At 45.2% G+C, this 243,793-nt stretch overlaps 1 protein-coding gene across 2 annotated transcripts; it reads left to right on the forward strand.

Moving 5' to 3' along the window:
* The first annotated feature begins 7,536 nt into the window (after positions 1 to 7,536).
* LOC147685309 (ectonucleotide pyrophosphatase/phosphodiesterase family member 7-like) lies at positions 7,537 to 240,454 on the forward strand. 2 transcript variants are annotated; one of them, XM_086941229.1, is made up of 6 exons: positions 7,537 to 7,856; positions 58,921 to 59,066; positions 134,752 to 135,378; positions 148,444 to 148,684; positions 191,361 to 191,478; positions 239,499 to 240,454. In XM_086941229.1, exons 1-6 carry the CDS (start codon positions 7,565 to 7,567, stop codon positions 239,542 to 239,544), a joined length of 1,470 nt encoding a protein of 489 aa, XP_086797355.1. In that variant the 5' UTR covers positions 7,537 to 7,564; the 3' UTR covers positions 239,545 to 240,454. The 2 variants fall into 2 exon arrangements, 1 of the variants encoding a protein (XP_086797355.1); XR_015300687.1 differs by lacking the exon at positions 239,499 to 240,454 and adding an exon at positions 200,752 to 203,515 and having other exon boundaries at positions 7,565 to 7,856; positions 191,361 to 191,679.
* Positions 240,455 to 243,793: the final 3,339 nt, after the last annotated feature.

Raw genomic sequence — 243,793 nt, forward strand, 5'->3', positions numbered from 1 at the left:
ATATGCCTAGTTCATGAACATGATTTATCACTCTGTAATAAATAGTATACAAATAGTATCAAAAGACTGTGATAAAAACCCAATAAATACACCTAAATTCTCATTCAATAATATATATACATATATACAATATAATATATACATGCATATATATACAAAGAGTAAAACCTATGATCAATATGATAATTCATGTATTCAATTTTAGCCTCAGTCAAAGTACAAAAGTAGAAAATCTTTTAGAAAAATAGAGATGTATATAGATAAACATATAAAAATATAAATGTCTATATACAAATATCTATATCAAGGACTAGTACACAAGCAGAATAACCTCATATGAGCTAAAATAAGTAAGTTAAACACACATAGGTCAAAGCGTTCACATTTCAATCAACACATATTCCATGGTTATCTCAAACCCCTTGAGTGAGATTCATAAGTGTGGGACAGATATAGGACCCGGCCTCAACCTCAAAATAGGGAACCTAACTAAGAGGGAGAAAAAAGTAATTTACCGGGTCCAAAGATGTTAACACATAAGGGATTACTGTATCAGAAAAACGCATCACAGAGAGTGATGCATTTCATCAATATTATTCAATCCATTCGGCCAACGGGTATCTAGTTCTAAAATATATATATATAAATACCCTAAAGGCAATATATATATATATTCACTGAAAAACCAAAGGTTACAGGGACTGCTTATGACCTCACATATTACATCATTCATGGCACCATCAGCGACATCACTGAGAACAGAGATAGGTGGATTTGCTATTATAGATCTGCACATCAAGTCATGCCCCCTTCTTGTAGCAATAGTTATTCCAAATATCTAGTTCAAAGAATCCAATATTGAGTGCAGCTATGGTGTTGGATACTTATCCCCTCAAGCATCAAAAAAAGACTTTCCGCCCACGAACAACGTGTCAGATTGTCAGATCAATATAAACAAAACACCAGCGCACATCCCATATAGTCACTGTTTCTCCTTTGTGCAGTCAGCACTCTTTTTCCTTTCAATTTGCAAAACTTTTGGGAACACTTTTTTCAGTCCAGAAAAGTCACGTAGTGTAGAAAATACAGATTTTATTTATTTTTAAAACACAATGCTCCACAGCCGACGCGCATTTCGCCCTTTGCGGGCTTCCTCAAGGCTGTAAATCATAAACAAAAAGAAACATTATATATAGCGCAACAAAACTTTATAAAAGAAGTACAAATATTGCCGAGTAGGACCAGGGAGGATTAGTGGTGTGCAGAGTTGGGAGAGTGGCGTGGCACAAAGCCACAAACCCACAAGCGCTATGGAATAGCTTGTTTGAATTTCGCCGGTTTAGTATGAATTGTTTTTAAAGATCTCTTGATTGTGTGAGTCGAACTATAATAAGCAGCAGTGCTCTGGTTAGTAACTTGCAGGTGGCCTAATCATAATATAAAACAACATGGGAAAAGAGCTGTTTATGTACAGCAAAGGTGGGCATAAAGTAATTTGTGGATTTAAATATAATTTCAACATGAAATAAATGATGTACTTGCATGACGAAGGAACATAAGGAACATAAGTAATTAGATACGGAATAGGGGCTCTTTTTGCCTGCAATGAGGAAAACGCCTGTTAAGAATAATAATTCTAACAGAACAAGTAGAGACAAGATTTTTAATTATATTTAATGGAGCCCATCAAAGTTCCAATAGATTGTTTTTATTGAAACCAACTCTGAGACGTATGAGAAACAAGGGCATAAACTAGTCCCTAATTCTAAGGAAATACCTCATTCTATGTTACATACCAAGGGGGTTAGTACTATTGGGTCATATTTGTTTAGAAATCCCCAAGCTCGAAAAAACATAATATCTCATTGGTATAAGATACGGGGGTGAATAATTATGGGCCTTTTTGAAATTATTTGCATAACAGATGGAACTTATCATGGCTCCACGAGCGTAGAAAGCACAGAGGACTTGACTACTATTTATTGATTTGTGCGGAACCATTTGACTACATATGGAGAATCTTATTTAAAGGTGAGATTCCTAAATGTGCCTTGCCAATATCATTCATTTCTAGGTTGGGAAAAGAGATGTTATAGACAAATTGGAATGTTCTAAGTACATATTTTATGATTTTTTTCTCATAGAAATTCGTACACTGGCAAGCCTATACCTAGATGAATATAGTGTTCTAAACATTGCAAATAAGGTGAGCAGGATAATAATGTTCCTTCAACGCATTCTTAGATGGTATCTTTCTGCACGCTTGCAGATGTGGTTTCAAACTAAGGGAGTAGTCCCTCTGTCGTGACACATGGGGTTTATGAGTTAACTTTTTACACATGGTGACTGTCACATCTTTTTCTGTGTGCTTTGTAACTGTAACTGGCAAGAAGATTGCTGTTAGGCAAGTATTTTGACGTGCATGATTTTTTTCCACAAGTATATGGTGGTCAGCATGATCACATACGCTACACTGGTGAATGTGGTAACTGATAGACACATATGGTAAATGTCGGATATGTTGGATGGGTAATGTCTAGGACATAAAGATTTTAGAATGTTTCTTTTTGTGTATAATTTACAGCCTTGAGGAAGCCCGCAAAGGGCGAAACGCTCATCGGCTGTGGAGCATTGTGTTTTAAAAGGAAATAAAATCTGAATTTTCTACACTACGTGACTTTTCTAGACTGAAAAAAAGTGTTCCCAGAAGTTTTGCAAATTGAAAGGAAAAAGAGTGCTGATTGTACAGAGGAGAAAAAGTGACTATATGGGATGTGCGCTGGTGTTTTGTTTATATCACTGCTAACAGCACTGATTACATCACTGATTGCATCATTTGGTGAGTGTCAGTGTTTTCTAAACGTTATGAGTGTTAAATATATATAGTAAGCTACTACATAACTTAAATTATACTTTGTGTACGAGTATTGAGTGATGCTATTTCTAACATATATTATGTGAGCCACTCTGTGACTGTGTGTATCTGTATGTGAGTGGGTATCTGAGTGACTGTATGGGTGTGTGAAAAGGTGTGTGACTAGCTGTACGGTTGAGTGAGTGGATATGAGTAGATGTATGGGTGGTTGAGTTGGTGAGTGAGTGGCTGTATCAGTGTCTGAGTGGCTGTATGAGTGGCTGTATGAGTGAGTGAGAGGCATGTACAAGTAAGGGATGGGTGTGTGAGTGGCTGTTTGGGTGAGTGAGTGGGTGCATATGTGGTGTATGGGTAAGTGAGTCGCTGTGTAAGTGACTGTGTGGGTGAGAGAGTGAATGTGAGAGTGACTGTATGGGTGAGTGTGTGCTTGTGTCAGTGACGGTGAGTGAGTGGCTGTATGAGTGACTGTGGATAACTGAGCAGGTGTGAAGGTATCTGTATGACTTACTGACGTTGTGTGTGTGTCTGTAAGGGTGTATGAGTGGGTGTGTAAGTGTATGTATGTCTAAATGACTGTATGTGAGAGTGGCTGTGTTGGTGAGTGAGTGGGTGCATGAGTGGCTATTAGGGTGAGTTAGTAGTTGAGTGGGTGGATCTGTGAGTGGCTCTATGAATCAGTAAGTGGGTATGTTAGTACTGGTATGGGTCTGTGAATGAGTATGTGAGTAGCTGTGTGGGAGCAGAAGTGTGTGTATGAGAGCTTGTATGAGGGTGTGAGTGGGTGTGTGAGTGTTTTATTGGATGATGTCATCAGTGATGTCATTTGAGATGTCACCAGTGATGTCGCTGACCATGTCATGAGTGACGTAATATGTGAGGTCATAAGCATTGTATTACGGGGACATACGTTATCGTTAGATCAGGTAACTATATCTGCTAAATTTCATTTATTTTCTTTGAGGGAAATCTGAGTCTAACTTTAATGTCTTTGTAGCCTTTAATTTTTTCAGTGAATTTCTAATGGTTTTAAATCCTTTTTCCTAACTATAACGTCCCAGCAACCTTTGTTTTTTTCTGTGAATTTTAAAGTTTTTTTTATTCTGTTTCCTAACTTTAACATTCCTGTAAGTGTTGTTTTTCAGTGAATTTCTAAGTTTTTTTTAGTGTATTTCTTCACTATAACGTCAGTGTACCATTTGGTTTTTCAGTGAGTTTCTACTTTTTTTACATGTTATTTGCTAACTGTAACTTTTGAAAATGAGTGTGTGAGTAAGTGCATAAGTGTCTCAGTAGGTGTGTGTGTGAGTGTCTCAATTAGTGTGTGAGTGTCTGACTGGGTGTGTGAGTGAATGCCTGCATATGTTTCTCACTAGGTGTGTGAGTGGGTGCATGAGTGTGTGAGTGAGTGAGTGATTGATTGAGTGAGTGAGCGTGAATGAGTCTGTGAGTGGGTGTGAGAGTGTCTATGTGGGCTTGAGAGTGCCTCCATGAGTGTGTGAGTCAGTCTGTGAGTGAGTGCATGTCAGTCTGAGTGGGTCTGTGAGTGGGTGTGTTAGTCTCTGAGTGTATCTGTGAGGGGGTGTGTGAGTCTCTGAGTGGGTCTGTGAATGGTTGTGTGAGTGGCTTTGTGGGTCTGTGAGTAGGTACATGGGTGTCTGAGTGGGTCTATATGTCAGTATGGGTTTGAGATTGGTGCATGAGTGTTTGAGTGAATGTCTAAGTGCATCTGTGAGTGGGTGTTTGAGTGTCTGTGTGGGTGTGGCAATAGCTGTGTGAGTGATTCGGCCACAAAGGGAGCATACTTGCTCTTTTATCCAACAAGACGCGCATTTTTTAACAAAATATATACCCAAGTGAAGTTATTTCTTCCTCCTTTGGTAAATGTTCAGTATGTATTCTATAGTACAGCTATGTAATGGAGCACAAGGAAATGTCTCCCGTGACCTTACGGGCATTTTGGCAAAATTTCAGTTTCTGGGGTGTCTTTATCCAGAAATGTGTGATAACATGAATCCTCCTATAGAGAAGACAATGAAACTACAAAGACGTAAATATCCACTGAACAAGGCTCCTTCCTCTTAACCAATGAAGTAAGTGCTTCTTTGTTTGGCGGAGATGTCCTTATATTTCCCGGGATCAATAAGTCCTCACCGAAATCAGCCAGTTATGCACTGAGGAGACCCCCTGCTAAGCTCTCCATCATCCAGGCAAAAGGCAGGAAGACCTTTGGATACTACTAATGTGGGCAAGGCCAAACAGGGAAGCATCCAGTGGAGGCCCCCTCCATTGGGGCAGGGGGGCGTCGCCCCACTGCTTTCTCACAGTGCGAGAAGCAAAAACATAAAATGGTAAAACTACCATTTTATGTTTTTGCTTCTCGCACTGCGAGAAAGCAGAAGTGCCTGGTTGTAGGCGGGAGGGTGGGCGGGTCTGCTTGAAATCAGGGGAGGTGTGGCTAGCCCACTGTTGTAGGCCCAAACTGTTAGGTTGGCCCGGGGGCCGACCAAAGCAGTCATGTCCCTTTTTCTCTCCCTTTTCTCTATGTAGGCTGCTACATAGAGAAAATGGCCTTCCTTCAGGCGCCTGCCTGGGCGCCGGCCGCACCAATCACAATGCTGCCATTGCAGCATTGTGATTGGTGGAGGGAAGCGAGGCTACCTGTGGGTGGCTACTTTTTCTGCTTACAGAGGAGAGCTGCGTCAGAAGGAAAACGCGGGACCTGGGATCGTAAGTTTTATTTTATCATAATTGAACTCCTTCCGCCTCTCCCCACACGACCCACCCCCCACCCGCCTGTAATGTCGCCACGACTAATTAGCTATTAGAGAAGGGTGCAACGTCCTCCTTGGCCCAAAGTCCCCTTCTTACCACCGTGAACTGAAGCTCTAGCTGACATTCCCCTGAGCTGCCTGAAATAGCAGAGGCCAGCACGAGTAGAGGGCTAGTGTGGCCAGCGGAGTTAAAGGAGCCAGAGGTCCGGGAACTGTGGAAGGGACACAACAAAGGTAAGGAGGTGGCACCCCCCATAAAGAGCAGCAGAGAGCGGGTTGGGAGAAAAGAGAAACAAACTGTGTACTTATGTATTATTTTTCCTTAAAATGGTTAAATCGTGGATATAATTTCCGGCATTAGGGCACACCTCAAACATAATAATACATTTCTATATACTTATACTCAAAAAGAGTTTAATGTTTACCATGTTTAAGAAACAGTGAATTATCTTTGATAATTACACAATAAGCACGGGAAACACAACATTATTGCCATTAGAATGTTCTTGCAGCACTATCTAGCTAGGGAGCCTTTGTGCTGGGTCTTGAAGATTCCACACCTGAATAAATTCTGTTTTCTGTTTCAGGACTATCTTCAGTAGTGATGATGGAGGAAATATTTAGAGGGTGTTTTTTGTGTAGTGTTCTTGTGTGCTCGTAAATACCATACTATTGCCTTCATTCTGAGTTTAGTGGTAATGGTGGTAAATCTAGTTCCAGTTATCCAGATGGTAGAATCATGCATGTTTCACTGAATTGTGAGTTTTTTCTTTTAGTGTCGTGCTTTGTTTACAAAAGTAACAAGTGAGAAAAAACACTCTTCCAGAGTTCACATAAACGTATCTCTTGTGCATGTGATGTTTTCTTCGGAAACACTGATCCCAAAACGAGTGCGCTGGAACCAGAAATGCACAAGATAAGAAAAAATATGCATTTTCAGTGCACACAACATATGCTATTTCCTGCATAAACAGTTACACATGTTAGCACATGTGTAAAGTGTCCTGAGCAGAGATCTTTCCGGAACACTCTTTCCACACTGGATGCAGGGTACAGCATGGCCTCAAAATATCAGAACGTGGACAGAGGTAAGCCTTCTTTCCTGGAATGCAGTCTATCTGCCAGGCAAAGAGAATGGACGTGAGAAACAATTGAGCTGGTCTCCCTTTCTACAATGTCTCCATATCTTTGACCAATCTAGTTCCAGTCCATAACAGAGTGGATCAGGATCCCTTGGCTGGACCTGTTTGCTTCCCCCAGAACAGATTCCTTCCAGCTTTCTGCTCCCTACTCCACTCCTCAGGAGCTAGAGGAGGTGAAGCATTGCCTCTTCCCTGGCCAAGCAGTCTCCTTCTTTTCTTTCGTGTCATTTCAGCGGCGGGTTAGGGTCTCCAAAAGATCACTGCAAAAAAGAAGAGCTCCTCCTGGTGACTCCTTGTTGGCCCCTGAAACTCTGATTTCTCCTCCTCCACCAGCTTTCAATTCAGTCTCTTTTGATATTCCCCACAGTCACATCTCTTCTGTGAGTCTCTTCTGTTAGAAACCTCCCTTCAACAATTTGGGGAGTTGGTGGTATGTAGCATAAGAAAAGAGGCCTTCAAACCCAGAGGTAGGTCAATCCTGTCCACATGACGATAAAAACACATTAACGCAAGGACTATGATGAGGGAAACTAGGCCACAGAGTAATGAAGACTACCAGAAAGTATATTTTGTCAATAATTTCTATGTGTAAAAAAAATAGGAAATAAAGAAAAACTGTCTAAAAATGGAAATGTTTGCAAAAAATATCCCTAGATAGACACGGTCTACCACAGTGAGATTCATGCACTAGACCGTGGAGGCGTTCCTCTTTTGAGCTTTGCACTGAATGGATGGAGAGATTAGATAGTGGCAAGGGGTGGAAGAAAAGGGATGGGATGGAATCCAGACTCTCCTCACAGCCCGAGGCATTCACCATGAGGATCCACAGCGCCATGCTCCTCCTGCTTCCCTTCCTGGCGACAGCCGCGTGCGCCCCCATCAGCCCCAGTACGAAGGCGGGCTTCGGCAAGCTGCTGGTTGTCTCTTTCGATGGGTTCCGCTGGGACTACGACCAGGACGTGGACACCCCCAACTTGGACCGCCTGACAAAGGAAGGGGTGAAGGCCAAGTACATCACCCCACCCTTTGTGACAATGACATCGCCCTCCCACTTCACAACCATTACTGGTAAGTGAGCATTAGAGGCATATAGGAGGTGTTTATCTACTTTTTATTACTAAATCAAGTTGTCCGTTGGCATGTTATTTCATAGTTTTTTTTAGTTTTTTTTTTATTTAAGAAGTTTTATATAGCGCTAGCCTGACCGGAGGGTATCGGAGCGCTTCACATCGGTTACATAGCAGAGGAAAAGATAGCAGCACAAAGTACAGTAAGGCAAGACAGTTCAGCAATAAAAGTCACGGTGCCAAAGCGGTGGAGGGTCCATATCAAGATTTTGACTAACATCAAAGCCGGGGAGGGAAGTGTGAATCTCACAGTGAGGGCAGTTGGAAGCTTTTCCTTTTATAGTAAATATTTTTTTAAGTTCCAAAGAGTGCCACAGGTGTTCGAACCGTGGTGAAGGGAGAAGCTGAAAGCCCGAGAGCCGTAGGCTGTAGAAGCCACAACGTGGAGCTCCAGGCAGGAGGGTGCCTCGAGGCTTAATGTTGCATAGAAAAACTCTTCTAGAGAACAGTATTGAGATCAGGGGCAAAACGCATACTCTGTGGTGCTGGGGCCCTCCCCCGCCAGGGTATCCCTCATTCAGCCAACTATAGGTGTTTCGGGGGCCCCGCTCCACATATGCACCTTCTAAGTTCCCGAGAAGGAGAGGTTGAGTGATTTTGGAAGGGGACCCATGGAATGCACTGCAAGCTGCAGGTTTTTGAAAGTGAGACAAAGTTTACGGAGGGTGATCCTACTAAAGGTAGGGGAAACATTTTTCTTGTTTGGAGGGAGAAGATCAATTTATAGAGGCACACTCCACATGAGGATGAGGTGTAAGGTGTGAAATACGGAAAATCAGGGTCGCCGAATCCATCATAGAATGGGAACGTCAATGTATAGAACAAAAAAAAACACACAAGGGCTAGCTAGTCTGAAGTGACTTGGTCCAAGCTTTTAGCTGACACTCGGTACTATTCTCAGCTACTAGCTTTGTTTATCTTCATTTCCAACTTGTCATGTATTTGAAGCAGTGACACCTGAGGGATTGCTGCGTAAAAACGTGTATTCTCTATTACCTTATGAGCATCTCTAGTATCTGAGGCCTAAACCTGCGAGCTTTAAGTAGAGTGAGAGATAGCTCTGGTGTAGAGTCTCAAAGCCAATATGTTCCCCAATCCAAAGCCCGTATATGAGGTGCTACCTGAGGCATAGCAATACTCTGCAATGCCTCGAGCTGTATAATTAGTGAAACCTGAGAGATAGCTCTGCTTTCGGAAAGCTAACATATGCAGATTCTGTGTAATCTACAGGAGTCTTCTGCTCTTTGAGCCCTGAGGCTGTAAATTATTAGTCACCTGAGTAATATCTCTGTTATGCAACCCCCGAGTCTGTAAGGTCGGTGTCCCTTGCGAGTAAGCTCCGATGTCTCAAGCGGGACTCTCTTGTTCTTTGTAACTTGAGAGATAGCTCTGCGGTCTATTGCTGATACTTTACATTACTTGTTACTTCTTGGACAGCTGTGCTTTGTGGGGCCTGAGCCCGTGTATCTCCACGTGGGAATGATATTCTGCCTCAAACGCAGCCCTTAGCAAATGTCGAGTGTGAATGTTATATTTTATAACGAGTGTCCCAGTTGCTCTTGTGTGTATTCTAAGCTTTTATCATGTGTGTGTCTTATGCTCTTGTTATAGTTGTACCGCCCACTTTTGTCATGAGCGTATAGCCTGTGGTTGTTTGTGTGCATCCTTTCCTTTTGTAGTGTCTTTCTGTTTTGTCATTCTCGAATGCTTACCACGATGTATGGTAAAAGCTTTTATCGTGTAAGATGATTCCACCTTTTTTTTGTTTAATGTGGATGGGCCATGTTATTTCCTCGTGTCCTACCTATGCTTTTGGCATGTGCACGTATTGTGTGTATTCTACATTTCTTTGTGTGGATTCTGTGTTTTTGTCGTCTTATATTGTAGTTGTACTTATGCTACGTGTAACAGCCCTGGGGAGGGTATCTGCCATGTGACCATGATGTATCCTCTGAGAAGGCCAGCCAGGAGTGGCACAGAGACACCCACAGGAATAGATTTTGTTCAGCCAGCCACGTCGAGTGTGTGTTTTTATTTCCATGGTGTGTGCATGACATGGTTTTGCCATGACTGCTTGCAATGTGTTCATTATTTGAGGCTGCATATGTTTGCAGCCTATGTTTTTCCCCTAGTGTTGGTCCTATGCGTTTGCTGTGCCATTGTCTTATGGTTTAGTTCCGTGTACATCCTGCAATGTTATGGGATGTGCAATGTAAGCTTTTCTTTAGCGTAAATCCAATGTTTTATCGTGCGTATTTTAAGAAGTGTGTGTCCTTGCTTTTGTCATATGCATTTCACGGTTTTATTGTGCAGTGTACATACTTTTGCTCTGTGTGCATCTCAGGTTTTGGTTTTGAATGGAAAAGCAGAGACTGATGAAGGCATTTAGTGAATATATATGACCTCCAAGAAAATGCTTATTAATAAAACCAAAACTTTTACTATGATCTGTGGCCAAATACAGACACCCTGCAGAACCTTTTTTATTGACAGTATCCCAATAGTTTCAGTGAATTTTTTTTTGCTATCTGGGGATTCTGTTTGCCGGCAATGGCTCATCGGCACAGCATGTTCTAAATACTAGAGCGAAAATGAGCAGGGTTTCCCAGGGAATTGTTAAATTCGCCTCTAAATCGGGTAGCCGACTGATTAAGGAAATGGAGGCTATCTACAAAGCTAAGCGTGTGACTACCGCTACATATGGGGCTTGACTCTGGGGCCATGTTAACACCTATACCCTGTGCAGCAAATACTATAGTTCATAATGAGGTTGACTTGCACTTTCTATAAGACCTCTTTTTGGTGAGACCACTGTTACTATGGATATTGCTTTGGGCCAAGGAGGAAACCAGCTTTACTAGAACCATTATCCTTGACCGTCTTGCCCTGGATAAAGCCCTAAATATACCTTGGCTATCCTATATTAACTCTATTCTTGGTAGACTATTCAATTTGTCTATCTAGTCCAACATTACCCAGTTTACATCACTTACCAAGAATAGGATTACAAATATATTTTTCCAAACAAGGCTGGATAAACGTGAGCTAGATGATGGAAAAAATCATCTGTAATATTCTACAAGTCCTTGGATAAGGAGAAGGGGCATAATCATTACCTGGTATGCGTAACTATTAGGCAGCACCGTTTTGTGCTGACAAGGCTGAAATGTGGTATTGGGCATCATCTGTTTGAGTTTCCTCACCCAAGGTCCTGCCCCTCTGATGCGACCCCCGCCCCTGTGATGGTCATAGCAAACAAAGCACTCTGCACTTTTTATTGTTCTGTAAACTGTACCAGAATTTGAGGCTCCGCTACTTGAAACCCACGTTTGTTGCCCAGAATATTAGAACCCATAAAGCTGTAATGAATTATTTGGTGACATTAGGTGACCCCTATGTCTGTAACAATGTTGCACTTTTTCTATTGAATGCCATGAAAATAAGGAGAGTGTATCACAATATATATTGGCTTGAGTACCATCCATTTTTATTGTTCATTGAGCTACCTGACCCTTTTAAATGTATTTAAATTATTGACCATTGCATAGAATATCTAGATTATTTGTATACATAATTTTTAAGGGGTGTTTTTGATTGCACCTTTTTTACACAATACCGTCGTAATAGATTTGGAGCTGTATATTTTACTGTGTTCTATGTACTAAATAATCTGGAGATTGGATGATGGATTGTTTTTTTATCGTTTGTTTTTTTACATTTGTATGTGTTTTTTATATCTACTTTTATGGTTGTATCTTTTCCTCAACCAAATAAAGTTTATGAACAAACGAACGAATGAAACTCATGATTTTGTCTTCTGTTTCTTTACCTGTGGCTTTGTTATGTATAAAACTTAAGGTTTAACATTGCCTTTAAGCTTTCGTTTTGGACTAGTGTGTATCATGGGTTTTGCCTCGTGCTATTTCTTATTCTTTGTTCTAGTGTCTTTCTTATGTTATTTGTGCATCCTATTATACATGTTTGTAGCCCGAGTATACTGTTGCTTCGTTGTGCTACTCCTAGACTGTTGGTACATCTGTCTTATTGGCGTGTTTCTATCTGATGGCTATGTCCTCAACATTGCACATTTTCATCGTATGTGTTTTATGTGTGTCTTTCCAATGTTTTTGTTTGATTCTCATTGTACTATACTATTTTGCTTTGCATATCATATGATACACATGACATACAATGAATCCTTTTTCTCTTCTACCTATATACTTTGCCTTTGTCAGTTCAGTGTTTTATGTGTATTAGACGTTTCTGTTGTTTGTTAGTATAGTTTTCCAGCAATTAACTTGTTTTTATATACTTCTATCTTGTCCGCTTATAGCACTATAAATAAGAATTGATACTTTACCCAATTCAATTTGATTCAATTTATTAACCTTTAAAGGACGAAGAACTGAGTTAGTCCCTTCTACAAGTGAAGATTTGTATCAGCAAGACACACGCAAATGTCAACAGTGTGCATGTGCCTGTTTGTGTATATATCCATGTTTTTGTCATGTGTGCCACTGAGACCATTTCTGGTGGGCCTTTTCTTAATTGGATATTAGCCAGCTCCGCTTGCGCACTAAATATCTTCATGACAGGTCAGTGTTTCAGTAAAAATGAATGAATATATGGGATAAACGTCTCTACTGCCATACATTATAACTTGGATATTGCAAGTTACCAGTGATTCTTTTGACCGTTTAGAGGAGCAAGGCTGAAGGCTGAGTTCCTTTATAAGATCATGGTTCTCCGCGTGACAGGCAATAGCCATATCATGTATGCCAGAGGAAAATGTATTCCTTATAGAACATGGGCACGCCATAACCCTTCCTACAAACCACTTAAATCGTTGATGTAGGGCTCTTTCATATGAAAGAGACAGGATATTTGTAAACATAGAGACCATCATTAGAATCTCTACTACAAAATTAAACACACCAAAAAACACTTAAATAATTGTTTGAAAATATATTGGAATCTGTTAAATACAAGTCAAAGTTATTTGTAACTATAAGCCTAGGGTTAACCAAATGAGGCATTAATGTTGCAGAAATTGTGTTCCAAGCAGCCCCTATTGATCATGGGTATGCGAAGTAAGAAAAAGTCTTCAAATCAAAAATCAATCTATAGAAAGCAGTATATAAACGATATCTGTGAAACTTCATAAGCATTATAAATGCTTTTTCGTGAAGTTTTACCACAATGCAAAGACTTCTGGCACAACTGGTCCAAGTAGGGTGGGGAATGTAGTGCACCCAGTCTTGATGTTGAGCGCACCCAGATGCAGTTATTCGGGGTGTAGGACCCGTGGATAAAGCCCGCCACATAGTTCATGTGGGTGAAAGTCCTTTAAAAATATCTCTCCATGGTTTCAAGCAGGGACTCACAAGGACCCCTCATAATATACTCGGTCCGTTTCGTTAACTTTTTTTCTGAATAGATTATGTGTTTGTCGTTGTTCATATTAATCGGTCTCAATGTGCGTTCTTTGAGGAGAAAATCCCACTCGAGGCTTGTTGTTCAGTGCACTTCCTCAGTGCGTGACACCGAGACGTTCCCTTGAGGAGTGTGCAATGGATTGCATTGGCACCCGCACTAGGAAAGGACCTTCACAGATAACAAGAAACACCTTTGGCACAACCCCTGACGGAAGATAAAAATACTCTTTTCCTACGCTTTTCCTTTTCCTAACCGGCTTATTTTGTATTCACCCCTAGAGCAGGTTCATTGCTCTCCATAGCTTGACAGCAATGTATATCTCAGCTGCTATGCGACTCCTCGCTTCATTGTCTGACTAGTTTGAGAAAGTCCACTGGGGCGCATTTTCCAGACGCACGCTAGAAGGTTCCAGAATGTTTGCAAAAAACACAGTCAGTTCGATAAGTTCACGGAAACCTGTAGTCCGAGCTAGTAAATGATTCACAGTGTTGCCTTATGCCTGCCTTCTGCTGAGCATGCAGTTGGCATTGGTGACTATTTTTTTAGGTCTGGTGTAAAGGTAGCTTTAGATGCCTGCTGGAGCTCACCTAATGAAGATTACCGCTTACTGTCCCTCCAGGGACCTTTGGTGTGCAGAGCAGACGGGGAAACTCAGTGTTTATTTTGTTAAAATGTAAGTGGCAGGCCCTAAGGTCTGCAGCTGGCACCACTCACAGCTCGGGCCACTGCTGCCACATGCCAGTGGCAGCACTACTTACTAATATTCACACTTAAGTGTGTAATTTTGGTTCATTCCAAGTCACTCAAAGCTATGGAGAAGGCCTGAACGTGCTAGTTCTACATATATGTAGGTTGTTGAGTTGTTAAACACTCTACTGACACTCATTACTCAAAAACAGAGACAGAGAGCGCCAACATGTGGTGCAATCTTAAAAATAAGCCAGTGCTTAGAAACAAGTGCCCGGACCAAGCACTGGCCAACGCTTCACAAATTAAGCACTGCGCGGCTCTGGCACAGGTAGGTAGCCGCAGTTCATCAGTGCCATGTTTACTCGCCTCTAAGACCAGGCGTGCAATGCCCATTGGACTAAAAGGGCTTCAGCCCCTGTACCCTGTTTCCCCTTCCTCCTCAGTCATGTGCCCCAGCCCGGGCTGCTCCAGGGCACATACAGTCTTCAGCTGACGTGTGATGAACCATGCCGGAAGGGGTGTCCCAATGACAGCCTCTTACAAAGATTTTTGGCAGTCCATCCACAGGCCGAAGTGGATCAATAAACGTGTGGGAGCGGTGATCGTGAATGCTATGGGGGCAAGTCCAGGCAGTTTGAGGGCTGGCCAGCGATATGGCTAAAAGCAACAACACTTTGAACAACTATGTTTTTGGCCTTATGCCTTCAGATAAATATTTATATAGAAACTATAACACACACGCCATAGTTGAAAAATAAAAGCAAGTTAATGTAATCGGTCGGAAATGCATTCGTATATGTTCTGAGAGTGCAGTTGGTTAATGCACTCACTGCTTGTGTCTCAATGTGTAATCAAAAAACAAAAAAAACAACAACAACAACAACAAAAAAACGTGTAATCAGTCATATAAAGGTCCCACGAGATGTCATGCTACCTGGTCATGTGGACTTATGGGCACCCACCTCATACCGAAACCCCCTCCTCGCATCACTCACACGGAATAGTACATAACAGAGGTCAGAGCAGGACATAAAACCTCCTTAAAGAGAAATCTAGATGGATTTTTTTTTTAAAGGAACTCCCTATCTTAAGAGGCCACAGCAGATCATTTAAACTGAACCCCCAGTAACCCTTTAGAGGCTCTTCACCCTACGATCACTCTGCTTAGCTTGATACCAGATGATGGGGGTGCCCCCTATATCAATGCCACCACTCATTATTCAGGCGGTGCCATGGTGCCAACTACACTAGAACACTTTGAGAGTGGACTTAAAAACTTTACTAGTGTTTAAAACGTGAAAACAAGCCCCAGCCATCACACAGAAGCTGCAAGATTGTCTATATAAACAATTTAAATATTTTGTCTAAGTTACCCATTTAGTCGATTCGGGTGGTATCTGCGGCGCATCACTGCTCCTTAAAAAGAAAACATTGTTTACAATCTACGTCTTGTAAACAAGCTTGTATCTCCTCCTTAGGAAGAGAACCACCTGAAAAAAGTCCAGATAAAGACACCTGGGCTTGAAGGGAGAAGTGGGGGTGCTTGGGGGTGATAACCCTAACAGACACTTTCTCCCAATATCATCTCCACAAAGAACTGTCAAACTCTGTGGTTCTTACGCATTTTCAGAGAGGTAAATGTGCACATCTGCAACCCAGACGTGGGTCCCATGCTCTCCATGCCACTGGAATCAAACTAGCCTGTCTGATGAGGGGTGATACTGCATAACCGGTCCCAGGATGCCTGTTTCTGGTCCAGGGAGGACCTGGCCTGGAAGTTTGGGCTGGACTGTTCCTATGGCGAGCAGGGTCAAGACTGATTTGCAAATGGCTGAATTTAAACTGGAATGGCATGGTGAGCAAAAAAATGATGGATTTAGACCCAGATCTCAGTACTGGGGTGAATGTTTAACATTGTTCAGCATTTTGTCCCTCAATTGTTCTTTTTGCATCTGCAACCGAAAGCAACGATGGGCAAAATCTTACGATAATGAGTCTCTGGACGATGTACATAGCGCCTGGCGGATTGGCATGTTTTTAAAAAAAGTCCTTAGCTCCTTAGCCACATCAAATGTATCACTTTGTAATTTTGGAGACTATTAAGATTGTTTGAATGTTGATTTTATTAATGTAATCATGTTTAGTTTTTTGTAACTCACAATTTTAACGCATGACTGTTTAAATGTACTTTTATGATTGTCTCAAAAAGCAATCGAATAAAGCCTTTTTTGATTTGATTTGATTTGAGTCTCAGTAAAAAATGAGGTCTCTTCGTATAGCGGAAAGCTCACAGTGATACAAAGTTGCCTACCTAAAGGCTTTCCTTGTCTTTAGTAAACTGCAGCAGCTGAAACCCTGGCAGAGTCCACTGATTGCAGAACAGATGCTCTGCAGTCCTAGAAGCCAAGGTCACGCATTATCAGTTAAGGAGTGATATTAGGGCATTATCTTCATTTGTGACTAGCTAGCTGATTATTATTGTTGGTTAAATGATTTCTCAGCAGAAATACCCGCATGCTTGAAAGAGTTTAAAGGGGCAAGTGAAAATAAGCTAACACAACTTATTATAGTAGAGCTTTGATGCTAAAATGCCTGCTGCCAGCACCCAGGATGAAAGGGCACGTAGCATAATTACAGCCGCAGTTTAAACAGAGGCGGCTGGTATGTAAGGAGGGTGGTGGGGAGGGGGCTAAAAAAAAGTACAAAAATATGTAAACAAAAAATAATTCCACTTACCTCCCTGGCACTGTTCTCATGCAGCATGAAAGAAGTGGCAGGATTGGAGGAATCGGCCTCCTTCTGCGCTCCAGCGCCCTATGCCCTATGCTGTCTTTAACCCAGCTGTCTAAAACAGCTGTATTTTAGCGGTTTAAAATTAGCATGTCTGGCAGGCTGCTGCAAGACGGACGGCCACAGAGACATGGGTACTTTAAACTTAAAGTGCCCTGCCCATCGCCATCACTGCATTTTGCTGCTGCCTAACTGTCACTAACTGACAGCAGCAGAAATCAGGAAGCCCTGACACCTGTCCTGAAGCTCGGGATGGGGTTTTGAAAAAGAAAATGGTAGTAGATGAACTTTATTGGCATTTGTTTTTTTCTCTGGGGCAATTTTTTAGTGGGGCGACGCTCCTCCGCCTTAATGGAGGAGCCGTCCCTGAATTTAAGCAAGGAAAATGGGAACTGACTTTTCCTTCACCTAGATAACTTTTCTGAAAAGAAAAAGTGTGCACAGAAAGGAGCTATTTATTGCAACATGTTAATTTTTTTCCATTATTTCGAAAACCATTTTTCGCAAAAAGTCACCAACTGCTGTTTGATGTGTTTAATTTCAAACGACGTATTCTGCCTTTTGTCTGAAACAAACACGAAAAAGCAAGACACCAAGGATTTAAATGATTTATGCGAAGAAAGATGGTATGACTGTATTATAAGGAATGTGATATGCCCTGCCATACATTATATGGATTTTGCAAGTCACCTTGTATTTCTATAACCTTATAAAGGAACTCCGCCCTCCACCTTATTTCTCTACATAGTCATAGAGCTCCTCAGTGACTTAGAATCTTATAATGTATTTTATCCCATATATTAATAATAATGATATTATCACGCTTTTTACAGAGAGTTTCACTCCACACTTCAGACATATCTAAGGACCATCTATACCAAATGTTCCTATTACTGATATAATTATACTCAGTTTACTGACTTCAGAAGAATGAAAGTCTGAGCAGCGCATGCTTGGATTCAGACTCATGAGCTATAGATCAGCACATGATTGAGCGGCAAACATTTTGCTCATTGAACCGCTCTACTGACTTTGGGAGTGTTGAGTTGGGAAATAAGCTATTTTCTGCATGAGAGTGTGCGCCTTTGTCCTCTTGGACCAGAGCAAGCTTCTGTTTGCTTATGATTTACACTCTATGCACATACATGTGCGCTCAGTCCCTTGTGAAACGCCATGTGACCCAGAGTGATGCTCTATGGTCTAGAGGTGCACAACAAGCGTGCTCTCCTTTTCTGAGCGTGACTACTGTCAATTCACTGGACTTCTAAGGACTCCCAGTTTGGACGTAAACAGATTATAGGGCATCAACAGATTGTAGGACAGAACAGGCCTTTTTAGTAGATACCTGTAGGGGATAGTTGTCTACTGGCCTCTGTCATATCATAGAATTGGTCTGTCAGCCCCCTCAAAATGGATGCTTCACCCCATGGAGGAGGAGACTCCCAACTTCACTCCACCAACTTGCTGACACTGTCAGATAAAGCCTGTGACTGGACGACTTAGGAGGAGTTTGCAAATGTTAGGAACTTCCTGAAGCTGGTCCCTGAGTAGACCCGTGGAATACATAAACTTTGGGGCATATTTATAAGGCTCCTGTGCCACTGGAGCATCATTTATTTTTTACACTTCGGTGGTACACAGTGCTGAGACATATTTAAAAGGCTACTCAAAGCCACCCTGCATGGCTTTACATGGCCTTGTAAATATGGCCTCCTTTCACACATTACTCTGCGTGAAAAGGGTGTTGCATGAGTGTTACTGTGAGTGTTCCCACACAACACTCATGGATTCTGATGCATTACCACATTTACAAAGTTTTGTAAACCTGCAAATGTGTCAGATTGTAAAGCCTCCCCAGGGTAGGCTTTAAAGTGGTGCAACGAGGAGATATACATTTATTTCTCCTTGTTTTTGCTCTTCCTATGTGCTGCATTCTGCATCACACGTAGAAGGAGGAAAATACAATCAATGATTGTTTTAGTGGAGAAAGGTGTCTCTTCCTACACTAAAACAATCATCCATACAACACAGGGACACTTGCACCATGGCGCAAGGGTGCCTGAATTGGTGTTAGGCAGCCAATTGTGCACCAGCGCAGAGGAAAATGCAGGGAAGCATAGTATTGCTGTAAATACAATGCATCTCTGCACCTTCCCAATGACACAGCTTGGTGCAGCAATATGGATTGCAGTGCCACGCTACGTCATTTTCCAGCAAATATGTTCGTTTGTCTGCAAAAATAGTTTAAAGGAGGAGCAGTAGCTACCAGTCAGTGTGCCAAGATTTCTTTAATAAAATCACTGGGTTCCACACCAATGGTGACCAGAAACTCTTTTGTGCTTTAAGGTTGCTGGCAGTTACTGTGAGCTCCCGTTTACCAGGTTCAGGAACAGACAACGGGATGTTCTGCATAACTGCCAGAAGGAGCTTGAGGAAAGGAGTTGGCTGACTGCTTAGGTTGAGTCCTGGAGATGCCTTTCATGAAGAAGAAGCAGGCTTAAAAAGTAGGTCTGTGAAGAGCTGAGGCAAAAGGAGTGAAACACAGTCTGCTGCAACCTAGGGAAGGATCTTCACTGGCAAGCCATGTGTTTAGGCATTTAGGTCCTGTGGCTTCAGAGCCATGCCTAGAAGCTAAAGCACAGGTGTAGGCTTGGCGCTACAAAGAGATCACCACCACATCTCATGGTTTTCCTGCAAGGAAACAGGTGCCTGTGAAGGCTAGGGTGCCTGAAGCATTAAGACAATAAACAACTACAATTGCCAGTACTGCTACTTATTAGACAAATTCGAAAAAAGTAGAGACAGAATGAAACCGGTCCTTCTTAACCGCTTTTTCAGTTTGAATTTATCAGTTTATTTTTCAAAAATGCAATTAAATCCATTTGAATTCAAAATCCTTACAAAATTCAATAATCACAATACTAACTTCACAAAAATCCCCACAGAAAAAAATCACAAATAAATGGAACCTCATTCTTGTCCCTACCTCAACAAACTCTCAACTACATTCTCTCCTTCAGACTCACAAGTGGTGTAACATTCACACTTGTATTCCAACTCATTCACACATTCATGCATACATCATATTTACATTCACTAGAAACCCACCCTGGGGTACCAGCAACTAATATTTTCAGTACTCAAATCACTCTATTATTCAATGGTGAGAACCATATATGCTATATTTACAAATTTCTGCAAGAGGCCATCTATGAATACAAAACTCTAATAATTCTTGAAATGATGACGTGGCTTGATTGGCCTAACAAAACCGTGGTCGATGCGTTTCGAATTCCTATGAGAAAGGAATTCTCCTCAGGACCCAATATCTCTGAAAAAGATAAGGATGGTGTCTTACTCCACTGATTGTTAATTGAAAGCTCCAAGTTCTATCTGGTCTAGCAGCTTGAGATATCTTACCTCATCAATCATTCAGCATGTTCACTTAAGGTTATTCTCATGTGTTCCCTACAAACAGAAATTCAAAATAATGTATGTAACCCGTCTCTAACTTTAAACTGTGAAAGTAAACATTCTTTGTTAAAACTGTCAATATTGCTTACTTGTGATCTTACAGGCGCATAGCGCCTCAATTGAGATGGTTTTTCTGTTTGTGCGCAGTGTCAGAATGGTGATATTCTGCAACATAAGCATTGAATGGTTGAGTCACCACAGACTGTCTGCCAGTAATCGAAAGGTAAAACAGATACAGTTGCCCCTTCATACCTGTTGAGATCTAGTGTGAATCGAATTTCCTAATTTGTTGAAACGGCCCGATTTCTGAAAATCAAAATTGAAGCTTGTATAACATCGTATTGCCTTTAAACTCAGAAATCATTAGTCCATAAATTCTTAATTCATTCGAGTTCGACTTAGTAAAACACCAATATATTCTACTCTTTATTAGCTCAAGCGAGGCCAGGCCAGATTCCTATTAAATGAGAACAATGATTTCCAACTATGCAGTAATGGAGGGAAATCGTATGTTAATTCCATCATTCTATTTTAACTGTCAGGTGGTCTACAGTGTTTAGCTGGCACACATGCATTGCGTTATCGGAAGCGCTATTTTAAAAGATATCTCGATTGGCTGTGAGTACTGAAAAGTGCACGCTTTGGTAATATTAAAAGGGAGCTATAATCCTATCCGCGAAGCAGCAATGTTTTGAGAACATAACTTGTGTTTGTTTGCAGGTAAACAAGCCGCATATCAGCTTAAAGAGGCAGAGTCGTAACGTGTACCACATAAAGCAGGCTGAATTCTGGGCACTTTGCATGTTATAAACATTTATAATGTTCAATCCTTTCTAATGTTATCGCTCGCCAGTAGATTTGTGTATGCTTCTAAGAAACGGCGTTTACCTCATTCCAAACGGTCGCAGTTTACTCGTGCATCCCGTAGTGATCTGTTAAATTCCGGAAATGGCAGAACGCGTGGTCCGTGATACTTAGGAGCGGACTGGCTCTGTTGAATTCTGGGAGTTGAGGTGAAGTGAAGCTGCTTGCCTAACTTTAGGTGAATGAATGTGTTGCAGTAATGTTAGTATGATCCCCGAATGAATGTGTTAAAATCTTTTTCTTTGTTTTTCTTTTCTCTTTTTTTATGTGTTTGCGAGTTTTCATTTTGATGAGATTAGGTGACGATCATTTCCTTCTCTGACTATGATCGAACAAGATACTTTCGTGTATAGCGAAGACCACATTCAAAAATTAATAAGGAATCCTCCACTATTTAGTTCTGCAGCATTGAGCTCTACAGCAAAAATCAACAACGAATCTGAGAAACATATCTGTCTGAAAAAGAAACAAATCAGAACTGACCTCCATGGTCACTTCCTAATACAACATTTGAGATCAGGAATGATTCCAAGTGGATTAATAATACGGAACATACCAGTAATTTTCACTGAGGATCCACTATACAAGAAAGGCTATAGCTTTATTGAGACAAAATGCAGTAGGGACCTTACGGTCCTTACAGTAGAAACTGCTCAAAGACTATAGAAGCAACAATTACAAGAAATTAAAACATTGGAATCAGGGATCAAATCCAACCAACTCATCACCGATTCAGTTGAAAAAGATATTCTTGAATTCAAAGACTTCACAATAAACCAGAAGGAGACAAAATTTGAAAAAGATCAAAAAAACTATTCCCTTGAAAAAGCTTACCCATATCTTCAACAAGATTTTTATACAAGGGTCAATTCTAAACGTTATTTGTCAGACAACCAAGGAAAATCCAGAAATAATTTCATTACTTTTTCAGACATGTCCTCTTCTTCCAGTGGAAGTGAAACAGATAATACCAACAATAGTCCAGGATTTAACAGGAGAGGTAATTTCCATCAACATTTCCAACAAAATCCGCAACAACATCAGCAGCCTTTTTTAGGGAGAGGTCAGTAAAAAACACGCAGCAAATCTCGGTTCAACAACCAGCCCAGGGAGATGTCCGCAAGGCAACGAACATACAGAAATTGAGTGAGTCATCAATCTAAAATTTATCAGATAGTCTTGACAAGTACGGAAATTAGTGCCCTAGAAAAAGATCTCACTTTTGTTCCAACAAGAAACACGAATTTTGTCCAAATGAAGGCTGAATTCATTGAATTTTGTAGAAAGTTTCGCTTGACAACTTTCTTTTCAGAACAAGTCTTTCAAAGAAGTATGGAAACAACAGGATTGAAAAGAACATCCATGGGCGTGGCCAAGATGGCGACGGAGTGAGACGCTCTTTCGAGTCCCTCCGGCGCCGAGACCATCTTAGCGTTGTATTGCATGTTTAGCGGCGTGCTGACCGACTTCCAGAGGCCAGCGGTGGACCCCGGAGCGGCGGGGTAGGGTCCGGTGCTGCCAGCGGGGCCGGAGATCGCCTGGAGCGGTCTGTGGAGCGGCGGCGGATTGTGGCCTTGTGCGCCTCGGCCTGGCATGAAGGAGGGGCCGGACCTCCTGCTCCGCAGCGACGTGGGAGAGACGCCAGCGGAGGGCCGCGACGGACTCGGGACTCGCGGCTCCCGTCCCGCCGCTTGCTTGAGCCAGCGCACACCTCCAGGGGAGAGTGGCTACCTTGGGCACCCCACGACAGCCGGAGGACAGGCGCTGGTAGGACGTGCCGGCTGGAACCAGCGAGCACGGCGGCCGCGGTGCTGCTCCCGCGCCGCCTCTGTCGGCCATCCTGAGCGGGCCGCCCAGCCGAACTGCCTCACCCGACGGGGTCCTGTTGTGGCCTCTGAGCAGCGCGGGTGGGGTGAGAGACATCCGCTGGCCAGTGGGGGCATAGGAGTGAGCTGCGGGTTTCGGCGATCCGAGGCCTAGGGATCCCCCGCCTGTGGTGACTGCAGGGCCCGGTCCCCCTGCTTTGAGGTGGCGGCAAGGACGCATTGGAGAGGAGTCGCAGCGGCCAAGGCTTTTGGCACTCTGCAGTCTCGGGCTACCTTCTGCGGGAGAAGCTCTACGGGGAGAGGGGGAGCGCCCTCTTGCCAGGAGGCCACCACTGCGGCGCCGCCCCGACTGGACAATTGGTAGCTGCCACATCAAACGGCCGGAACCAATGAGCACAGTACTTGCCCATTTCGCTTCCCCCCCCAGTCTCTGGCTTAACCGGGTGCTTGGAGCAACCTTGCATCACTCCTGGACCTTCCTGCTTGAACTGAACTCGGGGGCCCACATCAATCGACCCCCCCTTTGGGAGCGGCAGGTGGATTGGCGGAGACATAGCACAGGTATCTCCTGGGGCGAGGGTCCTAGCGGTCATCCCTGGAGGGGAGAAAAGAGATTTGACCCCCGACTGAGCTGGCTGGTGGGGGTGCTATACGGGCCGCTGTCTTGATGGCGACGACGGGGTGCAGGCGACCGCATTGACACATTTTCGCCTCTGGAACGTGCAGGGCCGCCCTGCCTTCCCGCCGAAGCGGGAGTCCCACGATGTCCAACACGCTGCGCAAAGGGAGGCCTGGGAAAGATGGCGCATCCAAATCCTCTCAGCAGCCGGCTTCTCCCGGAGCCAGCGGACCGTCCAAGCAGTCAGATGATGAGGCCCCTGCTACCAAGGCCTTTATGACTGAGCTCTTCGCCTCTATTAAGGAGGACATCTCTGAGCTTCGCGCTCAATTGGCGTCGGACCTCCGAGAAGTGCGGAGAGATGTGGATGGCATTGGAGAGCGAGTGGCGACGCTGGAGGATCATGACTTGAGTGTGGCGAACGATGTCCACCAGTTACAGCAAGACGTCATCCGGCTCACGGAACAGAATTTGGACCTCCAGGCCCACTCGGAAGACCTGGAGAACCGTTCCCGGCGGAACAACATCCGCATCCGCGCGGTGCCATGGGATGGAGAGGCGGGGGACTTGCATGGATATGTCCAGGCGCTTTTCCTGCAGATTCTGGACGAGGAGGATGTACAGGACATCAGAATTGATAGAGTCCATAGAGTCGGGCTGCCCAGGCGAGGAGGGGGGCCCCCTCCGGATAGTCTCGTTTGTGTACACGACTTCCAGTTAAAGGAATGCATCCTGCGGAAGGCTAGAGCCATCCCGTCTTTGCAGTTCAGGGAGCACCGTCCGCAACTCTACCAGGATCTGGCGGCATCGACGCTCCAGAAGCGACGGGAGTTCCGTCCAGTGACCTCCTTCCTGCGGGAACGCAACATCTCCTATTCGTGGGGTCATCCCTTCCGCATCATCTTTCGGTGGCAAAATAGACTGGCACAGATTCGCTCTCTTCAGGTGGCGAAAGATCTTTTGGGCCTGGATGACGCTGCGCCATCACAGGAGGCGAACATCTCACCATCGAGGAGGCGTCGTCGGTCCTCTTCCTGGCACAGAGTGGGTCCGTCCCCGGACCGGAGGCGGCCGGACCGTACTGCTAGCCTGCAGGAGAGGGGAGAAGCGGTGGCATCGGTGGCCTCAGCAACATTGGCAGATTCCCAACAAAGCTCTGGAGCGGCTTGATCCTTGAGCTGCTGGTGGTTTGGTGCCGGAGGGGCGCAGGATCTTAGGTCCCGTGGGTTTGGTTGTACTTTTGGAGAAGACACCCCGGACCGAGGCCCTGGAGGACACTACATTGGTGCCCCAACCCCAGTCCAGGGGGGCCCTTACGGACTATGGTCTACTGGAACTGCTAAGTACAATGTTCAGGTTCAGTGCACTGTGTTATTCTTTCTTGTTCTTCTGTTTGCAGGGGGGGGCGCCTTGGGGGTGGAATGCGCGTGGGCGATGGGGTTCGGGGTGGGGGGGGCAAAGGGGTGGTGGCGACCAATGGATGTTTGGGGTGTGTGTTGTTCCCTCTGGAGGGTTGCTGAGTGGGCCTTTGATGACGGTGTTTCTGTTCAGGTGATATCAATGACCTTTGCTCTGCGAGGGATTCTATGCTTCCTACCGAGTGTCTGGCCTCTGGGGGGCCTTGGAGCCTGGGGCCTGTGGTGGGAGAGAAGGGTTGGGAGTTGGGCGGAGGTACTCAAGGATAGGACTGGACCTTGGAGGGAGGCATGGACGTTGGGGAGGGTCAGGGGGCGGGCCCAGGTCACCCTATTGAGCATACAGCGCTGGGACTTCTTGACTCATTATGCCTGTTAGTGTTGGCACTTGGAATGTGAAAGGTCTCAACTCCCCGCAGAAATGCCAGAAGCTCTGGAAGTATCTGTCGGACCATCATCTTGATGTGGTGGGCCTCCAGGAGACTCATCTAGCTAGGAAAGATGAACTTAGACTCCGGCACAGACACTTCCCTCTCATCTACAGGGCGTCTGCGTCCACCAAGCATAGGTGGGTGGCTTTCCTGTTTCGGGCGTCCCTTCACTTTCAACCTATGGGGGTGAGTGGCGATAAGGAGGGCCGTTGGTTGATGGTGAAGGGGTCGTTGTATGGTCGACTGTGTACCTTTGTGGTGGTGTATGCTCCCAATGCTAGACAGAATAGCTTTCTACAGGAATTGTTGAACAGGGTGGGGGATTTTGCAGAGGGGCATTTGTTCCTTTTGGGGGACTTTAACATGGTGTGGGACAAAGACTTGGATAGCTCAGGTGCACAGAGGGCGGAGTCTGGGTTCTTCTCTGATGAAACGCAGCGACAGGTGGGTGACCTGGGGTTGATTGATGGCTGGCGTTTCTTGCACCCCCAGACCAGGGATTACACTTTCTTCTCACACGTCCATCGCTCTTACTCTCGCATAGACCATATCTTCGTGAGCCAGGCCCTTAGAGGAGATATCTGTGTCTCCAGCGTCTTTCCACTCTCCGTGTCGGATCATAGCTTAGTGGTTCTCGGTCGGTGGGGGGGGACGGTTGGCGGAAGTGGTACTTTCCGGCAGCACTGGTACGGGATGATGTCTCTTGCAGGGAGCTGCGGAAGGCCATTGGAGAATTCCTGGCTCTTAACCCGCCATCAGACACCTCGGTGTACAACACTTGGGACGCCTGCAAGGCCTCGCTACGGGGCACTTGCCTGGGCCTCAATGCGAACCTCAACAAATTAAGGAGGAAGGAGCGTGAGGACCCGGAGGCGGAACTCGTCGTATTGGAACAGGCGCACAAATCGAATCCGTCTAGAGTGACCCTCCGGCCTCTAACTGCGGTGAGGGGTAAGCTGAGGGCCCATTACAACAATCGGGCCGAATTCACTCTCTTGCGCCTCCGGCGTGTCTCCTACTCGCAGGGGAACAAAGTGGGGCGGCACTTAGCCCGGCAACTCCGGGATAAGAGGGAGAGGGACTACATTGGGGGAATTCAGGATCAGACGGGGTCCCTGCAGCACCGAGATGCGAATATCTTTGGCTGCTTTTATGCCGATCTTTATAGGGGCGACGCCCTAGATCGGGATGCCCAGTCTGCTTTCTTGGACGGCCTCCCTATACCACAGGTCTCCAAGGAATGGAATGAGTTGCTGTCTGCCCCTATCACCAAGGTGCTGGACGCTATCAAGGCTCTGAAGCTCCACAAAGCTCCGGGCCCAGACGGCTACACTGCCCTATTTTATAAAACGTTTGCGTCGGAGTTGTGCGATTGTCTGGTTTCCCTCTTTATTGAGATGGCAACCGACGGACTGACCTCTGGGACCATGGCCGAGGCCATGATTACCGTTCTCCCCAAACCGGGGAAAGATCTCACCAAGTGCTCGTCGTATCGCCCAATAGCTCTCCTCAATCTGGATGCTAAATTGTACTCCTCTATCATCGCGAGTAGGCTCCAGGACTTGCTGCCGGCCCTCATTCATCCGGACCAGTCTGGATTCATAAAAGGGCGTCAAACTCACGACAACCTGAGATGGGTGATCCATCTGATAGAAAAGGCCAACAGGTTTCGTATACCGGCGGTGTTGGTAGGGCTCGACGCGGAAAAAAACTTTGACCGCGGCGACTGGGGATTCTTACATCGTACCCTGGAAGCCTTAGGTTTCTCTCCCCATTTCATAAAAATGATAAGTGCCAATTACAGCAATCCCACATCTAGGGTGATGGTTAACGGGCACAGATCCGCCTGCTTCCCTCACTCGCGCGGAACGCGACAGGGGTGTCCTCTCTCCCCACTCCTCTTTGCTTTAAGTATCGAGCCTTTGGCCCTCGCAATCCGGGAGAAGGAGCAAATCAAAGGTCTTCCTTTTACGGGTGAGAAACACAAGATTTCTCTATTCGCGGATGATGTGCTGCTGTCGGTGGGGGACCTGGCCCAATCGCTGCCTCACATTCACACTGGCTCTCTGACTTTGAGGCGGTGGCAGGATTCAAGGTCAACTTTGACAAATCGTACATACTGAACCTGACTCTTCCCCCCGAGGAGGTGCACCGGGTGCGCGGGCTTACGCCCCTATCATGGTCGTCTACCTCTCTGCTGTAGCTGGGAGTCCGGCTGACCTCTACCCTGGGCTCGTTATTCTCGGCTAACTTCCCTCCGATGCTAACGGCAGTGCGCGCTGAGCTGGAGAAATGGAAGCCGAAATACATTTCGTGGCTGGGTAGGGTTCACGCTATCAAGATGGTCCTCCTTCCTAAGTTCTTGTATCTTTTCCAGGCGCTGACTATACCGGTGGAGTTAGATTTTTTTCGCCGCCTTAAGACCTTGATGCGGAAGTTTGTGTGGCAGGGAGGCCGGGCGCGACTCTCGTTTGCAACGATGAGGCGACCGCGGAGGGAGGGAGGATTGGGGTTCCCGGACATGCACCTGTATTATAAGGCTGCACAGGTGAGGGTACTGGTGGAATGGTCCCAGCAGCTCTCAGAGAAACACTGGCTACATATGGATCGGAGTGTGGCCGGAAGATCCATTTGGGACTTGGCCTGGAAGCCTAAGGCTGACCGACCCAGGAATGCGTATATCAGCACTCCCACCAGCACGGTCCTAAAAGTCTGGGACACGGTCAGTGGCGATGACCGCTGGACCACTTTCCCGTCTCCTTTTACGCCTATTCACTTTAACCCGGCTTTTCCTCTGGCTCTGAGTGAGGGACCTTTCGGACTATGGAGAGAGGGAGGATGTAGAGCCCTCACCCACTTGTTCCACGGTGCGACGCCTCTCACTTTTCAAAATTGTATGCGAGATTATGGCGTTCCGCCCACTGAACGCTTCCGCCACATTGAGCTCCTGCATTGGGCAACATCGGCAGGAGTGGTGGACGCTGCCACAAGACCATTGTCGACATTTGAGGCCTTTATCCTTCACACGTCCACTAAGAAGGGGACGATCTCCTTCCTATATGGGTTGCTGTTAGACACCGTGGTATCCCCCCGCCCTCGCTACATGGAACATTGGGAGGCCCTCCTAGGTAGGGACATCTCTGATTGCGAATGGAAAAGCCTCTGGAGGGACATGACGGCGCATAATCACTCGATAGACCTTAGAGAAGCTCACTTGAAGCTTATGTTCGACTGGTACCTCTATCCATCCAAGTTGCATCGGATATTCCCAACCACCTCGGACAGGTGCTGGAGGGGTTGCGGTATGCTGGGAGACTTCCGCCATATCTGGTGGGATTGCCCTACCATCCGGCCGTTCTGGTCTGAGATTTTATCCCACATCAAGGATGTAGTGGGCTATCCGATTCCAGAGTCGATGGATTATGTCCTGTTGGGACTTCGGGATCCGATGTTGGAACACCAGACTAAGGCCGACAAACGTATTATATGGCTGTGCTTGGGAGCGGCCAAGTTAACCCTAGCGGCAGCCTGGAAGAAACCGACTGCCCCGGCTATTTCACTATGGCACGCGAGGCTATGGCGACTGCTGAGCATGGAGAGAATGTCAGATATATTTTTGGGTGATTTTAAAAATTTCTTGTTCCGCTGGGGTCCTCTGGTCCGATTTTTGTCTCGAGGTCTCCCGTCTGCGGTTTGTCCCTCCGCACTTCGTGCTCTTCACCTCATCCAAATTTAACCACCTGATCTGTATGAAAGTCTGATATGAATGAGTGAATGGTCGCCACCACCGGGGAAGGGGGTGGGGGGAGGGGGGGGAGGCGGGGACTGGGGGGGTTGTGGATGGGGTTGTTGGTTCTTTTTTGTTGCGACACTACTTAGCTTATGGAGACGGACTATGTTGACTTCTTATGCAGCTGTGTCCCCTGGTTGAGGTTGTCACCTTTCATGGCAAGCTTATGGACCATTCGTGAAGGGGTTTGAGCCCAATTCTTCTGCTGCATCTGGCGAACAGTGACTCTTAAACCTGCATTTAACGTTCATATATGCTGTTTCCCCTTGCCTCTGTTGTGAAAGTGTTCTCCAGCTACCCCTGTGTGGGGTTATTTGGTGGCTTGTCGCCTGTACTTTTTCATTTTCTCCTTCTTCTTCTTGTTTTTTCTCCTTCCTACATTCCTGCTAAAGAAAAATAAACAAAAATGTTATAAAAAAAAAGAACATCCATCTTCTGCCCACCATCAAATAAGAACCCTAAAGATGTAATCACTTTTGAAAGAACGATATTATCAGCAAATGCAGATAAGGAGAAAAAAAGACAAGGCTTTATCAAATACAATATGACACAGTTACAAAAAGAGGAACTTGCTAAGTTCAAAAATGACCATTCCATCACTATAAAGCAGGCCGATAAAGGCGGGTCTATTGTCATTTGGGGAATTTCCCAATATACCACCAAAGTTAATAGATAGCTTACAGATGACCAATGTTATAAAAAGATTCCTAAGGATCCAACTTGGGATCTCCAAGGACAACTCTTCATGATTTTGAGAATCAGTTTTGAAAATGGATTTCTAGGTATGAAGGAATATGAGTATCTTCAAAACAAACATCCCAGAATTCCAATATTCTATATGTTACCAAAGGTACACAAGGATGAACATCTACCACCCGGGAGACCAATAATCTCAGGGTGCGAGTCACTCTTCGAACCAATTTCGAAATTTGTTGATTTCTAACTCAAGCCTTTCATGAGTCAAGTCAAATCATTCTTAAGAGACACCTTGGACTTTATCAATAAACTAGAAATTATGGAATTTGACGAGAATAAAGATCTTCTAGTAAGTATGGATGTTGTATCTTTATACACCCAGATCCCGCAAGATGAAGGGCTGGCAGTGCTACAAACATGTTTGGATGAAAGACCACGACCAATAAAAATTCCTACAGAATTCATCTTGGAATCAGCCGGAATGGCACTTAAGAAGAACTATTTTACATTCCATTCAAAGAAGACTTCTACTACCAAATAAAGGGTGTGGCGATGGGGTGTCTTTTCGCCCCAGAGCTAGCCGTGCTGTTTATGTCTAAATATGAGGAGAAATTTGTCTATGAAAACAACCCATTCCAACAGTATATCGGATGAAGGCTCCGGTATATAGATTATGTTTTTATGATTTGGTCCGGGACAGAAGAAGAACTACACACATTTCACGAATGGCTCAACAACAGAACTGCGGACATAAAATTTAGTCTGAACCTTTCAAGATATAAAATGCCATTTCTTGACGTTGAATTCTACGCGTCTGAGGGCAGATTGGCCACAACACTATATAAAAAGAAGTCAGACAGAAATAAATCACTTCATTACACAAGTAACTATCCACTCAGTCTAAAAGAAAATCTACAGGTGGGCCAATTTTTGAGAATAAGGCGCAATTGCTCCTTTAAAGATGAATTATTTTTCCATGCCAACGAATTGAAAGATAATCTAATGGCTAGGGGCTATCCAAAAAAACTCCTTAAAAGAGCGATGAAACGGGCCTGGTGGACCCCTCGAGAAGTTCTACTAGAACCCAAGGAGAAAAAACCTATGGATCGCATTGTTTGCGTCTCAACTTTTTGCTCTACATCGAATTGGTTCAAAAGCCAAATTAAAAAGAATTGGCACCCAGTCCAGAATTTAGACACAAAATTGAATGAAGCACCACTGTTTGTCTTTAAAAAAGACAGAAGTATCGCCAATCAGATTGTGAGAGCAGCACTGCCGAAAGAAAGAATACCCACATTACGAGATTTTGTTAATTTACCACCAATTAAAGGCCACCATAAATGTGGTAAGTGCATTTGCTGCGAATCTACAATAGACGGTGATCTGTGCACCCATATTGGCATTTTTTGGAAACATGAAAGTTTCACAAACTGTAAATCGAGATTTGTCATCTACGGGATTGTCTTGGAAAACCAACCAAGACGTCTGCCATCGCTTATACCAGCACAAATCAAGGATAAGAAAAAATGTTCAAACAGCGCCTCTAGTCAACCATTGGCACACTCACACCCATACAGAGAAGGATATGCTTTGGACTATAATCTCAAAAGTAGAACAAGACACAAGAGGAGGTGACCTGGAGGCCAAACTGACGAAAAGAGAAGCAATGTTAATTATCAAATTCAGCCCGGGCAGTGGATGGATTAAATTAACTTTCCGAAATTTACCATCTCTAATTAATACAAGCATCTTTAAACACATCATGGACTATCACAACAGAAGAGTACCATAAAGGCCATGGCTTGCTGGATGATCCCTATATCAAACACTGATCCATTCCGGCCAATTTAAAAAAAAGTACATTTTTTACTCCAGTGTCACACCTTGAATAACTCTTTAAAAATCTGTACACCTTGAGCAACGTCCTCTACATTATACGGCTGCCCGGATTAATGTTGGTTAAAACATTGTGCAAAGCCAGCCTTCCAATGTTAGAGAATGATATGAGAAATGAACTTATTTATGCAGTTGAGAGAAAAACAGCTGAAATATTCCACAGATCTGTTCATCACACTACTAAAGGATTGTCTGCATGTTTTTCAGGTTGGAAAATACAAAAGAGATGGGGGGCTTGGGGGAGGGCAGCCGACCCCCGGGAGGTCTCCTCCCCCGGGCGGTTTGGGAGATCTGGGTGGGGGTTTTCTTCTAGCAGGTTCCATTTGGGCGTTTTTGGGCTGGTTTTTAGTTGTATTGTGCGTTCCCCTATAAATGGGCGGGGCTCCTCGCTCCGGGCACCATTTTAGGCTTGGTGACCTGGTGGCCGGTTGAGCTTAGAATTTTTTGTCAGTATTTGGGTAGTTTGTTCTTTTTCCTTGTAGCTATTCTGCTTCGGTATCATGTCTGGTGAAGATTACCGAGTGTTGGAGGCTATTCGCCTGCTTAGCGAGGCGGGGCGTTTGGACCTGGTCATTGGCGACCGGGGTCAGACCGAGACCCCGCGCCCCCAACGGGAGGCCTCTGCGAGGGTGTCGGCTGTGGTGGCAGCATGTTACTCTCCGAAACGCCGGAGGCAGGACGGGGTAAGTGAACGGGGTCGTTCCAGGACTCGGCGGGCGGGTTCTAGGGCCCGGCGTGGGAGTGATTCGGGTTCTTTGGATCCGGCTGTTTCTTTGGATTCCTCTTTGGTGGAAGTGGCTGGGAAAGGTGGTTTTCCTCCTGTGGAGGGGGAGGTTTCTGATGTGGGTTTTCGGGAAAGAGCAGCCTCTGCTCCCGTTTTGCGGGGCCGTCGTGCTTCCAGGCAACGTGGTTGCACGCGGCGTTCGGCTTCTGCCTCCGCGGGGGTGGGGGCTGACGTCACTCAGATGGTGCGGGCGGAGGCCATTTTGGATGTGGTTTCTGTGGCGCAGCAGCCGTTACGGGGTGTTTCGGGTCAGGACATACAGGAGGTGGTCGCTCCTTTGAGCGTTATACGCCACCATGTGGTTCAGGTCCCAGTAACGGTTGACGGTGGTGCGGTAGGTGTGTCCATCGCGCGTCCTTTGGTATCGACTCATGGAGTGGTCAGGCCTGAGGGCCCTGGTGTGCTTGTTCGGTCGGTGGGGAGGGATCTGCATAGTCCGTTATTGTTTTCTCCCTCGGGATCGGTGGGGGGGGATGCTGTGTCCGGGGGTTGCAGTTCATTGGGGGAGGGGGAATGGGCCCAGATGGGTTTGGGGGAGGGTGCTGGTCGGTCTGACGTTCTTTTACCTGTAAGGGATTTGGGTGATGCGGGCGGTTCAGTGGGGAGTTGCCACCAGTCGGAGGTGGTAGGAGACCTTCCCCTCGGGGGGGTCGGGAGTGGAGAGGATTTTGTTCGGCAACATGAAGTTGGAGAAGGTTCTTTTTATAGGTTGGCAGGGGATTTTCAGTGTCCTGGTATGAGGGTGGTGTCGGGGCCTGCATCTCGGGGTTCTTTTGATGGCAGAGGGGTTCAGGATTTGTCTGCTCAGGGACCTGCTTCGCGGATTATTCAGGCTATGTTGGATGTTAGCTCGGATGAGGAAGTTTGTCCTCCGTCTCCTCGGCTTTGCGATGCTTTAAAAAGAAAAAGTGCTGTTAGTTCTGGGAGTTTCGTGGTGTCGGGCAGGGGTGGCGGATTTAATGTTGGCGGTTTGTCTTCTGCACATAGTGTTGGTTTTAGTAAGGGACCCGGCACACCAGTCCGGCCTTTTTCTTTACAGGAGGAAGCTCGACCTACGGCAGCAGACTTGGCAGGGCGGCAGGCAGCCCAGGTACGCCGAGGAGAGGTGCGGGTGGAGCCTGGCGCGGCACGTCCCACACCATCGAGGGATCCCGCCGCGGCCATCACACGCAGGTTTACTACGACCTCGATGGCCCCAACGAGGGATTTCAGCTTGGGCGGTGCCTCCGGGTCCAGCACGACCTTCCCGTCCTCAGCGGTGGAATCCAGCGTTGTACATGGGAGCGGGTTACGTACGACCTCTCTCGTGCCACGTGGTGGTTATAATGCTGGTTTATCTTTTTCTGGAAGTCAACAGGTTGTCAGTGGTTTTGGTGGGGGGATGCATAGACGAGTTCAGTCGTCCTCCCCGCCTAGGTCAAGAGTGAGGGCTGGTAAGGCCCATGGTCGTTCGAACACGGTGGAGTCAAGGCAGACTTCAGTGGTTGTCACTGCCCCTCCTCAGTTAGAGGAATCGCTCATTTTAGATTATGATGAGGATAGCCCTGAAGAGGGAGAAGTTCGTGAGATGGTGTCTGGGGGGGGGCATGTTAATGTTTCTCATAGTGTGTTACAGGACCAGGTGGTTCGGAGTCGTGCGGAATCGTCAAGGCCACGAGTGCTCGGCCCCTTGGTGAGGGCTCCTCGGTGGGCGGACGACGGTGCACAGACAGAGTGGAGGACGGAAGCCGGTCAACCGCCTCTTTTACGCCCAGGTGAGAATGTGGTTCAGGCCGTGCGGCCAAATATGGTGTCTATTGGTGTTGGTGTAGATTCAATATCTACTGAAAAGGATGGCAAATTATACAAAGGATGTGTTGTAAGGGATCAAGGTGTAGGTACAAACGGGGATGATCTCAATGCAAGTGAGAAGGTGGATAGCGGCACGTCCACTGTTGGTTTGGGCACTACAAAAAATGTACTTCACAGTAAGGAACTAAAAATCAAAAAGTTGCCGTATATGGGTGTTACGAAGCCTTTGGGGGCTCATTTGATGCTCAGTACGAAGGAAAGGATATGGAATGGTGAGTATGTGGAATTGTTGAAATTGCTCCACAGGGAGGTCCGTGCTAAAGAGGGTTCCAAGGAGGAGGAGTTTGAATTGGCAAAACGCCCTAAAGTACCTTTGACTATAGAAAATTGGACGGCGGCCTTTTTAATTTATGCCAGCGTCTACTGCGAAAAGTTCCCTGAGCGCTGCGTGTCCTTATTTAAGTACATGGATGTTATCCGTAAGGCTCAGCTGACTAGGAATGATTATGCTTGGGCTCAATATGATGAGGAGTTTAGGGTGCGTATGGCTTGGGATCCTGAGGCGAAATGGGGTGAGTTGGACTCTGACCTTTGGCAGCACACGATGGGGTCGTCTGCCTCTGGTAAAACAATTTTTACAGCCAGTGGTCTTCCTATAGTATATCGTCCCTTTCAGTCCCGTCCCACCCGGGGAGGGGTGGGGGCCAACTCTGCTACCCAGTCGCCTACCGGCACGTGTTGGGATTTTAATAGCGGGACCTGTACTAGACAGTTTTGTAAATTCCGTCACGAATGTTCACAATGTGGGAGGAAGAGCCATCCGTTATCCCGTTGCTGGGGTCCTAGGACACCAGGGCCCCAGGGTTCTCAACAGAGTTCAGGAACTTTCGTGCCACCACAGCAACCCTCAGCTCCCAGGGGAGGGAAGTCTTCATCCGGTGCTGGGCCCAAAGGCTCGTACACCGGTTAATGTTACTCGATTGGCTGCTGCTTTACGGGACTACGAGCCTGCCGAGCTGCGGTCAGTCTTGTTGTCGGGTTTCCAGGTTGGGTTTTGTTTGGGGTATGAAGGACCACGTTTAAGACGTTGGTCCAAGAATTTGAGGTCGGCAAGTGAACACCCTGACATTGTACAGTCAAAGTTGGATAAAGAAGTAAGTGAGGGAAGAATGGCGGGCCCGTTTGATGATTGGCCTCTGGTGAACCTAATTGTATCCCCTATTGGTGTGGTCCCCAAGAAGGAGCCTGGTCAGTTCCGGCTCATTCAACATCTATCATGGCCTGAAGGTGGGTCGGTAAATGATTTCATTGACACTGAAGCTGCATCGGTATCTTATTCCTCGGTGGATGTAGCCATGCAACTGGTTGTCACAGCGGGCCCTGATGCTCTGATGGCAAAATGCGACATCAAATCCGCATTTCGGCTCCTTCCAGTCCATCCTGAAGACTGGTGTCTTCTGGGCATCCATTTTCTTGGAAAATGGTACGTGGACAAGGCGTTGCCAATGGGCTGTTCCATGTCTTGTGCGTTGTTCGAAACTTTCAGTACATTTCTCCAATGGTGGTTTACTACACAGAGTGGCCATGAACTTGTCACTCATTACCTGGACGATTTCTTCTTTGTGGGTGCTGCCAATTCGTTAGTTTGCCAAGCGGCTCTCACATCGTTTCAATCATTGATGAGTTATTTAGGTGTGCCATTGGCCCCTGAGAAGACCATGGGTCCTTGCGCGACCATGTCTTTTTTGGGGATCGAGCTTGACTCTCATTTGATGCAGGCTCGTCTTCCATTGGACAAGAAACAGAAAATGCTTGAGCTGGTTGGAACCATGTTGGGGAAAGAGAAAGTGTTTGTGAAAGAGATACAAGTTTTGCTGGGACACCTTAATTTTGCCTGCAGAGTGGTTCGGGCGGGTAGGACTTTCTGTAGGAGGTTGGGCAGGGCTTTGTCTGGTCATTCACTTCCACATCATAGGGTGAGACTGTCTGCGGGGGTGAAGGAGGACTTACGCATGTGGGTCTTCTTCTTACATTCCTTCAATGGTGTGCCTTTGTGTTGGGAGGTGGATTGGTGTTGGGATGTACAGATATTCTCTGATGCCGCTGGCAGTGAGGGTTTTGGTCTATACTGGCAAGGAAGGTGGTGTGCTCAACAGTGGCCCGTGCAATGGAAGAATGGTGGTAGAAGTATTGCCTTTCTGGAACTTTTTCCTGTGGTTGTTGCGGTCACACTGTGGGGTGCGGATTTGGCCCACAAAAAGGTTCTTTTCCGGATCGATAATATGGCTGTGGTCCAGGTAATTAACAAACAGTCGGCCAGAGATCCCCAGATTTTGAAGCTCCTGAGAGTGTTTGTGTTGGGTTGTCTGAAACATGATATCTGTTTTCGGGCCCTGCACGTTCCTGGCGTGGACAATGACATTGCGGATGCTTTGTCTCGTTCACAGTGGGAGAGATTCCGTGGGCTTGCTTTGGAGGCAGACGAGGAGCCGACTCCCATGCCAGACCACCTGTGGACGGTAGGCAACACCGGGTCCTTCACCTGGTTTTAGGTTCCCTGGCCCCTTCCACGAGGACAGCGTATGAGTTAGCCTGGAAGGAATTTTTGGAGTCGGGGGCGTGTTGGCGGGAGCTGGATTGGCAACGGTCTGAGGATGTGGTACAGTTCATTTTGTGTCTGATGGATAAGAAGTTGTCTAGAATTACTATTTCTGGTAAACTGGCTGGTGTTTCTTTCATGGGTAAGCTTTTGTGGGGTTACTCTCCGTCGGCTGGGGAGTTGGGTAGGAGAATGTTGGAGGGGTGGTCTAGAGAGAGTGGTGCTGTTCGCACTTTGCGATCCCCTTTGTCGTGGCAGAGGCTGTTTCAGGTTATTTCTGTTCTCCCGGTTGTGTGTTTTGACCGAGTGGAAGCGTGTTTGTTCGCCACGTTGATGGTGTGGATGTTTTTTGGAGCCTTTCGTGTGTCTGAATTGCTTGGCAACAAGTCCTCCCCTGGCCTTCTGTGGGGGGATGTTCAAGTTTCGGGACGGGGGGTCCACATTTGGCTCTCACACTCCAAAACGGATCAAAGGAGTATGGGTAAGGGTGTCTGGTTGGAGTCGGTGTCACCTCCGGAAACGTGCCCTTTAAAATGGGCTCTTTGTTGGAAGAAAATGTCGGGTGGGTCCTTGGATCTTCAAGTTTTTCGTCATTTAAATGGTTCTTGTGTGACAAATTATCAACTGCGCATGGTGCTGCGTAAAGCGCTGCGACATATTGGTTTAGATGGGTCATTATACGGTACTCACTCCTTCCGGATAGGGGCGGCCACGGAGGCCTTCCACATGGGCTGGTCGAGGGAGGACATCATGGGTCTGGGGCGCTGGACTTCTGATTGTTTTCGGCGCTATGTTCGTAATGAAGCTGCTGGAGCGCTGGCGTCTTCATCTGTTTTGCCTGTCTGATTCTGTTTTCTTTTACAGGTTCTGTGGCTGGTCCTCGGGCTGCTTTCATTACAGTTTGGATCATGGGCCATTCCTTCGTTAAGAGAGCTCAAGTTCAAGCTCGTCAAAGTTATTTTGGTTCATCATTGGGTTTCAATGATCGTTTGTTTAATGTTGTTTGGAAGGGTAGGGGGGGTATGTTATGGAAGGAACTGATCCCTGCCTTGAATTCTTGGTTGGTAGGGGGGGTTTGCCCGGATGTTCTGGTGCTTCATTTGGGTGAAAATGACCTGGGTTCTGTCAAAGGGGTTGTCCTTCTTCGGGCGATTAAAAAGGATTTGGCCTTATTACATAGCCAGTGGTCGGGTTGTCATGTCATTTGGACTGAAATGGTGCCGCGGAGGGTTTGGAGGTATGCGGTGAAACCGAAGGCGGTGGACAAATCTCGGAGGAAAGTGAATCTGGAGGTTTCTCGTTTTTGCAGGGATTTGGGTTTCGGTCGCATCGTCCATAGTGACATTAAATATGATGCGGTGGCATTTTTTAGGGGGGACGGTGTCCATTTATCCCGGATGGGTATGGACTTATATCTACTGGAGCTGCGGGAGGTTTTATCTCGCTGTTTGACTGTGCAACAGTTTGTTGGTGAATAAGTGGTCGTCGGTGTTGTAGGCTTTGGTCTCTTTTTCTTTTCTGGTCTCCCTCTACCCCCCACCCCCCCTCCTCCCCCCCCCCCTGTTTTAGGTCTGTGTGGGGGGCAGAAAGGTGGGGCTCTCTCCGTATCAGTCTTTCACCCCACGGCTTTCTGGATGGCGGTTTTGCTATGTGATTGTCAGTTTTGGGCCAAGTTTGGACCCGTTAGTTGTAATCGGATCTTGTTAGGGGATTTTTTAGACTGATTGAGGTGGGGTTCGGAGAATATGGGTCGGGGGATATGATCAGTTGGTTTATAGTCGGAGATGTGATATTTTATATTTGTTAGGTGATGTTATAATGTTATTGGGGTTTGTATGGTTTTTGTGTTGGGTATGTACGGGTGGGGGTGGGTGTGATGGAGGGTGTGGGGTGGGGGCGGGGTTTGGGGTTTGAAATAAAAACGTACAAAAACTTGGGTTGTGGTTTAGATTGTGAGGCGGTTGCCGAGTTTGTGTATTTGTAAATGTGCACCTGTTCCAATAAAGCGGCCTTTTTCACACTTCAATGGTTTTTTGGGTCTGCTCACTCTCCCCCACCCCTCTCTCCCAAGGGGGGCTTGGGGGAGGGCAGCCGACCCCCGGGAGGTCTCCTCCCCCGGGCGGTTTGGGAGATCTGGGTGGGGGTTTTCTTCTAGCAGGTTCCATTTGGGCGTTTTTGGGCTGGTTTTTAGTTGTATTGTGCGTTCCCCTATAAATGGGCGGGGCTCCTCGCTCCGGGCACCATTTTAGGCTTGGTGACCTGGTGGCCGGTTGAGCTTAGAATTTTTTGTCCCTCCCTCCCTCCCCATTTTTGGGGAATTTTTATATTATTTATTTAATTTTTTCGGCTGCTGTTTGGGACATGTGTTCATGGGATTTTACGTTGTTCTTTTGTCGCTTGGGACAGGTGCGTGGCAGTTTTGCTATGTGATTGTCAGTTTTGGGCCAAGTTTGGACCCGTTAGTTGTAATCGGATCTTGTTAGGGGATTTTTTAGACTGATTGAGGTGGGGTTCGGAGAATATGGGTCGGGGGATATGATCAGTTGGTTTATAGTCGGAGATGTGATATTTTATATTTGTTAGGTGATGTTATAATGTTATAATGTTATTGGGGTTTGTATGGTTTTTGTGTTGGGTATGTACGGGTGGGGGTGGGTGTGATGGAGGGTGTGGGGTGGGGGCGGGGTTTGGGGTTTGAAATAAAAACGTACAAAAACTTGGGTTGTGGTTTAGATTGTGAGGCGGTTGCCGAGTTTGTGTATTTGTAAATGTGCACCTGTTCCAATAAAGCGGCCTTTTTCACACTTCAATGGTTTTTTGGGTCTGCTCACTCTCCCCCACCCCTCTCTCCCAATCATTATTATTCCCTTCGACTCCCAGAGTTCAACAGAGCCAGCCCCCTCCTAAGTATCGCAAGACCACGCGTTCCGCCATTTCCGGAAATTAACAGATCACTACGGGATGCACGATTAAACTGCGCCCTTGGGGAATGAGGTAAACGCCGTTTCTTAGAAGCATACGCAAATCTACTGGCGAGCGATAACATTAGAAAGGATTGAACATTATAAATGTTTATAACATGCAAAGAGCCCAGAATTCAGCCTGATTTATCAGAAACACGTTATGACCCTGCCTCTTTAAGCTGATATGCGGCTTGTTTACCTGCAAATAAAAGCAAGTTATGTTCTCAAAACCTTGCTGCTTCGCGGATAAGATTATGGCTCCCTTTTAATTTTATCAAAGTGTGTACTTTTCAGTACTCACAGCCAATCGAGATATCTTTTGAAATAGCGCTTCCGATTACGCAATGCATGTGTGCCAGCTAAACACTGTAGACCACCTGACAGATAAAATAGAATGATAGAATTAACATACGATTTCCCTCCATTACTGCATAGTTGGAAATCATTGTTCTCATTTAATAGGAATCTGGCCTGGCCTCGCTTGAGCTAATAAAGAGTAGAATATATTGCCGTTTTACTAAGTCGAACTCGGATTAATTAAGAATTTATGGACTGATGATTTCTGAGTTTAAAGGCAATACGATGTTATACAAGCTTCAATTTTATTTTCAGAAATCGGGCCGTTTCAACAAATTAGGAAATTCAATTCACACTGGATCTCAACAGGTATGAAGGGGCAACTGTATCTGTTTTACATTTTGATTACTGGCAGACAGTCTATGGGGACTGAACCATTCAATGCTTATGTTGCAGAATATCACCATTCTGACACTGCGCACAAAAAGAAAAAAACATCTCAATTGAGGCGCTCTGCGCCGGAAGATCACAAGTAAGCAATATTGATAGTTTTAACAAAGAATGTTTATTTTCACAGTTTAAAGTTAGAGAAGGGTTACATACATTATTTTGAATTTCTGTTTGTAGGGAACACATGAGAATTACCTTAAGAGAACATGCTGAATGATTGATGAGGTGAGATGTCTTAAGCTGCTAGACCAGATAGAACTTGGAGCTTTCAATTAACAATCAGTGGAGTAAGACACCATCCTTATCTTTTTCAGAGATATTGGGTACTTAGGAGAATTCCTTTCTCATAGGAATTCGAAATGCGTCGGCCACGGTTTTGTTAGGTCAATCAAGCCAAGTCATCATTTCAAGAATTATTAGAGTTTTGTATTTATAGATGGCTGTGGTCGTGGGGGTGTCGCGGGCCGGAAAATCAGGCAAGGAGGCCGAATGTAGTGGGCTATAGCTGGGTTTTATTGTTACAAGAGTCTACAGAAAGGACGAAAAAGTAATCCAGCTGGGTCGGGTAGTTCCTCCGGGTCGGCTATCCCTCGCTTGAAGGGTCCACGGCTGGGCTCCGTCTCCGTTGCTGGGGAGGTACCTCGGAGGGCAACAAGAGAAAGAAGGGACCGTTAGTCCGAACAGGGACTCAAGGCGTACGCTGCCATCGACACCGGGACGTGAGTGGGATGGAAAGGAATGAATAGTGAGGGAGGGAGATACGGGAAAGAGGAATGTACTGAAGGTGAAAGAACTAGACAATAGAAAGGGTGTCAGGGTGAGGGTGACGGGAAGAGGGGCGTCTTAAGGTGAGAGTGCTTTACGATATTCACAGTGTTTATAATGTGCGATAAGTGCCTAAAGGTAAGAGATCTATACAATATATACACTGAGCACCTAGCGTGCTCACGGGGTGGTTTACGTTACTCACGCGGTCCGCCGTAGCTCTCCAGTGAGCTACGGCCGCTCTTCAGCCACCTCCTCAAGGGCTCCACCAGTCCTCTGAGCACTCGTCTTCTTCGGCTTGTTCTTCTTCTCGCTCTCCAACACCAGTCTGAGTATCCTGCCACAATGCTCCGACGGCGTCCTCAATGGTGCTTCCGCTTTTCACTCGTTCTGTCGCTGCCTCCGGGGTGGGACTTCCGGGGTCACGGTGAAGTGCTTCCGGTGGCTGAGGGTCAGTGATTGGCTCCTGGAATAGAGAGAGGGGCGGGGCACTGTGGGTCATGGTTTTCGCTCTGGCAATGTTACGGACCCGAGGAGCTTGTCTGAAAGTGCTTGGGCGTGGGGCTCCCGACAGCGGTAAGGTTTCAGGGGGGCACAGTCCGGGCGGGGGCGACAAAGGGACCGGATCACATTCCCTTCCCCTAGCTGTCTTTCTTGTACGGGTTGGGGAGCTGGGGTAACGGGATAAGAAGTCCGCATTGCCTTGTTCGGATCCTTTACGGTGAAGAGTATGGAACCGAAAAGGCTGGAGAGACAGGAACCACCGGAGGACCCGGTCGTTATGTCCTTTGTTCCGGGCCATCCATTCCAAGGGGGCATGGTCGGTATAAATGGTGAAGTCTCTACCCTCCAAGTAGTATCTCATGCTTTCGATAGCCCACTTGATGGCGAGGGCTTCTTTCTCGACAACAGCATAGTTTAGTTCTCGGGGAAAGAGATTTCGACTGAGATACAATATTGGGTTTTCGTTTCCTTGTGGGTCTACTGGCGACAGGACGGCTCCCAAACCCTGATCAGAGGCATCCGTTTGGAGTATGAAAGGCCGGGAATAATCAGGGCTTACAAGGACAGGACTGGAGGTTAGGGCGCCCTTCAGGTCGGTGAATGCCTGCCATACAAGGGGACTGGGGTGTTTTAGGGCGACCTCTGTGTGTGTAGCTTTCTTTAACAGGTCCGTAAGAGGGACAGCTCTTTGAGAAAAGTTGGGAACAAATCTTCTATAATAACCCAGGAGCCCTAGAAAAGCTCGGGGATCTTTCTTTGTCCGGGGGAAGGGAAGGGTCTCAATGGCTTTGGTTTTGGATTCCTGGGGTCTGATCAGACCTTCGCCCAAAAGGAAACCGAGGTATTGGACGGTTTGGGCGGCCAGGGTGGTTTTGGCGGGATTTATAGAAAACCCAAAGGAGCCCAGGGAAGAGACAACAGCATGCAAATGGACCAGGTGTTGTTCCCAGCTATCGCTGTAGATGACTATATCGTCCAGATAGGCACCTGCATATGCTGTGTGGGGACGTAGTACATGATTCATGGCACGCTGGAAGGTAGCAGGGGCACCGTGTAGCCCAAAAGGCATGACAATGAACTGAAATAAACCCTCAGGGGTAGAGAAGGCGGTCTTCTTATTGCCTTGTTCTCGGAGGGGGATCTGCCAATATCCCTTGCAGAGATCAAGGGTTGAAATATATTTGGCTTTCCCAATCCTTTCGACCATTTCGTCTACTCGAGGTAGGGGATATGTATCGAATCGGGATACCTTGTTTACCTCTCGGAAGTCTATACAAAACCTGACAGACCCGTCAGGTTTTGGCACCAGGACTATAGGGGAGTTCCAATCACTGACCGAGGGTTCTATGATCCCCATCTTTAACATGTCCTCGGTCTCCCTCCTTATAACTGCTCTGCGAGCCTCAGGGATTCGATAAGGACGCAGTCTAACCACTTTCCCTGGTTCTGTTTCAATCGCGTGTTCGGTGACGGTAGTCCGTCCCGGACAGGATGAAAAGACCTTCATCACGGGGGTCAGGGCTGCTTGGAGCGCCCGGATTTGTACCTGAGTCAAAGCAGGGTCTAGGGAGGGGTCGAAGGGAAAGGAAGAAGGGGGTCTGTTCCCCATCAGGACAGGGCGGGGTCCCTCCCATTTCTTTAAGTGATTTATATGATAGATCTGGGACGTGCCTCTTGTAGGGTCGAGTTCTATCTCATAAGTAACTGGGGTTACCTGTCGTTGGATGGCATAGGGCCCTTGCCACTGGCCCAAGAGTTTTTGGTCGGATGAGGGCATCATCAAGAGGACTAGGTCGCCTACGGCGAAAACCCTGGCTTTGGTACCCTTGTCATATTGCCGTTTCTGTGTGTCTTGGGCCTTCTCCATATTTTGTTTCACTATCTCCCTTATCTCAGCTAGATGGGTTTTTAGGTTGTTGACGTACTCTGGCAAAGGGCGTGTGCGGTCAGGCTCGGCTTCCCAGGCTTCCTGGGCCATATCTAGTAAGGTACGCGGAGGTCTCCCATACAGTAACTCATAGGGGGAGTAGCCCGTACTGCTCTGGGGCTTACATCGTATGGCAAATAGAGCCAGTGGTAGGATTTCCTCCCACCGTTTGGCCTCCAGACCTAACAGTTTTTTCAGTGTCTGTTTTAATGTGGCGTTATAACGCTCGACCAGCCCATCCGTTTGCGGATGGTATGCCGAAGTACGGATTTGTTTTATTCCTAACGTAGAGCAGACCTGTTTGAGCAGGGAGGAGACAAATGGGGTGCCCTGATCCGTGAGGATTTCCCGGGGAAACCCTACTCGGGAGAAAAGTGAGATTAGAGCCTTGGCTATGTTCTGAGCTGTGGGCTGGCGTAACGGAAAGGCTTCAGGGAAGCGGGTGGCATAGTCCACAATGACAAGGGCGTAACGGCAACCTGTTCGGGAGGGTAATAGGGGCCCTATTATGTCCATCCCCACCCGACTGAATGGGATATCGATGAGAGGAAGAGGTTGTAGAGGCACCCTAGGGGGTCGGTATCGGCTATGTTTTTGGCAGACAGCGCATTCGCGACAGTAGGTTTTGATGCGCTGATGGACTCCTGGCCAGTAGAATTTGTCAAGGACGGTCTGACTAGTCTTTTCGTCCCATAAATGACCCCCTAACAGGTGACTGTGGGCTAGAAAGAGGACCTTGTCTTGGAAGGGACCTGGAATCAGCAGATGTGCGGTTTGTAAGGGGCCTCCCTTTCGGTATAACAACCCCCGTTTCTTGAAGAAATAAGGACCTACTTGTGGGGGGTCCTCTTGTTCTAAGGCCCTTCCCCATGCTTCTTGTAGGAGTGGGTTCTCCTGTTGAGCTGCTCGGAACTCTTGGTCGGTTTGTCAAGGAGGTTCATCCACATTCACGGGATAGGCAAAGGTAGGGCGATTCTTCTCCTGTCTTTTCTGGCTCTTGGGTTTGTGAGGTTTAGGTTCTTTAGGAGTGGAGGACGGACCCTGAGGGTAAGGGGCTTCTTTCCACCATTGGGCCAGGAAGTCTGTAGTGTCCTGGAGAAGAGTAGGGAGTCCGGGATAATCGCTTCCCAGAATGGCTTGTTCAGGCAATGCCGGCACAAGACCGACCGTGAGGTTGGTTCCCGGATCACCGGGGTGTTGTACCCAGACTTGAGTGGTGGGGTAGCGTTTAGTATCGCCATGTACACACTGGATGGCCACTACTCTGGTTGGCGAACCCTGGGGGAGAGCCAAGTCTTGAGGACGGAGGACGCTTTGTCGACACCCAGTGTCAGCGAGGGCTAGTACTTCCGGTCCGTCAATGGACCTGGCTGAAGACAGCTGTAATGCCAGAAACCGGTCCTAGGAAGCTTGTTTCCGGTCCAGGGAAGGCATGGCTTGGCAGTTCGGGCTGGACTGTCCCCATGAGGCACAGGGTCAGACTGATTTGCATATGGCCATGTCTGAACTGGGGTGGCAGAGTGGGCTAAAGAACGGTGATGGATTAAACCCAGATCTTTTGACAGGGTGTGAGTGTTTGATTGGTTCAGATGCTCCGTCCATCACCACCCCCTTTTGTACCGCTTTGTTTGCCATAAGTTGGCAGGGTATGCTCAGACGTGAGTCCCTTGCTCACTTTGCCACTCGATTCAAGCAAGCCTGGCTGAATACAGCTGTAATGTCAGAAACCGGTCCTAGGAAGCTTGTTTCCGGTCCAGGGAAGGCATGGCTTAGCAGTTCGGGTTGGACTGTTCCTGTGAGGCACAGGGTCAGACTGATTTGAATATGGCCATGTCTGAACTGGGGTGGCAGAGTGGGCTAAAGAACGGTGATGGATTAAACCCAGATCTTTTGACTGGGTGTGAGTGTTTGATTGGTTCAGATGCTCCGTCCATCACCACCCCCTTTTGTACCAATTTTAAATGACAGCCTACATAGCCACAAGGGTTTTTGATTATAATATGCGTTCCGTTTTGTAAAAACACTTCTTTGTAGTTGAGGCATACTGTTAGATTTGGGGGTCTCTAGTTGGCATTTTATTTTTATTTTTTTTACTTTCAAAAGTTTTATATAGCGCTGGCTAGACCCGGAGGTATCAGAGCGCTTTACATGAGCATCAGATCATAGTTACAGGTTACATCGTTACAAAGGTTACATAGTTCTTAGAGCATGGCCACATAGTTACATGTAAGGTTGAGATAAACAATAAGGACAAATACGTAAGGGGAAAAGCAGGCAAGGTGAGAGATTCAGGGGAGGGGGGTTGGAGCAGGGGAAGTAGACAGATAATGAAGGCGGGAAAGAGGAGGGTAGGGTGAGAGACACAGCATGGGAAGAGGAGGGGAAGGGTGACGGGGACATAAACCGGTAGACGAGTCAAGGCAAACATCCAAAGTTCAGTAAGCTGTGATCCCAGGGGAAGTGGTATCACTTCCCTATCTCTGTTGCGAGAGGCTCCCTTTGCGCAGTGGACTCTCTCAGAGGGGTCTCTGAGACTCCAAGGCCTACATACTGGATCCTTCCCCAGAAAGGGGAGAGGGAGTGCTTTGGCAAGGGGTGCCATACCATACCTCAAGTGTGAGTGGCTCCCTTGGCGCAGTGGACTCACTCAGCGGGTTCGCTGAGACTCCAGAGTACAAATATTGGATCTTTCCCCAACAAGGGGAGAAGGAGTGCTTAGTCAAAGGGCACAAAGGACAGGGGGGTAGGCAGAGTAGCAGGCAAGGTTAGAGATTCGGGGGAGAGGGGATAGGAGCTAGGGACGAGACAATAAGTTGAGACGAAAAGAAGTCTGCCTAAAGACCGACTGGGTAGGTGACAACCAAGGAGGGTATTCCACTGCCCATCTCCCCATAGCTAAACCAAGTAGCTCCATCGGGCATCAGACAAAATAGTTCAGTCTCAAAACATTGAGAGAGGGGGGAAGGAGAGACATAAATAGAGGGCGGATGCGGTAGGAGACGGCAGGAGAGACGAAAGGAAGTACATCAATGTGGTTCAACAATATATCAGGAAAAGATCAAACAATTAAACATTATATTTAACAATCAGTAATACATTAGGGGAGGAGAGAAAGGAGCGAGAAAGTAGTGGGGGTAGGGGAGGAGGGAAAGTGAGGATAAGGGAAGAGACAACCGTAGAGACGAAAGGAAGTCTGTCAAAAGACCGACTGGGTAGGTGACGACCAAGGAGGGAATCCACGCCCATCTCCCCTATAGCTAAACCAAGTAGCTCCATCGGGCATCAGACAAAAAAGTTCAGTCTCGGGTGGCGAGGAAAGAGGTTCAAAGAAAAACAGGGTGGGGACAAAGGGCAAAGTTATGTGAGGGCAGAGGACAAAAGCTGGAAAAAGTAGGAGCAGAGGGGGGGAGTGTTGGGGGAAGGGAGAGGGGGAAGGTAAGGTCAGGAGAGACGCAGGAGCGTTAGCCCGAAGTCCGGCTGGGTAGGTAAATAGTCAAAGGAGGGAGCCCAAAGTCAATCTCCCCCATAGCTAGCGAGGTAGATCCACTGGGCATCATACAAATGTAGCTAGGTCTCAGCTTTTCTCCCCAGGGCTGTCATAGTCGCCATCATGGGATGTATTCAGCCTAGATGAGTTTGCAGCATTGGATCTCCCAACAGGGGTGGTGTAAACGCAGGGACACATCAAAGCTGAAATGCGCAGGAGGGTCTCAGGAAATCATCAGTATGCTAATCTGCCCTCATAGTACTGTGTTTCTTCGTCAAACCTTGGCTAGTCGGCGGCGCCTGCCAACAGCTCACAACTCTCCACTTGTGCCGCCCTCTTGCTCATGTGGTGTTCGCCAGGGATTACCTGGTATTACGTTGCGTTCTTAACTTTCGTGGGGGAGGGGTTGCGTGACTTCTTTGCCTGCGGAGGTAGTCCGCTGCTCACTATTCAGCCCCCGATGTATTGTGTTGTCTCACAGAGCCTTGGCTACTCAGCGATGGCTGCAAACATCTTGTGACGCTCACTCGCACTCGTGGTGTTGACCCCGGGGGGTCGCGCTTGTGCTTGTGGCCTCCATTTCATACATCGCTCACTTCCGTCTCAGCTCGCTTCTTTGTTGCGAAAACTTCCCAGACAAAGATGGCGGCTGCACATTGTTAGGTTTTGGTTTCGTTTTTTTTTGTTTGTTTTTTTCCTTTTTCGAGGGGTGTCTAGGTTCTGGATTTCCCCGCTTCTACCCCCTTACTGAACCCACCAGGGGTTTCATCAGGGCAGAAGGAGGTGGTGGTGGGGCATAGGAGTCGCCTCACTGACCTTGAAACTGCCGCACTCACAGCGCTCTCGGCTTCGCAGTCGGGTGTGACAAATAGGGACCCTTGCGTCTAGTCAGGGTAAGGGGGTACACTCCTAAAATAACCCCTGCTTCAACCCCTTGGTAGCTTGGCACGAGCAGACAGGCTTATCTCAGAGGCAGTGTGTAAAGCATTTGTGAACACATACAGTAACCCAGTGACAACACTACAGTTGGACACCACACAAGTTGTATATTAAAAATAAGTATTCTTTATTATAGATTTAACACACGATCACAAATGACAAAAAGCCCCAATATTGTACTTAAAATGGTAGAATTAGCTTAGTTCTCTTTAGATCCTAAAATGCGACACTTTGAGTCAATATACCTTAAGATGCGTAACGCATCTACAACGAAAGTGTTGCAGGGATGGTGATGTGGTAGTTCCTTACACGCAAAGATGGTGATGGGTTGAAGATCCGGTCCAAAGAAACAAAGATGGCGTCTTCTTCTTGATGCAACCGCTCCTCCAATGTTGCGATATGTCTCGACTCGATGTGACAGCTGCAGCAGCGACACCCTTGTTCAGTGATGTGACAACAGCGGCTTTGGCGGCGACACTCTTCTCCGACGATACGAGGCGCTTCTGCGGTGCAATGCGAAAGCTACAGCAGCGACACCCTTGCTCAGAGATGCGAAGGCAGCGGCTGTGACGGCGACACGCTTCTTCGATGGTGCGAGACGTTTCCTGTGATGCGGTGCAATGCGACAGCTACAGCGGTAACATCCTTGTTCAGTAATGCGACGGCAGCGGATGCGACACGCTTCTTCGTCGTGAGTCGCGCTTCCAGCTCCTTGCGACACGCAGTCCCTCAGTAGGCCCAAAACAGCTGCAGGCAATTCCAAAGAACTCTTAGGGAGCTGGTGGTTGAAGTATGTTGTCCTGCAGACTTCAGCAGAAGGCAAGCTCTTTTCTCAAGCCCTTGGAGATCCTTTACAAGTTGAATGAAGCACACAAAGTTCCTTTCTCCTTTCTTTGGCAGTCAGGCAACCACTGCAGGCAAATCCCCCAAGCAGCACTTCAGCTTAGGGTTAGTCTCTCCTCTGTCTCACTAGTTCCACTCCTCAGCAAAGGTTTCTTCTTGTTGTCCAAAAGTTATCTAAATTTCTGGGCTCTGGGTCTCCTCTTTTATACACAGTTTATCTTTGTTCTCTAAAGGCAGAGAGACCTTTGCCTAGTCCAAACCAGTTTTGGTCAGTCCTGGAGCACTCTGTTTACATGACTCCTTCTTTCCTTTGACAGTGTGGGCCAGGGACATCGGACACACCACAGGGGGTGGAGCCGGCATTGTGGAAGGCAGGCACAGCCCTATTCAGATCCCAGATGCAACTCCTCCCACCCATCTACATGCAGATCTCTCTATTCAGCCCTGTGCTGACTCACCCTGTCTCCTGGAATCCCCCAGCCCCTGTCACTCAAACTCCAGTCAAGGAATACACAACCTAGCAGAGGTAGGCTTGGATAGTTAGACAAGAAAATACCTACTTTCTGAAAGTGGTATTTTCAAACACAGAATGTTCAAACAAACTTCACTAAAAGATGTATTTTATCATTCTGAGTTCAGGCATACTAAACTTGAATTTCTACCAAGTTTCCTGAGTCAGTTAGGATTATAAAATGTAATAATCTAACAACCCATTCTGGCCTAGGGGGAATAGGTAACATTGCAATAGTGAAAAACGAAAATGGCTTTAATCCACTATTAGGACATGCCACACACATAAGGGCTTGTCCTACTTTATACTTACAATGCACCCTGCCCTTAGGCCTACCATCGGGGTGTCTGAAATGAAGAAAAGAGAAGGTTTAGGGACTGGCAAGCGGGTGCACTTGCCCAGTCAGCATGGCAGTACCAGACTGCACACAGGCTCTGCAATGGCAAGCCTTAGACACACTTTTACAGGCTGCTTCATGATCTCCTTTTCTATTCATCTAGGTCATGTTGAGAAAGCTCCCCTGCCTAAAAACATCTTGGCCCGAAGCTGGAATAAGACTGATCTCAATAACCTTTCATCTTTATTGTCTTCATCCGCTCCTACCCTGACCCACCTATCTTTGGAAAGTCAGGCGAACGCCATTAACACCTGGCTTTCTTCTGCTTGCGACCAGGTCGCTCCCCTCAAAAAAATTAAATCGGCTCGCCCCCATGACGCTCACAAGTGGTTTTCGAGTGATCTTAAATCCCTGAAATTAGAGCTCAGGCGCTCGGAGCGTCATTGGCGTCGCAACTACTGCCCTACCCTCCGTCTCAAATATAAAGCCCTCCTCAATACCTATAAAAAAGCCATTTTAGCGGCCAAATCCAAATATTTTACTGAGCGTGTGGCCCTGTCAGCCAACAAGTCCCGTGAGATTTTCTCACTAGTTCACAGTCTTGCTACCTCCCATCGTGCCTGTCTCTCCCCTGCTCCTTCTCAATCCCTCTGTCATTCTTTGAACGATTATTTTATCAATAAAATTATCACCATTAAAGCCAATATTCCCACTGTGTCCCCTCCTGCTCTGCCTGATCATTCTCACCTATCTTCTTCTGTTTTGGATCATTTTGAACCCATCTCTCCTGAGCTCTTCCTTGACCTGCTTGTTAAGGTCAAGTCGGGTTCTCCTGCAGATTGTGCCCCTGCACGGATCCTTAGAACTCTTTACACTAGCTGTCCGGCTCCCCCCCTCACTTTTCTTAACACTTCTTTGGTCTCGGGCTGTGTTCCCCCCTCCTTTAAATCTGCTATTGTTTTTCCTATTTTGAAAAAGGCTGGCCTTGATCCCTCCCTTCCATCTAACTTCAGGCCGATTTCCCTTCTCCCCTACCTAGGGAAGATTCTTGAAAGCTACGTGACATCCTGCCTTTCCGCCTACATTGAGGAGAATCATCTTCTGGCCTCCCACCAGGCGGGTTTTCGTCCTGGCCACTCCACTGAGGGAGTGGTCCTCGCGGTCCTTGATGAACTTAAGGGCAAGGCCGATAGTAACCTCCCCCAGGCCTTGGTCCTTTTGGACTTGTCCGCTGCGTTTGATACGGTCGATCATGCCTTCCTTCTCGACCGGGTCAGCGCAGCGGGCATCCAAGGCACTGCCTTCTCCTGGATCGTGTCCTTCCTCCAAGGCAGGTCACAGGCAGTCCACCTTTCTGATTTTTCTGCTCCCCCACTCCCGGTCACCTGTGGGGTTCCTCAAGGTTCTTCCCTTTCCCCTCTCCTCTTCAATCTTTACATCCGTCCCCTCATCTCTCTTCTCGAGCTGGGGGTCTCTGTGTATAATTACACTGACGACCTCCAGCTCGTCTTCGATCTTTCTTCCCCAGCTGACTCTCTTCCTAAGTTCTGTTCTACTCTTCTTTTCATTTCTCAGTGGATGAGCTTCAATCATTTGAAGCTCAATCCCGATAAAACAGAGCTTGTCCTTACTGGCGGTTCATCTAATCCCTGGTCCTCTGCTCACTGGCCCCTTTCTTTTGGTCCCCCCCCCTCTCCTGTCTCCTCAGTCCGGACTTTGGGCATCAAGATCAGTAATGATCTGTCCCTCCACGCCCAAATTAGTTCCGTTGTGTCTTCTTGTTTTTCTTCCCTCCGCCTCATTCGCAAGATCTCCCGTTTTTTTTCTGTTGATGCCCTTAAAACCATTGTCACGGCCCTTATTACATCCCGCCTGGATTATGGCAACGGCCTGTACGTAGGCATCCCTGCCTACGAAACTTGCCGTCTCCAGGCCATCCAAAACCAGGCGGCCCGTCTTATCCTTTCTCTTCCCAAATCCTCCCACATCACCCCAGCCCTCAAATCCCTCCATTGGCTCCCGGTTCTTTTCGGGTCCCGGTTTAAATTAGCTTGTCTGGCTTTCCGAGTGCACGCTCGTTCTGCCCCGCTTTTCATTAACTCTCTTATCTCCTCCCACGCTCCCAGTGGCTCTCTCCGCTCTTCTTCTCTTTCTCTTCTTCATGTTCCCCGCTTCCGCAAATCCCGAACCGGGGGCACCCGATTCTCTGTCCTGGCCCCCCAGATTTGGAACAATCTCCCTCTCTCCATCCGCTCCATCCCCATTTTTTCCCACTTTCGTAAAGCCCTTAAAACTTTTCTTTTTCTTCAGGCATTCCCCGACTAACCTCTCATGGGACCCTCTGTAGAAACTGTTGTGCTCCTCAGCGCCAGGAAGCCGCTTGGCCGCAGTGCGCTTTAGAAATTTCTTTTTCATTTCATTTCATTTCATTTGCTTCTGTGGAAGGCACAACCAGTGCTGCAAGCCCACCAGCAGCATTTGGATTACCAGCCCTGGGCACTCCTGGTACACTGTACTAGGGACTGACAGGTAAACCAAACCAGCCAATCATGGAATCACTAATCCATAAATCCATACTAATATAATAAAGAGAGAGCCCAAACCTTTGAGGCGGGTAATCTCAGGAACCACAGCACCAATCACAACACCCAATACAGCGTTGGAAAGGGCAGTTGCAGCAGAAGGGCATAGGCTATACAGACGCCCACCATATACATTTAAAAGGTAAAAGACCTGTGCCAGCAAAGTAGTCCCTTGTGGGCGTGTGCGTTGTGCTGTGGGCGTGTGCTGGGAACGTGACAAACGCTGGGGGCGTGTGGTACATTCCGCCCTTCATGCCAAGTCTCATATTGTGTGCTAATCCCACCCTGCTCCCTTTAAATACCCCTGCAACCCCATAATCATAACCCACCCTTACTCCTTAAAATACCCTAACACCCTTAAACACAAACCCATCTTAACCCTATAAATATACCCTGTACCCCAAAACCCAAACCTATCCCTAAACCCTAAAAATACCCCTGTACCCCAAAACCCAAACCTAGCCCTGAACCCTAAAAATACCACTGTACCCCAAAACCCAAACCTACCCCTGAACCCTAAAATACCCCTGTACCCCAAAACCCAAACCTAGCTCTGAACCCTAAAAATAACCCTGTACCCCAAAACCCAAACCTAGCCCTGAACCCTAGAAATACCCCTGTACCCAAAACCCATACCTATCCCTAAACCCTAAAAATACCCCTGTACCCCATAACCCAAAACTATATCTGAACCCTTAAAATACCCAAACACCCCAAAACATATACCTCAGTACCCCAAAACATACATCCCTATACCCATACTTACCTTATCCAAACATTAAAAAATACATGCTTTTACCATTCATGCATTTACAACGAATTTTGTTGTAAATGTATGCGTGGTAAAAGAATATAAAATGTAATGCCATGCGTTATAATGGCATTGCGGAGTCCTGGTACTTTCGTAATGAAAGTATGCGGAGTGATGGTATGCGGAAAGAAAGTTGCGGAATAATGGGTGCTTATCCTTCCCCGGTAAGTACATTGGTGGCACGGCGGCCCACATCTCCAGCAACATACTCATATTTTTTCACCACCCATTTGAAAAATGCACAGGTCTCTCTCATTGATGGCCAGCACCGACATACACTTTTAGACACACCTCCCGCCACAAGTTCTAGAATTGCGAACTTTAGAGCTGGGGAGCTAGGTTTGAATCTCAGCATCAGCTCAACATCCTGTGATTACTATGTGTCTTGTTTGTTTCACCCAAAAACTCTGGTTAAAATTCTGAGAGAAAATGAGGAGTTGATGTGGGAACTCTGACTGAAATTACAAATTTCCCAAGCAATCCTCCATTTTTTAGTGTTCCACCTTGTACTTGACACTAATTGTGCACTGAAGTTACTGGTAGTAACTCCGGGGGCTGACTTGCCGATAGGTTGTCATTCATAATGAGGCCAAGCGGATCTAGTTTTTATTTTATGTGATTTATAAAGAAATTGTACATATGCACTACGGCTTAGCTTCTACGTATACGCAGATAATCTCCAAACGGTATATTCATGATCTATTTTGCTGAATATGGATTTCTTTGTGCACAGAAAAGAGTTTGTCGCAAATGCCTTCCTATATCAAATATTATCGTCGGTAAACTGAACATTTAAATCAACAGACTCATTTTTGGAAAAAGCAAAATTATGATTCTGGATATGCATAGTATACCAAATAATTACATTTGTTCAGAAAATCCAATTGTAGATTTCAGATGTGAGTACTTACTCAGTACTCCATTTTCTGGTACATGTAGTCACTAACCCCAGGTCGTGCCATGTGTCCCCAGAATGAAAATCTCTGCTGAGGGTGAGCAGTTGTTAGTATGAACTCCTGCACCCAATCAGCATCATGTTGTGTAAATGATCGAAGTCTAATCTACTTCTAGCATAGAGGGATCAGGGAAAAAGGTTCTACAAAGTTTGCTTTTTGAAATAACCTATCCCACAAAGTATAGGGCTGTCTAGTGGATTCAGCATAGATTTATGTGTTTTTGTTATGAGAGGAAATGTATAATTCAAGAAGCTTAATTCCTCTCCATCCACAATACCACAACCTAACAACTTTCCTAATGTAGCTTTGTAGCCAGCTGCTGTGGGCTATACCAGTTGTAGAATGCCCTGTCCCAAAGTTACAGGCTCATGCCTATGATGGGATTAAGGGTATTTAACAACACATATCACCAAAGGCAGGTGCCCATAATATTATTAGAACATTCCAGATACAAATGGTAGAATTTTCTAACTTAAACTGCATAAACGGAATCTTGAAATAAATGGCATACTTCTGCTGTCGAGGGTTCTATATGATATGATATGATATAAAGGCTTTTGTAGCGCGCTCTATTACTAAAATAGTATCCTGGCGAGAAATCACTTTCTTGTCTTCAATGGTGCTCTCAACTTTTCCATATGCTGCTAACATTTCCATGCTATGTTTCAGTAACAAACATCGATCCATTGACTGCTGTTAGTAGCACTTGCCAGGCATTATACTTCCTGCACGTGGCCTACTTTGTTTAGCCGACCAATGGGGCTGGTAGCTGCAAATACCTGACCTGTTCTGTGGTGCTATGGTGATATTTTTGTAGGTCAATATTATAGCCCTCAATATGGTTTCATACAACGCCTCCACTCTCCAGGCAGCAGATAGGCTCTGCCCATCCATTAATAGTCCAAGAGGGTATGATTCATGCCGGATTTTTAGGATACCCACATATAATCATTTTGCATACTACAACTTTAAATGGAAATCTTGTGGCTATCCAAAAAATCTGGCATAGATCCTCCCCGGAAGACTGCCCCTATGTTGGAGAATCTTCTGAGCTAGTAACCTCCTACACTGGCATTTGGAAGACATGAAGTCCTGAAACCGCTTAACTACGGTTCTGTGTGAGAGGCAGAAGTTTGATGGTAACATATTTTCTACATCACAAACATAATGTAAAGGACCTGATTCTGGAAGGCACGCGAGCGCATGGGCCCTGCAGAAAGCAAACAAGCTAAAGGAAGTTGAGTGAATAAAGATGGTAAAAGAATGTGAACAGAAGTAAAAAAAAGCAAAAGAGAAAATATATCTGAACCTGCATGAGGGAGGTAGCCAGTGTAAGTGTGCTAGACAAAGGGGACAGATGTGAGGAAGATAACAAAAAGGTAATGGGCGTAGTGCTTGAATTAATCTAAGCTACTGGTAAATAAATAATCGGAGTCGCATTCACATCTTTTTTTTGCACCATTATGCAACTCCAGACAAAGATCAGACATGTGCACAGCAGGCCTGGTCCTGCTTCAGTAGAAACAGTCAGGCGTGAACCACCCAGCCAAGTCCCCTACAGATGGGAACCTTAGTAACGCCAGGTGATATGTTGGCAGTCGATATCATGGAAAGGACATCTTTGCATGCTGATACAAAGAACAGGATATAGTAGTATAACACTGTAGTATAAAGCTTTATTCGATTTTAGAACTAGATAAAATCATAAAAGCAATCAACTATCACTATTTATTTCTGCCTCTGGTACAGAAAATTTACTATTAACCGACGGTACCCAATCCCTTATAATCTCTTTATTTTTTCATCTGTAGATATAATAGTCTTTATCCGGCAATTGTGACGAAATTGTTTAATATTAGTTTTAGCCTGTTTTATGTTAAGTACGATTAAACTGTATAATATGTTGATTGCTTTTATGATTTTATCTAGGTCCAAAATCGAATAAAGATTTATACTACTGGTATAACACTGAATAAGATAAGTCTACAAAAAGAGTAATTGGCATGAGAAGGAATGAGTGCTTGAAGCAGTAGTTCAAGATATGAAGTGCAGGAAACGGTTCACCTGAATAGCAAACTGAGGGGCAGATTCACAATTTTTTACCCGAACACAGCTCAAGCAAATCGGTTTGCTCCATTGCAATGTGCAAATGTGGAAAAGAGTGACATTTGTGTTAAAACGGGCCTGCTGCTGTTGTCTTTCTCTGCACTGTTGCTCTTAAGGGCTGTCTCGCATGACACATCTGTATAGCATAGTAAGTATACTGAAAGCAAATTGTTGCAGTACCATTTCTGAAACATCCCAGTGCATTGTGCTGTGAACTTCAGCACATATGAAATGCCTTGGATTTGTTTGACACATTTCCCCTTGCTATTGCCATTGACGTCATTTAGGGGTTGTCAGGGGTCGCAGCTGAAACCCCTGGCTTGCCCCTTGCGATTCTTGGTACTTCCTTTTCGACCTCTGAGGTGGCAAAAGCAGTGCCAAAAACACAGGAGAAGCTATGCACTCCTTGTTTTCTGTTAATTTTTCATTATTCAATTATTCACTATTAGAGTAATAAGAAAATTGAGAACAATTAGCTGGAACGTGACCTTTGGGGCCAGCTGATGTAAATAAAAAACGTATTTTATCTGAATCGTGTGTGTGTGTGTGCTTGCAGGTGAGAATGTATTTATGTGAAAGAGAGTGTGTGTATATGTGAGTATGTGTGTCTAAGTGTGTGTATGTGTCCGTGTAAAAGTGTGTGAGTGAGGGAACCAGGGTCTATCCAGTAAAATAGAGACATACAGGGAACCAGGGTCTGTCCAGTGGAGACACACAATGGCTTAAAGCAGGGGTGCTTACTTGCATCCTTTCTTTCTCCCTTTACATCCATGACTTACCTAACAAAGTTGGCAGTGTAAAGGGGACCCACCTAAAGTATGAATAATGAATGTTGGTTGTCTTCTCTACACTGATGATATTGTTCTGTTATGTTTTAATCTTTTATTGATTGAAGGGATGAAGTGCCATATTCTCAAAGTATATGAAAGCTTTGGATATGTTTGAAGATGGTCAGAGTGAGGTGGCACCCTTCCCAAGGCATATTCTGAAAAATATGATAAAAAAAACTATTTATGAAGTTAGTCGGAACAGGAAATTTGTACTGTGTACTCAGCATGCCCAGAATGAAATAGTAGCGGAGAGTAGCATTTGTAAAAAACCGCAATATTCTATGGAACCTTCCTCATGGTAAGAGTAGGACTATTTTGTTATTAAGGCTGAATTTGCTTCCGCTACAAATTTTCACTGGTGCCTTGGAAAGTTAACCTAAGGATTAGAGTTTTTGTGATCTTTGGGAGAATTGTGTCCAATATCTTAATGTGTTATTTGTTTGTCCTCCCCTACATCCATTGTGATGCCAACTGTTAAGACCATTGCTTTAAAAATATATTATTACTTCAGTAGTGGAGGCCCGGAAATGTCTTTTTGTACTACCATCGGAAATAGTCTGCTCAAAAACTTTCAGATATTTTTAACAAATTGTCAACATTTTTTAGATTGTTTCTATGTTGTATCTCTATATGAACTGTATTTGGCCCCACATTTGAGGAATAGTGCATTTGAGGTCATAAGCACAGTATAAATATATTTACTGTATTGGTATTGTTCAGTAAAGTTGATCATACTGTATAAATAGAAGTACTGCATTAGTGTTGCACAGTAAAATATTTTGTCACTATTTCTTTGCTGAATTTAATTATGCTTGGATAGTTTCCTGCATTATCTAAGAATTGTTTTGGAATGCTTGACTGATTCAATTGCGCATTTGCACTTTATTTGTTCATTTGGTCTTTTATCAAAGTAGAGTATGTTCACATGCTGATTGACATGTTGTTATGTTATGTTATGTTAAGTGTTTTCTAAAGCGCAACAGCTGCCCCAGCAAAGAGGCGTCCCGGCGCTGCTAAATCTAAATGGTACAGAATCAACTGAAAACTAGCCTACCATGGTCGCAAACACTATGTTAACGGAAAGAGGAAGGTTTTATTGGATTTCCGGGAGGCAAGCAGATGTTTGTGTAATACTGTATGTTTTATAATATGTGAATTGTTTTTTATAAAAACGTTGTTTATATTTGCAGCTCGACTGACTGATTTTGCTTGCTTGCTCGTTAAAATCCTGAGAAATTAATTTAAATCATTGATGAACGATTTGGGATTTGTAAAAGAGTTTTATGAGAAGAACTTTACTGGAGATGAAGTAATTACTTCGTCAGACAACATTTATAAAACATCATGGCTCTGCCCATTAGATGAATAAATTTTTTCTTTGTGAGTATCCACTCTGTCGACCGTGACATTTCCTGGTTGACAAATGCTACATCTTCTAGAAAGTAAAACGGCTGCATCTAAGGGTGGCTGGCAATTCATATGGTCTAGAACATTTTTTTCTGTACTTATTGACTGTTTATAGTTGTAAATAGATATTTGCTAAGGAATCCAGTTTGTGTTATTTGTGTTCGTCCTTTCTTTCTCCACAATCTGTAGGTCGTTGGGTGGAAGAGCACGGAGTCATTCATAATTTGATGTTTGATCCAGAAACTCAGAAAAAGTATTCCCACAAAGCAACCCAAAACAAGACCGAGTGGTGGGACAACGGTGTACTGCCTCTGTGGATTACAGCTCAGAATCAGGTAATTGATGATTATCATTCACACTTGGATACATCTATATCTGAACATTGTGGAAAAATCATTCAAATCCTCCGAGGAACCCCTTCACCCACCTTGCTCCCACAGACAAATGTTCTCAGATTATCAAATGATGGACTGTTAATATTAATGTAATGTTTGATTATATTGATTTTTAACAAGCATTAGCAAAGCCAATAGAACTGGTGTTAATTGCCAATCGTTTGGGGATTTTCCACTGCTTGTTGGGTTTTGTTATGTGTAAGAAATTGGGCTACTGGTTGATGGGGATGAAACCCTACTAAAGCAAAAACCACAATTCTTGTCAGGGTGAAATTCAAGAAAACACCAAACTAACCTGTGCTTAACCCTAACTTGGCACAAAAGCAGTCAGGCTTAACTTAATGGCAAGGTGTAAAGTATTTATGCACCACACCAACAGTAATAAAGAGAAATCCCAACACAAGAAAAATCCCACACCAATTTATAAAAATAGACTAAAATGTAATATATTTTAACCAAAACAACAAAAATTCAATCAGTAGAACCAGAGATATGCAATTTCAAAGATTTATGTAGAAAGAGTGTTTAAAAGAACAAAGCACCAACTGTGGTGGTCTGGTCAGGCCAGACTGGGACAATCATTGAACAAAGTACAGTAAATCCTAGTTGCAGAGCGGTGGAAGATGCCACATTGAGAATGCATCACCCAACAGCGATTCTGCGGAGCTACAGGGGTGCGGTGCAAGGTCCTGTGTCGAGGATGCATCGTGCAGCAGCAGTTCCAAGGAGTTACTGTACTGCAATGCTAGTTTTTGGGATGAGGAGGTGTCGTGCAGCAGTAGTTTCATAGAGCTGCTGGGTCCTGCATCGGAGATGCATTGGTCAGCAGCAGTTCCGATGTAGAGCTGCAAGGATATGCATCACGCTGCATCACTTTTGCCCAAGACACCAGAACTGGGCTGGCAGAGCACCTTCGGCCCACTCCCAAGAGTCGAGGACTGGGGTGGCACCAATTGAGGGGACATGACTCACAACATACAGATTCATGGTGCAGGAATCAAGGTGTTTTGAGCCTTTTCTGTCACTGAGGCTCTGATGAGGATGCCAGCCAACTAGCCCTTGGAGCACTTCGGTGGTCCTGGGGTCAAGATGCAGGTCTAGTCCTTCTAACTCAGACAACAGGGTCGCAGTTCTTCTTGCCGGAGAGTAGCACAGCGGTCCTTCATCCGAGTCTTCCACAGGTCCAGATGTGTATTGAAGTGTCAGATAACTGGGTCCCACTTTAAGGTGGGAGAAACTTCCTTAGCCCCCCCCCCAGAGATGTCTGAAATGTCCTGCCTGTCTGCCAAGTCCCAGCGTACCTGGGGGCACAAACAACTAGTGTGAAACCCTTTGTGAGTGCTCAGGCAGAGCCTTTTTGATGTACAGTATGGTATGTGACAGTAACTCCCCCTCATCCTAACAGAGGTGTCCCATCCTGCCAACACCTATTTCCTCTATTTCCCCTTTGTCTCGCTGTATTTTGTCTAGGGGGAAATACATAAATGCTAACTGCCAGCTACACATAGTCAGGTAACCCAGGACACAGGCTGCAGGCCCCAAATAGGTGGGACAAGAAAATGCCAACTTTCTATAGGTGGCATTTTCAGAGTTGTGAGAATCCATTCAAGAGGGCTTTAAATTACAATTCCTTAGACACACAACTTGATATTCCCACCTGCTCCCAATTGAAAATTGAATAAGGCTCCCAATGCTGTCCTTTGGGAGAGGTTTGCTTTGCAGTACTGAAAACAATGTAAGAGTTGTTCACTGACAGAACATTTAAAGTTAAAAAAAACATGGCCTACTTTTTAAATACACTGCACTCTGTCCTATGGGGTGCGTAGGGCCTACCCTGGGGGGTTTCTATGTATTAAAAAGTAAGGTTTAGGTCTAGCAAATGGTTTATTTTGCCATGTCAAAATGGCAGTTTAAAACTGCACACTCAGGCTGCAATGGCAGGCATGAAACATGTTTAAAAGGCTACTTAAGTGGGTGGCACAATGAGTGATGCAGGCCCAGTATAAGCATTTAATTTACTGGCCCTGATTACATTTAGTACCACTTTACTAGGGACTTACAAGTAAATTATGTGCCCATGGTTGTAAGTCAATTTCACCATATTTAAGGGAGAGAGCCCAAGCACTTTAGCACTTTGGTTAGCAGGGACAAAGTGTGCAGAGACCTAAGGCTGACCTAAGGCTAGCAAAAATGAAGTCAACAAAAGCAGGAGGATTGAAGGAAAAACGTTGGAGGAAAACTACTCCAAGGATGTCAAGTCTAAAATCAAGACTTTTGGAAAACTTTATTTTTGGGTCAGATGACTGCCTTCGCCAATACAGAAAATTTGGTTAAGACCAAAAATATTTTCAATCAATAAAAAGCTCACATTTCCACTGTAATCCGTGCATAACTGCCCTACCACAAGTGAACAGTTAGACCTTTCAAATAAAAAGTCAAAGACAATTCTATTTTTCATGACACTTAATAACACATCAGAGTAAAGAAGACACATAAACGTATATTGATTCAGTAACACTGTTAACATAAATCCAGTTAAATCCCCTTTGAATCAGGGCCGGTTCTAGGATTTCTGGGGCCGGTCAGAAAGAGAATGTGCAAGGCTCCTCTAATTTACATAAATGAGACATGCAGGGCTCCAGAAGCTGCTTTGTGCAGACTCCTCCAGGGCCGCAGCTCCTCCTCTCGTGACCTACAAACACCTTCTTTACAGCTCCTATCTAGCTGAAGGTGTGAAAATTGTTTGAGGGCTGAACGTTAAATCCACGGGGGTGCTAAAGTGCAGGACAAAGGGCATCCCACAGTGTCTCTGAATGGGCAGCCTGGCAGGAGGCCTAATTGTAGGACAAGCCTGCATAATGTTTATCCCTGCAACTGTGACAAGAGGAAGTGTCTCCCTCCCCTAGGCTTACCCCAACCATCCCTGAGAGGCACAGGGGGGGCCTCCTATGGGCCCGATTGCAAGGAGACACCTTACCTTCAGTAGGATAGGCAGGGGTACAAGAGGAACCATTGTGTGTTAGGCTGGTGCGGGCCCCATGCTGGTGGGCTAAGTGTGAGGCCCTGGGAAGCTGCCCACACTGCCCATGCCTAGCGCTGAGTGCCGGCCCTGCTTTGAATAACATGTCAGAGGGAGCTACAGTTTCGGTTTCTGTCCTATAAAGACATTTTTCATCAGGTATCACTTTCATGCTTAAAGGTGTCACACAACAACCCTAGAATCCCATAGTCGCAAATAACTTTTATGACCATCTTCCATTTGTCCAATAAAAGGTAACTGCTTCTTTATATGGTAACTGCTTCTTTATATCTAATCCACTTCCCCAGACAGCAGTGGCTATTTCATAGCACAGTGATGAGAGGAATTGTGGGGGGAAGGGGATGGCAAGGGCAAGATGCCTCATATGGCTTGCAAGAGGTGCTGTAGCAGCAGATTCACCTCTCTGTTGATGGGTGGTAGACTGCTTCCAACACACACTAAAGCCCCTTCCATTTGTAACTCCATTAGCCACTTCTGCATTCTTGCAGACTAAGGCACCATAAGTGTATGTATCTGTGAGAAATTGGGTTGTTGGTTGACTGGGGTGTGGGCCCTGGTCAAGCAACAGCCACAACCCCTTTCATGGTGAACCACAAAAAGTCACAAAATTAACCTGTGCATAACCCTGGGTAGCTTTGTACAAGAAGCAGTCATGCTTACCTTAAAGGTAATGTGTACATTATTTATGCAGCACACAAATAGTAACAAAGCGAAAACACAACCAATTTTGGAAAATAGAGTGAATTTTTTTTTGTAAAATTTTTTATTTTGCAGACAAAGAAAAAATAACAATAAACAAAAGGTACCACATTTGGTGCATAGATGGTCCCACACAGTGGGAAAGCGTGAAAGTAAGATGAGGCAGAGCAGCAAAACAGAAAGCCAGCGGGTAAAGTCTTCATTTGCTGAGAATGTCGGCAGTCCCGTACCTATCCCCCAGCATGGGGTAGCTCAGTTAGTGCAGCCGGTAAATAGTCCAGGATCGCCCCGTTCTCTAAGTGAGCCTCATCTCGGCGATGCAACTGTCCCAATGTAGCACCCAGCCCCTTCCCCCAAGAACTCCCCCCCCCGTGACGGCGCCGCTCGCATTCCCCATTCATCCAACAAGCATACTCTAGAACTGAAATAAGTGTAAATTCCTCAATGAGGCCGGGCAAACAGCCGAGGGCAAGCCAGCAGAAAGAAAGGACACCAAGGGGCCTGAAGTTTTTGTAGTTGCCTATGAATATATCCGCCATTCTCTCGAGACTCAAAAGTCTCCACAATCTAGAGTGCCAAAGGGAAACCGCCGGGGCCTCCTTCCGTTTCCAGGCCGAAGCCAACGTGAGTTTAGCTGCGCCGAGACACAGCCAAGGGATCTTTTTGTCGGCTCGCGTTTGGTGTTCAAGGCCGGGGTCTCTCAAACCCAGCAGCACAAACTCAGGGGAGTCGTCGACAGGGTACTGCAGAATGTCCTTAATATGGGACAAGATCTCGACCCAGAAGGGCTTAATGATCGGGCAATCCCACCAAATGTGGCGGAAGTCCCCCAGGAGGCCGCAACCCCTCCAACACCTGTCCGTGACCGCCGGGAAAATGCGATGAAGTCGAGCCGGGACCATGTACCATTGCGTAAGAGTTTTGAAATGCGCCTCCCTCAGGAGTATGGAATGATTAAATTGTGTCATGTCCTTCCAAAGCGCCGACCATTCTCCGTCAGTGATATCCCTCCCCACCATCTCCTCCCATTGCTCCATGTAGCGTGGTCTGGGGGAAAGGGCCGAGCGGAGCAGCAGCTTGTATAGAAAAGAGATGGCCCCCTTCATGGCAGAGGTCTTCAGGAGAAAGGCTTCAAAGTCGGACAGAGGTCTCGTCGCCGCCTCCCGCACCCCCGGCGACGTGGCCCAATGAAGCAATTGTAGATGCCTGTACCGCTCCCCTGGCTGCACTTGGTAGTCCCGCATGCAGTTCTCAAACGTCAGGGGATCGGGGCCGTGGAACAAGTGAAGTAACGCCCGGCATCCCCCCTCCCTCCAGCCGTCAAAGGGGCCCTCGGCGAGCGCCGGTGGGAACTCCGGATTAAAATGCAATGGAGTGAATGGGGATGGAAAGGTCGTCCACCTCTCATCGCCCGCCAGCGTGTCCCAAACCTTCAGCGTAGTCCCCGTGGGGGTACTAATATACGCATTTACCGGGCGGTCCCGCTTCGGCTTCCATGCCAGGTCCCAGATGGACCGGCCTGCCACACTCCGGTCCATGTGCAGCCAGTGTTTGTCAGAAAACTGCTGCGACCACTCCACCATGACTCTAAGTTGGGCCGCCTTGTAATAGAGGTGGAAGTCCGGAAGGCCTACCCCCCCTTCATTCAGCAGGCGTCGCAGGAGTGTAAACGAAAGCCGCGCTCGACCACCCTGCCAGACAAATTTCAACATCGTCGATTTAAGGTGGCTAAAAAAAGTGGAGGGCAGTGGGATCGGTAGGGCCTGGAACAGGTATAGATACTTGGGGAGAAGGACCATCTTGATAGCATGTACCCGCCCTAACCAGGATAGGAATTTGGGTTTCCATTTCTCCAGTTCCACCCGCGACTTGGCCAAGAGGGGCGGGAAGTTGGCCGCAAAGAGGCCGCCCACCGTAGGGGTGAGGTGAACCCCTAGGTATAGAATGGAGCCCGAGGCCCAGGCCAGAGACGTCGTCGCCTTCACCTGAGCTGCCTCGGCCTGAGACAGGGTCAGGTTCAGGACATGCGACTTGCCATAGTTAACCTTGAAGCCGGGCACCGCTTCAAATTCCAGCAATATATCCCGTACACATGGGAGAGAGGTAGCGGGGTCGGCCACCGACAGTAGGACATCATCTGCAAAAAGGGTGATCTTGTGCTGTTCCCCCGTGAAAGGGATGCCCTTCACCCCCTCATGCTCCCGGACGGCCAGCGCCAGAGGTTCAATGCTGAGCGCAAACAGCAAGGGCGAGAGGGGACACCCCTGCCTAGTGCCTCGTGAGTGCCGGAAGAAGGTCGACAAGTGGCCGTTCACCGCCACCCTCGATCGCGGGCTGCAGAAGTTGGCTCTCACCATCGCGATAAATCGATCGGAGAAACCAAACGCCTGTAACGTGTGGAATAGGAAGCCCCAGTCCACTCGGTCGAAGGCCTTCTCCGCATCTAGCCCCACCAAGACCGCCGGGATGCGGAACCTGTCCGCCTTCTCAATAAGGTGGATTACCCTCCTAGTGTTATCATGCGTCTGGCGGCCTTTGATGAAGCCAGATTGGTCCGCGTGGATAATCGACGGCAGCAGGTCCTGTAGGCGACTCGCTAGAATAGCCGAGTAGAGCTTTGCGTCGATGTTGAGCAAGGCTATGGGGCGGTACGAGGCACACTGCTCCGGGTCCTTCCCCGGCTTCGGCAGGACCGTGATCACTGCCTCCGCAAGGGTCCCAGAATTCACCCCAGGTCCAACCATGTCGTTAAAGAGGGCGACCAGGAAGTCACACACCTCAGTCGCATAGGTCTGATAAAAGACTGCGGTGAACCCATCGGGTCCGGGGGCTTTGTGCAATTTCAAGTTTTTGATGGCAGAGAGGACCTCCTCCCTCGTGATCGGAGCATCAAGTAAATCGTTCCAGGCCCCTGATACCTGCGGGAGCGATAAGCGCTGCAGGAATTCACGCTGTTTAGCAGTTTCCAGCTCATCCCCCTTGTACAACGCGGCGTAGAAGCGGCCAAAGATATCCGCCTTCGCCCCGTCACTATGATGGAGCACTCCCGCAGCATCTCTAATCCCACCTATGTATTCACGCTCCCTCTTATCTTTCAATTGCCGGGCCGGGTGTTTGCCAATCTTGTTACCCCCGGAGTAGGAGTGCCGACCCAGCCTCAATAGGGTGAGTTCAGCCCTATTCGTATAGTGCGCCTTCAGCTTGCCCCTCACCGCCGTCAGGGGACGTAGGGTCACCCTCGAGGGAGTAGCTTTGTGCTCCCTCTCAAGCGTGAGCACCTCTGCCTCCAGCGCCTCCCTCTCCTTCCTACGTAAAGCGTTCAATTGCGAGTTGAGGCCCAGGCACGTCCCCCTGATCGTCGCCTTGAAGGCGTCCCACGTGGTCATCAGGGACGTGTCCGAGGGGGGATTGCATTCAAAAAAGTCCCGTATGGCCAGACGTAAGGCCTGATGGGACACCTCGTCCCTGACCACCGAAGCCGGGAAGTACCACTTCCGGTTCGCGGTGTCAGGAGGCGACCACCGAAGCGTGAGCACCATGAGACTGTGGTCCGACACAGAGATCGGGAGAATGGCGGCATCTAAGATGTTCCCTTTAAGCGATTGACTAAGGAAGACGTAATCCAGACGGGAGTAGGAGTGGTGCACATGGGAAAAGAACGTATAGTCCTTTACATCAGGGTGAAAAAACCTCCAGCCATCAACCAAACCCATCTCCTCCACCCCCCGCTGCGTAGCCCCCGAGAAGACCCCTGTGTCCGCCCGCCGCCCCCCCGAGCTATCCACCTCTCCGTCCCACACCAAGTTGTAATCACCCATCATGAACACAAGACCTACCGCAAAGTCCCCCACCTTCTCCAGTAGCTCCTGCAAGTACCTATTCTGTCCCGTATTAGGTAAGTAGAGCACCACAAATGTACATAGCCTGCCCTGAACGTGCCCTTTGACCATCAGCCACCGCCCCTCTCTATCGTTGCGGACCCCCATAGGTTGAAAATGCAACGCTGCCTTAAACATCAAAGCTACTCCCCGGTGCTTCGTGACAGCTGAGGACCTGTACACAATGGGGTACGCCCTGTGGCGGAGCCGCAGTTCATCCTTTCGTGCTAAATGGGTTTCCTGCAGCCCACAACATCTAAATGATGGTCTACAACATATTTCAGGACCTTCTGTCTCTTCTGAGGGGAGTTCAAGCCCTTGACGTTCCAAGTGCCTATACTAATCGGCATGGCAAACACCAAACAGAGAACTCGCTATCAGTACTACAATTGGCGCCCATCCTGCATTCCTCCCCTCCCCCCAGCCACGTGCTCCCAAACGTTTCCAGAATAGTAGTTGGATCAGCTCCTCTACAGCATGGCACGCATTCCACCACTCATACTCTGCATTCATCCCCAAAGGCCTCCCGTCACGGGCCCCCCCCCCCCAACCCCACAGTCCCCCAACCGAACCCCCCCCGAACCAACACAGAACATTGTACAAAAATAGAAAAAAAAGTGCAATAACTATACTCATCGAGATCAGTAGGCCGAAGTCCGTAGGAAGCCCCCAATCAAGTGACAGGCCAGGGGAATGAACCCACTATTCCCCTTGGCCGTAATCGAGGTCGTCTCCCACCAGAGTACTTGCAAAACCCTCGATCAGAAGGCCCGAGCCTCCCCGGCGCAGATCCGCCATTCTTCGGGGGTTACGCTGCCCCAGAGCTAAGCTGTGAGTCGGCCAACGTGGCCGAGGCCACCGAAGCGACTGCTGCTCCTCGTTCCTGCAGGCTGGTAGAAAGGTCCGGACGCTGTCTAGCAAGGGAACCGGCGGGGGAGCGCCCCACCCTGTGCCATGAGTTCGAGCGGCGGCGCCGTCGAGACGGAGAGGCCGCCGTGGCCTGCGAGGACGGCACATCCTCCAACCCCAAGAGCTCTTTTGCCGCCTGAAGCGTGCGGATTTGGGCCAGACGGTTCTGCCATCTGAAGATAATCCTGAAAGGGTGCCCCCAGGAATAGGCGATCCCCCTCTCTCTCAGAAACGATGTGACGGGTCGGAAGTCCCTCCGCTTTTGCAGGGTGGATGCAGCCAAGTCCTGGTATAATTGTGGCCGATGGCCCCGGAATTGCAGTGATTCGATGGCCCGGGCTTTCCGAAGTATCCGCTCCTTCAGTTGAAAATCGTGGACGCACACCAATATGTCAGGGGGAGGGCCCCCCCGCGCCGTGGCAATTCCACCCGGTGCACTCTGTCCATCTGTATCTCCGTCGTGTCCGCCTCATCAAGGACCTGGAGAAACAGCTCCTGAACGTACCCCCGGAGATCCCCCGCCTCACCGTCCCATGGCACCGCCCGTATACGGATGTTGTTTCTACGGGAGCGGTTTTCAAGGTCTTCCGTATGCAGTTGAAGGTCCAGATTCTGCTCGGTGAGGCGGATTATGTCTTGCTGGAGCATATGAACATCGGTGGCCACACTCAGGTCCCTGTCTTCCAGGGTCGCCACCCTCTCTCCTATGCCGTCCACGTCCCTCTGCACTTCCCGTAGGTCGGAGGCGAGTTGCGCCCTGAGTTCTGATATATCCTCCTTGATGGAGGTGAACAACTCTGACATGAAGGCCTTCGTCGCTGGGGCGTCTTCATCAGAGTGCTTCGACGACCCACTCGCCCCAGGGGAGGCCGGTTGTTGGGAGGCTTTGTCCTTCCCCTGGTTCCGTTTGCGCTGCACAGTAGACATGGCGGCTCACCGCGCCTTGCGCCGGCTCCACGTGGCTAAGGAAAGTAGCGGGGCCTGCAGGCGGACCAAGTGCTCAGCGCCCGCCGTTGCCTCCAAGCGTTTCCAGGCCCCCCGCACTCAGGCACTCGACCCGTGGACGTCTCCTGTATCCCAGGCGGGAACCCCAGAGAGCCGGTGTCCTTCTGCCTTGGCCATCCGTGCCTCCGCTCTGCTCGTGTCGCACCTCCAATTAGCGGTAGAGTCACTCCTTAGCCCCGCCGCCGTCCGGCTTCGCGCAGCACCCAGGCCCGGGGCCTCGAAAGTTCAGACAGGCCGCTGGCGCCAGCCGCGAGGGGAGGGCTGGACGATGGAGATAGTAAAGTGCTACTAGTCGTCCGAGTGCCACTGCACGGCCAGGGGCCGGTGCTCCACCTCCCCCAGGTGTGGTGGGGTACGAGCTGGGTCTCGTCGTCAGGACCTCCCTCATCCAAGCTCAGGTCCGAACAGCCGTCCGTCTACTCCAGAGTCTGCAGGCGGATCTGGGGCCCCGCCCTTCGACCGCGCCGGGCCGCGATGTCTGGAAAGCCCGGGGTCTCACAGGCCGCGGGTTGCGTTCACTCTCGCAGGCGCTTCCAAGGTCACACCGCCTCGGCGACCCCACCAACGTCTGCCGCTCCGCTAGGCGATCGTCTCCGCCACTGTAGGGGCTCGTGGGCACCCCCAAAAACGTGCTGTTAGATGCTTTGTTGGATCAGCGCCGGAGCGGCACGAAAAGGCGTCCTACTCCGCCGCCATCTTGGCCACGCCCCGTCAATAGAGTGAATTTTAATAAATTATTTGACACCCAAACAACAAATATCTAATCAGTAGAATTGGAGTTATGAATCTTTACAGTTTTTAGTAAACGTTAGCGCATAACAGATCAAAGCACCAACCACGAACAGCGAGTTGTGCAAAACCAGGTCGAGGTCGAAAGTTAAGGCAGATCGCGATGGAGTGTGGTTCGGATACAAGAAGTGGGTCGGGCCCGGTCAACGCTTACCTTCGGACCTAATAAATTGTTGAAGGCAAATGTCTAAGAATTTAAAGTTCAGTGGGGGAAGGTTGCATGAGGTGTCCAAGTTAGAAATGTCATCGTCAGATGGCCTTGGGTCAAAGCCACGGTGAAACCTTTTTCGTTCGGATTTAGTTGCTAAAATCAAAGCCAAAAAACTACAGCACTACAAAGCAGAGGGCTGTAGCCAAAGAAAGTTCTACAAGGCCGGATACCCTTTGGCAAAGGAATACTGAAACTGATTTGTAGCTGCAGAGAAGAAGGTAGTGGGAGATGCCACAAAGTCAATCCAACCGGAGATGCACCGTGGGCAGGTAGGCAAGCAGGTTGGTCACAATCTCCTCTTCGTTCTTAGAGCACTTTTTGGCCGAATTCTAAGTACTCAGTTTTGATAATTGTCTATCTTGGCAGCTTTAGCACCGCAACCAAGGGTTCAGGATTAGTGTGACACCTCTTGGGGGTCAGGACTCACTCCGGCTGGGTCCAGGAGCATGTTCAAAAAGATGGGAGCCTTTTATATTCCTGTGGCTCTGAAGAGAAGGTCAACAAACTAGCCCTTGGATTCACTTCTGGCAATACTGGTTGCAGGTGAAGATGCGAGCTTAACGGGTTGAAGGCGGGCTCCATGCAGCGAAGCAGTCCTTCCAGGTACAGCAGCAATCTGGAAGAGTGAACAACAGTTCACAGGAGCAGGCAGTCCCCTGAGTGTCCTTCCAAAGGTCCTGAAGCGAACTTAAAAAGGGGACTGAAAGTTCTATTTTTATATCCTGGTGCCCTTCTTCTGGAAGGTGGGAGAAGCTTCTGGAAAGGTTCTTTGAAGTGGACGGATTTTCCTGAATCCCCAGCCCTAGCTCCAAGATGGCCGCAGAATCAATGTAGGGTTGTTAAGGCCCTTTGTGTGAAGGCCCAGCACAGGCTTTTCAGGTACAAGTGGGGCTGTGTTCAGCTCCGCCACCCTCCTGACAGCAGATGGCCCATTGAGGCACAACTAATCACTCTATTGTGTAACTGTCTGAGGAGAATTCACAAAGTCTAACTGTCAGCTATACCCAGTCATATGACCCAAGACATGCAGCAGGCACAAAGGTATGTGGGAAGGGAAATCCCAACTTGCTATAAGTGTCAATTTCTGAATTCCAATGGAAAATCCAACTTTACCATTACAGAGCGTTTATCATTGCAACTTTATAGGTACCAAACATGATATATCTACCTGCTCACAATTTGGAATTCTAGCTGATTAAATTTAATAAGGAATACCCAATGTTATCATATGGGAGAGGTAGTCTTCACAGTAGTGAAAAAATGAATTCAAAGGGGTTTCACTACTGGACATGTAAAACTTAAAAATACATGTCCAACTTTTTGAGTACACAGCACTTCACCCGATGGGCTATCCAGGGCCTACCTTAGGGGTGACTTATATGTAAGAACAGGGGAGTTTAAGGCTTAGCAACATGGCAGTTAAAAACTGCATTCAGGCTGCAATGACAAGGTTTGGACATGTTTTAGGTTCTACTTGAGTGGGTAGCACAATAAATACTGTAGGCCCACTGGTCACATTTAATTTACATACCCTGGATACACCACTCTACAAGGGACTTATAAGTAAATTAAATATGCCAATTAGGTATATGGCAACTAACCCATGTTTGAAGGAGTGAGCACACGCAGTTTATCAATGGTTAACAGTAGTACAGTGGACAGAGTACCAAGGCCAACAAAATCTAATTTCAGCAAAAATTGGAGGTAAATAGGCAAAATGTGTGGGGGAAGACCACCCCAAGACTGATAGGTCTAACAGGATCTCAGTGATCAATGTCTTGCAAAGGAAACCCCATAAGTAAGTCCTGCCAATTTTAGGCAGGATTCCTGATGTAAGGACTCATTGACATCGCAGCCTGGCCCAGGGGAGCTCCAAAAGAACACAATTGTTCATGCAACTGTGAAGCACAACACTGCACAGCTCATCATTGCCCAGAAAACAGCACTGCAAAGGAAGGGGCACCATGAGCAATGGGTTCTCTTTACATGCTGCACTTTGGATTTATAGGATTGCTATTTAAGACCATTCATGAGGTGGATAGAAATCTATTCAAAGAAGAAAGAGAAAGATTGAAACTTGCAAAATTAGGGAATTTGGCCTGATGTGATAAAATATAAGATACATACGGTGACATGCATAAACAAAACGTTTTGCGATTCCTTATTAGCGATTTTTAAGGAATCGCAAATAAGGAATCGCAAAACGGGATGCATCAATTTAATCACATCATTTTTGCGATTCGGTAAAAATCGCAATTTTTACCGAATCGCAAATATTATGCGATTTCTAATTTGCGATTTCGCAATTCTCATTGATTCCTATGGGCCAAAAGGCCCATAGGAATCAATGGGAAGGCATTGACATTTTGCGAATTGCAATTAGCGATTCGCAAAATGTTAATGCATTCCATGGGTGCAGGGGGGGGTCCAAAGGACCCCCTCCTGCACCCCTGAAATGTATTTTAATGTGCATGTTTCACACACACATGTCCTAAGGACATGTGTGTCTGTAACATGACAGTGTTTAAAATGCTAATTTGAGCATTTTAATAATTTTTCGCAAATTACCACAAGGTTCACCCTTGTGGTAATTTGCAACCCCTAATTGCGAATTCGCTATTTTAAAAGGTTTCTTGCATTGCATTTAAGGAATCGCAAAATGTGATTCCTTAAATGCAATCGCAATTTGAGAATTCGCAAATATTTGCGAATTCTTATATTGCGAGGGCCTTGAATCTTCATGCATTCCAAAAGAGGATTTTGCGATCACAAACGGCCGATTTTTGCGATTCGCACCATTTGCGATCGCAAAATCCTTTGATGCATGTACCTGTTAGGGAGTTAAAGAAGGTATTTGCAGCCTTTTTTTATCTGTTCACAGGTGACAGCTGCTGTGTTGGAGATCTGAAGAGGAGCTGGTGTACTCCATCACCACATAAATAGAAGGGTGATAGTTCAGGCTTCTAACTCAAATCCACTAGAGGAAAATGCATAGATTATATATGAAAACAATATTTTTTTATTTATTTTTTTTTATTTTATTTTTTTTCCTTCATTACAACATATTATTATGAGCATTACATATATCACAATTTTATACATTACTGTATTATTAATTTATAATATAGTGATTTAAACACCAGCATTAAATACTAACGTGCCACTTATACAATACAGCTACCTAAAGAAAGCATACACATACTAAGATTCAGCTATAATAAGCGAGCAAACTCCAAAATAAACACAAGAAGTAAAGAAGATGAAAGCCACAGACAGTAGTGGTAACGATACCTTCAACATGCTCCTTCCCCCCTCCCCTAGTTACTCCTTCTTTGCCTCTCTTTCCAGTTACATATTGGCTCCCAAATTCTATTCCCCAATCGTCTTCCATTTCTCCCCTTTCGAGCATACATTTTTTCCTCTATATTATATGCATACAGAGTGTTTGCCAGCCAGCATTGCAAGCTCGGAGGGCTTTTATCTAGCCAGGCCCTGGCTATTGTGAGTCTATAGACCGCCATTATTAGAAACATAAATTCAGCATATTGAACCTGCTCCTCATTATTCACACCTAGCATAATCCACGTCGGCGTAAGGGATAACTCAATACCCAATGAAGTTGCCAAAAACCCCTCGATCTCGCTAATCAATGATCGTAGCTTGGGGCATGTTGCAAAAATATGTACGCTATCTGCTTCCAGCTCATTACATCTGGGGCAGTTGATACCTTGATTCCCCCCCCCATTTTGCAATCTTTGCAGGCGTAAAGTACAAAAAATACAATGTTTTATAATGCTGAGATTGCAACGGGGCAGCGCACATTATCGTACAGCCCAAATTTAGAGAATTATAAAACAAACTACCATCAATTCCCAATTTATCCTCCCATTTCTTACTAAATTTAACTAAGTCATCTTGCTTATTTTCCACCAATGCTGCATAAAAAGATTTAATAGAGCAATCCCCCATCAATTTTATTTTCTCCATAATCCCTATTTTATTAAAACCTGCTGGACCTCCAGCTTTGTTGTTAAGAAAGCTTCTGACCTGTAGATATTTAAAAAAATCCCCTATTATCTAAGCCATATGCGTCTCTCAGCTCTGAGAATTGCTTAAAACCATCCTGTGAAAGTAAATCACCAATTTGCGTGACCCCCCTTGTAGCCCAGTCTGCCATAACATGATCGGCAAAGATTTCCTTAGGGAGTGATCTGTTACTAAATAATTGGACATACCTGTTATACCTTCCAATCTTTACTTTCTTTAAGAATGCATTCCAGACCGTCACTGCCGCTCTTACGGTTTTAAACTTAGTCCTCTTAAAATAACTATAGTCAATACATTTTAAAAAGCAATTCTCAGCATTTACCCCAAGCGCGACAGCATAAACCTCTGTGGACATCTGCTGTAGTCTTACATCATCAGAGTTTCCACCAATAAGGCCTTGAATATATTGGAGCACCGTAGCCATGTAATATAAACGAAAATCTGGTGCCCCCCACCCTCCTTTTTCTCTAGGAAGCGTCATGTACCTATAGGCCCTCCTAGTCTTACCTTGGGCCCATATAAATCTATTACATATTGCCTCTATACTGTTGAACCAGCTGGCTTCAATCAACAGAGGTACAGCCCTGAATACATACAAAAATTTAGGTAAAATCATCATTTTGATTATATTTGTACATCCAACCAGCGACAAGTGTAAGTTATTCATTCTTTCCAGATCTTTTTTCGTTTGATCAATCAAAGGATCCATATTTTTTTCCACAATTCTACTTACTTCCGCTGTCATTTGTACCCCTAAGTAGGTTGCTATATTCGTTACTCTATCATCGTTACAAATTGCCCATTGATTTTTAACTATCTGTGTTTTTGTAGTATTCAAGCTATAGCCTGAGAACTGACCAAACCTCTCGGCTTCTGCTTCAATTACCCTAATGGCAGCTGAGGGTTCTGGAGTTAAGATAGCGACGTCATCCGCATAGGCTAGCGATTTAATCCTACGACCATTTAGTACTAATGGTGATATCTCTTGATTAATTTCCAATTTTCTTATATAGGGGTCAAGATATAAAGCAAAGAGCAGAGGAGAAGAGGGGCAACCCTGCCTTGTACCTCTTTGAATGTTAACTGCAGCCGAAAAACCTCTGTTGATTCTTATCTTGGCTGTCGGATCAATGTACAGTGTCTGTAAAGCCTTTATAAATCCTGGACCTATACCGTGCCACCTCAAAACATCCCATAAATATCTCCATGAGACCCTATCAAAGGCTTTTTCAGCGTCGAGAAATACCGCTGCCATTGGGTCTTCTAGAGTATCTGCAACATCAAATGCCGTAATTGCTAACCTAGTGTGGTGGGTTGTTCCCTTACCTGGGATAAACCCATGCTGAGAGGGAATAACCAACGATTCAATTTTTCTGGATAATCTTTTTGCTAGCATTTTGGAAAACACCTTGACGTCGGCGTTCATTAACGTAATAGGTCTGTAGGAGCCCGGAGCATCCGCTGGTTTGCCTTTCTTCGGAATAACAATGATGTCTGCGCCTCCCCAAGAGTGCGGGACAGACTCACCCACTTGTGCTAACAGCATCATATTATACATATCTGGTAGCAGAGAGGATTGAAAAATGTTATAAAATTCAACTGGGATCTGGTCCGGGCCAGCGGCCTTCCCAGATGGCAGCTCTCTCAGGGCCTCAATCAGTTCCTCCAATTTAAATTTCTCTTCCAGCTCTTTCCTATCTGCCTCCTCTAATTTTGACGGCTCTATCTCACTCAGGTAAGCCCTTATATCCTCTTCTCCTCCATCTCCTTCTGATTGATATAGTGCCATATAAAACTGCCTAAAAACCTCTCTAATCTGTTCTGCTCCCTTAACTTTGACTCCTTGATTATTTCTAATCTCTTTAATGTCTGCCATCCCATCTCTTTGTCTAGCTCTTACCGCTAATATATGACCAACTCTCTCACTGAGTTCATACGCCTTCTCTTTATTAGCCATGTACTTCTCCACTGTTTTTTTTGCCATCCCGTCCATAACTTCCGCTCTAAGAGCAACTAGTTTCAATAAGATCTGTTCAAGTGGTAAATGCATATTTATAGCCATCATAAGTTCCTCTTCTACCTCTCTAATTAGTTCGTTGTCTCTCTCTACTTTTTCCCTCTCCCTTTTCTGTGCAGAAATACCATAGCTCAGGGTCATTCCTCTTATTCCGGCTTTGCAAGCATCCCACACCATCCCTGGTGTTGAGGTGCCTCTGTTAATTTCCCAATATTCCTTAATCCATTCAGACATTTTCTCCCTATATGTTTGATCCTGAAGCAGCATTCTATCAAATGTCCATTGTGTCAGCCCCTTATTTCTCTTTTGTCCCAGGTTTACATTTAGCACTAGTGGGCTGTGGTCAGAGATGATCCTAGGTTCTCTTTCTATCTTTACCCCCTCTATTACGCCTCGTGTAATCAGAAAATAATCCAGCCTAACTAAAATCTGATGGGGAGCTGAAAAAAAAGTACTCCCGTCCAGATTCGGATGACAATTTATCCATGGATCCTCTAAGGAATTATTTCTTGCCATGTCAGCCAGAGCCCTGTAAGTTCTCTTTTTCCTCCCCGTGTATTTCCTATTGGAATCTAGAAAACTACTATCTGCATCATGCAAATTCAAATCTCCACACAAAATAATAGGCTCTGGCCACTGTGCAAGTTCTACATCCAAAAATTGAAAGATATCAGGATCATCACCAGTGGATCCATACACTGAGACAAGCGTAAAAGTTTCTCCCCTAAACGTTAATTCTGCTAACACCCATCTTCCCCATTGATCCTCCAACTTCCTCTTGACTAGTGTATCCTGCCTTTTGCCCAGGATTACCACCCCTCTTGTCTTAGTATTCTGATTGGTTTTTGCTAAAACATTAAAACCCAGTTGATCTAATAAGTAGGCCTTAGTGCCCTCGATGTGTGTTTCCTGAAGGCACACTAGGTCTGGTTTTAATGACTTTAACAAAGCAGCAGATTTTAACCTCTTATTCAACTCGTTAAGTCCACATATATTTATTGAAACTATTCTACAGGTCATTATGTTTCACAGATTTTCCTAATCCAGATTTCCATTTGCACCAACAAGCTTTAAAGAATATCTTTAACATTTCCCCCACATTTTTCCCCTTGGGTTTGCTTATATATTTTAGCCCATGAATCTTTTGGTGTATTTTGCGTACCTTCCTACTTCTTACTCCCTCACCGTGTTTGTGCTCAAAACCAACCTGTTTATCTCCCCCCCTCGCCACCCACCCCTCTCCCCCCCTTGCCCCCCACCCCTTAGGAACCCCCCCCCCTTGCTACAGGCAAATAGGCCAATCCTGGCCTATGTGTAGCCTCCTGTAGTCTGTAGAATCGCTACTCTCTCCCATCCTGATTCCTCACTGTTAAGCCTTACCTAATGTTTCTTACGGGGTCTTTGGTGGAGTTCTCGTGGGAGACCTTGGTGGGGTTCTGGATCTAGTTCTACTCTCCTTACCCCTACCAGCTTCCGATATTTCTGCTAGGTATTCTGCTGCTTTTACTTCTGAAGTAAACATTCTGGTGTAGCCTTTCCTAATCACTTTCAGCCTGGACGGGAACAATAGATACGCTTCTGCCCCTTGCTTTTGGAAAGGCCCTATCAGCTGCCTTAGCTTCCACCTCCTTTCCACAGTAACGTGGCAGAAGTCCGGCCTGGAGAAAAAGGTGTTCCCGTCGGCTATCTTCCTTGAATCAGGCCTAGCTTTGTCTATTATTTCCTGCCTCGCTAGAAAATTGCCTAAAAAAACCAACATTGCTCTTGGGAGCCCCTTCTCATCCCCTCCCCGATTCTTCTTGAACAGTGGATACCTATGTGCTCTCTGCACTTCCACATCCCAATGCCATTTCGACTCGGGAAAGGCCTCTTCCAGAATCTTAACCACATACCCTCTGGGGTCCTGCCCCTCCTTTCCCTCCTCTATGCCCAGAAGTCTCACATTGTTTCTCCTTTGGCGATTCTCAAAGCTTTCTAGCTTCCATTGGAGATCTTCAACCACCTTCACTTGATCTGTTTTGAAAGATTGCCAGTCTGTCACTTCGTCTTCAACCCTGCTTGTCCTTTCCTCGACTTGTGAGACTCTCCCTTCAACCTCCTCCTGTTTTCTGCTTACTTTCCTTAATGACGCTTGAAGCTTTTTTGTGTCTCTTTTTGCCCTTCTGCTCTCAGTCCTTGCCTCTTTCTGCATCTGTTTTAAAGTCCCAAACAGCATTTCAAGGGTTACATTCTGCGTATTCTGCCTCCCCTCCTTTTTCGCTCCTTCCTGCTCGCCTTCCTTGTAAGTCTCTGAAGTAGCGGCATAATCCCACGACAATTTCTTAGACATACTGCTCCTTGATCCTCTACCACTTCTTCTTTTGCCACTGCCAAATCCTTTCTTCTTTTTCGTTGCAAGATCATTAGAACCCTTACTAGTATCTGAATCAGAGGTGTGTTCAGTACTTTCCTCATCCTCAGATTCCAATGACTCCTGCTCACTAGCGTTTGCATTTGATGAGTCTGTCTCCTCATAAACCGAAAAAAACTCAGGCGAGCCTCCTCTCATACTTCTGTCTAAATTTTTCGTATTCCTGCCAATGTCATGACTCAGATACAGCCCTTTCTGCTCCGTTAAGCTCTGGGTGCTGCCCCAGCTTGCTCCTGCACCCTGTATACGATTACTGTGTGATTCTAACTGTACAGCCAGCAGAGCATCCAGCATCAGCTTATTATTTTGATTTTGATTCTCTATCGGGTTTGAAACAATATCCTCGAGGCTGTTGTTCTTACCAGCCTCCTTGTTCGCCTTTCTGCATACTGCCGCTTCTGTGGCTTCTGCGTTCTCCTCCGCTCGCAATGAGCCGACTTCTGCAGCACTCGTTGGTTGCCCAGCAACCAAGCCGTCTCTGACGCTTGCGTCCTCGCGGTCCTCGCGGTCCACCGATCCTGCTCCTGCTACAGCTTCCGCATTCTCCTCCAATGCGTCTCCATGGACGTCGTCAGTCGATACCGGCAGCACTACCCCCTCGACCAGCGGTTTCTCCTGACAAGGATCGATCCCCTGAATCTCAATCCGTGGTACCGCTAAAGAAATTCTTGGCGTAAAAGACTCAGGTAGGGTTGCTTGCCGCTTCTGATCTTTCGTAAATGCTGATTGTGCTGTTTGCGCGCGCTGCGCTTTCCCTTCCAGTGTAATCTCCCTCGCCGTTTTAGTTATTCCCGAGCGGGTCTCAGGGCCAGCCTCGGATTTCTTTTCTTGTTTTTCATTCTTCTTTGCTGCTGTATTCTTTGAGGGTCGGCTAGGGATTTCCGCTGCTTTCTTCAGCGAGGTAACCTTCGGGACCGCTCCCTCTCTCACTGCTGCGGCTGAGGCTTTAATCGGTCCTGCATTTGGCTTCTCTCTGTCTGCCTTAACTCTTTGAGACATGTTGGCGGGCACCTTCACAAAGCTTAGCGCACCTCTCCACCAAGTCAGCCACTTTAATACCTTCTTTGACACTTTCTTTGGTGCGAAACTCCACCACCTCCCTGGGTTGAATGTATCTGGCGGAGCACGTTGAAACTGGTTAACCAGACCCCACATCCCTGGCTCAGCAGTGCTTCAGCATCTTTCGGATGGGAGAGAGTGAGAGTGCGACTAGTCTCTACAGAGCTGCAGCGGCCATCTTGCCCCCTTCCGCGAAAACAATATTTTTGTAGTAATAAAACTATATTTGGTTATGAATCACCATCAAAGTGTACACAATCAAATACAATAACAGAAACACTAACACCTAATGCATGAAAGATAATACATATAAACTTGTTATGTAAAAGATCTATATAAACAAGATAACAATATTGTCACAGCTTCCAGTATAAAATCACAATTCATCAATACCTCTTGAAAAGACTATCTTTATCACCTCATGTACTTAAACAATATGTCTCCAGGTGGTAAAATTATATAATAGATTTATAAAGTGGCTATGCAAAGTGCAACAAATAATAATGTGCAAAATAGATATGTATTTCATTAAAAACACCCAAATTAAAAACAATTACCTATGGGCTTATGGTACTCTTTACCTGAGCAGCATTAGGAAACGTATTATCAGCATACTGCCTATACAGTTTCACAGGTTCATATCCTCTTATAGAAGTTAGAAGCAGTGCAATAGAATCATAAAGTGACCGTGCATAGTGTGTATAGACAAATGTGCAAACAGCAATTCCATAAGAGGGACATATTTGGTTAGCAATAACATCAGTCAATAGCATTTAAAATTTGTGTTCTCTTAAACCACACTGCTTGAAAAAATTTACTAACATCAAATACTATTTCTAACGATGTGTCACTTTTTAAAATCCTAAAAGCTTCCAAGTGATTATGAGTGCCCATGTTGCGGCAAAGTGTAGCTAACCATTTACGACGTAAAATACAATACTCTCTAGAAAAAAATATATGTTTCCCATTGTCATTGCTCAAGCCACATGCAGGCCAGATTATAAAATCTTGATTTGTACACTATTTACTTGTAAAAGACCTTAAAGGAAGAGTTCCATAATGAAATGGTATGTACAAATTCCTATTAGAGGCAGGAATATTAGACATAAGAACTTTTCAAACATTGGAAAATGCTTATAATTAAAAAACTTAGTAATTGCAGTCCCTCTTTGGCTGTTCATTACGTATCGGTCATTTTTGTAGGCCCAATATTAATCTTTTATCAATTGTTGGTTGTTTTTACTAATAGTAATAGTGTCATCCCACAAATTCTGCATACCAAGTTTAAAAAACTGACCTGAAACCGATTTAACCCATGGGATATTCCTGGCTCCTGGGAGTTTTAATAGCTCTATCAGTGAATCTTTAAAGACTCCAAGTTCAGGTGTGATCGAGAGTCTGATCCAATATGCTAAGGTTTTTAAAACAGCCAGGTCGGCAACTCTTTTCATCCCAACATCAAAATACATAGGGGTAAGAGGTGAGCTGGATGGTAAACCAAGCAATTTCCTAATGAAATTATTCCCAGCAATTGTCAATGAATGTGGGTAGGCACAGCCCCAAATCTCTGCCCCATAGAGAGCTGCTCCATGTGCTATAGCACAATAGGTTTCCAGGGCAGGAAAAATTATATGCAACGTGGTTTGGCTGTAGAACCTTAAAATGGCATTAGATCTGTGTTCTATTATTAGTGTATATTTATTCAATTGACGTGTCCACCTTAGGTTGTCCATGAGTCTAACACCTATGTAGTCAAAATGATGTACTCTATCAAGAGCCTCGCTTCCTACATAGACAGTACAACTTTTCCTTTTAGTCTGCTCAAACACCATATACTTGGTTTTACTTATATTTAATTCTAGGTCTCTGGATTTCAAAAGCTTTAAAATGTGTCAATTAAAATTTGGAGACCCATAGGTGTTTTAGATATAAGAAGAGAGTGGTCTGCAAAAAGCAGAATTGGTATCTTGTTCAGAGCCGGGGATTCATTTCTACAGTGCTCTAGAGCTTCCACAACATCGTTAATGTACAGGGAGAATAAAGTAGGTGCTAGGACATAGCCCAGGAAAACTCCTCTCTCAATAGGGATAGGATCCGTTAGTTCGCCATTGGGGCCCCAGCGAACTTGAGCAAAATTGTTTAAATGAAATTTCTTAACTAATATACTAAATCACCTGGGACCCCAATGTTTATCAGGGCTTGCCATGGGTAGAACGTGGTATAAGATCAAACACTGCTCTAAGGTCAATAAAGCCACATAAAGTTTTTCATTCTGTAATAAAACATATTTCCAGTATGAAACAACAAATCTAAAAATCTGATCTATTATGCTAATCTTAGCTCTAAAACCAGCCTGAAGGGGAGACAACATTTCATTCGTTTTTGTCCAATCAAGAACTCCTCTTAAAATTTGCCTAGCAAACATTTTTGGGCCGTTATCAATTAGGCTAATTGGCCTATCATTTGATGGTTCACCTGTGTCATCTTTTTTAAATATTGCTATAATTTCAGTCCCAAGCCAGAAATCTGGTACCATACCACGAGCTGCTATGGCATTTGACAATACATTTAAATATATGGACCAGATCAAGGGTATAGATTTGTACATGTCTCCCGGGGGCTGTAGCAGATTTTAGCGAGTCAATCACTCTAGTTGTATCTTCGAAACTAAAAACAACAGGAGTAGTGGGATTCAAAGCTATAGGTACATTGAAAGCACCACTACATTTTAAAACCTGGGAATGCTCTGGAGCATAAAGAGCAGAAAAGTATGCCGTCCATTTGTCTGCAGGAATATTGTAATGATGTGAATTTGACTTATTCCGCTTTGCTTGAGCCACAAGACGCCAAAACAGTCTAGCATCATTAATTTTACTGGCATCCAAGATGTCTTGTCATAAATTAGTGTCCCAATTCATATTTGCCTTGGTCAAAGTTGTCTTGTATGAAATTCTTGCTCCCTAAATACTAGCGCAATCACCCTTGATTATAGCCTTCCTCAGAGATAGCTTTGCTACTTTACATGCATGATCAAACCATTTTTCCACCTTAGCGGGATAAGAAATCTCATTAGAAATATCTTTATAAAAATCTTTTCCTAGCGCTTCAAATAAGCCAATATGTATTTTTATCATAAGAATTACGTCCTCTCTTAACCCTATATATGTCTCCAGATACATTACAAAAGGTTTGTAAATATGTATTCATAATTGTTGATTGGACATTACATTCCTCTAAGAAACATACAGCGATTATTTGTTATAAGAGGGCCTGGCACAGTAGTTGTATAAAGATTGTTACCTTCCCTCAGGGAATTACCAATCAAGATTACATCTGATGAATTATGGTCACTATCCAGTTGCTTTACCACTTTCATGTCATCCAGAAGTGGCCATAGTCTCACATCAATAAGGGCTTAATCAACAACACTAGTACAATCCCCTCTTTTGAATGTTACTGCTCTACTAGGGTCGGAAGGGGTACACCCATTGCAAACTCTAAGGCCCCTACTAATAGTAAAGGTTGCCACTTCTAGTGTGAGATTGGAAAAAACATTCTTTGGGTGTCCTAATAATGGAGAAATACCCCATATTTCATCCTCCTTTCTTTTAAATAGACAGAGGGTTCAAAAGAGGTATTAAAATCACCTGCTACTACAACCTTTGTGTTTGGTCCCGAAAGGATAACGTAAGTGATTTATCAGATCCCCTTATATTTCTGACATAAATATTAAAAATGGTTAAACATAATCCAGATGTGAAAGTCGCACTAACCCCCATTAGATGCAGACTATCAATGTCCATCAATGTGGATCTACTAGTGCATCCATTCCTAATTAAAATCATAAGACCACCAACTGCTCTCCCGAAGTGTTCTGCCGGTTTTCCATACTTTCTCTGTTTCCCAAATTTCTTGTAGTAGACAGATGTCATATTTTGCTATATATGTCAACCAGTCAGATTCAACCAATATATACCCCAACATAGTTATGTTCCAAGATAGTAATCTAATAGATAGTAATCTAGTAGTGGGGAGGGGGTTACTCTGCCCACTTGACCCATTTCCTGATGGGACTACTAGTGTCTCATCTTGGTCTAGATTCACAACGGAATTTTTTTCCAATTGGGGCAACATAATCAAATCTGTTGACTATCTGACTAATACCTAGTTTACACAAGGGTAAAAGTACTGGCACTGTTTCAATGTGCTCACTGCTCCCTATCAGGGTAAGTGTGTCTGCTAAGCCCTCCCTAGCCCTGTCCCAGGGCTCTATAACTTCATTCCCAACACAATGAACAAAGGAATTACTTAGGTTAACAACTGACAAAGCAGAATCTTCAATGCACCCTAATATACGAGCGGCTACCTGCACTTTAGGAGTTATAGATATTTTGCTGTCTATGCATTTCGTTAGTGTATTATAATTTGTTTTGGGAGTGCACAATAGTCAGTTAATTTCTTCCAGATTCGATGAACCAGCAACAATATCTCTTGGGGTCTCGATGGATGGTGGAGATGCCTTCATTCTTATGCTCAGCGGTTTGATCCCATTTAAATGACAAGTGGGCAATTTCAAATTAACAAGATTTTCAACCAAATAATGTGACTTAAAAGCAACTTGTATGTAATCATGAGTCATTGTAGAGGATGAATATCTTTTAGCATGCACAATGTCAGATCTGACCACTGAGAGACATTTCCGCACAACCCTCAACCAGTGAGTTGCTTTGTTGATCAGGGCATCTGAGTCCTCGTAAGAGCCTGGTTTCAGCTTCGGGACCTGGGTCATATAAATTGAATTAGAAGGGAAAGTAGTTATATGATCTTACGACACCAAAGGGCGATCTTTGTCACAGAATCTCCTTGATAGATTAAAAGTGGGCAGCCCAAAATTGACAGTAGACATTGAACACCTGCCACGATAACGATCTCTCACCTTCCTTGAATAAATGACAGGTGTCAATTTATTGTTAAGCCTGTCCGAGTGATTTTAGTAATCTCACTAGCTCGGAGCTGGATTTATCTACAACAAATTGCAAAGTATTCAGCATCTTTGATGGAACAGCCATTTTCCCTGGTTGTGTTCTGTTGTAATTCATGGGAATCGCCTGTTGTGGTGCCTTACTTAATATTTTGGAGTAACAACATTTGCAATTAGTACTTAACTGATCTATTGTCAAAGAATCAATAGCCTCCCTCAGACAAATGTTGTTGTGGTCACAAGAGCAAGTTCTATTTGATAATTTAGTAACTTGATCCGACAGTAGCAAAATAAAATATTTTAGATGGTCCAATCTAATGTCCAACATTTCAAAACAGCTGTTCATGTTATAATTAGTAACAGAAACAGTACTGTCAGGCAATACAACTTGATTTATTTCAGTAGGGGCAACCTGTGGACCCCTGATTTTATCAACCAGCTGTAAGGGTTCAAAATGATTGTGGCAAGGCACATTTGCAACTATGTTTATTTCAGGATACAAGGGACATTCAGTTTTCTCCACCATTACTGGGTTCGGAGGTTCCAGAGATTCCAAAGATTCACAAGGATCTTTATTTGTTTACAAACATCCCAAATGCAAAAATACTGGTCGCAAAGGGGCAGATTCTGAGAATCTGCCCGTTCACGACTGTTTTTTAGCTTGATGCATGTGGCTGCAAATGTGTTAAAATCACCAGAGCTAGGAGGAAGCAGGAGAGCAGTGAAGGACACTGTTAATCAGTTCCCGCACAGGAATGGTCCACATATTGACCTGCTCTGAGACTCTACCCTTGGCAGGTAGATGATGAAGTCATTCAGTTGAAGCATTAAAATTTGATAATACCACTTACTGGGTTCAAAGTGTTCTTTTCAAATTCGTTTTCAGGTGAAAACAGCTAAGTCATCAGTTTGGTACAATCACATATATTGGTAAATTGAAATAGAAGACACAAACAGCTTACACCATTGGAGGGCAAACTCCCTCTGGCCAACTGACAATCTCATAGCCCCAACACATCCCTGTTGACATTGAGCGCCCTGGGTCCAGTGCAAAGAATTACAGCACTGAACCAGTTATTATGATTTATGTTATGATCACAAGCTCAAAACACTAAGGGGTGATATGTTCGTGCTTTACAAATACTGATTATTATTATTATTACTAGCAGCCCGTCCCGACGTTTTCCGGGTATGAATTGCTGTCGGCCAGTAGTATATTGTTTTGTAGGATTTCTTTTAGATAGCATTTCTTATCTGTGACAGGCCTGTGAAACTCTCCGATTCACAGTGCACTGCTGATGCACTTAAGAGTGCGCGTTCAGTAGTTTGTGAACTCGAGTTTCCCTAATTTATTTTTCCTTGCAATATTATGTAGCGCAAACTCGACAACATGGCATGAGCACAATTTACATTACAGAAGAACACATTCATTTGTGGTAGGCACAGGGAGACAAAGCGATTTACTGGAATCACAGGATGTTGAGCTGATGCCGAGATTCGAACGTAGCTCCCCAGCTCTAAAGTTCGCAATTCTAGAACTTGTGTATCTAAAAGTGTATGTCGGTGCTGGCCATCAATGAGAGAGACCTGTGCATTTTTCAAATGGGTGGTGAAAAAATATGAGTATGTTGATGGAGATGTGGGCTGCCGTGCCACCAATTTACTTACCGGGGAGGGTAAACACCCATTATTCCGCAATTTTCTTTCCGCATACCATCACTCCGCATACTTTCATTACGAAAGTACCATGCCTCCGCAATGCCATTATAACGCATGGCATTACATTTTATATGCTTTTACCACACATACATTTACAACAATATTCTTTGTAAATGCATGAATGGTAAAAGCATGTTTTTTTTTAATGTTTGGATAATGTAAGTATGGGTATAGGGATATATGTTTTGGTGTACTGAGGTACGTTTTGGGTTTTTTGGGTATTTTAAGGGTTCAGATATAGTTTTGGGTTACGGGGTACAGGGGTATTTTTAGGGTTCAGGGCTAGGTTTGGGTTTTGGGGTATATGGGTATTTTTAGGGTTCAGGGGTAGGTTTGGGTTTTGGGGTACAGGGGTATTTTAAGGGTTCAGGGCTAGGTTTGGGGGTACATGGTTATTTTTAGGTTTCATGGCTAGCTTTGGGTTTTGGGGTACAGGGGTATTTTAGGGTTCGGGGCTAGGTTTGGGTTTTGGGGTACAGGGTTATTTTTAGGGTTCAGGGCTAGGTTTGGGTTTTGAGGTACAGGGCTATTTTTAGGGTTCAGGAGTAGGTTTGATGGTGGTGTACAGTGGTATTTTAAGGGTTATGGGCTAGGTTTGGGTTTTGGGGTACTGGGGTATTTTTAGGGTTCAGGGGTAGGTTTGGGTTTTGAGGTACAGGGGTATTTATAGGGTTCAGGGCTAGGTTTGGGTTTTGGTTTTGGGGTACAGGGGTATTTTTAGGGTTTAGGGATAGGTTTGGGTTTTGGGGTACAGGGTATATTTATAGGGTTAAGATGGGTTAGTGTTTAAGGGTGTTGGGGTATTTTAAGGAGTAAGGGTGGGTTATGATTATGGGGTGCAGGGGTATTTAAAGGGAGCAGGGTGGGATTAGCACACAATATGAGACATGGCATGAAGATGGGAACGTACTACACGCCCCCAGCGTTTGTCACGCCCCAGCACACGCCCACAGCACGACGCAGACATGCTCACAAGGTCTACTTTGCTGGCACAGTTCTTTTACCTTTTAAATGTATATGGTGGGCGTCTGCATAGCCTGTGTCCTTCTGCTGCAACTGCCCTTTCCAACGCTGTATTGGGTGTTGTGATTGTGCTGTGGTTCCTGAGATTACCCGCCTCAAAGGTTTGGGCTCTCTCTTTATTATATTAGTATGGATTTATTGGTATAGTACTGTAGTGCTCCATGGCTGCCTGAGCTAAGGTTGTAGAGAGCATGAGAGCATTGTCTCAGTGAAGCAGCAGGGACTGTTTGCAATCTATATCAGAGTACAGATTCCGTATGTGGAAGGGAGTCAGGAAAACACACTTGGAAAAGATGGGCTGGCATGTACAGGGCTGCATTGAATTGTGAGGGAAGAGTTTTGAAATTTCTCAAATCCCATGTGGTTAAATATTTGTGAGGAATTAAATATTAAACTGCTAAGCAAATTTGGAACCCTAATGTCATTGCTGTGTTTATCAGTGTAGGAAATGTTTTACATTATACTGGTGGAAGGTGTCACTCATGGCGAAGTTAGGATTATGGTTAAGAAGGCTTAATTTTCAAATAGTGGAGTCTCCAAATAGGTCTTCAAGTGGATGCAAAAGAAGACCACAGAAATGTGTTGAATTTTGTTGAATCTACCCTGGTTGTTGTAGAGGAATATAAAAATGTTTGGCTTCTGTTTTTCTACTGAACCAATCAATCAAAACAAATCTTTATTCAGCAAAAAGCCACAAAAGTCATAAAAGACATTTAAATAAATACATTTTCCAGCTAAAATCAGAAATACACATTTAATTGGGCGAAAAAAGCAACATACTAAAAGGCTCGATAGAGCCGTACAAGAAGGACCTCATACCTTTTTCTAATAGATAGAGCCCTTCTAATAAAATTGAGCACTGCATAACAAGTCTCTATCATACAAAGAGTCTGTAATACATCTCAGGCCTTCCTGGTGTACTCTCAATTTTGATCTATGTAAAGCTGGGAACAAAAGTGAGCGCCTAGGTTCTGCATATAGAGGACAAAATAATATGAAGTGACAAGTGCTTTGCTTAACCACATTATTACAGCAGCATGTGGGTAGATCATGTGACCATACACATTGTAGAGGGAAGGCAACCTTAAAGTGTATCATACATTGGATTTAAAAAACAAAATAGGGACGATATCTAACAACTGACACCAAATACCGATCTATCTGTAGCCTCAGATCTGAACAGTGCTTAGAGAAACGTTGTTTAACTTCCACTTTTGGTCTTAAAGTTATCAAATGAGGATCATCAAACAGTTCTTTCGGGCCTATTATCGAGAAGGATTTCTTCAAGTATGCAATGCAAGGAATGCGGACAACCGCATCCATAGATAAACGCAGGATCGAACCAAGGCTGCCTCTGGATTTCCCCAGATCTTGAGCTATAGCAAAAGTGGGGCAGGACCCATCTGATACTCCAAATAAGGGAGGCCTAATACCTCATAATAAATCAAAGTCAGGGCCACTGCCGCAAGCTGTGAGCCACGAGGAACCGCAGGGGAACTATGGCAAAGCTGCAGGGAGTGCTAGAGATCCTCATCCAGCGCATACCGCAGCAGTGGCGGCAGCAGCGGCAATCAGCAGCTAGGCTAAAAAAACACCTGCCGGTCAGTGCTAAAGGCAATGGGACCCCGCAGCGGATGGAGGTTTTGGCGAGGGCGACTTGCTCACATAGTAGAGCCAGACCATTTGCTACCCATTTGTCACCTACTAGTCTCTCCTTCGCCCGTCTCCAAATCTACTATTTAAACGGTTCCTCAGCTCTCACAGGTTATAGGAGTAATGTTGGGCACTTCTTAAGGCCTCAGTGCTTTTCACTTGGTGGAGTTCAGGACTTCTGAGGCCGGGAGTCTCTGTATTTTTTTGGTGTTTGTTATTGGGTGGAGCTGTAGTTCTTCAGTGCTGCAGAGAGGACTGAGACTACACTAAGACAAAATCTTTTATATTTACTACTCTTTTTAACATCTAAGAAATATTTTTTTAAAGCACACCCAAGCAGCACCAAGCAGCAACTGTTTTACAGTACTGTTTTATTTTTACATTGATCCCTCTTTATTCTCCTAATACAGGGAGCTTGGCTTACTGCGACTAAGTCAATTTCAGCAAGTTGGGGGTAATTGGCAGGATGATTAATCGGGAAGGGTGGTGGTGTCAAGCCTATGTTGCTTTAGATAGGCCCTGAGAATTCAGACAAGGAAGGACCATCTATTTTTTGGCATTTTATACCTCTCTTGTGGCTCTGACAGGCCACTTGGATTGTAAACATAAGTGGATATGTCATTGTTTTCCCAAGGATTATGAAGCAGGTCCATTTTATATCAAACTTCTAGTATGGAGCAGCCAGCATCTATTCTGTCTCTCAAGAGGAACCAAGAATTATCTCCACACCTAACGAGAACTAATACAGATTTTTTTCTCATCCCTTGAGAGTAGAAATTTAAAGGAATCTAGATTAGATTTCACCCAGTTGATTCCGGAAGGGATCTCAGAAAGAGAGAATACTACAATGCATCATTTGAAATCTTCAAAGGGCAGTTATGAGGGGCAATGGCCTATTGGCAGTTCACAGATAAAAACTGCATCCTTAAATTCGAATAAACCAATAAGGATGAGGGCTTCCTTGTTACCTATTTTTAAAGTTATAAATGTTTATGAGTCATGTGAGGAACAATTAAGAAATTACGTATTTCATAACTCTGATCTTAGTATGGAGGATTCACTTCCTTCTGATCAATTTGCCTCAATTTTAGAGCAGACAAAATATTTTTCTCAATCAGATGATAAAGTGCCTCATCCCCACATTGTGGAACCGTTGCTATCTAGTATGATGACTCGATGCATTTGGTTCTTTCTTCATTGTAGAAAAACTAAATAACAAACAGTTAATAGTTCAAGAGCATTAATTATCAATGTTTTCAGCAATTTTAAAAGCACTTACGAAAAAGTGTTTATCCAATATTAGAACATTGGAATGTTGGGAGCTCCATTGAAAACAATGGAGTGCTCCGGGCTTATAATGGCTGGTATATGCCCGGAGCTTCAACATTCCAATGTCTCTTTGTTCACAGCTCTGGCTGTGAACAAAGGCTTCAAGGACCCAGAGGGGATTCCAATCCCCTCACGCTCCCATAAGGCTTTGTTCTTTTTTGTTAGAACATTCTGCCTTCTAGTGGCAGAATGTTCTTATAGCCCTTCGTAACTGGGCTATACTGGCTATTAAAGTCCCTCTCCCTTGTTAAAGGCCTTCGCCTTCGGCCCGAGGCCTTTAACTCTAGAGAGCGCCTTTAATAGCCGGTATAGACCTCTACGGCGGGCTATAAGGCTATAGTAATGGTCAGGGTAATCTTGCCACAGTAGATTTGTCACCTTCTGGGAATAGTTTTTCTTGCAACATTAGATCTGCAGAGAGGTGTAAATCATTGTTATCCTCCATACAAATCTCTGTGATGTATACAGATCATTTGAGAACAGTGGTCCCGGATTCTAGTCATCAGGATTGCAAAGAACACCTGTCCCCTTTTCACTCTTTTAGGTTTAAGGCATTGGGTGAAATAAATCAAGTGGTTAGCTTCTCTTTTGCGGGGGAGATGGAAAAACACCCTCAAAATTTAACATTGAAATTGAGAATGTCATTCAAGCTGGTCTTGGTATGTCTGACAATAAGTCTGCTTCTTCTGGGCATACATCAATTTCTGAAGTTTTTAAATGTCAGAGGAAGAAGAAACAATTTAAAGTTTGTAGAATAAAAAAGAAACCGGTGGAGGAAATTAGATTTGCTAAATTATCTGATTAGCTGAGCCAGAGGTAAGGTCCACTACATTAGAGGCCCCTCCCTCCCCCATAATCTTACAAGATAGTTTATGCATGTCTGAAGACACTATAAATAATGAGTTGTTGCCTCTTCATTGTGTAAATTTAGTAAGTGAAAGTAGGAGGAATTCCAGTGGTGAGTGTAGTTCTGGTGTATATTTTGTTAGATCAGGGAATACTTTCCAGCTTAACCCTAAAGCTGTGAGGTTTTCTGCTAAAACTGTGATAGATTTCAGGAATGGTGAATAGATCACCTTGCAAGAAAAATAATTTTCTGACATACACATGTCTTAAAATGTATTGCATTTTTTCCTACACCTAACACTCATTTTTTTTTAATCAAGTAACTGTTTTTAAATATATTTTTCATATATGACCTCGGGCTCATCTCTTCTCAGGATATTGCTTTAGTTGAGCTGACATCATATGTCAATGAGGCACAAGACATTTGTGAAACTATTGTACATTTTTATTCTGAGTCAATTTCTGCTCTGATATTAAAACACAGAGATTTTTGTTTTTCAAAATAGGCATTGATGTTTTTGGGCGCAACATGTATAATATTATACGTACTTCTTGTATTAATATTTCGCTTGGGCATCAACATAGTCCTACTACTCAAACTAAGTTACCTATTATGTTGAAGTTCCTTGCCGCCAATTTGACAGTTGGTAATGCAATAGTCTTAGGTTAGTAAAGGAAAAAGTGCCTTATGTGGCTAATGATGACAACTTGAAGGACAATAGTTGTTCTTGACTCCACACTGTGCTTACTACCGTCTGTTCTTCCTAGCTCTTTTTGGAAATTATACTGTTGGAATGTGATAGGGATTCAGGATTTTTTGTCTGTATCTAATTTTGGTTCAAAGATGCATTTAGTATCTGTCTTCATGAAACATGGTTAACAAGTGTTTTTGACTAAGATGAATATTTTGTATTTTGCTCCCTTGCCATTCATAATTAAAGATCATCCAAGTGGCATATTTTGCAATGTTTATTCAGAGCCCTCTATTAATTTTATTTCATAATTAACCACTCTTCAAAAGGCTCTGTTAAGTTCATTGGCTTTGTACCCAAAATTAATTTTAATCGTGTCCGGTGAATTTAATGCAAGAATAGCAGCCTCTGAGATTAGGAAAATAGACTTTTTTGAATTAGATGCCTTCTGGGGTCTTTTGTCTCCTTGTTTTCAACACAAGAAGTGTTGTTTTTGCTCCTCTACTCCATTATCTTGAGCACTGGGGTTTAACCTGGCTGTGATTAACGGCCGGTTTGACAATTCACCTGCAGAGATGTCAGCAACGTTCATTGATTGATTATATGTTCATGCAATTTTGGGGCATTATTATGATTTAACAATTTATAAATATGCCCTCAATCATGCAGTGATCATTCGCATCTTAATTTTACACTTCATTTTCATCCAGCTACAAGGTGGTGGAGGGGGCTAAGGTTTCCAGTCATGATTTAAGATCTCTCTAATATCATTTTTATATTTGGAAGCATGAACCAAAAAATACCCTAACAAACTGGTTGAAGGATGTATTAGAGGCTCTTCCTATGACACTGGCGGTTACTGCTTTTGAAATAATCTTACGCAAATTACGGGACATCTTTGCAACAAGTCCAAAAGTCCATAGGGTGGTTTTGATGCAGTTAGATAATTTCCACTTACATAATCTTCTAAATATTCTCCGTTGGACAGAAAATTATTAAAGATACTCACAAGGCAAAGCTTTGGTTTGGTTATAAGTCTGCGGTTACCTCTCCAAATATATGTAAACTTTGGTTTGTTCTAGCCAAAAGTTTCGTTAAGTACCTTTTAAAAAAAAAATTCTGAAAAATGTTAATACGTTTCATAAAATAAGGCACAAAAATAATATGGGATACGGATTTAAAGGATACAGAAGTAAGAGATAAAACAAGGACATCATAATGGGGAAATAGTACACTAGCTGTCTGGAACACAGATTCATGGGAAAACTTGGTACAGTTATTGCATTGACGTACATGGAATAAGCTATGAAATTTGTTGTATGATGTTATTACATTTAACAGCCCTACGAGGTGAGTTAGAGATCAAGAGTTTAGGTGCAGATTGGAAGATTTTGGCACATGGTGGGATTAAGGTCGAGCAAAGAGTGAGGGGGTAAATTGGAGAAAGCGGGTGGGAGGGTGTGAATTTATGGTGGTTTGTTAGTAGTGAAATAGTCACCCAGAGAGTCCCAAATGTGTCAGAATTGTTAATTCCCGGGGGAGTGTTGTAGTGCAATATTGTCCGCCCTATTGATGAATATTATGCAATTAATTCAGGCATGAAAGGAAGCCTTGTGTGCATTCTTCCAATTATGTAGATCTATTTTGATCGCGGATGTATGTAGGAGGTTTAGTAGAGCACGATCTAAGGGTTGCTTAATGCAGGGGTTGAGAAAATCTTTAATGAGGAAGGAAAATTCTTTTGTGGGGTTCTGAAGTGATCAATGATTTTCAGTGAAGTATTACATGAGCAAGGTCTCCTTTATCTTCTTTGCAGTTCCAACAAATCTGGTCATCATATATGTGCAGTGAGGTGAGGCAGTATACAGTTCAATAGGCTTTGTGTAGAAGTCAACATTTTGTTTGGGAGAGTACTGGGGAAATTATGTGGGCAGTGACTGATTCCCATATGTTGTTCCAATCAGTTTTGGATATGGGATTGGAGAAGGGAGAGTTCCAGAAGTTTGCTATATTATAGTTGAGTTTCATCTCCTTGGGGCGTAGTAATTGATAAAAGTTGGATTCTTAGTGACCCAATTTGTTGAATTTATATATTAGTGAAGGTAGGGATGGGTCCCTGTAGTTGCTGTTATATTTTGAAATGGCCACTTTGAGGGGGTCATTAGGATCGCGGACGGACTTGAGTCCGTCCGCGACCCCAGAGCATGAGGGAACGTCCGCATGGGCTGTGGCGTTCCCTCCATGCAGATTAGGATGTGACCGCCAGGGTGGCGGTCACATCCTCTATTTTTAACATTGCTGCGGGTGGAGCTTCAAGCTGCACCCGCAGCAATGTTAAAAATGCATGCACAGCATTTGCGTGCACAAAGCGGCAGGCACCGCGCGGTGCCTGCTGCATTGTGCACGCAAATGCAGGGGGGTACCATAGGTACCCCCCATGTGCACCCCCCACCCCCCACTACACCTAGGGGGCCCGCAACGGGCCCCTGCAGTGCAGTTACACATGCTTTTCCACGGCGGAAAAGCCGCCGCGGAAAAGCATGTTCCCAAGCACATCCTAATCTGGCTGACGGTGTCTAAGAGACACCTTCACCATTTTAGTGCTTTTCCGCCGCGGTTGTAAGCCAGCAGCGGCGGAAAAGCTGCGGACCTAAACCATGACCCACCAGCCATCCTAATGTGGCGGTGGGTCCTGGTGGGTCCGCAGAAAATCCTCCATCCTAATGACCCCCTAAGTTTGAGTAAGTTATAAAATTCTGTACGCTTTAGATGGAATTGTGTTAGTAAATGTGTGAAGGATAGTGGTGCAGATTTAGATACAAGTTGTTGCTGGAAGAAGATCCCTTTGTTAATCCATGATAGCCAATATAGCATTTTCCCTCGGTATTTAATGATCAGGTTATTTTGAAAGAGAGGCTAAAGCAGACAATTTTAGTTGTGAAGGTAACTTTTTATCTATGGTTAGCAAGGTATTTTTGGTATTATTGAATATATATTTAGATTAGTGTGGTGGTTGTAGAGGATGTGAGATGCGGTAGTGGTTCCAGATTGTTTAACACCTTGACTGCTAGCGGTTTTCCCCTCCTGTGCTGGAAAGTAAGATCTATACTTGTTCATGACAAGGTCAGCTCGTCATAAGCACAGCTCCACTGTGCCTCATGACGAGCTGAGCTCGTCATGAGCAGAGCAGGGAAGGGGTTAATATCGCTCTCTCTACTATCAACCAAACTGATGTGTAGCTATCTAAAGTTCAGAACCAGTTTGAGCAAGGTTTGGCTAAGAAGGCAGTTTGGTAATCTCTAATGTTGGCTAGGTCGACTCCTCTAGTGTGTTTTTCAGTGCTATTCTTGCTTTGTTGTCTTGCCATATACATCTCGATATCTGCTTATCTAATTTTTGATGGAAATCATCAGATAGAAGCAGAGGCAGCATACTGATTAAGTAATTAATGATGGGAGCGATCATCATTTTTATTATCTCTATTCTACCTCACCAAGTGATAAATTTGGGTGACCAGGTGTCTAGGTCGGCTCTTGTTTTTTGGAGGGTTATTTTTTCGTTATGTTTAATAGTGTCTATAAGGTCTGATCCAAATTCTATCCAAGATATTTGATGTAATGGTTCTCCCAGGTGAGGCCAGAGTTCCATAAAATATCATTAGTAGCATATAGATTAAGGGGTTTAACTTCAGACTTATCTCTGTTAAGTTTGTAGCCCGACACTTCCGAGTATTTTTCTATGGTCTCCCTGAGAACCCAGATAGAGGCAATTGGGTTTTCCACGACTATTAAAATATCATTGGCGTAGGCAGAGTTTAACCTGTTTACTTTTGAAGTCAGTTCCAGCAATGTCTGGGGTATTCTTTAAGTCTAGTAGCGGGGGTTCTAATACTAGAAGGAAGAGGGAAGGGCGAGGAGGGCAACCTTGTATCGTACCTTGTTGAAGCTTGAGTGGGCCTTTTAGATCTGAGACAATTACTTTCTTATAGATGCTTTAGTTTTCTCGAATTTACTGTGGATGAAATTACTTCTGTCATTATAGAATTAAATAGTAGTTAAACTGAGGGACAGGATGGTATACCTGCCTGTCTCATTAAAACTGATCCTCATTTATGGGTAGGTATCCTGAAGTCGCTGTTTGATCATTGTTTGAAGGCAGACATAGTCCCCAAGTCTTTGCAAGCTAGTAATATATACCCCTTTATAAAAAAGTATTGCAATCTTCCAAAACATTATCATTCAACTGCACTCTTAGACATTACTGAGAAGATGTTTGCCAAATGGTTATAAAATTATTTAGTTTCTGGGGTGGAAACTGCTCAGCTATTTATTGCCTATCAAACAGGCAGGCATCCTGAAGGCTCGTTCCACAATTGACAATATTGTGTGGCTTCATATCATCAGTGAAAAGTATGCGAGGTCACGTAGAATGAAGATATATGCAGCATTTGTTGATTTCAGTAGTGCTTTTGAATCTGTTATTCTTCCCAAACGTTGGCATAAACTTGTGAGACTGTGCATTCTGCATGATTTGTTACTCCCATGTTTCATTCTGGTAATTGGTTGAAAGTACCCCTGGGCACTGGAAATTAATGCTCAGACAAAATTCCAGTAGATAATGGTTTTAAACAAGATTGTATTTTGGCTTCTTTGGTATTTTCTCATTGATTTTCCTGTTGTCAAAATGTGACTTATACTCCCGAATTTGGTTCAAGGGCTGTTTCCACGGATCACTGACATAATATCGAGGGACATAATATCGACTACCAAAAATATCGGCGACAAAATATCGACAGACAGAATATCGACTTTGTATCTACAAACAGGTAAGTACAAAAATATCGAGTAAAAAATATCGTTTACAAAAATATAGTTTGTAAAAATATCGACTTTATTAAAACAATGTTACATTAAATGAATATTAAAAATTATTTACTAAAATATACTTAAAAATACTTAAATTACCTTATAATAATTAAATAATTAATTAAAGTTATAAAAAAAAAATTAAATCATATTTGTTAAAACATATATATATAGTAACATAATATAATTTAAATATAACCTATATTATTACCGTAGGATAGCGGAAGTGTAAAATTACTATTCCCACTCCAGAGAGTGCAACAGTAGATAAGGTGTTGGATAGCGTAGAGGTAAAAATTACTATTCCCACTCCAGAGAGTGCAACAGTAGGGAAAGCGTTGGATAGCGTAGGGATAAAAATTACTATTCCCACTCCAGAGAGTGCAACAGTAGGGAAAGCGTTGGATAGCGTAGGGGTAAAAAATACTATTCCCACTCCAGAGAGTGCAACAGTAGGGAAAGCGTTGGATAGCGTAGGGGTAAAAATTACTATTCCCACCCCAGAGAGTGCAACAGTAGGGAAAGCGTTGAAAAGCGTATGGGTAAAACTTACTATTCCCACTCCAGAGAGTGCAACAGTAGGAAAAGCGTTGGATAGCGTAGGGGTAAAAATGACTATTCCCGCCCCAGAGAGTGCAACAGTAGGGAAAGCGTTGGATAGTGTAGGGGTAAAAATTACTATACCCACTCCAAAGAGTGCAACAGTAGGGAAAGAGTTGGATAGCGTAGGGGTTAAAATTACTATTCCCACTCCAGAAAGTGCAACAGTAGGGAAAGCGTTGGATAGCGTAGGGGTAAAAATTACTATTCCCACTCCAGTGAGTGCAACAGTAGGGAAAGTAGATACTTCATATAATATTTAATAATATATATATATTTATATCTATAAAAGAATTAATTAAACGTAATTACCACTTTAATATAATATAATAATTAATTACAAATTAACAATTAATTAAATGGTAATTAAACAGTTACTTAACAATTAAAATCTAATAAATACACACAAAAAATTAACATATGTAATTAGTTATAATTAAATTACTTCCCACCCTATTCCCCTATGAACCCACAACCCGCTACAGAAATTAAATTACTTAAATTAACCTAATTATCAATTAATCAATCAAATAAAATTAATTGGCAATTAAAATGTTATTAATTACCAAATAAAAATAATTTAACAATTAATTATAAACAAATACCAATAAATAAAATTACATATTTAATTAATTAAAATTAAATTACACTACATAAATTAACATATTTAATTAATTATAATTCAATTACTTCCCACCCTACTCCCCTATAAACCCACAACCCGCTACAGAAATTAAATGAGTTAAATTAACATCATTATCAATTAATCAATTAAATACAATTAATTGGCAATTAAAATGTAATTTATTACAAAATGAAAATTAATTAACAATTAATTATAAACAAATACCAATAAATAAATTTACATATTTAATTAATTATAATTAAATTACTTCCCACTCTATTCCCCTATAAACCCACAACCCGCTACAGAATTAAATTACGCAAAATGTAAATAACATTACATTAATTAATTAAATTACATTATAACATAAATAAACACTTTTAACACATAAAATACACTATAAAAAAATCGATATTATTAAAAGTTCGATATTTTTCTTAACCTATATTATGTACTTCGATATTTGAACTATCTATATTTTAAAATTCGATATTACATTACTTAACTTCAAAACGATATTTTTGTTGTCTATATTCTGTCCATTCGATATTCTGTCCAGCCTATATTTTGTACTCGATATTATGTTCATTCGATATTTTGTAGTCGATATTTTGTCTGTTTACCGTTTCCACCTAGTAGGTTTTCTCATGATTGAGTATTAATCTGACTCACCCCTATTGGTTTACTTCTTGCCTCGTTTGCACTTGCACATAATCTTTCTGTAGATGAGAGGAATACTAGAATTATGTTACTGGGGGTCAGAAGTGTTGTCTCCCAGGTCCTGGTAGTTTAATGGGGGGACATTAGAGGTGGTGAAATAGTATATATACTTGGGAGTGAGTGTTTCCACTTGTTGCTCTTGTGCCTGCTGGACCCTCGCTGGACCGGGACCTCCGTTTGAGCTGCCTTTGGGGCTGTGTGTGTGCCGCGGGCGGCGTGCTGGATTTGCCGGTGTGCCGCTGACCGCCCCCCTACCACTGCGGGACTGCGAGGCGATTCTAACAGCTGCAGCCTCTTCTCGCAGCGGCCACGCCCCCTGATTACCGCGCCCATTAACTTTTCGCAGCACCCGCTGCGTGGGTGCTACTCACTTGTTGCTCTTGTGCCTGCTGGACCCTCGCTGGACCGGGACCTCCGTTTGATCTGCTGTTGGGGCTGTGTGTGTGCCGCGGGCAACGTGCTGGATCTGCCGGTGTGCCGCTAACCGCCCCCCTCCCGCTGCGGGACTGTGAGGCGATTCTAACAGCTGCAGCCTCTTCCCGCAGCGGCCACGCCCCCTTGATTGCTAAGGACTACAAGAGTAGGTTGGGCTCTCCACGAAGCGGGACGCGCGCGGGACAAAGCTCGGGGCTAAGCCCAGGTAAAGGGCGGGCCCTCTGTGGCCCTCAGAGGCCCGAGGAGACTGGACTGGGCATAACCCCCTGGTCAATTTCATTCCCAAGGCTTATTTTATGAAAGTTCACCCTTCTTTACTATCCTTAGCTGGTTGTTTGAATGTCATCGTTACCGCCAAGCACAGAGCTGGTTATGTCGGACAAGTCTGTATGCATAACGGAACTTTGGATAATTATTTTACAAAGTCTGCTGCTGATGTCCCTAAGGAAATTGCCTTAGCAGAGCGACGAGCGGAACGCCGCCACTCTGTAGAAAGTATGAAGAGTAGGCTGGTGATACAGTCACCTTTACCTGTTGCCTCCATTGATGAAGGGAGTCAAAACGGCAACGAAAGTGTACTTTTATTAGATAGCCTGCCCTTGGTATTTAGAGATTGTCTGTTGATACCCAGTACTTGCCCTGAGGCAACTATGGTTGGTCCTTCACCTATTAAACACACTAGCATTCCTATCACAACTGCAAATCATGCCGCAGCCTAAAATCTATGGCCCACCTCCCAACAAAAAAAGGCGGAAAAGGGGGGAACTCCACCAACGAAAGTTGAGTCATTCGGATTTTGGCAAAGGGGCAAAGATTGTTACTGGGAGTGATAAGGTCCCATTGATTGTACCTGAGGTAGTAAATATAGTGCCTTCACCCTCATCCACTATGCATACAGATAGGGATGTTAGTATAGATATCTCCCTAGTTGATGCTGTGTCTCAAGTAACCCCAAACCATGTTACATTGGACAGCATTGAAAACCTAATTAGGAGATACTCCCTAGCAATTATAGAGAGACTGAACAAAGTGGAAGAAAGACTAGAGAAAATTGAGCAGGAACTGGGAAGAAAGGAAGCCTCTTCTAAGACAGCTGTCAATAATGCTACACAAAGCACTACACTGCTCACTCAACCCACTACATCTGCCATAACTCCTGTCCCAAATATGAACCCAACCACTTCGAAACCCCCCGATAATAAAAATAACAAACAACACAATCCACCTCCTAATTTACCAACAAGTAAACCCGACCAGGCCCTGGCCATTTTAGCCAGCAGACCATCTAAGGGGCCGGGCAAAACATCACAGGGGAAACCAACAAGGGAAGCGGAAAGGTTTTAGGCACACTTGGGGGAGACCAAATCGGGCCCCACTTCCGGAACTTCCTCCGGAAGCAGTACCTTTTGTTGTAGTTCTTACAGGGGTGCCTGTGTTGGAAGAGAACAAGCGGGAGGGTTTTGCTCAACTGAAGAATAAGATCATGCATTGGCTGAGCTTATACAGGCCAATTGTAAGCAACATCAGCGGCGAAATTGTACACATTCGCCGCCTTCAGTGGCTGGGATTGCAAAAACAACAAGTGATGGACCGAATGTGGATCAATGTCACACATTCCCCCAGTCAAAAGATCTGGGCCCAAATCCATCGTTTTTTGCACTCCACACCACCCTGGGTTAGACAATGGCGATATGCAAATCAGCTCTGACCCTGTTGCCTCATGGGAACAGTCCAGTCCGAACTACAAAAGCCATGTCCTTCCCAGAACGGAATCAAGCATCCGAGGACCGGACCGGTTTCGAGGTAACACCTCTCATCAGCCTGGCTAGCTTGACTCCAAGTGGTGTGGAGTGCCTGGGACCCACGTCTGGGCATCCCCAGCGCACTTAGGGCGGCAATTGCAAAAACAACAAGTGATGGACCGAATGTGGATCAATGTCACACATTCCCCCAGTCAAAAGATCTGGGCCCAAATCCATCGTTTTTTTGCACTCCACACCACCCTGGGTTAGACAATGGCGATATGCAAATCAGCTCTGACCCTGTTGCCCCATGGGAACAGTCCAGTCCGAACTACAAAAGCCTTGTCCTTCCCAGAACGGAATCAAGCATCCGAGGACCGGACCGGTTTCGAGGTAACACCTCTCATCAGCCCGGCTAGCTTGACTCCAAGTGGTGTGGAGTGCCTGGGACCCACGTCTGGGCATCCCCAGCGCACTTAGGGCGGCAATTGCAAAAACAACAAGTGATGGACCGAATGTGGATCAATGTCACACATTCCCCCAGTCAAAAGATCTGGGCCCAAATCCATCGTTTTTTTGCACTCCACACCACCCTGGGTTAGACAATGGCGATATGCAAATCAGCTCTGACCCTGTTGCCCCATGGGAACAGTCCAGTCCGAACTACAAAAGCCATGTCCTTCCCAGAACCGAATCAAGCATCCGAGGACCGGACCGGTTTCGAGGTAACACCTCTCATCAGCCCGGCTAGCTTGACTCCAAGTGGTGTGGAGTGCCTGGGACCCACGTCTGGGCATCCCCAGCGCACTTAGGGCGGCAATTGCAAAAACAACAAGGGATGGACCGAATGTGGATCAATGTCACACATTCCCCCAGTCAAAAGATCTGGGCCCAAATCCATCGTTTTTTTGCACTCCACACCACCCTGGGTTAGACAATGGCGATATGCAAATCAGCTCTGACCCTGTTGCCCCATGGGAACAGTCCAGTCCGAACTACAAAAGCCATGTCCTTCTCAGAACGGAATCAAGCATCCGAGGACCGGACCGGTTTCGAGGTAACACCTCTCATCAGCCCGGCTAGCTTGACTCCAAGTGGTGTGGAGTGCCTGGGACCCACGTCTGGGCATCCCCAGCGCACTAAGGGCGGCAATTGCAAAAACAACAAGTGATGGACCGAATGTGGATCAATGTCACACATTCCCCCAGTCAAAAGATCTGGGCCCAAATCCATCGTTTTTTTGCACTCCACACCACCCTGGGTTAGACAATGGCGATATGCAAATCAGCTCTGACCCTGTTGCCCCATGGGAACAGTCCAGTCCGAACTACAAAAGCCATGTCCTTCCCAGAACCGAATCAAGCATCCGAGGACCGGACCGGTTTCGAGGTAACACCTCTCATCAGCCCGGCTAGCTTGACTCCAAGTGGTGTGGAGTGCCTGGGACCCACGTCTGGGCATCCCCAGCGCACTTAGGGCGGCAATTGCAAAAACAACAAGTGATGGACCGAATGTGGATCAATGTCACACATTCTCCCAGTCAAAAGATCTGGGCCCAAATCCATCGTTTTTTTGCACTTCACACCACCCTGGGTTAGACAATGGCGATATGCAAATCAGCTCTGACCCTGTTGCCCCATGGGAACAGTCCAGTCCGAACTACAAAAGCCATGTCCTTCCCAGAACGGAATCAAGCATCCGAGGACCGGACCGGTTTCGAGGTAACACCTCTCATCAGCCCGGCTAGCTTGACTCCAAGTGGTGTGGAGTGCCTGGGACCCACGTCTGGGCATCCCCAGCGCACTTAGGGCGGCAATTGCAAAAACAACAAGTGATGGACCGAATGTGGATCAATGTCACACATTCCCCCAGTCAAAAGATCTGGGCCCAAATCCATCGTTTTTTTGCACTCCACACCACCCAGGGTTAGACAATGGCGATATGCAAATCAGCTCTGACCCTGTTGCCCCATGGGAACAGTCCAGTCCGAACTACAAAAGCCATGTCCTTCCCAGAACGGAATCAAGCATCCGAGGACCGGACCGGTTTCGATGTAACACCTCTCATCAGCCCGGCTAGCTTGACTCCAAGTGGTGTGGAGTGCCTGGGACCCACGTCTGGGCATCCCCAGCGCACTTAGGGCGGCAATTGCAAAAACAACAAGTGATGGACCGAATGTGGATCAATGTCACACATTCCCCCAGTCAAAAGATCAGGGCCCAAATCCATCGTTTTTTTGCACTCCACACCACCCTGGTTAGACAATGGCGATATGCAAATCAGCTCTGACCCTGTTGCCCCATGGGAACAGTCCAGTCCGAACTACAAAAGCCATGTCCTTCCCAGAACGGAATCAAGCATCCGAGGACCGGACCGGTTTCGAGGTAACACCTCTCATCAGCCCGGCTAGCTTGACTCCAAGTGGTGTGGAGTGCCTGGGACCCACGTCTGGGCATCCCCAACGCACTTAGGGCGGCAATTGCAAAAACAACAAGTGATGGACCGAATGTGGATCAATGTCACACATTCCCCCAGTCAAAAGATCTGGGCCCAAATCCATCGTTTTTTTGCACTCCACACCATCCTGGGTTAGACAATGGCGATATGCAAATCAGCTCTGACCCTGTTGCCCCATGGGAACAGTCCAGTCCGAACTACAAAAGCCATGTCCTTCCCAGAACGGAATCAAGCATCCGAGGACCGGACCGGTTTCGAGGTAACACCTCTCATCAGCCCGGCTAGCTTGACTCCAAGTGGTGTGGAGTGCCTGGGACCCACGTCTGGGCATCCCCAGCGCACTTAGGGCGGCAATTGCAAAAACAACAAGTGATGGACCGAATGTGGATCAATGTCACACATTCCCCCAGTCAAAAGATCTGGGCCCAAATTCATCGTTTTTTTGCACTCCACACCACCCTGGGTTAGACAATGGCGTTATGCAAATCAGCTCTGACCCTGTTGTCCCATGGGAACAGTCCAGTCCGAACTACAAAAGCCATGTCCTTCCCAGAACGGAATCAAGCATCCGAGGACCGGACCGGTTTCGAGGTAACACCTCTCATCAGCCCGACTAGCTTGACTCCAAGTGGTGTGGAGTGCCTGGGACCCACGTCTGGGCATCCCCAGCGCACTTAGGGCGGCAATTGCAAAAACAACAAGTGATGGACCGAATGTGGATCAATGTCACACATTCCCCCAGTCAAAAGATCTGGGCCCAAATCCATTGTTTTTTTGCACTCCACACCACCCTGGGTTAGACAATGGCGATATGCAAATCAGCTCTGACCCTGTTGCCCCATGGGAACAGTCCAGTCCGAACTACAAAAGCCATGTCCTTCCCAGAACGGAATCAAGCATCCGAGAACCGGACCGGTTTCGAGGTAACACCTCTCATCAGCCCGGCTAGCTTGACTCCAAGTGGTGTGGAGTGCCTGGGACCCACGTCTGGGCATCCCCAGCGCACTTAGGGCGGCAATTGCAAAAACAACAAGTGATGGACCGAATGTGGATCAATGTCCCAGTGGCTGGGAGGCAGACCTAAGGACATCGAGGGTGACGTGGTGGTAGTGAATTTTAGGGATCCAAATGCTGTTCATTTCATACTAAGCTGGCCCTCAGGTAATGTCAATAATTGCATTATTCCCCGACCACTGACGTATTTCCATCCAAGATCAGTGGTGTTTCCAGTTCAGCACCAACCACCTCAACATATGCAAATTCACGCTCACCCTAATATCTATCTTTCGACCATGCAAAATGTCAGGAACCCTCAAACTGCGCCCTACTCCATGTTGGTCCCTGAACCACATGGATGGAACTTTGCAGCAACTAGGTCCAATACTACCATTAATAGGAGAATGGACCACTTAAAACCATTCACCCCATTGGAGACCACAAATAGATTTGACATATTCAGTGGCCTAGATGACTGTGATTGATGTTTGGTGAGCCCAGGGGGGTATACACCTGTTACAACGCAACTTTTACAACTACCTACCATTACAACGCAACTTTTACAACGCATACCATTACAACGCATTGCGCTGGGAGCGCTCTAGGATAGGGAATACGTTTAATTTACTATCCAACACCTTCCCTAGTGTCCACGGGGACTGGAGTTGGAATAGTAAATTATACTTACCACTATCCAGCACCTCTAAGCGCTATGCGTTGTAATGGTATGTGTTGTAATGGTCGCGTTGTAATGGTAGGTAGTTGTAATGGTATGCGTTGTAACGTCATACATCCGCCCAGGGGATGAGGGAAGTGGAATTGCTAACCTCAGTATGGAGGGTATTGAAAATGGAGTTGAAGTTATGGGAACTCCTGGGGTCAACTTCCCAATCACTGCAACAAACCTAAGTAGACCGATTGGAACCACGGAAGTGGTAGCCCCGAGGCCGATCGTTAATATTCAGAGGCCTATCGGGTGCGGAGATCACTCAGGTTCCCTAACACTCTGCGTGGAAGGCTGTCTAGATTATAATTTGGCTCAAGTTGTTACCCTGATAGAGCCTGGAGACCAAGGGAGCATGGGTCATTGTTATGATCAAGTAACAGGACCTATTGCAGGGTTCCCAATTGCAGCTAAATCATCAATGGCCAATAATGCAGTGAGGGATGGAATTGCTCAGGGGAGGAGCATGAATGACCCTAATTCACTAGAAGTAGTAACAGAAATGCCAATAGGAATGTCAACAATTGAGGAAACATCACTGATGGCCCGATCTGAGACCCTAGCCGAAATAACGGAACCATTAAAACTAGTGTCTTGGAATATAGCCGGAGTCTCAAAAAACTTAAGGGACCCCGAATGGGCAGGATTCATTGATACCAATGATTTTTGCATGTTACAGGAAACCTGGGTGGTGGTAACACCACATAGACTAGGGTTTAAGTCTTTTGGGATAGGTGCCACCCCATCTAAAAGCGGAAGGCCTTCGGGTGGTTTATTAATCTGGGTGAAAGTAAATTTGAGGATACAGATTGAAGTGGTAGACGCAAATTGTCCATATATATTAGCGCTAAAAATTACCACAAGTGAAGGGAAAAAATTCCTCCTAATAAATGTCTATAATAGACCAATATCCTTATCCAAAGAATCACCCACACTAGTTAAACTAGACCTTCTCTTAAGTAGACTAGATGGCAAAGAGGATTATGTTATTTTGGCGGGTGACCTAAATTGCAACTATGAACCAGTCCTGGGGCTTAGCGATATTTTCGAAGATGAGGACCAAGCCAACAATATCCCAGCATTGGAGGATGCCAAACCGGTTAAATGTTCGGTTTTGGCAGTTCAAATAACAAAATTATGTGCGGAGCACTGTCTCAGGGCCTGTAATGGACGGCTTCCGTCTGATAGTTTGAAAAGACCAACGTTTGGTAGAAATAACTACAAAAGCAATTTAGATTTTGTGATTGTTTCTGTCTCTATTTGGTCGAGCATTCTAGACCTCGAGGTAAAGGACAGGCTGGAAAGTGATCACTTTCCCTTGAGCCTTTTAATGGAAGATTCCTTGTTCCAGGGAGCAGCCCGTCCGATATCAGCAGACACAAATAATGGAGATAACGTTGAGGTACACATCAGCAACAATAGACGGGCACTCAAATGGTCACTTATACTGGACCACGGAGAGATTCTCGCTGAGATATATACACTTTTTGCAGGGACCTTTGGTCCACACATAGGTACAATGTTAGAGGAGGAAAATTCTACTCATTTTTTTAAAGATTTAAAAATGTTAGTTACCAAAATGCCCAAGAAATGCCCAAGAAAACCTTGGTATGACAGAAAGTTACTCATGCTCTTAGGTGAGTGCAATCCCATCTCTGATTCTTACTGTTGTGATGCGGCTAGCCTCCTCTGTGCTAAACTCTGGTCCCTGCTATTTATATTCTCCAGTTTCGCTAGCATCGACGGTACTTCGGACCATGCCAATAGACTGAATTGGGGTCGTCTCAATACCACCTCGTGGTAAGTTCCCCTTCGTCTTAACTTAGACTGCTTATTTTTAACTAATAATTCAATATCCAACCAATCCTAAATGTCCCCCGTTATTTAACATTACCAGTTTCGCCAGTATTGACGGCACTTCTGGACCGAGCCGATAGACTGAACCAGGGTCCGTTGAATACCACCTCGTGGTAAGTCTATACTATTTGTTAATACTGAGACAGCACTCGGTCCACCACCATTATCATTAGTTGACCCGTTGCCTGCACTCTGAGCCTTACAGTTGCTCTACCGTATCCCATTGTTAGTGGGTATTGAGATGTTCAGTTGCCGCCACCGACCCCGGGTTGGCCGCCCTCCTATCCTTCCGTAATACCATGCGAATATAATCTGTTCATTTAGCGCTATTCCAATTGTTATTCATTACAAATGCTCTCATGATTAATTTAGCCAATTACCTAACGCACACTAAATTTGTGGCGTAGTAATAACTATATCCCCTACCATTCCATGATGGTACTGATGTGCCTTTTCGTTTTGGTATAAATAGGGATAATTTTTCCCGTTGTTAATCTATAAATTTATATTAAATAGGTGTGTCCCTACCCCCGTCCTGATGAAGACCCCACAGCAAGGATAGCAACTGTACCTGCATACTAGAGGGTCGAAACGTCGACAACCATTTGTATTATCAACTCCACGCCCTATTGCTTTCATTTTCTGAACCATGTGGAGTATGCTGTTTTGTGGAAATAATAATTTGAACCTTGTGGTCCCCATCTCTGCACATACTGTGTAGTTTGGACAAATGTTGCATATCTATTGATTAAATTGTCACTTGAGAATTCTTCCTCCTTTCCTTCACCTTATCCTCACAGGATCACTCCCTCCTCCTTTTTTCTCCACTAAATTTGGGGCACTGCGAAACCACTAATGTACTTACGTTCTGAGATAAAGTATATATTTGGTATATATATTCACATTGTGATTAAAACAATGTGGACAGATTTGTTTCTTGGCTGATTTATTTTCATTTGTTCTGCAATTTGTTCGTTGATTACTGGGACCCCTTCCTCCTATCACTTAGATTTTACACTAGGCGAAACTGAGTTAGCAATTAACCTAGTAAAGTCTGGTAAAGCACCAGGCTTAGATAAGATTCCTGGGGACTTATACAAACATGATTTAAAAGTATGGGCACCATATATAAACTACCTGTGTAATAGGTTATCCCTTAGCTTAGATTTCCCCGAAAGTTGGAGGGGAGCTGAAATTGTTTTAGTCTTCAAAAAAGGGGATCGGATGGACCCTTCAAAATTACCGGCCAATCAGCCTGATGTACATTCTCCAGAAAATCTACTCACGACATATCTTGACTCGTGTCAGTGACTGGATGGAGGAGAATGCAATTTTAACCAAATTCCAGGCTGGGTTCCGATGTAGAGTAAGCACAATAGATCAGATATTTAGATTCTGTTGCCTTTATTGGAAATATGTACATATCAAAAAGGGACATTTATACGTTGCTTTCGTTGATTTGAGAGCAGCATTTGATCTAGTGCCACGCAATCTATTATGGAAAACATTGAGTGTAGTAGGACTGCCAAGTAGTCTACTGGTTCAGATAAAAGAGCTGCATGAAGGGAACTTTGCAAAAATCCGATGGGGCCCAAGTGGGGAATTACCCCGAAAAATTCCCATTGAGCGTGGCGTTCGCCAAGGCTGCGTTTTGGCCCTTACACTTTTTTCCCTTTTCGTGAACGACATCCCTGCACATCTAGAGGGATGTATAAATGATTCACCTAAACTGAATGGAGAAAGGGTAACATCATTATTGTTTGCAGATGACACTATTTTGATTTCACAAACTAAGAAAGGCCTCCAGGCTTTACTCAATTCTTTTAGCAAATATTGTAGAATATTGTAGCAAGAAAGGATTGGAAATAAATGGATAAAAGACTAAATGTATGGCCCTAAATCCACCTAAAATCCACCTAAAACAAATAAAGGCTGTCTTACACTGAATGGTGTTAAATTAGAATCGGTCCCACATTTCTCATATTTAGGGGTTACTCTAGACTCCAATTTTTCCTAGAAAGCCCAAATGGAAAAAAGTAAGCTGGCATTCACTCAGAATGTTAAGCCAATTCTCAGGAAACAAAGTTTGAGTACTAGTAAAGCTGTGTCCCCGGTAGTTGAGCTCTTTACATTTAAGGTTCAACCAGCAGCTTTATATGGTGCAGAAACTTGGGGACCAGGGTCAAAGGACACCTTTTGCGTTTTAGATAATAATTTTATGAGAAGCCTGGTAAGGGTCCCAAGAGGCACTCCTTTAGTGCCCCTTCAATTTGATTTAAATGTTAAAAGATCCGACCATCACACTATAATTCGCCCATTGATGTTATGGGTTAGACCGTGGCGGGTGCCCCAATTACATGACTATAGAGATGGCCTAAAAGAAATCATGGGGTTGAACAATTCAAAAACCATCCCATGGCTAAAACATGTTAAAAACTGGCTTATCAAAATAGGCTTAAAGCATTTTTGGGAGAACCCAGAACATCTACCGTCTAACCCAAAATTAATTCTAAAAAGGGCCTTCTGGTATTTTATGGTCAATATGGTAGCAAATGCTTCAGATGCTGGAACTTTAGTAACAAACTTTCTCAGTTTCAAGGACGAGCCACTATTTGAGACCTTTCTTGATGAGATAGAGCCCCCACTTGCCAAAACTCTATTCTTAAAATTAAGATATGGAAATCTTCTGATCAAAACAACTTTGGCACGTTGGTCAAGGAGGCCTAATGTTCCACCCTTAGTGGCAGATGAAATTTGCTCTATGTGTGATTGTAGCCAGATTGAAAACGAGCTTCACATCTTCTTTTTCTGCCCTGCCTTTGCATTGGCAAGAAGAAGGTGGATCAAACCATTATGCTTATTGTTAGGATTGAGGTCATGTAATCAGGCCCTGAGATTACTTAAAACAAACACATCGCAAACAATAATATTTAGTGTTAGTCGATTCTTACACTCAATTTTTTTCCTCAGGAAAAAAAAGGGGCAACAGCTATAAATGATGCATATACTCAAGAAAAGAATTAGAATATGCCCTAGTAACTATAGGAAGATCTTCGGTACTTTACAATCGGTTGTGCTTCGACGTATTGTATTTTGAAATGTATTTTTACTGATGTATCTAAATTTTTTGTCAAGATGTTTATTTTATTGTAATGAATTGTGTTGTGACTCTTTTATGGCATTTATGCCGAAATAAAGGAAATTTTGAATTTTGAATTTTGAGTGTTTCCAAAAACTTGTCATGGGTGCCTCAAGGTTCCCTGCAGTTTTCTAAATCAATGTTTACAGGAATCGGTCTTTTGCAATTTTTTAACACACAGGGAAGAAAAGATGTTCAATCACTTTTAAAGGTGTATATCGTTAGTGTATTTCCTGTTGCATTGTACGCTATACAGGCAATGTTGCTTTCCTCGTTCAAAACTATATCCAACATTGAATCTGTTCTGTGGGAATGATTCCTTGGCGTAAGCTACTGCAGTTCGATTGAACTGATTTGTCTCAAGTTGGGTTTTACCAGTATAATCTGTCGAACTTTTTGCCAGAATATTCGTTATTTTTTCAGTTGTTCAGTAGTCTTGAAAATACATTGTAAAAAGCTTTTTGACAGGAACTTTCGAGGGATAACAAAGGAATTTGTACATTTGGGACTGTTTCCAATCATAATTTACATCAGATGGCCCTAAATAGTAATGAGGGGCTATCCTTTCTAGGTGCTAACCTGTCTGACCATCAGTGCTTTAAAGTGCCTCGTAAATACGAAAGCTGAAATTAGAAGCTTTCATAATGACTTGCAACACTGTTTATAGATAAAAAGGCTTGCGTTGAGCTGTATGTATGTACTATGCGGTGAGATGCAAATTTATTTAGACGGCAATGAATGGCCTCTTGTATGAAGAATTTTTATGAAATTTAGGTTTAATCAGATTGTGTTTAGTGAAAACCTGTGAATTTAGAAGGATGGGTTAACCTGTCATCTGTGTTGTCAATATTGTGGAGCTGTGAAACAGGATGTTTAATTTTTGTATCTGGATATCTTGTATCTGCTCCAAAAATGTATATATCCTCTGATTTCAAAGCGCTTCACAGTAATACATGAAGAAGCACTTTATTTATTATTAAATCCACTTATTGTGAATGTCTGTTATTGTCTAATAGGTTTTTTGGATCGTTTCTTAAAGCAAATTGACTTAATTTCTTATTGTTTAATTTATCGTATTACAATATATACATATATGCATGTATTGGTTTAATTTCTTGTACTTCTTTTTAAATAATCTCTCATGTATTGTATGTATAGACTGCTCCTTGGTGTGGTTTTAAGTGCACTCTGTGGATGCAGTTTACAGATTAAATAAATAAAATAATGATTTTATTTTGTATTCTCAAAAAGTTAAAAGAAAATTCCAAAAGTGGATTTTCTTTTTGAAATAGAAAACGCTCCCCTGACCATGGCATCCCCCTCAGCCCCCCCCCCGCCCCCCCCCCCCCATGGCGAGGGTAGCATCCAACACTCTACCCGTCTAGATTTTCCTGATGGTGACTAGCAGCGAAAACTCACCTCTTATTCTGCCCATTTAAATTAGGTGGGCACATTTAGAATTCTGCCTCCGACGGCCCACTACTCCAAATGGCCATTGGAGGGTTTTAATCATCGCAAGACAGAGTAGTCTCTGTGGTGATAAATCAAAGGTCCACCCACATCTAAATGTGGCGGTCAGGCCATTATGTTGGTGGTATGTATACTCCATCACTATAGCGACGGAATATACATATAGCACACATATAAATTAGGGCCTTCGTTTTTACATAGCACTTTATTATGCATTTCTGTTGTTTTATGTGCTGTGAATAACAGATATTACAACTTCTCAATTTAATGATACTCAGCATGTCTTCCAACACTTCTTGGAAATGATATATAGGGTAACACATTCTCTTCCACTCCTCTAGGGCAAGGAAAATATTACAAAAACGTAATAAAATTCCATCCACCTAAAGTTAGCACTAAATTTACATTTTTATATTACATATTGGATTTGTTATATTGTAACCCCCCATTATCCAATGATAATAACCATTGTCAGGTGGCTACTGTTGGATCTTTGTTAAGGACAGATGACATGCAACAGACTAAAGCCCAGGCTTAATTTGACACATTGGATGCAAGTGGGGCCCATCTGCACTCATTTAGATATGGTGCTGTTGCTCTCTCCTCTTGTGCTGGTGTACCTTAGGCTGCCTTTCCCCAATGTAAATGCTTGTGCGATGTCAAGCTTAGGTTTTAAACTGGAAGGGTACCCTTCCAGCAGAAAGTCCCATCCTTTGACAACGTTTAACACTTTACTATTTTGTTTGTGTGCTGTACAGGTGCAGGACACATGCAAAGTTGGAAAGGCTTGGAGAAAATAATCCTTTTCTCCAACTTTATGCCAGCTAATTTGTGATGCCAGTAGATAGAGCGTTTTGTCAAATTCCATCTGTGAGTCCATGGGAACTTTCATGTACCACCCATGGCATGCCTCCTTGAAGTAAAGTGTCGCACACTGCTTCTTTCTGCTACTTTAGGGCTTCAGTCAAAGGGATTTACACTAGAAAGTAAACTCCAAAACAACACTTTGCACCAGGTTTACATCACTTTTGTGATGCAAATAGGGTGCAAAGTGTTAGTAAATTCACCCCATAAACATAGCAGGATGATTGGGGAGTCATACAAATAAAATTGTATTGATGCCCATAGGAACCCTTAGAAGAACAGAATGGTAAAAAACAATAGGACTCTAAACCTATGCATTTCAATTTCCACTTTGCGCATTGATGCCAGTTCGTAGCTCAGTGTGCTATATTTGAAGTATTGTTACTTTCGAACTCCAAGTAACAAACGGATCTCTGTGACAAAAGCAATGACCCACTGAGCTATCTTCCTAAAATACTAATATTTGATCTGCATGTCACAGGCCGTGCTTTGCAGCTGGAACATTAACTCTCTATGCTACTCTATAATGAGTCAATACTGTGACTAGACCCATTTCACATCTCACTCTCAAGTGCCTTGACCAGCAGAGTTATTATGCCATTCTAATTATCCCCTGAAAAATGATGCACACACATGGACCTCTGGAGGCTTCTCTTATCTTAGTTCAGCCTGTCATGCAGAGAGCGCTTCTTTAACTCTAGTGCCCGGTTCGATGGCACAGAATGAACCACCACAAAGCCTGAGCTGGGAAAGTGAATCCTGCAGCTATCTACAGAGACCAACTAGAGCAGTCCCCCTAAATGTAAGCCAGAGAATTTATGGGACGAGCTGAGCCAGAGGCAAGCCAGGTGGCCTAAGTCTTAGCTGAGCCTGAAAAAAAATCAGCAAAGGAACCATGAGTTTTTAGGTCGAGCAGACCTTACTCTCAATGCGTGAGCATTGAGAGTGTCTGCTTCAGACCTTTTGTCGCCCGTATTGGGAATGAGTTGGGAATGAGGACACCAATCTGTTACGAGCGTTTTTCCTCGCGGGAGCGCGCGTCTGATACCTGCGCATGCGCGGTGCAAGCCCTGGCTCTCACACAGACACAGGCAGCCCCCACCCCTCTGCATGCACGCACGCACACACACAGGCGCAAGCCCTCGCTCACACACAGACACAGGCAGCCCCCACCCCTCTGCATGCACGCACACACACACAGGCGCGCGCATGCACACGCAGGCACACTATCCCCTGCCTCGCATTCTCTCAATCACACACAGTCACGCATGCGCACACACACACACGCACGCACACACGCATACACACAGGCCTTCACATTAGCCCTGGCCCCCCCCTCCCACTCACCGGGCTCTTTCGGCGTGTTCCGTGTCTCCTCTGCAGCGCTGGTCGGAGTCGGCCGGCTTCACTGCTTCCTCGGCGGCGGCGGGCAGAACTTCCTGCTGGATTGCAGGCCCCGCCCCCGTCTCGGCCGAAAGTGCCTGACTTCCGGTTTACACGGAGCAGGGCTGCGGCGGTGATTTCGAATGCTCATTAAGTTATTGAATTTAATACTGCAAGTTAAAGGTTAAAGTGATTTAACGCTCCGTGAAGGATACGTTATTGAATATAATACAACAGTTTGCAAATGAAACTGACACGGAGTGAATTTATGATACCGTGTATTGAATTCGGAATTGACACGGAGTGAATTTCAGAAACTGGAAATTGATACTGACAGGGTGTATGTCACATTTTTGTTTGAATACGAACGAATGTTCTGTATGCTTTCGTTTGTATGTGCTTTTCTTCATGCCCTCCCTTTCCATCTTTGGCTCTTGACTTACTCTGGGCCAGCACAAGCCGACTTTTCAACTTGCTTTGTCATTATTTATGTGAGCAAATTTCCGCGTGTTTTAAAGTATAAATTGCTTATGTTTCTTGTTTTCATCATAATTAGCTTTGTTATTCCCTTGTTCGAGCGTGACGGCGCTGGCACTAAATCCTATTACACGAAATATTGAGTTTCCGGGGAAATTTGCTCCTTCTCTCCACCCACACGCTCTGGTACCAAGCACTCTCTCTCACTAGGGAGAGAGACCAGTCAGGCGACACGCACGTGAGCACGCCCCCTATGGTGAGGTTCGGCAGCACAGCTGTGCTCTTGGATTTGGCTCTCTGGGTAGGACGCACACACCTAGCCAAAAACGCCGAACCTACAGAATTGAACTCGTCTTTAACCCCGCGTGTCCCTTCTCCTCTGACAAAGTAGCGGCCTGAAGCAGCAGGGTGAGCCTGCACGTGGCGCTCTGTAAATAAGTAACAATATAACAAACACCTATTGGCAGACATGTATGGCGGGAATTTAAATTGATATATATATGTGTGTGTGTGTGTGTGTGTTGTAAACAGATCTTGGCATACACACACACACATATGTATATATATATATATATATATGACAAGCAAGTCCTTAAGAAACAGCATACCAGGCAAAAGTCTCCCCCAGCGCTTCTTAACAGGAACGGACCACAACGAAAGGTAGTTCTTTAAAGTGCTGTTTTATTTTCCATCAACATGACGCGTTTCGACTAGGTCACCCCAGTCTTGATCACATGACATGCTTGAAAAGCCCACACCCTTAAATACCTAGTGGCTACAATGCACACACTCCCCTAATTTGGTATAGAAATAGAAAGCAGACTATAATTTTAAAGTGCTAAATAAATAACACACAATGTCATAAAAAAGCAATGAAAATGGAAAATCCAGGGCAAGTGCCCTAATCAACTATGAATATCCGCAAATGACTATTTCACAATAAAATTAATGTACCAGGGAAGAAAACAAAGAGCCAACAATAAGGTACACCCAAAGTGAAGGGACTAAATGTAAAAATTATTATCACACTGTTAGCCCCAAAAAAATCCAATTAAAATCAGATGAGCAGATGCGAAAAAACATATCAAAATACAGCAACACTTGATGTCATAGGCCAATCGAAAAAATATTGGGAAATTACAGTGATATAAATTTTGGAGTTATATCTAGTCATTCAGTATCTGTAATATAACTATCATATGTATAGAGAATATATATCACAATAAACATTTATGTATTTGGCCAATTCACTATACCCCTGCCAGAGAATCATTAGTAAAACTAGAACCCAGTTAAACCAAAAAACTCATAAAACTAGAGTAAAATACATATAGCCAATAAATACAATAAATATTACATTTAAATATCTAAAAACCCAACACTGATATATATACACACACAACAGTATTCAATTATAAATAAAACTCCAAATTTGATTAATATTAAAAATCCATTCAATAAGCAGCAGAATCACAAAGATAATATTTCATCATATAGATAAAAAATGGATAAAAACATCTCCAAATTGATTGTAAACATAACAGACTATAATGCGTAGTTTAGAGAAAGTTGACCAAATCTTCCCCAGTGTTGAGCCCATTCGGCATTTTAGTATTGAGGCGCACAATATATTGACTTTCTAATTGACGAAGTTTCTTTTCACGATTTCCTCCTCTTATAGATTTCGGAACTGAGTCAATAACATAATATTTCAAATCCTGAAGTTTATTTTGATGCACTAATTTAAAATGTCGGGCAACCGGATAAGAGGGGTCTGAATTAACGATTGCCCGTAAGTGCTGCAAAATACGATTAAAAACAGGAAGTTTTGTGCTGCCGACATAGCATAGTTGACAACTACATTCTAAAATATAAACCGCAAAATCAGTTTTACACGTAAAATAGCCTGCAATTTGGTTAGGCATATTAGAAAAAGGATCAGTAAAAGTCTGGTTGTTTGTCCCAAACTTGCATGCCCGGCATGAACTGCATTTAAAAAAACCTTTCTTATTAGTGAGCCAGTTAACAGAACCAACTGACTCAGGGCTTGTTCTAACCAAAGCATCCCTCATAGAGGGTGCTCTCCTAAAAGTAATTGTAGGTTGTGTTGCAAGTTCCGGTGCTAATACTAGATCCGTTTTTAAAATAGGCCAATGTTTATTAACAATCTTTCTTACTTCTCTTTCTTGACTACTAAACGTGGTAATGAGCCTCACCACAGGTTTTGTTTGAACCAAAGAAATTGGAGAAGCTTCTTCTGAATTAGAAACCTCATTAGGTGAAGTCACTTTATTCAATTTGGCCAATGCCAGTTGCAAAGTTTTTGGTTCATATCCTCTGGCGAGAAACCTATTCTTAGATTCAGTAAGACAAGTATTCAAATCCTCTTTTCTGCTGCATATTCTTTGAATTCTTAAAAACTCCCCATAAGGGATACTTTTAATAAGGTGCTTAGGATGAGCACTATTGGCATGGAGTATTGAATTACCAGATGTAGCCTTTCTGTGTAATTTGGTACAGATGACACTCTCTTCTATAAAGATCTCAACATCCAAAAACTCGACTTTTATGTTACTTACTTGAGCAGTGAATTCAAGATTAAGTGAATTGACATTAATCCTACTCACAAACTCCAATGCAGATTCTTTGGAACCTTTCCAAATGACACAAACGTCATCGATGAATCTCCACCATCGAATGACGTGGTCAGTGAGCTCTTTCTTAAAGGTCTGAGCTAGGACGTGCTTCTCCCACCAGCCTACGTGTAAACACGCATAGCTAGGGGAGAAGCACGCCCCCATCGCAACACCTCTCAGTTGCTGATACAATTCCTTATTAAAAATAAAGAAATTGTTGGTAAGACAAATCTCTGTCATACGCAGCAACATTTTCGTGTGTTCATTATAACAGATATTTCTATCTGATAAAAAATAACTTATAGCATTTAAACCAGCCAGATGATCAATACTGGTATATAATGAACAGATGTCCATCACTAGAAAGTGGAAACTTCTCCCCACTCGACCTCTTTTAATTTTTCCAAAAAATGACCTGTGTCCCTGATAAATGAGGGAAGGTTAGTAACATAATCATGAAGAAAGAAATCAACATATTTTGACATGGCCTCCAATAGGCTCCCTTGAGCAGAGATTATTGGACGGCCTGGTACTGGCATGGTTTGTTTATGGACCTTGGGCAGAAGGTATAATGTGGGAGTAATAGGGAACTCAGTTTTAAGAAAATTAAATTCGTCCTTATTAATTAGTCCCTCCCTCTTCCACTGTAAGAGTTCCTTTAGAACATTCTCTTTAACTTTGAGTAAAGTGGGAAAGGCTACCTGCTTGTAACAATTAGTGTCACTAAGCTGTTTCTTAGCCTCATCCATATAAGCTGCCCGAGGCCAGAGAACAACATTCCCACCTTTGTCAGCTTTATTAACAATTAAGCATGAGCGGATTTTGCGGATTGGCAATCCGCGAATTTGCGGATTTGCGAACTCGCAATCCGCAAAATCCGCGAATTCCCGCGAATTTGCGGATTTTTTTTTTTTTTTGTGTTCGCCCGTGTTTCTGCCAGTTCGCGAGGGTTTTTACAATTTCGCAATTTGCGAACTTACCTGTCGGGTCGCAAGTTTTGCGAACTTGTTGTTTCTACGTGTCCAACCTGTTTGGGACACTCTTCTTCATCACTGCCACTCTCTGTCACCACTGCCACTCTCTGACTACTCATGCCACCCTCTGGCCCACCCATGCTACCCTCTGTTTCATCACCACACCCTCTGGTTGTCCAGTGTACATTATTTTCGGCAAAGCAAAGCACACCTTCCCTGCCTCAAGTGACCTGAATTAATTTGGGGCTGATTAATGTGTCACAGAATATTTTTTTAGCTGGCACCTGCTTCCTTAGTGCGCCCTGATTAGTGATCTTTTGCACTTGCTAAGTGCTTTCATTGTTGCAAAATTAGTTACAACACCTGCCCTGCCCCAACTGACAATAATGAATTAGGGGCTGATTAATGGATTTTAACTTCCAGCCTGGCTCCTGCTTGTCTCCCTTAGCTGTAATTCATGACCTTTGTGGCATATGTGTAACTATTCTGAGGTTCAGAGCAGGGTCACATAATAGTTTCAACTGGCAACTGAACTCTGGAGGGGCCCCTCAGGAAGCACTACAGGAAATGGCTACTAATGATGTGCCTGAACTTTTGAACCTGGTAAGTAGTTATTTTCAGTTTTGCTTAGATCATATTTCTGCAATTTCGCACTTATTCGCGGGGCGCGAACTCACGCGAACAGTGCGAGCAGTGCGAGCAAAATCCGCTGCTCGCGGATTTGCGGATTTTGCAGGAAATTCGCAAATCTCGCGGATTGCGGATTTCCCGAAAATCCGCAAAATCCGCGAGCGGAACGGATTTTCCGCCCATGCCTATTAACAATGATGTTTTTTTCTTTGCTAATTTTATCTATAAGGCGTGAATATTGTTGTTCTCTATGTTGTCTACGTTTGTTTTTAGACAAACAAGTTCTATGAAGATTCTTCAAATCATCAACCACACAATCACCAAATACATCAATTGCATCTCTAACCATGATAGGCATAAAAGTAGAGGGTGGGCGAAAATGCGTTTTGGCAGCCTTACATGTAGTAATACCCATCCCCAACAAATCCTCCTGAGTACTAATAGGTTCTGCATCATTTATTTCGGCCAGATCAGTCACAGTTCTTAGTATTGGAACATCAGAAATCTGGAAAGCAGCACTAGGTTGACTAATTGTATCAATAATAGATGCTCTAGAATTCGCACTCTTCAGTTTATGAAATTTCATTAGTTTAAGCTTTCTTATGAATTTGAAAGTGTCAATTCTTGATTGAACATACTTAAAATCATTTTTTGGACAATAGGAAAGTCCTAAAGATAGTAACTGAAGTTCTGCCGTGTTTAACTCTAGTTCAGTCATATTGATAACAGTATTGACATTCGCTGTGTTCACTGTTTCTGTGTTCCCTTCCTTCTTTTTTAGGTTCTTTTGTTGAATCCGCCGCGCTTTCCTCCTTTCTTTGCATTGCTTATTTCTCCGGCGGCGCCTTGAGACTGGGGCTGTACCCGTGGTGCTCTTGGTCTGAGGGTTTGCCGACGGTCCTCGATAATAAACCCCAACTCTTCAGAGGGGCTAAAGCTAGGAGGCTCATGTATCATAGTAACTGTTGAATCATTGGGAATGGATTCCACACTGCTTGAGAGATGGCTTTCCCCTGAAATGGATGCTGCATCAGTGCCTTGATTGATAGAAATTAGCGGTGGCTGATTTTTGTTTGTCGCCAATTTCTTTACTGAATCAAAACGCTTTGCAAATGTAAAAATACGTCCGGTCTCATAGTCTCGTTTGTCGCGAGCAAATTTAGTGACCTTTCTATTCATTATTACATTTTCATGTTTATCCAAACGCTTTTGAATCTCTTCTCTGCCTTTTTTAACCAAATCCTTCTGATCAAGGGCATCCAATTCCGCAATTATTGCATCAATTTGAATTACAATTTCGTTTCTATCAATTTCAGCGTATTTTATTAACATGCAAACCATATTCATGGAACAGTCCAGATTGTTGGTCGCCCATTCCTTCAACATCAATGGGTTTGGGTTTTCAAATGAAGGGGCTATAAGTACTCTTAACCCCCTCGGCACTCTCCCAACCTCTTTGTACTTTTCAAGGGATTTACGCTCCCACCATTTGGTAAGTTCATTACGCTGTAATTTCTCCAATTTCTTCAACAAGCTTTTGACATCATTCTGCTCATTTGTTTGCACCTTGTTCTGTTGGCCGGAATTAATTACTGCCGGCATGTCGTCAAACATCGCATCTGCTCGCTCATCTCGGCTTTTCAGCACGTCTGTTGTTGACGCCATAGCGTATTAAAAGGAAAAACTTTACGCACCGATAATTAATGTCCTGCAAACCCCTTGTTGCAAAACGGCAGTAACAGCGGCAACGCCTGAGCCCAGGCGAATCACTTCAGCCGAAGGGTTGCAAATAACCTTTCAATCTTCGCACCCGCTTTTTTTCAGCGTATCACAAGAGTAAAAGCTCGTATTACACACGGACAGTGTGCAGCTCACCTGAACTAGGACCTGAGCGATTCCCGTAGTCCTCCGACTCCAAAAAAAACACCTTGGTCCCGGTACGATTCACCACTCAGCTAATCCGTTCACAAGCCTCTTGATCTCCGATATGCGGGGAGCCAGAAACCAGTACCACTTCCGGGTCAAATGCAAAAAACCGCTGAACACGGTCACAGCTGCCGCAGTCCTGGCTCAGAATGCGAAGAGGGTCCGTCAAAAACGCCGACAGCAAAAGCGTTTGAATTAAATGACAAGCAAGTCCTTAAGAAACAGCATACCAGGCAAAAGTCTCCCCCAGCGCTTCTTAACAGGAACGGACCACAACGAAAGGTAGTTCTTTAAAGTGCTGTTTTATTTTCCATCAACATGACGTGTTTCGACTAGGTCACCCCAGTCTTGATCACATGACATGCTTGAAAAGCCCACACCCTTAAATACCTAGTGGCTACAATGCACACACTCCCCCAATTTGGTATAGAAATAGAAAGCAGACTATAATTTTAAAGTGCTAAATAAATAACACACAATGTCATAAAAAAGCAATGAAAATGGAAAATTACACATATATAGATGTATATGTGTGTGTATATATATATATATATATTGAAAAACACCTCCTCTCAAAAGAAAGAAGCAGGAGCCTCAGTGGGGAAGAGAAGCAGCAGCACCTTTATTTCAGACTAATGGCGTATGCATTTCGGCCGGTGTGGCCTCGTCAGCGCCTGCGGTGGTGAAAGCGGAAGTCCTGGCGTTCTGCAGCTTAGTAAGGCACCCGACCCCCCAGTGATAGGTGCAGTGTCCTGGCTCCGCCCCTCAGCACAAAAGTCCTCAAATTGAAGGGTCCGTGTAGATCAGCGGACTCCATCTCCCAGGATGCAGCAGTGGCGCCCAGGTGAGTATGGCTGTGGAGCGGTCTTGAAAAATTCAAGCAAATAGCTGAGGGAAAGGTGCGCTGCAAAGCGTCTGTGACCGCAGAGTGAAACACGGAGTGCAGCCTCGAGTCCCCAACGCCTCATCAACCATAGGGCCAAGTCACCAATTGTAGAGTGAGCAAGGAAAATTAGCCCCAGCTCGGGTAGTGAAGAAATATTTCACAATGGCGCTTCAGGTGCGAGGTCCGCCGGCGGGACAGGAGACATTCAATAACTTGAAAAAAGAAGAAATGCCGAAGCAGGTTCCAGAGTCTCCGGGCCACTTGAAGATGAGGGAGCTCCTGAACCGCGCCTCTGGAAAGCGCGTAGCAATGTTGAAAAACACCTCCTCTCAAAAGAAAGAAGCAGGAGCCTCAGTGGGGAAGAGAAGCAGCAGCACCTTTATTTCAGACTAATGGCGTATGCATTTCGGCCGGTGTGGCCTCGTCAGCGCCTGCGGTGGTGAAAGCGGAAGTCCTGGCGTTCTGCAGCTTAGTAAGGCACCCGACCCCCCAGTGATAGGTGCAGTGTCCTGGCTCCGCCCCTCAGCACAAAAGTCCTCAAATTGAAGGGTCCGTGTAGATCAGCGGACTCCATCTCCCAGGATGCAGCAGTGGCGCCCAGGTGAGTATGGCTGTGGAGCGGTTTTGAAAAATTTAAGCAAATAGCTGAGGGAAAGGTGCGCTGCAAAGCGTCTGTGACCGCAGAGTGAAACACGGAGTGCAGCCTCGAGTCCCCAACGCCTCATCAACCATAGGGCCAAGTCACCAATTGTAGCGTGAGCAAGGAAAATTAGCCCCAGCTCGGGTAGTGAAGAAATATTTCACAATGGCGCTTCAGGTGCGAGGTCCGCCGGCGGGACAGGAGACATTCAATAACTTGAAAAAAGAAGAAATGCCGAAGCAGGTTCCAGAGTCTCCGGGCCACTTGAAGATGAGGGAGCTCCTGAACCGCGCCTCTGGAAAGCGCGTAGCAATGTTGAAAAACACCTCCTCTCAAAAGAAAGAAGCAGGAGCCTCAGTGGGGAAGAGAAGCAGCAGCACCTTTATTTCAGACTAATGGCGTATGCATTTCGGCCGGTGTGGCCTCGTCAGCGCCTGCGGTGGTGAAAGCGGAAGTCCTGGCGTTCTGCAGCTTAGTAAGGCACCCGACCCCCCAGTGATAGGTGCAGTGTCCTGGCTCCGCCCCTCAGCACAAAAGTCCTCAAATTGAAGGGTCTGTGTAGATCAGCGGACTCCATCTCCCAGGATGCAGCAGTGGCGCCCAGGTGAGTATGGCTGTGGAGCGGTCTTGAAAAATTCAAGCAAATAGCTGAGGGAAAGGTGCACTGCAAAGCGTCTGTGACCGCAGAGTGAAACACGGAGTGCAGCCTCGAGTCCCCAACACCTCATCAACCATAGGGCCAAGTCACCAATTGTAGCGTGAGCAAGGAAAATTAGCCCCAGCTCGGGTAGTGAAGAAATATTTCACAATGGCGCTTCAGGTGCGAGGTCCGCCGGCGGGACAGGAGACATTCAATAACTTGAAAAAAGAAGAAATGCCGAAGCAGGTTCCAGAGTCTCCGGGCCACTTGAAGATGAGGGAGCTCCTGAACCGCGCCTCTGGAAAGCGCGTAGCAATGTTGAAAAACACCTCCTCTCAAAAGAAAGAAGCAGGAGCCTCAGTGGGGAAGAGAAGCAGCAGCACCTTTATTTCAGACTAATGGCGTATGCATTTCGGCCGGTGTGGCCTCGTCAGCGCCTGCGGTGGTGAAAGCGGAAGTCCTGGCGTTCTGCAGCTTAGTAAGGCACCCGACCCCCCAGTGATAGGTGCAGTGTCCTGGCTCCGCCCCTCAGCACAAAAGTCCTCAAATTGAAGGGTCCGTGTAGATCAGCGGACTCCATCTCCCAGGATGCAGCAGTGGCGCCCAGGTGAGTATGGCTGTGGAGCGGTCTTGAAAAATTCAAGCAAATAGCTGAGGGAAAGGTGCGCTGCAAAGCGTCTGTGACCGCAGAGTGAAACACGGAGTGCAGCCTCGAGTCCCCAACGCCTCATCAACCATAGGGCCAAGTCACCAATTGTAGCGTGAGCAAGGAAAATTAGCCCCAGCTCGGGTAGTGAAGAAATATTTCACAATGGCGCTTCAGGTGCGAGGTCCGCCGGCGGGACAGGAGACATTCAATAACTTGAAAAAAGAAGAAATGCCGAAGCAGGTTCCAGAGTCTCCGGGCCACTTGAAGATGAGGGAGCTCCTGAACCGCGCCTCTGGAAAGCGCGTAGCAATGTTGAAAAACACCTCCTCTCAAAAGAAAGAAGCAGGAGCCTCAGTGGGGAAGAGAAGCAGCAGCACCTTTATTTCAGACTAATGGCGTATGCATTTCGGCCGGTGTGGCCTCGTCAGCGCCTGCGGTGGTGAAAGCGGAAGTCCTGGCATTCTGCAGCTTAGTAAGGCACCCGACCCCCCAGTGATAGGTGCAGTGTCCTGGCTCCGCCCCTCAGCACAAAAGTCCTCAAATTGAAGGGTCCGTGTAGATCAGCGGACTCCATCTCCCAGGATGTAGCAGTGGCGCCCAGGTGAGTATGGCTGTGGAGCGGTCTTGAAAAATTCAAGCAAATAGCTGAGGGAAAGGTGCGCTGCAAAGCGTCTGTGACCGCAGAGTGAAACACGGAGTGCAGCCTCGAGTCCCCAACGCCTCATCAACCATAGGGCCAAGTCACCAATTGTAGCGTGAGCAAGGAAAATTAGCCCCAGCTCGGGTAGTGAAGAAATATTTCACAATGGCGCTTCAGGTGCGAGGTCCGCCGGCGGGACAGGAGACATTCAATAACTTGAAAAAAGAAGAAATGCCGAAGCAGGTTCCAGAGTCTCCGGGCCACTTGAAGATGAGGGAGCTCCTGAACCGCGCCTCTGGAAAGCGCGTAGCAATGTTGAAAAACACCTCCTCTCAAAAGAAAGAAGCAGGAGCCTCAGTGGGGAAGAGAAGCAGCAGCACCTTTATTTCAGACTAATGGCGTATGCATTTCGGCCGGTGTGGCCTCGTCAGCGCCTGCGGTGGTGAAAGCGGAAGTCCTGGCGTTCTGCAGCTTAGTAAGGCACCCGACCCCCCAGTGATAGGTGCAGTGTCCTGGCTCCGCCCCTCAGCACAAAAGTCCTCAAATTGAAGGGTCCGTGTAGATCAGCGGACTCCATCTCCCAGGATGCAGCAGTGGCGCCCAGGTGAGAAAGGCTGTGGAGCGGTCTTGAAAAATTCAAGCAAATAGCTGAGGGAAAGGTGCGCTGCAAAGCGTCTGTGACCGCAGAGTGAAACACGGAGTGCAGCCTCGAGTCCCCAACGCCTCATCAACCATAGGGCCAAGTCACCAATTGTAGCGTGAGCAAGGAAAATTAGCCCCAGCTCGGGTAGTGAAGAAATATTTCACAATGGCGCTTCAGGTGCGAGGTCCGCCGGCGGGACAGGAGACATTCAATAACTTGAAAAAAGAAGAAATGCCGAAGCAGGTTCCAGAGTCTCCGGGCCACTTGAAGATGAGGGAGCTCCTGAACCGCGCCTCTGGAAAGCGCGTAGCAATGTTGAAAAACACCTCCTCTCAAAAGAAAGAAGCAGGAGCCTCAGTGGGGAAGAGAAGCAGCAGCACCTTTATTTCAGACTAATGGCGTATGCATTTCGGCCGGTGTGGCCTCGTCAGCGCCTGCGGTGGTGAAAGCGGAAGTCCTGGCGTTCTGCAGCTTAGTAAGGCACCCGACCCCCCAGTGATAGGTGCAGTGTCCTGGCTCCGCCCCTCAGCACAAAAGTCCTCAAATTGAAGGGTCCGTGTAGATCAGCGGACTCCATCTCCCAGGATGCAGCAGTGGCGCCCAGTCACCTGGCATACTCACCTTGGCGCCACTGCTGCATCCTAGGAGATGGAGTCCGCTGATCTACACGGACCCTTCAATTTGAGGACTTTTGTGTTGAGGGCACTGCACCTATCACTGGGGGGTCGGGTGCCTTCCTAAGCTGCAGAACGCCAGGACTTCCGCTTTCACCACCGCAGGCGCTGACGAGGCCACACCGGCCGAAATGCATACGCCATTAGTCTGAAATAAAGGTGCTGCTGCTTCTCTTCCCCACTGAGGCTCCTGCTTCTTTCTTTTGAGAGGAGGTGTTTTTCAACATTGCTACGCGCTTTCCAGAGGCGCGGTTCAGGAGCTCCCTCATCTTCAAGTGGCCCGGAGACTCTGGAACCTGCTTCGGCATTTCTTCTTTTTTCAAGTTATTGAATGTCTCCTGTCCCGCCGGCGGACCTCGCACCTGAAGCGCCATTGTGAAATATTTCTTCACTACCCGAGCTGGGGCTAATTTTCCTTGCTCACGCTACAATTGGTGACTTGGCCCTATGGTTGATGAGGCGTTGGGGACTCGAGGCTGCACTCCGTGTTTCACTCTGCGGTCACAGACGCTTTGCAGCGCACCTTTCCCTCAGCTATTTGCTTGAATTTTTCAAGACCGCTCCACAGCCATACTCACCTGGGCACCACTGCTGCATCCTGGGAGATGGAGTCCGCTGATCTACACGGACCCTTCAATTTGAGGACTTTTGTGCTGAGGGGCGGAGCCAGGACACTGCACCTATCACTGGGGGGTCGGGTGCCTTACTAAGCTGCAGAACGCCAGGACTTCCGCTTTCACCACCGCAGGCGCTGACGAGGCCACACCGGCCGAAATGCATACGCCATTAGTCTGAAATAAAGGTGCTGCTGCTTCTCTTCCCCACTGAGGCTCCTGCTTCTTTCTTTTGAGAGGAGGTGTTTTTCAACATTGCTACGCGCTTTCCAGAGGCGCGGTTCAGGAGCTCCCTCATCTTCAAGTGGCCCGGAGACTCTGGAACCTGCTTCGGCATTTCTTCTTTTTTCAAGTTATTGAATGTCTCCTGTCCCGCCGGCGGACCTCGCACCTGAAGCGCCATTGTGAAATATTTCTTCACTACCCGAGCTGGGGCTAATTTTCCTTGCTCACGCTACAATTGGTGACTTGGCCCTATGGTTGATGAGGCGTTGGGGACTCGAGGCTGCACTCCGTGTTTCACTCTGCGGTCACAGACGCTTTGCAGCGCACCTTTCCCTCAGCTATTTGCTTGAATTTTTCAAGACCGCTCCACAGCCATACTCACCTGGGCGCCACTGCTGCATCCTGGGAGATGGAGTCCGCTGATCTACACGGACCCTTCAATTTGAGGACTTTTGTGCTGAGGGGCGGAGCCAGGACACTGCACCTATCACTGGGGGGTCGGGTGCCTTACTAAGCTGCAGAACGCCAGGACTTCCGCTTTCACCACCGCAGGCGCTGACGAGGCCACACCGGCCGAAATGCATACGCCATTAGTCTGAAATAAAGGTGCTGCTGCTTCTCTTCCCCACTGAGGCTCCTGCTTCTTTCTTTTGAGAGGAGGTGTTTTTCAACATTGCTACGCGCTTTCCAGAGGCGCGGTTCAGGAGCTCCCTCATCTTCAAGTGGCCCGGAGACTCTGGAACCTGCTTCGGCATTTCTTCTTTTTTCAAGTTATTGAATGTCTCCTGTCCCGCCGGCGGACCTCGCACCTGAAGCGCCATTGTGAAATATTTCTTCACTACCCGAGCTGGGGCTAATTTTCCTTGCTCACGCTACAATTGGTGACTTGGCCCTATGGTTGATGAGGCGTTGGGGACTCGAGGCTGCACTCCGTGTTTCACTCTGCGGTCACAGACGCTTTGCAGCGCACCTTTCCCTCAGCTATTTGCTTGAATTTTTCAAGACCGCTTCACAGCCATACTCACCTGGGCGCCACTGCTGCATCCTGGGAGATGGAGTCCGCTGATCTACACGGACCCTTCAATTTGAGGACTTTTGTGCTGAGGGGCGGAGCCAGGACACTGCACCTATCACTGGGGGGTCGGGTGCCTTACTAAGCTGCAGAACGCCAGGACTTCCGCTTTCACCACCGCAGGCGCTGACGAGGCCACACCGGCCGAAATGCATACGCCATTAGTCTGAAATAAAGGTGCTGCTGCTTCTCTTCCCCACTGAGGCTCCTGCTTCTTTCTTTTGAGAGGAGGTGTTTTTCAATATATATATATATATATATATACGTGTGTTGTAAACAGATCTTGGCATGCACACACACACACACATATATATATATATATATATATATATATATATATATATATATATATATATATATATATATTCACTGAAAAAAACCATAGGTTTCACACCAGTTATAGTTAGGAATTAGCATTTAAAAAACCTATTAAATTCACTGAAAAAACCATAGGTTTCACACCAGTTATAGTTAGCTGGAAATTTTACTGATATAAAACCATTGAAATTCCCACGTTATAGTTAGTCGGACTCACTATAACTTGCGCGTGCAATGCACTGCTGATGACATCACATATTACATCACTCATGACATGGTCAGTGACATCACTCATGACACCATCCTTGTGACATAGTGACAGACCTCCTTTCACTATAATGTAACCCTTGAGACACATATTCAAAAATAGAAACTGAAATTTTTTAAAAAATGGAGATACCTATATCAGTTACAACAAGCAATTCAGTAATTCCACTATCTATATACACATCCACTCATTCACCAACAGTTCTATATAGTCACTCATACATATACTCACTCATCATATGAAGTGATACACCTATACATCCTGTTACACACCGACATTCATCCAAAAGTTACTCACACACATATTCACACGTGCAAATAAACTATTGGACATCCATTTATTTGAATATAGAGTTATACACACACTTCCACCTTACTTCTATTGAAAATTACACATATTTATTCTCTTAAACAATCACTTATAGAAACACATACTTATTTAAAAAGGAAATCTTACAATCTCTTACTCTCACATATACTCACTTATATACATCAATATTCATATATACTAGATTAAAACATATGTAGTTACTGATAAAGACACTAGTGAGACAGTCATTCACTCACTAACAAACACATATAGACACTCATCCACCCATACAGTCCTGTACATATGCTGTCTTCAAAACACATACAAACAAAGAGTCAGTCACTCATGCATCTATGTGCTAAGTAATACCCCCACCAAACCATATAGACACTCATACTGATACTAATAATAATATCAAATAACCCATATACATACGCATGTTGCTACTTATCAACACATGTAGCCACTTATACACAAAGTGAAACACTAATATATGTATTTAAATTTTTAAACATAACTCACTAATATTTATTTTTCAGAAAGACACATATTCACTGGATGGTGTCATCAGTGATGTCATGAGTGATGTCACTGACCATGTCATGAGTGATGTAATATGTGATGTCATCAGCAGTGCATTGCACGCGCAAGTTATAGTGAGTCCGACTAACTATAACGTGGGAATTTCAATGGTTTTATATCAGTAAAATTTCCAGCTAACTATAACTGGTGTGAAACCTATGGTTTTTTCAGTGAATTTAATAGGTTTTTTAAATGCTAATTCCTAACTATAACTGGTGTGAAACCTATGGTTTTTTTCAGTGAATTTCAAAGGTTTTTTTAATGCTAATTCCTAACTATAAGTTTCACTTTATAAATAAGACTGTTAGCACTCTAGTTGTTCTTTTTAACACTCTGGTACATTCTGTCATTGGGCTACAGTTGGGCTACATCTAGTTGAATTTTGGGCTACATTTACAATTTTTGATCTCTGGTGGCCATCTTTGGGCTACATTGGGCTACTTTGGGCTACATTTGGGCTACATTTTGGCTCTAACATATATTAAGCCCAATGTAGCACAATACATATTTTTATAAAGTTAATTTTTTTACAAACCACTTCAGAATAGGACAACCTGTCCCTACAATTTTCCCATTTTTTTTTTTTTAATTTTTGGGGGGAGCGCTCCCAGAGCGCGCCCCGGAGTGCGCCCCGAAAAGCGTATTTCTGAAAAGCGCCCCCGGGCGCGCTCCGAGGAGCGTCTCGTGAGCGCCAATATCGCAAACGAAAACATGATTGTGACGTTCGCGTAGCCGCGACCGCGTGATACGCACGGCGTAAGCGCACCCGGAAGTACTCGCGCGAATACGATCGTGCAACGTAGGCGTCTGACACGCTTACGCGGCGCGCCTCTGGCCGCGCCCCGCGGCGCGTCGCGTAAGCGCGTCGGGTCATGTGACCAGAAAATAACACTTTTCATTGGTTCATAACAGTTTTGGTTTCATAATGATGAAGCCCATGGTCATGTGACCTGTATATAACACTTTTCATTGGTTCAATAATTATTTTTTTCTAAATTTAGAGAAACCCACCCATTTCTCTCACTATTGATTTTCACTTGGAGAGAGCAAGAGGTGTTTTGTGAATTCTCTACTCATTAATTTTCCTGATCTACAGCAATGGCTGCAAGGGAGTCCTCCAGCAGTGATTCAGATGGATTTGTGCAAGAGGACCCTCCTCACCAGAAAACAAAGAACCACTTCATCTGGAAATTTTATGACATCCCTGAAGGACAAAAAAAAGTTAATGCAAGTAAAGTAACTTGTAAAATATGTGGAAGTATTTTATCCAGAGGCAATCCTCTAAAAAAATACAGCTTTGGAAATGCCAATTTAATTAGGCATGTCAAAAGAAGACACCCCAACAATTACTCCAGGGAGAGTGTCAGGGAGCTGGCAGAGAAGGCACGAAGAGATGGCAGCAGCACCTCCACTGGTGGAGCAACACCTTCAGGTTCAGCACGTGCAAGACTGGTCCCTAACATCCAGCCGGTATTTGCAGGAATAAAATGTTTATGCACAAACTGTGACGAACTACTCTGTTACGGGGAGCAGAGCGTTGAACTCATTGCAATAAAGAAACAGGAACACCAATGCTCTCCCCGTCCCTAAATTTTCTCATTTTTTTTGCTCCTGTTGAGCATTTTCTGAATCCCTGTTTTTGTTTTTCCCCTGAAAAAAAACCAAAAAAAATATAAAATCGTTTCAAAAAGTATAAAAAAAATATAAAATAACAAAAACAAAAAAAAAGTTCTTTTCAGAACTACCTCCAATTTATAAAAAAATGCTATTTTTTTTTTTTAAAAAAGTGCCATTCTTTTTCTCAATCGTACGCTCACCGGTGCGCGTACCAGGCGCTCCCTCGGCGCAAATTTTAAAAAAAATTTTGGGGGGCCCTGTACGGCTTTTTTATGACCCCCACATCAAACCTAGGGGGTCAGGGGGGGTGTACCCTGCCCCCTTTTGCTCATTTCCCCCTTTGATTTTTACCACCTCAATCCTACCGAGGTACAAGATGGCGGCCGCTGCGGACTGTTTCGAATGTTTACAGACACCCGAGAGCCAATCAGCTTTCCATGCGCACCTCGCGTGTCGCGCCTGGAGCGCACTCCGGTGCGCGCACCTGTGCGCTGCTATAGATATATATATTTTTTTGAACCTTAATTACTCAAAATCCACTGGAGCACATATCTTGAGACATAGCAAAGGCACATCGGGCTACCAGTCCCTACAATTTTGCCAAATTTGGTGGAAATACATTCAGCCGTTCGGGCTAAAAGTGAAATCGACCGCCCTATGGAAATTAACATGGGGAAAACGCGTTTTGGGACCCCCCTTTTATCTCGGCCCCCGCTTGACGAATCCCCCCCAAACTTTCAGGGAAGGACCGGACCGCCATGAGACCATTTTCCTGAAAATTTCAGGCAGATTCGTCAACCGGCGCCAAAGTTATTCAAAATAGAATGTTGAGATTTAACATTGAAAATTATCCTAACTATAACTACCTACTGTCGACCGCCAGTAGGTAATATATATATATATATATATATATATATATATATATATATATATATATATATATATATATATATCGCACACAATAATCCTTTCCAGGAAAAGCTCGCACTCTGGATAAGTATCACCACAATTTTATTCCAGCAAAGTTACGCGTTTCGACAGCAAGAGCTGTCTTGTGTTGTGAACAAGACAGCTCTTGCTGTCGAAACGCGTAACTTTGCTGGAATAAAATTGTGGTGATACTTATCCAGAGTGCGAGCTTTTCCTGGAAAGGATTATTGTGTGCGATAAGTTTACAGAGGGATCCGCTCGGTTCTACGCTCGCCACCTGCTAATGGGCTCTTGACTTCAGTAACGAATCGTTGTTGTGGATATATATATATATATATATATATATATATATATATATATATATATATATATATATATATATATATATATATATATATATATGTATATGTATATATATATATATATATATATATGTATATATATATATATACACACACACAACCTCTGGTTTCCTAGCACGCTCGTCCTCTCACGGCAATGCACCAGGAAGCAGACACGGACCAGAGAATCAGGATGCCATTTTGTTTATTCAGCTGTCGCCATAACGTTTCGGCCGAAGCCTTGATCACATGATACATATATATATATATATATATATATATATATATATATATATATATATATATATATATATATATATATATATATATATATATATATATATATATATATATATATATGTATATATATATATGTATATATGTATATATATATATATATATATATATATATATATATATATATATATATATATATATATATATATATATATATATATATATATATACATACAGGGTTTTAAGTGGGATGAAGTAACTGGGGGGTCTCTCAAAGGGCCGTGGTCAATGTAATTTAGGGCATGGCTTAAAACACATAAGCTAAAAATCTGTGTTTAGCACAGTGTGCCGCCCGACTTGTATTTTGCTGTTCTTGTCATATGATACAACAAGTCACATCATACCTACAAGTCAGGACCATTGGCTTTGTCAATGGTTGCTAGTTGCATAAGATAAATAAGCAGCAACTATGGCTTGTTTAATTTTATTTTATGCATTTTTAAAAAGCGCGGACTTTACCCGAAGGTGTCAGAACACTGTACAATAGAACCAGTTACGTTACATAGGAGAAACTGTTACAGAAATGGAACAAAGTTAGCAGGCCATAGAGTCAAAACAGCGCAGGCAAAAGGCACACATTATTGAACACAGAATGTACAAACAAATATATGAGTATATATGACATTTACAAGGACTAAAGAACTAAAATATATCTGTTGCCGCCACCTCAGTGGAGTAAGCACACAATTTTGGATGTCCCCACTCTAAGTCAGGGCATTAATAAGAGGCTCGGAGGAGTTCTGGGAAGAGATGTTGATTTAGGCAGCAAGATTTGACCAGTAAATAAATCGAAACGGAAAATGTGAAATACGAAGCGGTCGCACTTCACTGGCAAAGCACTCCGTCCCCACTGTTTACAAGAGGACTTCCAGATTGTCAGGTCATGTTTGAAATCGCTGATGCTTGTTCATGTTGTATGTGTCCTGTACATGCTGTGGCTGGATGGTGGGTGAAACAGGGTGACATAACAAGGAGGTCCTTCCAGAGGCTGGCTGAACATGATTTTTGTAATGACGGCACTTTGTCATTTTTATTGAGTTTGATATGGAGACTTAAGACGCCTCTTCATTAAACCCCACTTTAATAAGCATTACTAACCTGCCTCCCCATCAACAGCCCCCATACAATTTGTATACTGTCGTTTTGAAATCTTTTAAAGTCAGGGAAGGCTGTAATTATCTTTGCTTTTAATTTGTATTCTATAATCCGTTACTGTAATGGTTGCATTGATGAGTTTTATTTAGTTTGATGGCAGTAAGGACCTTCACAGTTTTTAGGTGTCGCTGGTCCCCCGAGGTCCTTCTTCCTCAGCAATTGCCTGCTCTCTGTCCCCTGGATTCTACACTCCAGAACAAGATGCTGAGTTGTTAAGATACAACAGAATCATAACAAACAATTGGAACACAAGAGGGGAAGAGTGGGCCTAACTAATAGTACTCTCGCTAGCGGCTTAGATAATCCTTTTATGTTACCTTAGACTTTCACATTACCGTGTCATATCTAGTGTGTGATATGTGCGCATGACCAGACTGTGTGTGGATCTGTTCTTGTATTTTCATCATAATAAAATACAATGAACATAATCTACACAAAAGTTTAAGCTATTGCCATTATAATTTACAATAACCTTTTTTTACGTATTAATTATTAAAAAAATTACAAGCCATTGTTATTTGTAATATCAATACATCTAAGTCCTGTAAATACAACACATATTGCGTTACAAATGCTATAGGTGTCTCATTTGCGAAAGTTAAAATTATTGGCATTGTAAATGACAAAGCTATTAATTTAGCTATTTTCAAAACCAACACGTAAACAAAAAAATGGTCATTTACAATACCAATAGCTCAAACTTTCCTAATGCGAGACCTATTGCATTGCAAATGCTTGTTTTCTGTGTAAATCATAGAAAAGGTTATGATAAACATGTATGCAAATAAACCAAGACAAACATGCTGAAAATAAATGGTAATTTGCTGAGCTTTTGGGTTTCAGGTTTCTTCAACATTTGCTTTAGTTTGCTTGTACAACATAAACGTTTCAACTAGTGAAGGTTTTAGGCATTGTGTATGCTCTGCGTGCAATTACACACTTCATGTCTCATATATCAATAATAATATTCCTAGCGCACGTTTCTGTTCATCTCTGATGCAGTGCGTGGTCTTAGCCAGATAGCGCTGGGATGCCTCCGGGTAACCATGCGCTATATAAATGTGTAGTCATTCATTCATATGGTTTGCCCTGTGCAATCTCTGTTGCAAATGTATATGTGCATTAAAAATAAATAAATCTGAGGATATGTTGGAGCCAGAACTGACTGGAGATGCAGTTCAATCAACTGGTAATTTTGTAAGTGCTGAGAAATATTGTCGTTCTAAGGGATATTAGACCTTGGTTCACAAGAGAATGCAGGAAAGAGCAAATACAATGAGTTCTGGTGAAATCATAAACAATGCCGAAGGGGGAGTGGTTTGTAAATATCACCAGAACCTCAGGACGGCAATATAGCACCATATTATGCGGGGTACCTGTTAAGTATTTTTATATTACATGGTTTTGGTCAGTTATCTTAAAGAGATCAAAGTGCAGCAAACAGTGGACACTGTTTGGAATTAGAATAATAGGCTACATTTACCTTTTTTGAATAAATCGTTAATACAACAATGGGCAATATGGAGGGTCAGTGGATCTAGGCAAAATTTGCAGAATTGACCACAATTGTTGTTTCTGTCTGCAGTGGATAAAAAATAATACTGAGAGAAAATGTGCCACATAATTTGCATTTTTTACTGCATAATTCAGGTAACCTTAATGCACAGTTTGGTCCTCCAGGCCGCATAATCCTCGTTGCCATGACAATGTTAAAGCTCTGCAGAGGGGTTTGGGGACTCTCATTTTGATCATGAAATCTGTATTTCACAGGCTACTGGGAAATATTTCCTATTTATGCCCTGTGAAATATGGGTTTAATACAACTGTATTTTGTGCAATTAAAGCACCAACACGATCGATAGATAGATAGATAGATAGATAGATAGATAGATAGATAGATAGATAGATAGATAGATAGATAGATAGATAGATAGATAGATAGATAGATAGATAGATAGATAGATAGATAGATAGATAGATTATTACCTTCCGCACATTATATACTTTCACAGAATGATGTATAAAATCTGCCTCACACACTAATTCCCCATTTCATGGTACTGGGGTGAGTTTACCATATAGAAATTTCAGTAAAATTGTATCAGTAGCATCCAACTCGAAATTAAGTCCACTGACATATGGGCACACAACACGCTCCCATACACACACACAAACATGCCCTGTTAGCTGATTGCAGTGCCATGACTTAATTATGATGTGTAATACTTTTATCTGTGTAATAGCTTTTGTCATTTTAGTGTTGCCAAAAATGAGGTTAATGTCTTTTTCATTACACAGGGGAAAAAGGTTGGCTCGTTCCATTATCCTGGAGGCGGGGCAAACTACAGTGGACAGCCTGTTTACAGGTCCCTGGTGGAATCGTTTGACCATCCCGACAGTAATGAGACCGAATGGAAAGAGAATATTGACATTGTCATGGGCTGGTTTACCAAAGAAGATTTTGACTTTGTAACACTGTACTATGGAGAACCAGACAAAGTTGGTCACAGTCCAGGCCCAGAGACAGAGCAGAGAAAAGCAATCATTAGACAGATCGACAGGACCATTGGCTACCTTGTGGAAGTCATTGAAAGGCACAACCTGAAAAATAAACTCAATGTCATCATAACATCTGATCACGGTATGACCACTGTGAAGAAAAAACCAGAAGTGAACGAGATCTTACTGTCAGACTATATAAATTACCGTAACCTCGTCAAGTTTGATATAGTGGATTATGGCGGTGCTGGGATGGTGCTTCCAAAGCCAGGAAAGGAAGAGGAGTTGTATCAGGCTTTGAAGAATCGTCATCCTAACCTCAAGGTCTACAAGAAAGAAGAATTCCCAGTGCAGTTCCACTATGCTCACAATAAGCGCATTTTACCAATCCTGGTTTATGGTGATCTGGGCTACAGCGTCAATGGGGTGAGTTCAGTTTAATGTAATGAGCAAACCTTACATTGTGAAGATATAATACTGGAGTAATTATCTTTTAAAGTGAGTAGATGCAGCCTTAGATTCAAAATATCTTAATAAGGGTGTTCTTGCGAATGTATGGGACCATCTGTTGTTATCCCCAAATATTTCCTATGGATCCTCAGATTTGAAAAGAATCAGGCGGAAATAAATTCACAATAGCAATATTTACTTGCCCTCGTTTTAGGTGTATCCTTAAGTCATGGTGGTCAAAGCCTTGCCATATAAACTATGGTGGTGGTTTTGTGGGCCAGGAGAATGGAATAGACATATAAGTAATTATATAATTTGAGAAGCTCCAGCTCGAAAGGCATTCTATAAGTTAAAGCTGTTGGAAAATTCTAAGAAAATATGAATCCTTCCTGTAGGCTAATCTAAAGACAAAAGACACATACTTGAATAACCAAATGTAAAAATGCTTCTGGAATGTAGTTGAACCTACAAAAAATGTCAAGTGGTGTTATAAGCTCCCATTTGATGCTGATCAGGTAGGAATTACATTATGCTTATGCAAAGTAGCAATTCACATCTTTACCCATAGAGAGCAACCAGAGTGAAAATCCCCATCAAAGAAGAAGAAATTAAATTGGCTTCATTGGCCTCAATATTGGGAATTTCAGCTCTTGGAGCCCATTCTACAAAATATTCAAGGAACAGATAACTGATACATTAAAAACCTATATACAAAATAAATGTATAGGCACTTACCAGGACGACATAACGGTAACCTAGAATAAATTATTGAAAATAATTGAAACCTTAAATTATGGAGGTCCAAATGGTAACATACAACCATCTAAATGAACAATGCTTGCAATTTTGGCAAAACCTAAGTATAGGCATCAATATTTTCAGAATATTCAAAACTTCTATTAGATCGACGAAATGAATAATAAAATGAACATTAAATGAACAAGAAGCAGGAAGCCCAAGATGCTAGAATCAGCCACATAACATATGTTCTTTGACTCACTCTTGTTCGAGAGTTGTGTAAATGGTAGGTAGACAGCTGAAATTCACATCAGGGTCAATACTATATGTGGGACTGCACCTTAAATGAAATATTTAACCGGAGACCAATGTAACATTTGTGATGATCACTGTTTGACGAATGGTGGTTGTAATGGAATTGTTAGATGATAGTCTGCCAAAACGTAATACCTGGAGAACCAAAATGACTGAAGGGCTTTATGAGAAGAATATGAGCGGAAAGAAAAGATAAGTGAGAACTGAAAGAAAGTCAAGTCAAGTCAGGTCAGAGAATTTATATAGCGCACTACATACCCAGAGGGTCTCACGGCGCTTAGGGAGGGGTGGGGGATTACTTGTCAAATATCCACGTTTTAAGTTGCTTTCTGAATGCTAGGTGGTTCTGGGTAAGGCGAAGGTAAGTGGGAAGTGAGTTCCAAGTTTTAGCTGCCAGGTAGGAGAAGGATCTACCTCCCATGGTGGTTTTGTTGATGCGAGGTACAGTGGCGAGGGCTTGGTTGGAAGATCGTAGTTGGCGGGAGGGGGTGTAGAAGGACAGTCGTGTGTTGAGGCATTCTGGTCCGATTTCGTAGAGTGCTTTGTGTGCGTGGGTTAGGAGCCGGAAAGTGATCCTCTTATTGACGGGAAGCCAGTGGAGGTTTTTCAGGTGACCAGAGATGTGTTCTTTACGCGGGATGTCTAATAGGATCCTGGCTGAGGCGTTTTGGATTCGTTGGAGTTTTTTCTGGAGTTTAGCGGAGGTACCGGCGTAGAGGGTGTTTCCATAGTCCAGTCGGCTCGTGACCAGAGCGTGGGTGACCGTTTTCCTAGTTTCGGTGGGGATCCAACGAAATGTTTTTTTGAGCATGCGCAGAATGTTGAAGCAGGATGAGGAGACGGCGTTGACTTGTCTGTTCATTGAGAGTGAGGAATCCAGGATGACGCCTAGGTTCCGTGCGTGGTCTGTCGGGATGGGTGCTTTTCCAAGGGCTTCTGGCCACCAAGAGTCGTCCCATGCGGAGGGGGATGTACCTAAGATGAGGACTTCTGTTTTATCTGAGTTCAGTTTCAGACGGCTGAGTTTCATCCATTCGGCAACTTCTTTCATTCCTTCGTGTAGGTTAGTTTTGGCGGTGCTAGGGTCATTGGTGAGTGATAGGATCAGTTGAGTGTCATCCGCGTAGGAGATGATGTTGAGGTTGTGATGGCGGGCGATGGCCGCGAGGGGGCTCATGTATACGTTGAAGAGGGTGGGGCTGAGTGAGGATCCTTGTGGTACACCGCAGATGACTTCAGTGGCCTCTGACTTGAATGGTGGAAGGCGGACTCTCTGGGTTCTTCCGGTGAGGAACGAGGTGATCCATTCTAGTGCTTTTCCTTGGATTCCGATGTTTCTGAGGCGCTGTAGAAGGGTGCTATGGCAGACTGTGTCGAAGGCTGCGGAGAGGTCGAGGAGGATGAGGGCGACTGTGTCTCCATTGTCCAGTAGAATTCGAATGTCGTCTGTTGCTGCGATGAGGGCGGTCTCAGTGCTGTGTTTTGCTCGGAAGCCGGACTGTGAGGAGTCGAGGGATTTGTTGGCTTCGAGGAAGGCGGCGAGCTGGTTGTTGACAGCTTTCTCGATGACTTTGGCCGGGAATGGAAGGAGTGAGATGGGGCGGTAATTTTTGAGTTCGGTGGGGTCCGCTGTGGGTTTTTTCAGAAGGGCGCTGAGTTCAGCGTGTTTCCAGCTTTCCGGGAAGGTGGCGGAGTTGAAGGAGCTGTTGATGACGTCTCGGAGGTGCGGTGCTATGGTGGAGTCTGCTTTGTTGAAGATGTGGTGAGGGCATGGGTCTGTAGGGGATCCTGAGTGGATGGAGTTCATCAGGCGGATGGTGTCCTCAGTGGAGATTGGGTTCCAGTCATTAAGGATGTTCAAGGGGGGTGAATGTTCAGCAGATGGTTGGGTGGGTTGGTCTCCGGGTTGGTTGTCGAAGCTGTTGTGGATGTCTGCAATTTTGTTGTGGAAGAATGAAGCTAGGGAGTCGCAGAGGGCTTGAGAGGGGGTGATGTCGTTGGAGTTGGCCGAGGGATTGGTAAATTCCTTGACGATGTTGAAAAGTTCCTTGCTGTTGTGGGCGTTGTTATCTAGTCGATCCTTGAAGGCGGTTTTCTTGGCCTTTCGGATTAGTTGGTGGTGTATGCGGGTGGCGTTTTTGAAGGCGTCCTTGGTGCTGGTGGTTGGGTCTTTTTTCCAGGCCTTCTCAAGGGAGCGGCAGAGTTTCTTGGACTTCTTAAGATCATCGTTGAACCATGAGGCCTTCTTGCTGCCAGGTTTGCTTTGTCGTTTTTTCAGTGGTGCTAGGATGTCGGCGCTGTTGGATATCCATAGGGTGAGGTTGGTGGCGGCTTGGTCGGGGTTTGAAGAGTGGGCTGGGGTGTTTAGAAGGAGCGATGAGGAGATCTGGTCGATGGTGACTTTGTTCCAGTTTCTTTGCAGAGAGAATGTCTTAACCTAATAACTTGGATACACTTCTGAAAAGAACAGCTAGCATCTAATTTGGCCAAAGATAAAAAAGGACGCGAGTGTGTGCACTTATTCTCCACATTCAAACGGGCACACAAGGTTGGTGTGTTTTTTCACTAAACTAATATATGACGATGAGGATGTTCTTTCCCAGTGAGCTGAGATTCCGGCATTGTAATCGATCTCAGTGGTTCACTGTTGGCACAAAATAGGTAAAACTGTTTACGGGAAAAAAAAATTTAAACAAATTTTAAAAAAATGGAGTCATTTTGGATACTGTCGAGACAGTCTGGGGTTCCAGTCATAATTTAAAACAATTCTTATGGATCCTCTGATTTCCAAAGGTGTTTCAGAGATTGCGGTCCAAATGCGCAAAGGAACATTGCGCTTGCAAAGGAAACAAAACTGGCGTAGTAAAGGCAAAGTTCCAATTCACAATGCACACCTGTGTATTACAATTCACAATGGCCCCGGCAAATCCCAGTGCAGAGATTGGGAACTCTTCTGAATCCCAAGGCGGTTAAAAAACGGTGGGCGGATATTCCTTCTACTGGCAGCTGGAAAGGTTATGTACATGCTTTGTGTATGCTCCAGCTGTCGCAAAGCATGGATAGTTCTCTACTGTCAAGATCAGGCAGTAACATTCAGAAAGTGTACGTTGTCGATTACTGGCACCTTAACTTCGCGCGGTGCCTGCCTTGTTGTCCATGGAACTGCTGGGGGGTACCATTGGTACACCCCGTGTGCACCCCCCCCCCCCGGAGTCCTTGGGGGCCCGCAGCGGGCCCCCAAAGCAGACTCTGCATGCTTTTCCGTGGCGGCATTGCCTCCACGGAAAGGCATTGCTAAATGCCCATCCTAATATGGCTGGCGGTGTCTGATAGACACCGCCACCATATAAACACTTTTCTGCCCCGGTCGCAAGGCGACCTGGGCGGAAAAGCGGCGGACGTTCTTTCCGTCCGCCGCGGACCCCCCAGCCATACTAATATCGCGGGGGTCATTCCGGCATGGATGGCGGGCGGATCGCCCACGCCAGGCCGGCGGTGGCTACCGCCAGCCTGGCGGGGGCAATCCGCCCACCATCCTAATGGGCCCCTATGTGTTTAAGTGGGCCCAACCATTTACAGTTTGTCTCTCCCAATCACCCCGGCACGATTGATCAATCCCATTTAGGTAAAGTAGTGAGTTATCAGCCTTTGGGCTTTCTGTGGACTGGTCATGTCCTCGGATTGCTGGTGAAGTATGGCCCTGATTTCATTCACACATTTCTCATATCTTGACAATACATTTTGAGCAGAGTGCGTAAATCAGAGCATGGCTGCTTCCTAACACCGCATACCCCTAGTGCCAGAAAAATCACCTTCAACAATTGCCTCCTAGATGTGTCTAATTTGGAACAGCAGCACAGTAGATGCAACCATGATTCGTGTCTGTAGCTGTACAGCCTACGTCCCCAGATCCCTCCTTGGCCGGGGGTTAAAGTCTCTCACAGGTAATTTACAGGATCTTCCTACGGGTCTGGCCGTGTATAGCTTCCAGGAGGTATGGCTGCGGCTTCCCCACCAAATAGGAGCTGTTTAGGGGACAGTTATTGAACAGCTTCAAACATTAATCCCTTGAAATGTCCCTCAGTTGTCTGTTTATTACTTTTTTCCAGGCTGTGTAGGATATATCCACATTCTTTAAAGCCATTTCCACTATTTGGAGGGACACAGTGGCTCACTGCAGATAATTATGTCACGGATCATCAGGGGCTCCAAGATGACTGTCAACCATGTCTATAGTGAGTTAGCTGGGGCATTCATAGTCTGGTGTAATATTTTAATAAGGCGGTTTTACATTCTGAGGACTGATTAACCAAGCCAAAATCAGTCAGAACTTTGACCATCGAGCATAACATAGCAACTAGAATATTTCCTACAGGCAGTACAATTAATGTGTTCCAAGACACGTTAAAAGGCTTCTGGATAAGCTTGGTGCCCTTACTGCAAAGCAGGGAGAAGAATTCCATTCATGAATCTCAGTATAGGGGCAGCTGTCGAAACACTTAGCCTCAAGTTCAATTGAGTGATACCATAGGTGATTGCAGCGCCTTTCTTATTCAGAGTTGTTTCACATGTGTGGTGGATTTAGCATTTTGTGCAAACCAAACTCTCAGATAGTTATATTTTGTGGTGGTGTAAATAGTCATACTGCCCAAGTGATGCAGCATACTTCTTATTGCATTGCATTGCTTATTTCTCTTTTTTTTTTACATGTTTATTTTAAGTTTGCACAAGTAATTTACAGTACGAACATTATCCAGGTACCCATGCACACAGTCGGATTTTCCACTCCTTATACCGACACTACTTAGGTCAAGGATAGTACCAGTGACGACCCACCCTGACCACCACTTCCCAACTAGTGCTGTGCTCTCAATATGTCGCTTACTAAATTGCGTAGGTCCTTTGCTCTGATTCCAGCTGCCCCTTGCCACCGATCAACGTCCGCCATCTCTGTGTCACTCGCCATCTCGTGCATCATGTCTGCCCAGTCTCTAGGATCCTTCAACCTTCCCATCAGTTTGGGTTTGTTTAAGGCACAGTTCCTCCGCTTATACCCACTCCAACAGGCCCTGAAGTCATCTGGTTACTGTGGGCCCAGCATTAGTTATCTATTGTATCGCAATATGGTGCTTTGCAATCAAAAGGCCTAATTTTGCAAATGTATACTGCATTGCTCCCCTCTTTGGTCTGTGTATCATGCCAAGTAGGCAATGACGGATCGACTTTAGGACACCCACCCCTGTCACTCTTCCTAGTCTCCCTACCACCTCCTCCCAGTATCCCGATAACCTCCTGAATGCCCATGTTATATCAATAAATGTGGCATCTGGTTTGTTACATTTTGAACATGTCGGCGGTCTAGTGTGGTATATTTTGTGTAGACTGTCAGGTGTCATATAGACCCAGTGTAGATAGTGGAAATGCGCAAGCTTAAATCTGGCATTGCTGGCTACCTCCAGGACTTGGCCGCAAGCCTGAGCCCATTCAGCGTCGGACAGGGGGACTTTCAGATCCTCATCCAATTTTTTGTTATTTTTCTTCTACAAAACGAGTAAAGTAATAAATATATGGATGCATAACTACATAGAAAGGGCATACATGTGTAAGAAAGATAATATTTTGATATTCAAAGTTATATTATATAAACTCGGACTTCAGGTGATGCTGTACTTGAAACTAATTTAAGTGTGTATTATTATAACTCAGTTCTTATTTTTTGTTTATTTGTTTTTTTTCATTTGATCTTTTCCTCAATATTTCAAAAGTGAAGCTCTTGGAGCTATAATAGCAGTCCAATCGGTCAATTTATTCAGTCAGCGCCTCCGTCATCCCTGGTGTTGTCTTATGACTTACCAGGCACCTATCTTGGTTATCAGCCAGTACACAGTTGAAGTCACACCCCCCTCAGATGAGTGGAAGATCTATATATGGGAGCAGGCGATCCAGCAAGGTCCAGTCGAAGGTCTTATGGTCAGTGTTCTGTGCATATGAATTCAGGAGGCATACCTACTTGCCGTCTAATATCCCAAACAGAATCACAAAGTGGCTTTCCACATCCACATGCACATGCCAATGCTGAAAAGGTACACCTGGTGCCAGCCAGATTGTGATTTCCCCCCCCCCCACCCCTGGCGTAGAAGAAATACGTTGAGGAGTACATCTGTCACCTCCATTTCCTTTTCAATAAACACGTTTCCTCCTCAGTCAGATGTGTTTCCTGAATCAGGGTTACATGCATGCCGTGTCTACGGAGGTACATCTCTATATGTTTACCAATTGCACTCCAACAGGGACTGTGGTCACAAACTACTAAACATTCAAATAGAAGACAGTTTTGTTTTCCCTGCTTCCAGCCAGAAGGTCAACTAGTCGCAGAAGTCAGGACCTACCCACTTTCGGGTATCAGCTCCGCCATTTCTTTCTCAAATACATCCTATAGGCTAGGGGGTTCCGCAAGGTTCAGCGTTAAGCCCGTCTCTGTTTAATTTGTATGTCCAGCCGCTTTCGGCGGTGGCAAAGAACTGGGACCTAACGATGGTATCATATGCCGACGATACCCAACTTTTGATCACTCTAGCCGAGGGGCCATCTACATCGGCCACTAGGTTCAGAGACGGGCTGACAGCTGTGCCCCAATGGATGGCAGATAACTGCCTTCAGCTTAATGCGACCAAGACTGAGGTCCTGCTGTTGGGGAAAAACACCGCCCTCTGGGATGCGCATTGGTGGCCGGACTCCTTAGGGACTATGCCTATACCTAAGTCCTTAGTTAAGAACTTAGGAGTCTGGATGGACTCCTCGCTTAACTTTCAGATCCACACTAAGCGAGTGGCTGCCACTTGCATGGGCTTGCTAAGAGGCCTTAATCCCTTTCTGAAGTTCTTTGAACCAGCAGTGCGACAGCTTATTGTTCAATCTACTATCTTGTCGCGATTGGACTACGCTAGTGTGCTGCTCCCAGGGGCCAATAAAGCGGAGACTCAACGACTCCAACGAGTCCAAAATCTGGCAGCTAGGATATTGGTGGGACTTCCCCGCCGATGTTCGGTCAGATCTACCATCAGGGGTCTTCATTGACTTCCAATTTCTGCCCGGATTCAGTTTAAAGCTCTGTGTCTGGTGTTTAAGATCGTCAAATTTGGAAGCCCAGAACTGCTATGTACCCTTCTGACCCCATATGTCCCACACCGTAACCTGCGCTCACTAGGACAACACCTGGTGACGGTACCACGGATTAAACTCTGCCGTATCGGGGGTCGCTCATTTAGATACATGGCAGCCAGGTTATGGAACTCCTTGCCGACCCATATTCGGAGACTGGAGGATGTGCTAGTTTTCAAGAAAGCAATTAAAACCCTCCTTTTCCCTTCAACATAGCCTTTGGATGTTGTTTGGTGAGCTCTCAGGGGTTTCTGTTCCAGTAGATTTGTCAGCGCCGGGACGCCTCTTTGCTGGGGCAGCTGTGTGCTTTAAAAAACAGGTAACATAACATAACATAACATGCAGGTCCCCGCCTGGATTGAGAAGAAGACAAGGAAGCCGGGGAAGTAGGATTGGAGAATCCCAAGAAAGTTCCAGAAGAACTGGAAACCACACTTGGGACCACCAGAAAGGCGTCCCCACCACCACTTCCGCACTCTGCAGCGAAGCTGGGCCGCCACCCTCACTACCATTGAAAAGGGGGGAAAAGCGTAAGCCTTCTCCTGACTCCAGTCCTAGAGAAAGGCATCTGTGGGTTCCGCCAGAGGTTCGGCCTCCAGCTGAAGAATCGCAGGAGTTGATGATCCAAGTGGGACGCAAAGAGGTCCACTGAGAATCGACCCCACAAGCCGTTCAGCCATTGGAATACGTGAACGTCCAGGTTCCATAGGCTGGAGTCCCGCAGGTATCTCGAGTGCCAATCCGCCACCTGATTGGCTGGGCCCAGTAAGTATTCCGCTGTCACGGATATGTGATCGACTGGACAATAGTCACAAAAATCCTTCCCCAGATCCGCTAGAGCTCAAGAACGCGGACCACCCAGATGGTTGACGTATCGAACGGCTGAGACGTTGTCCATGCGTAGGAGAACACAAGACCTTGCTGAATCTCTGGTCCAACAGCGGACTACAAAGGACCCCGCCAGCAGCTCTAAACAGTTTATGTGTAGTTCCTGTTCCTCTGACGACCAAGCGCCGCCTGTAGAAAATTCTCCGCAGCGGGCACCCCAGCCCGACCTGCTGGCGTTGATTCTATTACTAGGTTCGGAGTCAGGCCGATAATCACTCGGCTATTCCAGGCCACCATCTGGGTAAGCCACCAGGAAATTTCTCCTTTCACCTCCTCCGAGAGGGGAACTAGCTAGTCGTACGTCATACCCCTCCTGACGTGATGCACCTTGAGGCACTGAAGGGCTCGATAATGAAGGGGCCCAGGGAAGAGTGCCTGAATGGAGGAGGACAGGAGTCCCACCACTCTGCAATCTGGCGCAGGGAGGTGTATGATCTGGAAATCGTCTGTCTCAGCATATGCCGAATTTTGGCCATCTTCCAGGACGGAAGGCTCAGGGAGGCTTGCTGAGAATCCACGACAAACCCCAGGAATACCACTTTTTGAGACGGAGAGAAGACCGATTTGTCCTTGTTGATAATGAAACCCAGATCTTGTAACAAGGAGACTGTTGAAGTTGCAGGTCCAACTTCCTGGGGCACTGGGCCATCAAGAAGATGTCGTCCAGATAGACGATTATCAGAATACCCTGGCTCTGCAGGACTTCCACCGCCGGATTCAGCAGCTTGGTGAAGCACCAAGTAGCCGAGGAAAGTCCGAACGGAAGGGCAGTGAACTCGAAAACCTGTTCCTCCCAGAGAAATTGAAGAAAACTACGGTGAGGAGGATGAATGGGTACCACCAGGTACTCGTCCTTGAGATCCAGACGGACCATCCATTCGTTCAGAAGCAGAACATCCCGGACAAGATGGATTCCCTCCATCTTGAAATGATGTTAGAGGGACCACCCATTGAATTCTTTGAGATTGATCATGGGCCGCTTTCCCCCGTCGGTTTTCTCCACAAGGAAGAGATGGGGTGCTGAGTTGACCGACAAATGGCCCCTTTGTGGAGAAGCGCTGAGACTTCTTCATCAATCAACCGCGCATCGGCATGGGAAAACCTTATAGGACGCAGAGGCCTTAATTGGCGGGTCGGTTGTAGAACTCAATATGAAACCCGCACATGGTTTGAAGGACCCATACGTCTCCCGTATTTGCTGCCCAAACCTCTGGAAAGGCCGCTAGCCGGCCGCCAATCTGAACCTGATCTGCAGAAATCACATTTACTGTTGGAACTATTGTTGCCGGCGTTGTTCCTGAAGTCGCCTCGCCCTCTGAAGCGCTGAAGCGCTGGCCTCTGGTCGGGTAAAAGTTTGTGTAGCTTGCCGAGGTGTTGTACTGGCCTCCGCCGGAGCCTTGCCCTTTGTTGGCAAAATTTTGACAGCCACGGCCGGTCGCATGGCCCCTGCTGCGACCGGCCCCTCGGGGAAAAACGCTGTTGGAACACCCTCTTTATACTGGACTGGGCCTTGTCCAGGGAGGTGAAAGTCAAAACGAATTTCCCTAACTCCTTAGTGAAAGGGCTAGTAACCCAAGGAAGGCTGAGGGCAGCACTGACAAGCACAGCACTAGAATATGGGCAGGCCTTAGTCTAGCAACAGCTTTGTACCTGGTAAAACCAGGCAAAATTGAGGCAGCACCAGCCTCACAGCGCGCGGACCCTCTCTAGTAGACCTGGTCTTGTCCACCTCCCTGCGTGCTGTCACACGCTGCAAATCACCTGCCACTTCGGACTGTCAATTAAGACAGGATTGAACCGCTTATCACCTGCCACTTCGGGCTGTCAATTAACACAAGGTGAAACGGCTTACTGTGCACTGAATTCGCCCTCAGGCGTCTCCGTGGTATTACCGCTGTACTGACCCACACAAGCGTTCACTTTAAGGGAGGCAATACGGACCCTGATCGGGCGTTCAAGGTGAGGCGGCGGGTGAGGCTCCGGCACGGCTTTCTCTCCTCAGCGCGGCTCCCGTCTTTTAGAGGAAAACCGCGCTGAGGAGAACGAGACGCGACGGCTCCCTCTAGCGGGCGGGAGCGCACCGCAGCACCAACAGGAAAGATTGCGTGAGGGACTGAGAGCGTCCCAGCGATCAATGGGGCTCTGTTGAAAGAAAAAAGGGAAACATATACAAAGCAATGTCACCACAGAGCTCCCCAAACATTAAGACATATAAAAAGCCAAATAACAATTAACAACGGCATAAAAAGCCCAAGTTAACAACACAAAGTTAGAGAGATGAGTAGAAAGCACTTAACTGGCTGCGAAGCAGCGAAGAAAGAGGAAGATGGATGCCCTATATTCATGTTATGGACATTGTGAAAGGACTAATATTGTGTTAATCGCATGGACTGATGGGATATGTAGTTGTTTATGCAGAGAACATTTGCAATTTTCTTGTGTAATGCTTTTTTCCTTTGTTTTCGGGATATGTAAGCATTTCTTTTGGTGCTTTTCTGGGCTGCTGTGAGTTTGGATTGTAATAAACAGCGAAGAAGGAAAGGCATAATCTGAAGCCTCAGGTCCTGACATAGTATTCAGTCTCTGTCCTCGAGTGGGGAAATCCAGGGATGAGGTATCTTCCTGTTTGCTGCAGATGTTGTGGCCACAATACCTAACTGCCCTCAAAAGTCGATCTCTGGAGCAGGCCCTGGGCTCCCCTGATCCCCAATAGCATATAGGCCTACCTCTTTAGCGCTTCTATCCAGTATGCACAATTGGGCCACCACATTGCTCCTGCTCTGCTCCACATTCCCAGTGGGGAGGTCAGGATCACTTGTAGGCCAGACAGGAGCTCCAGCACCTATTGATAGCAGTCGCTGCCAATGTCTTAGCTCACTGCTCCCTGGTCGTGTGGGCTTATCCGTCATCCAGCCCACGCTCAGCAGCAGCGGAGGCCCTCCGCATGTCCCCGGGCCTCCGGGTCTACCACCAGTGTCTCCTGCAGTCACTTTGGAGAGCTGCAAGGGTTGCAACTCAGGGTCTGGTGTTGGTACGGCCATAGACGCTGGCCATGCTCCCCGTCTCAGCTGCTTGGCCTTGACACAGGCGACAGGTACAGGGAACCAGTTCCCCTGCTCCTCAGTGCCTCCCAGCCACATTTGGGGCTTCACCTGTCGGACCGCTGTACAAGGCAAGCGGTCCGGTCAAGAATCGCTGCAGCGGAGAGTTGGATTATGCCGAGTTAGGCAGGGTAGCTGGCGGAGCTTTCACCTAAGACGTTCGAACTGCCATCTTGTTCGGCAACTCCCCCATTACAGTTATTGCTAAACAAATTTTGTGCAATTTAAAATGCCTTTAATGCACAACCTGTGAATGGATTTTAAAAGCATACAATTTGGGATATGTACTGTCTTTTACAATTGTACAACATCTCTGATAGTGTACAGAAATAGTAGCAGTGAGTATGTGCAAGGTAAACTGTGAGTATATGTAAGATGATAGGAGGCATGAGCTACAGATGTGTTTGTTATCTGTGGAACCAGTAGATCTGTGATACTAATTTTGTATTCCCCACCAGACCAAATTGTGTGATCCTGGATATTATACCCCATTAAGCCTAATTTCTGCTATCTGACAGACATGGGAGCATGTAGAGACTAGGCTAAGTCCATATGGTTTTATAACTTGTGAATTCCCTTCATTTTGGTGAAGCTTCTATTAGAATTACTTGTTATCCAGATTTTAGCATTCCCCAACACTGGGCATGCCAATTCATATTGTCAAAAGAGAATCTGTCATAATGGGTGAAATTGCACGTATTTTAGGGATCACATAATAAGATTGTAATATATATGAATGTTGAAAGCGATAAAATAAGAATTGCACAGAGAAGGAAATAAAAAGTCTGCTATAACTATTGACTTGGGTTTTCTAATATAAATGGATATTTTTTTACAGAGAGTCATAATCTATGTCAACAAAGGAGACCATGGTTTCGACAACCAGGACATGGACATGAAGACTATATTCAGGGCCTTTGGTCCTGCTTTCAAAAGGGATTATGTTTCTGAACCATTTGACAGCATTCACATCTATCCTCTCATGTGCAAACTCATAGGAGTAAATCCAGAGCCTAATAATGGCTCGTTGGCCTGGACAGAGCAAATGCTTGAACCAATACAGCCTACAATTCCACCTGGTAAGACATTGAATTTTTGTAGCATCAACTACTTGAAAAGTATTAAGTGAAAGAGGGAGGGATTGAGTGTGTGAGTGAGTGAGTGAGTGAGTGAGTGAGTGAGTGAGTGAGTGAGTGAGTGAGTGAGTGAGTGAGTGAGTGAGTGCACTTACACAGAGAAACGTTTTAAGAATCTAGCTGGAGGCCATACACGAGGCAATATTCTGGATTTCCAACATCAGAGCACAAATTCAGCAATAGTCTCAAAAACAGTTAATCCCAGTATGAGTGGAGGCAGTAGCATGAGGAAAGCACAACAAGGCTCTGAAATCGGGAATCTGGGAAGAACCTGGTGTTCCTCAATGTACAGGTCATTCCCCATTCCGGGGGCTGCTACTTATATTGCCTTGATTCAGGGGTGCCAACCACAAAAAGAGTTTGGCCCTCAATCGGTAAGGCCGGGCCACAAACTAGAAAACAACACAAGAAGTGTCACTACTGATGAACATTTACTCAACCTTTCATTTTAAGATCACATGACCTAATCACTATGATCTGAAAACATGTTTTTTTCTCTATACTTTTGATTATTTTAGTTTTTTGATTTCATATCTTTTTTTCGAAAAAAGGTTTTTTGTTCTGTTTTGGTACATACAACATTTTGGGATATTTGAACATACATTGAAATCACAACAAGAAAAAATAAACATGCAAACTAAATGACAGTATAATTTCAATATACAAAAAAAACACATTACAATAAAATAACATAAACCACAAATATAGCTCTGGATCTGTATAGGTTTTTCAACCACACTCACATTAACCACCAATGCCTCCGAATACTATCTCACTAGGTTGTGTTTTAACTATTTTTAGAGGTAGTGACCAAATGGTGACCCTACTCTACTCATTCCAGTTGTTTAAGACATAAAAGAGACAGGGATGTTTTGTGAGCACGAATGGTATTGCATCAACCTGAAAATCTGTTTGGTCAAAAAGAACTGTTGACGCATTTCGAAACCCCAGATCTCTTGAAGGGTTCTCCTCAGGACACAAAACATTTGAAGAGCTGCAAATTAAAAAGAAGAGAAAAATACTACAGTTTAGAACTTAGTTTTAATGTCATTCACTCCTACTACACTCATGGAAAAACACACTAACCAATTCTGTCTTTTGTGAGTGCTTCAATCGGCTTGTTTTGTTCACAGTACAGTGACAATTGCCTCTCATGGCACCACTATGAAATCAATAGAATGTCATAAAAGAACATATTTAAGCTTGTGCCCCCCATATCGTCTTCACTGAAAAAATGGAAAGTGTATAAATTGTTGAAACGCGGGAACAGTTGGTCCAGTCTTAGTAGGGGTCTATCCGACCTTCCTCGTGAATTTCCATGAAGTAGGTTGCGCATTGTGACCCACTACGATTGAATGCCACCACATGGATGGTGGCCTGCTCGGGTCTGAAGACCACCATGTCTGTGACGCTCTATTCCCTCTGACCTATACCACTGTTGCACCTCACTGGTCACTGGATGTGGGCGAGTTAAGGTTTTGTTTCTTCAGAAAAACAAATAAAAACAGATTTGAACCACCAATAAAGCATTATTTGTTTCTAAAACCCTGTTCCCTTAAAAGCAATGGGTCCTGGTATACAATTTTTTTTTAACTTTGTTCAATAGTTGTCAGTGATCCCTTGGACCACTGCCTAGTTTTCAACAAACTTTTTTTTAACATTAATAAAAGGGTAGGAGTCCCAAAGGCACCCCTCCACTTTTGCAAATGCATTGCCACCTCTTTTGAGGTGTTCTTAGGTTTTCCGTGTTTGAATGCATACGATACCAATTTGATATTTGGAATGTATGCCTAAATCAGGCCCTTTTCTAATACTGAACTGGTTCCCACTTGGAAATCTATTTTCTACTTGAAAAATCCGACTAGTGTATAGGAAAACATCTTAACAGTCACAAATACCGAATTGGAATGGTTTTGACCATTAAAATGCTTAGAAGATCAGGACCAAAGAAACCAGTCTTACCCAGGCGTCTGCCCCAGGCTTGGGCTATAGGCACTGCTGCTCCCGAACGAGAGAACGAAAGTCGCACCACTGCCAAAGCAGGAGGCCAAGATCAGTCTGGAAGCCACCACTGCCATAGAGATATCAACTGTAATGCAACCAAGAGCAAGTAAATGCAGGGCTTGGCCTGATTACAGTGACAAAGCCTGACACCCACTGGCAAGACTGCCATTCTGCTTAAGATTTTTTAAACAAGGTTTGAAAAAGACATTAAATTGAGTTGCTCTGTTACCGAGTGAGACTGCTTTGTATTACCTGCACCTGTGACTAAACCTGCCTAATTCGTATAGCTTTGGGAACTGTAGTGCAGAAAGTGGACCATAGAGGGGTTGAGTGGAAGGCCAGGGAGAAGGGCGGCTATAAGCTGTGCTTCGGTGATAGTTGCAACTGATTCCCACTCTCTATCACGCTGTCATCGTGTTGTGTATTTATTCACTGTGCTATGTGATTAAAGTACTTTCTTTTCCATTACAAATAACCCTGGACATTATGTTATGTCTATTGTTTGGCTGTTGCGTTCTGAGCTCTTGCCCTCCACACCCCTCACTAACATGCCTGTGACTGCTTGCCTTCATTCTCCTGAGACTCAAGTGCCGAAAGGGTTGTACTGGACCCAGTTTACAGAGTCTTAGTAGGACAGACATGAGTACACCAGTGGCAAACGCCCTCACCCACCATAATTGTAGCCCAGTAGTCCCTATCACCCTTTATCATATTCCCCCCACCTGAACTGGGGTCTGGTATTGGGATATTTACCACACCAGATAAATATCATTATCCTAGGGTCAAGTTTTTAAAGGGTTTAGTTAACACCTACTGTTCTTAGTTTTTGTAAAGATACCCTCGCTCGAATAAAGACAGGAGGCTTCGGTAGGTTAACTCGATTTATTCTATGAGCGCCGGGACCACGTCTTGACTCTATGCGGTTGGCGCCAGAACAAAATGGCCGCCTACCATTTCTGCTTTCCCCCTTCCAGTTCCGGTCGCCTAAACACTAGACCGATACCACAGTTTTCAACTTTGAAATGTGGGATAACCTACAGAACTGGGATTTAACTCACAACATTTACATGTTTTGTCGTTTCTGAGCATCTCAGGGCATTTTCCACATAGACTGTGGCAGGTCTGATCTGCCACAGTCTCTGTGGAAAAACTTTGAGAGTGTGATAATCATCACACAGCTCATAATTTTTATCCCTAATAAACTCGGAACAAAATGTAGCCCTGAACTCCTAATTAGAGTCTAGGGTGCTGAGTTAGAGTTTCAGCAGACAGAGGTTACTCAGTCGAGATGTCAGAGGATATTGCCCTAACCATCCTAAGTGACTTTTGACCACCAAATCGAGAGTTATCCAGCAGCCTCAGACAACTCTGAATATTGACAGGAACCGCAGGACTGGAGTATGTCCTTGAAAGATGAAAAACGAATTACCCCTACACCATGTGAGTTATTTTTACTGTCCCTCAGACCGATAGCAAAAAAAGCAATCAGATCGCACACTTTCAATTAGGCGGGCAGTCAAATGGCTAACCTACGGCAGCCTGTGCTCCGCCTGGCCACTGGAGCAGAATGTTAGTTATGGAGCCGGAGTAAGCTCCGTCGTCATCATTTTTTCAGTCTGCCCCTAAGTAGAGTATCCTAATTTACAAAAGGACATCGTTTTACCCCGATGGTTTCATTAGTCATAAATTCTGGCTGCAGATCTATTTTTTCCTTAGATTGCACACCGTTTCCCACTTTTCTGTTCTCATTAGCAAGTTCAGTAGTTATTTGGCTATTCCCATACCCCCAAAATCATCCTGTCTGCAAGAGTTACTTTAAACTTGGCTGACATCTTTCTTCTCCTTGACTTATATCCAGGAAGCAACACTTCTATCTTGGAATCGTCCATTTCTATGACCCGTTTCTACATCACTGTCTACAGCAGAGGTCTTCAAACTTTTTGATGCCGAGACCCCCTTGTAAAACCCTTTTAGGCGTAAGGACCCCCTTCCGACAAAAGAGATCCTAGCGCTTCTACCAACATTCTGCTCAGACCTCTGATCACGCAAGGAGCTTTTTCGAGCTACTAGGGTGCAACTTGGTATATTTTTAAAAACGACGGATTTTAAATTGTAAATTTTCACTCTGCTTGCACTCAGCATACTTGGCACTCACTTGCCATCACTTTCGCCTTATTCAGACGGTCCCAGCCGATCTTAGGGCTGTAGACCGAGTGTTAGGGATAACATCCCCTACGGCGGCCATCTTGAGCGGGGGTCGAGAGCGGTGAGAGCGCTCTAGTGTCCTGTATTTAAGGAAACGGTTGCTCTCCGCGCTAGCGGTCGCGTTAGCGGTCGCGCCTCATCAGCGCTGGAGTCACGCCTGAGTCAGCCCGTCCGCGCCTCGGACGTGCCTCAGGGCCATGGCATCACCATATGGTCCAGTCACCGACATTATACAGGTACCACCTACAGCTGATGCAATAATAAATTCAATAGCCTCCTCACATATTAAATACACGTCTGCCTATTTGAAGGCTTTACAACCGGCGACACTACCCTCCTGCAGATTGCTAAAGTTGGGGTGGGAGAAGGACACCTGTCAAACCTGCCAATTACACATTGACCCTGTAGGAATAAAATCCACTCGGATTGAATCTAATAAGAACCATCTGAAATTAAAGTCAAAATCTTTTTCGTTCCTCAGCCTCAATTGTCGCTCTTTACCAATGCATAAAACAGAAATATTCAATTTATTACTAGATGAGGCACCCGATGCATTGTTTCTAACTGAAACATGGCTTAAAGAGAGCTCGGGTCCAGACATAGCCATGGCACTTCCGGACACTTACGCTAACCCCTAATTTTACTCTATCCGGAGTCCTTATTTATTGGCCCCCGGGGGCACCATCCAAATGGATGACAAATATGTCAGAACTCATTGGTCCGCTAGTTATGAGAACTGCCAACTTCACAATCTTAGGTGATATAAACTTACATCTAGAGGATGAGGACTGTTCCCTGGCCAAAGATTTTACAACGGACTTAGCATCTCTTAATCTGATCCTAAAGAACTCAGGGCCAACACATTGTGCTGGTCACCTGTTAGATCCTATATTTTCTAATCTCAACAACATCGTCACACATCCTGCCCTGCCCCTGCCCTGGTCTGACCACTACTTGGTTAAATTCACCCTTCTGGTTGATTTAACAAATAAAGACAATACACCTATACCTACTCAGTACATAAGGAAATGGAAACAACTTGACACGGAAAGTCTTAATGCTCTCTTGGAAGAGCATAGCCGTTGCACCAAGACAACAGTCCAGCAGCTTTCCTCCACAGTTCAAAATTGGCTCTTGGCAGCCATTGACTCCACCCTACCTAAAACAAAGCTAAAACAAAATACCCTCCGCTGCCCTGCCCCCTAGTTCAATGAAACTTTAAAAAACGAATAGACCAGATGTAAAAATTTTGAACGACAATGGAGAAGGAATTACTTACCAGCAGACAAGAAAAAATATAAAACTCAGTTAATAAACTACCAAAAGCTGTGTGGCAAAGCTAAAGCAGAATTTATCTGCACTAAAATCACGAATGCCTTAGACCACTCCAAAACACTTTTTAGGTCTCGCGACCTATCGATGTGCGCAAGCGCATCGAGCGGAGCGAGAATTCAAGTGGCGAAAACATCATGAAACCAAAGGGCTTTCAGCCCCGCGGTTTTCATGCAGTTCACGTGAACCACGTGATTAAACATGCACGCGCATCGGCAACATTTCTCAATCACCCTCCCACAGGCACGCCCCCCCACCAGGCTCTCCCGCCCCCATCAGGCTTCCCTCCTAATCCGCCGCAACATTTCTCAATCACCCTCCCACAGGCACGCCCCGCCATCAGGCTCTCCCGCCCCCATCAGGCTTCCCTCCTAATCCGCCGCAACATTTCTCAATCACCCTCCCACAGGCACGCCCCCCCACCAGGCTCTCCCGCCCCCATCAGGCTTCCCTCCTAATCCGCCGCAACATTTCTCAATCACCCTCCCACAGGCACGCCCCCCCACCAGTCTCCCGCCCCCATCCGGCTTCCCTCCTAATCCGCCTCCCCTCGCTCGCATTCCCGCCCCAGGCTCTCCCGCCCCCATCCAGCTTCCCTCCGCCATCTGCCTGCCACACTAGAGCTGCGGACGCCTCAATCTCCTCCCACCTCGCATGGCCGTCCTTTCTGCCCGCCAGCACTTCAGTTCCGCCCTGTCTAAACCATGCCTCCTTTCTCGTCGTTGCCTCCCTCCTAAATCTTACGTGGTTGTCAGCCATCTCTCGCCACTCTTCGTCTTTACTTTTTTATCCTGATTGCAGCCCAGCCTCTCGCATTCCCAGGCTCTCCCGCCACCATCCGGCTTCCCTCCTAATCTGCCTGCCTCCCCTCGCTAGCATTCCCGCCCCCATTCCGGCTTTTGCTTGTCGCGTCGCTGCCTTTCACCTTCCTCATGCTGTATTTCTCGCATTACTTTGAGCTTAAATTATCCACTGCTCTGCACTTTGTTTGATATACCACGAAGGCGCAGACAGACTCTCCTAAATCTTACGTGGTTGTCAGCCGTCTCTCGCCACTCTTCGTCTTTACTTTTTTGTCCTGATTGCTATCCTGAAACTCATGGATTTTGAAGTAGATAACTTTATTGTGCTTCATAGTCGAGTGTGACCTCTCTCCTCGCCAGATCACGGCCAACTGATCGGACTAGAACGTCTAGCTCTCACAGTAACAACAGAACATTAATTAACAAAGCTGTAATGAGATGTCCCGCCCCCCCACCAGGCTCTCCCACCCCCATCCGTCTTCCCTCCGCGCATCTCCCCACCAGGCTCTCCCGCCCCCATCCGGCTTTTGCTTGTTCTGCCAGAGGTTGTGGCGCCAGGAAGACCGCGTTTTTTTTTTTAATTGCTCGGGAAATCAGTGAGTTGAATTTGGGATTGAACAAGAAGCATCTCTGTTTCGTGCAGATTTGCGATCACGTTTAGCTCATCAGAGTAATCCTGCTTGACATCGGTTTGACTATGGTTGCCTTAACAGTTGGTATGAAATCCTGGCCCCATTGCGCGAAATAAAAACGTTCACACACGCAGCAGCGCACTGAAAAGAGCATCGATAGAAGATCTTTTCTTTCCCTGAAACGGCAGCGGTCGAAGTGTGAAAATAAAGGTATGGGATCGGGAACTATAATCTTCAATGCTTAATGGGCAGTGGGGTCCGGGTCAGTGGAGGACTGAAAGGGGCAAAATATCCTGCCATTCTTTATCTGACCTTTCGTCTGCAGCTTACGACAGATATGTGTTTCACTCGCTTGCTCAAGTGATAAATTACACCCCGTATCCGCCACACATGTAGTAGTGCAGAATCCAGTGCACTCCTGACACGCATCGCCCCGTACTCCCCATGGACATTTTATTATGCTCTTCACCACGCATCCCTTGGTGCACGCCATCTTGTTGTCTGCCGCTCCATAGCCTTGTGTGCCTCGTGCTGCTCTTGGTTATCTTTTTCTTTCACTCCTCGTGCTTGACGCATGTGTGGTAATAATATGCTGGCATACATGCAAGGGCTTACTTGTGTTTAGTTGGTCTGTGTGCATGCTCTCTGTACGTTTGTATCAGCATATGTGCCCCTACGTGTGTGCACTACACAAAAGCCACATATATTGGCTTTGTTAATGTTAATTTGCTTCGTTTTATTTTCCTCTTGTCTTTTTTTGTTACCTATATTCACATGTTCACGGACTACAGTTGTTGGAAAAGTTAAAATCACCTCGCTGATATTTTGAATTCCCTATGGCTTTTTTTCTATTCTTTTAATTAAAAATGTTCGAACTTTAGTTGCTTATGATATGAAGTGATTTTTTTAAATTAAAAACTAAAATTGCCATTTTTATTGCCCTTCTTCTCTGTGTTGTACCGCTGAAACGACCTTCTTTCACTCCAAAGGCTAGTTGCATGTAAAGCGTTGTCTCCGTTTATCTCCCTTTTTTAATCCATTTTCATACGACAATTTAATCACAAGCAAATGTACTGTAATATTCACTACCGGTTTGTTACCTGAGGAGTTGTCGTACATCTTTCCGTCCCAAACTACTGCCTAAATTATTTTGTGCATTTTCCACATAAAAAAAATAATCAATTTACCATTCGGTGTGCCAGCTGAATTTGTTTCCATTGTCTCACATACCCAACATTGACTTAAGATACTGGTTTATTTTTACAACAATAAAGATGTTCCTCGCATATTGATAAAGTACCCTGAGCTAAGTTGTATTTGCTATCTATCACTCTATTACTGCATTTGAAGCTTTTATCTCTCCTCCTCTGCGAGCTTTCCAATCGTTCCTGCCCCCCCTCCCCCATTTCATTTGTTTCCTGTCTCTTCATTGCTTGCCCGTCCCCCAAACCCTGTTCCTTGCTACGGTTTTCAGACTGCCGATTCCTCTGTGAAACCACTGTTTTGCCCTGCCTGTGTTTATGCTGCATGAGTTGTTTCTAACCCTGCAACAACCTTAATTGCTGGGGGTTATATACAAGGGTATGGTCGGTGCTTAGGGGCTACATGTCTGTGGCCAGCTCACCATGATTAAAAAAATAATATTAATTAAAAGGGAAATCACCCACGCAAGCCCACTATCACCCACGCAACACCACACTCACCCACGCAACGCCACTCACCCAAGCAACGCCACTCACCCACGCAACCCCACTCACCCACGCAACCCCACTCATCCACGCAACCCCACTCATCCACGCAACCCCACTCATCCACGCAACCCCACTCACCCACGCAACGCCACTCACCAACGCAATGTCACTCACCCACGCTACGCCACTCACCCACGCTACGCCACTCACCCACGCTACGCCACTCACCCACGCTACGCCACTCACACACGCTACGCCACTCACACACGCTACACCACTCACACACGCTACGCCACTCACACACGCTACGCCACACACATGCAACGCCACTCACACAGGCAACGCCACTCACACACGCAACGCCACACACACACGCAACGCCACACACACATGCAACGCCACACACACACGCAACGCCACTCACACACGCAACGCCACTCACACACGCAACACCACTCACACACGCAACACCACTCACGTTGCCAATAGGTCTCGCAGTAGGAAAGTTGGAGCCATTACAATTGCAAATAACAATTCCTTTTATTTCTTTTTCATTTTAAAAACATAAAGGGCTTTTTCATTTACAAAACCAATAGCTCCAACTTTCCTACTGCGAGACCTATTGGCAACGCCAGTGCTTGTTAAATTAGTAAAAGAGATGGCTGGTTCTAATACGTTACAACCTCCGCCTGAACTTAATAAAATACAATGCGACCTCCTAGCCGCTTTCTTTATTAATAAAGTTGACAAAATTCACCAAGACATTAATCAAGCTTCTAACAAATACCATTCAGCCTCTGAAGCTACATCCAACTGTGCATCATTTACTCCAGACAATGATACAAGTATTCCTGACTGTTCCATCCTGTCCGATGCATCTCTTGCCACACTTGATGAATGGCCCTTACTGAACCCTGACATGGTTCAAAGGTTGCTCAACACAATTAAATGAGGCTCACCAAAAGACCCACTGTCATGCTCAGTCTTAAAGCAACTTAACAGCAATGTCCTTGCAACCATCACTGATCTTCTAAATGCTTCGCTATTGGAAGAATCTCTACCCAGTGAATGGAAGCATGCAATGATCCATCCGCTTTTAAAGAAAGCCGGCGCAGACCCCAAGCTGCCAGCTAACTTCCGCCCTATCTCCTTGCTGCCCACCTTTGCAAAGATATTAGAGAAGCACGTACACCGTTGCCTTACTGATTTTATTACCATTCACGACCTGTTACCTTCCCACCAGTCGGGATTCCGCGCAGGCTTCTCCACAGAGACTACATTGCTGGGCGTAACCGAAAATATCCGCCGTATGGTGGATCAGGGCAAAACAGTGGCACTTGTGCTGCTTGACCTCAGCGCGGCATTCGACACCGTGTCGCATGCGGTCCTCGCCCAGACACTCCACTCCATAGGCATCCGTGGTGCGGCTCTCAACTGGATCAAGTCACTACTGAAAAATCGCACGTTCCAAGTCTTCTCACAAACCACATGTTCTGACACTATGACATTCAAACACGGAGTACCACAAGGCTCTATTCTCAGCCCGTTGCTCTTCAACGTTTATATGAGTCCCCTTGCCAAAATTGTGGAGGAAACAGGACTCCTAATGTTCTCTTACGCTGATGATTCTCAGCTGCTCTTTTCTTTATCAGCTGCAGACTCCGACAACTCCTCTTCTCTACAACTCGGACTCAGTAAAATCGCTGAATGGATGCATAAAAACTTCTTAAAACTCAACGGCGAAAAAACCAAGCTCATCGTGCTAGGAAAAAACAAAGAACTCTAGGGACCCCAACTTTGGCCATCTGAAATGGGCACCCCCCCTACCCCTGTCACGCACGCTCGCAATTTGGGCGTCATCATTGAAGACTCGCTCAATTTGCATCAGCAAGCGGTAAAAACCTCGGCTACCTGTTTCGCCATATTAAAATGGCTAAAAAAATCTGTTGGATGCTGCCTGAAACCACCAAGAAAACTGTTGTTAATGCTCTAATAACATCAAGGCTAGACTATGGCAATGTTCTGTACCTGGGGCAAATAAAGCCACTGTCCGCAGGCTACAGACAGTACAAAATGCAGCAGCGAGATTACTATGGAAAATTCCCATCTCCACTCCAACCACTAAATATATCAGAAAGCTACATTGGTTAAAAATTGAAAACCGAGTCAAGTTTAAATCTCTATGCTTTATGCACAGGATTGCCACCAATACCGCTCCAAAATATCTGCAAAACCTGGTGCACCCCTATCGTCCCTCCAGGATCCTCCGGTCTTCCACGGCCAACCACTTTGAAATTCCAAAGATCAAGCTGTCACGCATGGGTGGCAAGTCCTTCTCATTCCTTGGACCTTCACTTTGGAATTTAATACCACATACACTGCGGTCTGAGCTGAGCTACATTAAAATCAGAAAGGCCTTAAAAACGTGGCTGTTTAATATCTAGTATTCTGAAGCCATATTAACAATTGGATCTACTGCGCCGGGAAACCCTTTGTTGGGTAGCTGTGCGCCCTATAAATGCAAGAAATAAATAAATAAATAAGTTTCTAGAAACTGGTACTCCTCATCATCAACGTTTGACAGCCATAAATGCGCCTGTTAGACCTCATCACATCCCTCCATCATTCATCCACCCACACTTTCACACATCCATCCACCCTTTCATCCTTCCATCCATACATCCATCCTTCATCCATCCACCCTTTCATCCTTCCATCCATACATCCATCCTTTACCCATCCACCCTTCCTTCCATCCACCATTCATCCACCCACCTTTTCACACATCCATCCAACATTCATCCATGCAACCTTTTATACATTCATACATCCACCCACCCTTTCATCCTCCCATCCATACATCCATCCTTCACCTATCCACCCTTTCATCCATCCATCTACCCATCATTCATCTCCCCACCTTTTCACACATCCATCCATCATTCATCCATCCACCCTTTCATCCATCCATCCTTCATCTGTCCACCCTTTCATTCTTCCATCCATACATCTATCCTTCACCAATCTATACTTCATCCATCCACCCTTTCATCCTTCCATCCATACATCCATCATTCATCCATCCACCCTTTCATTCATCCATCCACTCATCATTCATCCACCCACCTTTTCACACATCCATCCATACATCCATCATCCATCCATTCACCCATCCTTTACCCATCCACCCTTCCTTCCATCCACCCATCATTCATCCACCCAGCTTTTCACACATCCATCCATCATTCATCCATGCAACCTTTTATCCATTCATACATCCATCCACCCTTGCATCCTCCCATCCATACATCCATCCTTCATCCATCCACCCTTTCATCCTCACATCCATACATCCATCCTTCATCCATCCACCCTTTCATCCTCCCATCCATACATCCATCCACCCTTTCATCCATACATCCATCCACCCACCCTTTCATCCATCCACCAAGCATTCATCCCCCACCTTTTCACACATCCATCCATGCATCATTCATCCATGCAGCCTTTTATCCATCCATACATCCATCCACCCTTTCATCCTCCCATCCATCCATACATCCATCCTTCATCCATACACCCTTTCATCCTCCCATCCATACATACATACATCCTTCATCCATCCACCCTTTCATCCTTCCATCCATACATCCATCATTCATCAATCCACCCTTTCATCCATCCATCCTTCCGTCCACCCTTTCATTCTTCCATCCATACATCTATCCTTCACCAATCTATCCTTCATCCGTCCACCCTTTCATCCTTCCATCCATACATCCATCATTCATCCATCCACCCTTGCATTCATCCATCCACCCATCATTCATCCACCCACCTTTTCTGTGCCTCTCTCATGGGGGGGGGGGGGGGGGGGGGGGGTCAGTATCTCTCTGTGTCGTCTTCCTTCTTCTTTCCCACTCATGGGAGGGCATCTCTGTGCCTCCCTGCTGGGGCGGGGGACGTGTCACGGGACCCACAGCTCCAGGTGCGCAACATCCATTGAACTCAAAGGGCTACACTACAGCCACTCCCCCAGCCCCCCCCCCACCCAGCTCTCCCCAGCTCGTGTATGTGAGCCCGGCTGTAACAGCTTCAGGGACACACACGGTCACACCCAAGTACTTGACAGGTCTTTACAAGACCTTTTACTTGTTAATGAGGCGTTGATGTTTTTCACACCTCGGTGTGAATTAGGCCTCCGCCGTGAGCACCCTCAGCCCAATGCCAGGAACTGCACTCTGCAGAATCTGCGACCCCCTTCCCAGGACTCCACGACCCCCCTGGGGGTCGCGCCCCACAGATTGAAGACCGCTGGTCTACAGGATTATATGATTATGCTCATTCTATAGCATGGTGGAACCTCTATTTTTGTGGCCTGAAATAAGTTGGCTGGTTGTCAATCACATCTCATTGTACCTCTTTGGCACCTACTTCACAAAGAGTCAGTCAAGGGATCTCATTAGCCACTCATGCAGGAATTCTACGAGTCCCTCTCTCTCCTCTCTCAGGGGCAGCACCATAAGACACAAGCTACCCTGGTCTCTTTGCACCTTTCACTTCTCCACTTGTATCCCACTCTTCAGATCACACATTCTTGTACTTAATTTATGAAGCAATTTCTGACAGCCTTTCTGTCTGGTGGCATTTTTTTCAAAACAGACACCATTTCACCTCTATCTACTTCCAGAGATCAGCGTAGAGTGTGCTACTCCCATTTTGTTTCACAGAGAGAGGCTCCTTTCCTTTCCAGGGCCCCTTTTTCTTGTCAGAGAAGTTCTGACTTGCTCTGATTTTGTGTCGTGGATAGCACTCTTCTGCAGCTGCCTCTTCAGACTCTCAGTTTCACCCTTCAGTGTTTGGATGTCGTTCACAGACCGTGTGCTCCAAACCGCTGCTTCCAAGGACACAGACCAAGTCAAACCATCCTGGGGATGGTTCTCGGATCCTCAAGAATTTTCTTACTTAGTCACTTCATCAAGAGAAGAATCTGCCCTTTACCAGACTGTGTTTCGGCCATTTTGGAGAGCAACTTTGTCGGTCACGAGGCGCCTCCTCTTGTTTATCAGCTTAAGTTGCAATTCCCTGGTCTATTTTTAAGAGAACAGGTCTATAAACTTCCTCAGAGCTGAGTGTGTACCCACTAATGTTTTCTTGTGATCCAATCTAGCTTTCATTAGAACTGTTTCGTTAGAGGAATATTTAGCTTGCCTCTGAAAACTCAGGGCTGAGTTCCCTCTCAAATCGTCTTTTTGGACATGCCTCTCTAACTTTTTAACGTTTTTAATGTAGCTTTTCGTTTTTATTTGACTTGAGATGCAGTCAATAAGGAGATATGAGAGCACATTGTGAATCCTTGGCTATTTTGTATGGGACAGGGAGCTGCAAAACTCTCCAAATAACCCTCATTGAATTCTTGCCAGCCATGCATATTTTATAAACTGCTTTCACACAGTTATATATTTGATGCAATGAAAAAGAGCTTAATAATATTTATGAAGCAAAGCTTGTTTAGTGTTTGGTAATGACTTCTGGAAGCTATAACAATGACATTACATTCTTGAGGGGAAGTAGCTACCTCCTACTAGTGGTTAGTGTTGGCATCTATAGCCCCCTCCATATGGCTGAAAGCAGTGCAAGGATGCATGCTATGCTATGTTATGTTTTGTGAATTTGTAGAGCGTGGCTTATCACTCCTGAGGGTATCCTGGTGTCAAATGATGATGGACTCAAAGATCAAATTAGACGGGGCAAAGAGCATGGCCAAGCCCATTGCCCACTGCACATGACCGGAGACCATGAGCGAATGTCTGACAAAATATCGACAGACAAAAAATAAACCTACAAAAATATCGACACAGAAATATCGAAGAAAAAAATATCGAAGTCCTATCGACATAAAGTTAAGTACAAAAATAGCGAGAGAAAAAATATCGTTGTAAAAAATATTGATGTTAAAAATATCGTTTTTTAAAATGTTTTAATAATAATGTAAAATAAGTAAATAATACATATAATAAAAAAAATATAAATATTAAAACATATTTTTAAAAAAATAACTAATACATATAATGTTAAAAATTAAACATCTACATATAAATTAATATACATACTTACTCCACATACTGCAACAGTAGGGAAAGCGTTGGATAGTGTCGGGATAAAAGTTACTATTCCCACTCCAGAGAGTGCAACAGTAGAGAAAGCGCTGGATAGCGTAGGGGTGAAAATTACCATTCCCACTCCAGTGAGTGCAACAGTAGGGAAAGCGTTGGATAGCGTAGGGGTAAAAATTACTATTCCAACTCCAGAGAGTGCAACAGTAGGGAAACGTGCTGGATGGCGTAGGGGTAAAAATTACTATTCCCACTCCAGTGAGTGCAACAGTAGAGAAAGCAGTGGATAACGTTGGGGAAAAAATTACTATTCCAACTCCAGAGAGTGCAACAGTAGGGAAAGCGTTGGATAGCGTAGGGGTAGAAATTGCTAATCCAACTCCAGTGAGTGCAACAGTAGAGAAAGCATTGGATAGCGTAGGGGTTAAAATTACTATTCCCACTCCAGTGAGTGCAACAGTAGGGAAAGTGTTGGATAGCGTAGGGGTAAAAATTACTATTCCCACTCCAGTGAGTGCAACAGTAGGAAAAGTGTTGGATAGCGTAGGAGTTAAATTAACATACTTATCAATTAAATATTTTTTATAAAATAAATAACATTAATAATTAGTTAACAAAAAAATCTTAATAAATACCTATTAAATTAAATTATATTTACTTAAATAACGTTAAATTACTTCCCACCCTATTCCCCCATAAACACACAAAGCACTACACATAAAAATAACACTATTAAATTAATTACCAATTAATCAATTAATAAAAATTAATTACCAATTAATAATTACTTAACAATAATGTAATTAACAATAAAAAAAATAAAAATGAATAATACATTAATTATAAATAATATAATTTTACATTAACTAACTAGTAAAAAGTAATACCAATTAATAATGAATTAACAATAAATTAATAATCAATCACAATAAATAAAAAATATTAATTGAATAATTATATTTAAAATACTTCCCTCCCTATTCCCCTATACACCCACAATCCACTTCACATTAAAAATAACATTCTTAATTCAATTATCAATTAATCAATTAATAAAAAATTACCAAACAATTATTTTCCAATAAATTAATTAACAATAACAATAACTAAAAATGAATATAAATTAATTATAATTAATATAATTATAACAACCAATAAATAAAAACTGATGGCCAATTAATAATTAATTAAGAATAAATTAACAATCAATAACAATAAATAAAAACATAGATATTAATTAATTATAATTAAATTACTTCACTCTATTCCCCTATAAACCCACACCCGCTCTAATACTAACACACAAAAAATATGTTTAAAACAATTAATATTTTCTAAACATTTAATACATATATTTAAAAATAATGAAAAACATTTAAAAAAATGTTAAACATACATATAAAATACATACTTGAATAAATAACACTAAAACAAATAACATTTACATCAATATTTTTGCTAACAATATTATTTACTTCGATATTACTTATTTCCATAATAATTATTCTATATTACTTACCTTGCAGTCGATATTCTGGTCAACGATATTCTTCACTTCGATATTCTGTACCTACGATATTAAAAACTCGATATTAGTGTAGGCCGATATTAAAATGTCGATATTTTGACTGCTCACCCCATGAGCAGTGGGGCCTGGGGTCATATGAAGTGGTTGCAGGGTGTGATTGAAAACCACGCCCTCTGCTAAAAACCCACTGCAGGCAGTAAAAGGACCGTGTGCAGTAGCCTCCCTGGCTACAGGGTTTGAGCAAAAGGCAAAGTGAACGTCTACACTCTATGTCCAGAGCACACTGAGTAAAGCCTAAGGCTGTGTCTAACAGGCTCTGGGGCCACAGTGACAGGACGTAGAGTGTGACCAAAGACCATATACAGTTGGCACAGGCACCACAGCGACTGACTGAATGGAGTGTTTGAAAGCCAAACTCTCTACTCTAAACCCATTGCATGCTGTGGAAGACTATGTGCAGCAGCAGTTCAGGCTACATGATCCGAGAACAGGGCATGGCCAGTGTCCATGCCCAGTGTCCAGGCAGCGTCGACTCTGGAAAAAGTTATAAATATGGCTGACAGTAGCCTCTCCTCCAATGAGTGTGCAACATAAGCTATGCTAATGTGATAGAATGAAATGCGCTTCCAGGGAACTATCCTATGTAGTCCAGGAAGCCATTACTAGCCTGACATACCTTAGGAATTGTTCAGCCTGCACCATAGTGGCTCAGCCTCATGAAACGTAAAAACATATTCTCCATTGTACAGATAATGCATTGTCATGCATGCGTCCACCACCCTATTCCCTGCCATCATTCATCTAGTGATTGCTGCATCCTACTTTACACTAGAAAAACCAGACAGACCCAAAAGTGGTTGAATTGAATTGGTGATTTTAATTTTAAGATTTTTCATATTTTTTGTGATTTCTTTTTTGTGAAAATGATCAAAAGCGGCTAGAATAAGGAACAGGAGATCAGAAATCGGTATCTTCTTCAAGAAGGTTTGGAAGAAAAATTGAAAAAGGAAGCTAAAAATGGCAAGTCTCCATCCACCACACGGCAAAATGTGTACGAATGCCAGTAGACTTACCCTCCTTGAGGCGGACCATTAAGCGTTAGTTTTTTCGTCCCGATCTGCATGTGAGGCATGGGGAGCTCCAGTCGCAATATGCTGAAATGTTCCCATCTCGCAAGTAGGAAACTTTGTACGCATCAGGGAAATGTGTGTCTTTTCTATTTTAGAAGCAAACCCTTTCTCTGTTTTTTTTTTAAATTAAAAAAAACAATTATTGGCAAAGCAATAGGTCTCGGTAATGTCCAAGCTTATTGGCCTTGTCAATCTGTCTAGCAGCATAGCTGCTGTTCAGCATGGTTGAAAGTCACTGAAAGCCCAGAATCACAGGATGTTGAGCCGATGCAATGCCTATTCGCCCCTCATGTTGAGTTTATTGTCCTGCCCCTCCTTACACAAAGTGCTATGACATGCCCTGCGCTGGCTGCACCATAGTGCGTTTTTCAGTGACTTTCAGTTATGCTGCAGACGTGCTGCTAGACAACATGCTAAAAGAACATTCACATTGACAAGGCCAATAGATTGGGTGTTTCCAAGATGTATTGGCTCTGTCAATGCTTGTTCAGTGTTGATGGGGACTTGCTGAACAACTGTGGAAGTGATAATGAGAATAGTTGAGGGGCTTTGAAGTGAAGTGAGGATGTGGCCTAAAGGCCAGAGCTGCTGACAGGGGAATTAGGGAACCAGGTTCGAATCACGGGGTCGGCTGAACAGTTTGTGATTATTGGCGAATCACTTATGCTTCCCCCTGCGTACAACAATGAAAGTGTCATTGTGTAATGTAACTGGTGAACACTTAAAGCACTCCAATACCATCAGCACGTGTTAGAACTGTGGCAAGATGGAGGGCAGAACAAGCCCTCCAATACCATCGGATCCTGTAAAAAAAGGAAAAACAGCAGCAGCAATGATGGAGGTAGTGGGAGGGGACAGGTCAAGCAGGTGGGGATGGAGAGATGGGCAAGCAACGACTGGAGAGGGCAGGATGAAGCAACAAAGAAGGGGGAAAAAATACCTTAATTGAAACAGGATCAACGACAAAAATGAATATGTCATTTCATTTGTAACCGAGTGAGCACTTAAAGAGCTCCAATACCATTGGCTCGTGTTCACGCTATGGCAAGACCGAGGACAAAGCAAGTGCTCCAATACCATTGAATTGTGCAAAAATAATATTAAGTAAGTGATGTTCGTGGTTTAACAACTACATAAAACTGCACAAAAAAGTAACTGGTGCTAATGTAAAACGTTCCAATACCTTTGGGTGGTGTTGGCGCTATATAAAACTGCACAAGAAAAAGTAACTAGTGCTAATGTAAAGTGCTCCAATACCTTCGGGCGGCGTTGGCGCTATATTAAACTGAATACAAAAAGTAACTGGTGCTTATGTAAAGTGCTCCAGTACCTTCGGCTGGTGTTGGCGCTACATAAACTGCACACAAAAAAATAAAGAAACAGAGTTGGTGGAGGAAGGGATCTGTGCGATGGAGTTTAGCAGATGCAAGCAGCGATGGGCAGGAGGTGGACGGGTAACCAATAGCAAATGCGAGTAGCCGCTAAGGAGACGATGTGGTGTCCTGTGGGGAGAGGATGTGGACAAGGGCCACAACTGCTGACTATGGAGCTGGAAAACTGGCTTCGAGTTTTGACGTCAGCTTGATATCCTTGAGTCGAGGCAAATCACGTAATCTCCCCGTGCCTACAAAAATGAATGTCTCCTTGTGTAAAGTAACTGCTGTTAATGTAAAGCAATCCAATACCTCCGGGTGGTGTTGGCTCTACATAAAACTGCTAATAAGGTGCGTGGCCAAGATGGCGGACGGATGAGACATGTTCTCGGGTGTCTCCGCTCCATGCCACCAAGCCCATACACTTAGAGCAACGCTTCACAGAGGTGCAGCCTACGGGGGACACACGGTCGCTTTGCTGTCCAGCGGGGGATCATGCTAGAGAATGACTGGGGCTTAGACATGCTGTTCCTGATCCTGAGGCAGCCAGGCGGAGCTGCGAGTGCTGCAGCCTGTACTCTGACGGGCCTGACGTGCACCCAACCTCCCATATGTATCAGCTCGAGGAGCCGGCCCTTTGCCATCACCAGCTCAGGCTGCTCCTCCTCATGGAATCAGGCCGATGAAATAGCACCACATCGGCGGCCCACTTGATGGCTGCCTGCAGGAGGGCCGGGCGCTGATGAGGACGGACGGAGGAGAAGGAGGCAAAAGGCACTAAAACAATCCCTAAACCAAGCGGCAACCACAGAAGCACCCCTGTGAAGAGACAACCCTATGGAGTGGTGGTAGGCACCACCTGGGGTGCCGGAGACAGCCCCTGGCCCCTCGACACATCGGAACTTGGGGTAATGTCCTGGTCTTGGTGGGGAAGGGGGCCTGCCGGATGTCATCAAGGCGGGGCCCACCAAACGAAAACTAGCACAACAGACTCAAAGCAAAGTCTCCTGGGGGGGGGGGGCATGGTCACATTTCCCTGCCCGACCCCAGGGGGCCAAGAAAGGGCAGCTATGTGTTTACCACCACCGGCCAGGGCATTACGGCAACTCTGTCTGAGCGGGTCCCTGGGCCTACACAACTCGCACAGATTATACATTATATTCTTGGAAGTCCGGCCCAATCCAGACTGAACCCATAGTGAGAGCCGCAGCTCTCTGGAGGGTAGAGCACTACAGGCCCAACATGCTGCTGTGCTTTCCACGAGTGGCATCGCAAATTCGCCATCTGTCAAACCTGGGAGAAGCAGACCAGGTGAACAACCCAATCCCAGGAGCAGGGCCATTAAAGCCAGAGTCAGCACAAGGGATATAATGCACAGGATCCTGGGGAGGTTGAGCATGGCTGCCTTTCCCTGCCCGATCCCAGGGCCCCAAGAACAGAGCAGCCCTGCACCTGCCTGCCCTACGCCGGGGCATTGCAGAGTCTTTTTGCGGAGCTGCTGCATTGACACTATCCTGGGTCCACTGTGGCACACGCAGAGAACTGGTCCTGTCTAGTTCAGAGCTAGTAAAGGGCACTGCAACACCAGAGAAAGTGAGAACTCCAATGGCCTAATACACACCTAGGCCTCCCTTGAACAACAGCATGGACCCATCTACACATCCAATCTCAGGAGATTCATCCAGGGCGAACAACATGACTAAGCACTAGGGACCGTACAGCTAGATCTGACCAGAAAAATTACCTTGGACACATTAGACTTCGACCAGCAGGCTCACTAGGAAAGGATCTACCAACTTCCTGCCAAACTCCCTGCCTGGATCACTCCCTGGGAGTCTACCTATCTCTCAACATGGCGGCCGGGAGGAGGAAAAAAGACTGCAATCTCAAGGACATGCTCCTAAAATCCACTGGGGGCCAGATGGGTGATACAACGTCAACAACATCCTACGACGGGTCCCCCTGTGAGGGCGTTCCGGAAGAACCAATCACCTGCCATTACCTGGTGTCGCTGTTCGCCTCCCTGCATGCATATTTCCATTTTATCATATTTGGAACAATCTGGGGCGCATGTCTGTCTACTACAAGAAACTCACCTCCTCCCCTGGGACGAACACAGGCTCCGCTCCCAAAACTTCCCTCACCAGTATTTTTCATCCCTCCCGAACAAAACAGCAGTGGTGGCCATTCTGGTTTCTCTGCACTTCGAGGGCTTGGTGATATCTAAGGAGGCTGAAATAAAGGGTGGGATCCTAGATTACTCATTACAACTAGGCTCAGGCTCAATCACAATAGCTACTTTGTACTCACATAACGTGGGACAGGAACCTTTCCTCTGGAAGGCGGTTACAGAGATTTCGGGACCCAGAACCGCTTGGTCCTAGTGGGGTAGAATTAAATCTCGTTTTCGTCAATGAACAAGATAGATCAGCACAAAGACACGGCCAGACGGCTACCCATTCCACGGGGTGAGTGAACTGGCTGAAAGGCCTGGGACTAACTGGCCTCTGGAGAACCCCCCACGCACAGACTTGAGATTATACATTATATTCATTCGCACACAAAACTTACACAAAGCTAGATTATTTCTCGGGTTCCACCGATCTTGCCCCTTTGGTACAGGTAATCACTATTGAGCCTTGGTCTATGTCGGATCATGCAGCCGTGGTAGTCATTACATTTCATTATTTCTTTATTCGATCAGTTTAAAAAGATCATAAAAGCACAGAATAAATACATAATAACAATTTCATGTCTATAAAATACTTCATATCCCCTGTATAAGAATAAAAGGTAAGAGAATAATAAAATAAGAACCGGTTTTGCCACGACCTTATGTGAGCCACACTCTGATATACAGTACAGGATGGCTTTTCCAAGGGCCCTTAGGTACAAGCAACCCCCCTCTTCCTTTTATTTTTCTCATGCAGGCCCAGAGAAAGGAGCCTAGTGAAAAAGATGTTAAAGGGTCAGGTGGTTATTTTAAAAAGAAGAGTGCAACTCGACAATGCCTAATGTTCTTTTGCTTTAAAAGGGGCTTAAGAAAATAATACCTCTCTTTCTTGTAGAGTCTACAAAATAAAACCAGGTGAAAATGAAATTCAGTTTGTTTTGAAAGGGAATCGCATGGACATAAGCTAAGCTCCGCATGGTTATACTTTTTCTCTCTGGGTATCCTAACATTAAAGGAATTGTATTCATGCGGCAGTAAAAATGGCAATCCTTACTCGGATTTTGTACCTATTCCAGATCCTACCAGCAGAACCTCCCCCGGGTCCCCTCTTTCCTCCAAGATGAACTAAGGCACTTCATTTGGGCAGATAGGTGACCTCGCCTCCACAGAGACCTAACCTATCGGCCCCCCTCGAGGGTGGCCTGGAGTCCCAGATCTTTTCCGATTCTATCAGGCTACTCAACTAACAATTTTTGTGGAGTGGTCCCACCCAGAGTCTGAAAAGCACTTTTTTATGGACAAGGCCTTGGCAGGACAAGCTTTGTGGAGGATCCCCTTCCTTCACAAGAATGCTCTGCCTCCCAACCTATACCTCTCCTCGATCACCAAACCAGCAATATCAGTTTTAGATAAACTGCCAACCCAGAGGAGCCTCACTTCTTTCCCTTTCCCTTTGACTCCCATTGTGAGGAATTCCGAATTCACACCAGCCTTGACCGACCCAGCATTTTATCGCTGGAATCAACCGGGCTGCAGATCTGTCGGACACCTGTTTGACACAGAGGGCCCTATCCCGTTCAAGTTCCTTTGTTCAGAGTATGGCCTACTCAAAGGTGAACGCTGGCATTATACCGAGATACGACACTGGGTGACACATCCCTCGTTTGACCCAGGGGTACAACGTCACCTCACACAATTTGAACGCCGGCTGCTTTCAGATCCGGCGAACTCACGCCTTATCACACACCTGTACAGCCCTACGACCACAGCTATTAAATCCCAGGCCAAAAACGCTGGGAGTCGGAGATCAGGTGGGAGTTGACCTCGAAAGAATGAGAGGACATCCACTACCGTGCTCGTCACACAACCCGCAATGTTCCAGGAATTGAAACAGCAACAAAGATCATAACATATTGGTATCTCACCCCCACCAGATTACACAGGTATAAACTATCTAGATCCTTCGAGTATTGGCGCCAATGTGGGTGCCCGGCACACTTCCACATATCCTATGGGACCGCCCGAAGCCAACATCATACTGGGCTCAGATCCTTAACGACATCGACACCCACCTCAAAACGGAACAACCTAGATTTCCTGCTTACATTCTCTTAGACCACCCTAATGCACTCATTTTTCCATTAACAGACAGATCAGGTTAGCATTAATGGCTGCCCTATATTATTGCATTGGGGCACTGGGCAGACTCTCCAGGATATCGCAATTTCGCTGTTTGCCGCGTAATTGGCACTTTTATAAAAATGCCGCGATTTTTACAAAAGTGCCCGCGAAATCAGCACTTTTGTAGAAATCGCGCAGCATTTTTACAAAAGCCGCTATATCCTGGGAAGGTCTGGGAAGACAATAAGTGTTTTATAACTGGCTTTCTGCATTTACAAAGCTCAATGAGAGCATCTCTCTGCTAACCCCCGATAAGCCCTGGGCTCTTAGCGTCTTAAATACCTTTGACAAGCTATACATTACGCCGTTAATAATTTGCCAAATTTGTGCCTATATTATGATATCTGTAAAACGTCAAGGACGGTAATGCGATTAGTGGCTTCAAATGAAATATCGAACATTCGGTGTTTAGGCCTGAATAGGGGAAGAAAGGAAAAGAAATCAATTTCTCAAAGGCAGTAAGGAGCAGAAGAAGCCGACAAGCGTAATAAAAAAAAGAGAGAGGCAGGAAGTAAGATAGGAAAAAAAAGGAATGTCGCTCTGGGAGGAGGGGGACAAGGAGATGGAAAGGAGAGAGAGAGGAACAAGGGAAATGAGAACATAGAGGTGTGGCCAAGGATGGGATTGTATTACTACGGGAAAAGGTGCAAGGGAAGAGGCAGGAATGTGAGAGTAGAAGCAGGGGAAAGTGTGTGAAAGAACAGAGGCAGAAGAAAAACGGGTTGCACTAAAAAAAAAAAGACAAGAAGAAGAAGGAATACCAAAGCAAATAGATAAGATGAGAGACAAGAAATGAAGACAAGTGTGTATACATCAAAAGAAGGGTAAGTGAAAGGAAGGAGGGAAAGGTTGGTAGAAAGAAATAAGCAGTGTTAGTCTGCTTTCTTGTCTCCACTGCCAATGTTACCAGCTTTTACGGAGTGCATTGATACCAACTGTAGACCCCCATATTGCTTACAGAATGTCGGGAGTCTGTCTGATTACAGCTATTGTGGTTTAAGTTAAGTTTAATTGTCGATCAGGTTAAGATGGGATTGTTCTATGTTTACTTTGGTAAAGGTGTAGGACGTGCATGTACCATAGGACTTTGCCAATTGTATCACAAGGTTGTATATTTGTATTTTTCAGAACAGAAGTCATAGTGTTGTTGAAAGGCGACTTGTCAATTACTGGTTGTAGGTTACAGAGGATTGCTGGCAATGGGGTTAATGGTAGGGTCTGAAATATAAAAAGAATGCGCAGCAGCCCATAATTGTGAAGCACACGCTCAAGGGAAACAAAGTGTCTACATTGTAAATAAACGAAATATACATAGCTTCATGTTGTTAAATAAGTAAAAAAAACTGTGTTTGTTGTAGGAAAAATGGCCACATAAAATGCCGCAAAATTGCCGCTAAATTTCCATATTTGTGCCGCTAAATTTCCATTTTTGTGCCGCTAAATTTGCTAATCCATGCCGCTATATCCTGGGGGGTCGGACTGGGCACATTCCCTCATACCAAAGATGGCTGCAAAGATTGTGGTACATAATGGGGATGGAGCGAAACACTCTCACACTAACAAATCAAGGCTCAACATTCCCCAAGCTTTGGAAGCTTTTTTTAACATATTGATGTCAGAATTCTGCGAACTCACCTGTCTCAAATATTTACGCCTTCTACACCTGACGGAGGCCACTATAGATACCATCTAGGAAACCCTGAACTAGGGCACAACTGGGCGGGCGGCAGCTGCATCTCTTTTACTTATACTTTAGAGGTAGTTCGGATTTGGGAGGGTGGGTAGTTTTGGGGGGAAATACACAATCATATGCTATTTATCCTGTGATTCACAGGCTATTATGCTGCTGTTATATGCTATGTTTGAAACTACAATTAAAAAAAACTTAAACCTTAAAACTGCTAAAAAATACAAATGTGAAAAGCAGAGTTCGGGAGATAGGGATCTGGAGGAAGAGGGGATCTGTGCAACGAGAGTTCAGCAAGAGAAAGCAGCAATGGGCGGGTGGTTGACGGGCAACCATCAGAAAATGCTGACTGGCACGGGGAGATTAAGGTTTTTGCCTAAATTTACAGTGTCCTCGTGAAAAGTAACTGGTGTTAATGTAAAGGGCTCCAAGACCTCTGGGTGGTGTTGGCACTATGTAAAAGTGCACGCAAAAAACTGAATTACAGTGTTAGGCTGGTTTACAGTAATGAACATGGAAAAATACATCGCATCAGCAACCCATTAAAAGGACTACTTTTGCCATGGACACTGAGGGGCAGGCAGACCTTGAAGACATTTATGCCCAGATGCATCAACCTTTTTAGGAAGTGCAAACGGTGCGATTCGCATAAATCGGCCTTTTGCACTTCCTAAATTGGTTACTGGGATGCATCAAGCATTTTTTGGAAATCGCTTTTTTTGCGAGTTCCAAAAAATGCGATTGCTGTTAAGGAATCGCACATTTGCGATTCCTTAACAGCAATGCATCATCCCCAAAACATTTGCGATTTCCAAAATTGCAAATGCAAATTACCACGAAGTTGAACTTCGTGGTAATTTGCAAAAATGTTTGAAAACGCATGAAAATGCATTTTTTAAACGTGTACGTTACAGGCACACATGTCCTTAGGACATGTGTGTATGTAACTCACATGTAAAAGTGCATTTCATGAGTGCAGGGGGGGGTCCTTTGGACCCCCCTCTCCACCCTTGAAAGGCTTTGATGCATTCCGAATTGAAATTGCGAATTCGCAATTCCCATTCATTCCTATGGGCATTTCAGCCCATAGGAATGAATGGGAATATCGGATTCGCTATTTGGAACTCGCAATTTTATTGGAATTCGGTAAAAATTGCGATTTTTACCGAATTCCAATAAAATTGCGATTTTAATGATGCATTGCCATTTGCGAATCCTTAATTGCGATTCCTTATTTTTCGCAATTAAGGAATCGCAAATGACAACGTTGATGCATCTAGGGGTTAGCCTCAGCCTGGCTCCTTGGAATAGTATTCTAGTTAAGCAACAGTGGCTCAAAGAAATAATTCACAGGTGAATGCAGAAAAAGTAAGAAAGTGTTAAGATGGGAGAAATTTAAAGAGAGTTGCACCCTATGAAATGTGAAGCAACAAGGTGTGACACGAACAGTTCAATCATTTCACACAGGGAAAACATGGCTATGCAATGACAGAACAAGAGTCAGAAACTTTAGAAGATCTGACGCATGCCCTGTGATAAAGCATACCGTATTTATATTAGGTCTGATTTTCCAGCTATAACCACTATTGCCAAATAACCACTTATGGTATAAACACATACACACCTCTAGTACCCAACCCTGTGGAAACTATAGAGAGACTACATATGTGGCACGTAATAGCAGCAGTCCACACATGCTCCAAACAGCCTGTTAGCTATACATTAACAGGACATTAAAATGCAGAACACTACCACTCACTAGAACAAAACAGACCAATGGGGGGTTAAAGCAGTGATGGGGTTGGGGGAGGGGGCAGTGGAGTAGCTAGGCACTTTGCTGCCCGTGGGGCTCTGTGCCCTTGCCACCCTTTATGGCCGCCCTGAAGAACAGCTGGGGGGAGGCTGCTGCCCTTAAAACGTGGCCACCCGTAGCCCCCCCCCCGGCTCCTATCTTCATACGCCACTGGGAGGGGGTGATATGTGGATGAGGAAAGCACCATTAGGTGTAAGGGAGCAAGCAGAGACTGGAGGGAGGATGTGGGGTAAACAGAAAGCAGCAACGAAGGAAAAAGCAGTGATGGTGAGGGCGTAATCTGTGGATAAGGCATAAGGGTGGATGGGAGGAGACAGTGCTGCTGAAAGCACCAGCACAGTGTATAGTGCTCAAGTTCAAGTTTAAAATTTGTATAGCGCACTACTCACCCAGAGGGTCTCAAGGCGCTTGGGGAGTGGGGTACTTTACTCATCGAATATCCAAGTTTTAAGTTGTTTTCTGAAGGAGAGGTGGTTCTGTGTAAGGCGTAGGTAAGTGGGGAGAGAATTCCAGGTCTTGGCCGCTAAGTAGGAGAAGGATCTTCCCCCCATGGTGGATCTATGGATGCGTGGAATTGCGGCGAGGGCTTGATTGGACGATCGTAGTTGGCGGGTGGGAGTGTAAAAGGACAGGCGTGAGTTGAGGTATTCGGGTCCTAGGTCGTAGAGGGCTTTATGTGCGTGGGTGAGGAGACGGAACGTTATTCTCTTGCCAGTGGAGGTCTTTCAGGTGACCAGAAATGTGAGCATGGCGGGGGATGTCTAGGATGAGTCTGGCTGAAGCGTTCTGGATGCGTTGCAGTTTTTTCTGTAGTTTGGCTGTGGTTCCGGCGTAAAGGGTGTTTCCGTAATCCAGTCGGCTTGTGACCAGTGCATGGGTGACCGCCTTTCTTGTTTCGGTTGGGATCCAACAGAAGATTTTTTGAGCATACGTAGGATGTTGAAGCATGATGATGAGACGGCGTTGACCTGTCTGGTCATCGAGAGGGAGGAGTCCAGGATGAAGCCCAGGTTACGTGCGTGGTCCGTTGGTATGGGTGCGTTTCCCAGGGCAGGTGGCCACCATGAGTCATCCCAGGCGGAGGGGGATGATCCTAAGATGAGGACTTCCGTTTTGTCCGAGTTCAGTTTTAGACGGCTGTTCTTCATCCACTCGGCTACTTCTTTCATTCCTTCATGTAGGTTGGTTTTGGCGGTGTTTGGGTCTTTGGTGAGGGAGAGGATCAGCTGGGTGTCGTCTGCGTAGGAGATGATGTTGAGGTTGTGTTGGCGCGCAATGGATGCGAGGGGACTCATGTATACGTTGAAGAGGGTTGGACTGAGTGATGATCCTTGTGGTACGCCGCAGATGACTTCGGTGGCCTCTGGGTTCTTCCGGCGAGGAACGAGATGATCCAGTCCAATGCTTTTCCTTGTATTCCGACGTTGCTGAGGGTTGTATAAGGGTGCTATGACAGACTGTGTCGAAGGCTGCAGAGAGGTCAAGTAGGATGAGGGCGGCTGTTTCTCCGTTGTCCAGTAGAGTTCGAATGTCGTCTGTTGCTGCGATGAGGGCGGTCTCATTGCTGTGTTTGGCTCGGAAGCCGGACTGTGAAGGGTCGAGGGATTTATTGCATTTGAGGAAGGCGGCGAGCTGATTGTTGGCGGCATTCTCAATGACTTTGGCAGGGAATGGGAGGAGCGAAATGGGGCGGTAGTTCTTAAGTTCAGTGGGGTCTGCTGTGGGTTTCTTCAGGAGGGCGCTGAGTTCAGCTTGTTTCCAGCTTTCCGGGAAGGTAGCGGAGTTGAGGGAGCAGTTGATGACGTCTCGGAGATGGGGTGCGATAGTGGAGTCTGCTTTGTTGAAAATGTGGTGGGGACAAGGGTCGGTTGGCAATCCTGAGTGGATGGAGTTCATCAGGCGGATGGTATCTTCAGTGGTGATTGGGTTCCAGGCGCTAAGGCTGTTGGAGGGGGGTTTTAGTTTGGAGGAGGGTGGGGAGGACTGGTCTGCAAAGCTGTTATGTATGTCAACGATTTTGTTGTGGAAGAACGAGGCTATAGAGTCGCAGAGGTCTTGGGAGGGAGTGATGTCGTTGGTGCCGGCGGTGGGGTTGGTAAACTCTTTGATGATGTTGAATAGTTCCTTGCTGTTATGGGTGTTGTTGTCGAGTCGATCCTTGAATGCTGATTTCTTGGTGGATCGGATTAGTTGGTGGTGTTTGCGGGTGGCATTCTTGAAGGTGGCCAGGTTGTCAGTGGTGGTTTTTTTCGCCAGGCTTTCTCTAGGGTGCGACAGATCTTCTTGGATTTCTTAAGGTCATCATTGAACCAGGGGGCTTTTTTGCTACCTTGCTTGATTTTATGGTTTTTCAGAGGTGCTAGTTCGTTAGCGCTGTGGGTGATCCATTGTGTGAGGTTGGTGGCTGCTTGGTTTGGGTCTTATGATTTGGCAGGAGGGTTTTGGTGAAGTGATGTGAAGAGCTGGTCGGTGGTAATTTTGTTCCAGTTTCTGCGGGGAATTGGTTGTGGGTGGTTGTGGCTCGTGGTTTTTTTGTAGTTGAAGTGAACGCAGCTGTGGTCCGTCCAATGGAGAGCTGTGGTGTGATTGAAGGAGATGTGCTTGCTGGAGGTGAAGATTGGGTCGAGTGTGTGCCCGGCATAGTGGGTGGGGGTGTCCACAAGTTGTTTGAGTCCGAGATTGGCGAGGTTGTCCAGAAGTGTGGCGGTGTTGCTGTCGTTGTTCTTTTCCAGGTGGAAGATGAGGTCTCCCAGTAGAATGTAGTCCTCGGAGGGGAGGGCGTGTTGGCTGATGAAGTCAGTGATGTCTTCGCTGAATTGTGTGCGGGGTCCTGGTGGCCTGTAGATGAGGGTGCCTCTGAGTGTGGTCTTGGGGTCGGTGTGGATCTGGAAGTGGAGGTGTTCTGCGGCTGCGAGGTTATCGTCGGAACTGGTCGTGATGCGGATAGTGTTCTTATGGACGATGGCGATGCCTCCTCCTGTTTGGTTGATGCGGTCCTTTCGGATGATTTTGTAGCCGTCCGGTATTGCTATGGCGATGTCGGGCGTTGATGAGGCGTTCATCCAGGTTTCTGTGAGAAAGGCGACGTCCGGCGATGTGGTGTCGATTAGGTTCCAAAGTTCAATGGCGTGTCTGTGGACCGAGCGAGTGTTGAGCAGGATGCACTTCAGGTGGTTAGTGTCGGAGCTCTGTTTGGAGTTTGTGGATTTGGTGTGGGTCCTGATGCAGTCGAATTTGCAGGAGTGGCAGGTGAAGGGTCCATGGGTGTGTCCTGGGACGGCTTGGTAGCAATTTGGGAGATGGCCGGGGTTGAGTGCTGAGGTGGTGTCTGCGTCGTACGTTATGCGGGAGGAGAGGGTTTTGCGGGGGCCAGGGGGTCTGGCGCTGGGCGCGGTCCAGGCGCGGATGGGCGTAGACAGGCTTACCTTTGGCGCACCTTCGGTGTGCATGGGGCGCGCCCGCAGCGCGTGAACGCTGCGCGTAAGCTGTTCAGTTATAAGTGGAAAGTGGGGGGGGCGGAGCGAAGGAGGAGCAGCTGGGAGGCGGGAGCGGGGTGGAGAGGACGGGCTCCGAGGCACAACAACAAAATGGCAGCAAAGCAAAACCGAAACAGGTTGGGGCACAGAGTGTGACTACGCTGTGGGCAATGGCACCGGCACAGTCAGGCACTGATAATTAATTACTATTATGCAATGCGAGGGCTACGGTACAAACTGAGCAAACGAGCAATGCACAACTGAGCAGTAGAGCGCAATGAAATCTAAGCAGCACAAATGAGCAATAGAGCGCTATGAAATTCAAGCAGCACAAATAAGCAATAGAGCGCTATGAGATCCAAGCAGGCACCAATTCTTTAAGAGCACAAAGCAATGCGAGCGAGGCACAACGATACCCAATGGAGACCAGGGAGCGTGGGGAGCGACCGCTTCTGGTACATAGGTAGGTCCTAATTGGTTGTAAAATTTAGAGTAGATGTTTACAAATCCATGCTCTGTGTTGAGGGTTAAACACAAGAAGAGGCGTGACCAAGGATGCCAGTAATAAATTGTGACGAAGAATAGGAGAGAGACGATGGAGCGAGCAAATGGGAAGCCTCTGGGCCTGCTGAAGCCCAGACATTAAGTGAGGCCTGAAAAATATGATGAGCACCATGCTATTCTGGCCTTTAATCATAAACCCCCAATACACCTGGTGGTCAGCCACGGGATGGCTGAATTTTACCATCTACTGGATTACTACTTTGCAATCAAGGGCCTTGCTCGTTTTGCGTACGACTTTACAGTGTTTACACGCCTCATGTTTATAGCCTCCATGGGATCATTTATAATGACATAATGTACATAAGCGGGTCCTGCCAAAATATAAGGACTGATTCAAATTATTGGAGATTGGTAAGGAACAATCATTTACCCTGAAATTATACCAGGCTCAATGAACATCTTAATGGACACCACCTTGTCAAGAGCTCTCCATGCTCCGCTCCCTGCCTTCGTCTGGTGCATACCAAAACTGTGTAAGATCTAGTTCTGTGAGGCCAGACCTAACTGGGGCCAATTACGATGCCTTCAAAACTAATTCAAACACTAATCATATTCGATCAAGGAGTCAGTTGCAGGGCTTATAGAATGAGACACAACCTAGCCAAAAAACATTAGTGGTTTTGGTCAGGCGTGGTCTTCTGTAACCTTCAAGTGCAGTAGTGTTCCTAATGCTACTCAGAGGGATGGGGCTCCCTTCAATACCATTAATAATGTGTTTTCCATTATGGACCGCTCCTTGCCTGACACCCTGCCCTCAATCCACAGAGTTTGACACTATACAGTATTGCCATTACACCCTTTCCCTCTCGGTCAGGATGTCTTGTGTTGCTTCCTGAACTTCACATGTAGATCATTTATAAAATGTCAAGGTGAAGGAGAAACATTGGCAGTGGACCTTCCGTGGGTTGCTACAAGCAAAGTTCGCTTCATCCTTATTTCCGCCAGCTTTTTTCTCTACAGGTCTCTATTAAAGGATGTTGTTTTCAGGTCTATAAATGTTAGTATAAAGGAGGCCATTGTGTACATTACATAATTATTTATCATATGCTGGAAAAGACAATACTGCATGATTACCCATCTCCATCTCTAAACCCTTCTGGTCCAGGTAAGTCAGGAGCCAAAGTTCCTCCAGCCATTATTTGGCACAGCTACAGCCTGGACCCTCCCAAGTGCTAGCATAGGGTTAGAAATGTGACACAAGTTGGTGCATAAGGAGTGTGTGAAATTCGTATAGAGGATGACTGTTTTTTAGACCCTGGCGCCCTTCTTGTACCACTAGCTGGTCTCCTTGTCTGTGTATGATCCTGCTTGAGACCCTGAAAAAGAGCTTTTAGAGCAGATGGATGTACATGTTGGTATTCCACAACGTGGAGATTGTGCAAATTTCCACAAAATATACTAGCAATTACTTAATTTACTTTCTTCTTGATGATGTTTCGCAGATGCTCCATTGAGTCTCAAATCTAGTCCTGATGAAGATCCAATGATTTATCCCCCAGGGTCAAAATCTCGACACGAAACAAGTGTATAAATACGTTTCTGCATATCATCATGTAAAGCCCCTTCCTGCAGTATCTGGCACGTGGGGCAGATTTATCAAAATGTCATGCAACGCAGCGCAGCAAGACACCTTGCTGCACTGCATTGCGTGAGAGTGTGAGAGCAGGAATGCACCATATTTAACATTATATCAGTGGTGTCACTAGGGTTGGTGTCACCCGGTGCAGGTAACTCATGGTGTCACCCACTCACAACTTACCGGATGGGCCAACTCACCCTCTGCCTGCACCATGTCCCCTCTGCCTGTGCCATCTCTCCCTCTGTCCGCACCAACTCCCCTCCGCCTGCACCATTTCACCCCATAGAGATATAGAAGGATGACTGATCTTGGTGGTGTTGGCGCTTTACAATATATAGGCTATTATTACCATCCACACCGATAGTTATGTATGTAGTTGGGTGCCTAGGCATGGGTTGTCATCCTTACCCACAGTAATCCACAGATTAGGTATATATATACAAAGCCTGTCACACCAACAAGAATTATCAAAAAGAAAATTACGACAGTATTCAAGTTCACAAATATAGTACAAGTTTGGTAAAGATTAGACTTCATTTAATTTTTAGAGGTTTTCCTCCAGTCCAGCCAACACGTGTTTCGTCGATTGGGATGGAACCCACGACTTCATCAGGGCTGGGAAAAGATACAATACAGAGAATATTGGAGTTACGAGATACATTATCCCATCTACATTAATTATACACTGAGTCATTGTATTTCTACAGAAGCAAGTGGGCAATAATATATAAAGTATAGAATACGAGCATAATCGCTCGCACCTCACAAATACTTCGCCACTATAATAGTTCAGTTTTTCTCTGATTTTGGCAGCAGGGAGCAACTTCCCTTCAAATAATAACGTTGGAGGAAGGACAGATTAGATAAAATCCGGGTTCCAGTGAATACTCTAGACCAAGATGGAATATAACATTTAGATATCAGAAGGTAAGCCCATGACCTGAATAACTATGAGATATAAGAGGAATATTTATCCTCCCAAACAATACATTAGTATAAAACAAAATCTTTTATGTAAATTGTAGATTTCATAAATACAAAGACCAAGATCCAGAAGCATACTACTACCCATGCCACATAAGGCTGGGTCGGAATTATAACCAGTCAGAAGGTACGTTCATGATACTGGCTTAACACTTATGATAACTATATCATGTTTTGAAAATGTGATGATTAAATAAGCTGACAATTTGAATATCTCCTTACTACTTGGTGATTTCAGGCGTAAAGTGTGTAAACGTCCAATATCAGGTAAGCCTGAGTATTATGTACTCAGCACCCAAATAAGTTTGATAGATCACAATCTGGACACAGTCTTTTATAGATCAATCAGAACCGGCACAAGCACTCACGGGAGGTAGCACATTACGCGGTTACAAAAAACTGGGATGAGCACATGAACTTCATTTCTACGATATAGTATAGCACAACAATAGAATGAAACTTCACGAACTGTGGGGTACCCGCACTATCTCTCGACAATGAGAGATTCTCACCTTCTCTCCATGGGAGATTACTGATACTCCCGCCTCATTTTTCTCTCCTAACGCATGATCCCGCACTGCTTAGGGATATATATGGAATATATTATTGCCCACTTGCTTCTGTAGAAATACAATGACTCAGTGTATAATTAATGTAGATGGGATAATGTATCTCGTAACTCCAATATTCTCTGTATTGTATCTTTTCCCAGCCCTGATGAAGTCGTGGGTTCCATCCCAATCGACGAAACACGTGTTGGCTGGACTGGAGGAAAACCTCTAAAAATTAAATGAAGTCTAATCTTTACCAAACTTGTACTATATTTGTGAACTTGAATACTGTCGTAATTTTCTTTTTGATAATTCTTGTTGGTGTGACAGGCTTTGTATATATATACCTAATCTGTGGATTACTGTGGGTAAGGATGACAACCCATGCCTAGGCACCCAACTACATACATAACTATCGGTGTGGATGGTAATAATAGCCTATATATTGTAAAGCGCCAACACCACCAAGATCAGTCATCCTTCTATATCTCTATAACTTGTCATATTGGTGGGGCAGCTACAAAGGCATCAATAAGTGCGTATATCTGACACTATGAACAGTGGTAAAGAGGCCGCAGAACTCTTTGATAGCTTAGCAAGGGGTGAGACAGTAACCACCTCTTTAGCAAGTGGGAATGCAAACAAGAAGAACGAGGGATTGCGGGAAAAATTCGTCAAATTAGAAAGATTGAAAATAGCAGAGAACTCAAAATGGTGGGATGGAGCAACCCTAGAGCAATACGTACGTCTTAAGAGAATTCCTAGGGGGCTCCGCTCGCAGATATTACCAACTTATGATGATCTTGATGAGGATCTCCTGTTAGCCTGGGAAAAGGAACTAATCTCCAATTCCAATAACCTGATGAACATTCTAATTGAGAATGCTTCTCGTAAGGTCAAAAAACTGCAGGGGGAAATTGCGTCACTGGAATTGGAAATAAAGGAACTTAACCTCCCTGAAGCAACTGAAAAAAACTATGAAATCCTAAAAGGGATTTTAGAGAAACACCAGACAGACATCAAACAGCGCAAAGCTCGTAAGATAAAGAGAGATGAGATAGATTATAAACAGGGGAGGGTCTTTACTTACGCTAGAAAATATGACCATCTGATGGACAAAGGCACTAAGGGAGCAACAGAACTAGCTCAAAACTTAACCCCAGCGAGTTCTGTTTCGACATCACTGGAGACCTTACCTAGTGAAAATGAAGGAATCTCATCTGACGATACGGCACAGTGCAGTGCTTTTTTAAGGGAGGTGAAAAGGAAGAAACGGGGAGACAGGGACCAATCAAGACAAAAGGTAAATACATCAAAAGGACAAGGAGGGGAAAAAGAGGAGGATCCAAACGCAGGAAGACAGGGAATGAGATTGAGGTCTTGGAGGAAGTAACAGATAATATGAATGAATGTACTGGGGTGCAAGTGGTAAATCTCAGTGACAAAATATTATCTCCTGATATGATCTCTGTACTTGAACGTGGTATGGGTTTCTGTCCGAAGGAACAGGGGGACATCCACAAAACTATGGTAGACCTATTTAAATTTACCAGAAAATTAAAACTGAAAAAACATTTTGATGGTATTCAAACTATGAATAAAAGCAGAGAAACAGAATCTGTGAATATGACTCGTGTAATACCTACAATACAAGATATCAGAGATTGTGAGATTTTGTTATCTATAGTTGATGATGATAGGGACCATATGTCCATAGATGAACTGTTATTTGACCATGACATAGAACCGGATAATACCATTTCCAGTGGTCTACACAATAAGTCACGATGGACCCCCACACTACCGAGTGGTAACAGTGTGGATATGTTTCACAAACTGGTCACTGAGGATTTATACACCCACTTGAAACATGATAAGAAACACAAGAGGTGTGCTGACAATTTAAATACACATGAACGCAAAGCACTAATAGAACTATGTAAAATTCCCGATGTCACCATCAAGGAGGCGGACAAGGGTGGGAACATCGTGGTCATGAACACGAAAGATTACAATACTGAAATACTCACACAACTAAGGGATGACACTTGCTATGAGAGACTGACAGCAAATCCAATGGGACACTTAAAGGTTAACATCAACACCAACTTAGAAAAATGGTGGCATGAGGGCCTCATTAGTAGGGAGGAACTAACATACTTAAAAGTAGATAATCCAAGGTTCCCCTGCATCTATACCTTACCCAAGATACATAAGAACTCACAACATCCACCAGGGAGACCGATCATCTCAAGCATAGGGGGCCCCACGGAGAGACTTTCGCAGTATGTAGATAACTTTCTACAGCCACTGGTACGTAACTTACCAGCATACATCAAGGACACGAAGCACATCCTTAGTATTTTGTCAGATGTAATCTGGGAGGATGGCATGATTATGGCAAGTTTAGATGTCACCTCCCTATACACCAACATCAGAACGGATCTGGGTCTCCTGGCAGCCAGGAAATTTCTAGAAAAAAGACCAGCATCTCAGTGGGCCCACACCGAGATGCTATTAGACATGTTGAACCTGATACTACAAAACAATGTTTTTTTATTTGACAGTACCTGGTATCGTCAAAAACAGGGGGTAGCCATGGGCTCCAGGTTTTCTCCTTCGTATGCAAACCTGTTCATGGGTAGGTTCGAGGAGGAGTGGATCTGGGGCCCACATGGCACTAAGTGGAGTGAACACATCATTTATTGGGGTCGTTATATAGACGACTGTCTGTTAATTTGGGCTGGAGACATGAATAGTCTCCTAGAATTCTGTGAATACCTAAATTCAAATCTGATGGGAATACACTTAACTCACTCTATAAGCACTACCCAAATAGAATTTTTAGATCTGTTATTGTTTATTGAAGATAACAAAATACAAAGTAGACGTTACAGGAAACCAACATCATGCAATTCCCTTTTACATGCTGGGAGCTCACACCCAAGACATCAAATTCAATCCATTCCCTTCGGGGAATTTACTCGAGCAAGAAGAAATTGCAGTAAAGATGAGGACTTTGGAAAATGCAAAAATAATATGAAGAGTAGGTTCATATCTAGGGGGTACAATATGGATATGATTACCAAGGCAGAACAGAGAATAGACAAAACCCCAAGAGAAAGGACTCTTTGTGAGAAACAGAGAGGGGATAACACCAATAACAAAATCAGACTAATTACAAATTATGATGATGCTGCAACGATATTGAGAAACAGCATGAAAAAACATTGGTGGATTTTAAACAATGATAAATCCCTTAACCAGTATATCACAAAAAATCCCCTTATAACATATAGAAAGGGAAGAAGTATAAAATCCTGGATAAGTCCAACCTACCCAATGAACACGAAAACAGTTCCTGACTGGCTGACACAGAAAAGCATTGGCTTCCACAAATGTGGAACATGTAAGCTATGTTCCATGGCAATGAACAAAACCAAAACATTCCGCAATTACAGGGGCAAGGAATTTGTGATCAAACAACTACTGAACTGCAATAGCTGCTTTGTAATCTATATGATTAATTGCAAAGGTGGTAGCTTTTACATAGGCAGCACGATAAGACCTCTCAAAGAGAGGATCTTTGAGCATGTAAGAGCCATAAGACATCAGGATACAAGATACAACACTGCTACGCATGTCAATCAATGTCCCAAACAAGGCAAACAAAAAATCATTAGCTTTTGTGCAATAGACCAGGTAAAGAACGACCCGAGAGGGGGTAACAGAGAACTAGCCTTGAGACGCAGGGAAGCGTCATGGATACTGACTATGCGTGCGGTTGAGTACGGCATGAACGCTGATCAGGAACTACACTATTTTTTGGGTGACTGACATATAATAGTGGATATAACACTGACACCACCTCTATATTTTGAAATGCCATAAATACTGTATTGCACACATTAGATAACCATCATATATGTAAATGTACCCTCTAATAATGATTTTTGTTCCTCTTATTTTGTATTTCCAAAATTATAATTTGTGAATTTTGGAATAACATCCGAAATATACAAGGAATGTAAAGAACATACAACCTTTTAACTTGTTATATGCAATGTTATGTATATTCATAGTTGAGATGATGCATATGTCTATGGATACTAATATTTTATATATGTCAAAGGATACATATATAATACTATGATCTCGAGACCCCACAGTTCAAATGCGTTACTTTTGGGAAAACTTTCGCTTTATTTTTTATTCGGATTTACTTTGACTAATCAGTATATTTTGACTGAATTTAGTCAATAGCACATTTCGTCTGCACAGAGTTTTGTTAATATTAAGAGCACTATCTGACACGTTATGACCCTGGTGTTACATTGCAATGGATGGACACCTTTTAATAATGGTGGACTGGGACGACTCGAATAACTCGAGCGCGAGTCGGAATAGAAACCGGAAATATAACAATAACATCCGGGTCACTGACGCTGACTTCCAAAACACGGAAGACCGCGCCACGGACGGTTTGGTTCTCGCAGCCCCGGGACTCCAGTACTGAGGAGGTAAGAGTAAATCAATCACTTAACCGTGAGGAAAGTATAGAATACGAGCATAATCGCTCGCACCTCACAAATACTTCGCCACTATAATAGTTCCGTTTTTCTCTGATTTTGGCAGCAGGGAGCAACTTCCCTTCAAATAATAACGTTGGAGGAAGGACAGATTAGATAAAATCCGGGTTCCAGTGAATACTCTAGACCAAGACGGAATATAACATTTAGATATCAGAAGGTAAGCCCATGACCTGAATAACTATGAGATATAAGAGGAATATTTATCCTCCCAAACAATACATTAGTATAAAACAAAATCTTTTATGTAAATTGTAGATTTCATAAATACAAAGACCAAGATCCAGAAGCATACTACTACCCATGCCACATAAGGCTGGGTCGGAATTATAACCAGTCAGAAGGTACGTTCATGATACTGGCATAACACTTATGATAACTATATCATGTTTTGAAAATGTGATGATTAAATAAGCTGACAATTTGAATATCTCCTTACTACTTGGTGATTTCAGGCGTAAAGTGTGTAAACGTCCAATATCAGGTAAGCCTGAGTATTATGTACTCAGCACCCAAATAAGTTTGATAGATCACAATCTGGACACAGTCTTTTATAGATCAATCAGAACCGGCACAAGCACTCACGGGAGGTAGCACATTACGTGGTTACAAAAAACTGGGATGAGCACATGAACTTCATTTCTACGATATAGTATAGCACAACAATAGAATGAAACTTCACGAACTGTGGGGTACCCGCACTATCTCTCGACAATGAGAGATTCTCACCTTCTCTCCATGGGAGATTACTGATACTCCCGCCTCATTTTTCTCTCCTAACGCATGATCCCGCACTGCTTAGGGATATATATGGAATATATTATTGCCCACTTGCTCTGTAGAAATACAATGACTCAGTGTATAATTAATGTAGATGGGATAATGTATCTCGTAACTCCAATTTTCTCTGTATTGTACCATTTCACCCCATGCCTGCACCATCTTTCCCTCAGCCTACACCATCTCACCCTCTGCCTGCACCCTCTTCCCTCTGCCTGCAACATCTCCCCTCTGTTTGCACCATCTCTTCTCTGTTTGCACCATCTCTTCCTGTGTCCAAACCATCTCCCCTCCGCCTTCACCATCTCTCCCTCTGCCTGCACCATCTCACCCTCTGCCTGCACCACCTCCCCTCTGCCTGCACCATCTCTCCCTCTGCCTGCACCATCTCACCCTCTGCCTGCACCCTCTCCCACTCTGCCTGCACCATCCCTCCCCCTCCGCCTGCAACCCCATCCCCCGCCTGCTGCTGTTTTAACCCTTTCCTCATTGCCTTCTCCACCCCTCTTCCCCCCCCCCCATGGTTTCTCCCTCACAGATCTCGGCTTTTCTCAGTCAAAGTGACTGAAATAAACACATGAAATGTGCTTTGAATTTTTGTGTACGCCGCTGAGGATAAGTTATAGACACAGAGCAGAGGAGAGGCTGCAGAGCTGTGTTACATACACAGCGTAACCAGATGGTGTCACCCCATGTGAGGGTGTCACCCGGAGCAGTCCGCACCCCCCTAGTGACGCCGCTGCATTATATGGCATATTCCTGCTCTCTTCTTGTGCTTGTGTACTATGTGCTGCCTGCATTACAGGCAGGATTGTTTTTGTGCAGGAAGGGGCACCTTCTTGCATAAAAACAATCATCTGAAGGTTTTTCCTCTTTCCATGTGTGCTGCAGAATGCAGCTCACATGGACTGAGAAGAAAACGGGGAGAAATAAAAAAAATTCGCCTTGTTACGCCTCCCCAGGGAAGATGTAGCATTTTAACGCATTCCCAGATCTACCACTGATGGTAAATCTAGGAATGAACCAAAATCAGTGGGTGGATGAGTGAAAATAACCAGGCTTTGCCCATGGAGTCAAAGAACAAACAAGGGAGATACCCTATGTACCAATTGTGGGACAGGGTAAAGTAATATTAAAAAGGAAAAAGCAGTCCCTAAGTTTTTAAGGATATCCCTTATGTCGAGGTGTCCCTTTTCACCACTAACCCAGTGATGCCTGGCCCGACTCGGAGAACAACCCTATGGTCAGAAAACAATAGTAAAAAATAGTAAAAACTCAGCTGACCAATGGCTGAGCGTTAGTTTTGTTGGGTACTCATTGTCAAATACAGGTCCTGTGGCATTACAAAAAACAATCTTATGTGCATGTATCATAAAAACAATGGTTTATTAAAAATATTTTTTCATTACAGTACATAGAAATCAATATTGCACAAATATACAGACAGTTACATTAAAAACCAAAGGTCGACGTGGCGTTTCGGTGTCTTGAAAGGATTGGTACACCTTCTTCAGGACGGTTTTTAAAATCACTAAAAAAAGGAATGCCACAATTATAAATAGTTCAGACTTATGACAGAGTCCCTGATTCATCCTAATACATAAGCTTTCTATCACATAAGCTTTCTATCACACAGTGTAACAACACAAATCTTTGGTTAAATCATTCTAGCCATTAGACTTATACCTGAGTTTTAATCCATCCTCTTTATCAAATGTACTCCGTAGTTTCTTGCCTTTATACTACCTTATCTATCAGCTATGTTTCAATATTTAGAACAGTTGATGTTTTACAACACATTTAATTGGTTAAAGAAAAGAATTGTATCACTTTTTCATGGTCGTAACCCCCCAATTTATGCGGTTAGAACCATTATAACTTTAAATTTCACGGATTATAGTTAATCCTATTGTGTAGCCATACTGTATAATCTCTATGGACAACAGTGATTCTATTCATGGTGTTTATAACAATGATCGGTATTCTGTAAACATAGATAGGTTCGCTATCAGGGATCAACATATTCACATACCTCAAATTGTGAGTGAGGCTGGTAATAGCCAGCTATCTATAACAACTATTCCTTATTCCTTTAGTTGTATGTTTTCTGCTCAGTTGATTATTACAAATTCTCTCCACCTACAAAATAAATTCTATGGCATGTTTTGTTGAACCAATTTTGTATCAAAGGCCTGATCAATATACTGCGAAAATTACATTCCATCATACCTTAATCCAAGTGTTTATATAAACTGGATGGGTTCGCTGTACCAGGGATGACCACCGAATGGATAATATAATCACATACACCCTTGCTGAGAATAGACAGAAATACATGTAATGCCACAGGACTTGTATTTGACAATGAGCACCCAACAAAACTAAAGCTCAGCCGTTGGTCAGCTGAGTTTTTACTATTTTTTACTATTGTTTTCTGACTATAGGGTTGTTCTCCGAGTCGGGCCAGGCATCACTGGGTTAGTGGTGAAAAGGGACACCTCGACATAAGGGATATCCTTAACAACTTAGGGACTGCTTTTTCCTTTTTAAGTTTGCCCATGGAGTGCCTCCCTGGGGCAGAGTAACACAAGGCAGTGACAGGGAGCTGTCTTGCATACCTCCAGATTTACCAAGCCACGCAGGTCCGGGCAAGGTTACCTTGCGTGGCTTGGTAAATCTCATTATAGGTTTTGTGTCGCCCTGTATCTCCTTGCGTGGGTCAAGGGTGATACAAAACCCTTGCTAAATATGCCCCTTGGTCTCTGTCATTAATAGCTGCATCAGTAACGAACAATGGAACTACTTCATTGGATGGTCAACTGGTCCCCAATCAATGTCTATAAAGAGGAAGACCAACTAAGGGGTGGAGCAAAACCCTATCTCGCGGTACTACTTTTTAATTCGTTTTTGTCAGTTTGAGCTCTGACATATAGCTAAAGCTATCTCCAGCCAGATTTAAATAAAAAAATGATGTCCTGAATCTTAAAGAGTGTTTGTCAAAGTTTTACATGTCATCAGTTCATCTGAAAGGCCTTTTGGGGTCTTGCCTCGTAATTTTGACACTAGTGCCAAGCTAGAAACTGGCTTAGTTCACACTCAGCTCTCCCAGAGAGCTGACTCGACCATGCATAGCAAACGATGGATTTAGGCCCAGATCTCTGTACTGGGGTGAATGTATGACATTGTTCTGCTTTCTGTTGTTCTGCAATTGTTGTTTATGCATAGCAATTTGTCAGATATATTTTCCTGCTTTTACATTTCTATTTGTGATCATAGTATGATTTGAAATAGGCGTCATTAGAACACGTCGAAAACAAATTAGAATCACGTGGTAGTCTAGAGAAATCTATTTGTGACAGATATCAATATTCTGAAGATAATCACGTGTTCTGATGGATTTCTAAAACGTTTTTTTTTCATCCCACCAGGAAAGGAAACAACATCAGCTGGCTTTGTGGCCGCCATAGTCATGGCTTCAATATTAGGTGTTCTTGTATTCGTTTTCCTCATCTATGTGCCATACACGGCTGTTCAGCGTAAGAAGAGGTAAGTTTCATTCTCTGAGTTTCAATATACAGAGAAGCAAATATTTGATGATAAGTTTTCTTTAAGCTTCAAAAAAGAAAAAAATGGTTGTGTGTAGCAGAAGGGTAAGCAGATAGGTTCGAGAAGGATTTGAAGTTCATTTATAAATATAATGAGGTTCTTTAAAAGTTGTACTAAGAAAATACACAGGTCCTCGATATAGTACAATTCAAAAACTTTATTCAATCGTTTTAAAATGATCATAAAAGTGCAACCAGTACATCACAAAACTTACAATTTACAAATTACATTTTATGAACATTCAGTTACAAAAGACATACTTTTCCTAAGAGATACAGATTTTAAAATATATACAGCAGTAAAAAAGCACACGTCAGGTTCAGCAAGTGCAAATAAGAGGCTCATAGCTGAATTCACCGAAAGTACCTTATATTTTTTTAAAAGTGGTTTCAGATAAATAATACGGAGTTGTAGGTAATAGGGGCAAATCAGTAAAAAGTGCTCGGTGCTCTGCTTTGATGTACCATCACACGGACATGGGGCTACAGTATGGAACTTAATGTGCGGACAGGCAACAAGCAAATGAACAGACCCCATGCGTAGTCTAGTGAGGACATATTGGTGTGAGCGTATAGTTACCATTTTTAGATATTCTGCAAAACCAAATTCAGCCAGGTTATATGTATTATAAAAACGATGTGTAGAATACTGGCTGGTAGCAGAACAATGCTTTTGTGCCTTAGCCCTCATATACACTTGCTTTAACTCTTTTTTAGGGATGTCCAATGCACTGGAGGGATTTTCACAGACATTTAACTTAAAAATATCTTCAAATGAAGCGAGAATGTAATTAAGCCAGGGAATCAAGTTACACTTGTCCAGGCGGAGACAGTCATTAATAATTTTCCTCGTAAAACTGGTTTGTTCTTTAAGCCAGATAGACCTCCATATCAGATGGGGTCTAAGGCCAATAAGATCTGTTAGATGTTCCAGACCAACCTCCTGATGGATCAGACTGGTAGAGGCTGAAGGTGGTAAACAGAGGTGTTTCTTAATGAATTTGTTTTCTTCAGCTTGGAGCATATAATGATTACAGTGTCCCCATACCCCTGACCCATAAAGGGCCAAAGCTACACATCTATGGCGATATATATATAACATATCAAATATTCTCCTTGAGCCCAATTTAGAAGCAAATTTAAAAATACCAAATGCACTTTTGCCCATCTTTGCCCTGACGTTGGTCATCTCATGGGACCAAATGCCCCCACTGTTGAAAGTAATACCTAAATAGCAGAAGTTTTCAACCACTTGGATCGATTGATCCTTAAACGATAATGGTCTTAGTTTTTTAACTTTCTTCCCACAAGCTAAAATAAAAGTTTTTGAATTGTTGATCTTGAGTTTTCTCCCATTAATAAAATCCTGGAACTTATCCATTAGTCTCTGCAGCCCAACAGGGGTTCTGGATAAAAGGACCGTGTCGTCCGCGTAGAGCAGAACCGGGATTGGCATACCCTCAGCGGACGGGGCATAGGCACTGTGAGAAGTTGGCCTGATATATAATGTTCACTATTCTAGTGAGCACTTTGCATCAGTCCAAACAACCCTTATGGTGATTGGTTGTAAGTCAACCTTATAGACCAGCTATCCTAGTAGCATGGATACGAGCAGTCTTCGGGCTAAACTCTAGAGGGCGTGTTAAGCCAGCTGCTATACCATCACATATACCCCTTGAACACCAAGTGAAAGGACACCACACAAGTGTTATGAAAATAAACAGTGTATTTATTTAGATCACAACAGCCCTGTACTCTTTATGAGGACAGGGTACTAAGCACACAACAAAACTCTTACGAAAATACTTTAAGTTGCACAATTTACACAAATGCCCGAGGGACGAAAAACCATATACTATGGAAGTGGAATGCGAAATTACTAGCAGGTAAGTACTGTACTAATAGGCTTTGGAATCGCTAGGACTACGTTACTGAACCTTCAGATTACTAGTAGGAGGCCTAGGGGACTCGGGTGCAGAGTGTGCACTCTCACGCGGGATGCGGGACAAAGTCTATGGAGGCTAGTAAAAGCAAAGTTAGTGTTCTCGGGCGAACCCGACTAGGTAGGTTGAAAACGAAAGTGGATCTTGACCCTTGGATAGTGAGGCTATGCTGGGGCACCGAAATGTCGAAGTTACCTAGCCCAGGGGCTGCAGCTGCATAGGTCTGAAAAGACGTCGGGAATCCTCGTTGACGAACCAGGAGCCTGAAGAAAGAAGTTGCTGGCAGGCGACCAGTGAAGATTGTTCGAGTGATCCAAGCCTGGATCGAAGATGGATGACACCTGAAAGCAGAGGGGACCAAGTTCTTAATCACTAGCCAGTGATTGTGTGGGCACCAGGATGGCACCGGGCGAAGTCACCTCGACCAGGTGAGTGGGCGACGCTGGGCTCTGCTGTCTCACGGACCAGGAGGCGTTGTCGGCGACCAGGATGGAGGTGCGAGCTGTCCCACGATGGTTGATGCTGTCGACGTCGCTGGACCCAGGATTGGGGCAACAAGTCTTGGCAAATTCAAGCCCAAGCGGTGGACCTAAAATGGCGTCTGGAGTGGACCAGGAGGGTCCGGGGTGCTCCTCTTTTGGAAGGGAGCAAGGGCCAGTCTGGAGCAACCAGACCAGCAGTGTTGTCGTCGTTGATCATCGTCGGGAAGGCCACAAGCCAGCGGGCTAGTAGCCAGACAACGCGGTGAGCAGCCAAAAAGCAGAAGGGCCCCACGCAGATCGTGGAGATGCTGGGGGGCTGGACTTCGGTGCTGGAGCTGCTCAGGGTCGGGGCTTCTCGGACCCCAAAGCACTCACCAGAGGATCCCTCGGCGGTCGTGCTGGATAGAAGTCGTGCAGTTCTGATGATGGCCGGTCCCTCGAGGTCTCGTCGCACCTACGGTTCTCAGCTTAGCTGTAGAGGTAGGTAGAGGTCAGAGGTGCCAGGGAAGCCGGGTCTCGTTGAGCTGGTCAGTCGGATTCCTGAGGAACGACGTGCAGCAAACCGCAGAGTTCTTAGATGGTGCCTGCGGATGCAGAGTGACTACTCCTTAGCCACAAGGGAGAAATCTTGAGAAGAAGTCGAGAGTTCCTTTCATAGAAAGTAGTTTCTTGATTCAAAGATGATCTAATTTGGAAGGGTCCCTGCTCCTGCCTTTATCCTAAAGAAAGGGGTGGGTACGCGACTAGGTCCTGCCCTAGGGGTGGGACCAGGAAGGGGGGTGGTTACACCCCTCTCCCATGCCGGACTTTCCCCAGGCCAGGGGCTGGTGTGCCCCTGGAACTGGTTCTAGCCGGCAGATGCGTAGTGAGCACCGGGGTGCCACTTGCAGTCACCTTCCTGTAAAGCCCTGCCTACCCAGGATACACAAAACCCTGTCTGGGATGGTGCTAGCACCGCCCCTGACAGGAAACCCTTTGTCCAAGCTCTCCTCGCTGGAAGGACTCCCAGCAGCAGGAGGTCAGACTCGTGTCTGTGGTGGCAGCATCCATTTTGTGGAGCTGAGGCTTGAGTTAACTTTAACCGGGGTTCACAGTTACATACATGTTGTGTCCCTCTAGCAAGGTGGAATGCTAACCCCGTCGCCGGAATTGGCGAGGGGTTAGTATTCCAATTCGTATGACACCTTACTCGACATGTTTTGATAAAGCGATACCAGAGATAGCATTTAACCGCGAGGATTATAATGCACTTAAGAGTATATGGTATGCGTTATCTTGGAACAGCTATTAGGACTTGGTTCCGCAAGCTGCAAACGGGCTCAGCTCATGCCAGAGCACCATCTCACAAGATTCCAAGCACTCTGCCTTCAGGATTGTCAAGGCCTGCCATAGGAGTGACTGATAGGAATCTGTGTGTCCATTTTAGGGTTAGATATAGGTATACTATATCTAAAGCAAAGGGTGATTACACCACCTTGCCCCAGCTGTCGTGCAGCCAGTTGTGTCAGATTTAGATGGCCATCCAGGGGTGACATAATACATGCTTCAGCCCCTGGTAGGCCCTGGGTACACCTATGCCCTGAGTTACAGGGTCTGACAAGGTGGCCCAGTACCAATTGGAAATGTACCTAAGGTACATGGAATCCGTTTTAGAGAGAGAGCAGTAGGCCTGGGGTCCTGATTGGCAGGGTCCCAGGCCAACTAAGTCGGAGAACCAGCAAAACACCAGGCAAAAAGTTGGGGGCAACCATAGTCAGGTATCCACCTTCCTACAGGCACTAACTAGACGCAATTCTGATTCAATAGCATTAATAAAAAGAGAGAAAAGAAGAGGGGCAAGAACACATCCTTGCCTAATACCGGACCCTACACGGATGCTTGAAGTACATTCGCCCATTTGCCCAAAACTGATCTTAGCAGACAGATTGCCATACAATCGTGCCAAGAAATAGATAATTTCGGGTGGGGCCCCCATATTCAGTAAGGTTGTCCATAGTAAACCATGGTCAACCAAGTCAAAAGCACTTGAAAGGTCCGCAAAACAGAGGAACAGCGAACCTTGTTTTGCACGCGTATACTTGCCTATAATAAGGTCTAGGTTGATGCACTGTTCTATTGTGCCTAACCCCTTGCGGAAGCCAAACTGGGAGTCCGCAAGGATGCCGTTCTATTCAACCCATTCCTCCAGGCTGATCAATAACACCCTACTCATTATTTTCATGGAGGAGTCGAGGAGTGAGATAGGGTGATAGTTCTTGGCCTCGCTCCTATCTCCCTTTTTATAAATAGGGATAATGATCGACTCTCCCCAAGACTGTGGTGCAGAGACTAAAGCAACAGCGTTAAAGACCTTAGTCAGCAGGGGGCTCCATAATAATACATCAGTTTTGTATAGGTCGATGGGGACCCCATCAGGTCCGGGTGCCTTCCCTCCCTTACTACACCGGATGGCATTATCCACTTCGGCGATTGTAATGTTAAGCGTTGTAGGGGGTCCAAGGTCCGCAACCGTGTCTCTCTCTGTGGGTGTCCCTCCTGAGTTAAATATTCTAGAAAAATGGCATACCCAGTTTTCCTCACTTACTTGGGCAGAGAGTACTGGGTATACCTCATCATGAAGGAAAGGGCTATTGACAGTATTCCAAAATAACTTGGTATCTCGGAGTTCTACGGCCTTGGACATGTTGTCCCACGCTTCCTCTCTTAATTCCTGCTTCCTCAAATTCAGGTGCATTTTGTAAGTGCTCCTTAGGGAGCTAACCGCATCCCTATCCCTAGGTTTACTAGCAAGGGCATTTTTTAGATTTTGTAGGGATTTTGTGCAAGCCCTATTAAACCACCCTCTAGAAGCACCTTGTCCTTTTACCTTATTACTGGTCAAAATCTGTTTCGTGGTCACATTAATTGAATCAAACCCAGTTAATATATCTGCCCGGCCTGTATTGGGCTCGAGGCAACATTCCACCTCCTGGAGGCATGCAGACACAATTTTAACCAATAGCTGCTCCTCATTATGTCTCCCCCATTTGATCCTAGGGCCATTTGGTCTGTGCGGGATTAAATCCACCACTGTTCCATGGGATACAACAGCCTTCTCCCCCCACATAAGCAGGTGCGTTATTAGACAATTGTGGACACTAAGGGCCAGATGTAGGTGTCCATTTACCGACCGGTAACGGCCGATTTCGGCCGTTACCGACTGCTAAATGGTCATTAGAGATGTAGGAGCCCTTTTTTACCGAATCAGTAAATTTACCGAATCGGTAAAATACCGAATCAGTATTTTTACCGATTCGGTAATTTTGAAATGTAGGTGGGACTCTTCTGAGTCCCACAGGCCTTACCGAATCGGTATTTTACCACCCAATCCAATTGGGTGGTAAAATACTGATTCCAGGTGTGCATGCACATGTGTGCATGCACACCTATGGCATGTGACAGACGGACATGCCCTTAGGGCATGTCTGTGTGCCACATGTCACACATGCCTCAAATCGGGGTGCCAGAGGGTGTCAAAGTGACACCCCCTGCACCCTTGCAAGAATCGGTATTTACCGAATCTGTAAATACCGATTCGGTAATGCCCATTGATTCCTATGCGCATTGAAGCCCATAGGAATCAATGGGCATTACCGAATCGGTATTTACCGATTCGGTAAATACCGATTCTTACAGAATCGGTAATTCAGTTACCGATTCTTTCTACATCTCCCCCCCTCAATTTTACCGATTCATAAATACCGAACCGGTAAAATTCGGTATTTATGAATAGGTAAAATTAATTTACCTACATCTGGCCCTTAGAGCCATATCTAGTACTTCCGGGACAGTACACAGGGTGTTTATGCTTGCAGAGGCTATAAGATAGTCTATGATAGTAGCGGAGTTCCTTCCCACAAAGGTTAGAATCGAATTGCCCTTGTTATCTTTCCTTGGGGACAATATCAACAAATCCAGTTTAAGCAAGAGAGTGTTAAGTGAGTCCCCGTAAGTCGTATGTAGAAAATGGGCCCGATCCTCCCCATCCTCCCCTCCAAAACCACACACCCTTAAGAAAGAAAAAGGGCACATATGAATATTAAAATCACCACCCCACAAAATTTCGAAAGGAACACCCTTTTGCCCACACAAGTTATCTACTGCATCCTCAAGTTCATCAACCACTAAAGAGCTGGAGTGGTTAAACACATTATTATAGTGGTTAATTATTAAAACATTCCGACCGCCCTTATGCTGCAGCCATAGTACCTGTGAATGTGAGCCAACTGTCATGTGGGTTTTAACTCGTACCGGAAGACTCACTGACAACAGAATCACCAGCCCACCTCTAGCTCTACCCATACTGGAACTCTGAGCCGAACAGTTATAGGCAACATAGCCTTCTAGAATGATATCTTCAGTACACCACGTCTCCTGGAGACAAAGAATATCAAATTTGGTAACAAATTCCGACCAGCTGAGGCGGTCCGTCTTATTACACCAACCTGCGATATTCCAGCTTATTAACTTATATCCATTTCCTTGGGTACTTTCTTCCCCGGCAGTATGTATTCCCATAACGGGGAGGTGCAGGGACCTGTTCAGTGGTTCAGCTAAAGACATACATGTTACAGTAGATAAAAGGTTAGACCCCGAGGTCTCCATCACATCAACTCCATTGTCAGTGCCCTCCATACTGGTGGAGTGTATTCCACTTCCCTCATCCCCAGAACTCAAAAAACATCAATCACAATCATCTAACCCATTAAATATATCGAACCTGTTTGTGGTCTCCAATGGCGTAAATGGTTTTAGATGGTCCATTCTCCCGTTGGTGGTTGTATTGATCCTGGAAGGTACAAAATTCCACCCGTAGGGATCAGGAGCCGGTACAGAATAAGGCACATATGGAGGGTTCCTGACATTCTGTAAGGTCGAAGGGTAAATATTAGAGTGAGCTTGTATTTGCAGGTGATGAGGGAATTGGTGCTAGGGTGGAAACACCACTGATCTTGGATAGAAATACGTCAGTGGTCGGGGAATGATGCGATTGTTAGCATTTCCTGGTGGCCAGTTTAATATAAAATGGACAGCATTTTGATCTCTAAAATTCACTACCACCACATCACCTTCAATATCCTTGGGTCTGCCCCCCAACCACTGAAGGCGGCGGACATGTACAATTTCGCCGCTGATATTGCTTGCAATTGGCCTATATAAACTCAGCCAATGCATGATTTTGTTCTTCAGTTGGGCAAAACCTTCCCGCTTGTTCTTTTCCAGCTCAGGCACCCCTGTGAGGACTACCACGAAAGGCACTGCTTCCGGTGGGAGTTCTGAAAGGGGGGCCCTATTTGGTCTCCCCCGGGTATGCCTGAAACTTTCCCCCTCCCTTGTTGATATCCCCAAAGATACATTACCCAGACCCTTGGATGGTCTACTAACTAATGTAGCCGCAATCGGGTCGGGTTTGTTAGTTGGTAATTTAGGGGGTGGATTATGTTGCTTATTGTTTTTATTATGGGGGGGTTTCGGGGTAGCTGGAGTCAAAATCGGTACAGGGGTTGGGGCAGAAGTAATAGGTTGGGTGGACGGTGTAATAATTTGCGTAGCGTTATTTGTAACTGGCTTTGTAGGGACTTCCTTTCTTCCCAGTTCCCGCTCTATTTTCCCTAGTCTTTCTTCCACCTTATTCAGTCTCTCTATAATTGCTAAGGAATAGCTCCTAATTATGCATTCAATGCTATCCAATGTAACTTGATTATGGACTACTTGCGGCACAGTATCAACTGGGGTAGTGTCAATATTAACCTCCCTGTCTATATGTATGGGGAGTGAGGGTGATGGCGTTGGGTTTATTACTTCGGGGGCAGCTATTAAAGCCTTGTCATTCCCAGTGATAGTCTTAGTCTTTTTGCCAAAGTCAGAATGACTTAGCTTTTGTTGTTGTGGTTCCCCACTTTTCTTCCTTTTTTTGTTAGGAGGTGGGCCATAATTTCTAAGTGGCGTAGTTTTTTTAGCCCTGTTTCGTATAATTTTACATGGCATAGGTGTAGGGGTAATCCGTGTCTCAATTACAGTGGAAATGCTAGTGCGATTAATAGGCGTGAGAGCATTCGCAGTGATCTTAGGGCAGGTACTAGGTATCGGCGTGCAATCTCTAAATATAAGGGGCAAACTATCCAAGAGAAGTACATTATCATTGCCATTTTGGCTCCCCTCAGTTGTGGTGGCAACTGGTAAGGGTGACTCTATTAATGACCTATTCTTCATACTTTCTACAGAACGGCTGCGTTCCGCTCGCCGCTCTGCTAAAGTGATTTCCTTGGGAACATCAGCAGCAGTCTTTGTGAAATAATTATCCAGAGTTCCATTCAGCGTGCCCCCTAACCTGTCCGGCATAGCAGAGTCTGTGCTTGCTACTAACAATGACATTTGTAGGGGACAGACACCTATAGATGAAGAAGCAGAGTAAATTTACTCAAAATATGCACAACAGGGTGATAAGCGGGCCGGGGTTTGGGCCCAGTCCAGTCTCCTCTGGCCTCTGAGGGCCACAGAGGGCCCGCCCTTTGCCCGGGCTTAGCCCCGTGCTTTGTCCCGCGCGCTTCCCGCTTCGCGGAAAGCCCAGACTACTCTTGTAACCCTCAGCAGGCATGTGGGCGTGGCCGCTGCGGGAAGAGGCTACAGCTGGTACAATCGCCTCACAGTCCCGCAGCAGTAGGGAGGCGTCCACACAGCCCCAGCAGCAACACAAGCAGGGTTACAATTCCCGCGAAGGTCCAGCCAGCAGGGCAGCAAACAAGTGAGTACAATTCAACCCATGGGGAGGCATTATCAAAGCTAGATTTGGTCAAATGTTGTGCCACAATCGCACTGGGTAAAATGGGATTTATATTGCAATCCATCACACTATAGTTTGAAAATGCTATACCGGGTTACGGCTATAAAGAGCAATCCGGATGTTTCACGACACAAGCAAGCTGTCCTCGTTGTTGTGAAACTGATGCACATTGGAAGAGAACGTGGGGCAAATCAAAATTAGGGGGACCACCTCGCTCCAGGTCATTTTGACACTCACTCCAGTCCTGATATTTTCACTTTCACATCATTGATTTCACGTGTGTTATTCTAATTAAGTTAATAAAAGCAAAACAAGACTGCGAGACCGAGACTGCATTAGGCTATCACACACAATTTCAGGACTGTAAATGATCTCTGTAATGACCTTAGAGAGGTTGCCATCTGAATCAACATTTTTGAAAGACACTATTACATGTTCACGATGTTAAAAAGAGGCAGTGCTTGCTGTAAACACCTTTTACCACTGCAATATGAAAGGCGATTTGTGGAGGTGATGATTTGGGAAAATGATATTTGTACTTTTTTGCTGTGTTGGAATTTTTGTGGTGTTGATGTGTTACGTTGGGTTTTCTTCTGCTGTTGTTTTTTTGTGCTGCATTTTCCATTGTGTTGTACTGTGATTCTTGGGCTGCATCTGTGTTGACTATGTTGCTGTTTTGTGCCTAGATGTTTTTACGTTGTTACTCTGCATTTATGTCACCGTGTTGTGTTCTATTGTGCCCCATTGTCTAAGAAAGTAAAATAGCACTGCTCCAGCTCTTCAACAGCATAAGACACAAGTCAGCCCTAAACTGTGGCACAGATCAGGCCTTAATTTAGAACCTCTAATACTTTATGTGACACGTCCTCCTTCTCAACTGGGATTTCATCTTGTTGGACTTAAACCCTAGAACTGCATCACAGTAAGTGCTGAGTATAGTTACAAGACTGCTGAAAGTTGATGTCTTGGGCACTTTATTGTCGTAGGTCTGCACTAACAATTCTTGCATGTATCACCTTACAGACTAACCTGAAAACTATACATATATCATCAAAATGGGTAATGGTAACATCTGTAATTTACAAAGTTTAGAAACAACAGAAGAGTGTACTACGGAGGCACACGTTATTAGTTTTATAACCTCACCCATTCTCTAACACCTGCTGAGCCTACAGCACCTCTATAGCAAATATCCCTTTTCTGCATGTCCACCCCAGCTTTTTGTCTTTTTCTGCACTCTATTTTTGCGGGTATTAGCTGTGCTCTGTGACAGTGCTATTCCGTGCCAGCGTGCGTACGCCTGCTCTTGCCCTAAAATTGTATGGGTTCAATTGGCTTTACTCAATTTTCCTATTCAATTTTCTTATAGGTCCATGGCAAAGTGTGCATAAAGTTCACCTATAGCATGGAAGGTTAAATATCATATGTGGCTTGCAGTTTGTACTTACACCCCCATATATAAGGTAAAATAAATCTCTTCTAGGATTACCAAGGTGCTCCTGCTAAGCTGCAGTTTAAATGCATTGCAGTGATACATGGCAGGGAATATGCCTTTGCCATGTAGGAAACCCCCATTTTTTTTATAAACAAACTGTATTGTTTTTTGATTAATGCATAACAACAACTTCAGTGCATTCATAGAGCGAAAGTACATCCAATAAGAACATATTAGCAAATATAGACATTCCTGTATACTGGGCCACAGTTTGTAAGCCCATAGTACTCCCACCACTTCCCACAAATCTTGTGATGTTTCTGAGGACATTTTCTTGCTGTGTAAGTCACTTCCTCTAGTTTAGAACACCAATCCATGGCTGTGCATCAAGCTGTCAAGGACGGGGGAGATGGTGTTGTTCGATATTTTGCATTATCTCTCTGGGAAAAGCCTATTTTTATTTATTTGTAAGTCATCTCTAAAATATGTCCTGTAATCCCACAGGTTAGGGTGCTACTATAGGGCACATTACATATTGAGGGTTAGTGTGCCCTCAAAGAGAAATACATACCTATGCTTTTTCACTGTGTAGGCCTTACTTGGCTTTTCCCTGAATAGGCCTAGATAGGCTGCCTATCTCTGCTTAGGAAAATGTTTCGAAAAAAATCAGATTTAATGGTGAAATCAGGTTTTTGATAAATTAAGCAGAAAAGTATCTTTGTAAAAATGTACTCTGGGCTGCTTGAGGCAGAGGTGGCTTAAAACTAGTTCTACTTCTTATCACACCTCCAGAAATGGAATACACAGCCTTGCCTGAGAGAGTTAACTACTCTGGCTCAGAGGACAATGCCCAAACTCGCAGCCCAGGAAGGAAAATTGGTGTTAACTGCTGACCGCTTAACAGGAACTCGTTATCCCGGTGTGGACTGGGATGGTTGAAAGAACAAAGGGCAGCTTTATTACTACATTTTGTGACTTGGAGATGTCAAGGAGGACTTCTCCTATTCATTCTCAAACCTCTACTCTACAGCCAGACTCCAGCCACCAGAAAGCAGAACCAGTTCTGATTCTGTCAAGTGGAAGGAGAGCTTAACTGAATAGGGGCATGGCTAAGGGCCTGAGGACAGACCTGGCAGGTGGCAGCTGGATTCTGTCATCCTGAAACATGGTCTCCTGAGTAATTTTACCCTATGGCAAAGAGGAAGGCGGCAGAGCTGCAAGAAAATGGTTAAGATTGCATGGTAGAATTTCTCCAATCACTTTGTAGCATACAGTTTAAATCTGGCACCTCAACCGGCACCTCCTCAAAACATTATTAGACCTGGGAAGACTCCACCCGAAGAAGCAGGACCTGCTGGAGAATGACTCCTGACCCATGAGTCCTGCTGGAATAAGAGGTCTTACCCAAGGACTCCTGAATCTTGATGGCACCCTGGGTCTGGAACTGCTCTTCAAGGGTTAGGGAGTTGACCTCCTGCTTGCCTGCATCAGGGACACAAAAATCAGAAGAACTCCTGACTCCCAGAGGGCCCAGGTGACTAAAGAGGATGAATCCCTGCAGATGACCTGGATGGAGAGAGGCCTGGCATCTAGAAGTCTACCCTGATGAGGTATGGTCTGCATCACTGACCAGAAGAACATTTCTCAGTAATTGGTAACTGAGTTTGAAGGTAAATTCTTTGACCGACATGACTCGCTTGGGGCATCCGAACTCCCCTCCATTGCTGTTGGCCTGGTATTGTGCCAGGATCCCATTCTACTGCAAACTGTTGTTTTTCCATAGTGCTTGACTTATTCTATATGCATTCTGCCATAAAACATCGAAAAAGTCCGATCTCTGGTCCACGTTAACATATGTTGCTGATCTTGATGTTTTTTTGCTGATTACATTTTTTTCCTCTATTTCTCTAACTTAGTTTGGGAATGTCATGTGTTGAGTTCTTTACTTTAAAACTGTTGATACGTCTTGCACTGAACATACACTTCTGTGAAGTTTTTCTGCTACTTGTGCCATAGCTACCAGGGGCTGAGTAGGGATACTCTGAGAACTGTGCTATGAGTTAACAAGAGTTGTGCCAGTTTATTCCATTTTAAAAGCAAAACTACTAGTCCCAGAATGCAAAGCATTGTCACTGCCCATTCCCCACACAGAAGCAGGGTCCACAATATCCAGAGGCATGCCTGGCCTTAAGTCTGACTACCTTCTTTTTGAATTGAGGCTTGAAAGACTTCAATTTGTCTTCCTGTTAAATTATGTATTCAGATGAGAGTTGTGAATCTTCTTCAGTTTCATGTGCTCTACTGATCTGAGCTCTGGCCGTCCATCTCTCTTTGAATGTTTATAGAAAGAATCAAGAAAGGAAAAGGACGAACATGTATCAGTGTCCTGATACCCGTCAGGCGGTCTAATATTATCACAGTTTCACAGGTTATACCATTTTTCAGTGGGTTCCTGTTGAGGAGGCCCATCCCCGTGACTAAGTCTTGTTTTTTGTTTGTCTTATTCCCCCAAGTCTTCTTTGTAGAAGAGCAGAATGCTTGCTTAGAGTTATCCTTTTCAGAATTACTCTTTAATTGTGGTTTCCCAGCTCTGGCTTCCAATCATCGGTTTCGTCAATAATTTTAGGCAATTCACGCTCCTGCTGTGCAGGAGCCAAATCCCGTATGCGCTGGCATATAGCCAACACTGCTGCTTCCCTCTTTATGTTACTTAATATAATAGCAGCTACTCCAGCAAAATTGCCATCAGCTTTATCCCCAAGTCTGGGGCCCATGCTGCCCCATTCTCAATCTGGAGCTGTTTCAGCCCTTCAGGCAAAACAGCCAACGACTGGGTCTTGTGCAAATTGTTAGTATTTTGTGTTTTTCCTGCAGGCCCGTATAGAGAAACATCGTCTTAAGCTGACTTGATTTTTGCGCAATCCAGAACGGAATCTCCGCCTATCTTACTGGAACTTTTCCAGTGACTGCATTTAGCATTTATGGGCTAATGCTTGGTGTAGCCAATTGCGTTTGTGTAGCTGTAGTGGCCCGTACAGGGTTTAGTGTTAATGTTCTTATAACAAACTGAGTCAAGCATCTCTATATTGTTACTAGATCTTTGTATAGTCTTCGCACCGCTCCTGTCTGTAAATTATCAACATTAGGATGCGGTGTGTAACCGGCTAAAACAGTTCATGTTTCTCTCTCATTGCTGAGAGGAATGAGTCTAAAGTTTGCTGTTGTGTGTGGTAGAGCACCATGAAACCAATTTGTATTGTCTTGGTATGTTAGTGGCATTTGTATTTCTTCATATGGTGTATAATTGTCTGGTACTTCACCCTGTTTAAGTGCAAAATAGCTGTGTGGCCTGCAGCCGGGAAGTTAACCCATAAATAGAATACCTCTGTCTAAATGCTTCGTGAGCCTCAACCACAAAGACCACGTCTTTGCCCGTAGCTGCAATACCATGTTGTATTAACTTCTGAGTAACTGCATGTTTGAAGTTTTCATGGGTGTTAAATGTTGCAGCATCTTCCTCCGAAGACATTATTAAAAATGTATTAATGAATTACAGAGTTGGTAACACAATGGGAAATAGATCCTTTGATAAGTTCAAGCCTGAACAACCTACAGCCAATTCAAAGGAGTTACCTACTCAGCTGAGGAGGATAGTCCCTACCAACATGGATGCCTCCAGGTAGGAGGTAAGTATGGGTCTCTGAGAAGGTAAAATAGAACTACTCAGGTGATCCATTAAATAAGAACCAATTCTACCAACGTTTGCAGCACCATCTCATGTGGTTGCCACCTTCTCAGGAGCAACTACACATTTGTCAGGCAACATATACGTTGGGATGGTACCAGACAGATTCCATGCACTCCTGCAGGATATGTTGTCCTAGAGACCAACTGGCCCACAGTGCCACTATATGCATATTTAAACCTAGACAGGTAGAACATGGTTTTGGCAACCACAGAACATGACAACCCTGAGCTCTCCCAGGGATTGTGATAACAGATCTAGAGCCCATTCACTCAGTCACTCATGCTCTATTTGTCTCAGAGAAGGATACAGGGAAAACACAGTGGGTGTTTTCAATATTTATCCAACCAGTGTGATTCTTGAATAGAATATATGTGCTGCAATGATCAATAGACAGAAGCAGATGAAAGTGATTAGCAATATAAAGACAGTGAACATATATACATATATATATGTGATCATGGTCACTCGATGACCGAAACGCGTTATGACAAGGAAAAAGTGAAGAAACAAAAGAAAATCACACCATTACAAGTGGAGTTTGTGCTCTCTTTTCTCGCCGAAAGGAAGTGAAAGGGCGCTTTATATGTATATATATGTTTTCTGCCAGGAATCGCCCATTGAATGAGCCAACCCCATTACCTGAAGGGAAAGATGTAGGTCCGTGTCTTGGTCACAAGTTGGACATCCCTCACAGAGGGATCAGCAAGCAGCTGGGCTGAGGTTTCAGCATGTAGTAATCTCACAAATGAGAGCAAGTGCTCCTCTGCCTAACCCCGGAAATGCTTGTTTATTTATAACCAAAAGCATCCTTGCTCTTGAGCCTATACCATAGTTAGGCTGACATTTTTGTGGTCTATTGATAGCTCCGTTGCCTTATGGCTGGAAACAAATAAGAAAAAACAACAATGGTCCAAACCGAAATTGTTCATTAAATCAATAAATGATGCGCTCACAGTTATACATTTTTCATTGTTCAATGAGTGTTTTGAATTAATCTACTCTGTAGAATTAATCAGTGAGATATATTTTTCAAATACAATAAAGCAACTACCTGAAAAACTGGATTTATTCCAAAAAGGAGTTTTTAATAGATTACTCCATCACAACAAAGTTAATTATGTACATTTTTTGCATCTTAAATGCTAACTGTAAAAAGGGGAGCAACCTGCTTCTAAAAGGGGGTACCAGAAAAGGAAAATTGGTGATTGAAAGAAAAGGGTGTAAGCCTCAACGTAAAAGTGACATAAGGTTTAGGATAAATGGAAAAACAAAGCTGTAAAAAGTCCAGCTGGTTATATAATAAGGCCACTGTTGTTTGTTAATCTTTTTGTCATTTATACAGTCTCAACTGGCATGTATAATGAAATTTCTCAATAAATAGTGGTCCTTTTTTTAATAAAAAGAAGAAGCGTCGACGTTTCGACCCGTCTTGGGGTACAGGGGTAACTGGGAACCTCGACCTGCGGGTCTTCCTGAGGACGTGTATGACACAACCTTCATACCGTAGCTATTCAAATTGTGAACCTAAAAGATTTCTTTAGGGGGAGTCCTTGGTCCTCCTACACCTCTTGTACCGGGCATTGTGGAATCCCCAGCAGCGGACGCGCAACTCGGCAAGCGCCAATCGGTGCCGACTGGAACAGTGTCCCTCCCCGAGTAAACAAGTAAACAATTCCACGAGTGATGGCCGAAAAAGACACTTAAAGTGATTACCGGTGTCTGGTTGTGAGCTGCACACTACCCGAGTAAACTTTCCAGTGAGTGATGGCCACGTAAGACACGACAAGTAATTGACGGTGTCCGTTTGTGAGCTGTGTCTGCAACCAAAAAGTTCTGAAATTGGCCCCCCTCCCACTTTCTGTTTACGCCCAAGATTGACCACGACACGCGTCTATCCCCAATTCAGTTGGTGTGGGGCATACAACGGTCAAGCACATACTTCGTTCATCCAGGTGTAGGAGGACCAAGGACACCCCCTAAAGAAATCTTTTAGGTTCACAATTTGAATAGCTACGGTATGAAGGTTGTGTCATACACGTCCTGAGGAAGACCCGCAGGTCGAGGTTCCCAGTTACCCCTGTACCCCAAGACGGGTCGAAACGTCGACGCTTCTTCTTTTTATTAAAAAACAGGACGACTATTTATTGAGAAATTTCATTATACATGCCAGTTGAGACTGTATAAATGACAAAAAGATTAACAAACAACAGTGGCCTTATTATATAACCAGCTGGACTTTTTACAGCTTTGTTTTTCCATTTATCCTAAACCTTATGTCACTTTTACGTTGAGGCTTACACCCTTTTCTTTCAATCACCAATTTTCCTTTTCTGGCACCCCCTTTTAGAAGCAGGTTGCTCCCCTTTTTACCGTTAGCATTTAAGATGCAAAAAATGTACATAATTAACTTTGTTGTGATGGAGTAATCTATTAAAAACTCCTTTTTGGAATAAATCCAGTTTTTCAGGAAGTTGCTTTATTGTATTTGAAAAATATATCTCACTGATTATTTCTACAGAGTAGATTAATTCAAAACACTCATTGAACAATGAAAAATGTATAACTGTGAGCGCATCATTTATTGATTTAATGAACAATTTCGGTTTGGACCATTGTTGTTTTTTCTGATATTGCTTATTACCCAGGTCCAAGAACCGCTTTGGGTTACCCCATTTTTATAATGGAAACAAATAAGGACAAGTCACAATGTGTGTCAAGGCCTTGTAAGTGGTGTTCAGGGTGTTGTTATAATGTTCCTTACTAAGTGGAATCTGTAAACAATGTAGTTTTAGGGAAATTAATCCTGCATTGTCACGCACCCAAATGTGTGTCAAAATTTATTGTGTGAAAGAGAAGTCATCTTAGGAAATGTATATATGGTAACAATGGCAGCATTCCTCACTCGGCCTAACTAAGACACATGACAACGTGGAAAGGAGGAGCTATTCACACAATGAACTGGGAATCTTGAGAAGTCTGGTGACAGTCAGCCATCTGACCCAAAATGCTATGAAAATTGCTCTACAAAGGAGTTTTTCTGTATCACAATCTTTCTTCATGCAAGGAACCAAAACCTTTTTACTCTAGTCAGTCATCATTGAAGTTTCCAGCAACTAACCAAAATTGGACCACCCACTCATCCATTCAATATACCCTCTTTCTGTAGCAGGTTTGTAACAATTCCTGTAACACCAAAAGATAATGTGCACTCTTTACAAAAGAAACAGCACACCATCACTTAAACAGAGTTGTGTTCATGCAGTATCGCATAATATTGCAAGGTCCCTAACTTCGTGTAAAAAGTTCCTATTTCTATCTTAACTTTAATGTATTTATGGCTGTTGGCTTAGGAGTCCCTATACAAACCCTTCTCATGAACATTTCTATTCATGTTTCTGCTCATATATCTATAATCTATATGTCCATCTTCATATACAGAAATTGAAAGCGGTTAACAGGTCCATAAAGGCCAGGTACAGTAGGCAGCACTTAGCGATGGTGTATTTACAAGCTATCAAGTGTAAATTCAAGCACTGCTCCACTGTACATAGCCCAGGATGAAAATCATACTAGCTAGGGGGTACGATTTTGTTGTCAGTGGCCCATGTCTGCTTTCGATTGAGTGAATAAAAGTAAATTGTGGCCGCTGTTAATCAAATTAGAGGTAGAAGTCCCTTTAGTTAATTTTTTACACACCCTTCATGAGCAACTAGGGCAAGGGTACAGTATGGACAGTCAGGGGAGCTCTTGGACACCTTCCCTCTAGCAAGTGGGCTGCGTCAGGGGTGGGTGCTAGCAACGACCGCAACACCATCACCCTGCTCGACAACCTCGCCAACCTCGGTCTCAAGCAGCTGGTGTCCACCCCCACCCACCTCGCCGGACACACACTCGACGCCGTCTTCTCATCCAGCAAAGACATCGCCTTCAGCCACGCCACCGGACTCCACTGGACGGACCACAGCTGCGTCCACTTCACCTTCAGAAGAACGACGATCCACCACCACCAGCAACAGGTTGCTCGAAGAAGCTGGAACAAGATCACAGCCGACCAGCTCGCCGCTTCCCTGAGCCAGCACCCTCCCGCCAGCTCAGCGAACCCCAGCCAGGCCGCCGACAACCTCACGAAGTGGATCAGCAACTGCGCGGACGAACTCGCCCGACTGAGGACCCCGCCCAGCTGACCCGGCAGCAAGAAGGCCCCATGGTTCACCGACGAACTCAAGAGCTCCAAGAAGAACTGCCGAGCCCTCGAGAAAGCCTGGAGAAGGGAACCAACACCGGACAACATGACCACCCTCAAGCTTGCCACCCGGAAGCACCACCAACTGATCCGCGCCACCAAGAAAACTGCATTCAAGGACCGGCTGGACAACAACGCACACAACTGCAAGGAACTCTTCAACATCGTGAAAGAGCTATCCAACCCCAACGCCGGAAACAACCACATCACCCCATCGCAAGACCTCCGCAACTCCCTCGCCTCCTACTTCCACAACAAGATCGCGGACATACACAACAGCTTCAGCACTCAACCGACGCACGCCACGACCGAACCACCGCCCCCCACCACCACCCTCCGCGCCTGGACTCCGATCAGCACCGAAGACACCGTACGCATGATGAACTCCATCCACTCCGGATCTCCAACCGACCCCTGCCCTCACCACGTCTTCAACAAGGCCGACCCTGTCATCGCACCCCACCTGCGGGACATCATCAACACCTCCTTCGACACCGCCACCTTCCCAGAGAGCTGGAAGCACGCCGAACTCAGCGCCCTACTAAAGAAACCTACAGCGGACCCCGCCGAACTCAAGAATTACCGCCCCATCTCGCTCCTCCCGTTTCCTGCCAAAGTCATCGAGAAGACCGTCAACAAACAGCTGGCCGCCTTCCTCGAGACGAATGGATCCCTCGACCCTCACAGTCTGGCTTCCGAGCCAACCACAGCACCGAGACCGCCCTCATCGCTGCCACCGATGACATCCGAGCCCTGATGGACAACGGAGAAACAGCGGCCCTCATCCTCCTAGACCTCTCCGCGGCATTCAACACTGTCTGCCACCGCACCCTAGTGCAGCGCCTCAGCAACGTCGGAATCCAGGAGAAGGCACTGGAATGGATCATTTCCTTCCTCGACGGAAGAACACAGAGAGTCCGTCTACCACCGTACAAGTCAGAGGCCACCGAAGTCATCTGCGGCGTCCCTCAAGGATCCTCGCTGAGCCCCACCCTCTTCAACTTCTACATGAGCCCCCTCGCGGCCATCACACGCCAACACAACCTCAACATCATCTCCTACGCTGACGACACCCAGCTGATCCTCTCCCTGACCAACGACCCGCCGCCGCCAGAGCCGACCTTCACAAAGGGATGAAAGACGTAGCCGAGTGGATGACGACCAGCCGCCTGAAACTGAACTCAGACAAGACGGAAGTCCTCATCCTGGGCTCCTCGCCCTCCACCTGGGACGACTCCTGGTGGCCCCCCGCCCTGGGCACCGCACCCAAACCGACAGACCACGCACGCAACCTGGGCTTCATCCTGGACTCCTCCCTCTCCATGACCAGACAAGTCAACGCCGTCTCCTCGTCGTGCTTCAACATCCTGCGCATGCTACGGAAGATCTTCCGGTGGATCCCCACAGAGACCAGGAAGACGGTCACCCAGGCCCTCGTCACCAGCCGACTGGACTACGGCAACGCCCTCTACGCCGGAACCACCGTCAAGCTCCAGAAGAAACTCCAGCGGATCCAGAACACCTCAGCCAGACTCATCCTCGACATCCCACGACACAGCCACATCTCCGGACATCTGCGAGACCTGCATTGGCTCCCCGTCAACAAAAGAATCACCTTCCGTCTCCTCACCCACGCACACAAAGCCCTACACGATCAAGGCCCGAGCTACCTCAACAACCGCATCAACTTCTACGCTCCCAAACGCCATCTCCGATCAGCCAGTCACGCCCTCGCCGCCGTCCCCCGCATCCGAAGAACGACAACAGGAGGAAGGTCCTTCTCCTACCTGGCCGCCAAGACCTGGAACTCCCTCCCTCCCAACCTGCGCCTGACCCAAGACCACCTCTCCTTCAGGAAGAAGCTCAAGACCTGGCTGTTCGAGCAGTAGCAGCACCCCCCCCCCCCCCCCCCACCTAGCGCCTTGAGACCCTCCGGGTAAGTAGTGCGCTCTACAAATGTCTTTGATTGATTGATTGATTCTGCTTTTTATTTTATATATTCATGACTTGAACACTCACTTAATTAGCTATACAGGGGATGTGCCTAAATTGCCAACTCTGCTGTCCCCGCATTATTATATGCGGATGATGCAGTTTTGATGGCTAAAATAGCCAGTGCTCTGCATATTTTAGTAGAATCTTTTGTGTCATTTATTGGTACCCTTGATATGAAAACGAATTTTTGGAAATTCCATAGAATGGTCTGTGGCCCTGGTAAGAAATCTTGACATCCTTTACCTGAACAAACAACACCTTAGCGCAGTACGGAATCTTTGCTACTTGGGTATGATGCTCGATTCAGGCAATTCCTGGCAGCCACAAGTAAACTCAGCACGTTTGAGACTTAGAAGAGCGGCAGTTTCACTTTTTAACCACATGCGCGCTGCTCTTATTCTGCTGCTGTGCTTGCTTTTTAAAAAACCCATTGTTCATGACGAGCTGGGCTCGTCATCAGTGTTTGAGGAGGCTACACCATGACGAGCCCAGCTCGTCATCAGCCTCGAAGGGGTTAATCTAGAAAAGAAGGATGCTAGGACCACCGTTTCCCCCTACGTTAACGTCTATAAACTGCAATGTGTCACTACAGCAACATATTGAGCAAGGGTGTGGGGACACAATAATGTTACTACCATACAGCTAGAAGAAAATAGTATTTGCAGGCAGTTGATGAGTATCCCGCCCTCCAGTGCTAATTTTATTTTACATTCTGAATTGAATTTAGATTATATTTTAGATACCATCAAACTGGCTCCTCTCCTGCACTTGGGTGAGTGTGTAGTAACAATAATGCAAGTCTTAACAGAGCAGTGATAGTGGATTGTCTTATCCAGGATAACGGGCTTTCCATCCCATGGTTGAACTACATCAGCAAATCTTTTTCTGACGTTGGTCTCCCTGGATTCTTTAGTGCTCCAGGTTCAATTATTAATCTGATAAGAGGATGGTCAAGTCCAGGTTTCTGAATGTACTTCCTCACAGAGAATCCAGTGATCTCTTAGAAAGCATACCATTTGTAACTACTATCTCACTCTTGTGACAAGAGACACAGCACTGTATCTTAATCTAGTTCAAGTTCAAGTTCAAGTTCAAAAATTTGTATAGCGCACTACTCACCCTGAGGGTCTCAAGGCGCTTGAGGGAGGGGGGGTGCTTTACTTATCAAATATCCAAGTTTTTAGTTGTTTTCTGAAGGAGAGGTGGTTCTGTGTAAGGCGGAGGTCGGAGGGGAGAGAATTCCAGGTCTTGGCCGCTAAGTAGGAGAAGGATCTTCCCCCCATGGTGGATCTTTGGATGCGTGGAATAGCGGCGAGGGCTTGATTGGACGATCGTAGTTGGCGGGTGGGGGTGTAAAAGGACAGGCGCGTGTTGAGGCATTCGGGTCCTAGGTTGTAGAGGGCTTTGTGTGCGTGGGTGAGGAGACGGAACGTTATTCCCTTGTTGACTGGGAGCCAGTGGAGGTCTTTTAGGTGGCCGGAAATGTGAGCATGGCGGGGGATGTCTAGGATGAGTCTGGCTGAGGCGTTCTGGATTCGTTGGAGTTTTTTCTGTAGTTTGGCTGTCGTTCCGGCGTAAAGGGTGTTTCAGTAGTACAGTCGGCTTGTGACCAGTGCATGGGTGATCGTCTTTCTTGTTTCGGTGGGGATCCAGCTGAAGATTTTTTTGAGCATACGTAGAATGTTGAAGCATGATGATGAGACGGCGTTGACTTGTCTGGTCATCGAGAGGGAGGAGTCCAGGATGAAGCCCAGGTTACATGCGTGGTCCGTTGGTATGGGTGCATTTCCCAGGGCCGGTGGCCACCATGAGTCGTCCCAGGCGGAGGGGGATGATCCTAAGATAAGGACTTCCGTTTTGTCCGAGTTCAGTTTTAAACGGCTGTTCTTCATCCACTCGGCTACTTCTTTCATCCCTTCGTGTAGGTTGGTTTTGGCGGTGTTTGGGTCTTTGGTGAGTTAGAGGATCAGCTGGGTGTCGTCTGCGTAGGAGATGATGTTGAGGTTGTGTTGGCGTGCTATGGATGTGAGGGGACTCATGTATACGTTGAAGAGGGTTGGACTGAGTGATGATTCTTGTGGTACGCCGCATATGACTTCGGTGGCCTCTGATCTGAAAGGGTTGAGGCGGACTCTCTGGGTTCTGCCGGCGAGGAACAAGATGATCCAGTCTAAAGCTTTTCCTTGTATTCCGACCTTGTTGAGGCGTTGTAACAGGGTGCTATGACAGACTGTGTCGAAAGCTGCGGAGAGGTCAAGTAGGATGAGGGCAGCTGTTTCTCCGTTGTCCAGTAGAGTTTGAATGTCGTCTGTTGCTGCGATGAGGGCGGTCTCGGTGCTGTGTTTGGCTCGGAAGCCGGATTGTGAAGGGTCGGGGGATTTGTTGGATTCGAGGAAGGTGGCAAGCTGACTGTTGACGGCTTTCTCAATGACTTTGGCAGGGAATGGGAGGAGCGGAATGGGGCGGTAGTTCTTAAGTTCAGAGGGGGCTGCTGTGGGTTTCTTCAGGAGGGCGCTAAGTTCGGCATGTTTCCAGCTTTCCGGGAAGGTAGCGGAGTTGAGGGAGCAGTTGATGATGTCTCGGAGATGGGGTGCGATGATGGAGTCTGCTTTGTTGAAAATGTGGTGGGGACAAGGGTCGGTTGGCGATCCTGAGTGGATGGAGTTCATCAGGCAGATGGTGTCTTCAGTGGTGATTGGGTCCCAGGCGCAAAGGTTGTTGGAGGGGGTTTTAGTTCGGAGGTGGGTGGGGTGGATTGGTCCCCAAAGCTGTTATGTATGTCAGCGATTTTGTTGTGGAAGAACGAGGCTAGAGAGTCGCAGAGGTTTTGGGAGGGGGTGATGTCGTTGGTGCCGGCGGTGGGGTTGGTAAACTCTTTGACGATGTTGAATAGTTCCTTGCTGTTGTGGGCGTTGTTGTCGAGTCGATCCTTGAGTGCTGATTTCTTGGTGGATCGGATCAGTTGGTGGTGTTTGCGGGTGGCGTTCTTGAAGGTGGTCAGGTTGTCAGTGGTTGGGTTTTTTCGCCAGGCTTTCTCGAGGGTGTGACAGATCTTCTTGGATTTCTTAAGGTCATCATTGAACCAGGGGGCTTTTTTGCTACCTTGCTTGATTTGATGGTTTTTCAAGGGTGCTAATTCTTCAGCGCTGTTGGTGATCCATTGTGTGAGGTTGGTGGCTGCTTGATTTGGATCTGATGATTTAGCAGGAGGGTTTTTGTTGAAGTGATGTGAGGAGCTGGTAGGTGGTAATTTTGTTCCAGTTTCTGCGGGTAATTGGTTGAGGGTGGTTGTGGGTCGTGGTCTTATTGTAGTTGAAGTGAACGCAGCTGTGGTCCGTCCAGTGGAGAGCTGTGGTGTGATTGAAGGAGATGTGCATGCTGGAGGTGAAGATTGGGTCAAGTGTGTTCCCGGCATAGTGGATGGGGGTGTCAATGAGTTGTTTGAGTCCGAGATTGGCGAGGTTGTCTAGAAGGGTGGTGGTGTTGCTGTTGTTGTTCTTTTCCAGGTGGAAGTTGAGGTCACCCAGTAGAATGTAGTCCTCGGAGGGGAGAGCGTGTGGGCTGATGAAGTCAGTGATGTCTTCGCTGAATTGTGTGCGGGGTCCTGGTGGCCTGTAGATGAGGGTGCCTCTGAGTGTGGTCTTGGGGTCGGTGTGGACCTGGAAGTGAAGGTGTTCGGCAGATGTGAGGTTATCGTCGGAACTGGTCGTGATGCAGATGGTTTTCTTATGGACGATGGCGATGCCTCCTCCTGTTTGGTTGATACGGTCCTTTCGGATGATCTTGTAGCCGTCCGGGATGGCTATGGCGATGTCGGGCGTTGATGAGGCGTTCATCCAGGTTTCTGTAAGAAAGGCGACGTCCGGCGATGTGGTGTCGAGTAGGTTCCAGAGTTCAATGGCGTGTCTGTGGACCGAGCGGGTGTTGAGCAGGATGCACCTCAGGTGGTTAATGTTGGAGCTCTGTGAGGGGTTTGTGGATTTGGTGTGGGTCCTGATGCAGTCGAGCTTGCAGGAGTGGCAGGTGAAGGGTCCATGGGTGTGTCCTGGGGCGGCTTGGTAGCAGTCTGGGAGACGGCCGGGGTTGAGTGCTGAGAGAGTGGCGGCACGTACGTTATGCGGGTGGGTTGGATTTTGCGGGGCCAGGGGGTCTGGCGCTGGGCGCGGTCCAGGCGCGGACGGGCGTAGACGGGCTTACCTTTGGCGCACCTTCGGCGCGCATAGGGTGCGTCTGCTGTGCGTGAACGCTGCGCGCAAATGTGTCTGTCATATGTGGATAGTGGAGGGGGCGGAGCGAGGGAGGGTAGCTGGGAGGCGGGAGCGGGGTGGAGAGCCTGGCTGGGAGCCACAACAACAAAATGTCGGCAAAACAAAAGCGAAACAGGATGTGGGCAGAGGCACCGGCACAATCAGGTACAATTCTAATTTTAATTTAATTAACCAGTGCGGACTTGCAAATATAGCGCTACGAGATCGCAGGGGCACAAAGAAGTAAGCGCGATGTGGGCAATGAGATAAAGCTCTACGCTAACAAATCAGGTAATCACCACAATATCAGACAATGCGAGCAAGCGGTAAATCTAAGTGATCAGGCAGTCAATACAATTCAGTAATGCGAGCAGAGTGCAGAGTACAGATGGTAAAGGCAGCAATGAGCAGCAAAGCGCTACAATACCACGTTAGCAGGGAGCGTGGGGAGCGACCGCTTCTGAGCGAGTCAGGACGGTCACAGCGCTCGTGTGTACAGGTCAGCTCTTAACTTCAGTGGGAGGGAGGGGCAGCTGAGAGGCGGGAGCGGGGGGAGAGCCTGGCTGGGAGGCGCAACAACAAAATGTCGGCAAAACAAAAGCGAAAGAGGATGTGGGCAGAGGCACCGGCACAATCAGGTGCAATTCTAATTTTACTTTAATTAACCAGTGCGGACTTGCAAATATAGCGCTTGCAAATATGCGTTGGGACAGGTCCCTCCTTTTTAGATTTTGGTCCAGAATGGTCTGGCACTTAATGTGCTTTTCTGATAAGGCAAATGTGTGGGACAGCTCATTGCCTCCTTGCACCTGCAATGGAATGACAGAACAATCATTGTTGCATTTAACTTCTTTTTGAAACTTTTATCACAAATGTTGTCAACTTTGTCTCCAATCCACTCTGAAAATGTTACCCTTCCATAAAAGCCAAGAGGCTTTAATTTATTTCCAAATGATAAATAACCCAGATATTTGTTATGGTGTGTGTTGTTTTCTGAAAATGGACATCTGTTGCAGAAAATCAATAGAGGGGAGCTTGGTGGAAAGGTCTGTTGTTGCTTGATCAATGCACATTATTAACAGTCCATTATGTACAAATATATGCATTTTTGGCTGCCTTTTTTAGAATTTTAATATACATATAATGTGGATGTAATTTGATGGATCATTTGTTATTTACAACTGTTTTTAAAGCTATAATGTACTGTTGTATTTTATTATGTTCTTTTATGATCTTTTTCTAACGATCTAATAAAGAATTTGAACTGAACTGAACTGACTTCATTACAAAATATAATAGCAATGTTCATTTCTATTTTTTTTTAAATGCTGTGATGTAAACACAGGCTAATGTCATGCCATCAAGCTCTCTATGTTTTCACAGGGCTGCCTTTGCTTAGTTTTTAATTGCATACTTATGGTGAAGTGATTCAGCCCACCTGCCTGAGGTTAGGGTAACTCACCTATTTAATAACATCATATTTCAGCAACTTTTGCCTAATAACCTAGCCTCAACCCACAAATAATGGTAACAAACAGAGGAAATGCATTGCGCCTTCACCACCACCCACCTACAGCTGCACTGGAGAGAGATTTGACTTCATCATTTTAACTTGTATGTAGGGCTGGACGAAGTGCCCTTTTTCCCTTGTGCGTAAGTGGATACAAAACTGAGGGTAATTTTACTGCAGCAGAGGCTGCCACCAGAGGGGAACCAGGGCACTGCACACATCCTTTTTTAAGGTATGAGGATGGTAATTACAAAGAGCAATTAACATCTACATAAGTTGTTTGTTTTTTTATTAAATAATGGCTCTAAGGCAAGCCCGTGCCGGGGCCTGCTTAAGTGCCTGGAGCTTCTTACTTTTGCTTTGATGAGTCAGGCAGCCAGGCACTTTGAAGTGTGACGCATGCTCTATTGAGCATGTGTTCCGCAGTATTTCCCTTTTAAAAAGAAAATCTGTACGCAAGCTAAGGGCTGACCTGTCGCCTACAATGTTCAGTGTTCCGAAGAGACCTTCCATTCGTGATGTCAGCAGCGTCATATTTGCAAGCAGTCCTGACATCAAGGGGATAAGCCCTGTATTCCCAGGACTGTCTGTCAATCACTTTCACGGGCTGCAATTAACACCCTTTCCCAACTCGTCATCTGTGACTCGAGGTCACAGAGTCATGAGACTCCATTTCAAAGTATCTGTTTATAGCAAGTATTTAGATTGGAGGCTGAGAGGCTACACTTGGCAGACTCAAGCCTCTCATTCTGGACTGGAACAGCAGCAGCACACCCCTGTTGTGGGCTGCTGTGCATGTTCCAGAGCAGGACTGCAAGTAAGTGGGACCAGGGGAATGAAGGCCTTCCATCATAACTGCTAGTCTGTGGTTGGTTTATATTGTTTTTAACCCGTTGCCTGCTGATGACGGAACCGCTCCGTCATCAGCTGCGGTGGCGCTGTGCTGATGACGGAGCGGTTCCGTCATGGCCCGCCCGACGCTCCTGCGCGGCGCGAATTCCGCGCCTGCGCTGAGCGTTCTATTGAGCGGGCGGGGCTATGACGGAACCGCTCCGTCATAAGCACAGCGCAACCGACGCTGGTGACGGAGCGGTTCCGTCACCAGCATGCGCCCGCCGCTCTTCCGCCCCGCCCCCACAGCACTGCGGCGGAATAGCCGCCGCAGTGAAGGGGTTAAAATAATAAAAACAAACGGTAGGCTGTCACAACAGAGCACACACTCTGAGCTCACTTATTTAAAAGTGCTCCCTTTGTGTATTTTTATCATGCAGGGGCGTTTTAATTTTGTACATCAGTTTATATCACTATATTAAAGACATTTATTAAAACTGTTAATAAATGCCTCTTAATGTAGTGACATAAACTGATGTACTAAATCTAAATGCTCTTGCATGTTAAAGGCATACAAGAGGCGGCTCACCCCTTTCAAATTCCACCACTGTTTTACCGTTTCCATATTTGCCTCTGGCAGATTGGAAAAAGGTTTGAGTGCAGGAGAAATGCCCTGGAAAATAGTCTGAGGCAATGAGAAATGTGAGGGGTTCTTGTACCATCCAGCAGTGTAAGGGGCAGCCACTGTAATTAATTAAATGGTAATGATATTAAGTTTAATTTCAATGGCCGGCTCTTGACAGTGTTCTTCAAAGAAACTTCCCCAGCGGTGGACCTTAACTGTTGGGCCTGCCAGTAGTAGGACCCTGCCGGCAAAGTTGCTTTGAATGCACTGTGAGGGGCTGGGCAATGAATTAACCTTAATGTAGCTAGTATTAAGGTAATTTAATTACATTGTTGAGCCCCTCACAGTGCTTCAAAAGGCTACTGTGCTGTTTGTATTTTTTTCTGGGCACAGAGCACAAGGTCACGTCTAGTTCCATTCTGCTGGCAGAAAAAAAGAGAAAAATATCAGCGTTTTGCTTTCTGAGCAGACATTTCACCCACTCCTTCTCACAAGTTCCAGCATTTAGAAAAGATCATTCATTCTTTTTTTTTTAAGTTTAAGAAAAGATTTTATTTATAAATAATGATATACAATATAATAAACACAAGATAAAATCATATATACAAAATTATCAGTTCAGTAAAATAAGCAAGGTGGAAAGAAAAAGAGAAAAAAATGACAATCATCAAACTATAAAATTGAGCATAATCACAATGCAGTAATTATTACAAAAGTCAAGAGCAAGAAAAAAATGAACCAATTAACAGTTAGTATACTTGTATTGTAAAAAGACATTCATGGAGGTTTAGGAACTTCCTCAATTCGGGGATTATGGGAGCAGACAGATTTAGCAGAAATATCCAGAAAAGTAGTCAAATGAGGTCTCGTTTAATAGCGAGGAAAATTGGGGAGACATATGCCCTATCTAATCTATGATTATAACGTACGCATACCACCAAGCCCGATAAGATACCTTAGTAGAATTCTTCCATTCCCTGGTGATTTGTTGGAAGGCAACGGCAAGGAGTAAAGCTAGTATGCAAAAGTTCTTCGCTTGGGAGTTCCAGTCCTCAGAAACACTCCCTAACAAAATATTAACAAAGTTAAAAGGTACTTGTGTATGAAAAATGTTGTTTATTTGCTACCAAACCTGTGTCCAAAAATTGGTAATATGTTGACAGTCAAATAACATGTGTTTTAAATCAGCTGGGTTTTGTTGCACAAAATTAACAAGAAAAGGAAAGAGTTGAATGTATAATGTGTAGTGAAAAAGGAGTGAACATAAGTCTATTGTAAACATAGAATAAAGTTTGTATAGTGTTAGCTGCTCTAGAAGATCTCCTAAATTTCAACCCAATCTTGTTCCAAATAGGGATGGGAAGGGAAACCTGAAGATCTGCGTCCCAAACTAGTGGGACTTCTGTTTTGTCTCGATTGACAGGATGAGCAAGGAGATGTTTATATATTTGAGAAGCAGAGGGGGTAGAGTCCAAAATCGAAAGTATGTTGGGTGGAGGAGAAGAAGATGCAGGGGCAGATAAGAGATTATTATAAGCGGATTGAATCACAGAAATTAAAGAATTTCAGATTCATAGGAAGAAGGTAGAAAAAAGCTTATTTGGGCACTAATAAAAGAGATACATGTATCACCATGAAGGAGTTGAGAAGTCCAATAAATATCTTTAGCGTGCCATTCTTTCAAAAAAATAGTTTTGTTATTAATGCGGATATATTTATTGTACAAAATTGAAGATTTTAAGAATAAGTCTTTAGCGTTTTTATAGGAGAGGAAAATAGGCTGAAAAATTCTTGATATGTTATTAAAAATGGGAAGGGATAGTGACAAAGGTCTATGTGAGAGGGACAGGAATTCTTTGAAGGAAAAAGGGTGGAAAAAAGACTTTTCAATATTAGTCCATACAGGTAGATTTGAAACATCGTATTCCTTTAATAACAAAGAAGATTGCTTGAGGAAAAATGCAGTGTGATTAGAATAAAAGTGTGGGAAGTTAACGCCTTCCATAAGTTTGGGTCTTTCGAGTTTATGAAGAAACTTACAGGATTTTTTATTGTTTCTTAAGAATTTAGATAAAATAGAGTATATTATCTTGTATTGGGAATGAAGTGTATTTATAGGAAGATTGCAAATGCAGAAGAGTATTATAGGAACCAGCATAATTTTTATTACTTTCAGCCGACCCCACCAAGATAAAAATAAGAGATTCCATCTGGAAGTATGACTATTCAAAGTTAATTGCAACTCTTTTAAATTAAGTGACACAGTTTCTTTAATAGTCGGCATAAACCATAAACCAAGGTATTTAATTTTATCTGGCTTCCTACGAAAATCTGTAAAGATATAATCTGCAACGAAGTATAATTTGTTTAGGGGAATAATTTCACACCTGTCAGTATTTCATTTATATCCTGACACCGAAGCAACAAAATGTACCTCCAATAAGAAAGCTGGTAGTGAGGTCTGTGGTTGTGAAAACAAAGCAGAATGTCATTGGTATAGACAGAAACATTTAATTGACTATCACATAACTGAAAGCCTCTAATCTGAGTCTTTGTACGAATTTTGATCAAAAAAGGGTACAAGTGGCGTGGCTTAGCGGGCGAAGATGGCGGTCGCAGCCCTGTAGAGCTCCCGCCGGCCCGGACAAAATTTGCTTACTTATCCTGCCCCCCGAGCCCGCTAGCTGTAACACCTGTGTGGCTATTGTCCCTGGCGGTGCCTGGATCCTTCCGGCGTGCCGAACTGTCCGTTCTGACGTTCCGGGGGCCGGGGTCGCCCGCTGCGGAGTGCGGCCTGGTGACCTGTGGCGGAGCCGGGACCTCAATTTTCAGGTTGCCGAGCGGAGGGTCGGCGGCTGGCGGCCGGCGGCCGGTGGTTGGGCCGGCCGGACGAGTCCCCGGCCCGTGATTGCAGCACCGGAGGTCGAGGAGCCACGGCGGTGCCCTGTAGAACTGCATTATACATCGGGGAGGCCCCCCCGAGTGACGCAACGCAACTGAGGCCTGTGCAGACCTCGGGCAGCCGGGGCCTCGAGTTTCGCGACCCTGGGGCTAGCCCGAGCCCGGATTGAGGTGGGTCGGAGCTGATCATCCCTGGTGTTGGTGGGGCCGTGGCCGTGCCCCGAGGAACCCTCCGACGTGCAAAGGTGCCCTGGCCCTGTATCTGGAGCTGACTGACAACCGAAACTGTGTGGCGTTGGCCCTGGCGGGCAGCAGCGCGACCTGTTGGTGTCTGGAGACCGTCCGGAGGCCCACCGCAACCGTGAGTGCAACATCTGGGACCTGCTGGGCGGTTGCAGCCGGCTGTGGGACTGCGGGGCAGTGTGCTGGAGTGGGCCACGAGGCTGGACACAAGTAGTGGCCGGTGCGGTGGGGGCGGCCCTGGCCCGGTCTGGACTTATCCTGTGGCGTGTTGACCGGCCCGGCTGGAGGGCTCAGCTGGAGGGCTGCCTTCCGTTGGACTCCGTGGAGTCGCAGCCGCCTCCCCGGGGTTGGAGGAGCCCCCAGTGCCGCTTGGGGTGGAACACCCTTAGGGCTCTGAAGAGCACAACCAGACGCGGATACCCGAGGTGTTGTGGAAGTGGGACTGCACGCAGCAATGACCAGGGGAGGAGGAGGTCCGCCCAAGCAGGGTCCCATTGACAAGTTTACGGGGCCCAGTGGAGGGCCCGGTACGCCCGGTGGCAGCGGCGGAGCAGGGCCGGACAACGCGGCGCTCTTGGCGGCAATCACCCAGTCCAGGGACATGCTGGACGCCAAGATTGGGGCAGTGGGTGCGGACGTAACACTACTGCGCCAGGACCTACGCAACGCGGTAGAGCGGATCACGGAGACGGAATCCAGGGTCTCAGTGGCTGAAACGGACATTGGGACACTGAAACAGAAAGTGGCGGAGATGGAAAGCGTCCAAAAGATTCTCGCGTCTCGGGGGGAAGATGCTGAAGGGCGCGCACGCAGAAACAACCTCCGCTTTATAGGTTTTCCAGAGAGGTGCGAGAAGGATGATATGGAGCAGTTTTTGTCCCGGTGTCTGGAGAGCTGGCTCCCGCCGGGGGTCCTGTCTAATTGCTTCGTGATTGAGCGTGCACACCGAGCCCTGACACAGAGGCCGCCGGAGGGTGAGCGTCCTCGACCAGTCATTGCTAGACTTTTGAATTATCACGACCGAGATGTCATACTGCGAGAGGCGAGAATTAAAGGCCCCATCTCCTATGAAAACCAGAAAATCATGATTTTTCCCGAATATACGAGGCTTGTGCAGCAGCAATGCCAATCATTTGTGGCTGCCAAAGCCAAGCTGCGGGGCCTGAAACTCCAGTACTCCCTGCTATACCCAGCTCGCCTGCGGGTGGTGTACCAGTCCCAGACCCACTTCTTCGACTCCCCGGAGGAGGTCTTCAGGTGGACGGACGAAACGGTGAGAATCAGGCCGCATGCCCAGCCGGGGCTGGACCCGGGCGGGTCGAGGGGATCATCACAGGAGCGGACGGACCGCCCGGCCCGAAAGGGGAGACATCGGAGGTCCCGATCACGCAAGAGGTCCGCCTCTGCCAGTGCGACGCAGACCAGTGGACCAATGGAATCCGACCACTCTGACAATGGCAGTTGTACTTTGGAGTTGTATAGCCCTTTTCTAGTGATGTATTGCCTTGGTTTGCTGAGGGTCTCATAGCGGGACTGCTTATTTGGGGGTGCCGCTGCTGCGGGACTGCCGGCTCTGAGAACTGTCTTGACTGTATGTGGTATCACAGCTGGGGCTTGGGAGGCAACTTAATGGGGGCCATCAACCTCCACGAGTTGTGGGAATTGCCTAGGGGGGGGGGGTGTGACCATCAGGTTAAGGGGTGTTGGGATCCATTGGCATGGTTGGCCCTGGGTCCTCGGTTCTGGGTCCGGGACTGTCCATGCCGCGACAGATACTTCAGTGTTTCATGAGGTATAGGGGTGGGGGGAGTTGGGGACAGGGGGAGGTGAGAGGTGGTTTGTTGGGAGGGGTTCAGGACTGGGGTCGGGTGGGGGTAGCTGTTGCTGCTTTGGGGTTCTGGGGTAGGTGGGGGGGTCGCACGTGCTAATTTCTGATGTACTGAGTGAGAGGTGGGGTGTGTGGGGGTGGCGCAGAGGGCCTGGTTGGGGGGATCGCCTTGACAATGGTTGAACAGACTACTATGCTTCCTAATAAGTCCCTGCGTGTCGTAACATGGAATGTTAGGGGGATGCTCGATAAAATCAAACGTGGGGCGGTATTGCGCTGGGGGAAACGGGAGGCAGTTGATGTACTTTTGCTTCAAGAAACACATATGATGGGTTCCAAGGTCCTCAGCCTACAGAGGTTTGGCTTCCAGCAGGTCTATCACGTCGGATTTACTAGAGGGTCCAGAGGAGTCGCTGTCTTGGTCCATCGCAGGGTGGCCTATGTGCATGAGAAACAGTGGGCAGACCCACAGGGTCGATTCATCTTTGTCAAAGGAATGATGGGTGCTGAACCAGTGGTCTTTGGTAGTGTTTATGCCCCCCCCCCCTCTGCAGTGGGCCCTGTTGGAGAGGCTGTTTGCAATATGGGACGATATCCCGGAGTCATTGACGGTGGTTGGGGGGGACTGGAATGAGGTGATGGATGTGTGTACGGACCGTCAGAGGCGACAAGTGGTGGCTGCGGATGCTCCCCCCTCCGTCCCGCATACCAGGCTGCGTGCAACAGTGGAGAGTTTGGGCTGGGTGGATGTGTGGCGACATATGCACCCTGTGGCGCGTGAGTTCACATATGTGTCTGCGGTGCATGGCTCTTTTTCGCGGCTAGATTATGTCTTTATGCCTGGTGCCTGCTTGAGTCGTGTGCGGGAGGCTGCGATATTGCCAAGAGGATTGTCTGATCACTCCCCAGTCGTTGTTAAGATAGAGCTCCCCACAAAACGGCAGCCATTCCGTTGGAGGATGTCCTCGTGGCATCTACAACAACCCGAATATGTTCACCACTTACGGGAGGCGATTGATCATTACTGGCGAGATAACCTTGTGGGAGATACCGACGCGGTGGTGGTTTGGGAAGCGATGAAGCCCACAATACGGGGGGTGGATATTGCTTGGTGCACAGCCGCCCGCCGGAAGCACCGAGAAGCCATTGCCGCTGCAGCCGCTCAGGTTGAGGCCCTGGAACAACGTGGCCGGGGAGGGGGCGACGAGACCGTGGTACGGCTGCTCCTACAGGCACAGCAATCGTATGCTTCTATCTTGCATGATGAGGCCAGACAAGCGTGGCTCGCCACGCGCAGTAGGATCTACCAGTGGGGAGACAAGTCCTGCACGATGCTCCATCGGCTGTGTCAGTCTAATCTTCAGCCGCTTACGCTGCCAGGCCTCACTGCGGAGGACGGCTCGGTAGTGACGGACCCGGCCCAACTGGCGGCTAGCTTTGCCCGATATTTCGAGGAGCAGTATGCCTCGTGAGACTCTCTGGAAGCGGATGAGGTTGCCAAATTTCTAGATGACCTGCCGCCGAAGGCCGTCTCTGATGAGGCTAGGACGGCGCTTGACGCTCCGCTCACTGCTGAGGAACTCGGGGAGGATCTGGGGCAGCTTAACACTGGGAAGGCGCCTGGACCGAGTGGCTACCCATGTGAGTTTTACAAGAATTCCACCTCCAGTTGGGGTCTCACTACCGACGCGCACTTGAGGCGGCCCGGACTCGGGGCAAGCTACCATCAGATTGGCGCCACACGGAAATCGTGGTGTTTCAAAAGCCGGGTAGGGCCCCCGACGGGCACGACTCGTATCGTCCCATATCCCTACTGAACATCGAGGCCAAAATTCTGGCAAAAGCTCTAGCGAACCGCCTACTTCCGTATATCACGGATCTGGTCCACCCCGACCAGGCAGGAGGCAGGATTCATGCCTCATAGGGCGACACGCCATAACATCCGGCAGGCACAGGCGGCGGTGGACGCCATGGGGGACTTGGACGAGCAGGCGGCCCTGCTGTTAGCAGACATGGACAAAGCCTTCGACTCTGTCAGTTAGACATACCTGTTTGCACTCCTACCCCGTCTTAATCTGGGCCCGGTGTTTTTGTCCTATCTTAAGCTACTGTATACCGACCGACATCACGGCTTCGGTACGGGTTGCTGGTGCCATATCTGGACAGTTTCGGATTGGTCGGGGAACCCGGCAGGGATGCCCATTGTCCCCATACCTATTTGCCCTGGCTATGGAGCCCCTGGCATCTTAGGTGCGCACAGATGCACAGATGCGTGGGTTTGTGTGGAGTGGAGATCTTGCGGACAGAATTGCATTGTATGCTGACGACGTTCTGTTCTTCCTCACGGACCTGCAACGCTCTGGGCCCCGAGTCCTGGACGACATGCGCGTCTTTGGAAAGGTCTCCGGCCTTCGGCTGAACCTGCACAAGTCTACTCTGTGGGTACTGGGTGGCGGAGCCACTGCGGACCCCTGGGCAACGGGACTGCGGGTGGCGTCTGACGGGCTGAAGTACCTTGGGGTATTTCTCTCGGAATCGCGGACCATTGCTTGGGACCGCAACATCATGCCTGTGTGGGAGCGAGTCCAGGCCGATATTAAAACGTGGTCCAGAATGCCCTTAACTATATTCGGCAGATCCGCCATCTTCAAGATGGTTGCGCTCCCACGCCTGCTGTATCAGCTGCAAAACTACCCCTACCCTATTAGCCCGCAGTGGTTTCGGCAAATCAACTCGGTGCTGGGCCACTTCCTATGGGCTGGAGGGGCGGCCAGGGTGGCGCTCCGGACGTGTTTCTTGTCCACCTATTGTGGTGGCCTGGCCACCTCCGATCTGCTGTCTTATTACCAGGCCTCTCAGTTGCTTATTCGTAACGAATGGTGGTATGGTGATAGGGGGGACCCAGCCTACGCTTTGGAGCGTTCGCTCATGGGGGACAATACGCTTCACACCATTCTGTACTCAGCCCGACTGCGGCGGACACTGCCGTCTGTCACGAGGGTGGTCTTTGCTGTGTGGAGACAGGCGTTGCGCCGCATGGGCTGGTGGGGCAAATTGACAGCGGAAACGCCACTGTGGCATAACGGCCTGCTCCCGCAGCTTTCGACTCTGGCCGGGTTTGAGGGATGGGAGGCCATAGGAATTTCGCTACTGGGCCAAGTCATGTCTGGCACTACCCTTAAATCATTTCAGGAGCTCAGCGCGGAGTTCCACATGCCTCGATCCCAGTTCTTCCGCTATCTACAACTGCGTCATGCACTCGCCCCTAGTATCGCCAACTTGGAGGCTCTTCCTGAGTTCAGTCCGGTCGAGGCGAAGGTCTTTATGGGAGACCTGGAGGATAAAAAGGTCTCCCGTATCTACCAGACGCTGGTCACTCACTGCTCCTCTACTCTGCTTCCCCTCCAGCGGCATGGGAGGTGGATGTGGGCCCTCTAGATGAGGATGATTGGAGGGAGGCCCTGGAATCCCCGCAAGGGGCTGCTATTGCTGTGCGGCTTCGGCTCATCCAATTTAAGTACCTTCACAGGGCCTATTACACCCGAGAGCGACTGTGGAAAGCGGGATTGATTGAGTCTCCGGAGTGTTTGCGCTGCGGGGCTACACCGGGTTCTCTGCTGCATACGGTGTGGTCGTGTGCTAGACTGTCTGGCTTTTGGAGGGGTGTGTGGGGCTGCTTGTCTGAGGTCCTGGGTTGGGATGTCCCCCGCACTCACCGGCTGGGGTTGCTGCATGTTATGGAGGGTATTGGTGGGAACATCTACAAACGCCACTTACTGTTGTTAGGACTTGTTGTCGCTAAGAGAGATCTGGCCCGGGCATGTAAGGGAGAGAGAGCCCCCCCCTTGTCTGTATGGAAGGCAGGGCTGGACTACTACATGGGGCTCGAGAAACCGGTGTTTGAGGCAAGGGGCTGCCCCCGTAAGCATTTTAAAATCTGGAAGCGGTGGGCTGATTACAGGGGGTTGTCGTTGGTTCCCCCAGTGGACCGAGAGGAAGACATATGACTGAGATGAGTTGCATTGGCCTGGTTCTGTGGCATGCCTGCCACACCGCACATAAATCCTACTCGCTGCTATATACACACGTGCGTGGGGGGGAAGGAGGGGGGTGTTCTGGGGGGTAGTGGGGTTCTGGGAGTTGGCGGGATAGGGTGGGACGCGGGGTTGTTTTTCTTGAGCCTTTCTCCTTTTCTTGATTGGACACTTATGCATGCGTAATAAACTGTGTCATGACTGTTGGTGGTGATCTCCGGATTGTGGGGAGCCACGATTTTCCCTTGCCTGAATTGCTCAATAAAATTGTTGTGAAAAAAAAAAGGGTTCAAGAGCGAGAATGAAAAGGAAGGGAGAAAGAGGGCAACCTTGTCTAACACCACATTATAGAGAAAATGAAGACGAAAGAAGGCTATGAACAAAAATAGAAGATGCAGGGGACGAATATAACAGGGAGACGTAATTAATATAAGTATTAATAAAGCCAAACTAGGAAAGAGTACAGAAGATAAAGGACCAACTTACACGGTCAAACGTCTTTTCAGCATCTAGAGAAATAGCTGCCAAAGACTGTTTGTAAGATTTGGACTTGCTAAGGACATATAAAAATAATCTGATGTTGCATGCAGTATGATGGCCCTTACTAAAACCACATTGTCCCCCCCTCCGCCCCAATTAGTTGAGGCATTAAGGATTCTAAACGGAGGGCCAGTACTCTGGCAAAAATGTTATAATACAAATTGATCAAAGCAATGGGTCTTTACTTTTTACACAGTGTGGGATCTTTATTTTCCTTGGGGAGAAGACAAATTAGAGCATCCTGAAAAGAGCCACAAAAGGATTGAAAAGACCATTCAGTAAAAAAAAATGGCATAAACTTCCTATTGGTATTATAGGCTGGGCCAATATCATCAAAATGAAAATAGATCCAAAATGTTTGTACCTTTTAGATCCATCCCTCTGCGGGTCCCTAATAGTTTAAAAAAAAGATTAGATGGCCTTTTTAGCAGCTTTACATGGGGCTACAAGAAGGCACGTAGAGCAATGGACTTACTGAAATGTCCTTTCGATCAGGGGGGTAAAGATTTTACAGACTTCAAAATGTATTTTTGGTCTGCAATCACAGGTCGTTTTCGGAGTCTATTAATTCCTTCATGCACTACCTTTTTCCATCAACTACTAATGGCAGAAAACAATTTGATGTATCTGTATAAAACTGCTGATCTGAATTATTTCAAGCGTATAAAATTTAAAACTTTACGGGACACTATCTCTATCTGGAAAGCTATTTTGATCAGGTGTGATCTATCATACTACCACGATAAACTTCCTTTGTGGGGGAATCCAATTTTTCCTGAGACTTTTCAGGATATTACACTAAAACAATGGGCTGATTTTGGTATTTTTACACTCGGGATCTATATGATCATGGGGTTTTGCTTCATTTGAAAATTTGCAATTTTTGTTTAAATTACCAAGGCATATGTTTTTTAAATATTTGCAAATTAAGAGTTATCTGTTGACGCATCTAAAACTGACTAATATAACTAAGTCAGAGATATGGGATATTATATCAGGACAAAGCAAAATTTATGATTAGTTGTATGTACAAGCCCCTCGTTAGTTTTAGAAAGGGGGAAGGTAATAAATTAGCTGACAAATGGAGTATAATATTGGGGGAGGAGGTTAGGGTAAACAACATAGAGCAAAGTTTAAGGGTAGTCAAGAAATCTGTACATGCTACCAATTTACAAATGCAGCAGTTTCGTACTATCTGTACCCTTTATTACACACCTGAGAAAATAGCTAAATGGGCCAATATGGGGACAACTAGTACGCAAATAAAATGCCCTAAATGTGATCTCTTTGCTGCGAACATGAGGCATATGTTTGTAGAATGTCCTAAGCTTGATGACTTTTGGCAACAGGTAGGCCAAATCTGTTCTCAGAAGCTAGGGATAGATTTTTCCCCTACGGTGAGGGACATTATGTTGGGGCCTGAAATGTTTAATCATAGACAGAATCGGCTATTACTGATTCTGTTGGTAATAGCTAGATTAGTGATTGCCCGAGTGGGGATCAGCTCGCCCCCTCCAAATATTAATGATTGGTGGATGTTGACGAAGGAGATATATGCAATGGAATACACACTGGTGAATGCAAGGGGAACACAAGCTTTGAACAAATTAAAATCTATATGGGGACTTATATTGCAATGTTTAGATTAGAATTAGGATTGGGAGTACTTACGTATCTACTGCCCTTTGTTCTTGTTTTTCCTTTTTTTTGTGCATGATATATGTAATCCTGCCTGTGGTCTATTGTAATTGCTGACTTGTTGAAGAATAAAGATATTAAAAAATTAAAAAAAATAAAAGAAAAGACCATTCATTCTTAAACAGCACACAATGAGAAGGCCCTAGGCACAAGTAATGACTGCCCTCCTCTCACATCATGAATTATGGAGTTATCTCAGAAAATATACCAGCATGTATGCGCCTTTGTAAATTCAACCTCAGGCAGATGGATAAATAAACAAAGGATCATGACTGTGTCAAGAGCAAGCGCTTTTTTGTGGAAGCACACAAATTCTGCCCAATGAATACATGTACTCCTGTCTCCCAGCATGTGGGCGTAGCCAAAGCCCCTCTCCTGGGGCAGTATTATACATTGTGCCCCAGAAGCCCAACAGGCGGGTGCACCCACTTTGTTTGCCCCTGGGGCACAATGTTATTGCAGAAGGGGCTGCAGACGCTTGTGCATCCTTTTCTGTAGTGCAGATATATCTGGCGAACATGTTATGCAATTTTTGCCTGATACGAAATGCAAAATTAGACACAACCAGTGTGGGATTTTGATTTCAGAATTAGCACAGCACTTGAAATGAGGCTGTTAGAATTCCAGTTTGATGGTGCAGGTGTGCCAACTTTTGTTTTTTGTGATTAGGTGTGGCTTACTCTCTTCTCTTGCTCCTCACTTACTCCTGATTTTCCATGACTATCACACTTATTTATTGAAGAATGCTTCAGATACTGGGCCAACAGGCACTGTAGTAGGTATTTAAATGTCCTTTCTGTGGCATCCATTTTTGACGTGCTAGAGTGACTTAGGCCCATCTATATAACATTGTCAGTTTATGCAGCTTGTGATAAACAAATGTGTAATGAAAGATTAATATGATTTTAAAGGTAACAATTAATGGTTACTCTTTGAATGCCATTGACATGTTTATCATTGCAATTTGTATTTATTTTCCAGTTCTTTCGTAGCGCATGGCTACCCAGAGCGGCTTTCCCAGCGCTGACAGGAATCATGAAATGATGACGTGATACTTATCTAAACAGATGAGTCTTCATTTGATTTCTAAAGCTAAGCAAATTTCTGTTAGCTCTTAGATCAATTGGAAGGGAGTTCAAGAGCCTGGATGCCAAATAGGCGAATGATCTCCCACCCCTCCTAGCACGGTTTATTCTAAGAACGTTCAGAAGGAAATGACATTGGATCTGAGGGCTTTTGCTGTTTTAGTTGGAGCAATGAATTGACTCATGACATGTGGTCTCTGGGCATATTTTATTTTATGTACGATGCAGAGAAATTTGAATTCAATTATTTTTCTGACATGTAACCAGTGAACACGCCAATTGTGTTTTTGGAATGTTCAGCAGAATTCTTCCTGCAGCATTTTGAATGACCTGCAGCTTTCTGGTGACATAAAGGGGGCTACCCAGACAGAGTGAGTTGGCGTAATCCAAATGCGACAGGATGAGCTCCTGTATCCTGAATCACTGGAAGTCATTTGATTGTCTTCCTGAGAGCTCTTTGAAGAACACAAAATTGTCCAGCCAGTTTCTCAGTCTGAGAGGTCATGGTACGTGCTTTTTCCAGGTAAACTCCCAAACTCTTAATTTCCTCCTTTGGGGAGGGACAGTTACCCAGACATGGAGACCAGGAGAGCTGGTCCCAAAGGGAGGGGTTATTGCCAACCACCAAGACCTCCATCTTGTCGTCGTTCAATTTAAGGCGACTGAAGGACATCCATTTATTCACTTGCTCCAATCAGGTAGATAGATTGGCCACAGTTTAGCGGATATTAGATGCCAGGGAGTCGACAATCTGTGTGTCATTGGCGTATGACACCATTGTAAAACTGGCTGAGCAAATAATGTCTCCTAAGGGATGCACATACACATTAAAGAGCGCGGGGCTCAAGGATGAGCCCTGAGGAACACCACATTTAAGCTGATGGACCTCTGACAGACAAGATCCTTCTCTGACCTCAAAGCTTCTCTTTTCCAGAAAGGAAGTCAATCATTTTAGCACGTTGCCTGTGATATCTTGTGCTTCCATCCTGTGCTGAAGGATGGAGTGAAACACAGTATCAAAGGCTGCGTTCAAATACAGCAGGATCAGCGCAGCTGAACTGCCTTGATCTAGTATTTTCTGAAAGTCTTCTTTGGCTAGTAGAAGAGCCATCTCTGTGCTGTGCCCGGGTCTAAAGCCAGTTTGAGTTGCATGCAGAGGATTGTAGTACTACAAGAAGTTGGTCAGATAACCATTGACCAACTTCTCCAAAATCTTATTGACACCAGGGAGCAGAGGTATCAGGTACATGCATCATTGAATGGTTTTCCGATTCCTTAATAGCGATTTTTAAGGAATCGCAAAACGGAATGCATGAAAAAATTAGCGAATTATTAAGGAATCAGTAAAAATCGCAGAAAAAATGGCGATTTCCCAATTTGCGATATCGCAAATTGCGAAATCACAATTTGCGAAATCGCAAATTGCGAGGTCGCACATTGATGCATGTTGATGACATCACAACCAGGAAATGTGCTGTCCAAGCCTCATTTTCACTGTGAGGCTCAGGGAGGAGGAGGGAGCTGGCCCTGGGAGCAGAGGAGAGTGAGAGGGAGAGAGAGAGAAACTGTTTTACACCTGGAAAGAACTGCAAAATGGAAGCTGACAACCAAGCACAGGACAGACAAAGTTCAAGGAAGAGAAAAATGAAATTCTCAGAAAAAGAACTAGAGACTTTAATAGAGGGAGTAGTGCACAGCAATGACAAGCTGTTTGGGAAAGCCTCACTGAAGGTTCCAGAGCAGGAAAAACGCAAAATATGGATCCTGATTCAGAACCAAGTAAATGCCATTGGGGTCACTCACCGTTCAACAGAGGAACTTAAGAAGAGATGGTACGATTTACGCAGTCGTGCCAAGGCGAGCATTGCAGACCGTTTGAAGGAGGCACAGAAGACAGGAGGGGGCACCCCACCACACACAGGAAACACTCCCAAGGAGGATTTGGTGGAGTCTACCATCCAGCCTGAAGCAGTTCTTGGAGTCACGCAGCTGGACACCTCCGGAGCTGCACACACCTCAGCAGGTAAGACAAATGCATGTGTCAATAGCCCCAAGTACATAAGTCAGGATGTCAGCAGAGCACAGCATGAGCACACACTGTAAAGCCTGTTTCCTATTAGATTACTGAGGAAAGTGCATCATGGGAGTTGTAGTCTGGCTAAGTACTGACAATGACACACACACAGAAATGCCCGAAAGTGTAAGAAATGCTGTAGCAGATGTTCAGAATATGTATAATTTTATTAAATTTGAACTGTGACATGACCTCACAAGCATACATTGATGCCGTTTTGCACTGTTTCACCTCACAGATGCAGAACTCAATGAGGCCGAGGAAATTGATGGTCAGGAAATGCAACACAGCAGCGCATCAGAACATGAGGACACACCAGCTCTGACAACTACGCAGTCACGTGTGCCTCATTCCCGTAGGGCACCTGTCCCAACACTGCGTCCCATGGCTTCCGATGATGAGGGCAATGCTGCACCTGTAGTCCGTGTACCGGGAAACAGATATCGCAACACCCACACCAACACAGATCAGGAGAGCCTTTTGTAGATCGCAAAGGAGAAGACCCAGGGCACGCAGACCACAGCAGGTGGAGGCGAGAAACCCAGTCTGGGGTGGCTTGGAGGGACAGATGCTCCGCTCACATCGCCTGCAGAGCAAGAAAACTCGGTTAGTCAAGGAGGAAATTGGACAGATGTCAGGCAACATTGCTCTACTGGCCAGTAGTGTCCAGGAACTCACAAAGGTCATGCAGGAGGGGGATGCAGCGCGCAACAGACAGCACCGCCAACTGATGCAGCAACTCAAACAGCAAGGGAAGACCAGCAATAGTCTGGCCACAGCCACGACACTGCTGGCGCGTAGATCAGTGACTTTGCAGACGGAAATGTGTCACTGTAGTGGAGATGTTGCCAAAGCACTGCATCAAGTGACTAATGCAGTAGATCTGATGAATGCATCTGGTAGGCAAGTGCACATGACTGCACAGGATGACAGCAGTGAGTGTGCCTCAAGCATGAGCAGTACCACAGGGCCTGTTGCAATTGCTGTGAGACGCACTACTCGCAGCGCTACCCCATCCACTGCCAACGAAAGGCAAGAAGATGCAGCGCAAGACAGACGTCTGGGGCTCTATCATCCTGTTGCTCATCCTGATTACCTGCACCGGATCTGTGTGTGTGATCCGACCCGCATTCCAGTGGTGTAATCCCGGAGTTTCTCCACCGTTGTGAAGCGGAGCTACGTCGATGGTCGCATTGAGGCCTAACCCCGCGGAGAAACCGGGGACTCGAGTGCTGGCTCTGCCGGGTCCGAGTTGAATAACAACGGACTGCTGAAGGTGGTTGGGTCCGGTCTCTGGAACACTCGGACTTTTTTGATTGTTTTGTTGCCATCTGCTGCCTGGTGCCCTATAGAAGGTGAGGTGACGGGTGACGCACGGGGCTGTGTCGCGGGGGTCCCTGACCGGGGGTCCGGTATTCACATCATCGTTCCCCCGGGTCGGTGCCTCGCTGCGTACTACTACTCGCTAACCGTCAGTCCCTCATGGCTTACTCCTGCTCCGCCTAATTTTGCCCCGGAGAAGGCGCCTCTCCGTGGGGTCCACCATGTTAGAGGACGAAACGAATCTAGCGGAACAGGCTCGAAATGGCCCGTCACTGCGTACGGTGCTGGAGGCACTCATGGCACTCAAGGGAACTATTGAAGTCCAGACTTGCAGTTTGTTGTCTGCGACGGATGGACTCATAGACATGAGACCGGATCCCGACTCAACGCCCGCGACCCGGCAGCCAGCCCGCTTCTCAATAGATGTCTCGGAGGTGTTTTTTGACCCGGCGCTGGAAGCAATGTTTGCCCCTATTGAAGTGGCTCTACCTGATTGTACTGTGCCTGGTCACCCCACGGAACCGTTGGAACCCCCGATTGTGTATCCTCCGGTACATTTACATGTCATCCCCATTTTGGAGCCTTCTACTTTCTATCCTTTGTTGTTTCGGACCGTGTCGACTCCCCTCCCCTGTCGGTCTTTCAAGATGGCGGATGGGGTAAAGCTTGGCTTCGGAAGCAGGGAGGGTCAACATTGGTACCTACCAGCCATCTACATCGGGACCTGCCGTTCCTTTCTCATCTGTGTACTCCTGTTCGTTAGACTTTGGCAGTACTTTGTGGGAAGTGCTTTCTTTAATTGTTGACCTCAGTGCATTTGATCGACGGGGCCAGGGTTGAGATTCTTCTCCGAGTCTCTCATTGTGGCATTATGTTAACGGGATTGTTTTTATTGACCTAACGGAGTCCGGGGCGGGGCTGGCTACGACGGGGGAAGGAGACCGGGAGCCCGTAGAACTATGCCCTCCTCCGATTTCCCTCATTGTGTGGGGTTCTTTGCCTTTTCCTTTCTTTCCCTTTCTACTATATTTCGGGTTCTGGTTACTGGGCGACAGGCACGCTGCGAGGGGGGTGGCCGTAGTCATCAGCAGGGGTGCAGTGGGGGTTTCGTTTTTATTTTTGTACTATGGCCTCTTTTCTTCCTTCTCCTTCCTCCCCTTTTCTTCCTTTTCCTTTTCCGGGTTAGTGTAGTGGGTTCGGCTTTCCTTACATCCTTGTTGCTACATCTGTACCTTGACTTTTCTGAGGTTTTGGTGTTGTGGGGCGGACAATAATGATGGCGTAGACGAATAATAATGTGCTACTTATCCTGATTTCGTATGTCTTAACGCCGCTGACCTACATGATAGCGAACTTATTTTGGACACGTTGTTCTTTTGCTCGCCCCCTTTTGTGATCCGAGACATTGTACGACACCTGATCCTTTCAACTTATTATATGTAAAATGAAAACCTATTATCCTGTTTCCGAATTGAACTGCCTTTGCAACCGATGTGCTTTGTGGATGGAGTTCCTATGCTCCCCAGGGAGGCTGGGTCTGAAGTTGGATTGTAATAACGTACTGAAATGCTTAGCGGCCAGCCCTGGGGGGTTGTAGGCCCGTGTCTGTATTTGATTGCAAATGTTAAATAAAGGTTTTCAAAAAAAAAAAAAAAAGATAGACGTCTGGGTGTTCGAGGGAAAAAACGCTAGTCCCCCATTCTGACATTTTGAGTGAAATGGTGATTTAACCATTGACACAATATGACCATATCACTGACTTTCAAGTACATTTGATTTAAATTTTGTCTTTGTTTTCGTATTCAAATGAGTATAGTGACATTAGTCACTTTTGGCTGTTTGCTGATGTTCACCGGTCACAATACATTTACATAAAGTATACTTAGCATTGCAATGAATGTGTTTGTGTCTTCATTACTCACCTCAGAAGTAATTCTGTGTAATCTCCAATCTGCGCCTGCGGCCTTCTGCTGCGCCTGTGCCTTGTTGTGCAGGGTGGTGTGGCACTTGTTGGTTTCCGTCCTCCGAGTCACTGTTAGACAGCTCCACTTCCAAACCTCCCTTTGTTGCAATGTTGTGCAGCATGGCACATGCTGCCACTATCTTGCAGCATTTGACGGGACTGTATTTCATTGCACCTTCGGTTTTATGAAGGTGTCTGAATCGGCTCTTGAGTAGGCCAAATGTGCGCTCAATCACGTTCCTCGTAGATATATGTGCTGCATTGTATCTCCTTTGTGCGGCTGTGGCTGGATTTAGGTATGGTGTCAGCAGGTAGTTTTGCAAGGCGTATGCGCTGTCACCTACATGAGAGGGTAGAAAGGCTGTCAGTGGTTGTTTGAGTTTTACATTTGTACACGGTATAGAAAAATGTTTTGCACATAATTACCTAGCAAATGTCCCTCTCCAAACTCTCCCCTTGCTAGACGGGTCTGAATGCCACTTTACCTGAAGATATACGAATCATGTGCACTGCCAGGGAATTGTGACACGATGTCCGTTATAATGTTCTTTGCATTGCACACCACCTGAATATTCAGGGAATGAAAACTTTTCCTATTGCGATACATATATTCTTGAGCTGCTGGGGGACATATCGCCACAAGGGTGCAATCAATACAACCCAGTACTTGGGGGAAGCCAGCAATTTGATAGAACTCCTGCTTGGTCCTAGCTATTTCATGGGCTGTGGTAGGAAAACGTATGTGGTTGTGTATCCGTACCATCATAGCATCAAGAAAATCAGCCAATATTCGTGACATTGCACTTTGAGACACACCTCCTGCTACTGCTATGACTCCCTGAAAAGTGCCTGACGCCAGTAGATGTAGGCAACATAATACCTGCACATGCGTTGGGATTGCATTGGTCCTATTGGTCTGTTGTTGCAGGATAGGGTCCACTTCATGGATCAGATCATGTGTCATTTGGCCATTCAGCCTATACTTGTCATATATTTCATCATCCTCCTGACCAAGCAGAGTGACGCGTATTCTGAAGATGCGCTCATTGATTTGCCTCCCTCTCTGGTGAGCCGCTTGCAGCCTTATCCTCCTCGCCATCAGGTACAGAGCAGCCATTTTGGAAACAGGGGCCTCATTGTGGGTGTGTTTATATATGTTTCTGTTGGTGTTCAGCTGTTTCTGATTTGCACTCATTTTTACCACCTGGTTGGGTCCCTTCTTAAATTGCGAATGCAAAATAGCGATTTTCATCAAAATCGCTAATAGCGATTTATCATGCATTTGGATTGCGATTCCTTATTTGCGATTCTTTCCTTGCGAATCGCAAACGGGAAATCGCAATGGTTTTCGCAGAATTATTTAGCAATTCCTTAATTTTGCAAAAATTTACCGATTTTCGCAAAATTAAGGTTCATGCATTTCTACTCTTCAAATTGCAATCGCAAATGCCTTATTTTTGCGATTCGCAATTTTTGCGAATTCGCAAACGCTTGATGCATGTGCCTGATAGATCTGTCGTTTTTTGCCTTGTCAGGATCCAGAGAGGGTTTTTTCAACAATGGACTGACAGTGCATGCTTCCAACTGTGGGGTATTTGCCCCTTTTCCAGCAAAAGGTTGTACAAGGTGGTCAATACTGACAAAATAATATCTCCTCCTTTTAACAGGATGCCTACAGGAGCTGAATCTAAAGGGGATCCAGATTTAATTGTATTTGCTGCTTCCCAGATTACACTATTATTTAATTGAGGGAAAGTCGAGAAGGTAGGGGTGATTCTGCTATCTCAAAATCGCTCATTTGCATCTTGAGGCGAAACATCTTCACCTCCCAGAGAGTCATAAATGCTGATAACTTTATCCACAAAAGGTTTGGAAAGGACGTCACAACATTCTCTGGAGGGGGAAGAGCATGCCCGCCAAGATTGGGTTTCAGAAAAGAGTTTATGATCCTATATAATTTTCTAGAGGCTTGTGAGGACTGAGCAATTCTGTTGGCAAAGTCCATTAGTCTCGCATTCCTAGTTGCATACTGGGAATTTTTCTATGCTTTTTTGTTGATGGCCTTTCTTCCTCATAGTGCGACCTCCACTTTGTTTCCTCTGTCTTACAGATTTTCTTTATCTCTCTGATTTCGGTGTGAACCAAGTAGCGTTAGTCCTGGTTCAGTGGAATTTCAGTTTTTGGGGGATCAGCGTCTCTAGGGATGAGTCAATCCAATTCTCAAATACCCTATATGCAGTGTTAACGTTACCTTCCTGTGATCATGTACTGTGAGCAATGTATCAGAGAGACAATGAAAAGGTACATAAATGGTCTTTGTGATGTTTTGGTATCAGTTCTTGAACGAGAAAAACAGCCTCTTTAACATAAATTTCCTCTTTGATTTACAGAAATAAACATGAGAAAATACTGCAGAACAATACGACATCATTTTGAGCTACTTTCCAGAGGCCCTATAAAGGAGCTGCAACAGTTCTAATATGTCTTCCCTCTGCAAGAGATACATAAACATTTGGTGTATAAACTGTGGGACCCTGTCATTTGTTGTCATACATTTTTGACACTTCTGGTCGCAAAAGTAAAGCTCTGGAGGAGTAAAGTCTGCACTATTATGGTCTACTTGTCCGAAAAAAAGGAAATCCAAATGCTGGTGGAAATTTCCGCATTTCTGCCGTGGACAATAAAATTCACATACCTGCCGATTTGCTTAGCCAAAAGACGTCTCAAATTGACTTTTTCAAGATCCTGCAATGTCACCTTTCATTGTGTGGTGTTGCCCAGGCTGTGCCTCTCCAAGCAACAACAACATGGTGGGTGCAGTGAACTGGGATTATCTTACAGTCTAATTTAGAGCATCATCATCTTCCTGACCACATGCTAATTAGAACTTCTGATATGTGCAAAAAGGTGGCAACAAAAATGGTCCGTTTAGATCATATTTGCATCGTAGTATGAATTCCTAAACGTTATGTAGCTAATGGAGAACTGCACACAGGCTCTTTATGATTAGTGTGTGTCACCTTTACTGTGGATTATCAAGTGGGTGTACTATGAATGCCCTTGAAGTTTGGTGCTTATTTCAGTGGTGACATGTATACCCATGCCATGTCCCATCAAAGCAGTGGTGTGGTCAAGCATCCTTAAAATATGCTCTTTTTTGTAGCTTGGATGTGCAAACAGTGGCAGACAGTATCATAGAAGTTGAGCAGATATTCCTTCCTGTTAATCCACTATTTCATGCAGTTTTGATAGCTGTGATGTTTTTAAATTAAACGTTTCTATCGATGTAATTTATTTGCCATAGCTATTTTCAGGAAGAGATGTCAGAATAAATTAAAACAGGGTACATGCTGTGGTTTTGGTATCTGCCATATTGTGTCACTGTCTCTGAAGTCAATTATTGGCATGTAGAAGATTCTTCCTAGATGCCCTTTCTGAAGGTGGTGACCATGCTTTCTGATGAGTGAGATGAGGTGAGGTTGTAAAGTGTGTTTGTGTGTCATGTGTACCCTCAGCACCTCCACCATGATACAATATTGCTCCAAACGCTGCACCATCCGGATCTCTGATCCTGGTGGAAGCAGCAGTCTTTTGTCTGACAGCCGTGGGTCTGACCACCAGCATCGTAATACGGTTTTTGGAACAAAGGGATGTCAGCAGTCAGACCGCCATCCATGGCCTGTCGGTGATCCAACTGCAAGACATCCTAATCAGACCCATAGTTTGGTACTATGAACAGCTTTCCCCAGTCCAATAGAGGGAGAATGGAGGGACACAGTGACAGAAAGAGAGAGAGTGAGATAGAAAAGAAGAATGATAAGTGATCTAGCTGGCCAGGGCAAAGATAAATGACAGCATAAACTAACAATCAATTAACCATTACACCATAAAATCAGGTTAAATATGTAATTGTGGGGGGTGTGGCCAAGGTAGCCAAGATGAAGCTCATGTCTCCTAATCCTGTTCCTGCTGTTGTGTCGTCGTGCCTGACTCTGCCTAGGGACAGAGCAGGCAGACAGGAAGCGGAAAACAAAAACAGGAACAGGAACTCCAATCTAGCCTGTAAGCCAGTCACATCCTGGCAGGGAATCAAGATGGATGTGTAAAGTGTAGCTCCGACTCCTGTGTCGTTTATGCGTGGGCAGAGCGTGACATTGGCGACGAGGGTGGGATGCGTTTACCCCACGAACAAAGTCGCGCAGCCCAGCGGATTGCGCGGCCCCAACGACGAGTCCGCAGTCCTCCTGTCGGCAGCCCAGAAAAGGCGCGAAGAGAAAAGAAAACAGAACCGGCACCTGAGACTGCCAGGAGCTACGACTTGGCCAGACGACATCGCGCTGCCATCCAGAAAACACAGAGCGAGTGAAGTGCTCGTGCAGCGCCGAACGAGCGAGGAGCCCTGCTGAGCAGCGCCGCAGTGGGCGCGAAGGTCCCGCTCACTCGCGAAACGAAAACAGATGCGAGGGTGAGTCCCGCTGCAATTAAAACGAAACAAAGCAAAGAAAGCGTGTGGCAGCTGTATGAGCGTGTGGACAGAGAGTGTCTGGGCTAAGAAGAAAGCGTCCCATCTGGCGGCCATCTTTAGGTCAGATACTGCTCTACTTGGATTATTCAATAAGTCAATACTCCATGAAAGCTACCACACTAGCCCCATAGAGATTATGAAGTAACGTTGATTAATCTAGTTTTGTTCACCGAATGAATCAGGGAAGAACAATGGAAAGCAACACGAACAGATATTTTTCATGGAAAAAATTATTTATATTTTGTATTCAAATGTAAGGGTACATAATCAAAAATCAGAAATGATTGCATACAAATCTTAAGTACGTGGAAACAACAAAACAATCCATTTGTACAAAAGAAACAATCCAGTCTTTAGACAAATATATATAAAATTGACTTCTTTTGAAATAAAATAGAAAGTCAAGAAGTAGAATGAAGACTTGGATAGATGTGTCGACGTTTCGGTCTCACTGGTAGTATCCAAAGACCATCATCAGGACAAAAAGTTTTATGCAATATAGATGTCCCCTATAAGAAAATTAATACAATTACCATATATTCTTAAAACGTGTTGCTAACAGCTGATCATTTAAATACGAAGATTTTTTACATTTCTAGAGTGACAGTCGTTTAACACAAATTCATGCAAGTATTCTGGATATTTCATTCCAAGAACAGACAGTAGCTTAACAAACTGGTCAGTGTGGTGACTAGGATGCTGGCATACAGGGTTAAATTAATGACTTTCTCAAAATAATGAGAAGAAGTGGAGACACACTTACTTATAGTGAGTATAGGAAAAGCCTATAAATGATGATGGCTGCAACTCAGCCTGGTGAAAAGTATTCACTGTCAGTGGGTCATAGCCTATGGGAAACAAATAGACTGATATAATTGTCAATTGGTAGTTAAGTTTATGGGCTATGAAAGCGGAGGTTGTCTAGGGGGATGTTTATTACCTTAGGCGAACACCAGATCTCGCCTGTAGTTTAATTCAAAAATAGGCGATGTTCCTGTACTGAGTCTCAGGATTGAATAGCTGAAATAAAATGGAAAGTAAAGAATATGTTATGGCCTGCTTGTGTGAGTGTTCACAGTTGCCGGCAGACAACAGACTGTTTTGTGGTGAGTGATATGATCTAATACAGTCGTCGGTGACACCATGAGATATCGCACTGGAGACAGTTTTAGGGTGATAATAAATTATCCAACCAGAAAGGAAATGGCCTGAGTTCGAGTGTTCGTTCGTAATGAAAACAAGAAAAACAGGCTTGTAGTCATGGAGATTGATCACTGTCTCCATAACGTTTAGTAAAAAAATAATGCTGATGAAACTGGTAACGTCTATAAATGCCACAAGCATATACCTGTTAGGGATAATGCTTTGTGTCGTGTTGTTTAAAGACAGAAACATCTGTATGTGCCAAGAGCATATACTAAAGTGTCGAAATATCGAAGAGGCTAGGTGGTGTCAAAATGCATTAAAAAATGCTAAGACTGGCGTGCAGAGCAATGTCTCTAAAATACCACAATCAGATGTTAGATCTTAATTTATGGTGACCGGACATTCAATGAGCAATACATTTTTTTATATATATAAAGGCGCGGTTAGCAAAACTGAATAGTGCACCAGTTCTAAATAGTGCAACAGTGGCCGTTTCTCTGAAGTTAAAGGGTGACCGCACAAAAAGGAAAGAAAACGCGGTACAACTAGACCAAAGCACCGATGGGCGGCAGAGTACTTACTTCAAAGAAGTGAAATGCCGGCGAAGGTTCCGTACACATTCGGCAGCGTCAGAGTGAAACTGATGCGAAGAGGAGCCAATCAGACGGGGGTTTATACGGAGCCAAAGTATTGCGTCATGACCACGTGATCGGGCTAGGCGTCTGAGTAATATTGTAAACAGTCGCCATTTTAGAATGGTAGTGGTTCTGTGTATTATGTGTGGAGGCCTATGTAACCACACTTTTTAAGGATATTTACGGAGGAATGTCGAACAAATAATGTTTATCAAAACAGAATCCGGGTCATTTATTTAGCTATTTCTAAAAATCGAAGTTGATTCCTATTTACTGTCTACATGAAACAATAAAGAAACTGACAAGATTAGTTGTGACCAAAACAGAGACAGACATGTGCAGGGTATTTCCTGACAATCTACTCTCATATACATTAATA

This window comes from Lissotriton vulgaris, chromosome 10 (assembly GCF_964263255.1).
Source record: "Lissotriton vulgaris chromosome 10, aLisVul1.2, whole genome shotgun sequence".
Classification (NCBI taxonomy): domain Eukaryota; kingdom Metazoa; phylum Chordata; class Amphibia; order Caudata; family Salamandridae; genus Lissotriton; species Lissotriton vulgaris.

What these genes read in the sequence shown, in the direction of transcription:
- LOC147685309 (XM_086941229.1), top strand. Translation starts at nt 7,565, where the DNA reads ATGGAATCCAGACTCTCCTCACAGCCCGAGGCATTCACCATGAGGATC. An exon ending in TGGGCTACAGCGTCAATGGG is followed by an intron (nt 135,379 to 148,443) that starts GTGAGTTCAGTT and finishes ATTTTTTTACAG; the next exon opens with AGAGTCATAATCTATGTCAA. An exon ending in GCTGTTCAGCGTAAGAAGAG is followed by an intron (nt 191,479 to 239,498) that starts GTAAGTTTCATT and finishes TTTGATTTACAG; the next exon opens with AAATAAACATGAGAAAATAC.